We start from the raw sequence: 277,620 nt of genomic DNA, 5'->3' as shown, positions 1-277,620 counted from the left end.
CCCAGTTTGGCTGGGACATCCTGTGCTTGTGAATAAATATTTACCCTTATAATTCTGTACTTTGATTCCTAACCTCTCTTGATCTGCTCGAGCCAGTTGGAAATTTTTGTAACAGTGAGCTACACTTAGCAGATTGTTTCCTTCAAAACCAGCAAAATTAGAAACATTCCTAAAATAAAGGATGATATTCTGAAACAAAATTCATGAGTCAATAAATAGTTTGCTAGTTATTTTTTCAGCTCATCTCTCTGTATCTGAAACAGTCCAAAGTGTGACAAATAGTCTTCATATCCCTAAAATGGAATCAGTTATCTGATACAAAGCACTTATAAAGCACTTCTGCTGCTCTTTCTTAGATATGTCTAGCTATATGTCTAGCTAGCCTGCTCTGAAGTTAGAAAGGCAATTACCTGTAATAAATACAAATAGATTCTTCAGTGTTTACATAAGGACAGACTTAACAATGTCATTCAGAAGAGGCTTTGTTATGGAAAGCTTGAGAGTCAATTTGCATCTTCCAGCTATGTGTTGTATGTGTTTTCCAGCTATGCAAATTCAGTCCCTTACCTGCTTTTTCTAAACTTGCCTTCAAAGATACTCCATTTCCTTTCCTTGTGATGTGAATACTTCCTGCAAAGATGAGTCAGACCTAATCAGACCAGGTCATAGCTCCTCTTTCTTATTTAGGCTTCATCCCTGAACCTATTTAGACTACCAGAGAGGGAGTAATTCTGCTGCACTTACCACCTTGTAACTCCTTTTATGTTTGCCATTTGCCAGTCTACTTTAGTGACCTCTCACTTCCCAGCTCTTTTGGTCCTTCTCAGTTTGTCCTGTGACTCACCCGCCCTGCAGGGCTAGTTAGGCAATTGCTGAGGACCTAAAGGAAGGCTCCTCACTAAGTGGTAAGGGTTGTTACCCAAATAGGAGATGCTGGTGTTAATGCTACTAATTGGCAAATAGAAGCAGCATCCAAGCAAGTAGCCTATTTTACTTCACAGTGGGTCTTAGTTTCCACAGCAAAGACACAATGCCCTCCCTGCATCCTTTGCACCATTGCTATCCACTGTGAGTATAGTTCTGTCACGCACTGTGGAACATTCACATGCTAGGAATTCATGACGATTACTCTGCTGCTGCTGGTGCCGTTGTCAGCCTGAATTTGTTGTCACCCTCTAACAATATAACATGAAAAGCTGATCATGGCTTGTATAGCCATAAGAGCCACAGGTAGACAGTTGCTGCTGTAGAGCTTCAGCTTTGCAGCTCAACTGCAAAATTATGAAACAGCTGTGTTTGTACAAGGCTCAGGAGGAAAGAGAATAAAGAGGGTAAGTAAATGGGCTACAAGATTAACCGGGTGCACTAAGAGTTTTTCTTGGAACAGCTTTGCTTGCCAAATTCACAGGCTCTCCCAAGGAAGTAAAAAAGCAATGTACTTGAAAATCCAAGAACACCAGCAGTGATAACCCATGTTGAAAATGAGAAAGGACGCTTTTCCAAGACATACAGAATTTCTCTCTTAGCCACTGCAGTAACATAGCAGCTTCTCCTACCCCACTTCAGGGCACACTATCATAACAGTGGTCAGGTAGATGTGTTTATTCGCTATAGGCTGCAAAAATGCAATAGCAGAGTCTATTGAACTCTAGGAATGGAGAAGAAAGAGCTTCTTTTGGGTATATATTATGTGAATGCACTTTGTAGATCTGAATGATGTTGAGTGGAACATTTTGGCTTCCAGGGTGAAAATATACTACTTTGAAAGCATTCATAGCACTTAGAAAAATACACTGTTTGTTTTCTGAAATGTGCAAGCACAAATTGCATACAGTGTCGATACGCAGGATTTAAAATAGTAGCAAAAGAAGTTTTAATTCTGAAGGTTTCCCAGCCCTCATAATGCAGGCTTGGACTCTGAGACTGAAGGAGAAGTCAGCTTAGCTCTGGCTCTGTATTTCTGCAGGTGATGTTAATACTGCAAGATTCGTTCCCACTTCATGTGGCTAAGCAAAGTGCATACATTATACGATGCATGCTAGAGGTTTCTTTAAATACGGGTTGCTGCTAATTACCAGCGTGCTCCCTCCTGCTATTTTGTGTGATTGGAGGGCGTTAGGACTATTAAAAAGAGTCAAGAGGGTAATTTTACATTATGATGTTAATTTCTGCATCTGTATTTTTAAAAGCGTTACATGGCTATAGGGAGCTCGGATTTTGCAGGCACACTACTGGTTATCTATTGCTCTCTAGTGGCCAACGTGCAGCCCTGCTGCTGTACTCTATCAAGATTGCCTTCACGTTTTGTTAACGGGAGTGTATTACTGTCACGTTATAAAATCCTCTGCAGACTGTCACCCTCGGTTTAAGGAAATTTAAACTTCTAGCCTTGGGGGAGAAAAAAATTCAAGTCTCTTGCATTTTTCTATCTTCTCTTGCCCTAACGTTTCTAACATTTCCACCCACATCCCTATTTGTGTGTGACCTCACCAGCTCATAGATAGCATCTCTTTTCTCCACGCCAAAACGTACACAGACAGATCCTCACTCCCCGGTTCCTGAGCTACATGGCAGTGCCTAGTTCTGCCTATTGCCAAGCAAAACATGTTTCAATGGGCTACTAGCAAGCAAGGCAGAACAGCTACTAGTTGGGTTAACAGAGTTGTTTCATTTGGGAAACAGATTTAAGCATGAAGGCGAAGGCTGTGGGCTGTGTGACCACATAAGCCCTATTCCCTTGGGAAATCAGGTTAACAGATGAAAGTTAAGACAAAGGGAAAGAAGCTAACTGAGATTATGGGCAGCACAGAAACTGGTGTGAGGTGAACTACAGGAGATGGGAAGCTTCTGCAATGGCTTTTCAACAGACAGACTGTGAGCAGTCATTAATTTGGGGGTGACTTCAGCACTTCTGTGAAGGGCAGCACACAGTGATTACCTGCAAGACAGAGACCGAACTTAAGCCAGAGCCTCTTCCAGCTCCGTGTTCCCTGTTCATGGTTAGGCTGAGAAAAGCCCCCGGGGTAACGGCCCAGGGACCAACCACCACTGTCAGCTACCACATCTCCAGCAGCAGCCCCCCAGAAACCGGTGGGCGGTGGTGGGGAGCTCAGCGTACCCCATAATATCCTAATGGAGAACAGGGATGAAATATGAAGTGAGAGAAAGCAAAAAATTAGATTAAAAACATGCACAATTACAAGTGACCAGTTCTCTCTCACCACTAATTTTTATGGCTTGTAGCTATCCCTTAACAAGATACCTAAGGACAGAAAAACAGTCTTAGTCAAGCAACAAAATGTGTTTATGGTAAAGATACATCCTGTAAACAAATACAATAAGAGAAATCTGAAACAGTCTTGCATTTTACACAGAAATCAGAAAAGCAGTGCTTAGCCAGGTATCATTAACATGTCTTAATACTCTTCAGGCTTTTTATATACAGTCTGCAAGTTCACTAAAAACATCCATGATAATAGTATGAATACTCTGCTAGATATTTGTTTCACTTCTAAATATACAGACATGCAGTAACACAATCCATTACTACTGAATGGCTGTATAATCTGGTGAAAACAAACCTTGCAGTAATGCAGTTTGAACATCCCTGAACACCCAGTGCTTTCCTAGGAACCACTGCCGTCAGCACTGGCCCCTCAGGCTTAATTCTTCTGTTTCAGATTCTCTCAAGGAGTGTTCATACGAGGAAAAATATACCTACCTGGGAGAAATAGGAGAGGCTGACCACACAATGAGCAAAAAGGAGGTAAAATCAGTGTGGATGTTCCCTTACCTGTATTAGTAATAGCTGCTGTGTGATAACAAAACTACATATCTTTGGTGAAAGCAGATTTGCCTCACGCAGTAGGGGCCTCATTTCCCCAACTTACTAAAATTTCAAAGGTGCCTTAACTTCTTTTTTAAGTATTGTAACTATTATAAGAGCAGATACTTGGCCATTCTGTGAAGTTTCTGTTTTGTCATCTATGAGGAAATTAAAGGCAGGTGGAAGATCATCCCTGTTAAATCTATACATATGCAAACCCTGCTAAAGCAATAGAGGTCTTAAATGACATTGTTTTATTTAAAAGTATTTGCCTTGTGACTTTTTATAAAAAGGTCCTAGTTTGATATTAAACAAAATATTAATCCAGAAGAAGACTGCACAATGTGTGCCTTTGTCTTTAGAATAAATGAAGAAGGGCCAAAGACAAATTTCAGGCCATTTTTTGTTTTTCTCCACTAGCTCAGAAGTTCAGGTCGTTCTTGCTTGTGATTTACTTTTGTATCTATGGGGTTTAACTCCTGAAGAAATAAAGGTGATGAATTAATAGAAAGAAATGGTTTTAGTCATTCTTAGGATTCTAGGATTAGTAAATACATGTTTCAGTCAAGCCTGAGAACTGCATTTTCTTTCTCCTCCTCAACATCCCAAAACACTGGATCTGCTGTGTCAGCACAGAGCACTGAGAATGGCATGAGACATGGCTGTGCTGTATGAAATACAAGCCCTTCAATATAGCCCTGAGACACAATGTGATATCAAAACTGCCTCATTCTGGATCAAAATCACATTTAAGTGGCATCTTTTAATTTCTTATCTTAGAAAGGCATGAGAAGATTAAAAGTTTATAGTTTCTAGCTTAATTTTTTCCTGAACCTATAGATTGCTGGAAAGTATCTGGGCATCTGATAGTTAAGGGTCCCAGCATTGCACCCATATGGTTTAAGAGAAAAGAGTGTAGTTTTTAGGACAGTTTTGTTCAAGCTTACTACTGTAGAACTGGTTCATCATTTGATGCAAAGGAACCTGTGTTTTAGAAAATGCTGCAGAGTCACAGGTTTTCCGTACTTGAGACACATGGGATTTTAAAGTTTCCTGCTGCTATGACAACTTTGGCAATAAATTTGTGTTAAATACCCTTTTGATGAGTCACAAGTGTTTATTAAACTCTTTGTGGTGAACTACTGTTTCCATTCGAAAAGTCTCATTGCTCTTTCATAGTAATGTCTTAAGGGGAGTGAGCATGCTGTGTGGTACTTAGTTGCTGCCTGGGGTTAAACCACGAAACATAATCATTTACTCTCTCCAATCTAATATTAAGGAGCAAAAAAATAATGTTTTGGATTTGTGCAGTCACAAAAGAAATCTTAGCAAGTTCCTCACTTTTCAGACATAGTCCCAAATGTAGTGAGAGGAAACATTTCATCACATTACCGAACAGCTGCAAAATAAAGATCAAAAATATTGGATATTCACAAATCTAAAAAATAACTTAAGTATCAAATATAATGATGCAGAGGATTGACCAGTGTATGAGGGGAGTGTACAAGGGGGTTGTACAAGGGGGTTAGAGGAATTTGCTTGCTTAAACAAAAGTATTTTCTGTTGTAAATACCTACCATGCCTACTAAGGAAAAGCAGACACCTGGTTCTATTGATAAGGAAAAGCAGACGCCTGATTCTGGGAAATCCAACCGTATCTTGGGCTGCATCAAAAGGAGTGTGACCAGCAGGTCGAAGGAGGTGATCCTGCCACTCTACTCTGCTCTTGTGAGACCTCACCTGGAGTATTGTGTGCAGTTCTGGTGTCCTCAACATAAAAAGGACATGGAACTGTTGGAACAAATCCAGAGAAGGGCCACGAGGATGATCAGGGGACTGGAGCACCTCCCGTATGAAGACAGGCTGAGGAAGTTGGGGCTGTTCAGCCTGGAGAAGAGAAGGCTGCATGGAGACCTCATAGCAGCCTTCCAGTATCTGAAGGGGGCCTATAGGGATGCTGGGGAGGGACTCTTCATTAGGGACTGTAGTGACAGGACAAGGGGTAATGGGTTAAAACTTAAACAGGGGAAGTTTAGATTGGATATAAGAAGGAAATTCTTTCCTGTTAGGGTGGTGAGGCACTGGAATGGGTTGCCCAGGGAGGTTGTGAATGCTCCATCCCTGGCAGTGTTCAAGACCAGGTTGGACAAGGCCTTGGGTGATATGATTTAGGGTAAGGTGTCCCTTCCCACGGCAGGGGGGTTGGAACTAGATGATCTTAAGGTCCTTTCCAACCCTAACAATTCTATGATTCTATGATTGGATGAATGGCTAAATAACCTAGGAGTTACTGGATGGTTCAGGGAAATACTTAAACAAGGCCTTCTAATCTTAGCTATAGGACTACTCATTTTAATGATTGTACCTTCATAATACAATGTATATCAAAATCACTTCATAAATCGATAGAAGGAACATGGATAGCTCTGTCATAAATAATATAGTAAAAGAATTTACTCACTTTATAGAAAAAGGAGGGATTGACCCATGTACAAGGGGGTTGTACAAGGGGGTTGTACAAGGGAGTTGTACAAGGGGGTTAGAGGAATTTGCTTGCTTAAACAAAAGTATTGTCTGTTCTAAATACCTACCATGCCTACTAAGGAAAAGCAGACACCTGGTTCTATTGATAAGCAAAAGCAGATTCTACTGATAAGCGCCTATTGATAAGGAAAAGCAGACGCCTGAATCTACTGATAAGTGGGAGAAGCAGATGGTATATGGCTGGGACACCGACCAAACCCTATGGCCATATGTGAAGACTAAAAGGTGAAAAGTTTAAGAAGAGGAAGACTCATTTACTTCATCTTGAAGACCCCTACTCACAGGAGGAAGACTCATTCACTTCATCTTGAGACCCCTGCCCACGACCAGAGGGAGCACTGCGCAGGCGCAAAGGACCTTCTGGCTCATTATAATACGAAGCGGGTATAGGACATGAGTATGTGTAGGCGTATTGTGCAACCTAATGAATATATATAACTTTAGAGAATAAATGTAGAGGGAAACGACCCTGGGTGTGCACACTTTGGAGGAACTATCCCCATGCACCTCAGGGCTGAATAAAAAGCATACCTACTTTACAACTTTTAACGAGTTGTGGAGTCAATCCAGGTATCAATAACATACTGAATTCTGTATATTCCAGGTTATCATCTCTACTGTTTATCAGAAAGTAGATCTGATAAACACTATCATTATCACTTTCTCCCTGTGCACTACATCTATAGATGTTTTTATTTTAAATGTGCCTGTGAGAGAAAGGTGTTAAACAATAAATTACTGAAGGGTAAAAAATAAGCTTTTTTTTAAAATGATCACTTTCATTCCCACATACTTAATGTTGCTCTGTCCCCTTGGAGCTTTAAACCTCCTTAGCTCTATAGATAAACTCAAAAGGCCAGACATAACTGGTGCTGTACAAGAGCTTGGATAAGTAATCGAGGGAATCTCTTAGGCTTCAACGTTTAGCTGCCTGAAGTCTAGTTTGGTGCCATCAGACATGTTTGAGGACCGATATACCTCATTTCTTTTGCAGCTTTTACATGCTACATTGGAAAGAAATAGATTTGAGCAGCTTATGATGGGGAGAAACCTAGATATAAATGTATTCTGAAATTTTATTACTTTTTTACGTAACTTTAGTGTTGCAATCATCACTGAAAAAAGTGCACAGTTCTCATTTTAAAAAGAAGTCAGTTAATTGACTTTGAACAGATAACACATGCAGCTAATCTTTTTTATACACCTATTTGGCTTTTTGAAGTCAATTTGATTTCTCAACAGGCGTCTTTAGTGATATTTTTAGTTTCAGTAAATAATTTCATAAAATAATGAGGTTGGCAACAGGGAAATCTTTAGTTAAATTAGAATTAGAAGAGTAGAATACGTTTCCTAGCACTGCAAATTGGTATTTTTTGCAAGAAAAATACAGTCTTCCTTCCCCATTTCTGGAAACCGTTCAACATAAAGGGAACTAGCAACAGTAACATTCCAACTGAGACATTCTTTATGCTGTTACTTTACTGTAGTCCATTCATTTCTTCATTAATATTGCTAAAACATGGCTCTGAGTTAAAATTGTTTAAATTCATTGAGTCTTAGAGGGAACTATTCTTCTGCGTAAGATTAGACTTGTAATTTTAAGCAGCAGTTTTACTGTAGAAGCAAAGCAGTAGTCTGTTTTGTGTTATTACCAAGAGTTTCTTGGAGTCCTGCCTAAAAAAAAAACTAAAACTGTAGAGCAGTTCAATAAACATGGATTAATTTAAATTAATACTGGTTTTTTATATTATCTCCAAAAATGGTTTATTTAAGGTCATTCAGTGCTTATAGATCTCAATGGCCCCAAGACCCTATCTACCTCTTTAGTTACCAACAGAACTTTAAAGCCCTTACCCAGCACACATAACTGACTTACACAAAATCCTATCTTGTTTGCTATACCTTTATTTCTTCAGAACTAAAATTAAGATGTGCAAATAGCTCCCCCTTTTACATTCTGTTACCCAATTTTACCAATATTAATTTATCTCATTTATATTCCTATTTTTTTAATGACAAATTCCTATCAAGTCACTTCAGTTAGAAACATCATGAGGTCTGTATTCAATTCTGTATTTAAAAGTCAGTCATTAACTGATCAAAGCAAAATATGGAAGTATGATCTGTTCTTTTTATGCTCAGAAGTGGATTCCTTCATTGCTGTCATCTTTACTCCAAGATCTAAAGGCAGGATTCAAATCTGCTAAAGCTGATAGAAGTCTTTCTGTTGATTTTCAGTGGGCTTTGGTCAAGCTCCAGATGACCTAGATAATTACGTCAATGAAGAAGCTGAAACTCATTGAACCTGCTTGTTTGCAAAAGCCATAAAGCAGGTCAAAATTGTCATTTAATCTCTCTATACTGTATAGACCACTGATGAAACAGCACACTAGTAAAAGCGAGATTTTAAAAACACAGACCTGAAACAACCTGCTGTACATGCATCACTTAGTTACCTTAGTTCTCTGATCTTAATTTCTCTTTATACAACCTGCTTCAAACTGGATAGTTCAGAATTAACTTAAGAATGCTGTTTCTGCTCCCTGTTTTTGTTTTCAATTGACTTTGACATTGGCAAAATGGATGCATGAACACTATGTTAATAGAGTGCAGTGCACCTTTAAACCTGAAGGGAGTTTTAGCCCATCAGTACATTAAGGATAAGGTTTAGTGGCAGACTTGGCAGTGTTAGGTTAGCGGTCAGACTCAATGATCATAAAGCTATTTTCCAGCCTAAATAAATTTATGATTCGGTGAATATTCTGAGTTGTCTGAAAGCCTAAAAACTGTAAAGTGGAAAAACATACTGGATTGATACTGCTGTACATTTCCACTGAAGTAGTGCAAGTAGAGAAATGAGATACGATCATAAAGAAATTCAAGTCTATTCAAAAGCCTTTTTGCTGCATCTTTTTCTTTAGCATGAAATTGCACATACAATTTGAATCAGGCATACCATTGTTTCAGTTCACTCTTATCCACCACCACCAGGACAAGAAAAATTGCCTTTTTTTTCCTCTCTTTGTCCTCTTCAAACATCACGTGTTGTATCCTCAAAATTGCTGATACCCTCTTTCCCCAGAGAGGTTTCTTTAATTGTTTAGTACAATCAGCAACAGTTAATGATGAATTTTGGTCAGAACAGAAGGTATTCGCTGTGAAAGAGCATAAGACAAATAAGGAAAACACATTTCCTGCAGTTTCCAGCTCTGTGGTGCTGACTGAACTTGTTTTGCACAACAGAAGAGCACCTCTATCCTGAAGGGAGTAAGTGCACAACATAGATAATGGCCAGAGAATTAGTGACAATATGGAATGTTGTACGGGTCTATGAACTCTGAATTGCTTCATATATGCCTGAATCTCAAAAAAAATATTGCGACATTACCAACTGTAGTTTGCCAGATGACAATATAAGCTTTATAAAAAACAATAATCAAAAAAATCAGGAAATACCACACGTAGTACATTCCACATGGCATATACCTGCTACTGAAGGAAAAGTGGGTATTTATAAAGGACTTTCAATGAATGAGAAAAGCAAAGTGGGATCAAAATAGAGAATGACAGATCTAGCTTAACAATAACAACAAAAAGATGAATATTTCCTTGTGAAAAAAAGCATTAGGACATTTTATTTTTTAGAAATAACTGCATATGGCGTAAGATAGAAATCTAGGACTGTCTTGTGTGATGAAAACCTTGTTGAATTAAAATCCATTTCTGGATAAAAACAGGGGATATTAACCTTTTCTATTCAAATTAGGCATGGACTTGAAGCAGAATTTAAATTGAGTAGTAGCCTGGAAGCTTTGATTTGCATCAAATAATTGGATATGTACTTCCAACATGCAAAGCAGGCAGCAGCTGAAAATGATCTGAAGCAAACTGAGATTTTCAAAATCATCACTGAATCACTGGTAACAAAGGCCAGGAGTACTGGGAACAAAACCAAGAGTGAGAAAAGTATTAAAGATCAGATGATTCACACAGGAAAACTTCATATGTAAAATAATGGCCACTTTGACTGCTCCAACCATTCAGGGAAAAGGTCTTTTCATTGGAATTGAGAATTTTATTAAAATGTCAACTATGTGCTCGTGTGCTTAGGTCAGACAAACAAACCAAATGCTATAAATGACAAAGAAAGGAATAGAGAACAGAGTTTTTCCTGTATGAAACCCATGTGTCTGTACCTTGGCTATTCTGGGATGTTATGATTTTCCCATCCCAGGGACTAGAATGGGTTCAAGGAAGGGCAACGGGGGTGATCAGGTTCTGGACCAGCTCTGCGAGGAACAAGTGCTAGCATGAGAAAGAATCCCCTGAGGAGGGAATACAATAGAGGCCTCTACAGCCATTAGCAACACAGCGAATACATAAAGGACAATTGTTTTTACAATCCAAGAAACGGGTGTTTTATTCACAAATAAAGCAAGCAGGCAGCAGATGCAGAACAAACAACAGGAGGCAATCTTCCACACAGTGTGTAAATAAACTACAAAAATCCTAGTGATAGTGCTGTTCATTGTAAAAGTGTATATGAATTCAGTAAGTGACAGAGCAAATGCAAGCAGAAATATCCACAGAGGCCTAAGTAGAGGGAAATCACTCTCGGAAAGTATCACTACATGATTACTGGTTTTTGTACTGTGCACTAGACATCTGCTGTTGATTGCTACAGGTTGCTGGGTTAGAAGGACCTTTGGCCCATCGCGCCATTTTTATACACTTGGGCTGCTGCAGTTACGTGCTTGTCCCTTGAACAAATTTCATCTGTATTGTGCATCACGTTGATGTACAATACCAGTGATCTTCCACCCTGTCAAAAAGAAAAAACAGGAACAACAGAGAGCAGTTACTAGGGATTAGTAAACTATATTTAAATAGAAAGCTATTGATGGTGATTTTTACATCAAATACAGCAGTAGGCATTTCTTACAGAAGAGCAGATTTGTTACCACATGATCAGAAGCAGTAACTTAAAAAGTGAAATAACAAGACTGTAACTTACAAGTCCAAGGGCATTTGGGATTCTTAGTATGGTAAAATTTAAGTTACCTGTTAAAATTTGGCTCAGATTTCACAAAATAGCATAATTATTTATTTTCTATAATGTGAATGCAATATCTATTTTTATATTATTCCTCCATGAACCAATTTTATAATCCACAAGAACTGACTCAAAGCTTGAGACACTTTGTAGACTTTGGATGTTAAAAAAGGTGGAAGCTTAGAGACAGAGATAAGTTTATTAATTATGCATAGGAATAAATACTAAGAGTGTTAAACTGAGAGCTCAGTGGGAAGGTCTGTCCAGTATAATGATGAGAATAGTTAAGACAAAAATCTCTGCCTTTTAAAGGTTCTCCGAGAACGCTTTTAAAGACTGTAGTGATACGCTGATATTCCCAGATGGAAAACCTCACTCTTCCTGTTTTACTGGGATTAAAGAGTATCCTTCAGGTATGACTGTTCCTTTCTCTGTTTTCAATAACTGAATTAAACTCCTTGGCTGAACTAGTTTATGGGAGGATTTATTGTTCATGTTGCCTGTCCGTGCTGCACAGCAGTCCCACACCGATTTCTCCTCCGCATAATTACTCTCACTTAGCAAGGCCGTGGAGGCATAGATGGGGACTCCATATGTGGGCAGCATATTCAAAGGCTGATATAGCCTACTGACTGAACATCTTGGGCTCCTTCTAGCATCAACAATCAGAGCTGGGGTTCTTCAGAAAGAGCTTCAGAAGGGAGTGAAACTTCAATTTCACCACTTTGAATTTCTCTCTGGAGAGCTTCTCTCTCTACATTGATGTTTGGGCAATGGGACGTATTATGCTAATATAGAGCTTTGGGAGGTTATTCGCCTTTAAAGATCTGGCCCTGTGTGCTATAAGCCCATTAAATTTCACAGTAGCATGGCAAAGGCCCCTGAGAGTGCAGGCAGAAAATAACAGCGTGGACCAGGCTCCATGCTGAGGGATAAACACAAGCCACAGAAGGTCAGTGACTCATCAGTGCAGGAATTCAGCCTTGGGAGCTGGGCAGAGCTGGTTTTAGGGCATCACAGAGAACAGAGATGCATCTAACCATGTCAAATATCCCATATGAAGTGAAAACACAAGATAACAGGGAAGTATAAATAATAATCACAGTCTCTACAAGGGAACAAAGGAAGAGCAGAAATAAAGGAATGGCTCCAGCATCCTCTCTTTCAATTGCAGAGTAGTAATGTCTAAGTAATGTCACTGCTCCGCCACAGCTGCCACCTCCCTCACCTTAAGTACAGAAAGAGGACATTCTGATTTGCCATCCCCCACATTTTGCTTCTGTGATCCAGCAGTTACATGTAAAGAGTTTTCTTTTATCAAATAATCAGGTTATGTAAATAACTATGTTGAAGAGCAACTTTTACACACGACTGTGATTTATTACCACAGTGATTGAACCCTCCAGCCAACTCCCTCTGGCTCAAATACTGTGCATGACGTGCTGTGTTATTGAATACCCCTTTGGCTAGTTTGGGTCAGGTGTCCTGTCTCTGCTTCTTCCCGGCTTCTTGTTCCCCTCCTCACTGGCAGAGCATGAGACTGAAAAGTCCTTGATGTAAGATAAGCACTACTTAGCCCCAACTAAAATATTCATGTGTTATCAACATTATTCTCATACTAAATCCAAAACACAACACTTTACCAGCTACTAGGAAAAAAATTAACTGTCCCAGCCAAAACCAAGACAACTGTGAAAATACCTGTTTGTGGAGGGAGACAAAAATGAACCAATGACTTCATAAATCTCAATATCTTTTACACAGTGTTTAAGAAACTAACACTTGGACACACACAAAAAATCATTTCCAGAGTATATCATAGCATCATTGAATCATAGAATCATAGAATCGTTAGGGTTGGAAAGGACCTTAAGATCATCTAGTTTCAATCCCCCTACCATGAGCAGGGACACCTCACACTAAACCATGTCACCCAAGGCTCTGTCCAACCTGTCCTTGAACACCGCCAGGGATGGAGAATTCACAGCTTCTGTGGGCAACCCATTCCAGTGCCTCACCACCCTAACAGTAAAGTTCTTCCTTATATCCAGTCTAAACTTACCCTGTTCAAGTTTTCACCTGTTACTCCTTGTCCTATCACTACAGTCCCTAATGAATAGTGATAATGAATATAGCTCTATTCTATCTATCAATGTACAATAGTCACCAGTGAATCACTGCTAAGCTGTGAAACTGTCGCTGTATTCCTTCGTTAGTAAAATATGCAATAGATAATGTATCCCATTGCTGAGCAGACTGGATTTTTGTTGCCTGCCTAAAAGACTTCTTATGTATCATGGTATGGTCTTCCCAATGAAGTAAAGGGAACCTTATTTCCTCCTGTAGGACTATTCTGACAGTAGAGCAAAGTATTCAGATGCTCCTTGAACCATGGCTCTCTTTGAGAGTTTTAGTAGCCAAGCTCCTAGAAATTTCCTGCACTCCATCCTTTGCAGCACCCATCATTATTTTCCTAATTATTTTCTTAAGGTTGTTTCTGGCATTATGGCTGATGTACACCTAGAAGCTTGCTTCGTATGAAGTTATATTGTTATTACCACACCTTTTGATGATAGATTCTGGAGTTCAGTCATCACAATGATAATATCACCCAAAAGTAGGCAGCTCCCATACTGTGTGTTCACAGCTTACAGCCAGTGATGCACTGCATGGATGAACCTCATTTGCATGTTTGTATTAAGGATGCTTGTCAAATACACAAACTTTATAGCTCATCAGGTACACACACTTGCACTGGAGTAAAAATTGGGGAATGTTTACTTCTTAATATTAAGAATATTATACAACAATGAAGTACAGGATATATCTGTCAAAATGATCTTTGTTGAAAGAGATGAGACTCCTTAGTTTAATGGAGAGGTGTCAGAAAAAATCTCCAGGTATATTAGAGATGACTGAGAACTTCAAGGAAAGGACTGATAAAGGAGATTTGTTCTGATAAATGTAACCTTTGACATAAAGCCTGGATGAAGAGAGAGGTTCCTGAGTGTGAGGGTCAGCAAAGAGGCTGCAGTCAGTTGGCTGGTTGCAGGCAAACTTCAGATTTAATTTTTTTATCTAAAAAGATTAAAGCACAGTTTTTCTTTCCCTTTGTTTTTTTTTACTGATGCCTTTTAGAAACACTTGTAACTGTGTAGCAGTCCTGGCTGTTCAAGATGTTGTAAATAAATACTTTCCACTCCATTTATCTTAGCCTAAATCAAGTGAAATGTGGTGTCAGTCTTTGGGTAATATTACACAACTTTATCCCTGTGGCAGTTATATTCCTTAAAAGTTGGAAACTGGAATTTTCAATGGGGACATTATTTTCCAACAGACTGTTGTGGGATATTCAGCTGGTAATAGGATGGTTTTACACAAAAGCTACTCAGGATAGTTTGAGATCTGGGATCACATAATGTCAAAGACAGACATTTCTTCTGGTGATTAGCAATAGCTCTAGCTCTCCTAATACACTGAGGACTGTGCCTGACACCCAGCAGTTCCTGGGGACAGACAGCTTAGCGCACTGTATTCGTTAATTGTGAGAAATCATTCAGAATTCTTCTCCTACTTTCTATACAGTAAACATTATTGTACTCATTACTGAGTTAATTGCAGTAAGCAGTAATGGTTTTAATGCTTATCACCTCTTTGAAATAAGTACATATAAACACTAAATAATACAGCTATTTAGTAACAGCATTGGAAATGAAATTCAGGTATCTAATGAAATTATAGTACTCTCTAAGCTCACAATGTTAAAATGCAACACAAAGCAGAATAGGTAATTGGAATGTAAGCAGAAAAAACTCATTACATTTAAATTAAGGGACAGTTCTTATAGGTCGAGTTAGACTAAAATCATTCAGAAATATAAATCAACCCTAAAACTTCCATTGCTTCTTATTTTCTGCATAACTACAGCCTGGACTTAGCATATGAACAAAAGAATAGAGCATGTGCCTCTATAAAAAAATAGAGTGAACAAAAGAAAAGAGGCAGCATGTTAAATTGAAATGACAGTTGTCTCATATTTCTAATGGCAAAAAAATGAAATCAGAAGAAAACCAAAGTCTAAGAAACATCACTATTTAGGTACTTTCTTTATGTTTAATCTTTTTTTCTCTGTGTGAAAGAAAAGACTTCTTGAAAAAGAGACTGTTAAATAGGACAAAATCCTTTCATATGTTTCATTCTGAAGAAAAAAGAATGAAAGTTCCCGTAGTTCATAAGAAAAACACAGTAATACATTATAAACTGTCTGCTAATCAATAGGAGAACAATCTTTGAAAGAATAAAGGTCATATCCAGTCAATAAAAAGGAAATCCTCGTGGTTTCATCTTATATTCTGAGTAACATAAATACGATTTTACAAATGCGTCCCAGCTCACACCCTGTTGAAATCGGCAGGCGGAACAGTTCAGAGTGGTAGTGGGCCGTAAGAGTGCTTTGTGCCTGCACCTCGGCCACTGAACTACTCTGTCCTACTTCCAGTGCAGGCTCTTTGGAGGACAGTGGGAGTCAGATCCCATGCTCTTTGTTTGCCTTTACATCTTTTTTTCTGGTGTTACTGCTGTGCTGCTGCTCTGATGGGTGTCACTGCTACCTCAGCAGCACGAAGGAGTTCCCAGCAGCACAGGACCTGACAGATTCATGAGGTGAGATGCTGTGTACTGAATACTGACAGAATTGCTAGACTATTTTGTTATGGCTCCAACCAGGATATTTGCTCAAACCTTCCTTCCAGTGATAGACTACAACAGTAAGGGCTTCAAATGTATTACAACTGCCAGCCAGATGTAAATAACAACCAGTTGCATTCGATGAGTCAGACCAGTGCAAGAATAGAGCTTGAGGAATCTATTTTTGTTTGTAATGGAACCAAACCTTAACTGTAATTCTGCCCAAATGACTAAACTGAAGCTGCAGTGCATTTGAAAAAGAAAACTGATGTTAAATAAAGACTGAATAGTGAAAACCTTCTTGATGAGGGCAAAATGGTAAATAAATGCTTGCAATCTGGATGTATCTGTGGTAAATTGCCATAATTTAAGCCACTGATGGAGGTGTAAGAAGTAAAACAGAGAATTCAATTACTTCCCCAAAGAGAAGACTGGAATGAGAAGTTGATACATCAGAATTCTTTTGTTTACCCCCAAACATCACCAAACAACAAATCATGGCTCAAACTTGAGACAAAAAAATGCAGTTAATGACCAGTGACTGCAAAAGTGAAAACCAAATCTAAACCTAATGGAAAATGAAGCAGAAACAGAGGCGGCACTGTTTGGGGAAGGTGGTCAAGAAGATAAGGATTAGCATCACAACGACAAGTGGCAGGCTGTAACAGCAGTCAGTTGATCTGCAAGGCCAGGGATGTAACACTGAAGGAAGATTGTTCCTTTGCCCAGAGAGCTGCATATATAGACATTTTATTGAGAGAAGCAATGCAACTTTTAATAGATGCCAAATTACAGTAATTAGAAAATATAAATTATAGAGCCTGATGTTAGATTATTCTACTAGATGTCAGATGGTTTGTAAGATTCCTGAGCTACCTCTGAAACCTCGGGACTCCTGTCAGGAAATGGGCTTGCCCTGGCAGCAGCAGGACGTGATGTGTTACCTGCTCTACTGGAGCCTGCTAAAACAACAGCAAAGATTTTCAGATGGAATAGTTGACCTTCGGTTACTCTTATAATGCTCTATTACAATGCCAGCTGGAAACATCAGCCATTTCCTTTATTGCCACATCCTTACCAGCTTCAGTAAACACCAAAAGGAAAAAAAATATGCAACTACTTGAACGGGCATTTTTGGCTCGTGTGTATACCCAAATATCAATTTCTGCTACCAAGAGGTCAAAGTCAAGGTAGAACTTAGAGTAATGTGGCCTTCACATTTTACAGTTGAACTCCCCCATAAATGTGTCTAGATTGGGGTTTTTTTTTGTTTGATAAATGCTGAAAACCCTCTGTTGGTGGCAGGTTTGAACTTCAGTGAAATGGAGATTTTGCACAGAAAGAAGTAGATAAGTTAGCAAAGGTACAACTTTAACCTTAGTGGAAAACAGAAAGCTAAAAGGAGCCATTATTTTCTGAGCTTAAAGGAGTTTAAAATGTGGGTTTCCTTTCTTTAAAAGCTTGTTTGGAGAAGTGCCATCAGAGCAAATCTTTCTACATCATTCTTTACCAATAAATAAACATTTGTAGTATTTAGTGCAGTTAACAAACAAAACTAGTTCCTCCAAACTGGAATTCAAGATGCCTTTTCTTTTACCAGACCTCCTACTCCCAGCCCATCTGGAACCCATTCTGGCTCTGTGTTCTGGAATGTGTAATACAGCTATTGATTAACCATTTCTTAAAACAGCACCATTTACAATACAGTACTAAGTGTCCATTTCACAACAGGTTAGACATTGGCATAACTGATTTCTCAGAGGCAGGATGGATTTGTCTTTATTATTTTCTTGGGTATGGTTGTTAGCTTTATTTTTTTCTATAATGACCCAATTCTTCTGGAATCAACAACACTCAGAAGGTTTGTTACATTGCAACACTGCTGAAATGCCGTAAAACTGCCCAAGATTTCAATTTATTTGAGGACAGTATTTTAGCTCACAATTACATCTGTGAATCTGACATTAGCAGTGCATCAAATTGTGAGATTTACTTGCTTCTTAATAGGGAAAGATAATCTCTGTCCTAAATCATTTCAAAACAGTAGAAGTTATTACTATGATTTGAGTCTTTCCTCTTACATGACTTACAGCCTGTTTTCAAGCTCAGACTAGGCAGTTTCATAGCCTTTGAAATCTAGTCCATTTCCTGTCATAGGGCGGTGGGTGGATTTGGCTAGAAAACTTGTTGATGATAGATAACTGTTGTAGTGTAATTTCATTCCGAAATCACATCAAAGTTTTCTGCCTCATATTCTTTGTCTTGTGGATCCCTGTTTGACAGCCAGGATTTTTAAACTACTTTTAGCCTTGCCAACAATATGTTTTATTCAAATATTTCATCAGCTAAAAGGAATTTCATTCAGATAATGTGAGTGATATGAAACCTAGATCTCTTGTTAGACTCCTTTCTTAAAGATTTCCTTGCAAGTCTCATTGAACCAATGTCTCCTGGATGTTACTTCTCTCTTTATTTCGGGCACAGCAACAGAACACTGAATTGCATGGTTTAATACCGCTAAGAATCATAAATGCTGAAGTTTAGAGAAATCAAGACTGAATATGAGATCCACCAGCTGCCTTCTCCACAGAATAATAACGCAGACTAGTTCACAGCCATTCTCTAAAATCTCAGCCTTCCATTCATATAAATTAAAAAACTTATACCCTGCACTGGTAGCCAATTTCTTGTAAATGGCTTGAATAATAATCACTGTTGGGACAATGTTTAAATTATCCTTGTGTCCCATGGGTTGATTTCTCAGCATCACAGTTCTCATATTTGTGCGGTTGTTTGCTTCCTTTCCCTTTAGCAGAAAAGGAAGGAGCATATGCTGTGGCCTCAATATGACACAGGCAGAACATGTTTCAAAAACCACATGTATAGTCTTTGTGGAGAACTCACACATGCTGCTACAAGGCACAGACGTCTGGTTTCTTGCTAAATGTCATTATCTTGTTCCATAGGGCAAAAAAAGATACGTGGGAGAAGGGAAGAGAACTGAGAGCAGCTGAAGCCTTCTCCTACATCCTTCTTTGTTATTTTGCCATGACAGAGACAGGTAGCTGACCCACCTTGGGTAGATGATCCAGACTCGGAAAGAGTAATAGACAAGATGACTTTCACAGACCTTGACTATGTAGACGATGCAGTAAACTGGAAGAACATCAGAAATACTTGAATACTTGAATGCAGACTGGCCTGGTGAGGTCATTTCATCTCCTCATCTCATCATCTCCAGAGTTGAAAACAATTACATGCAGATGCAATACTGCTCTTACAAGGCCTGCAATTCTGCCCTTTAACTTGGCATTCACACTCTTCAGCTACAACTGCCTCTGTATCAAGACTGAGCTGCAATACGTGTCCCACAGCTTTATCATATATAGCTGTGGCTTAGACGGTAAAATGACCAAGAGAGGTTGCTGTCTTCTGAGGGCAAGATGCTGAAAAGCCATCTTACTGCATCTTGTGCCTGTGTTCAGAATGGCAATTGTATTTGTGTCTGCGTTCAGAATGGCAATTATATTTGTGTCTGCACATGAAGGATGTGGTTCAGAGCAGAATTCAAAGCTCCCAAAAACATGCAGTGAAAAAGCACAAGAAGGAACAATGCACTGTCAAGTTACTCAAGCCTTTGGAGAGAATAATTACAATTTTTGTTGATCCTCTGTCCTTGTGAGACCCCTGAACACTGACTGCCATTTCTTAAAGTGATGTCTGTCTTTTTACAGCCTTTTGAAACTTCACAAATGTTTGTCAGCAGCTCCATGAGCCTCCAAGCATCAGGACTCACCATTTAAGAGGCGCTGCTGGGCAAATTCCCCTTCTAATTATGTGCATGGAGAACAGAGAGGAAAACCTCCCCAGATGTGCTGCAACACTGGCAAGAGGCAGCTAGGAGCAGTGCAGGTAGCTCACACATGTCCATGGCAATACTGTGCAAGCAGTGTCTGAGAGACGGTCTGAGCTCCTCCCCTGCAGTAAGGCTTCAGCCATGACCAAGGGAGTTTGGGCACAGTGGTTGCTGCTGGGGCTCACATATGTATGGGGTTATTATTCACTTCTCTCCTAAGAAAGAGAGAATCTTACATCTAAGAGAACGTAAGACAACATTTAATGTCAACAGCTGTGAGCCTGCATTTAAGCATGTTTTCCAAAATTACAACATTACAGCATTATCATTAGACTGGCAACCACTTCAGTTACACAGGGCAAACTTGAGTGTGAGAGCAGTGCATTTTACAGAACAATCCCTTAACCCGCAGGAACTCAGGTATAAATGCATAATACTGGATTTACAGCAGTAACCTCAAAATTTACGCTAACATCAGTTCCAATTATTCTGGAAAAAAAAAAAAGAATTGGCTTGATTCAGTGTTTAAACACTCTCTGATAGTAACACATAGAAATTTAGAGCAGGCTGTGCAATCTAGTCATTGGGGCTCTATGCACAGGAATCCTGGGGACTTTTCCTCTGTCTGATGGATTTGTTGGTTAATTTGAGCAAATCACCTCATTGCTGGTCCTATATTACCCTCAAGAACACTACAAGGAGTGGTACCTAAGAAGGTTGCACATATCTTGATGCAGAAGACACTTAAATGAGAAACCATATTTCCTTCTGGAAATTACAGATAGACCTGGATAGGTCTATAGGCTGGAGTTCCTCAGCTCCTCAAAGACGCCAGCTGTGCATTCATATATATCCTTGTATTTCAAATTGAAAGTCTCAAAAATAACTCACACAGGTATAATTATTCTGCATATCTGGAGATTTGACAAACAGAAAACAATAGAGTGGACAAAATCCCATTAAAACAAAGAAAATGCTCTGTAGCAAAACTTCTCTTTTACTATTTCTATTCTCTGCATGACAGAAACCATATTATGCCACCAAATGTCAAACGGGGATAAAAAGACTGAACTCCTCCAAATTTCTTTAGGGTATCTTTCAAAAATTAAACATGGATGGAGTTTTGTAATTTCTCATCACACCCCAATACATAGGGAAGTACAGAAATGAATGAAGATCTTCCCAACTTACCCATAAAATTCAACAGCAAATATTTTCATGATCAAGGATGTGACTCATGGAAAGAAGCAGTAAATATATTCTTAGAAACTAATTATAGCTACTTGCTGTTTTTGCAACCGGTCTTGCAGTTCAAGAGAGGAGCAAAATTTTAGGCAAATTTACACACTCTCTGTAGTATAATAAACAAGTAAATGGGGGAGAATACTGAATCAGTTGTATAAAGACATCAAAACCTTTAACAGGTATTATATAGAGAGATATATTTATATATAGGGAGATTAATGCATGCATATAAAAGTATTTAAATAAGCCACCATGTCAAATTGGTCACTGCTTAAAATGCACAAAATTACAATGAAATCTATGTTTTTAGAAAAGTCTGATGCAAAAATAATATGAGTTAGGAGAAATTAAGATAAACAAGAAAGTGATTCCTGGGCCAAATAGCTTCATGAGGAAAGCTTATAGCATGAGCTAAGAAGTTAAAAATAATAAATGGGGGTGGATGATGGTTTTATGTCTCTGAGAACTGACAATACCCTAATGCTTGCACCAACTTTGGTGAGGACTGACAGCTATAATGCTAACGAATAAACAAAAGAAATAATAACCTTCTGATTTGTACATTTGAAGAATGTTAGATATGATGACTAATGATATCTAATACAGGATTTTTATTTAGAAGCAGAGATTCAGAAATATGAAGTGACAGTCTGAAAAAGAATCAAATCAAACCTCTTTAACAAGTACAGAATTCATACACAATCACATCTATAATGTCAAATGTAACCCATACAACTATAGAAAATGGATTTGATTATGAATAGTAACACATTCTGCTGCTTATTCATTTTTTAAACAGGGAATGCATAAAATGGAGCATGACATAGTGCCAGAAATTATCACAATAAGGGCAAACCTACAGTTAGACCATCAAGACACACACGTATGAGCCATCTAAAGTCTTAGAGTTCTGTGGTTGCTCCAGTGTAACTGTTAACCATAAAAATAAAAGATTAAAGCCTCTTGAGAAATATGCCTAATCCAGGACATGACATAACCCTGATGCTGTGGCATGTCACTAATTCAACTTGCTCCTCAGGTTAGAATTTTAATGATGAACAGTGCTTCTTGGCACTTCTGCTCCCTAAAATACCATTCTTACTTTGCTGAACTAATGAAATGCAGGATACTCAAGAAACCAGACCACTGAGGCGTACCATTGCTCTATAAATCAGGAGGCTTGTTCCTGGGTTATCTAAAAGGGTCTGCAAAAGATAACAAAGAAAAATAAATTCATTTTGATACTTAAATCCACTTCAAACAACATTCCAGTGTTGGAAGATAATATTTATGGACTTAGAAATTGAAAAAGTTAAAGGTACTACAAGCAGATTTCACCATGAGACCTACCTATGAAAGACTGAGTGAAACCAGGAAAGAGGGATTGCAGGATTTTGTACATCACACTAGACACTGCACTAGCTTGATGCCAAAGTTGTCTTGGGCTATACTGCAGGGTACCTCACCTTCAAAACAGGCAGTAGATTATTCATGTTTGCCATGTGTAATTGTCCCAAATACAATCAGTGACTCCAATAACCAGTTAGCAATTATAACAATGGGAATAATGACTGTGGCAACTATGAGCACATTCGTCTTCCTGTTAATGGTATACTACAACAGGAAATATGCATTTTTTACATATTATAATGTTAATGTGAGGGATGCTTTGAGAGTCCAAATATGTACGCTTTGAAGTCAGGCATCTTTGGACCAGAGGCTACTAGTTAAAGTGCATTCTGCTCCACACTGTTCCTGGATAACAATATGACTTAGGATTTCTGAATGCTCATTAGAACAAAGATAGGCTACATTAATGTCTTGCCTTCCCAGAGTTGCATGTGAAAGAGGAAACATGGGTCATAGTGTCATGAGCCATGACAACAGAACGCATGGAAATCTTAGACATCTTTGTCACGTGCACATTATTGATTTTCACTATGGGAGGCATGGAAACATTTCTTTACTCCTGCTTTGCCAGTTTCTTTTACTACCCCAGCAATCCAAGGAATCAAAAAACTGGATTAATTAATTAATGTTTTATTTAAACAATACCTATTAAGAATGATGCATCAATTACAGAAAAAAAAAGCAACCAGTGCTGTTCTAACACAGGTTTATCTTCTGAACATCAATTATGAGTAGTATGTCTGTTTTTATAATATTAATAAACAATGTTACAGTGGATTGCAATATGGATAGCTTTCCCTAAGAGCATTCAGAATATTTGGTGTTCTATGCTTATGGAGATGCAGTACTTCAAAAAGAAGTAATCAAGAGAAATGAAATTATTACCAAAGTACCAGTTTAATATATTATGTACAGGAATAGAACTGTCATCATTTTGAGTGAGGTACCATTAAATATACCACAGGTGACTATGAACTATGTTATTTACACATTTCCACACTACAAGATGCACCAAGAGCAAATAATGGAGTTCAAAGAATATTTCTTTAACTGATTTTTCAAATCAAGCTTCTAATACATAATACTATCATTTGCTTGAATGTATTGGACATGTTTCAAAGAACCTAGGAAAGAAGGAAGTAGCTGTGGCTTACAGATTTCAGTTACTGAATGCTCGCCAGTGAAAATATACACATCATTCTTGTGCAGCTTTTATCAACCCTAACATAATTAATGCCCAAAGCTCTAATCTGTAATTCCTATTTTATATGGCAATGCAAATCCCCTCTCCTAGCAGGTCAGAATACAGGATTCTTGCTATTTTTCCCTGTGTAAAACAAGTTTTCCCACCAGTGTTCATCATTGGTTTTATAGTGAATAAACCATAATGTCAGCTCTAGCAGTGATTTTCTGAGCACATACAAAGGAAGGGCACAGGTGAAGAACAGTGTTTGTGACTGTTCCTTTGCCATCAGGCTCACCTAGCTTATTGTTTTCAGGATCAGGATCAGGGTGGAATTATAATCAAACAACCCCTTCCTCCTCTGGCAGACTGGCCTGAGCATTGAGAGTTTATCCCCATGAAGCAGAGAGGGATTGAGATATGACGTTTCTGCTTGTCAGTGGAGTGCTGCTGCTTTGCAGAAGGTAAAAGGAGCCTCACGGGAGAGATGGAGATGAGATACATGGAACTTGTCACTGTAATCCATTGGCTTGAAGACTCTCAAGCCTTTCTGTTGTCAGTCACTAGTCTACTTTAGCAACGGTTTCTGTATAGCTAATTTCCCTCCAACATCCCCAGCTGAGGTGTAGGAAGCAGACTGGCGTTTTGTGAGACCTGAACACAAGCTAGCTGACACTGCTTGGTGAGATCAAAGTGAACTTTAAGACATTACGGAGAGGGTTGACAATAAAGGAAAAGAGAAAGGGTGAATAAAATAAATAAATAAAATTAATAATAATAATTATTATACAGAAAACTGAGAGACCCCTGAGGGCACTAACAGGGTTTAATTGCCCAGACCAGCACTAACAGTGACCCCAACCCATGCAGACAAGATCTACAGTTCAGCTCAGACATGGGTCTCCTGTCTTGCCCAAGCGGCCTTGCTAAGCGTGCCTGATATTTCTTGACTTTTCTAGGTGCTTTTTTGCAAACTAGTTTGTTTCCTTCATTATTTTTAAGGAAAGAAATGTGTAATGAAGAAAGAATCTAATGAAGCTTGTGATTGTGAGTAACCATTCCTTATTTTTTTTTAAATCTTATAGTTTTCCAGATCCAGCCAGGATGAGAAGGTGCTTATAATTAATTCTCGGTGTCAGCAGACAAAGGAGTAAGGAATTCTGGTGACTGGAATTCAAAGGTGGATATTTTATTTATTTATTTAATTAATTTGAAGTAATACTGGGCTTCAGAAAGTAATTACTGTATAACAGAAGTCAGGTTTGATTTGTCTACACAGCAAAGACATCTCTGCCAGAAATATTTCTGTCAAGGGATTGCAGAGTGCTATTGTTACAACGTAAGCCCATTTGCAAACACCATGAGTAATGAACTAAGGCAGCTGTGATTGTGTTTGAGGAAAGGTCTATCACCTGACAGTTTTAGGGACAATTTTTTCCATCCCTCCACTATTTGTCCCTGCCCATAAGCAAAATACAAATCATGGTTTCAGAGACACAAAGATGGGTTATTTTTAATTTCACAAAATTTACCAGTACATGTACTCTGGCAAATCTTCAATGTCAATAAAGAAAAATGCTCAGAAAGGATAAGGAGGGGAAGACCAGGTTTTTCTCCTTGCTTAGTTGAAGGAAGGTTTGACATTGGGAGACTATTTCTTTTTTCAAAACATCATTTTTCTTCTTCCAAATACTTAATGACAGTTTACATGGTTCAGAGAACTTGTAGCTTGACTGGATGAAAAAGACAATAATGTGCTGCAAGATCAAGGGTACATCTGAAGGTGTGTTAATATACGATTCAGGCAATTCCTTCCATTCATTTTGTATAGCTAGGCAAAAAACCCTATTCTTTTAACGCTATTATATTACTTTCAGAAGAGAAATAACTATAAGTGTGTGTCCAGTGATCAAAAATAGCAGTCACATCTCTAAAAGAAATTATATTATTCTGATTGGAGATCTATATCCAATATAGATGCTTCAAAAGCCTAATAGTTAAGTCTTCTTATCCACCCTAATCGATAAATGCCAGCTAAAGGGGTTAGGTTCATAGAAGCATGACTTCAAAAGACATTGTTTGCTCTAAGTAGACTCCCCTGTCTGAAGCATCCTGATGAACAGATGAGAACCTGCTTCCTGGGGTCTCCTTGCAAGCAGGCATAGAAGGACCCAGCCTAGAAGCTGAAGAGACTCTTTTTAAAGTATCTTCATGACAAGGGTATGTATCTCTTTTTTGGGCCAACTTTATTCTTACCTTAACACAGCTTCTCTCTTCACCTGTGAAGTTTCTGAAACTTGCATTGTTATCTTGCAAGTACAGTCTTCCAGGAGTCTCCCCAGGCCCTCTCACACTGCCATTCATACTAGCACTGCTGGAAATGCTTTTACTGGTACATTCTGGAATTACATCTGCCCTTTGCATGGCAACATAAAATAAGTGGGCAATACCTAACCTGTGATCAGCTCATGTATCCAGCTCCTTCTCAGGTTCTTCTTTGTCTTCTTTCTAATGGAACAGTGGACTTTTAGGAGGACTTGTATCTCTCTAGACCTGAGTACAAGACCTTGGACTTTCATTTTGTGCTCTGAAATTCACGCCAGCTTTAACTGTAGAGTAGCAAAGGTTGTTTAGTTCTTACTTTACGAAAGTCTGTCCTTCTGATGCTTTGACAATGCATCCAAGTCCAGTGCAATAAGAATTTTTCATTTGAAGCACTTGCTGAGCCACAGTCATCAGAGAAGGCTTCAAAAAAGAGCAGTCTGAGGACTGATGCTCACAGACCTATCTTGGTCACTGCTCCATAACCTGACACATTCCATTGCAGCACAGCCCACTGTTGCCTCCTTTTCACCAGCTCATTATCCGTTCTCATACTAATTCCCATCTGCTATACCTTAACTAGCACTTTTTTCTTCCTTTGGGCTACAGAAAGGCTACTAGGAGAGTTCTTGATTCATAAACCCTGACAGCATCCATCTATCTAATATTTAACAACTTAAACAGAAATGTCAAGCGCATTTCACAAACAAAATGAGTCAATAGCATGGTGTTTACAGAAAACTGTATGAAATCCGTATCATTTCCTTAGACAATAAGAAAAAACTATCAAGACAGCCTGATGCCATCTGTCCTGGTATATTGCATTTTATCCTACTTTCCAGATAGCTTCACAGTCTTAATTATTATTTAAAATCTCTACAAGACATTTACAAGCTTCAGGACCTTCAAACTTTATACACTTACTGCTGTTGCTGTAATTGTCCTAATTCAGGTGGCTTGTCAGGCTACAAAGTCAGGATGGTTTTCTGAATCTGGAGACTTCAGTGTATCAAGAAGAATCTCCTCAACACAAGCAGAACAGGCAAATGAATTGTCAGCTATATTTTGTCTTGTTTGTTTTAGCAAAGTTCAGGTAAATTAAAGAATAAAACTGATCAGGCTTGAAAGAGTTTCTTTTGACCCACATTCATCACGACTAGTGCACACCACCCGCCATTCTGAGGGGAAGCAGTAATCAAATGTGACATGCACAAATGTAAAACAAGAAGTTAAATTATACGAATAAGAGTGTTAGCAGGCAGTAAGGCAGGTATTTGAGTATCTTTGCCCCTCTGAGCATGCCCAAACCTGCCTCTTTGCTTCCCAACATGGGACACAGATCCAAGGATGATTCCAGGCTGTGCAGTCCTGAGCTGACCCTCTGTTCGTGACTGTGGGATGTCAGACCATGTTTCAGGAAGGGCTCCAGTGTTTTCTCCTGACACCATCAAAGACCCTCGTCATTCTGTGGCCAAGTGGAAATCCAAATTTAAGTCTAAAAGACATCACAAGCCCAGAGTTACATTATTGTATGGGGTCTGGCTGGGGTGGTTTTCATTTTCTTCAGGGCATCGCATATGGGGCCGTGTTTTGGATTTGTGCTGGAAACAGCGTTGGTAATTCAGGGACGTTTTAGTTACTGCTGAGCAGTGTTTATGCAGAGTCAAGGCCTTTTCTACTCTCACCCAACCCCATCAGTGAGTAGGCTGGGGGTGGGGAAGAGTTTGGGAGAGATCAGCCAGGACAGCTGACCCAACTAACCAAAGGGATATACCATACCCTTTGTATGACATGGTTGTATGACCCAAAAAATTGATGAAAGTATGATGTCACATGCAGCAGTTTGGGGTTTTTGGTTTCTTTTTATTTTAATCCCTTTACTTACCACACTGTATTTTTTCTTAACTTGTGACTTTTCTTATTTCTGTCCTTCCAGTTCTATCCCCCATCCCATGAGGTCAGTGAGCAAGCAGCTCTATGGGGCTGAGCTGCCACCCAGGGTGACCCCACCATAGTCCTTTTCAGCACCCAGCACAGGGCACAAAGTGTTCAGGACAATGACAAGATCAAGATTTGATCAGGGGGAACTAGTTATTATACCTGATTAGCAGTTACAGTTGCTGGTTGCAATGTTGACTTAACTTGTTCTCAGCACTTATTTGTTGCCTTATCTGCTCTGTGCCACGCTCCATCTCTTGCTGAACATCAAACCTGAGAGTTTTTAGAGGCTGGCTGTGGGTTTTGCAGTTTGCTGTGCTGTGCAGGACTTGGTTGTGTTTTGCCAGGGAGAAATATGCCAAAAGTTCACTGGCCTTTAGCTTAATCTGGTATTTGGTCCCTCCACTGCAGACATCTCAGTACCTCAAATACCATCTCATGGAGACAATTAATAACTACAGCTTTTCCCTCTGAGAGCCAACTTATGGATGAAATGAAGAATGGCACCTTCTCCTTTTTCTTCTCTGAAAAGATGCTCTCTGCCTTGTTACAGTGGCTCTTCAGTCCCTTCAGCATCCTCCGGTAATCAGAATGCCCATGCTGGTCTGTATCAAGAATATGTTTTTGCTTTTCCTAAGGTTAACTGTCTATTGAGGAATTTCACACGGGGATATGGCCTGACACAGTGTTATCATTGGTAGTACGGTACATGGGATATGGGCAGGTACCTAGAACAGTTTTCACCTCTGAGGGTGTGGGACTTCACCCTGACAAAGTGCAGAAGAATGGGGAAATCTGATGTATATCTCCAGGAGCATTAACCTTGGGTGAAAATAACCCATGATTTGAATTACATGGTGCCATTGCTGTATGATGCCACTGCTGCATGATGATGTACGTCACCATTAACAGCAGAATACCATCAAGTTTAAAAGGCTGGTTTGATCTAAAATGAACAGCAAGCATATAGTATATGAAAAACTGCAGTCTGCTTACAGGATCTGGCTTCTGAACGCTTTTCTTTAAGCCAAAGTGACTCCGCATTTGACCCATTAGAGCACTCTTGTGTTTAAGATGTCTTACCTACACTTGGCCCTGCATGTAATGTGTACTCACATACAGCAGCAGGAACTGGCTGGCACCAGTGTGGGGTGAGACAGGCCTGCCACGGCACAAACCTGTAAGATCAGAGAGCCAAACCCAGCCAAAAGAAGAAGGTAGGACATGATTAAAAACCCACCTCTCATCTTTTCTAAAACCAGATCACCCCTTCTGCCCAGAAGGAAGGCTCCACATCACCTGTCCATAAGGAAAATCCATCTGGACCTAGCAGAGATGGTTGTTTGTATAATAAATGAGTTTGAATTGATTATACAACTCTGTCCTTCTGTTCCATTTTCACTTACAAGGCAGTACTATAATCCCATATGTAACACTATCGGACTGATCAGGCCAACCTAATAACACAGGGCTGGCAAGATAAGCACAATACATATATATTTTCTCATACACACAGAGTTTAACTGTGTGTTTTCAGATTGATTTTTCACAGCAGTAACAGCATACACCAAGTACCTCATGCTTTCTGCATTTTTATAGGGAGGAATACAAAGTTTAAAAAACAACTCCAGAGCTAGATAAAAACTGAAGATATTAGATATACACAGATCCACAAATTTGTTTTGAATTGAGACTGCACACTTTTAACTGAGACTGAGCTCTGTGTTTTATGTACTATAAAGGACGGACTTATTCACAATTACTGACTGGCCTCCAGCAAAGAACACATACAGACCTGGGAATGCAACTCCCCAGGCTGGGAAAGACAGGATTTCATAATTAAATCACAGAAGGTAGTAAAGAAAATATTTCATTATTTACTGCTTTAATAGACATAATAATAATATAATATAAAAAAGCTCTCTATGTAATCAGTATATACAGTATTTGGATTCTTTTCCACCCATAGCTTTGCACAATCTTGCTTTTCTTGGCTGTTGCTAAAATTCCTGTTTGTTTCTAAGCAAACATGTAAATAAAATACTTTTCATTCAATTTATTTTTCCTTAAACGCTGGTTTACTAGGTACATTACAGGTCATAGTAACATGGGAATTTTCAGTTAAATCAGCATGTATTATTTCAATTTGCAATGGTGAAATAAGAACCATGTGCAAGTCTGTTTGAGCATGATAAGAACAGGAACAAACATTCAGTCTATGTTTGGCTTGAGATTGTCAGCATTTTAATATTATGTGGCAGGTAAAATGCTACAATGGAAGTGGTAACAGATGGGGAAAACATTAATGCTTTCCTAAACTGCAGAACACAACTGGATATTGTACTTCATTTGTCATAAGGTTCTCCTATGCACATATTATCTCACATTCAGCTAATAAGCAAAGTGATGAAAGGTAATATTTTAATAAGCTAAAATTATGGCATTCATGCTGCAAATGAACATCATAGAATCATGGAATCATAGAATCACAGAATGGTTTGGGTTTGAAAGGACATTAAGAACATCTAGTTCCAACCCCCTGCCATCATCTTTCTTAGTGAGTAGGTATCGTCAGCTATGAGGTGAATGTACAATGAAGTCAATGTGGAAGAAATATCAGAGGACTTCACCCAAATTTAGGGGTATTTTAAATACAGGGGAGAGAGATCTCTAAGCTCTTTTCCTGGAACACTTACAGAAAAAAAACCTACAGGATTTGAAAATACACATTCTATTCTGAAATTTGTTCCCAGTGTCCGCACTTGCATTGCCAGTCACCATCTCAACACAGCCAGATATGTCACCCAGTATTACAGAAAAGATTGCTCGTATATGCAATATAATAAAAAATACAGCTTGCGTCTTAAAACCTACATCAATATGTTACCAGATTTCTCACAGTTACTTGTAAGGCATGGCAGTTAGGCACATAAAAGATACTATAGTCAGAGCCAGCCCTTGTCTGAAAAGCTTGCAGTCCTGCAGATGGACATAGGTTAAGACAGGGAGACACCAATCAGACAGTCAAGCCTTTATACTAGCACCTTGTTAAAGAACTGGTAGTGTGTGAAGTTTTACACAGTCTGTTGGGTTCCCAGAAGTACCTCATGAAAGTATAATACTCTTTAGGAAAGTTTTGAACGTCTGATGGTAGGTCTGGCTCTAAAAAATACAGTGTGGAAGAGGTCCTGCAGAGATAAATAAAGAAGAAAATAACACAGAGAAAAGACTAGACCCTTTACTGAAGCAAGGGAGCAAGGTAAGAGAGAAGATCAGACTGCTGAATGAGATAGAGCTACACGGGCCTTAAAACAAGACTTTTAAATCAGTCAGTGGAAAAAGAGTAAAAACAGGAAACCATGGCAGGTGTAGCAAAGTGTTGTGTTGTGAGTGATGGGGAGTGAAGAGAGACAGTTTCCAGTGAGGCTGCCAGGAAAGAAGTTATAGGAAGGGAGGAGAGATACCTGAAGGACAGCAGGTATGGTTAACTTAATGGAATGGAGGGAAGGAGCAGAAATACATATTATGAGCCTGAGTGACAGGATGGAGCTGTTGTCAGGAGCAACAGAGAAGGGCAGAAATGAGAGGGTTAAGCACAAGAAATAAGAAGCCAGGTGTCACCTGTGTAAAGCCTGGGGTGTCATGCACTGCCATGGCAGGGATAGTCTGCAGCACAGCAGTGGACACACAATGTGGTGGATTCGTGACTCGCCAGTGAAAAACAAGTAACAAATAGTTCAAGAAGTGTTCAGAGTTAACACAGTAAACAGTGAGTTGAGCGCCATACCACAAATTCCAGAAGATTTGATCTCTTTGGCCCAAGCTGTCTACTGGCTCTGTGGATTTCCTGGATCCTTCCCAGGTACCTTCAGTTTTCCATTGTGTCTTGCAAGCATCCCTTTCTACATGGTAAAACAGTTCTGCAGTTTATATTTAAGGCACACACATCTGCAAGGTCTTCACTATTGACCAGAAAGGTAGTGCTTGCTTCACATGAGTCTCCTGTGCCTCAGCTTTTTGAGTCCTTAAAGCCTTGTCACTTCTTAGAATCCAGAATCATGTTAATAATTCTGCTCTGATCCAACTCCCAACTTTTTCCATTTTACTTTCACCTAGGCTGTCTGATATAAGCAAGAGTGATTTTTTTTCCTAACATGAGTCTTACTTTGCCTTGTGATTCAAAATGGACCAGGCACTTAACAGATATATAGGCGAACAAGTCATCTCTACCACATCTTATATATGAACTAAGAAATTGTCACTTACAAGAAAATTCATGAACATATTCAAAAAATTTGAATGCATGTATGTATAGCAGGAAATCATATTTTAGGATATTCCTCTAAGGCAGGTTTTATTAGCTAATAACTATTGCTGCTTAATTTCTTCAGATAAAATTAATTTTTAAAAGATTAATAAAAGAACAGAAGCAAATATTCAGAAAGAGAATTAAGCAAACTTGTTCCTTATTCAGTAAAATATGATTAGGAATATTTCTATGTCTTAATCTGCCTTCTGGAGGGGTGCTTTTAAGACATGCAGTGTATAACTAGGCATTAGTGAATGTAATCCTCTACAATAAAATTTAACAGATAGCACTGTCCCATTCTTTTCAGGATAACTTGGAAACCTGAATAAATTTAGAATTAACAAGTAATATTGCATAGGGGAATACATTTGACAGAGCTGTCATTAACCTCTTCACTATGGACCAAGGCTAAACAGATGCTTCTCACTTTCAACTATCCCAATATGAACCACCCAGCAGTTTATGGCTGGCAGCAACAGCTGTAGTACAGTTTAGGGGGAAAATCTCAAAAAAAGGCACCAACGCAAGAGTTCTCATCACCTTCTGATTGCTGTAGGAGCCAAAAAAATTATGCCAGCAATTTGTATCAAAGAGCAGTGGCTTTTAATTCCTGTACCAGGTAGAGAGATGTGTTGAAAGTGAGGATAATTCCACACAAGGAGAATAAGGTCAGACGAATACCTATACCTTTCCTGCCCTACTAGAAAGGGTGCAATATCATCTACTGGGCAGTGTTCCCTGCCTAGCATAGAGCAGGCAGCCTCACACTTTGCATTTAGATTAGCAGCTGCCACAAAAAGTCCTTCAAGCAAACCTGAAGCTTCCATTTCCACAAAAGGCGTAGAGAGCCCACTAACCAATAACAAAATATAATACCATTCTGATAATAAAGTGAAAAGATCGAGTCAGCTTCATAGAAAAGGCTAACTACTTCCAGATACAACAAAATTGTTTTTATTGTTGGTATTGTCTCTAAGGAATAGCAGTTAACAGGAGTTATTGAGCAGTTGTTTCAGGGAAGAACTCTGCTACTTCTTGCCTCCAGGAAGCCAGGTGTACACTCCTGGGAGTACCAGGAATACCCCTGGGAACAGTATCACAAAACATGTGAACTCACCAGTTTTGCCTGGTAAGGACAGAAATTCCTGGATTTCAGCCTAAGATCCCAGGAGACAACATAAGCAGGGATGAGACTGGCAAGTGAATGAGCACCAGTTCAGAAACATCAAACCTACTGGAATACCTCCATTTCTTAGTAAAAATGGATGCAGGCAGATACTATAAATATTTTATATGTAATTGGCTCTACATTTAACAGTGATTGTAGTGGGGAAGAGTAAATTCTGAATCTTGTCATTCTGAATAAGGACTCCCTGGGAAGACAGGCACTGATTAATGATGCCATCTTCTGAAATCTGAGCCACAGAGTCCTTCAGACTTCAAGAACATTTTAAACTGATTTTATGCATCCTTTCCACTTCACTGAACTCACTGTTTCATTGTGTCACATTTGATTGCAAGAGAAGACTCTAGACCATAACTGGCTGACATTTTTCACGTTTTCTCATTGCACATTCACATAACATTTGGGGTAAATTGTATTTTTGAGCAGGAAATTTTATAAGAAGGCAGTAGTCACTCAGATCGAATATACTTGCCATTGCTATTTATGCTTCTAAGCTATTTTCAGTTCGCATTTTTGACCTGATCTCATATGTGTCTCACAATGGTATGCTACTGATGAGACTAAAATGTATTCTCAGCAAGAAGATAAGCCACCCTTTGACTTCTTTTAGAGAGAGATTCTCACAGCTGGAGCATCTTCATTGTCTAGGAATATTTATAAGTGGCTGAAGAATTTGTTTGACTTACTTAATCAGATCCAAAGTGCAGATGATGGCACTGGAATCCTGATCACTGCAAAAAGCCATCAAGGTTATTGCTAGGGATGAGCATTGGAAATTACAGTCTCTGGCAAAGAGCCCCAGATAATGCTCAAGATGAAGTCCAAGCTTACACTTCCTTTAAATTTATGGCAACTACATTGAAGGAGTATAATAATCTCAGTTGTCTAATTTCTATTTTTATTTTTTGTATTGAGGTTTTCATTTTTACTTTTTTTAGTCATAATCCCTAAAAAGATGCTGGAAAATCCATAGACTTTAATGTCACTGGATCAAATCAATCTGTGTGGACCATCTGCCCATCTCCAGGACAGGGGGAAGAAAAGGTGTGATACTGCAGGCAGAAAATCTTGCTCCATTTGTTCCTCTTGCCTGCAAGTTGACAGAATCACAAAATCCAATAGAAAACACCACATTTCTTCTGAGCACACAGGACAAAGACTTTATTATATAGACATTATAAGGTAGATAAGGTTACAGAGGTTATAGCTCCTACTATACTTGTCTTGTGTGGTAGTTCCTTCTCCCCTTTTAAAGACAAAGTTCTCCCTCCTCATCCAGGATGCAGTCAACCCTGATGCTGTATATATTTGGGAACATGAGAAACAATCCTGATAGATGAAATAGTTCTATTTTTGTCTCCCTAGCTTGTGACAGATTAAATGGATAAAAACACTTAAGACCACTGACAACAAAACAGCAGGCAGAGACCATCAAGATTGGCAGCTGGACATAATATCTATAACCAAATGAAAGAGAAATTGTGTCATCAGCAAAAAGGATACTGAACCTGGCTAACTATTTTCATTGTAACTTCAGTTGAGGATGCACTGCATTGCATGTCCCATCTGTCCACCAAGCACATCCATGCAGGCTGCTAGTGCAATATAACTGTTATTAAATAATTAATTAATTAATATAAGTTAGGCCCTTGCCATGTGCTCTGGAGGCTGCAATCTCAAATCCGGTATCTGCTAGAAGAATGAGTTAAAAAGATTACGGGGGGAGAGGGAGAGAGGAAAGGGGGCAGGGCAGGTACGATACTCGGAAGAAAACAAGACTAATAATGCGGTGAAGCAGATCCTGGTTTGAAACCTATCTAAGCTCTTAACACTAGATGTCGTTGCCACCACGTCTCCTGGGGGGACAGCCGGCTTCTGGTGCAGGGCTGCTTCAGCACTTTGCTGGCAGAGACCCGTCATTTGCAATATTGAGGAATATAAACCTTTTCCTCTTGCTGCTATAAATTCACCTGCCCTTTTCTGTAGCCTGCTTTTAGTACTATCGTTTCAGACACAGACTGGTGCCTGAACGGAGACGGCCAGTCAGGAAAAGACGGTGTGGAGAAGTTTGATTCCTTGGGAAAGTCCCCAATACCCAGCAGGGATGTAACATGCCTACAACTCTGCCCCTACATTGTGTCTGTGTATATAATGATATACATCAGTAGATATCACCGTCTGTGCACACTGCTGGCAGGAAGGCTGAAAGGGCTTCCCATTGATCCAGTTTCACATGCAATTTTGGTAGGGGGGTACAGGACAGTATCCTCTCTAGTGCCTTCAATTTTTCTGTGGGAGTAATGAAGGACCTTCTTCAGTCATATCAGCATTCCATTGGTTCCTGATTCATTCACATGCAGGGCTAAAGATTTATCATCCTTCGGTGTGGTGACAGGAAAATCTCCCTGCTCTCTGTCATACTGACCCAGATGTAGGTTGGAAATAGTGTCTTAAGGTTGCACCATGAAAAATGCTAGTGAATTAAAACCAGGAAATAATCCTACACAGCTGGGAGGTGGAGCATCATGCTTAGGAGAGGGAAAAATGCCATATTAAATTAGTGGAGCATCCAATTAGCCCAACATCTGTTCTCTAACGAAGTTTTTCTAAGAAGGTAGAAAAGAGTGATGTTCTTGATTATTAGAGAATTACTGATCTACAGGAAATATCACATTGAATCCTCAAGAATTACAAGCTGGAGTTTGCTCCAGTAGAGAGAATTTATATCTTTATAACTCTGGTCTTATGAACCGTAAAATTCTCTTGAGGTATTTAATGATTCTTAAAAACAAGTAACTCCAAGATTTGATTAACTAGATTTTGTACCCTGCAAAGCATTGAAACTCACAGTTTCATACTGCAGTTACCCACCTTTTGAAAAATGCTTCAGTAGAAGGAATTTCTCTAAGGTTAAGTGGTGCATTTCTGAATCCAAATAATCTGAAAAAGAATGCATTTTGTCCAGTTTTGGGTCACCTACTACCAGAAAGGGAGATGAGGCTGAACCCCAGAGGGGGTTCAACAAGGAGATCTCAGGCTGGAGCAGCTGCCTTAACAGGAAGGGCTGAGGGGGTTGTGATTGTTTAGCCTCTAAGAAGAGACAGCGTCAAGGGGGGTGGGGGGCAATAGCAGCTTTCAAATTCACAAGCTGCAGTGAGTTTCAGTTCCGTGTTAGTGCAGCTGCCTTCACTTCTGGATAGACGGGCACATGAGAGGGAGCAAGCTCGCCCCCGCTAGTACAGAAACAGAGTGCCATGGCTTTGCTTACTTTGCTGTGCTTTTATCCCTCCCTCTGTGAAACAGGAATAACACAACTCCTTTTTTCACCTTTGTCTATCTGAGCTGCAAGTTCTTTGCCTCTCACTATCAGTGTGTGCCGTACCTAAAGCAGCTGGTCTCTGTTAGGGTTTCTCATCACAGTGATGACACAGATAGATAGTCAAAGTCATTGGAGTGCTCAGTTAAATCTGCAGGAGTGTTTTCAGAGGTTGAGGGCTGCCATCTGCAGTTTCTAGCTATGTTTTTAAGGATTAGAATTTTCATAAATCAGATGTCAACAGAAGTTATTGTTCTCAGACACTGCTGCACCACTTGTAAGAAAAAATCCAAGTTATTTATCATCTGCATAACAGGCATAATCTGTCAGACATCTCCATTTTAAAAGAAATTGTATTGAGACATAAAGCAGACATTCTTTGGCTGTAACTGGATTTCTTAATTCGCCTTTAGACACTTTTCCCCAAAACTGTGACAATCCCATTATGCTCTTCTTAATTTTTCAGAAGGACTTTTTCTTTCATTAATTTATTAATGCTCTTTGATCTACAGGCAGCATTAGCAGAACGGTATTTTGGCAGCAGCTCAAACTGCCTCTTTCATTTCATTATGCTTATTTTTATTCTCAAAATAATCCTTATGTCATCCTGCACATTTTTGTGTAATATTAAATGGTTCCTAAAAAGAATTTTTTATCTTTTGGTTCTCTGATGCTACTGGGTTTGATGTTGACCCACATATAAGGATGCAGTACATTTAACTTTGCTAGAACTGAAGTACTGGCGGTCTTCTTCACTCATTTCTGCAGCTAGGGGAAGCTCCATCTCCACTCCAGCCATGCACCCTGCAACATAACTCTTTCCAGAAAGGTACAAGAGAAACCAACATGGGAACTTCTTTCTTTTCAGGAATGAATCAGCTTAACCAACAGGATTTGCTTTGTTAAACTCTAATTTGCTGCAGAGATTCTGCTTTGCCAGAATGAAATGTCATGGTAGCACAGCTAAACAAACACTTACACTTCTCTCATCCCTAAACAACAACCAGTGGCTCTCATTGAGGATCCTTCTGCTTCATTCAGAGAGGCCAAAGAATGCATTTTCAATGCAATCCAAAATGATGTGTTTTCTTGTGTGGTTCCTGAGAACGTAACACATCAGCCCATGTAATTATGTAGTATGACTGTGGGGAACGCGACTGACCTGACTTGAACACAAGGAAGAAATCCTGTGTTTTCAGACTACTGTGCTTTGCTTCCCAAAATACACCATCAAGATAGTTAGATGCTTTCTCAGAAGTATCTACAGAAGCATGGTTCCTGTGGAAAAGCCCTAGCCCGGTGGACAGAGGGGAAAGCAGTTCCCTCAGATTTACAGTGACCTCATGGCAGAGTTGCTGCTTCCCAAGCACACTCACTCAGTTTAGCATTCTTGATGTTCTCACACCATCTGCATTTCTCAATCCCCGCACTCACGCACAGGCAGTCCTGCTGGGCTGAAGTTAATATTGCATGACTGCTTCCTGAGGAGAAAAGGAAAATAAATTTAAAAAAAAAATAGAAAATCCTTTTATTTTTAGACTATGACAGAGTTCCAGAAAATGCTGGACTCGTTTCTACACCAGCTGACACTTGCTATTAACCTCACAAATCTGTAAAGAAACAGTTGTAAAAAGGTTTTTTTTAATCCTGTATCTCTGTTAGAAAGGCCCTGGGAGTAAGCTGAAACCCAAGTGAGAAGCAAGAGCTAATTCTCCCTGGTGCTTGTTCACCTGTCAGCATTGCCTCTGCCCATTCCCCCAGCGAAGTCAGGCTTTCTGGAACGTGGGAGGCATATCAGATGGTGTCTGTCTACATCAAAGACAAAATAATGCTGTTACACAGAATGTAGAGCTGTTGTGTTTTGGTCCTTTTCAATAATTCTTCCTGGAAAATATGCCTTTACAGTCAGAATATAGCTTTTATAAATGCTCCTTTAATAACGGCTAGTCTTCCTTTGGGAAACCACAACTACCCTACTGTTTTCCTTCATTTAGGAAATTAAATATCTATCTAAACAGAGGTTGCTTATGCTTAGAAGTCTTTCAGAATGCTAAGGCAATGCTACAAGGTATCTAGTCTTCAATATATCTCACTGGGTACAGACCAGCTCTATCATTTGAAAGTATTAGCATCTATAGGCAAATTATCACTGTTAAAAGGCAATGTATTCCCAGTAGGCACATGCACGTGGTGTGTACATATATGACATATATACATACCCAGATGGACAGATCACAGATACAAAGAGCACTCACATAAATACATTGAGAAACCATAGAAAATCTGCCTTTCTTCCTCCTTTCTTTTCAAGACTTGCTCCTCTTCTCTCAAGGCTCCGTCCCCACTGGCAAACCACAGCATCGGTAACTTTCACACCCCAAGTGTCTGTGCACAGCTTGATTGCCTATTTCTTTTCCCAAGCTCAGAGAAACTGTAATGCCTGCTGCCACAAAAATGTCAAAAGGTGTTGTTACATTTGACTACCTCTATTTTGCTATAATTATTAATGCTGCTTTACAATTCAGTTTTATTAATGATACATTGGGGCAGACTTGTTTTCTATTACTTAAATGCAAACAACCAAGAAGTAAAGTGTTTCCTTATTTTTAGGTTTTGGAAGAGAGAAGTCATACTGCATTTTTAGACTTTGAACATATGCCTGAAGCAAGCCATCACTGCATTCTGGCTTCCTCAGAAATGGGCTTTTGTAACTGTTGTAAGCATCCATCCACCCATCCACCCATCCATCCAGCCAGCCAGCCATCCAGCCGTCCATCCATCCAGCCATCCTTTCAGCCATCCATGCATCCAACCAGCCAGCCAGCCATCAGTCCCCCTTCACAATTTCTTAGCCATTGTCAGGTTTGACAGAGAATTGTAGTCTCAAAGATGATTAGATTCCTACAAGTTTCACCAGTTGTTCCAGTATTTAAAGGGTGGCTACAAAGATGGAGACTCCCTTTTTACAAGGTGTCACATGGAAAAGACAAGGGGTGATGGGCATAAGTTACTCCCACTGAGATTTGACTGAACACAAGAGGAAAGTTTTTCACAGTGAGAACAATCAGTTACTGGAATAATCTCCCCAGGGAAATGGTGGATTCCCCAACATTGGAGACTTTTAACATTCAGATGGACAGCGTGCTGGGATTTCTAGTCTAGATCATGCTTTGCCTAGAAAGGTTGGAACAGTTGATCCTTGAGGTCCCTTCCAAGCTGGTATTCTATGATTCTATGATTATGATTCCATTTCCATGAAACCTGTAGGAACATAATTGTTTTCAAGGGAGAGGAAAGCAACCTAAATTAGTGTCCCTTGAGGAAAAGCCTCACCCAATACAAACTCAAGACTCTTCTGTTTCCTCTGCCAAAACCCAAACAGCATCAGCACAACCCCATACTGCATACAGATGTACTTAAGTAACGTATGAAAGAGACTCTACATGGCAGTAATGGTTAGCTATTAAGTGAAGGTTACTGGAGGCATGACAAGTGTGAAGAATGTCACAGGGGACAGCAGGAGAATCCTGATACAGTACAGTGTGAGAAGTGTACAGAGAGTACACTAAGCCTGAGAAATCAGGCATTACTAGTTCCATCATTAATGCAGTAAGTTGTTCTTCTCAGACTTTAGTATAGCAAGTATCTCTGTTTTCCTAAAGAGACTAGGACTTCAATCTTGCCATTTGAGGAAACGCTCTAATGTCTGAATTTCCACTTCAGTACACAAAAAGGGCTCTGTACTTGTGCTGCCTGAGCTGGGATGCCTCACTAAAAGCAGAAAAAAGAGCACTTTGGATGACCAAGCTTGCCCGAAGTGTGCCTTGCTTCGTTGCTTATATTCTTCAAAACTGAACCATCTTACTGAAGACACTACATGCATAAGTGTGTTGCCGTAGAACTTCTGGAAAAAAAAAAAAACAGTAATCCAAATTTCAAAGGTCCTTCAGTACACATAAAAAATTGAATAATTTAATATGAATTTATGGAAGGTTTTTCTTACGTGTGCACATAAAGCATTCTGTAGTAAAATCAAAATTGTGTGCTGTTTCATGATTACTTACAAGTTACTGCTTCTGCACTGCTGTGAACGAACAGCAGCAATCCTGTGCACAGAGTCTGGCAAAGGACCATTAGGATGCTTTCTGAAATTACTAAGATATGAAATGACATTTATGCAAAGAAAGGAAAACAAGGAGACTTGCACAGCTCAGAAAGATGGGTTTATTAGTCAGTGCTTATTCATGCACTGACTAATGTGAGATGTCACTTGTACAGAACCAAATGCCTCCGCAGCCTGCAGCATTGGAGGCCCACAGGTGGTCTCCAGACAGTGACAGTCCTCCCCTCGGGGTCAGAAAATATTCTCCTTAAAATATGTTGATATTTTTTACAATGAACAGTTAAAAATTATAGCTAGCCTGTCCCTGAGCAGCAATTGACTTCCCCAGGCAATTCCCTCCCATTCATATACTGGGAATGATGTGCTGTGTTATGGAGTATCCCTCTAGCTAGTTTAGGTCAGGTTTCCTGTCTCTGCTTCCTCCCAGCTTCTTGTGCCCCTCCTCACTGCCAGATCATAAGAGACTGAAAAGTCCTTGATCAGGGTAAATGCTACTTGGCAACAAATAAAACATTGGTGTGTTATCAGCATTACTGTCAGACTAGAGCCAAAAGCCAGAAGTGTACTACCTCTTAGGAAGAAAATTAGCTCTATCCCAGCTGAAACCAGGACAAGGGGACGTATAGTGGCTCATGCAACTCTTTGCTCAAAAGCCATATGTTATACAGCTCCATTCTATGCAAATTATAACAAGAGACTCAAAAATATTGTCCATTGTGACTCTGAGGTTCACAGAGCATGTATAAAAACTTTGACTAGAAACCACCCTCTGTTAATCATACTTCTACTCTCCTGTGAAGGTAACTGATTCCTTACATTCTCAATACTGCAGTGTACTTGGCTATGTCAGGGTTGTCTCCGTCTTCCCAGTGCTGAGTCCTGCAAAGCCAGATATGCTAAATAATGGCTTTTAGGCACTGAAGTTCACAGTTGAGAATATATCATCAGTGCCCATGGCAGGGGGTTGGAACTAGATGATCTTAAGGTCCTTTCCAACCCTAACTATTCTAGGATTCTATGATTCTATAAACTCACTGTTCTACATTGAGAGAACCAGCATCTGAATGATTTAACAATTCTGTTGCCATAAATTTTTTAGAACATAAACCCTCAGTGTTCCAGAAATAGCAACAGTAAAAAAAAAAAAAATCAAAGCTTTTATCACATAATTTACTGTGGCAGATTGGGATGCATAAACTGGGTAATAAAAGTAATACTGGGTGCCCTAGATTATGGATGCTACATTAAATTTGAAAGTGGGGAGAATGTGCTCTTAGTTGCTTTCCTGCGTGTGTAAGAGCTAGGTACAGCATCATGATGCAAGAATGAATGTTTCCATGCAAGACTAACTCTTGATGCAAAGCCAGATGAAAGTCCATACTTTGAATAATTCAATCATCTTGACATTAAAGCAAGAAAAGTGAATTTTTAAGAACACATAGTGTTATTTATAATACCTTTTTGAATTAAATGGCCAGGTGTATGTACATGCATGTGTCCTTGTGTCTCTGCGTGCAATTAAAAAATGGCTTGCTATAGGGTAAATTGTGTGTTGCTAGAATTTGGTATCTATTGTGGGTTAACTAGAGTTATATGGGCTGACCCCCCCATTGACCAGGGAGGGTTGAACTAAACCATCTCCAGAGGTCCTTTCTAACCTTTACAATTCTGCTATTCTGTGATATTTTATTCAAGTATCACATACAGAATGAAACCTACTTGCTATCGGCTATTTGATATTTAAGATATCATTAAACCCTTGGAAGCAGATTAACTGAGATACAGTGTGAATATACTTTAATGAAGTAGCTATAGCTGCATCCCCTCTTCAAAGCACTTTGCACATTTGTTCAATTTTCTCCACCTGCATCTCTCACTATTGAGCTCTTCACCTGTGTATCCTCAGTAGCAATGCCCCTTGTGTATTTAAATCTCTGTGCTGCTACATGCTGCCCTTTGAATTCCAATTCATGAGCAATTCTCATATAGGAACACATCAGTAGTGTTGTCTTGTAATGAACATGGCCCCACACTGGGGTGTAGGACTTTTCTGTTCCAGTGGAGAGCTTTTCCTAGTGTCTACCAGTAACTTGAGACAGTTATGTAAGCAGGTGTGAGCAGCCAGAAAGGTGACCTGGTTGGAAGGGAAAAACTGACAGATGAAAATGCCTGCGAACATGTTTTGCCATGACAAAAGTGAAGATGTGACCATCTACAGGAAATGTTCTGCATTGTAAACTCAATCATTTCTAGTTTTTTTTCCTTTTTAATGAGGAATGTCATCTAATGTCATCTAACAAACAGGCCCACAGGACAATCTAGTGCTCCTGCCACTAAGTGCTGTTAAGCCTCCTGCCTAAGAACAACATTAACAATCATGACAAAATCCTCTGCAACATCGAGTTCTCTTTCTAAAAATTCAAAATTGTTCCTTCTGTGATAACATCTGGCTAACATGAGTTGATCAAAAAGAGATGTATGCCTTCAGTAATTCATAGACATGTCGTCCCACATGTAAACTGATCCAAAAGCTGTTTTCCTTCATTTTCAATTATTACGCAGCCCAAAGATGCTCACAGGTGGCACAACAATCAATATATGACTTGATAAAACAGTTTAATATTTCCCTATGGTGTTTCCATTGCATACACAGATATTGCAGGTGATTACTTTGGTGCAACAACACAGAGACATTTAGGTTTTAACTTCTATGCAAAGACCAAATTCTCAGTGGTTTCAGTGGGAAGACATCAGTTTAAACAGTATTTAGACATTTGATTCCCTTAAGGATGTAAGCCTTTGTCTTTCTATAGCAGATAGATCACCATTACTTGCTGGAGAGTTCAATGTTGATTTCAGCTTTTGGCTCTTTAGGCGTTGTGAAAGTCATTATATATATCAAGAAATTCTAGGAGAAATTTGGATCATTATCAACTATATTTAGCAATCCACTTTTAAAGCATGAATAACTCCACCATCAATAAACAACTCTATCATAATGTCTGAACACAGATGAATAGAGCTCTGGTGGCCATGTGAAACTTCACAGCTGTATTTAATTTTTGTTTGCCACATAGCATTACATTTTTTGTATGTACATTAAAGCCTTCTGAAACAGAAAAATTTAAAAGAGTTTTCTTTTTACTGCCTAGAAACTATTAAATTTGTGAATCTTTCAACTTTATAGCCCTAAATTTATTGGAAAGACCCTTACTGAATATATTGGTGTTTGGTTAGTAGCATGTTAGAACTACTTGCTATGCAATAGGAGGAGTTTCCTGACATTTAACACATTGAGTCCCCTGAGTATAGTAATTTAAGAAATTGGTTACAAATGGAGTTACTCTAATCTCACTTAAGAAGCTTCTCGGTTAAGAAGCTTTGATTCCCCTTCCTGTGGGGTCATCTTGGCAGACTCTACTTAAAAATCAAGCTCAGAGAAGCTCATGGAAAACAGAGATCTCTTAAGACTACCTAAATAGTTCAGAATCAGATTTTCACAACATGAAAAATGACACCAACCTGACTATAGCTCATTTCAACACTGTCCTTGTAAATGTTGTGATACTAAGAGTTCCCTTTGTTAGACTGAGTAATCCCCCATGTAAATGAACATTTTGGTGGTTATATATTGGAGCTGAGAAAATGGCACTTCCATAGTTTTTAGTATTGCTCTTTGGATTAAACCTTTTTCTGGATATATCATCATATCTTCTTTACTACGCTAATTTCAGTAGTTCCCTGTAGTTAGAGGAATTATTCTGTGACACTACTGCTTTTCTGAAGTCTTTTGCCTCTCTTTGTTCCTCTTGCCTACCAGGCTTCTTCCTAATTTGCATATGTCAGTCTTTGTCTGACTCATTTGCTTAATTAAGAGTACAGTTCTGCTCTACTAATGAGAACAAAACCCAACTCGTAAAGAGCTCGTTAATGTAGAATGGAGCAACTGTGTTAGGATTCTAATTCCTGGAAAGCAATCTGTTCTCCAGTGTAAGATTAATATTAATGTTAGGAGGAAGAACCTTCCTATGCCTCAAGAGATAAGAAATATTCCTTATGTTATTAACTATGCTATAGGAACTTTAAATATATACAAGCTACCATCAGAAGGCTGAAGAACAACTTTTGAATTTGGATTCCTCGAGGTAATTACTTTAAGCTGTTTCTTTTATAGGTCTGATTTTTATGGTGGTACACACACACATTCCTCTTAATGGAGGTGAAGGAAAATGCACATATTCACTTCATCTGAAAATTAGGCAACCTTATTTAGACACCTAAACGACATTCCTTAACATTCTCAGCTTTGACAATTTTAGTTTTGATTCAAGCTGTTAAAAATCAGAGGACACCAAATCCAAGCAAGCACAGAGAATGGCACAGGAGAACTACTGTACCCTGTATTTTAGAATGTGCAATGTCAAATGGCAGGCAAAATTATTTTGGCTCTTACTAATGGCATTAGTGGTATGTTACAGGGAGAAGAGACCAGGTCACCAGCAAAACATAACACCTATAAATGGAGTGTCACATTATCAGCTGCAAAGCTTACATGTAGGAAAGAGCACCACGACTCAAAATAAAATGCTGATGTCAAATTTGAATCCCATATATGGCATCAAGAGCTTCAGCAAATGAAGTACACTGCCCTAACCCTTAGGGGTATCCTAGGTACCTGAATGATAGCTGGACGTCAATGCATGTTTAAAAAGTCTGTGTTTGGCCATAATACTGTTTATTCTTTTTTGAACTAGCTAAAACTCTTTGTATGATGAGAAATTTCAAAGATTTTTAGTTGTCTCCAATATACTTTCACATTTCTCGTTATGCTGATAACAGCACTGTAACCATGTCTTTCTTGTCAGACCAAATCAACAATGAACATTTAGAAAGGGATATATTTTGTTTGTAGCTGTTTCTCACTACAGACAGTATACAATACTTCTCCGAGAAGAACAAAAGCTTGACTATTTTACAAGCCATATATTCCTTTTGTTAAGTGTAACGTAAGTATGACTTCCGTGAATGGCAGTAGATATGGAAACACTGTTACTCACTGTAACAAATGTATAATTCGTTCTGTTACATGACAACACTGTCTTGTAATCCCAGATGTAACAAAGATCCTTTTCTACACCACTTAAGCTTATTAGGAAAAGGGGAGCTTTAACTGCTCAACGATTTGGCACTTGTGAATTTCCTGATTTAATTTGGTTTAAGCTGGAGGTATAAACATGTATAGCTTACCAAGCCTCCATTGCAAAAGATCATGATCACATCTGATGCAGTCAGGGTAATTTTCAATAACGTAGAAGAGATAGCCCATTACTTATATCATTTGCAGACACCAGTCAAAGCTATATGCTCAAAGACATAGAATTCCCACAATACATTTGAGTAATAATTCACATGGGGGAATTTATGCCTACTTCCAGGTGATGTATACTTCATGTCTTTAATCAGGAAAACAATTGGGGTTTTTTTTCTTAGTTAAGGCAATTACAGATAGCATTCTAATGTATATCTCATCTTCAGTGTTATCTTTGTAAGTGACTGAATTAGTGAAGGAATTCGACTGGAATTTAGTCTGTGGAAAAGAATTGAATGGGTTAATTATACAACAGCCTTCTAACCCTTCTAAATCAATTCCTCTTAATTTCGGTGACTGTCCCCTTAAGAAGATGAAAAGGACCTAACTGCCTCTCTGTAGACAACTTGTATCTGCCTTTGCCTCTGAAATACATTTTTATACTCCTGTGTTGCATTTTTGTACAGTTTAACTTGATCATGTATCAAAATGTCTTCCTTCCCTTTAGCTGTTAATTACTTCGTGATATCCTCAGGTTATTTCTGAGACATTTCCTGACAAGATGGCCAAAATAGGGTGCTACATAACAGACTTATTCTTCCTGTTTTTCTTTTTTTTTTTCAATTTACGTATCTTTTTCCCTTCCTTTATACAGCTGAGGATATTACAGGTATGTCCTTACATTTTTGTCAATGTTACTGACAGAATCTACCTTTGTTGAGGTAGAATTTAGTGTAACGACACATATCCTTGTATTACTAATAGCTCCAGGTAAAGTTGTATTGATTTATATTGATTCAAGCATAAAAGAGGGATATAGCTTCTGGAGAATGGGGATCAAACCCAGTATTTTAGCAGATAAATCTGTATTTCAGGGTATCTGAACTTAACATTATGTATCTTGAAAAAGAGCACAGAACTTTGGCCTCTCCAGAAAATTCCTCATATGATTCTCTGCCTGAAGTGCCAATACCTTTTACTGGCTTTTTAGGGCTCCCACAGTTCTTTTCAACACACAGAGGTCATAGACAGAGATTCTGCAATCATTTCCTATTGCTGGGGCATGTGAAGTGCACAAATGGTTACTGTTTCAAACGCCTCATGTCATTCAAACTTTCCCTCATATTTTCCCTTGGCTTTCTGACAAAGCTGAGAACCTTTATAAAAGAAATAACCAATGGTTAGCTCTGTAACAGCTGAAACAAATCTAAAACTGTATTGCTGATTTTGTAATGCTAGGGTATTTATCTTGCTGGTATTGGTAATAATACTTTATTAATAATATATAACATCTAAAGAACCTACATATTGACATCTGTCATTCTAAAGTTGTCATAATAGCAGCAGATATGATGTGTAACAATTCACATTTCAAACTTCTTGTTCCATTTCTGTTCGACTTCTCAGAAGCAGTTTTCACCATTTAGACCCCAAAATCTGAGATATTTAAACCAGCTTCAGCCTGGGGGAAAAAAAAAAAACTCACAGCACAAAGAAGTATTTTATTTAACATTCCTTTTAGAAAAGCTGATGGCTACTCCACATCAGACAAAACTTGTGTTTAAATGCTATGCTATGCTAAGTGATGTGGAAATACCAAAAGACTGTGAAGTACTTTCTAAGGAGTTGTTAACATGTGCCCCAGGCTATACTGCTGAGTTGCAAATTTAAGGGGGGTGTTTTCATCAGTATTCGAGTCATATTTTGGTAGTGCATAACATTAGCATTCAACCCTAAATACCTGAACAACATCTCTAATACCACGTGCCTAATGATAGACATCTACATCCCTGAAGAACTGAAGCTGCAGGTTATGAGTCTTCTGGAATAGAAATTAATCATTACGTATTTTACAAGGCGCTATATGGATCTGTGACCAACTAAGTAAAAGTAACATTTGGGTATTCTTTAAATCAACCTAATATTAAGTCCATGTTGTCACCATGTAATTAATGCTATAAAGATGAAGCACATAGGCAGGTAGCACACTCACACTCTTCAAAAAGACATAGTGAAACTTGGCTTTCCAAAATATAAAGGAACACCTTAATATGTGCCAAGCACAAGCCCAGAGGTGGAAGCATTTTCTGGCAGGTTTAATATGATGGAATGAAGCAGCTACCACTTGCTGCCCACCTTTCTGCCAAAGACTACTATCTCCATAGATACACTGGTGTAAACTGACATTGGGCGGACAGATCCCCACACAGTCATTCAAGAGAAGAGCCCCACAGCAGCTGGAAGCAGCCACTTCTGCAACTATCCCAAAGAAATCTGCCAACAAATGCGAGTCAGCTGTGATTCCCCAAGAGGCTGAGCACTTGCAGCTTGCCCTGGCTGAAATCTCTGTTCAAACATCAAGACTGTTAAGCATGAGGACAGTTGTGGAAACATGAAAAAGACTTGCTCACCAAATTAATAAAAATTAAGTCAACTCTTTACAGGGGGAAAGTAACAATCCATCGATTCCATCCCCTTCTATGAGCTAAAAAATGGAACACTCCTGGAACACCAGGAAAACAAGGAGTTTTACCAGTCTACCTCAGATTTGGATATCTAGCCTCTTAAGTACTTGAGGCACCTGAAAAGAAATAAAAATCACTTCTGAAACTCTTGACTTCACATTTTTCACAGGAGTATCTGTAGACATGCTTGCTACTTCCAAGCCTAGGCCATTAGGTGGATATTTATGAGAAGCTAATGAATAAGAGATCTGTAATACATTAGCTACATCATTGCAAGTCACTATCAAACTTACACTAAAAATCTCAGGATGTAAGCAAAGTTCAGTGCTGTAAGAAAATACAAAAGCAACCCTTACAGGGAAAGAAAGTATATTCTATGAACTAATGTAGCCAAAAACATGTAAACATGATTCTGGCCACTTAAGACTTTATTCATGTACATAACAGATAATAGAGCTTTGGTACACAAAACCACCTTATGGCCAACATAGAATATTTGTTTTTTCATCAGCATGAAATATTGATGTGATACATATAGATTCATTTATTTTTGAAAAAAAAAATCCAAACAGGTGAAGAAAAAACCCCACTGTTTTTAAATGGATAATTTCCTTTTTACGGGGCACATGCCAATCATTAAAGAAAAAAAGAACTCTATGAAGCTACAAACTGGACAAGGGAAAAGCCCGAATCTGTACAGTGCACAACTGAAAATTACAGAAACCTCTTACAGTAATGCCAACATAGTTGTGCACTGACTTCAATACTCCTTAAGCAGAGTAGCTACATAAGCCAACTCAGGACAGGTTCTTGTGAAATTTCATCCTGAAATGCCCATACCTGTGTGCATTAAAACCTCTGTAACTCGGTACTGCAATGGTGATTCTTTCTGCATTTGGGAATCTAAAGCTTTATTTACCTTTCCCTCAGCTCTGTTCTCCCAGACCCTAATGGAAAATTCCACAGGGCTTCCCCATACCTGTTTTACAGGTCTATTGGCCAGGACACACCAGGAGCATTGCTATTTCTATATACTATATTCACATGCTGTGCAAGGAAGTCCTGTCTTACCCATCTGTCCTGATGCTTTATGAAGCAAGTTAAAGGGACATTGCATTTATGAATGTAAAAGGGACAAACCAGCACTCATTTCAGGAGTTTCTGCCAATTATATGTAAATATTTTTGCCTTGCTGAACTGAGGAACTGATGGTATACTTACTATTTATATTAATGGATTGGAAGGAAAGAAAAATTCAATTTAGTCAAAGTTATACAGGAGACGTGAACCAGATGGTATGTGGTTCACATTAAAGCTTGCTGCCCACTTTAATTAGACATCCAACTTGGCCTCAAGGTACAACTGATCTTCCAAGCTTGTAAAGCACCTCAGCAATATCTGGAGTCGAATGGCACAGAACTATGAGAAAATGCCCCATTAATTAATGTGTAAGGGGTGAGGTTAAAACTGATCTTCAAGGGAATACTGACTGTGGACAGGAAGTGCCTTCCCAACACGGCTGTAGAGAGAGGAAATCAAGAACCAGACCTGCATAGCCTGTTTCAGGAGGGTATTACAGCAGGCTCCATCCCTTCTAACAAGTATGATGGATTCTAAGCAAAACTAAAGGTCTGTCCTGCCCTCTCGGTAACTTAAGGCACACACGCGGTGTCCCGACAGCTATCACCGGGCCAAATCCCCCACAGCAGCCACGTTTAGTGATGCCGTCGGAGTAAAGAGAGCGGGAGCTGTCCCGCAGCCGCTCACCAACCACAAGCGGTGAGAAACGGGCGACAACGCAATGGAGGGGCTCCCCCCGCCTCCTTCTCCGCACACCCGCAGCTCCCGCGGCATTCCCAGGCTCGCCCGCCCGCCCGCCCGCCCGCCTGCCTGCCTGCCTGCCTGCCTGCCCGCCCGCCTGCCCGCCTGCCTGCCTGCCTGCCTGCCTGCCTGCCTGCCTCCCCGCCTGCCTGCCCGCACGCCTGCCTGCCTCCCCGCCTGCCTGCCTGCCTACCTCCCTGCCTGCCTGCCCGCCTTCCCTAAGGATCAGCGCGGATTTCCCCCCGACTCCACGGCCGCACACTCGCCCGGCTGTCACCATGGCAACACCCCTGCTCGTCCCCTCAGCGGCTTCAGCCGTGCTACCGCGCATACGCCAACCCCACGCATGCCCCGAAGAGATCCGCGGCTGGGTGGGGAGGGGTGTGCATACGCATGCGCAGCCCGCCCTAAGGTGCCTGCTCCGAGTCTAGGCCGAGCCAACGTGTGGCGTCCGCTGCGGCTCCCCCGGCCCGCCCGCCCGCCGCGGCCTGCGCGCAGCTCCCTGCCGGGGCGGGGCCAGCTCCTGCGGGCGCCCCAGCGCAGCCCCCGCCGGGCCCGTCCGAGCCGACGGCATTTCCGGGGGAGGGAGCGGGGCGCGGGCTGGCGGGGAGCGGCGCGGCGCGAGCAGAGTTGACTATATATGGTCAAAGACAGGGGAGAGCGGCGGGCCGTGCGGGCGCTTCCTGGTTTGTGCCGCTGGGCGCCGCGGGGCTGAGGCGGCGGCGGCGGGAGCAGAGGGAGAGGGCCAGGGCCGGTCCGCTTGCGCCGCGCCGGGCTGCGCTCGCCTCCCTTCCAGCTCCACCGCAGTAACAAGTGGGCGAAGATGCCGTACGAGATCAGTAAGCCCGCGGGGAAGGGGGGGACCGGAGCGGTGAGGGGACGGGGACCGGGACTAGGGGCGGGTGGTGGCGGTGGGGAGCCCCGCTGGCAGAGAGAGCGCCGGGCCGCCCGCCGCCGCCCTGGAGGCGGGCGCGGAGCCGGCAGTTCCTCACAGCCCCGCTGACAGCAACAAGTGACCGCGCCTGCCGGCAGGGTGTATGGCTGCGCGGCTGGCGTCCGGTACGGCCAAGAGTAAGCCCTCTTTTTCCTTTTTTTTTTTTTTTTTTTAATTTATTTATTCCCTCTTTTTCTTCCTGTTCCCATAGAAAAAGTGTTCGCCAGCCTTCCGCAGGTTGAACGAGGCGTTTCCAAAATTATCGGAGGTGATCCTAAGGGCAACAATTTTCTTTATACCAATGGAAAGTGTGTCGTCATCAGAAACGTTGATGTAATGTATCCTGATTTATTTCGTTTCGTAGCGTAGAGCTTTTGCTAAGTTTCATTTTGTTTCCCAGCCTCTGGCCTTTAATAGCCCGTGTTTCATTCTCAGTTTGTGATTCCCATTGAGGTCATGGATCTGTGATCCTCAGTAGGGGAATAAGCAGAGTGCATGACTCAGGTAGAAAACCACAGGCAGCGACTGCAGAAACCTGTAGTACAATGTGCAGTTCTCTCCCTCGCTTTGCATAGGAATTGCAGTCGAGAGACTGGTATATTCAGGTTAGCCTTGTTCATCTCCTCGAATATTGCTGTTAGGAAGTTGAGTGTTGTGTTTGCCTAATAGATGAACACTTCCCCATTTGCTGTATTGAGCTTGTAAGAGAAACATGCAAATACTTGCAGATCCCATCTTTAAATATGCTAGTCCGTAGCTTTTTCCTCCACCCTTGCACTCCAGAAATCAAAACAGTTGTCAGTTGTTTTCAAGCTGCATGCATGTTGAGTTCTCAGCCCTGGTCACAGGGAACTTTCCTCATCGATTAGCTATAAGAATGCCCCAGTTAATGTTTTCAGTGGTGTGGAGGCTTGCTTTTTTTTCTTCTCTGGTGGTAACTAGAGGAATGCTAAGTGAGTTATTTAAATGACTTCAAAGATGGCATCCTTTTGAAAAGTATGGAGAAAACATTGCATGTCTAGGTATTGTCTTGCTACTACTTCTCAAAAAATACTTTTCTTCAAAGTAAATGCTTGTTCTGTAGAAAATCAGATTCTCCCCTAGATTTACTTTCCTCTCTTACTGCAGATTTGTCCTGCAGTGAGGAGGACTGCAGGGGGCTAGCTTATACCTCTCTGGAATTTTTAGGTCTCTGCAAAAATGGATTTGTTTATGGCTGCATCTGTGAATCACCTTTGTAAACTTTATTTTTTATGAGCTGTTTTCCTGATTTATCTCATTACTCCCATTATATTCAGATGATCTCTTTATTGTCATGCTGTAATACAGAAATTCTATTAGTAACTTATTTATTTTTTCAAATTTCTTTTTTGGTATCAGTTTAAATTCATCCACTTAAAACCAAAATTAAGCTTGCACTCTGTTTTCAGTGTGTAATGTTGTAAGAGTGCTTTGCTCTTAGTAACAAGCAAAGTTCAATTTTCTGAAACCAGAAGTCTCAGTTAAACACTGTAATGGCACACCAAGTGATGCGAGAAGGGAGAAAAGCCACTTTGCTTACGTTACAGTTTTTGCCCGTTATGGATTGTGACTTCTCCCTTGCACTATAATTAATGCTTATATGTCCCTACTTTGGGGGTTAAATTAGAAGTAAACAGTTCGCTTTTATCTTCCTGAATCGGCTCACTGAAGATTTGCCTGATGCAAATGTCAGTCCTAGTGTGAGCCAGAGCTCTGAGCACATGGCACAGTCTGAGTACAGGCGAGGTGGGATTGTGGGAATTCAGATTTAGACTGTTTAAACTCTCAAGGGAAGTTGAGAGTGAAAGTCATAAATCTCTGGGTTTTATGGTGTAATTCGTGCCAATAGGCAAGCTGACCTAACAGGCAAGGAGGGTCTGCTACTGTTAATAACTGACAGGTGATGCTCTGCAGACAATTACAGAATGTATTGTAGCAGTGACACAAAAACTGACCAGAGCCTGTGTTATGGCTTTTGTGTTAAAGAATGTTGTGATTTGTTCATAACTCAACATGGAACTGTGTCCGCTTGTAGTTGCGAGCCATGCTTTCTCTGAATAATATAGAAGCCCCTATCATAGTTTGTAACAACCAAATGAAATATCGGGAGGTCTATGTTTAATCCCTCTGTGAGCAGTAATCTAATGAGATCGTTGTGTCCTAATAAAAACAAAAAAACAAAACGAGTCGTCAAAATGCAGTGATCGCTTTTCTCTTAAGTCTGAAGCCTGTCTAGTGTTAGCTAATCAGTGGTGATGGGTATAGCATTTGGGGTTAATGCTTGATCTTTGAGCATGATGTAGAGGTTTCATTTAACAAGAAAACCTCCAGGAGCAGTGCTGAAAAAGCACTGTGAGAAGGACTAGTGATAATTGTAAGGTTTCATTCCTTATTAATATTTTACTGTTTTCGTGGGTCTAAGCCTACTTTGAAACTTGGAACTTAAACTGCTCACTTTCATACGTGGCTCTGGTTTCAGTGTTCAAAACAAGCCACATAAGCTTGCTCTTCTTGTTGAATCCAGAATTAGGTACTGTATTTTTCCCAGCTACCACTATAATCTTATCCAAAAATCTTTTTTTTTTTTTTTTTAGATTATTCCTGAATATTTTTACCATATCTTAAATTTGGGAGTCTCTCTTATGTTTAACCCCTTAAGTCAGTCTGTTTAAGACCAGTCTCTCATCTTATTAGCTTCCTGGACTCTTGAAGGTTCTTGCTGTAAAATAGCAGCTACTTACATATGCCATTAATAATGAATGGAGGGGTGGGGTGTTTGAGCTCCCTGTACTTGTAGATGATGCAGCTATAGAATGGGGAGAACATTATCATGTCTTGCTTAGATAAAATCCAGTTACAAAATGGAGAGAGGTACATGCTATAAATGCAGATGATTGTGGCTTAAGTAGGGCTGTAATGCACTCAAGCAATTTATAAAAGCAGGAATGAAAAAGAGCTGCTTCTTGCATAAGTAAGCTGCATTCTGTCTCCTGAGATGTAACAGTACTGCATCAGCAAGAACTCCTGCAAGCATGAGGTTGTCTGCTTTCTAACACAGAGCGGGTGTTTTAGTTTTTCCTAGTTGGATGGCTGAGTTGTACCATAATATCACGTGGTTTTCTGGTTTGGTTGAATAAATCTGCGTTAATCATAGCATAGAATCATTGGGGTTGGAAAGGACCTTAAGATCATCTAGTTCCAACACGCCTGCCATGGGCAGGGACACCTTTCGCTAAACCATGTCACCCAAGGCCTCGTCCAACCTGGTCTTGAACCCTGCCAGGGATGGAGCATTTACAACCTCCCTGGGCAACCTATTCCAGTGCCTCACCACCCTAACAGGAAAGAATTTCCTTCTTATATCCAACCTAAGCTTCCCCTGTTTAAGTTTTAACCCGTTACCCCTTGTCCTGTCACTACAGTCTCTAATGAAGAGTCCCTCTTCAGCATCCCTATAGGCCCCCTAAAAATAGCAGTTAAAATGGACTTTTGGTTTGACCATATGAGTCATATTTCTGGAGCTTGAAGATACCTGTTACCTTGCAGAATTTTATATTTTCTAAGGAGTGTATTATTGTTGTAGTATATTACTGCTGTATGTACTATATTTGGAAAAGGTTCAGAATGTCTTTTTACACAGTTCATTTGAGAGCAGATTTTTGCCCTGATGTCATCCTTTTCTGATTTGTGTGGTATTTCCATAGTTTAACACTTAATGAACTATTAAGACACTGAGTCAGTTTTACTGTCAAACCTGAAGCACCTGAAAACGTATTCTAAGACTAAAGAGATAAAATCGTGATGGGGTGGCACTGAGTTTCTTTCAAAATTCCATCTCTTGATACTAGGGAAAATATCTTTCCCTGTGCTTTTCTACTAGCTTTTTAAACAGATTGCAATCAGTAAAAAAGAGCAAGCATTGTACACCTCATTGGTTACTGAGTGCTCTTGAGTACATGGTGGTGGTTAACAGCCACGCACTATGGTTAACCATATGCTTAATTTTCATACTCGACTTTAGTAGAATTTTTGGATGTGCGCTGCAGAGCACAGCTTGTTTAGTATTCTCCTTGGATAGTTGACTTACCTGGGCCAGCCCCATAAAAAGAAACCTTATGCCTGGCCTAATGTTTTCAAGGTTTTTCTACCTTTCAGGAGGTATTGGAGAGGAAACAGTCACAACAGTTCTGGCTGTTAGAGGAAACACTTTGTCAGTTGTTAGAAATTAGAGTGTTGCTTTGAACAGCAGTATTCTACTGTGTACTGCACTTATTATGTACTGCACTAAAGTATTCTACTGTGTACTGCAATGTGTGCTGCACTTTACAGTTTTAGACAATAGCTGTATTTAAGGTGGAAGGAAGGGTATGAGAGGAGGAGTGTGAACAGAATTTCTAAGTTTTATCTTTGAATATCTGATTTTATGCCTTCGAAAACCAGGAAATACAACTCATTAACTTTATTTGTTCTTTAAACTAGAATCCTGCAATTGCTGACATCTACACTGAGCATGCCCATCAGGTTGTAGTTGCCAAGTATGCTCCCAGTGGATTCTACATAGCATCTGGAGGTAAAGTATCAGCACGAATGCTGCATGGGGTATGTGGACAGAGCTGTTGAAGTGCTTGATGGCAGAAGAGTCATAATGCTTCACAGAAGACGCACAGTTAATGTAACATGCTTCAATGGAATTACATATACGTGCCTGAGGAAGGAATGATTTATGTAGTTGTTCCTCTAACCTCTTTCCAAAGTAGTGAGTGTAGTGACATGCTTGGTCTTTAAAATTATTTAAATCAAAAAGAACATGGAAATGAACTTTAAATACTTGGTGTGAAGCATTAACGAGAACAAATCTTAGTGTAATGAAGACTTGTGTATGTGCAGCAGAATGGAAACTTATTTCTGAAATACAGGACTATTGTTTTTGTTAACAAACTTTGATTCATTGGTGGCAGGGGAGGGGGATTCTCGAAGAGCACATACCCATTTCTTTTCCTTTTTCCTTTCTTCCTTACTAAACTTGGCAAGACTTGTCATGACTTTTCTCACGTTTGTAACCTGAACTAAAAAGCTTTCTTTGGTAAGTTAACAGGGAAGAGGCTGATTCATGGTTTCTGTGTAATGCATGTGAATCAGTAATCTGAGAATGGGTAGCATGAATTTCTACAGCATAAATTTCCTGGATTGTTAATGGAAATTGCTGCAGTTTTGATGACTTACAAAGAACTAACCCTTTCTCTCCTCTTTTTAATAGAAGCTTGCTTCAAAAAAAATTTTTTTCAAGAGGACTGATATACAGTTGAAGAATATTGATAAATATAATACTATAACTTCAATTTCTTAAAAATATTTGCAGTTAATCAATGGATATTTTAACATCTGCTTGCCATTGTCCATTAAAAATGCTTCAGAAACAAGTAATGTGCCCAAATACAGAAATACTTTCTAAGTAATATATCTGAAAAGAAAACACTTTGAGTATGAGCTCCTTAGAAAGGGAGTCCAGACTTAGATGCACAGGTCTTAACAGAATTAGTAGAATTGGAGTTTCTCTTTCAGCAATTTAAAAGATATAGTGTTTTTTAAAACGTAAAGCTGGCTTTTTGCACATCAGAAAGATGTATTAGAATACTTATCTTTTAAGTAGTTGGAGAATCTTTAAGAACAGTAACAGTACAACTTTTTGGGTTTTCAGTTTTTTTCCCCCACCCTGATCTGAAAGCAGCCAGAGCCAGGACTTCCTTGGCTCAGTCTTGTGTGTGACCATATGTTAAATTGAATACCTTAAAGTCCAGTTTGCATTCTTTATTCTACAGCTTTAGGTCTGTGCTGTACTTATCTCTCAGAATGACCATGTATTCTGTTCTTGCACCCTTGTAGATTTTCAGTCATCTATAAAAGAAGAGTTATATACACATAATCTGATCTGTGAAGAAGTTTTTCAGTAATGATCAGCTTAAGGAAGCCTTGCTCCTTGGGGAATATTCAGTTGACTTTTTTCAGACATTGTGTCATACCCAAGTAAATCAGTTTAGGCTGCAGTATTTCCCTTAAAAAGTGTCTTCTGCATGTCATTTATAAATAGTTCTGTGATACTGCTGAGCATGGGGTCTGAAGATAGTATCAGGCTGTTTAAGCTGTTTCTAAGTATAACATGTAAGATTCATTTCTCTATCTATAAATCTGCATTAGCCGTGCAACCTGCATTAATACTTCATGTGCTTGGTGAGACAGACCTTTGGCAATGTGCTTTGTGGCTTTTATGGTAATTTCTCTTACTGCAGTCATAAGAGATGTAGTAATGGGACATATCATAAAGTTAAAGCTTATGTGTACCATCTATTAATAGATGGAGCAATCAATTAAATTTTTAACTCTACATTAGAATTCTGCTTCAATAACACATTTTGTAAAATGGAGGATTCTACATCTGTCCTTAGCAGAAGGGTGGTGGGTCCATGGTCAGGTCCCACAGAGACAAGGTTGCTGTATGCTTAAATTGAACTGTGAAGATGCACCAGTAAATGATGAACAGAATTCAAAAGTTTTATGCTAAGGTGACATATACATATCTTAGCACATGGTCTATTCTAAAACAGTGGCTTTAATAAAGGGTTCAGTACATACAGAATTTGCTGTGTGGGTATAGAACAGTTCCTCTGGTGATTTTTAAATCTGGTAATGCTGCACCACAGTAATTGCTCCGAATACAAGCAAGCTCTAGGGCTATGCAAGGAAATTTTCATTATATTAAGCCATAAATTGTTATGACCTGTGCTGTGTCTGCCACGTGTGGCATTACAATGTTTGAATATACTGTTGGATTCTTTTGCAGTAATCCAGATAGTGCAGGTATTCGTGCACAACATGACGTGTGTACATGCTTCAGTATAGAAAAAAATATACTGATGAGTGTGCATGAATTGAGTTCTGTGGGGAAAAAATCTTTCTGAATGTTTACATCTATCTGGTATTTGGATGCAAAATGGGTGTGCTTTGAAGATATAATAAAAATCTGAAGTATTAATTTCAGTGCATCAGACACTATCCATCAGATTGTAGATGCTGGGTGGCTTACTTCCCAATGAGTGTGGGTAAGCTGTCTTGGGGAGGGTAGTATGATTGTTGGTTTTGTTAGGTTTTGGTTTTGTGGTGGTGGGGTTGTGTGGATTTCGTTTTAGGGGTTTTGTGTGTGTGTGTATGTAGCATGGATAATTGACACATACTGGCTGTACATTAGAGTTCCTACCCTCTTGCTGTGCAGGTTTTTTTGTGTGTCTGCAGAAGTTTTCTCCATGTTGTATATATTGCTGCGTGTCTTGAACATTATTATCTGACTATAAGCATCATTCAGTGAAATGGATGTAGTCATCAGTGTTCCTCAGTCAAGTAATTTGTAGTAGTTGTAATAGGGTAGGAAAAGAGGTTCCCTAGTGCAAGTGTTCAGTGTAGCTGAAAATCTGTACCCTGGCAGATCGTTAAATCATGTGACTGAGTCATGCTGGAACAACAATAGTTATATTCTATTTTATTATGGCAGATGTTTCTGGAAAGCTGAGAATCTGGGATACTACACAGAAAGAACACTTACTGAAGTATGAGTATCAGCCTTTTGCAGGAAAAATAAAGGACCTTGCCTGGACTGAAGACAGCAAGAGAATTGCTGTGGTTGGAGAAGGAAGGGAAAAGTGAGTAATTCTTTGTGTGTGTGTGTGTGTGTGTATACATACATATATGGTAAATCTCTGTATTCTAACAAAGCAGGTTCTTTGCAGAAAGCTTTTTACTCTTCAAGGGGAGAAAATCGTGGCTTGTTCCCTGTTTCAACTTCAAGCTGTTCTGCAGGAGAATTCTTTATGCAGTCTTTGACAGCTGTAAAACTGGAGAATACAGTTCTATAGGAATTTCTCAGTTTAAAAATTGTGGGGTCTTGTTTGTTTTTTAGATTTGAATATTATGTTCAATTATAGCTGTTAGTATGCCTTTGGTATAAGGAGGTATTCTAACTCTGGTAGAGTGGGAAGGAAGAACCACCAGCCAGTTCTCCTCCTCCTCTCTTATACCTCACAGATTGAGAGGACATGGCTGAATAAGAGTAAGAAAATAAAGGAAAAAAAGTGTATCTGAATTTTCTCCCTCAGCAACGCACCCATATTATTAGGCTTTATTATGGTAATAAATAAAATCGCAACCAGTTGTCCTAATCTGACTGAGGTGCTCATTAGTCAGGTTTGTGTCCTTTCTTTATTGTTTAAAGACTGACAGATCTTTAAGGTAGAGTAGTCCTATGCCTAAAGGTCTGAAAAACATAGTGCGGTCCTGTTCCCTGACCTCTTGCACCATTTTTTAATTGCCATCATATACTGTGTCTTTTTGACAAATCTCTCAGTCTTTCTATTTGAAAGAGATTTTGTCCTTTGTTGTTCCCTCCACCCCCACCTGCCCCTGGGTAGATACTCTGTAAACTTGTTCTCCTACTTCAGATTCTGCAAGTTTTCTGTTAGATGGATGAACTTTCAGTCTAGAATTTTGCTGAAGTGATTCTGTAGAATTCCTTTATAACAGCGATGCTCTGGTAGTTTAGTGCCACTGTATTGATTATACTATTTTTTTTTTTTTTCCCTCAAGGAGATTTAAAGGTAGAACTGACAAATACTGTTATAACTCTTCTTCCTTAAACCTTTAAGTAGTTGTAAAAGCAATGCACCCAATTTAGGCCAAATAATCAGATTAATGATCTAATGTCGTTGTTATCCTAGCTTTCCACATTTGGTGTAGCGACTATGCAGGCAGAATAATTATTTCTTCCTATAAACTGACTGAAGAATATCTTTTTGATCTCTGGGTTTTAGAAGCTTTATACATAAAATTTGCTTGTCTGTCCCCTTCAGCAAATGTCTCCTATTGAAGATTAGATTCTCTCTCCAGCAAGGTCTCAAGTAGCCTTCAGGGAACTATGAGGAGCTTGCATGAGATTAACGAGATGACCTATTTTCTTTTCTTTGAGTGCAGTTGTTGGCAGATATTGATGAAGTTAATCTACGTGTAACTTTTATGAATTGTAGTTATTGTGTGCTTCTCCAACTAGATTCGGAGCAGTGTTCCTCTGGGATAGTGGTTCTTCTGTTGGCGAGATTACTGGGCACAACAAAGTGATCAATAGTGTGGACATTAAACAAACAAGACCATATCGTCTGGCAACTGGCAGTGATGACAACTGTGCCGCTTTCTTTGAGGGACCGCCATTCAAGTTCAAGTTTACAATAAGTGTGAGTTTAAGTTGAGCTGTAGCTCTGCTAAACTGTGCAGCAAGTTGACTGAAAGCTTTCCAACAAGCTTGCAGTTCTTGTCACAGCTAGCTGTCATTACAGAAGTTCTTGGTTCCTCCTTTTGAGGCATAGTTGGTGTCAAGTGGCCTTCTTAAACCTGTGTATAACTGGAGGCTTGCCTTAGTCCAAGAGAACTGAAATAAATGGGGGAAAAAAAAAAAGAAAACCTGAAGCACTTTTTCCAGTTTTCTTTTTTTGCTCTTCATCCTCTTCCATAACTGTAGAAGCAGGATGTTTCATCAGCCCTATTGTCGCTTTCTGAGCGCTGCTTCCCAGTGCAGTTGTGTAGAATTTCTTAATAATCTCCAAGGTGCTTGATTCAAGAAATTTGGTGGTGTGAATGGAATTTTCCAATCTGCTTAAAAGTGCTCAAATCTGAAATCCCATGACAGCTTAGAAAAGGGTGAGTGTAGATACTTGGAAACATAACTGATTTCTATGAGAACTGCGTATATAACTTCTGTGGTCAGTTTTTGTTTCTGCATTTCTTTTAACTTTTGTTTCCTATTCTGTAAGTTAAAATCTTTTAAATAAATCAAACAAAGCTTGGAATTACCACATTTAAGACATTCATCATTACTGGAGGCCAAAGAAGATGAGAAGCCTAAAGCTACTGCAGCTGTTTCTGGTGGCAGAAGGCATGCCTTAAAAAAAAAAAAAAAATGATTGCAGAGATACAGGATGTTACTGCACTAATAAAGTAAAAATATTTAGTTCTTGTTTTATTTTTAAGATGACAGTTGTAGGCTTTTTATTTTCTTAAATATGGTTCCTTGAGTACTCTTCGTACACTGACTTTTAGAAAGGATTCCATTGTGGTTCTAGAAAAGGAATTGTTTTGAGCTGTGCAATCCAATGAAATGATGTAGTTGCCTAATATATTTCTGAACTTAAGTTGATACTTGCATTTTGCTAAGCTGGTTCTTTTTGAGCTCTCAAGTCTGAATTGCTTACCAGTGCTGCTTACACTTGTTTGTGATACAGTCTTTCTTTTAAAGTGATATTTGAGTTGATATATCTGATTTGGGTACAGACTGTTGTATGGTTTAGGCCTTGAGGTATCATCAGGAAACATCATAGTTAAAGAAAGTAGGTTAAGAACCTGCCTTTCATAATACTAAAAATAGTCTTCCAAATCTCTTTGCATTGGCCTCATTGTGGTGCTTCCCTATTTAACGTCTGTTTCCTAGTTAGCATGGTTTGAATAGTCTCCTACTTGTAAATAGTCTATTTGGGGAGCATACATCAGTCTTGCCTGGCTACTTCCCTGAGCTACCTTTAGTGCAGTCTCCCAGAAATGAGATTCCAGTAAAATAATTAACTATTCTTCATGCCTGTGTCTTTTACAGTAAGAAGGATGAAGTATTGTTCTTTGTGTAAAACTTATTTGTGTGATGAAGCAAGAGTTTAAATGTTGCAGAAGAAGCCAGTGACCGGAGGGAAAAAATCTCATGGTTGCATCTAGCCTGCAGCTGTGGGTTTTATTTCCTGCCTATCCCTGAAACTGAGTACTCCTTCATGTGGCATTGTACTAAGTTGTTTGAACTCCATTGGCTACTGATGCCACAGTTCCCTCTCTGGACTATTCTCAACCCCCATCATCCTCTTCAGCTAGAGGCTAGACTTGCTCTGTAGCCATTCTCTACAGCAGGCATCTTCCTACACAGCTAATTTATGACTTGCGTGTAAGAGATCTTCATTGATACTGGATTGTCTTCTATGTAAAAAGAGTCTGTTCTTATCTTGTGTTCTGATTCTTACTTTTTTTTCCCCTATAGGACCATACACGGTTTGTAAACTGTGTGAGGTTTTCTCCTGATGGGAACAGATTAGCTACAGCTAGTGCAGATGGCCAGGTAAAAATAAAGAAATTATTTTTCTAGTGATTTTAGCACAAGAAGACTTTCTTGTATATTTTGGGAATAGAGTTAGTAATGTAAAATACATGTTGCTTTTTTCATGCCAAGAAATGAGTGGCTTAACCTTTTAAATAACCTCCTATAAAGCTGTAACAACTGATAACCAGTTCTCACTCAGCTTTTTTCTCTATACCATCTCCCTAGCATATTATTTCTACAGGTTATTTCGGAAGAAGCATATTAGACTTTTGGGATACATATGTCCTTATGGTTGTGAGGAGTATGGTCAAAATACTGAACTGATGGGTAGCCCAGTGTGGACTTTCCAACCCTAACCATTCTTTGATTCTATGACTCCCTGCTGATAAGGGCAGGTTTGACAATGACACTGTAGGTAGCTCCCCCTCCTACGAGGGCACGTTCCCATGACTGTAGTGCTAAGCAGCCACCATCATGGCAGGAGCCAAAAATGTAACATCTTCCAGAATTTCAAATGTCAGGATCCAATGAACAGAGTATCTTGCTGTGGTTATTTACAGTTGTAATCTCATTTGTTTAGTCTTAAATACAGGAATACTTGTTCCTGTTCCTTAAAAATCTAGTCTTTGATAAACCTGTAAGCATACCACGTAACAAAAGGATGATTTCTGTAGTGCAAGTAATAGTGTTTCAGTTGTTTTTGTTTGTTTTTTTTTTCTTGTTACTGCTTTTCCTTTTAAGTTGTACGTCTGTGTGCTCTCTTAAGATTTTTGTCTACGATGGGAAGACTGGAGAGAAAGTGTGTGCTCTTGGTGGAGGCAAAGCTCATGATGGAGGTATTTATGCTGTAAGTATCACTTCATTTGTGCAAATGGTCCGTAGTATTTCCAAGTTCATGGACTATGAAGTTTAGCAATAATAAATGCATTTACTATCTTGTGACATTTGTTTTCACAGATTAGTTGGAGCCCTGACAGTAGTCAGTTGCTTTCTGCTTCTGGAGATAAAACTGCTAAAATCTGGGATGTTGGTGCTAATTCTATTGTCAGTACTTTTAACATGGGATCAAATGTGTTGGATCAGCAGTTGGGTTGCTTGTGGCAGAAAGACCATTTACTGACTATCTCCCTGTCCGGCTATATTAATTATTTGGACAAGAACAATCCAAATAAGCCTTTACGCGTCATAAAGGTAGGTTAAACTTCTTGTTGCACCCATTTCTGCAATAAGTGACTCGGTGTTTGACGCTGTCCAGATGGAGCAGTAACTATTGAAAAATGGTTTTGTTAAGTTAGCATTACCAGACAAGCCCTGTGTGATGTGAATCAAGAAGTTAAAATGTTACATGCATGATGCTGTGCTTTGTGCAAACATAGAGGCTGATTTTGTTTTCAGTTAAGGTTATCACCTTATTTTTCATAGCAGCTTTTAACCATTCTTGAGATGCAAAACGAAATAGAGCATAGATAGAAAACTACTGGTGGTGTCTCATTCTGTCAGAGCTAGTGTGTTATGAACAAGGTGACCAGGGTTACTGTGCAATTGAGCTTTAATTTTAGAATTTAAAGAGTTCTCTGACACAGCACTCTCCTGGGAACTTACATTTTTACATGAACTAGAAATGGATGTCCCAAATTCTTGCTATTGGTGCTACAATTCAGACAGTTGATGTGGGTACATGACCATATTTAGTCCTTTTCCATGAATCATAAAGTGCTTGAAAAATCAAACTTTGTCAATGAAAAAGGCCATGAAAGTGTTCTGGCCCAGCAGGCTAATAAGGATATTCATAGTGCCTATTCATTCTCTTTAAAAAGTAGTACATGGGAATAGCAGTGCTGCAACTGTTAAGTGACTGTGCTGTTAAGTAGTGATTTGTATTCTGGGTGACTTTTAATGCTTATGAAAAAAATGTTATTTTCTAGTTACCTACAGACCTTCTGAAATAGGTTTAATCTATGTATATGTTAAGATGAAAATTTGCCCATCAGTAATTATTTGTGTTCTGTTCACAGGGTCATAGTAAATCAATTCAGTGTCTTACAGTGCATAAAAATGGTGGAAAGTCCTATATTTACTCTGGAAGTAATGATGGTCATATTAATATCCTTTGAATGATAGTGGTATTTGTTCTAGCCTTATAGTCTGAGAACTAGTTTGGAGGAAAAAAGAGCGCTTTGCCAAAGGCAAAAACTTATGTTTATTTTACACAGGTGAATAGAAGTTAATTTTACTTTCCCTTAACTTGCCTGTTGTACTGTTTGCTTTTACACTTGCCTGCTAAATATAAACTAGTTCTTAATTTTTAGTTGTCACTACTGTGTGGTATGTAAATTGTTAGTATGGAGGAGCAAGTAAATGTATAAATTAGCCTCTTGTAACTTTTCATGTATTGTCATACACACAAAATATGTATGGCTTTTTCTCAGTAACATGCCATAGATCTTCTGAAAGTCATGTGTCTTGTTTTTCAGATGTTCAGGACAGAAAAACTTTCTGACCCATCTCTGACCTGTTATCATTCATTTCTCTTTACAGTTGTGGGGTTTTTTTTCTCCTGTATTAAGGTGTGGTTTTGAAGTTCTGTGACATACTGTGTTCTTTGATATCCCAAATGTCATCAGGCTTTCTCACTGACTTTCTTACTGAAGAGAACTTGTACTACTTTTGACACTTTATTTAACTCCTGTTGGTTTCTGGAGCAAAACACTGGGAATGCAGCCTGGTTTGCAAAGGGCACATTAAAGGGTGAGGTTGGGATGTGTTCAGCTAGAAGACTTGGATTTTTTTCAGTGTTCTGAAGCTTATAAGTAAAAATGCAGTCTTTCATCCTGCCTGCTGTGGTGCATTAAAATGGTGTCACATTGGCATAAATGGTAGTAAATACAGGACTTGTTTCTTTACAAACTTGTAATGCAGTGTTAGTAGTTCAGACTGATGTTAACGTACAACATCAGGGAAAGCCAGTGTTGCAGGACTTCTAACTATGACTCTTTAAAAAGTATTTCCTGTTCTCAGACCTGATGTTAATTGCTCCAGTATTTGCTAATGTCTGTGGCAGGTCATTTAGCTTATTACAGAACAACAGAGGTTCATTTAATAAATATTTTGAGGGTATGAGATTGACTGAACTCTGTATTGTCGAATCTCCATCCTTGGAGATGCTCAGAATCCAGCGGAATGGGCAGCCTGTTGTAGCTGACACTGATTTGAGCAGCAGGTCAGACTAAGTGATCTCAAGAGATACCTTCTAAACTTAGCTATTTGGTCAATTATTTAACTGTTCTATGATTCTGTATCTGACTGCACCAGTCTTTCCAAATGTTCCTTAATTCTATTATGCACATTATTGGGATTCTGAAACTGGAGAGAATGATGGCTTTTCTGGGAAAGGTCATACAAACCAGGTTTCTAGAATGGCAGTGGATGAAATGGATCAGCTGGTCACCTGCAGTATGGATGATACTGTGCGCTACACCAACCTTAGCAAGAGGGACTACAGGTGAGTTAAAATGTTGCCTTTTATTGTAGCATTACATCCCTAATTATTCTACAGCAAGTTTTGTTGACTTGTGTGGCAAAGAAATTTATGCTACAGTTTATTCAGGTTTTAAGTTACCATGGAAACTGTATAGAAATGATTGCTATACCAACCTTGCTTTTTTCTGTGACAACAAGAAATGCATCCCAGGCTTTTCAGTTTGTCTCATCCCTTCCACAGGTTAGGTAGAGCTCAATCTTGTATCAGGTGGTTCAGTTAGGAGACTGTGGGAAGGGTGCCCACTTTCTGATTCATAAATATCTGGGCATATCAGTAATAAATGTGGTTAGGAAGGGTGGGACGTGGCTGTTTCTTCATGGAAGCTGCAGTTGAAGCAAAAAACTTTAAAGAAAGCTGTGAAGGTCACCACGTAGTTTAAAGAAAAATAAATGAACTCCAGTGTAGTAACATTGACTTTCACTTAGCAGGTGTACTACCTAATCAAGACACTAATGCTTTAAACAGTAAACACAAGGAAGCTTTGCAGATTATTAAAAAATAAATTATACATTCTTGATAGTTAGTATCAGTAGTATTATCTGAATAGGCAATTCTGAGTAATGTTAGGCATGGGATAATTTCTTTTCTGCTTTGTTCTTCCTGCTTCTCCAATTTTGCACACCTTCCTCCAGTGGCCAGGATGCTGTGAAAATGGATGTTCAGCCAAAATGTTTAGCTGTGGGTCCTGGTGGCTATACTGTAGTTCTATGCATTGGACAAGTAAGTATTAACTTGTGGATTATTAACACAATTGCTCTGTTAATAGTGCTGTGTGTGGTAATGTGATGGTTTCCAACAAATCTGTTTAGTGTGAGGTCAACTTGCACATCTGCAGAATTTCCTAATGACAGCTATGGGAAACATTCATCAGGATGCTTGCTAGGCTTGTCTTTTTGCATCCTGTACCAATTTGAAAGTCTTATGTATAGGTTTAAATCTCACATGGTCGGTTGTGTGAATGCATCAGAATTTGTTATCAATGCAGCTCTGTGCTAGAAGGCTTACAGCATCTGAATCATGCTCTTGCCTGATCTGTTCAGTGCTGTGATTTTGGGGAAAGGATGTCTTGTTCCTGCATTATGGTTTTTTGTGGCTAATCCAAGTAGCCAGTTAACTAGTGCTGTTGTACAGCATAGGTAGCTCTAGGTTGCTTGCCAGGAGTGTTAAGATAGCACGAAGCTAGAGACTTTGCACCGAGGTTATTTTGTATCAATGTATGCGTAACTTCAAATGATTTATGCCTTCTCTATGGGTGCTAGCTTTATGCTTGGAACTTTGAGTAGTGTTGTTCAAACCTGTTTTCCATGTGAGTTATAATTCCAGTTGTCCATAGTATAGACCTGGGTACAAAGTTAAATTTTAACATTGCAGTATTAACTTTCTACTAATTTGGTCCTGCCTCCCTTCCTTAAGGAGCAAACTGGGAATGCAGTAAGCATTGCTAAAAATACTGTTTTGTCAGTGTTGCTCATGCTCAAACCAAATGAGGCAAAGCTGAAGGCAGTAGAGCATGCCCTGCACTACCTAATTTAGAGCGCATAGGTACTCCAGTGTGGCAGATTAGTTAGTCACTACATGAAGGCATTTCTTTCTTTTTTTTTTTAATTAAACTGTTCCCTTAAGATCAGAATGTAGTAGAGTTGTGAGCAATGAGAGTGCATTTGTATTTATGACTAAACTTTGTGGCTTAGTCATAGTTTTGTATTGGGCACTTTGAAGAAGAGTCTTAGTTTCTAATTTTCTATTTGCAGATTGTCTTGATGAAAGATAAGAAGAAATGTTTTGCAATTGATGACCTTGGCTATGAGCCAGAAGCTGTAGCCATTCACCCTGGAGGAGGTACAGCAGCAGTGGGAGGAGCGGTAAGATTGCACTTCCTAAATCTGTCCTGCTTTGAACTTGTAACTAGTAACAGAAACATTTAACACTAGGAGATGGCTTTAGAAGTAGTATGTGGCAATTTGTAAGAGCATTATTACAACAAGCAAGCTGTGTGTAATTGGTATTCCTGGACTTTTAATTCCCCAGGTTCTACCATTATCGCTTAACTTTTTATCTTGTATTTGCTGGTTTTGAATTGTCAAATTGTTTTTACTGAGTATATGCTTGAAGTAGGTAAATTCTAGAAACCAGGTCTGTATTCTAGACTTGGTGGGTTGTAGCCAGCATAAATGACAGGTTCTTTAAACTAGTTCTTAATATAAGCACTACCAGATAGAGCTGATGCAAAACATTCCTTCAGTTCAGTAAGCCTTCCTCTTTCTATTGTAAAGTGATTTTTTTTTTTTGTACCTTTTCCCCTTCTTCACTATTAATTTGCAGGATGGGAATGTCCGTTTGTATTCAATCCAAGGAACCTCTTTGAAAAATGATGAGAAGTCTTTGGAAGCTAAGGGTCCTGTTACTGACCTGGCATATTCTCACGATGGTGCCTTTCTTGCAGTCTGTGATGCAAACAAAGTTGTCACTGTCTTTAGTGTTGCTGATGGCTATGCGGTAAGAATTGTTGTTTAAAAACAAATTGACTGGCATTTCATGTCTAAACCTGTTGTGGTGAAATACAATGTGGCAGCTGAGACTTCATTGTTAAATCACTATATTTGGTGTTTCTATGACTGTTAAACTGGTATTTCTAGTTAGCATCACTTTTTTGTTCACAACAGCCTTTGTGAAGCTTCCACATCATAAGAATAGGTGAGGAAATGTACAGCGTGGGTTGGCTACCTGTTTAATAGCGTTTAATAGCAAACACATGGCAGAGGAGTTGGATCTCCACAGGCAGCAGTAGTTAAATATAAAAGATTAGAAAGTAATCACTACAAAGTAATGCATGTGCCTTATTCTGATCATCTGAAGCACTAGTGTGGTGGGGTGCTTCTTATGTGTGGGGTTGTTGGTGGTTGGTTTGGGTTTTTTTGGTGGGGAGTTGTTTGTGTGGTGGTGGTGGTTTTTTTTTTTGAGGGGTGCTTTTTTGTTGGATTGGGATTTTTTTTAAAGGGAAAAAAGTCAACAAAATATGTGCATGCCTGCTAGAGCTGGTATGCGTTTCTGGAAAATGGACAAGAATGCAGGCTCAGCTTGATAAGCATCATGCAATACAACAAAATTGAATTAAATAAAGCAGACTTGGCAATAAAAATTTGCTGGCATGGCACGTGCTTTACTGTGGTAAGAAGTAAGCAAAGAAAGGGATACATTAGGGCAGGGAATCTTGATTTTTTTTTTTTTTTTTTTTTTTTTATCCCTCAATTAAGTGTCAACCAAGAACCAAAGAATGGGCAGTTTCCCCTTTTCAGCTGAGTAGTCATTGTGTGTATCAGCCTGTAAAATCATTAAGGTAACTGAAACCACACCAAACTAGAAAAATGCAGATGGCATTCCACAGAAACATTGCTAAGTAAAAATTGAAAGAATTTTGTTTTTAGAAATATCTGTGGGGTTACTTTAAAAGTCTCTAAGCGAAAAGTAACTTACTGCATATGCACTTTACAGATCCAGCTTTCATTGAAAAAGTCTTGGATCTTTTTACAAAAGGTTTGAATTTTACCAGCCTCATAAGTGTTTAGATAAACAGCATGAAATGAAGCCACCAGTTGGTTTGCTTAGGGCATCCATCTGTACTGCGATGGATGTACAATACATCAGACAATGTACTTTGTGCGAAGTATTGCAGTAGCTTATTGTAATGCTACAGATTAAAAGCCAGGGATTTCCTGAAGTAGCTTAAGCTAATGAAGTAACACTGTATCTTTAACTTTCAAATAGGAGCATAATGTCTTTTACGGACACCATGCAAAAATTGTTTGTATTGCCTGGTCTCCTGACAATGAACACTTTGCTTCTGGAGGCATGGACATGATGGTATATGTTTGGACTGTAAGTGATCCAGAGACCAGAGTCAAGATACCAGGTATGTTTCCTTCAAAAGATTACTTTTGAGAGTTGCTAGTAGTTCTCGAAATCCAACACAGCTTTCTAGAATTAAGCTTTGAATGTTCCCAAACTAATTTAGCCTTTACATTAGTCTCTGTGTAGCCACATGTCCTGGGTTTAGCAGTAGCAGTCAATTTTTCTCCTTGGTAGCTAAACCCAGGACACCACAATAGCCAGAACTCTTCTGTTGTTTTGTAGTCACTTTTTAAAATATACTGTTACTATTTAATGCAGCTGAAAATCACATTTGGAATAAGCGCTGAAGTTATTTTGTCAGCCTCGCCTTCCTAATTCTCTTCTGTTATTTCACACTGCCATGCAGATGCACACAGGCTACATCATGTAAGCGGTTTGGCATGGCTGGATGAACACACTCTGGTAACAACATCCCATGATGCTTCCGTCAAAGAGTGGTCTATCTCCTACAATTGAAATAATCCCTCTCTTTGGAAGGACCTAATCAGGGACTAGAGCTACTGCAGTGGAACATAGCATTTCTCTTAAGAATCTGTATTGGCCTCTGGGTCTGCTATCATATCCTCATATCTTTACAGGGTGTTCATATCTGTAATTAAATGTACTTTGAAAGCTTTAGCCAGTAACAGTTTGCACATGAAAAGCACTTAAATTATGTCTGGAGCTTAACCTTTGTGCTGAACATTCCAGAGGCAACAGCCAAGCGAGTTGGTGTGAAAGGTTCAGGTGTGAAAGATTCAAACTCAATCAGTTGTTCTTTTCTAACCAAGAAACATGAGACTGTACAGCATGAGAGTAATAATTCTCATTTTTTCTAATTACAGAACATTTCTGTACTAACGGTCATAGTAAGAGTATTTAGTTGTGATCCGAAACCAATCAAGCTGTGTGCAGCTACTGTATATTGCTTTGCTTCTCTGTACTGCACCAAACTGTTGCCTCAGATTTTCTCCTCTTAGATAACAAAAAATGGGGTACATACATAATAAACTTTTTATGTATTTCATGTCAAAGTTTTGTGGTTTATTTTAAGGTGGAAGTGTGGGGTTTTGATGTACTTACTGTTGTGGGTATAATGTTTACAAATAATCATTGTGGCAACTTCTTGCTTCAGAAACACATTTGTTATTTTCATGAATTAAGAATGTCTGGTCATTTCAATGTCAGAAAATCATTCTGTTTTGAAGATTAAAGATATTTTCTGTTTGAAGGAGGAGAAGCATGTTATTGTTTAAAAAAAATGCAGTACTTCTACCACCTTTTTGAAAATACAGGAATTAAAGTGAAGCATTGTTATGACTTGAAGTGATTTTTTTTTTTAAATATAATGTTTGCTGAGTGAGTTTTATGCCTTTGCACTTGAGTAACAGTTGCATGGAAGCCATTATCCTATGCGAATGGGTTGTGATCTTGTTTAGTTTCCTTCTCCCACTCTGCAACACACATCAGTGATTTAAAGCCAGCTGTCTAGCAAGGGTGGAGGAGGACACTGATACAAAGCGGTAGGAAGATTTGTTACCATCTCTAGTGACCAAAAGAAGTTGTTGTTGTCCAAAACTTTGGAAGATTTAGTAAAGAAAAGTTTGAGGGTTTGTTTTGGTTTGGGTTTTGTTTTTGGTGTTTTTTTTTTTCCAAGTCTTGACTTAAGTCTTTTTTAAGTCTTCTTCAGTGCTCTTTGATTTTTATTAAGCTTTCCTTTCTATGTGGACTTGTGTGGTTGTTTTTTTGTTTGTTTTTTTTTTACCAATCGTATTTCTAATGACACTAATTATACAACAAATAAAAACGCTTTTGCTGCTTCTCATACTGTAGACCATTGCTCAATTGCTGAAAAAGAATTGCCTGTCATAAATTACTTAAAAAGATATTTCAAAAAGGAAAAATGTTTGGGTTTTTTTTTATTTTCAGAAGTGGTGACCACATGTCTTCTGGCATGCCAACCAATATGCACATTAAAACAGTTGATATGGGGTTTAGCTAAGCAGCAGAATATTTTGCATCATGGTTTCTTCATGCTTGCTGCACCTCTCCGTTAGCAGTTTTGCGTGTCTGTTTATTAACAATGCAAGGACAAGATAACATTTCAGAAAACGGCATGTTTGAAATCGGGCATAAGATCTAAATGAACAAGATTTCTCCGTGTCTTGCCCCTAACCCTTGTTCTGCTGTTGCTTGTTGTGCCAGTCCCTGTGCAATTCACCCATTGTTCCTTAAGTCCCATCTGGAAGAGCTGCTATTGAATCTGCTCAGTGGGTTCTTCTTGCAGTTGAATCCCTGGCAGTTAAGTAACACTAAAAGAAGGATGAAACAGAAGTTATGTGGATGTTTGTGGGCAAAGAACAGAATTTGCTGGGAAATCCTGCTTTCTGTAAGAGGTGCTGCTAGCGAAATGTTGGGTTTTGAGGGAAATGACATAATTTCCTCAAGCCTCCTACCACTACAAGTAGATTCTTTCTTGCGCTTCAGAGCTTGTGCACCATGTTTGAAAGGTGATCTGTAGGATGAGGTATTTTTATACCTAAAAGACCTTGTAACACTGCAGAATGCCTTTTAGCTCAAAATCCTGTATTAAGACTTGTTTGATTGCTTCCCTTTGGGGGTGGTTGCTCGTGCTTCAGCTTCCATGGGATTTCTTTATTGGCATATGGCCTAAGCTTCTAATTCCTTAAGGACTGATATGGTCTTTGTAGTTGGATAGCAAATCCTGACTACACAACTGAAAGATTATTCTACTCTTGAACCAAATGTCATAGCACAGGCTGATTGTTAACCCAGCATTGGCAGCTCACAAACTAAGTCAAGGGAGTCCAGCTGTAACCCTGAATTGGGCCTCTACATTACTTGTATTTGCCCCAGATTGAAGTGTCTTACACCAAACTTGAAAATCACAAAATAGCCATGGGGCAGGAGCACATAGCTACAGCATGACACTTGCTTTCTAATCTTAGTTGCACAAACAATCCCAAAGTTGGGTTTTCTTTCACTTAAAATGCCAGATGTATTATGTGTCAGCGTTTTTTTTCTAAAGGGGAAACAAATACTGAGCTCTTGGTTGGCTATTAAAAGCAAAGACCCTTCCCAGAGAGAATGTAGACTTTTCTGTAGACAGCTGCATGGAAACAGCATTGCTGAGCTTAAGCTTTTCTCCTCAGCAGCCCTGTTTGGTGTGAGAAAACTGTAGGCTGTCAGTCTCTGCAAAACAATGGGGATAGCTATTCACTGTCAGGGGACTTTAAAATGTATGTGTAGGAATGGAAGCCATTCTCTCTGTTGGACAAATTGTGATTGTTTCAGCCATCGTTTTTCTTTCTTATTCTCTGTAAGCCCTGTTCTGCCTGTGATGGGAGAGGCTGTGGAGATGGCAGCTGCTCATGCAGCAAGCGAGTGATCCCTTGGCCTGCTCTGGAGCAGAGAAATGATAGGAATACACTGGGGGAACTGTCATGAGGTCCTGACTTCCACGAACCCCAGATTCTGTTCTTCAGCAGTAGTGTACAGATTGTAGCAACCTCAAAAGGAAATATGTGAAATCCTTAATATGAATATGAAATTAGCCTGTAAGTGGGAATGCAAATTTTAAAAAAACCCACACAACAAGCTTTTGCTTGCTAAGAATTGTGAGTATTTTAATGCTAGTTCAAGCCCTGCCCAAACATTGCTTCTGAAGCCCTGTTACTCTTAAAGGTTTCTGTTTTAAGTATGAACATGCTATTGAGCTCTAGCTGGCAGTTACTGAAAAGCAGGTTTCACTTCATGATTGGCAACTTGCCTGCTTTACGGTGAAAATGCAGCTTAATTAGGCTAGGGATAGATTTGGAGATCTAATGCGACCAGTAATTCCTCACAAGGTTGTACTGCAGGCCTTCTCCCCTCCCCCTTTGACAGTGTGATTTAATCCCAGTTGCCTGTTCCATTTCTGCCACACTTGTACAGAACATTGGCCTTTCAGGAAGCTGGTCTATACTGTCAGCCAGAAGCTAACAGCAGCTGTTCTGTGGAATATCATCATCAGATACTAAATGAAATCTTTAATTGGCAATGGCTAAATGGAAAGGTAAAGAACAACACAAATCCATCTGGAGATGGAAGTTGTTTTTTTTTTAGAAAGCTGGACATATGACAGAATTATGGATAGGCCCCCAACAGATGTTCTGGCATCTCTGTTCCTCTGCTAACTGCTTTTGCTCTTAACCACTGGAGCTTCTTAGAGTGAGGATAACTGCCTAAAAATCTTACATGAATTCTTTTCTGAAGCAAAATGCCAGAGCTGTGGGAATTTAGTTTTTGAAGCTGTTTCATGTTTGAAGCATGACACTTCAGATGTTGTTTCATGGCTATGGCACAATGATTTCCTGATCAAACCTCTTCCCTATGATAAATTTAGCTATGGCTATCCCTGCAATGAAGGTATATGGAGGAGAATATAGCGCCTTGTGGCCAGGAGTGAAATGATCCAGCTACCTGACTGGGCTGCAAACAAGTCACAAATTCTCATGTTTTTTATATATAGAGAGATATCGGATGCTTTTGCTAAGAGTGCAAAGCTCCCCCAAGCTAATTAGTGAAAGAATCATACCTCAAGTTGGAGAAGACCCATAAGGATCATCAATTCCACCTCTCTGTGCCTTGTAGGAATACCTAAAACTAAAGCATATGACTAAGAGCATTGTCCAGATGCTCTTTGAACTATGACAAGTTTGGTGCCATGACCACCTCCCTGGGAGCCTTTTCCAGTGTGTGACCACTCTCTCAGTGAAGAGCCGTCTCCTAATATCCAGTCTAAGCTTCCCCTGATGCAGCTTCATTCTGTTTCCTTGTGTCCTACGATTGGTCACCAGAGTGGAGAGAAGTAACTTTCCCTCCACTGCTGCCCTTGAGGAAGTTGTAGACTGTGATGGCTAAAGTCCTTTGCATACTAAAGGCAGTCCCTTTGAAATACTCATGTTTTTACCGACAAGAATAATATTAGTTACACTGGTTCATAGACATGTTCGTGGAGGGGACCCTGAAGATTCCCTTCATCCCTCCATCTAGTCTAATCTCATGTACAAAGTAGGGCTGAGCAGCTCTAAACCAAGTCTGCTGTGCTTTATTTTCTAGTCACGTCTTAGAAAACTTAAAATAATGCGGATTATGTAGCCTCTTTGAATAATCTGTTCCTGTCAAGTTTTTCCTGATGTCCAACCTGAGACTCCCAAGGTGTCCTGTGTGGCCATTTTCCCTTGCTGACATTTTCTGTTACTAGCAGGAGGAAGGTAAATGCTATAGCCCGGGTATTGCCCCCTGGAATACTTTCTCTGTTACCTGTAGGCCATCAGTTTTATATTATGTTGTTGATTGCTGCTTTCTCAGCCTGGTGGTCCAGCCCACATACCTCAGCCTCCAAGGAAGATTGCTGTGGGAAGGAGGTGTCTCAAGTCTGGATGTGCTGCATTACGTCCTTCACCTCATCTGCATTGCTATCAGCGGTGAACTGCATAGCTGTCAAGTGTGATTTGCCTGTGGCAAGTCTGTGTTGGATATTTCTTTGTCCTGCAAGTATTTAGGATTGAATTCCAATGAGAAGTGCTCCTTTATCCCTGTGGGGACTACAGTGGAAACAAGCTAGTTCCTGTTCCCTGGATCTTCCTTTTATTCATAGTTGCAGCAGAGTGTTGGGTATATTGTCCTTTTTCAGGCCATTGGGGCCCTCCCATGTTAAATGTGATTTTTTCATGGATGGCAGGTAACTATTTCAAAATCACATTGGTCAACTATTTCAACAGCTCTGGATGGAGAGCTCATCACAGCCCTATGGACTTGAATGCACCCAGTTTTTAGGTAGGCCCTAACATGGCTTGCTCCTGGTGGCTGTCCCTCTCCTCTTCAGAGCATGCTGGCACACACATAGGTCTGGAAGCAGGCCTGTCTGTGAAAACCAAGGCTAAAAAACAAGCTTTTTCTATCACCCGGAGTCAGGTTATTTCCCCCACTTAACAACAGCCCCCCACTTTTCCTTGAAAAATTCAGGAGAAAAAAATGCGTTTTGCACTGCTACAAATATCTGAAGCATTGCCATGTTTCCCTATTAAAGCAGAGACAGTAGAAGAAACTGCTAATTTTTTATGGCCTAGTTGCCTGGGACTTGAAGAAAGCATATCGAGTTTGAGGAATATGTCTCACTTACAAACTCATTCTGAACTTGCCTTCTTTATTTATGAATATTCAATTATGTAGCTGTAATGGCAATTACATCCTGATGAGAGATTCATAGATTGCTGTAGGTTAATGAAGTTCTGCAGCTCATGGTTCACACCAGCTCTCTATAGGCAAAATACAAGCCAGGTTTAGCTGTTTCCTCTTCCCATTCCGTAGGTTAGCTGGCAGTTAAGTATACGACCTGTGGGCATCTGCAGCAGGGTTATTTACTGGCTCAGACCAGCCAGCTTGTGCTTCGAGCAGCCAGCCCTCAGTGTCTGTGAGTTAGACTGGTCGGTTCTGATTTCCTTTTGAGAAAGATAAAAGTTTGAAGTGTGGTTTATCTCTGACACCAAAAGGGATTTTCTCTTGGATATCCAGACATGCTTGTCATTCCTGATTGCCTGGTCTGCAAGACTGCCAGCAAGTTTGTTCCACATGTGCAAATGAGCCATCCGTATTCAGCAACCCCTGAAACTGTGGCTTATCAGCATTATTCAGGCTGGGCTGTCTGAGAATCTGACTACCTGAGAGTTGCTTAAGGTCTCAGTGTTTGCCTTTTGATTTGCTTTACTCCATAAAGCTTGCAAACATTAAAATAGGAAGGGGGAAGACTCCTCAGGTTAGCCAAGGTGAATATTTAGGCCAAATAAATACCAGTAGGTGTCTATGCTGTGATTTACATGCTCTGAAGGCAGGTCAGACATGACACACGTTTCTGCGTTGGTATATGTAACCTTTGTGTCATATACCTCTTGCTTGTATGCAGCCTGCAACCTGGCCCGTACAGAACTGAGGGGCTTGCTGCATATGCTGCCTCTGAAGGTCCCTCACATGTCCACTGACACGGGGGGGCAGCACTGGCTTTCTGCTGCTGTGCTAGCATCTCAGTATCACTGTTAGTACAGAGACTCTAGAGGTGGGGCTACAACCCCCCAAGGCAGGGGTAGTGGTTTCAGGGTGGGAAATCGTGGGGAAGTAGCTGCAGCCAAATAAGTTAGAGCATAAGGTACTTAGATATAGTCTTTCTATAGATTTCTCAACAGCATCCATTTGGAGGTGGAAAACAGTCCCTTCTCCTGAGTATTTTTTATAATCTTCATGAAGAATCTACTTCCAAGCAGTTAAAACCCAAATCTTTAGTGAATGCAACAGACTAAGCTGTGCCTCAGTTTACAACTATGGAAACACCTGCATTATATGAAAATGTAAAATAGAAAGATCAAGGTAAGGAAGGGGTTAAGAACACACCTAATCAAAGCATACATGTACGTATTTGATGTTTTTTAGACTTAGACATTAAGAATGAAAATTCCTATAAATGTCAAAAAATGCCTAGCTGGTAGGTACATCTCTGCTAGGAGTAGTTACCACATTCTAGGATGTGGTTTAGTCACCAGCACTGCCCTGTGCAAAGGGGAATGATAACTGTTAGTATTAGAAGTCACAAAGGATTAAAGAGCATTTTTATAGTTACATATAGTAATAGTGTGCACATATTTCTTAGGGAGCCAGATGCGATGCTGGCAGTGCTGGCAGGAGCGGCGCTGGATGCCAGGTTCCACCCACAGATGGTGCCATGTCCAGGAGGGTGGCTGCAGTGACCTGCCGGGACAGGGCTCCAGCACCAGGTGGCAGAGCAGCACTGCCGGTGCATCTCCGGCTTTTCCCACTATTCCCAGCGGATTGTGCTATCCATACTGACACCTGGCAATTATTCCTCTTTCGGAAATTTACCTGTTCCCGTGTGTGATTGCTGCCTGCAGCACATACAGGTAGCAAGGAGAGTTCACATCTCACATCTTGGTTAGGTCCATCCACAGTGCTCAGCTCTCTTCTGCTTCTCTTCGTTTACTCAGCACTATCAGTGAGCGAGGGCCCACAGAACAGTTCAGTGTGTTTAATGGGGATGACTTTGACAAGTTGATAGTCCATCATGTCAGACCAATGTATTGCCAGAGACAGTTCTATTGCATACTATATAGGAAAGGGCCACTAAGAGGGCTAGAATTTAAGCAGGCAAAAAGACGAGATGAAGAGTAGATGATGTCAGAAATACGCATTGGTAAATTTTATATTCATATGCCTATGTTTAAGGGCAAGTCTTTAATAATCTTTCCATACAGGAGCCCAGAAAGTGATGCCTGATCAAACTTGAATCAAAGACAAGATGATGAGTCTTCAGTTCGCGAGGCAGGAGAGAGGAGCTGGTGGAAGATGCATGCACTGGAGCTTCGGTACCTGTGGTCACTGTGGGGTTGAACAGGGTTGAGAGAATCAATGAGGTGCTTGATCCATTAGGTAAAACTCAAAGCTGAAAACAGTGTACAGTGGCTTTGATACTGAAACAGAATATGAACAACTGAGCCTTTATTTATCAGGGAACCAGATCATCTACGACTTACGAACAAAACAAGTTAAATCAATTCCTCTTTATTGTGGCTGGAACAACTTGATTTATTAATGTCCAGGTTAAGAGTCAGTGAGTGTGTAACAAGGCTGTGTATAAATCAATTGTATGAAGAGCTGGAACCAGAGAGAATTGCTGACCCTGCTCTGATAACCATGAACGCACACAGAACGTCACAGCTGGACTACGCCAGAGTCAATGGCCAGCTGAGGCAACAAAGGACTGATATGAAGGAAAGGTCTTTCAAGGTTGTTAGATTACACTCCTCGGCAGAGGAGTGCTATTGGGTTTTGTGGGCAGCCCACTGCAGCTGACTGGTTTGGTCATGCTAGGTTGCCAAGGTGAGGTCCAAGACAGTGCAGCCAGGCACTGTGCTGAGCCCTATGGCTGCTTGATTTGCATGTCTAGTGTGAGCTAGGCTGTGTCCCAGCTGCTGGCTGGGCATCAAGGAGGAAGGTTGCCAGCTGACAGAACACACTGATGGGACAGGGAGGGCTGTGCCTGGTCTCTCCCTAGCTGGGCACTTTCATTGGAGACACTGGGAGAGCTGGGGGGTGGGCACATGGGCTGGGAGGCCCCACAGAGAGAGCACCAGGGTCTGCAGGGCCTTCACCTGGGGACAGAGGGAGACAGGTTTCCTGTGTATCCAGAGAAGACTACATAGAGTTGTCTGGATTTGTTTACAAATATTTTCCAGAAGATGAAGAGTCCACAGTTTGCATTTGTGTTATCATCTAAGAGTCAAAGCTCTTTCCATGTGCCAACAGTGCGCATTTTAAGGAAGAAGCACACACAGTTGCATTGTTGAGTCAGATTCCTGTTACAATAACTTGAATTGGGATTCAGGTTTTGTACAGTCTCAGTTTGGTGTATCTTACCTGGCACTTCTGTACCTCCAGAAAAAAATGTGGGATTGGGTGGGGGGCACCTATGTCATCAACTGCTATTAGTTCCCACTATTTTTAATACATCCAGGTCAGACAGACAGGCTGCTCTGTCTTCTCCAAGAAGTTCTTGGATTTCATTTGATGAGGTTTCCAATGCTGGCAATGGTAAGAATCTACTACTTTTTTTAAAAAAATCAGGCCTCTGCTTCTCAAAGCATTTCTGCTGGATGTGTTTTATTCCTTATTCAGATTAGGTGTATGTCTGGGTGCCCATGTGGCTGCCCTCCCATTATGCGTGTTCCACCAAAAGAAACAGTATCACCAGCCAGCGCTCATTAGCTCCAATGTGACTGTTTTGGTTCCCAGAGTGTCTTAGCTTGTCGTCGCAAGGTCCTGCTAGGTTTTTGGAAATGCTGTCTGAGATAGAAACTACTCAATTTATAGCCTTTAGATCACTGCATCTCTTCTTTTTCTCTTGGAGTAGGGTCTGAATGATCTGATGAATGCACTCTCTTCCATAAGATAGCAGATAGACAGCACAATTCACCCCATTTCTGTTCCAAAGGTAATAAGCTACTGCCAGGTTTATGAAAGGAAACCTTGAAAGATAGTGTACCATATGCTCTTGCTACTGCTTTCTTCCCAGATCCATGGAGGGTTTAGTGGGATGCAGCATCCACCCGGCACTGCAGGACAAATACCACATTTATGGGCCAATATTTTTTTTTTTTTTTTTACATCTTTTCCTTCCGCCTGGTGATATGTGGAAATGTAAGGCTGGCTTTGAGTCATTATGTACACAGCGGTGAGTTTGCTTTCCCAGGTATCATTGCTTTCAAGCCACTGTATCATCTTGGCATTAAACTAATAAACTATTAACCTCTGTCACAGATGGAGTGACATGCTTCACTCCTAAGAAAGAAGCAGCAATATGCTTGTTGATGTAAAACAGTGATTTAATAAAATATATTAGTAAATGCGACAGTGGTTTAACAAGATTTGATGCTAAGGTACACTTGATTATTTATTGCATAGAGTGTAGGATCAGACAAAACTGTCAGGGAAACCTTCCAATGGAGTCATGAGGTTCAGAAAGGACCCCTTGTGTGCTAAACTCCTTCTCAGAGAGGAGTCAAGGTGTGGCTGGATCCAGACTCAGTCCCAGACCTGGACCATGGCTTATGACTCAAGGATTGTGTGTGCACAATCAATCCTTTGTATCACTTAGCTAAGACTTCAAAGTTCAGCATGCTATTAGTCACCAAGAATCTGTTGCAGCAAGGAATCTCTCAAACTTAAGGAATAGCCTTGAGAGATGTCCTCGGCTGGAGGGGAGATCCTAGTGTGCAGCCCCCTGCCATGCAGAAGAGCTCAGAGGGCCCTGGGCTGTCCACTAGTTATGGAGTAGGATAACTGACTCATAGTCATGTTTGCATACCACCTACAGAAACCTGACTTAGTCAGACCTTGTCCAGGACTGTTTGGGTGGTGGTGCACTGCTTTTTCAGATTAGCCTTTGACTGTTGTGTTGTTATCTGTCTCCCCTAGTTTGAGTTGGATGCAGCCATTACAGCCCAGACCCATCCATTACCACCAACATTGGTGGTTATCACTTAAGCAGAGCTATGTGAAATAAAGATCGGGGGGGGGGGGGGGGGGGGGGGGGGTGGGGTGGGTGTGGTGAGGGGAGCACAGTGCCACAACCTCTGGGATACCTGCAGCATACATTACACAGCAAAGCTGAAATACTGGGTGTTAGGATATAGTGTGCTAATCAACAAATCTAATTGTTCTGTCAATATTTTTTACTTTCTGGGTATTTTTAAGGAAAAGAAAAGCAAGTTTGGATAATGGTAACCTGAATGTCAAAGATAACACCTCCTAGGAGTGGTTTTCTAGATGGTGCCAGATTCTGATAGATATAATCGACACTTTTTTTTTAAATATAAACACATCTGTCTGTTTTGGCATTGGGTTTTGTGAAGTTCACATTAAATCATTAAACTTTAGATTATTAGATTATGAGGGCAGCATAAAAAAATTCTATACTTCTAAAAGGGATTAATATGAAAATCATGATTGTCCTAATTCAACACATAGGGGTTAGATTTCTCCATAGAAACTAGAATTTTAAAGAGATAAGCTCTTAAAAAGTTATGTTTTTACTACTCTTTTAGGCAGAAGACAATAGCTTGAAATTCGTCAGCTGTAAAATCCTTCTTTGCCATGACCTCCTTAAGCCCTGTGATAACAATACACTTACTGGTATATGTACTGGAACACAACTTTTAAAAATCAGAATTCTATACCTAAAAATCTACTCCCTGTATTATTACATGGGTTCGTTATTGGCTAATGCATGATGTACCAAATACTTAGGTGACGTGTTTTCATGACCAGCAGGATGTTAGTTCAGTATGTATTAATGAAAATACGTAGAACTGGTTTGCACTATTTATTTATCCATTTAACTCTTTGTTTTGCTCTATTATCTGTTTCAATTGCTATTAATACTTGCCTTTTCAATACCAAAAGAGAAGCCAAATGTCCACCAGCAGTCACATTATGAGCATATGGGGAGGACTGCCCTTTAGAGATGTGGTGAAGTGTGCCCACCTCCTATTTACAGCATGAGAGGTCTCACTTCAAATGGTTTTTATGGATGAGGAGCCCAGAGTCACTCATCACCAGTGTATTTCTTTGCTGAGTCACACATGCCTGCCTCACGAGCATGGAAGGATTGGTATTCTGCCAGTATGATGCTTTGCCAACACGGTGTCCTGCACAGTGTAAGTGCCCATTCATCAGGTGCAATTGATGATAATCTGATGATTTAGTCAGGTTTATTTGATTACGGAAGAGTTTTTCTTTGCGTGCTCTAAGTGGAACAATTTCCTGTTTGTTGTACAACATGATCACAGTTTCCATGTCTCTTTTGCAATCCGTACCATCGTGTTACACCTAAGATAACACCTACATTATGATCATTGCTGCATGCCAGGAGTTTTTACGGGAGTATGTTACGAGGTGTTATGTTGCTGTTACCTTATTTAACACAGTGCTGTCTTTGTACTTCTTTTCTCATAAATCATATATTTCTTTTCTTAGGCAAGAAAAGGCTTCCCCTGACATTTATGACCTGAGAAGACAGTAATGTGTCATGCTAAAAAGATTGCTAAAGGAAACAATTCAGGCCACTCTTCTGTGGGCTGTAGTTTGCTTTCCAGTGCCCCTGCATGGCGTATCTTGCAAAGCTAACGTCAGAAGGAACTATTTGATCATCAAATTTGGCCTGGTACATATCAAAGGCATTTAAATTTCATCCAGGAATGTTACATATTAAGTTTTCAGGTGATGAAACTACATCTCTCTCTGGTGCTTAACAAGATTGATCCTTCCCTTTGCCCCCAGCAGAAATATTATTTCTTGCTCTCACTAGGGTCAAGAAGCCTGGAGGTGAAAGACCCCATGGCTGCACACATACTGCAAAATAAAGCAGGGCCAGCTACATACTACAGGATAAAGCAGGATGGAATAGTTTATTCATGTTCACACCGCACAGTGCTTGGATTTGTACCTCTCCTGAGCATTACAGTTTCTGGGTTCTTAAGACACAATTTTGAGTTCAACATGTCTGAAATAATGGAAGTGCTGTGTTGCAACCCAACAGGGACATAGTTTGAAAACGTGACATGACCTGGGTGTGTTGCGTGTTTTCAGGAATCACCTGAGGGTGCAAAGTCTGCTGGGATAATGTTAGAGGATTGTGAAAGGTGGAGAAGACAAACATGGGACACTTTTGTCCATAATGCCTACTGTGAATGGCCCTTGTAGTTTGCTGTCTTCCAGACTGGGCCCAGTTATCATCTCATAGTGGGCTAACTGGGTCAGATCGAAACCATGTCACATACTGACAGTCACTACAGTGCCTCTCCCTGTTATTTAGCAGCACACCCATATCTTGTAACAGTGTCAAGCAGCAGTTCTGATTTAGGGAGAAGGTGATTCCAGCCTAGATTAAGAACCAGTACAGAAATGGGACCTAGAGTCCCAAACCCAGTAAGACCTGACACATCTTTGCACCCTGAGCTCCCAAACCCATGAAGTCACATGCTTTCCTGGCAGATAGATATAAGCTTTTCATTGAGTAAGGATGGATTTCCTTGAAACAGTATCTTTTTTAATAAGTAAAAAAATGGGCGGTGATGGAATAATTCTGTATTTTCCCCTTAAAAGCACCAACACTGAATGAAGGACTAAGCTACTTAAACATCACAGGAGATTCCTTGATTATCAAAAAAAACATAGAGCTAATATTTTATTTGTTTCTGTTTCTTCATGCTCTTTATTCTATGGTTTTGTCACAGCCATTAAAATGACTTGAATTTTAAAAATAATAGTTCTTTTTTAATATGTATAATATTTATACAGAATCATAGAGTGGCTGATGTTGGAAGGGACCTCTGTATGTCATCTTGCCCAAAGCCCTCTGCTCAAGCAGGGCAACCTATGGCCAATTGCCCAGGACTGTGTCTAGATCATGACTAGACATCATAACAGTAGCATAAGTATTTCCTCCTGACACTCACGACTTTTAATTATAATTTCATCATTGCCTCTTTGTAAGGGCAAACTTGTCCTTACCACCATCCCCAAGCCAAGCTCTTCAAGTGTATTTGAGTAAGACTAATATGTCCAGCAGTGCTGATCTTGGGAGTCTGTGTACTCTGTGGTTCTGTGTTAGAGACCCCCCCAAAAATATTTACCCATTTGTGGAGTATTTGTGTTTTTAAATCAAGTTAATAAAAATATTTCCAATTCTTTTGTCTGGGAAAACAATATTGGAATTACGGACTGAGTCTATAATGGTCTAGATTGGTCTTGCTGAATCTGCCAGTTCCTTGGAAAACCTGTTCACAGACTCTGAATTGCCTTTTGGGATTCTTGGCAATGCCACCTACCATAATTCTTAAAGACCTGCTTTGCCAATGTGTCCTAACTTCCCCAGATCATACTCACCTCCAGTCTGATTCATTACAGCACTGAGCACAAAATGTCTGTGACCAAATCAAAACCATGAACAAGCAGCAAATCAATAGCATTTAATCTTTAAGTAACTAACTGGGATGCTGCCTGTGATTGTGCTATTTAATAAAAAAGGAGGAATTATTTTTTCTGAAAGCCATGCTACTGCATGCAGCAGCCTTCCTGGCCTTCTCATGTATTCAAGGTTGCTGCTACAGATTTCAACCCAGTTTGCCATGTCTTAGATTATGAAATATTTCTCATAATGGGCCTTGAATATGTAACATGAGAAAAGAGTTGAATGTAAGAATTCTCTCCCAGTAGAATCAGAGCACACTCTCCCCCTGCAGCCTAGTGATCAAGTAGGTCAGGGCACTTCACTGGTCACTGATGCCCACTCACTGCACAAGGGGATCAGACATTCTTCTCTAAAAGCCCAGGTGTCTTGTAGTTCAACACATTTTAAATAGCTGGTTTGACTCCTACTGTCACTATTATGAACACAGCTCATGCAGCCCTTAATAAAAACAATCATCTAGATAAAACAAGAAATAACACCAAAAAGTGTTTCTCTAAGAGCAAACCAGGGCTCTTGACATGTGTATGGTTGGTTTTCACCTGCCTTGAAAACACAACAGCAGAATAAACCTTTGAGGTCTTACCTCTGAAAAGTAGCAACAGAAATCTGAAGTGATGGAAAGCTATGACATCTTTGAGCAACTATGGCACAGCAAGATTAAGGCAAGTATTGAGGTTAAATATGTGGTGGCAATGCCCTAGGCAGGTTATCAGGTCATTAATTTTGCAACAGAGGTGCCCTTTGCAAGTGGGTCAGGAAAGTAAGTGTTAGCCTTAACCCATCTCAGTTCCGGTACCATAACTTTCAACTGCAAGGGACTCATAGCAGTAATGAACTGTTAAAAAAAATGAGAGTAAAAGGTACAGTTTTTAAAACTTGGACCTTTTGTCACTAAACAAGAATGATGACTTTTTTTGCATTTTTTTTTCTTATTGCTATGATCAATCAAAGACTGTCCCTAGTAAGTTACGTAACAAAATACAAAGGTTTGGAACATGCCCTTTTATTGTTTCTGCAATTATATCACACCCACTGCAGTGGTTTGGGTTCAACAGTTAACCTTTTGCTAAATACTGCTGAAGCTTTATCCTAGATATGACTAAGGAATACATACTCACAGAATCACAAAATCACAAAATCACAGAATGGTTTGGATTGGAAAGGACCTTGAGATCATCCAGTTCCAACCCCCCTACCATGGGCAAGGGCACCTTCCATACACCAGGATGCCATTGTATTTCAGCAATTGGTTTTAGCATGACCTTGTTATCACATAAACTTTACCCTCTGTAATTGACTGGACTCATCTCTCATCTCTCTGACTTGGTGCTAGCATATGGAATATTACTGGAAAACTGATGAGTTACAAAGATTCTCTGTAGTTTCCTAGCATGAGTTCTCCAATAAAACATCTGGAGTCAGATGGCCTTTTACCTCTGACTGACACTGAAATGGCAGGCACCTCTATGAAGGGACTCTGAACCCACAGAAATATCCTCTCTGGACAAAAGAGGGATCTCCTGTGTCTGGAGGCATCTTTCAGTGCAAGCTCCTGAAATTACTCTCCTCCAAGCAAACTGTCTTTGATGTAAGGGTAGACTTAATCTTTACTAATGAGTCAACAGGGGTTTCACTAGAAGACTTACATTGAATTAATTTATTCCCAGCTTCACTAACCATGCTTCCTGGCCAGCAGCACTCAATTTTGAGGCCTTGTGATTAAATGCAACCTGATGATTCCATGGAAATTGACTACTCACATTACTGTTCAGCCTCTTCTACATGGTGTCTGTCACAACAGCCATTTGGTGCAGTTAGAGAGAAAATATTCCTCATTTCCTTGGCAAAGGGTATGGACAGCCCTACACTAACCTGTCAATATGTTAACATTTGTCCTTTTTTAATATTACTTTAAATATTTAAAGGGCAATCTTCATTTAATATAAGTTAGAACCTATTGAAGCATGCAAACTTCAGCTAAATGTGAACTCATGGCAATTTCTCCTTGTTGAGCAGCACCATTTGAACAGTGTAGAAGACTGGCATTTCATGACCATCCACACACAAAAATAATCTAGTTTTAGCCTTTCTCCTTGTCGATTTTAATTGTGCTCTCTTTTACTTCAAATGTTTACAGGATGACTTTATCTTTGATATATGCCAATTAGCTGATAAGAAAAGCCTGACTCAGACCAGATTAAGATAATGTTGCCAACTCATTTTGTTTCCAGTGTTTTCTGTCTTTTTCTTGAATTTTTGCAATATTCTGATGTTAAAAAAAAAACAAAAAAAAACCAAAGGAGACCATACAGAAAGTTCAAGATGATGCAAATTTCATTAGATTCATTAGATGTGTCAGATCTCTGAGGAGCATGCATATATCACATACATCCACACCAGCTAGCAGACAGCAAATAATTTAGGCAGGAAGCCGCTTGCCGCCTCTGCCTCTTGGCTGTCATAGCCATTTTGGCATCAGTAAAATTCTCATTCCCAGTGCTGATATCCTTTTTATATATCACAGAGATCAGTCACTGCAGACATGAATCAGTATAGAGGTGACTGCTGATCTGATTGCTTACAGACTCTTGTTTGTTCATCGCCTCTGGCTTTGACAAAGAACTTTTGAACATAGACTTTGTTTTCTTTCTCTGCTTCTGGAAAGAAAAGTTCCTTACAGTCGCTCATGATTCTTCTAGGTCATTTATGAAGGAGTTCTTCAAATAATAGCTGTTCCTTCATAGTTTTATCTGTCCCAAGAAGAAAAAGGTGCTTCAGGTTAAAAAAAAAAAAAATTAACAAAAAGATCCACAATGAAAAAAATGCCCTTAATCATTCCTGGTTTCAGCAGGTAGTTTTCACATCTGCTCTCACAGAATATAAAAGACCTTACTTACACTGTTATACCAGTTCAAATGCAGTAGATAGCCATCTCACAATAACTTAAGTCAATGTATGGAAAGATGTACATATTCTCTGACTATCTCAGAACAAGATGGAATTGTCTGAGAGAGAGAGGTGCAATATATGATGATGTTATAAGGATGCTGGGGAGGGACTCTTCATTAGGGACTGCAGTGACAGGACAAGGGGTAATGGGTTAAAACTGAAACAAAGGAAGTTTAGATTGGATATAAGGAAGAAGTTCTTTACTGTGAGGGTGGTGAGGCACTGGAATGAGTTGCCCAAGGAAGTTGTGAATTCTCCATCCCTGGCGGTGTTCAAGACCAGGTTGGACAGAGCCTTGGGTGACATGGTTTAGTGTGATGTGTCCCTGCCCACGGCAGGGGGGTTGGAACTTGATGATCTTAAGGTCCTTTCCAACCCTAACTATTCTATGATTCTATGATTCATATCCCCCAGTTCCCAACCCTTTGCTTCCTTCAGGTCTCATCCTAAAATAGTTTTAGAGCATTTTTCTTCAAATGAACATTTCAGCTTAATAAGACATACATCTAATAGGAAAAATTAACCCAGCTAAGAGTGTCTTTTGGGATGCTGAAAAGAAAAAGCCCAAAAGGATCAAATCCTTAGCAGCAATATTAACAATATTTATTTTTCTACTGTAACATGGTTTTGTGTGAGTTTTACATTTTACATACATTTGAGGAGGCACTTAAAAAGGTAAACCAAAACCAAACCAAACCAAAATCAATCATTAAAAATGGGTTAAACAATCCTACATAAAGCAATAAGTATTCTGGTGTTCAGAAAAAAAAAAGACAGTTAAAATGAACCAGAAGAGAACCTCTTCTAAAGCATCTCTACTTACTAATGTGCTTTGTATTAACTGTTCTGTCTCTTGCTGTTCTCATCTTTGCTTTCTCTTCTCCCCACTTCTTTTCTCAGGAGGCATTTGCATTTTCTGACTCACAGTTTATCTTTTGAAGCAAATGTATAGAAACAGGGATAACTGTAGATTGTTAACAATTCAGGAATTATTAACTAGTTAACAATAGTCTGGAAGAAAAGGAAGAAAAATTAAATGAGATCATTTCAAAGGATAATCAAAGGATTAGGATTCATAGGTCAAAGCCCGTCAGAGGGTCTTGACATCATGATCTGCAGCTGCAAGAGGCTCAAGGTTGTAAAAGGTAGAAAAATGATTTTCCCCAGGCAGTTGTTTCCTGAAAATAATATGTAGTTTTTATATTAATCCCTGAAAATTGAGTGGTTACCACTCTTTTTCTGATGCTTGCGTTTGCTCTTTGTGTCATTCACTCTGTGTAAGAGGAAAGAAATTCAAGGAGTACTGTAGTGGAAATGTCGCAAGTAGGAGACATGGGTATAGACCTGAGTCATGCCCTACCTATTCACCACAGTCTGTTACTCTACTGTTAGCTCAAAGAAGCCACTGTCATGTGTATCTTAAAATATGGCATACTTTAACTTTTCTGGATTACTTCACCTGCTTAGTGGGATTTGTGAGGGACACTCATAGTTTAAATTGAAGATTTCTGAAAATAGGTTAATTTGGACTAAACTTTCACTGAGAACCAGGAGAAAATGATGATGGTAACTCTCCCATGCCTTGCCTCCAGAAAACAGACTGCAGCACAGTGACTGGAGCACTCTCTACAGCAGAGGAAACCACTAAAGTAGTTTCTTGTTAGTATAGGAAAGGCAGGAGATAAGAAGGTATATTAATTTCATTTCAGGGGGAAATCCTGTGGCTAAGGCCTGTACAAAGCTCTAATCTCTTAACCTGGACTTTCCTAAAACAGTGTTGCAGTAAAGCATTTTTGACATTATCATTTTCAGTAATAGACACAGCAGCTGACATAGAGGATGAAGAACTTTGTTTTTTCTGCAGATAGACTTTCACACCTTGATCTTACTCTGTTCAGTTCCAGGCACCTACAGGCCCTCTGCTGACTGCAGTGTTTCTGAAAGTGCATTTTGAATGCAGATAGAGAGAGGTAGCAAAAGGCAGAGTTCTTTTTTCTCCCTGAACCATTTATTTGGCAGCTTATTGATACATATCTCCGGGAATACACTCTTCTCATTTCAACATTGTAACCTATTACAAACCCAACAAGTAGCAATGTGAGTGATTTCCTCACTATTTAAAATGCAGCTTCTGTCTAGAAGCTGTGGCCAACCCTTGTCATTTACAAGGAGTTACTCTACAACTGAGAAGCATTTAATGTAACATATATTCTTTTAAGGCTGACTGAGAAGCTCTACACCACATCATCTGCTTTGCATAGTGTAGAAATATTGCATTTCTGAATCTGCTTTTATAAGATCTGATTTGATGACAGCTCTTATCCAAGAATCTATGTAAAAAGTGATAGAAATAGCTACTCCAGTTTATGCTGACTCTTGATAGCTCCCGTGGCCTGTTCCACTAGCTGAGAAATGACTACAGTAGCAAAGCATTTTTGCATTCTCTTGCCCAGACAGCTGGAGTTGGGGAAAATGAACAGGAGATCTCAGGAAGGAAATTCCTATCCTGAAACTAGAATATAAAGCCAGGCAAAGAACCTCACAGATTATTGCTGTGTTGGTCCTTCCTGTCGGATTTACAATAATATCTGTTTACAGCTGTGTTTTTCCCCTGCTCTCTGAGTTCTTCTTCATAGCAGCCCCATTGAGGTATGCTGCCTCAGTTATAGTGGGGCAGTGCTCCAACCAAAGGAGAAAAAGACAAGATTTATTAACAATTGCCCTGTGACCAATGAAGTGCCTGAATTGTCAAGAGTTGGCATAAATCAGAAAATAGATTAGTTTCCTCTCAGAAGACGCCTTGGAGTAACAGCACATTATCAGGATCTGAACAAAGAATCTAGGTGTTGGAAGAGAAAGGAGTACATTTTGCACAGGAAGACTTTGGCAGGAGACAGAAAAAATATCAAATTGGGCTTGGTCCTCATCCAGACAAAAGTTCAACGGGGGAACTAAGCTGTGCTTACAGCAGCCTAAAGAAGGAGGGGGGACCTGGCTTTTCTGGGTTTCAAGAAATGAATCAGATGTGAAGGGTGAATGTTTCTAAATTATTTTTACTTTCTTGTTCCTGTCCTGAGAACAAAATACAACAGAACGTTAAATACTCCATCCAAAGACTATTTCTGTTCATCTGCTTGTTTACATTGGTCATCTATAAACCTGAAATTAGCAGCAAATCCAAAGATTCAGACTTTAAAGGAGACCATCTCAGTCTGAGGGATTACTACTATACTCAGGCATAGGCAACTGGATCAAGAACTCTTGTCTCTTGTAGGTGGCTGCTGGAGGCAGGAGACCTATTTTGTAAGTCAAGCACTCACAGCCTCGGGGACCTGAAACTTTCTGAGAAGTTGGTGGTAGTATCTTCTTAAGAGAAGTATTTGTCAGGGGAGCTCACATTGAAATGACAACCTGGAGATCCAATGTAACAGTAATCTCATTGGATCATTTTCAATGACTTGGAGAAACGTGTCATTCTGCCATGGTGCTGAAAAGTGTAGTTAACTTTATCCCTCAGTCCTTTTCATTTCTGTCTTGATGTTCTTGGAATAGAATGAAGTTGAGGGAACAGGCAGGCAATTATAAGACTCACCAAGAGGTTTGAATTCTGAAGATGGAAACTGCAATAAATTGTAAAATTGATATAAACCAATATATATAATAATGCATTATGTATTTTAATATAGAAGTTAATTATATAATGCATACAATTTATTGTCATCTACAAAATGTAATGATGTAGTAAGCCACAGAAAATTATAAGGCTAAGGACTCTGAGATGCTAATGCTATACTTAGCTTCCATACATTGCGGGCTATTCCACAAGTGATCTTTTCAGACCTTAATTGGCAAGAACTCAATGAGGATGAAGAAGATACTTTATTAATCAGCATTTTGCAGAATGTAGATGGAAAGTTTAGTATCCACTATTTAACATGCTTAGATTGCACCATTGTAGTGTGAAAGCAGTGATGCTGAAGATGCTTTTCATATATGAAAAGCTAAAGGTCTGAGTCCTTGGAATTTCTGGCCTTAGACAGGCAGATCAATCTTTGCATCTTCCGTAAGTTTCCAGTCCCAAAACACTCACAGCAAAAGTCCGCATACCTTTCACCAAAGCTGGAGGAAAGTGCTTATTTTTTGCCTAGAAGCAGAAGATGGAGGTAGCTGCAATCTCTGTCTGTTACTCACATGTGGAAGTGTAAATGAGGAATCACATTTTATAAAGTAGAAGCTCAGGTGTAAATTGAGTTTGTGGTTATTGATGTCAAAAGGAAAAACTGCATATAAAAGAAAGTAATGACAACAAAGGTCATGGTTTTATAGCCTATAAACTGTGTCTGTTTAGAAAAAAAAAAAACAACCACTTTTAATATGCGTTTCAAAGTATAAATGTTGTCCTTTTTTTTTTCTCTCTGTGAGTTCTTTTACATGAATGTTTTATTTGTCGATAGCTAATATGAAGTATTTTTTATGTTACAGAAAAATCTGACAAAATCTGTTGATCCCACAAGAAGCAACAGATAACCATACAGCTAATCTGTAATCTAGAATTTACCATCTACTATTAACAACTTCTTACTAGAAAGCTGTTACCAGTGTGATAGAAAAACAATGGATAAAATAAAAATCCAGCTTTATACAAAATGAACATGTCTCTTTTGATTATTCAAAGACAAAAAACAAGACTTCGCTCAAAATGAATTGTTTCACTTGCATGGAGACTGTAATTCTGAAGTGATACATTTGATGGCCAAAGGGCTGGAGAACCTGACGTGAGGAAAGAGTGAAGGAGTTAGGTCTTTTCTCCCCGGAAAAAAAGAAAACTCGTAAGAGACCTCACCATGGTATTTCAGTATCTAAAGGGCAGCTACAAAAAAGGGCAGAGGCTCTCTCTTCACAAGGACCTATATGGAAAGAAGACAAGGGGCAACAAGTACCAGTTACATGAGGGAAGATTCATTTCAACATAAGAAAGAATTTTTTTCCAGTGAGAACAATCACTGGAACAATCTGACCAGGGACACGGCAGAGTTCCAATCACTGGAAGGTTTTGAGGTGTAATTGGACATAATGCTCGATAAATACATCTGGGCTGCCTTTCCTGTGAAGGGTGAGATCAGACCATCTTCTGAGGTCCCTTCCAAACTGGGTTGTTCTATGAGTCTGTAATTCCTCAAAATTACCTTTAAAAATACATATATTTTATATCTCCCAGTGTTTAAGAATTTAATTTTATATATGTTCAAAGGTTGCTGGGAAATATGACTGAATTACGTATATCTACAAGTATTTATATTTTCAAATTTGTCATTTGTGAAATGTAGCACACTAAAAAGACTAGGATTTTCATAAAGCGGTATGAATTAAAACATATTAAGACCACTAATACAAGGTCAAGGCTGGTAGGAAACTGAGTCTCTGTATTGTAAAACTGTAGAAGAGTGTATGATTTTGTAGATAAAGACTGTACTGTAGTATATACACAAAAAGATCTCCCAGGAAAGTAAGTACATTCCACATTAACTTCCAAGTCTGAATAGTTGAGTATTTTACTATGCAATTATAAGGTACAGGTGAGGTGAGGGAGAGCATGGTCATTCCTTACTCTTGTATATCAATTGCTCTTCAGTATGGGCAATTTCTTTCAAATCCTCACATTTATCTTCCAATGAAGGGAAAAGGGACACAGCGGGTTCCACTGAGTCTTTGTCCTTCCATGAATTTTGGACAGTAAAGCGAGTGCACTGCTAATACTGCCAGCTCAGAGTTCAGCCCAGCAAGTAACCCAGATAGCCCATAGCAATTGTATATGGGTTTTAGAGGACCGCAGGTATTCCCAGCCCGATAAAGACATTAACTTGTGGTTGCATTTTCTCAACCACATCTGAGAATGATGTGCAGTTATCCACAATACAATTACAATTAAGAACAGTTACATTTCTAGTAAATGTGTTTCCTTATGTCTTTACGAATGCCGAGTCTGACTAACCAGTCCGAGTTCCAGTAGGAAGCAAATATCATTACTGTAATATTTACAGAGTGTCCTAATTTCCAGTGAGTCACATTTAACAGATAGAGCAAAGGAAATCATCACTTCTCAGTTGTGGCTGCTATATACAAAAAATAGTCCTCCTGGACTGTATGGATGAAAAGTGCATTTAAAGAATGAACAAACTCCCTATATAAGCAGGAAGCTGAAATAAAGGGAAGCACAACCATAATTTACTCAGCGATAAAAGTAGTCTGCATAGCCTGAAAACAGAAGTGAATGGAGTCTAGCCAAAGTTTGCTGGCACCATCTTCCACAATTCTCCTAATCCTCTGCTAACCTTAAGGGAAAATCAGATGTGTTACTCTGCATGCTCTGTGAGAAGTGACAGTACCCTGGAAGATCTCTCTCTGGAGCAGAAAACAATTCTTCATGAATTAAAGTAGAGACATGTCCTTCTGAGAGGAAAACAAAGGAAGAAATTACTGTATGGTCACTGACAGAACTAAAGGAACTAAGAACTAAAGTATGTATGTTCACAAGAGCCTGAGGAAGAATTCCAAGGATTTCTCTGGAAGCTTGGCTTGTGCAGACTCCAAGGCTTCAAACCTTCAAGTGAACCTCCCAAGCTATGATTTTCAGATGAACCAGGAGAAATCATAAACCAGAGAATACATAAACCAGGAGAATACATAAAGCAGAGGAGCAAGATTTGAAAGGATCACAGATGTGGACTCGGAATCTCTGTTGTTTATTCAATGACATTTTAAGAGCTCAGTGCCAGCTGACTCTCTTTCCAAGAGAGAGATGTCAGGCTTGTCTTTAATAAATAGTAGGGGTTTATTCTGGTCTATAATTCAAATTTGAGCGTTAAGTTAATTCTTCATCTGAGGATCATATCTCTACTTTTGGTTTTCACTTTACTTTTTTTAACATATTGCATTTTACATTTATTTTGTTGAGACACTCTGACCTTGAGTTTGGGCTTAAATGTGATTTCTTCATGTGCCTGAAAAGAGACACTTGAAGCAAGTCAGGCAGGAGAGGTCAGGATTGAACAAGTGCTCATAGCCTTAAAACCTCTGTCCAGTTAGGTCTTCAAGTATTAGAATCATAAAATTATAGACTAGTTAGGGTTTGAAAGGACCTTAAGATCATCTAATTCCAAACCCCCTGCCATGGGTGATAGTATCAGAACTGGGGACTTTACAATTTCTATTCCTCAGTTTCCTGATCTCTAAACAAGGGTTGATGATAATGGTGAAATTATTAATGTACTTAAATGATGTGTATAATTGTCTAATATATGTAAAATCTCTGACCTGAAAATGTCTTGAGTTTAAAAGGTATTTGAAGAAAAAGTATATGGTATAATTTGATAAAAAGGTACATAGTTTTATTTCTGTTAGAGGGAGAATTCTCCCTTCAATTCTACATTGTTATACACAAAATCAAAGTATTCCTGCTGGCAAGCTGCTGGCTGAAAACATAGTGCTGGGAGGTAGATGAGACACCAAGGTCCTCAGCTACTGTGCAGTACGAGTAGAAATGAGCATTTGCATGCCAGTGCATCTGGGGATGGCAATAGAAGGGACTGAACCTGTGAAGATAAGCAAGCTGCATATGGGCAGAGGAAGACTCAGAAAGAGTCAAAGAGGAAAGGAAAGGGGAAATGGGTAATTAAGAACCAAGTAAGAAATATTAGAGAGCTGGGAGTATCTTCATGAGCAGAGGGCATTGGGTGGCTGAGGGCCACCATCACAGCTTCTTGCCTATCACAGAATCATGGAATCATTTAAGTGGAAAAAGACTATTAAGATCATTGGGTAACTCTGGGTAAGAAAGGTCAGGACTTCAGTGGACTAGGGCTCTTCCTGAGCATGTGTGCCCAACTCCAGCGAAGGATGGAGAAGAGGATTTGAAAGTAGTGTTAAATGCAGCTGCACAAGAAAGATAGAAGACTAAAAGCACAAATAAGAGATAATGACAAATATCTATTTAATTGAGTAAGCTATATAATCAGAATAGGGTAAACTAGGAATAGGTTAATATTAGGGTGGGAACAGATCTTTATTTTCTGTGAACTGTGCCAACTCATCAGCTATACAGTCAAAATAATCTCTAATATGAAAACTATTCATAATCATTATACAACTTCAACATTCAGGCTATTTCTGAACCCTTATCATAGGCCATGTTTACGGACTACCAATAGCTGGCTTTATCTGCAGTGCAGCCAGGCTACAAAATGAAGCAGAAACAAAACATTACTTAGGGTCATGGAAACCATGTTACATTTATAATTTGGCACGGAAATCTCAAACACATTAAAATTTATATGAGTTATTAACTTTAATCTTCAGTCCCTTTCTGCCCAAACCTAATGGAGCTGAAGTCTGTAAAGAGAGAATTATATTTTTGAGGTTTGCATGATGAACAGGTACTGCTGTCTTTTAGATGAGTAAATGATGCACAAAGTAATTTAAGTACCAACTTGGAATACACATTCTGATCTTTCAACTCCTTCATTTGAAAGGGGTTTTTAGTTTAAACATGTCAATGAATCAATTACTTCTAGGATGATTTTTTTTTAGTTGCTTGGAACTGAATACTCAAACTACTAACTTTGCAATAGTTATGGAGCTGCTAAAAAAGGAGTTCTCTATTTTTTGCCCTTGGCAAACTTCAAGATGAAAAGAAAATATGACTGGCAGACCAGTAGTTTTAGGCATATCATGTATTATAGAAATAAAAAACTAAAGTATGATAGGGGAACATTTTTGGGAAGAATTAAATCTGGAGATAGACAACATATTAACTATTTCTTGTAAATGTGAGAAGCACAATTCACTTTTTATTTATATTAGTTGTAAGTTCAGCAGTTCAAATTCCAGTAGAGAGTGATGACTAGCCTGAAATATTCTGTGGCTGTTAATGTTTTCCTCAACACTTGATTTCATTTCTACATTTAATCAGCAATATTTAGCATATGTGTATATATAGCCCTCATGCTGACCACTGACTAGAGATTTAAACTGGAACTATAATAAACAGTTGTCAGTAATGTCTTCACTGGTTTCCTTAGTTTAACTGCTTTAGTGGTCTTTATATACAGGAAAAGCCCTAAAATAAATTGAAGTATGCCGATTAGGAAGCACTTATGGTAGGATACTTTGTTTACTTAAGGGCATTCATACAATTTATGTTATCAAGAGTTATGTCTACTAATTTTTTTGATCATATAATCATGAAATAATTCAGGTTGGAAAGGACCTTTGGATTTCACCTAGGCCTTTTTCCTCTACTAGCAGTGTGGGGCTAACTTCAGTGCTAAATCAGGTTGCTCAGAAGCCAGTACTTCTCCAGGTACCTTTTCCAGTCCTTCATCAATCACTGCGAACATCGTCTTTTTGTATATACAAGCAGAAATTCCCTTTCTGCACTTGGTGATCATTGCCTTGAGGAGAGCTTGGTTATGTCCTTTCTCAGACCTCAGGAAGTGGAAGACAGCAATTAAATTCCTACCTAAGCTTCCTCTTCTCCAGATTGAAAAACCCTGGAGCTCACTCAACCTCTGCTTCTATGTTGGATGCTCCAATCCCCCAAGCAGCTTCATAGCCCTCAGCTGAGCTCCAACCCATCTGCATAGCTCTCTCTTGTCCCAGGGGACCCAGAGCTTGATGGCATATTGCAGAGGCAGCTTCACAAATGCCAAGTCATCGAACATTATCACTTCCCTTGACTTACAGCCTAGGGTGCCATTAGTCTTTCTCCTGTAATTACATTGTAAGTCCAAATCTTATTCATATAGAAATCCCTTGGAATACTAAAGAATTCCACTAACAAATTATTGAAAAGATGTTGGAGCCATAATTTTCCTTTGAGAATCTAATGTGAGAATTTCTCCAGGTTGTGTGAGTTTAAAGATCTGTATTAGTACCTCAGGATATCTAAATCCCTACCATACGAATGCTTAAATGTAAGAGGTAAGTATTACGAAAGAGTTCAGGATTAGCTTACCACATTTCCACAGAAATCACCAACCATTTTTTAAATGTTTCTTTTTACCTGATTATGCTTTGTTTGAAATCACAGAACTTTTGAAAATCCTGGGAAAAAAAAGGCTTTTTTTTTTTTCAGTAGGTTTTGCTTTAAATTGAATATAATTGATTTTCTCCTTTTTTTTTTTTTTTTTTTTCCCAGAGCAATATCCATAGAAAAACGCTCAAGGAAATTGGTCCATTTTTCCCAAAAGTCACTAGGTGTGAAACTTCCTCTCCAAGTAGGATTAGGTGTTCCTTCCCTTCCAGGAACACCTGATCAGAGGAATGTAGCTGAACTGCTTTGCTTAATCAGTCAGTTTATCTGAATTAAGGATGGACCAACACTCCTAGGACAAACAATATAAAAGACGGTGTGCAGTGCTGAAGAGGAAAACCTGAAGACTTGTTGGAAGAATGTATAAGAGAAGAAATTTCAGCTTAAGACCTTAGTAAGTAGAAGACTATATGTATTAAAATAGGTGTTTTTAACCTATATATTTATGTATTTTACAATCTGGGATGTTGAATTGGGGCATTTGGGGCTAATATGTTATGAGAAGAGTGTATATGTTCATGCTGGCATAGGTTATCTGTTTAAAGCTTGTCTGACCAGACTCTCTATATGCTGATTGATATTCCCTCCTTATAATCATTTGACTGTTTCCAAATAATTTTTGTCTTGAATTTTAGGCAAGGGTTTAATTTATGCATTATGCTTTTTTTTTATTTTATTTTTTTTAATAGATCTAGTACAATTTCCTTGGCACATATCAGTTTCCAGGTCATCCTTACATTTGTATGTCCATCTTCGTATCTGCTCAAGTTACTGAGGAGATGGCTTCTAGGTCAATAAAATAAATATTTCTAAGCAGTAGTAAACTTCAAAAGCCTATTTATAAGAGACCTTAAAACTATGAAATGTTCATGCTCCTTGACCGGCCCACACCACTTGCACAATTTCCAGAAAGGGTCTTTTCCTTTGGATAACTTTCCTGTTGCTACTACTGCTGCATAAGTGACACTGTGGTTGTTTGCATTAGCAGTAAGAACCCCAGAAGTCCTGTCCTTCCAGACACATAATTAACCACAATTTATTCTTCAATAAGACTTAGCCTTTACCATGAAATCCCAGAGGTATATTTTTATTACACAAAATCTTAGTTCATCACATTATGCATAATGGAGTATATTTATTAGCATAATTATTCTGGTATTGCTACCTCTCACATTAACATGCATTTAGTAGGATTGGAGAGAGGCGTTAGAACAGGAAATTCTCATGCAAGGCTAAACTGTTTTAGGTGCAGATAATCTTCCTAAGAAGTAAAATAAAGCTACAGACAATGCAACTAGGAGCAGAAAGGGCCATTACATTAATGTTGCATTATGAAATAATAAATACAGCTTGTGTTTTTTACAACTTCAGGAAAGCATTGATGCTTAGTTAGCGTAGTTCTCAAAAAAGAAACCAAGTTAATTTTAAAGGCCAGGTCTTCAATTGTTCAAAATATAAATATTTTACTCTGAAGCTAAGGTTTTCCTTGTCTTCTAGGGTTATTCCTTATCTTCTACTCCTTGTTCTGTGCTCCAAGTTTAAGTGTGTTCTGGTTCAGCATCAGGTTTGGAAAACAAGGATATATGTCTGGAGTGCAAATACCTGAGTGAGTATTGAAGTCCATGAAATTTCTTCCATTATCTCATCAAAGTTTTGTTCTCTTGATTAAGCTCTCATGCAGTTCCATAGAGAAGCCTTTCTGGTACAGAAAGCATGAACATCATCATGAACATCAGCACACTGTCTCTTGAGATCAGGGATTAATCACTGGGTTGAATACTTGTATCTTGTTTTCAGCTATGGCCTGTGTCCTTCAAGGCTATAGCAAAGCTCAGTTTAACAGCCTTTAATACTTACCCTGCTAGCTCAACATTTTCATCACCTTGTCTTGTTAATAGGAAAACTCCTGAAGACTTATTTTAGTGCAGTCTGCACACAGCCTACTTTTTTTTTCTACCTGCTTGTACTTCTACAGTGACTATAGGCACATAGTGCTAAGACTTCCACACTAGCACAGCGGTACAACCACCACCAGGTCTGAAGGTCTGCTTTTGTGCTGTGTCATAGAATCATAGAATAGTTAGGGTTGGAAAGGACCTTAAGATCTTCTAGTTCCTACTCCCATGCCATAGGCAGGGACACCTCACACTAAACCATGTCACCCAAGGCCTCGTCCAACCTGGTCTTGAACACTGCCAGGGATGGAGCATTCACAACCTCCCTGGGCAACCCATTCCAGTGCCTCACCACCCTAACAGGAAAGAATTTCCTCCTTATATCCAATCTAAACTTCCCCTGTTTAAGTTTGAACCTGTTACCCCTTGTCCTGTCACTACAGTGTCCTTCCCTGCATGCAGCTCTGTGGCCACTGTGCTGCTTTGCCTAGTGCTGCCTCTTGTCTCTGAGCCAGTTTGGAGCATCTCCACCCTAATCTCCTGTAAATCCAGCTCCAGGCCAGAGCAATGATCAGTTGGTGACTGCAGATTAACAGGATTATATGAGGGTTTATTTGGCATATTAGGTTTAATTTAACACAGGACTTGGATGGAATCGGAACATTGAAAACAGACATTGTTAAGTCCAGCCAATTTTGATTTTTAAAATCTTTTGTGTGAGTGGGCTAGCCCTAAGCACCACTTGTGACTCTGTAAATGACTGCTGTTTCTGCAGCAGCCATAGTGCTCAGTTTGGGCTAAGTGAGAGTGATAGTCTTAACCAGGAGTCTGCTCTGAGCATGCTAAGAAGCTCTCTTAGCACTTATTGCATGCCCTAATGCAGCAGCTGGGACCAGACCTGACAAAGAGGTAGCTGAAGGAGCCCCTTCAATGCTGTCTTTACTCCAGTGTTCTTCAAAGGCTTGCTCACCCCAAGTCACAGCCTGTTGGCTGCTCTTGAATGGCTGAAGGGATTAAGACAGTGTCACTCTGCAAAAGACCACACCAACTGTCTTTCTTGTGCCTCTTTGGTGAGAGTGTCTCCTAGGCTGTGACACTGGCTCTGCACTAGAGTGCCATACCCACTTATGCCACAGTCTCAAGCTTTCCCTTTGCTATACTTTTCTCTCTAGTGATCTTTGTCTTCATAGCTGCACACTGGGTACCACTTCATCAGGACAGTTGGAGCAGTACCTTTCTAAGTCTCCTGTAGTCTGAGCCTGATATATGTAGGAACTACAGGAATGGGACAGAATTTCCTCATGCTGAGGAAGAGACTGAAGTTTTCCGCTTCCTAGGCTGTTACAGGTGATGATAGCAGCATTGCTGGAACTCTAAGTACCAAAGAACCATTAGGGTTGGAAAGAACCTCTGGAGATCATCTAGTCCAACCCCCCTTGCCAAGGCAGGGCCACCTGGACCAGGTTACACAGGAATGTGTCTTGGGGTTTTTAGGTGGGGGATGAAAGAGGCAGTGGATGTTAGACTTTTCCACAAAGAATGGCTGCTGGCATTCTCCTCACAGCAGGTTTCTGAGCTGTAAATCTCCAAAGCTGTAAAAATGGTTATAGGAGAAGAATGTGACAGCATGTTCTGTGACTTATTGTCCATGCCATATGCTTTTCTTTAAAGCGTTTGCATAGTCCTAAAATACAAACTTATCATCGAGTTCTTCATGGCTCTGCCATAGTCTTGAAAACTAGCATAACTGTTCAGTACTTCCTGAAAGACCTCATCAGTACTTTAGAATAATCCTGTACTGTGGTGGTCAGGAGGTTCCAGCAGGATGAGATGCAAGCGTATTGAATGACTAACTGGGACTTGCCCTTTCTTCTGTTTGTTGTTCTCGTCTTATTTTCTTCATCCAAAGTGCTGAGAACTCCCTACCAAGAAACTCTTTATCTGCTGGATAGTGAAGTAGAATGCTAATCCTGGGGCTTGTAGTCACTACCATGTAAATATTTCATATTGGTGATAATGGCTATTTGGGAAGAAGGGTGTATCACCCATAAGCGTTACTGGCACTGCTATTACAGTCTCCTGAATCCAAGCCAGAAGGTCTGTCAGATGCTAGAGGAAAGCACACTTAGACCCTTAAGTGAGGCACTTATGTAAATACAACAGTGTGTTCTCTGTCAATACTATTCAAGCAGTGTGTGGTCACTTTGGCTGGATAGTGCTGAGTCTGAGGAAGCTGCTAATCTCTGTGATAGTTGTGAGCCCAAGGCTGAGTTCCAGTAAAGTTCAGCCAGAGAAAGAGACTGTTTAGAAAAGAATTCTGAAAGAACCAACTACATTCTGGAGTCAACTTCAAATTTATTTAATTTATTGACATCCGTGTGACTGAAGATATAAAGTGCAGGTTTTCTTGGATGTGCCCATCCTTTAAATACTCAGCTTGTGTGTCCCTCAGAATTCTCTGTAAGGTAAGATCAAACAAAAAATAGCAAGAACAGAACTGGATATTTCAATGAATAATAATTCCATATTAGTGTTTTAATGTCTGATATAGGAAACTGTTCTTTATTAGCTTGAAGACCTTCTAAGGTAGGTGTTACTGTCTTTTTAAGGCTTTTACTGCAGTAAAACAGATCGATTGACAAGGAAACTAATGAAACAAAGCAAATAAATGCATGGTTGTTTGTTTTTTTTTTAAGACTTACTGTGCTGGTCTTTCTTCTTTCATCTTTATTCAGCATGCTTTATTGCTTAATATTAGCCCAACAGATTAGGTCAGCTGCTGTACGTTCATCACCTTTTAGCTGACTGTGTTCCTTATATAACATTCAGCTTCTTCCCTCCTGAGAAACTTAAGGCTAAGTACTTATCACCCCAATGCAGGCAGCAAATATGCAGGACATAGGAAGAGTTTTCTTGGTGAATGGAGAGGTATGTTTTATGATGCAATTGGTTACTGTACTCAAGAGGGACAGTGAGACTTGGGCAGTTTCTAGCCAGTTGGGAGGGCAGGCACTCCTCCCCCCCACCTCCATCAGCCATGCGCTGGCTGAAATTCGACTTGCAAACATAGAGGTTGGCTGCCTTTCCTACTGCCACCCAGAGCCCTTTCTGCTGACTGGGACGGGGAAGGAAGAGGTTGTTCACTTTCTCATCCTTTCTCTTGAGTGCCAGCACAGCAGAGGATGCCCAGCAATTACTCGTCTGTTTATCCACAAAAGGTGGGTTTTTAAGGAGACTCTTCTGACTGAGTCTCTGCATGTAATGCCACAGCTTTTATCTTCTGAAGACACTGTTCTGTAACAACGGCATTCCTTGGAGGAAAAAAATTCTCTAATGTTTCTTTTAATTGATGTAAGTATAGATTAATCATATGCTAACTTGGCAAGTGGCTTTATTGCAAATTGCTTCTGTTTTCAAGCACAGTAAAATGCTCATTATAAAAAAATAATCATGGAGAGTTTCATCTTCTTGGAACAAATTTTGAATTGCAAACTCGGGGTCTGGCATAAGTATTGTAGCCAATTCACAAGGAAATAATCTTGCAATAATAAGATCTAAAGAAAAGAGGGATAAACATGGTGGTTTCTTAGCGTATGTGGTAATGTATATGGAAACTTGCAATAGATAGATAGGGAGGGTTTTTTTTGCTTATTTGTATTTAAGAGGGCTGATCAGATATTTGTGTAAGTTAATAGGAATTTCTCCACTTGATCTTATGAAATCTAGTTTAGGTCTAAACATGAAGGATGTTTTCTTAACTGTAAGTCAGGAAAGTGGGGTTGGGAAATGTTTGCAGCGTTTCCTTCTTAATAGATTAAATTAGACATTCCATACTCAGCCAAGGGGCCTAATTCTGTTTTACATATGTTGCTTATGGCAAGGCAATTCATGGAGGAAAAACTTAAGCTCTTCTCCTGAAAAACACCGAAAAGTACTGTAGGCTTAAGTTGAGGTTCTGATGATGTATCTCTTTTTATTCAGTATCTTTTTGAGTCCTAAGATAAAAGAAAACAAATTGTAGAAAGCACCTTTTGCCTAGGCATAAAGTGTGAAAAGCAGGCAAAGATCAGACTGCCAGAAGTCTGCCAAGCAGATCATAAAATCAAGCGCAACTCTTTTTAATAACCTTTGGTGTTAATTGATTTGGAATAAATTTTGACTTCATGAATTTTAAAAGGAACAGTACACAAGGCCTATAAAGTACCTTCATCCTGCAAGCACCTTTTGGGGCATCTATAGTCAAAGGAAGAGGCGATAACTGATAAAACTTGAAGTGGAGTCTGTAGGCTGCTTACCAGCTTACTTTGAGCTTTGTTTCTATGTACTGTTCAGAAACAGTCTCATGAGCTGTCCTGCTTACTTTGAAGTGCCACATAATGGTTCAATTCCCAGAATACTTTATTTGAAAGAGCTAAAAAATCCACTTGCACTAAGTCAGAGTTCAAAGCTGCAAGGCTGCACAGCTGGAAGTTGGGTGGGCTGAGAGCCATAGTTTGGCAGTAAGTACTTACGTCTTTTATTGGTAGATTATCTTAGTGAATGTATTAACTGTAATATAAGAGGATGAGTCAAAATGTGTATAAAATCTGAGTGTTTCCACTAGTCTCGGATATCTGCAATGTTTGACTTGACTTGCTCACTACCACTGGTAGGGAATAAGAGAGACAGCTGATGCTAGTGTCTGCATGCTGCCCTGTTCACTCCTTAAACAACAAGACCTGATACCTCTCAGGCTCTAGTCCAGACAACATTATCTCTCTCTCTGTAAGCCCTGGTCCTAGTCTTGCCAACCTCAATTTCCCATTTACCCCTTCTTTTCTTCTTCACACTGAAAAAGTGTTTTGGTCTTCAGCCTGAAGATGAGATTTTCCCTGTGTTGCTCAGCCATAGTGGTGACAGGGCAAGGGGAGAAGAGGAGGAAGAAGGTAGCTGTATAGAGAAAACCAAAGGACGGGAAAAAATCTGCTTCTCAGTTTTGGTAATCTGTGTAGGTTTGGGTGGTTTTTTTTTCATGTTTATTTTCAAAACCTAAGCCTTCCAAATAGCACTGTGCTGAAGCTGTGTGTGCTCTGCCTTATCCAGTGCCAGACTTTAGTCACCTGATTATCTCTCTGCACCTAGGGTGTATGTTTCACAGCTACTCTCATGTTATAGTAACAAAACATCAAAGTCTAGATTCTAAAAACATACAGCAAATCACTGAATATTAGCCTTGCATCCTCCTTCATAGCAAACCCAGTAACAGATAAATACAATTAACTCATTATTTCTGCTGCTGAGCTATAATCCTTCTGCCTGAAGGATTTCTTATTCAAAAAATGAGAAATTAAAAAATGGACAAGTAACTGAGCAAGGGTTTTTCTTTTTCTTCCCTACTACACTGAAACTGAAGAACCCTACCAAGGGACAGTAGGAGAGAACCGTAGTGCTCTCATGGCTTTGCCTTAGCAGTCAGAAGTTTTTCCTCATTCCTAACCCTGGTGTTATAGTGGAGGGGACAGTGAAGATTTTGACTCATCCTACAGTTTTACTAGGAAGACATTTTATGAACAAACATCACAGACAATAAGTAGAAGGAAAAAATAATAGAGATTTGTTTAACTAAGGAGTTGTTGTCAAATAAGCTTGCTATTATTGAGGAAGGATTTTGAATTACACCATAGAGTTTGGGGAAGAAATATTTATTACTGTTCCATTACTTTCTTACTGCTTCTTAGTTTCCAATTTGCAAATTTTTTTTGTGATCACACCTTTTTAATTCAAGTTTAAAACAAAGAACGAATAGGTTATATTGGAAGACACATGGATTTCCAGCTGAAAAAACTTCAGGTTCTGTAATAGAACATAACATAACAACATAAATTTGTATTCCAGTACAAATTTTTTTGATTGCAAACTGTGTTTTTTAAAGGAGTGAGAAATAACTTACTGGAGATCTTGAGCAGAGCAAGCAGATGACTGAGAGCATAACACAGATCAGAACACTTTGAAGAGAGTGGTATCAACTCATACACTTAGACAAAGAGTTTGGAGTCATCCTACGCTGCTACAGAAATCAAGTTGTTCCATTTCATGCAGAACCACCAAACAGTAGCCTTGAAGAGGAGCAACTATAGTTAAAAAAAGAAGTTTTGTCTGCCAAGCTGTCAGTATTTCAAGGTAATCCCTGCAAACATGAAAGAACTTGCTGTAGAGAAGAGGGCAGCTTAAAAGGAAATCACAGCCAGTTTCCTCCCTCTTTGGGTTTTGGCAAAAAGAAGTTAAGCAGCATGTGATCAAAAGTTGTGAGGTTTTGTTCTCTATTTCCACAGCTATTTGAAGCTGACACATCACCCCTTTCACTACGCATATCTGCAAGCTCCCTTGCTTTGATATCCAAGCATTTCCTTGGCAGCTTGGATAGAACAACAATTTGTATAAGTAGTTAATAAGATTTCAGCTTGGAAGCATCTGTGAATTAAGACAGTTTCAGATGGCCAGTGTCCAAATGCCGTTGGAGTTGTCTTCGTATTTGCTTTCACATACATCCCACCACAACAGAGAAGTGTCAGTCTGAGGAATAACATTGTATGTAATCTGCTGTCTCAAAAACCTGAGGTCAGTCAGGGACTTACATAGCACAGGGCTGTGTCTTCTGTGTACGGGCATGAGTCAGAGCAAAGATGTGCATGCAAATGTGCTGCAATCTAACCTCACATCAGAGATTATCTTGTCATTGGTACATCCTATCCAACAAAGGATACTAGGCTTTAATCAACTGATGTAGGTCAGGACAGAGGTCATTTAATGAGGTCTGAATACCATAGGGCTAGACCCTATAATGCCAAAGACTGTTTGCTAAAGTAGTAAACAGTCTTTGGCATTCCTATCTGCTGTTGTGGATTTTGGGGTGAACTGTGAGCATAAGGTAATGTTCCCAGAAAAAGATGAGAAGCAGCACATTATGTGTGCATTCCAACTAGAACTAGATCTAAATTCCTTGTACTCAGAGAAAAGAACTGAAGAGTTAGAGCTCTTCAACTAGGGTTTCAAGCAAGATTGAGGCTGGGATAATTGCAGATCGCAGGATTCTGTGGTAGTGCTTTGCATCTAAAGGGAAACAAATATTAATCAAAATGATTAAGTGGCAAACCAAGCCATGAAGATGTGGGGATCATGGGGCAAAACTGAGCCTCAGATAACATTATGTTCTGGTCTGGCAGAAATATGAGGAAAGGCAAGACAGGAACAGCAGCTTAAGGAGCTTCAGGAATTAACTTTGTGCGCCTTGCCCACATTCTGCAAGGGGTGGAACAGGAAACCATAGTAACAAGAGAACAGCCACGGAAGACTGAATGGAGAAGATCGCAAAAAAAAAAATCCAGATTTGTTTTGAGAGAATTGCAAAGTCTTAGATCTGCAGAATATAGCATTTATGTTACCTTGCTGCCTTGGGGATTGTTGAGAGTGTAGTCTATCAAACTAGAGCTGACACCAGCACTGAACTATTTCGAGGAGTCACATATGTTCAGGGTATTCCATGAAAACAGCATATATGTCTACAGCATTTGGCTTGATTCTACCCAAAGCAGTTATGATGACAAGTACTGTAGTGAGAGAGCTTATGTATATATGGTATGTTATTGTTTTGCTTTCTTTGAGACAGTAAGAATTAATACAGGAGTTAACAGTGGCTATGTTCAAAGTTCATCTATTTTACCCTGGCACTAGACAACTCTTTCTTTCAGACTGGCTAGAAACTGCATGCCTCTTTTGCAACAGTAATTACACAAGTTAGTGTTTTTTACCATTCCTGCTGCCCTGTGTTACACTTTTGCAGCCTAATGAAGCAATCAGGCACCTTTCCATCTGTTAGTACCTACTTGAGAATAGCTCTGTGCTCTGTTAGGGAAGAAGCGATAATAGCAAACAGTCTGTACTAACTAGGAATCATCATCATCGTGAGTTGCAGTTTAACAAATTCATGGTGTTTCTCCCTTCCATGGTGGCATTTCTCTGTCTGTTAAGACCTTGAATACAAAGTTGGAAAAACTGAGTGCAGCGGCATTATTATCACAATTGCTTGCAGAGTAACAGCTTGTTCTTGTGCAGCTGATAAAGCACTATTGATTCTATTTAAATGTCATATTATGTGTTGATAATTCCTTACTAAACTACAGGATATGTGCTCTTAGTGTTTCTTCAAAACACCATCTCATGCTTTTTACATTGTTTAGTCTGAAGCTTAAATGCCTGCAGAAGATTATTTCAAGGACAGGATTAATCTGTTGTTTTCATATCACTGATACCTAACCCGTTATGGAAAATCAATGAGCAGTTTTAGACTTAACTATTGAGCAGATCTCTTACTGTTGTATATCAGATTTGAGTTTCACATTCAGAATGTAATTGCTGGGGAGGGGGGGAGAAAAGAAAATTTACATAAGGCTAGAGAAGTATTTTACAATATATATTGCTAAAAGCCCTCAGAAGTTGCTATAAGACATCTGCTTCTGCTGCTACAGTTACCTGCCTGAGCCCTTATTTTCAGACCAGAGCTACTGTCACTAATTGAAAATCCATTTTATTTCATAAAATAAATGAAAGGAAAAGGCTGATGTGTTTGATAGGCCTATATGCTTCTGCCCCTCCATAGTGTGATTTGAGAGTGATGGGATTGCAGTAGTTTGTGGGTCTCAAGAGCATACCTTACACATCTGATGTTGCACAGAATCAATGAACAAAACCACTCTGAAAGCCCAATGTGCATGCAGTCCTCTTGGAGAGGGTTTGGGCTGGGGAAGAAAAGGGAACAGGCATGACAGACACTTATGGTATTTAATGCTCAAGTGGTTTGCATTCCTCAGCCACAAAAACCAGGCAAGTACAAGAAACTATACATTTTTACATAATTGCAATATTAGCTGTTCTGGGCCTTTAGGAAAAGGTAGCCAGGAGCTCTCAAACCCCTCTCCCTCAGAGACACAGCTGAAGTGGAAACAGCATAAGCAATTATACAAGATGGGAGTGAAGGGGAGGGAACTTCAATTAAACCCAGGAGCAGAGGGGAAGAAGGAGGTGGAGTGAGTGGCTGCGTGGTTCTGAGCTACTGGCTGGACTTAAGCCACGGCAACAAGGAATTTTAATGCAGGAGGCTTGAGAGGATAGAGAATGTCTGAGGAAATACAAATTGATTAAATATTGCCCCGACGGCAAAATAATAACTCAGAGCAGTATGATAGACATTCAGTCTTGTTCAAGATGTGATTGACTTTCTCTGCTCTTTGCTTCCCACTCTCAGCCTCTTACTCTATGTTGTTAGTTACTATGTTGTTAGTTAGAGGTATCTATGTTTTAGGACCTTACTAGCAACAGACTGCTTCTGTAAGCTGTAGTGCTCTGTTTTGCTGACAATTCCCCTTTGCTGGCTTCCCCAGCAAGCAGTGCTAGCTGTGGTGCCCTGCTTCTCCAAGACGAGGAGGGTCTGGCTCCAGCTTAGTTTTGCCTCTGCTCCATGCTATGTTTTACGCCATTATTTCATGGTAGTACTGCAGCACCTCAAAAAAAAAAAAAGTGAAGAATTTTACCAAAACAGAGGTTTCTTGAGCAAAGCAATTCTTTAAAATAACACACCAAACCACTATTGATGGGGGAGAAACTTGAGGCTGAGGCTGCATGTTGCAGCAATAGATGAGGGGTGATACCTTGGGCACTTTGGGAAGTGCAACCACAGTGCTGTTTGTTTTTGAAAACAAATAAACCAAGACATGTTCTGGCTTGTGGAGCAGGGAAGCTTGGAGCATGTGAACTGGATACATGTGAAGTTCAGGAGAGTGAGAACCATTTTAATGACTAATTTAGATACAGCCTGTGAGGCACAATTTTTAATGTGGCACAAGAGGAGTGTGCCCAGGGAACCAAACAGTTCTCAACTGTGCCACAAACCAGCACAGCTTAGCTTCAGAACGATATGACCCATGAGTCTCAAAACACAAGAATTAGGGGACTTCCAGGGAAGTCATTAGAAAAGAAGCTAAAATTGACAACCTCGTGTATTCATCCTGTGGAACTCATTGCCATAAAATGCGGGAACAACAAAATATAAATAAATTGGAGAAATAAAATGGAAGCATGGAAAGTGGATCCAAATACATATGGTAAGTTTGGAGTTCCTAAGAAACCAATAACTAGAAGCTGGATAGGTGAACTGGGGAAGGCTTTTCCTATACTACTTTTGTTTCACATTGCATCCTTGACTAGCCACTACCACCCATTACAAGATGTGACTATGGGGCTAGACCAAATAGAGTGCTGGCTAGCTCTGTTAAAATGAGACTGTTTGTGCAGCTATCTGCACTTGCAAAGGTTCTGCAGGGAAAAGACAACTCCAGGGAAAGAGCACATCTCCTTCCTAAGCCAGGAATTCTTTAGTGTACTTAGTCTCACACGGTAGCATTCATAATTTCTTTCCTTCTTTGCATCTTCTGTAAGAGGAAAGCTCTATAACAGAATGTACTGCTGGCTGCAGTCTGGCTGGATCAGTACCAACATAAGGACTCTTAATAAGGTTGTTTTGTCTGCCTCTGAGAATTGAACTGACAGCTTGCTAGGACTATCCACACTGATTAAAGATCTTTCCAAATTTAAATAGCTCTCTGCGAGTGCATTACTGTGTATGTGTTAAGAGTTTTTCTACATTGATTAATATGCATGTATGAGCAATTTTATCTATCACTTAAAACACAAAGTTACTTTCTATAGCTGCCTCCAATCAGCTTTAGATATGACTGTCCCCAGAATGCTGTTACGCAAACATTCTCCTCACATCTGCCCTGTTTTTACAATAACTCAATGACAGCTTCAGCAGTAGATCCCAGATAGCGGTTGTATTGTGCATTGCTCTAATGATGGAATTAATGATATGCAGAAGTAACTAAATTCAGCAGTATGACCAACAAGTTTAGCATGGTGTTTGAGATCTTCCACAACTTGCTTGTACGCTTAGATAGCATATCTAAGCATACGTTATCTATATCCATATACTGTACTGGTCTGGAACAGTGAATTAACTTCACAGACAGAGTTATGCAAAGTACTTGAATGCATTACAAGCAGGAACAGAAGGTGAGGGGATCTGTCCAAAACTCTGCCATGCAATTACCAATTTCAATAGCCACTTGGGGAATAAACTTACAACTTTGTATGTTCTTCTTGATGGCTTAGTGTGTACTACCTATAGATTCCTGTTTCTGTTCTCAGGTTAATGTTTCATGAATTGGAAACAGAAGTCTCAACATGAAAGTAATGTCCCTTGAACCAACAGCAATGTGGAATGCAGAAACATAGTGTTGTCCCAGGATTTCTTGAAATATGAGTCATGCACTTGGATACAATTCAGTAACTATTACATCCTGTTGGTACAATTGGCAATAAAACTTCTTTCTTGTAAAATGTCCTAAGATCTTCTGATAATCTTGTGACAATCTTACTGTTAATGACTTCTCTTCATATACCAGTTTATATCACTCTTCCCCAAGCCTGTAGTGTTTCATGAGGTTAGTGTGACCCAAGTGCAGAACCCAGCATGTGACCTTGTTGAACCTCATACAATTGGCATCAACCCATTGATCCAGCCTGTCCAGATCCCTCTACCTTCCAGATCCAGAGCCTTCCTACCCTCAAGCAGGTCAACACTCCTGCCCGACTTGGTGTCATCTGCAAACTTACTGAGGGTGCACTCCATCCCCTTGTCCAGATCATTGATAAAGATCTTAAACAGAAATGGCCCCAGTACTGAGCCCTGGGGAACACCACTTGTGACCGGTTGCCAACTGGATTTAATTCCACTTGCCACCACTCTGGGCTCTGCCATCTGGCAGTTTTTTACCCAGCAAACAATGCGTCCATCCAAGCCATGAACAGCCAGTTTCCCCAGGAGAATGCTATGGGAAATGGTGTCAAAGGCTTTACTATATCTACAGCCTTTCCCTCATCCACTAAGCAAGTCACTATGTCATAGAAGGAGACCAGGTCAGTCAAGTAGGACCTTCCTTTCATAAATGCATCCTAGATAGGCCTGATGACCCAGTTGTCCTGTGCGTAGTTGTTCTTGAGTGCCACACGATGGCACTCAAGATGATCTGCTCCATAACCTTCTGCAGCACTGAAGTCAGGCTGCTAGGCATGTAGTTGCCCTGATCCTCCTTCTGGCCTTCTGCCAGAAGGTTGGCCTTCTCAAAAGGGTTGGCCTTCCCCCTGATTCTTACCCATACACTCAACCCTATTGTCACCATCGTTAAGCTTTAAACAATCAAAACACTTCCTAATGTACAAGGCTACCCCACTGCCTCTCCTTCCTTACCTATCCCTTCTGAAGAGTTTATAGCCATCCATCGCAGCACTCCAGTTGTGCAAGTCATCCCATCATGCTTCAGTGATAGTTTTCCTGCACAGGAATGGTTTCCAGCTCCTGCTTGTTGCCTGTGCTGTATGCATTGATGCAGGTGCGCTTCAGTTGGGCTACTGATCACCTTTTTTGGAGAGAGGAGCCTTAGTTCTTACCTGACTATTTGCAGCACTTCCATGGTTTCTAACACATCAATAACTCTTTCATCTTTGCTGCCTCATGGATCTCCATCCTCTACCTCCACGAAGGCAGCAGACAGAAGGACCTTGCTAGCACATTGTCCCTCAAACACTGGCGTGCTGCCCCCTTGCTTATTTCTAGTGAGCCTGATTTTATCCCTTTTCTAATTTTGATGGTTTCACTACATGGGGGGTGGGTTATGATGAGTCAGCTTTGTTCTTTTCTTATTGGTCTGCTGCTCCACATGACATCTGAATTTACTACATAACAGTGCCTTTTACGCATGTTAGGTACTATTTCTTTGTTTGACTGCCAGTCACCTGCTAGCAGTGGCCAGGTTCAGCCAAGAGCCCTGACCTAGACAATCCCCTGGTGATGAAGCTGGTCTGGGTTCCAGATGATAATTGAAGTCAGTCAAGTCAGGATCAGGTCCATGACCCCAGCACCCAGAGTCAGGCATAACCCTGTGATCAACCTGCTCCATGGTGACAAGGCAGGTCTGAGTCTGAGCCACAAAGTCAAGCCTATTGGTTAGGGTAAAGGTGTGGATCAGCTCAACCTGGACTGAGGACAACAGATGAGAACATTCCCTTAGTGTGCTCTCCTGAGTGAAGGTGAAGGGAAGTCCCTGCTCTTTAGATAGGCTCTCCTCATGGCTGCGTGCCTGCATCCACCCTGTAAACTGGCCCTGTGCCCAGGACAGGCTATGTGCTCAGGGCCCTGACACAGAGAACTGCTGAAAATGGTAATAACTAACAGACTTTAACCCCAATAGCTTTTGAAATGCAAAGCAGGCACTTCAGACATCAGCCTTTCCACTATTTCATAACCCCTGGAAATGTAAGGGAGTTTTGCATCTTTATGTTCATGTAATTGAAACCTACTGAGTATGATGAAACTTTTTTTAGTAACATTTTTAAAGCTACAATGAAAGACATACAAATGATCCTGGAAATCACAACTAAAGTTTGGGAGAGGCAGGAAGATCTATCTCACTAGTTTTTTTCTTTCTTTCTCCAGTTCCTCAAAATGAGAGAAAAACACGTATGTTCAGAACATGCAGAATTTTACCATATTTACATATGAAGCTTTAATTACATGAATTAAAGTAGTGACACTTCAAAGCCAATTCTTACATCACAGTAGCTTTCGCTATGTTTAGAGAGGAATACTCCAGTAATATAGAATCATAGAATCATAGAATCGTTAGGGTTGGAAAGGACCTTAACATCATATAGTTCCAAACCCCCTGCTGTGGGCAGGGGGACCCTACGCTAAATCATATCACCCAAGGCCTCGTCCAACCTGGCCTTGAACACTGCCAGGGATGGAGCATTCACAACCTCCCTGGGCAACCCATTCCAGTGCCTCACCACCCTAACAGGAAAGAATTTCCTTCTTATATCCAATCTAAACTTCACCTGTTTAAGTTTTAACCCGTACCCCTTGTCCTGTCACTACAGTCTCTAACTGTAGCTCTTGGCCTTCAAAAGAATAAGTGATTAACTGCTGCTTGCCAGGTTTCTCAAATCTGTGGAGACAATAATCTTTTACAGAAACATCTCTGTATTATTTTTAGTCCCTAGATGAAGAAAAATGAGATATCAGACCTAAAACTACAGCTAGGCAAGCTAGAAGGGTCTGGCATCTTAAAGCAAAGCTGAGATTGGAGCTATTTAAAATAACTAGGCAGGTTGGATAAGGGAAAGTTTGGCAGAGTTTATTTTCCTAGCTTGATTTCCAGGACCAGCTTTCACAAGAAAGCAACATGAGCATATACTTCTACTCTGTACTTGCTCTACATCCTTTTTAGGCACATTCAGCATTGTGAGGAATGTGTAGACTCCAGGCTCGAGCAGTGCTTGCTGCTCCCAGGGGGCTGGAGCTCAAGCCCTGCAACACAAATTTTGAGCAAGTTAGAGACTGATTGAGAGTGCAATGCATGCAAAGGCATTTTCTTTCATTTCCATCTCCACATAAGCCAGAAGTGATGTCTAAGGCTAGAAGGAGTCATTATATTAACAAGATTTGTCCTTGTGTGAGTCAGAACATGGAGCTTCACCTGCAGGGTTAGAAATTTAAGTGATCTTTCAAACAGATCACTGGTTCGTCACTGAAGATTTCAAGAGGAGTAGTAAACAATTTCTGAGTGTAATAGAACCATTGATTGGAAAAACTGTTTCAGTAGAAATTGCCTGCCTGTTCTTGATGCCTACAATAAGATGACAGGAAAAGATGTGCAAAGAATCCATCTGTCAGGGTATATTGGCCTGCTAGAAGCAGGTTTTCCTACTGCTTGAAGAGAAAAGGCTCAAGCCCTTAGTAAAACAGTGAGAAGTTTCCTTGTTTATAATGTAAGGAAATAAAGGAAATTAGTTACTTAGTTTAACTTACTTAGCATTAGTAGCTAGGTGTGCTGAAGCCTCAGGCTGCAAGCTGTGAACTTTCACATAGATACGCTGAGTTTTTTACCTGCTCGAGTAGAAGGAGGCCCCAGAGCCAGTTCACACCAGAAGATGAGGAAGCAAAGAAGGCCACTATCCCCATCAGCAGAAGCTGCAGCCTTAGAGATGAGAGAAGAAACAGCCCACCTAGAGACAGTGAAGAGACCCAATGGAGAGCAAGAAGAACCCACACCCTGATATTGTTATTGTACTGAACTGTCATGTGAGGAGCATGAAACTCTGGTTGTAAGGGTATAATTGCCCAGGGATTTCTTTGTTTAGGGTCCCTCTCTGGAGGCACCCAGCTCAAGCTGCTTTTACCACTGTACCACTCAAATAAATTACTTTCTTGGACGTAAAGACTGAGACTCTGCTATGGGTTAGGTCAGAGAAGCATAGTTAACATACAGCATTAATGAAGACAACAGTAGCTGTTCAAACATACTGGTCCTGGAACTTCTGAAAGTATTCTGTTGTTCAACCAAAAAATACTTAGGATTGAGCCCAAAATTCTCACCCTAAAAGGTCTTCATTTTGGGGTGTAATTCTTCTTTATAACAAGAGCTACTTTGAGGGTGTTTCCTTTCCACCTGGAATGAACCTGTACCCAGGAGCAGCTCTATTCTTAAGTCAGGGCATGACCTTACAACATAAAAGCTTTTACTTGTCAATATTTAATTCAACATTTACTAAATAGTAGGTAGATGCTAGGCTGACTTCACTGGAAATAACTTGGCAAAGATTTAACTAGCTTTAATCTACATGGAAGGTAATGTTGGAAATAACCCTAACATAATGATGACATTAAACTCATGGCTCATAAGATTTTTTCTAAATGATGACATACCAGACTTGCATGTGTAAATGAGAGAAAATGGTTAAAGCAACACTAATGGGCCAGCACACCAAAGGGTAATTATTAACCACTTTTTCTTGCAAAGAACTGAGAAATACTCTGCTGTAGCTGATCCAAGGCACTGCTACGTAGCAACCAGTAAAAAAACTATTTTTAAATATTCATAATTATTGTTCTGCTCCCCCATGTTAGATGTGTTTGTACTGATGCCTATGGATTGGGAACTTTGAGGGTTTTAAACATAAAAGATTACTAAAAAAATGGTCAATGCTCTGGCTTTTCTCTCAAAACTGTGATTTTAGCAGTGCAAGAACATGATACATTTCCATCAAGGACATGTTGCCATAAAAGACACCAAATTCTAGTTTGGGGGGTTGACTAAGTGAGAAGGTAGATGTTCTATCTTTTGACAGCAAAGTATTTCTGTACATGCTTAATTTTCATATAGAATTAGGTTTAAAACTTAACTGAAAAGTTAAGTACTTTTGCCAGATCAGGTTATTTTTATATGCAACTAAAATGTAAGCATCGGCTTGGTTTACCAGTTTGAGACTGCATTTCCAAAGAGACCTATCTGCATAGAAACTAACTGCGTCTTTATATGGGAATGAGCATTCATATGTATAGTTACAGACATTGTAGACTTCCTGGCTATCATGTTTACTTCAGCATTTTTGTTTCAAACTTCCTAAAAATGAAAAAGTTCATCTTAAACCAGAAATTCAGATTTCACGGACTGCTGCCTGAATATTTGGTTTGTGAGCTTTTAACTTAGAATCATAGAATCATAGAATAGTTAGGGTTGGAAAGGACCTTAAGATCATCAAATTCCACCCCCCATGCCATGGGTGGACACCTCACACTAAACCATGTCACCCAAGGCTTCGTCCAACCTGGTCTTGAACACCGCCAGCGATGGAGCATTCACAACCTCCCTGGGCACCCCATTCCAGTGCTTCACCACCCTAACAGGAAAGAATTTCCTCCTTATATCCAATCTAAACTTCCCCTGTTTAAGTTTTAACCCGTTACCCCTTGCCCTGTCGCTACAGTCCCTAATGAAGAGTCCCTCTCCAGCATCCCTATAGGCCCCCTTCAGATACTGGAAGGCTGCTATGAGGTCTCCACACAGCCTTCACTTCTCCAGGCTGAACAGCCCCAACTTTCTCAGCCTATAACTTCATCTTGTTTGTAAAGATTCTCTCTATTTTTTTCTGTTCTGTTTATAATTTCTATTAAAAAAAAACCCTTAGCATCTTTCTTGTGTAATATCTAACAAAGCAATTCTTGTTTTGTTTATCCTGTTTCTCAGCCATGACTGCATAAGTTGCCCTGGAGATGGTTTCTCTGTATTCTTGCTCAGGTTGATACAGGCCAAATTTATAAGCTTGAATTTAAAACTTGGGAAAAGTGGGGTCAAAGAGGCCTTCAGAGCCTCTTTAGTCTGAAAAAAAATAGTTCTAGAGCAAAGTGGGGTGCTCCTCAGAGGTCACTGAATCATTTTTTTTTGAACAGCACATCTTCCCAAAGATCATATTACCGTGTATACCTGGTTTTATAATGTAGCAGTGATAGCTTTATAGCCTTGTCTTGCTTATTTTCCTGTCCTTTTACTAATCATAGGACATGCGGAGCAGCAGGTCCTTTCCACAAGTGACAGATGGTACTAAGAAGTAGTGCACCTTGGACTTAGATGCCACAACCTAATCACTTTGGATTAATTTAAACGTTATGAAGATTTCAATTTAAATGTAGATTATTTAACATGTAAATCCAATGTATATAGGTCTGGAAGGTATTATCTGTCATTTGTATCCGAGATAAAGGATCTGTTTGAAACTCACCTGTCTGCTCCCTCATTCTCACTCCAGAGAATGAAAAGAGAATCTCCTATTTCCTTGTAACCACCGTGTTACAGAGAGCTACAGTACAAGACTTAATTTTCTTCCCCTATTAAGATACTGGGTGCCAAGTACAAAGACACTTTTAGATAAAATGTACTAGGAGATCTGAGAGAGAAATTCTTTCCTGTTCCTCAGAAATGATGTTTTCATTGATTAGCATCTTGTAACCAAAGGGTGCCTATGTTTAGCTGAAGTAAATTTGATGGTAATATCTTTTGAGAACTTCACTGAAATTTATTTAACAGGGTCAAAAGTGATCCAGAGGGGCTTCCAGAACAACCATAACCTGAAATACAAACCAAGCCCCACATGCTCAATAATGCCACCTTCCCTAAAAGAACAAAGTTTCTTCAAATCCCAGCCAGAATTTACAGTTTCAGGCAACTCATGTCTGTGCAGCTGCTTTTCTACTTAAAACATCTTAGATAGTTTAGCTTCTACAAGTTAATACATAATCCAACTAAATTAGCTATCAAGGTCCTCGAGGAAATACTGATGAGGTTAATTTAACTTATACTGGATTTTCAGAGAAAGTGATACCCATGCTAGCAGGGAAAAGACAAAATAGAAAGCACCTTTTTCATGCCAAAGAGTGTTCTAATCTCTGCTTAGCTTTGGGATGTAAGGAATTGATAGCAAAAGCAAAGTCAGAACTGATACACCCTTGTCATGAGCCATGTTTTGTTTAGTATTTAAACTAACACTGATATGGAGTTCCTCTCTATGGCACAAAGCCGCAAGAGCAGACAAGGTAAATCTTTTTATGAACTGTTGTGGGTCTTCCTGCTGTACAGTGTGTTTTGGCCCAGCCTTTCAAACTCTTGCAAAAGGGTGACTCCTGACAAGTCAATGACAACATCCTTGATGTCTTCCAGGCTTGCTTATATATTTTCCTTTTAAATGAGTAGAACTATTGTTCAGTTGCCTTATTGCTCTGCATCCCATCTCTTTTATGATGGAGCCAACAGAAAGATGTTTACCTTCATAAGTGTGAAAATTTCTACATTCCAACAGAATATTGGGGTTTGGTTTAGAGAAAAAGTTTGCAGATGTATTAGGTTCATGGCCATATCTAAATACCACACAACCACAACTCATCACTGTTACAAGCCATTTACAACACATGGAATGCTGTGGGTGTTCCTCCACCTGGTCACTAATAATGGGGTAAAAGTATATGAATGTGAGTCCTAGCCTTAGGCACTTGCATTTCAAATGTCTATTGGTTTAAATGTGGGAAGCAAAGCTTTTTCACATTTTGTGCTGACTGAAACAAAGACCTTCTGTATAGTATTGCAGCCGTACAAGGCAGTTTGTTTTCTATTGGGTAGGAAAGACTTATTGCATGAATTCCAACTGAAGCGTCATGCTGTCTTTGTTTTTACTGTTAATCATTTATTCCTTCTGAAAAAGTATAAAAGAGTTAAAGCTGGCTTTGAACTTAATTCAGTGATATAACTGTCCCTGTTTCAGAGAAGAGGGCTGCTGCAGCAGTCTTGAGGAGGGCTGCTCTGAACTGCACTGAACTTCACAAATCACTGGGAGTGAAGAATACTTTGGATAAGTGGTGAGTAACAACCTGAAGTTGGACTTCATACTTTGGAGCAGCTTCTCAAATCTGGCAATGTTCTCAATGGTTCGACCCAGGGAGGGTGGAATAAATTTATCTTGGTATAAACAAATTCTGTGAAACTTGTAAATAAATAATTACCTGTGCTAGTCAGGTACCCAGCTTCTTTATCAGCAGTCATTAACTCTGAAATCTCTGTCTTCCTCTCCTGGTTAAAAAATTTCTATGGAAAAGAGCTTTAATTTTTCTCCCAATTTTTATTCAAACCCCAAAACCAAAAAGGCATTTCATTCTTAAATAGAAATTCAAGCTTTTGCTTTCTCAGTATGAGAGATCAGATTGTGACTTGCATGGAATATTGAAATCCAGATACAATAATTCATCATCTTGTAAAGACATTTTAGAACTGATACTATAGATATAGGACAAAAGAGACATACAAATTTTTTAACACTATGTCAACTGCTGAGTTAAGAGAACAGGTATTTCTGGAAGCTGGGGTATCTACAGTATTTGAGAGTAACTCTTGCCAAATAGGTCAGTACCATAGGAATGTTCTGTGCCAACTTATTAAAGACATGACACACCTGACTCCAGCAATGGTATTTTAACATTGGGACTGTTTGACATTTTCCATAAACAGTAGAAGAGGCATTGTCTTGTATGGTCTCACTTGCACCAGAATAGGTCTCTCTTAACAAAACTACTTAAGAATAAAATAATACTTTCATTTCTTAATGGAGTTCCATTATTTTAACCAGATAGCTATGTCACTTAGCAGGATCTAATACATTGTTCCTGATTTGGGGGACACAGAAATTTGAAACATGTTCTTCACATTGGATGCTCTAATTAATCAATCTTTAAATTAATCACTGGTGGGTTTCTTTTGTGTGAGTATGTGTGATTTACAGTACCAGCGAGAGGAGCACATTCATTGAAGTACACGCCATATACCAGTGACAGAAGCATCTAGCTTTAAGCAGAGGGAAGTCCTCAGCTTAAGTCTGTTAAATTGCATCTTGTTAGATGTCAACCTACTGTGGCCTAATAGGACTTACTGAATCTATCTGGGTTATTTTTATATGTTTTCATGCTTTCCAAAGCTTTGTGATTCCCACCCCACTGCTGTGTTGTCTCTCTTAGTGTTTCTGTTTCCCATTTTTAATAGAAACCAATCTATTCTATGCTACACATGAGAAAGGTTTGCTCTGAGTCCTTTCCATCTCTGAGAGGGCTGCTGCTGGTTTATAATTACAAGCGAATTTTGTCATCTGGAGGCTGTTCTTTTTGATTTCCATGTTTTCTCTGTCCATAGTGCAGTGCTGACACAGACATAAGAGGCTGAGAAAGTTGGGGCTGTTCAGCCTGGAGAAGTGAAGGCTGCGTGGGGACCTCATAGCAGCCTCCCAGTATCTGAAGGGGGGCTACAGGGATGCTGGAGAGGGACTCTTCATTAGGGACTGTAGCGACAGGGCAAGGGGTAACGGGTTAAAACTTAAACAGGGGAAGTTTAGATTGGATATAAGGAGGAAATTCTTTCCTGTTAGGGTGGTGAAGCACTGGAATGGGTTGCCCAGGGAAGATGTGAATGCTCCATCCCTGGCAGCATTGAAGGCCAGGTTGGACAAAGTGTTGGGTGACATGGTTTAGCGTGAGGTGTCCCTGTCCACGGCATGGGGGTTGGAACTGGATGATCTTAAGGTCCTTTCCAACCCTAACTATTCTATGATTCTATCATTCTATAGTCTTTCTACAGAGGTAATATATTTTGCATTTGTGGGACAAACATGAAAGCCATGTATGCCCGTCATGAGGAATTTGTGTCAACAGAACCTTTTCTATTGAAAATAAACTGCCTCAAGCTTGCTTGGGTTGTGCCTAGGGTGGAGAAACCAGTGGCTTTGTGTAAGTCCATGCCCATCTGAACAAGACAGCAAATAGGCCCTGACTGGCTACTGGCCAAAACAATGCTTTATGCTCAGACTGGACAACAGCAATAATTGATGTATTTCAGGTCTTATACTCTTGTTAGGTTGAGTTTTTTCTTAATGATTGTGGCTTATAGCTCAGTTTTTCTGAGATGGTCAACTCCATGATGATTTAGTAATATATCGCAATAAATGTGTCTATTTAAAACTGAGTTCACCTGAAACTGCTTCCTTCACTGTTTTGTTTTTCTGTGGTCATGACAGATTTCTAACAGCTTTTGTTCTTCCTAATTTGCAGTCAGTAAATGAATATTGAATGTTCAATGGAACTGCTGAGCCACCCTTGCCAAGGCTAACAAATTGTAGGATTCAGTTGGATTGCATGTCCTACTAATGATTTCAACCTGTGCACAGCAATATAAACCGCTGGATATGTCAGTGAGCAAACTGTAGCTCTGATTGTAATGCTGAAATGGAAGGTGCCCCCTGACCTGACATAAATGAGCCTTTCTTGAGTTGTGGGCCACCTCCTGACTAACTGTACAAGCTAGGGAGCAGGCAGATGTAATCTTCCATGATAAAGAATGAATTACAAATGAATATTTCTGAATCCACAACTTAAGTAACTTACCTGGTAATAGCAATATGAACCTCAGGAGGAAGGAATACACTTTCCTGCCCTACCTATTGAAACTTTTCAGGAATGGCCACCAGCAGCAGCAGTGCAAATCTCAGACTTTCATTCCTGTAATTGGAATGTCACTTCTTTAGATTTTGTCAAACAGCAATCTGAAGATCAGGTTTCTGCTTGCTGTAATCATGTCTCTCTTCCCTGCACACAAGTCAATATGACTGCAAAAATAACATTGACGAATCTGTGCAGGATTTCAGCGATTTCTACTCACTCCCTGGTCCAGATTTCTTATTTTTGCATCACACTGGATGTCTGTCCTGGACATGGTAACATTCATTTTTCTACAGTCAAGTGGATATGTTCAAAGAGCTGTGAAATGAGGATTACGTAAAATATATGAGGGATAGTTCAGTCTGAACACTACCACAGATGGCGTACTGCTACAATTAAAATTCTCAGACACAACAGACATATCTTCAAAGTGTTTTAAAGATGACTCAAAGTCCAAGACAAAGATTCAGCCATATAAAAAAAAAAAGAATGCAGTGAGGGGAGGCAGACACCACTTATCTTGCTAGTGGCTTAGCTGTGAAGTTGTGTCTCTTTAGATGATAAGTTTGTTTCTGACTGAGCCTGTGCTGTTTCAGTGCTCATACATACTTTATCTTAAATTACAGTCTGAGAATGATTTTTTTCATGCTCTGTCATAGAATCATAGAATGGTTAGTGTTGGAAAGGACCTTAAGATCATCAAGTTCCAACCCCCATGCCATGGGCAGGGACACCTCAGACTAAACCATCTCAGCCAAGGCTTCGTTCAACCTGGTCTTGAGCACTGACAGGGATGGAGCATTCACAACCTCCTTGGGCAACCCATTCCAGTGCCTCACCACCTTAACAGGAAAGAATTTCCTCCTTATATCCAATCTAAACTTCCCCTGTTTAAGTTTTCACCTGTTACCCCTTGTCCTATCACTTCAGTCCCTAATGAGGAGTCCCTCCCCAGCATCCCTATAAGCCCCCTTCAGGTTCTGGAAGGCTGCTGTGAGGTCTCCATGCAGCCTTCTCTTCTCAGCCTGTCTTCATATGGGAGATGTTCCAGTCCCCTGATTATCCTCATGGCCCTCCTCTGGACTTGTTCCAACAGTTCCATGTCCATTTTATGTTGAGGACACCAGAACTGCACACAATACTCCAGGTGAGGTCTCACAAGAGCAGAGTAGAGGGGCAGGATCACCTCCTTCGACCTGCTGGTCACGCTCCTTTTGATGCAGCCCAGGATACGGTTGGATTTCTGGGCTGCGAGTGCACACTGAAGCCGGCTCATGTTCATTTTCTCATCAACCAACACCCCCAAGTCCTTCTGCACAGGGCTGCTCTGAATCTCTTCTCTGCCCAACCTGTAGCTGTGCCTGGGATTGCTCCGACCCAGGTGTAGGACCCTGCACTTGGCATGGTTAAACTTCATGAGGTTGGCATCAGCCCATCTCACAAGTGTGTCAAGGTCCCTCTGGATGGCATTCCTTCCCTCCAGCGTATCAACCGAACCACACAGCTTGGTGTCATCTGCAAACTTGCTGAGGGCGCACTCAATCCCACTGTTCCTGTCAGCGACAAAGATGTTGAACAAGACCGGTCCCAACACCGATCCGTGAGGGACACCACTCATTACTGGTCTCCAGCCGGACATTGAGCCATTGACAGCAACTCTTTGTGTGTGGCCATCCAGCCAGTTCTTTATCCACTGAGTGGTCCATCCATCAAATTGATGTCTCTCCAATTTAGAGACAAGGATGTCGTGTGGGACAGTGTCAAACGCTTTACACAAGTCCAGGTAGATGACATCAACTGCTCTACCCCTGTCCATCAGTTCTGTAGTCCCATCATAGAAGGCCACCAAATTGGTCAGGCAGGATTTCCCCTTAGTGAAGCCATGCTGGCTGTCACCAAGCACCTTGTTGTTTTTCATGTGCCTTAGCATGCCTTCCAGGAGAATCTGCTCCAAGATTTTGCCAGGCACAGAGGTGAGACTGACTGCTCTGTAATTCCCCAGGTCATCCATTTTCCCCTTCTTGAAAATGGGGGTTATATTTCCCTTTTTCCAGTTGTTGGGAACTTCACCTGACTGCCATGCTCTTTTGAATATGGCGGACAGTGGCTTAGCAACTTCATTCACCAGCTCCTTCAGGACCCGCGGATGGATTTCATCAGGTCCCGTGGACTTGTGCACATTCAGATTTTTAAGATGGTCTTGAATCAGATCCACTTCTACAGTGAGCACAAGGTCTTCATTCTCACAGTCCCTGCGCCTGCCTTCCAAGACTTGGGTGGTGTAGTCAGAGCCTTTGCCAGTGAAGACTGAGGCAAAGAAGTCATTCAGAACCTCAGCCTTCTCCAAAACTAGGGTAGCCACTTATTATAAGCTTCTTTTTTCATTTGAATTTTCCTCAGGAGCTCCTTATCCATCCAAGGAGGTCTCCTGGCCCTCCTGCTGCACTTCCTTCTGCTTGGGATGTGACACTCCTGAGCTTGCAGCAGGTGATCCATGAATATCAACCAACAGTCTTGGGCCCCCCTGCCCTCTAGGGCTATATCCCATGGAACCTTACTAAGCAGGCTCCTGCTCGTTTGAAGTCCAGGGCAGTGAGCTTGCTGCACGCTCTTCTCACTGTCCTGAGGATCTCAAATTCGAGCATCTCATGATCGCTGCATCCAAGGCTGCCCTGGAGCTTCACATTTCCAACGAGCCCTTCCCTGTTGGTGAGCATGAGGTCAAACATGGCACCTCTCCTTGTCGGCTCCTCTATTACTTGCAGAAGGAAGTTGTCTTCCACACAATCGAGGAACCTCCTGGATTGCTTGTGCCGGGCTGTACCGTCCTTCCAACAGATGTCAGGGTGGTTGAAGTCCCCCATGAAAACAAGGGCCTGTGAGCATGAGGCTTTTCCTATCTGTCTATGGAGTGCTTCATCTGCAGGTTCTCCTTGATCAAGCGGCCTGTAACAGATCCCCACAGTATTGTCTCCCATAGCTATTTTCCCTTTAACCCTGACCCACAAACTGTCTGTGGACTGCTCACCTGTCCCCAGACCCAGTTCCATACTGTCCAGCCTATCCCTAACACAAAGAGCAACTCCCCCTCCCCGCCTGCCAGGCCTGTCTTTCCTAAAGAGCCTGTAACCTTCCATTCCAACACTCCAGTCATAGGAGCCATCCCACCATGTTTCTGTGATGCCTATTATATCATACCCCCATAGACGTGCACACATCTCTAATTCCTCTTGTTTGTTCCCCATGCTACGGGCATTTGTATAGAGGCATCTGAGCCGAGCTCCAGCTGAAGCCGGCTCATTGGCTGGAGCGGCTGGGATATCTCTACATTGCTCCGAGCATTTATTATAGGTTCTGGCAACTGACTGGGTGTGTTGGGATGGAATGATGCCCCCTCCCCCAACACAGCTAGTTTAAAGCCTCCTTGACCAGTCTGGCAAGCCTCCTACCAAAACTGCTCTTTCCCTTCTTTATCAGACCAGCTCCACCAGCCCCCACTAGACCTGGCCTACAAACTTGGGTCCCGTGTTCAAGACATGCAAGCCCCTTGCTATGACACCACCCTTTTAACCAGTTATTAACCTGTCCAATCCTCCTAGCTTTTTTTAGGTTCTCCCCCGTATCCTGGAGAATTGACAAAAAGACTGTCTGAGCTCCAGGGCCCCTAGCCATCTCTCCCAGGGCTCTGTAGTCTTTCTTTATGTTCCCCAGTCTACTACTATCTATATCCCTAGCACCCACATGTATCACTAGAAGATCCACATGTGTCTTCATTAGTTTAATTTTCTACATTATCTATATATGAAATACATTATAGCAGTGAGCAAGTCTGACATTATTTTTGGTGTGCTCGTTAAATGTGGTATGGGACAAGTGAACTGATTGATGATGAGGTTAGTACCTCTCCTATAAAGTGAAATAGGATGAGGTTAGCACCTCTCCTATAAAGTGAAATACCTTTGCTTTGGAAGCACTTTTTGAACAGTAGTTTAGCAGGAATTGACTAAAGCTCTTTGCAGCAGAAGGCAAGGAGTTTTGCAAGTTTTTAGTACTGAGTGCACTGAGAGGTAGAGAGGGAAGAAAGTAGTTTTTCTGGCTTTAGCGCTTACAGGATACTGCCATATCTCCAGCTTCTCTTGCTGAAAAGCCCAGCCTAATTTCTTGGAACTGTCTGATACAATGGCCCCAGCATTGCCAGTGGCATACTTCTATCAGGCACGATTTCTTCTTAGAAAACCTTTGTGATGGCCTCAACACAATTTCCAATCCAATGTGTTGTTTCACTGAATTGACTGTTACAGCCCATGTATCATATTTTAATATCTTCTAGACTCTTGTCTACAAGACAACTTGCATTCAAGACTGCATCTGTCATTGCATAATGATCAAGTAAGCAAAGGTCTTAAAATGTGTTGTCATCTCAAGATGTTGAGATAGAAGAACCCAGTAATCCATATTCCAAAAGAAATGGACAGCCAGCCAGCCCAAGGTCATACAGTGAAGCACAGTGCAAATGACAGATAATGCATCCTCTCTGAAATCCCAGAAATCAGTTTACTTTCTTTATAAATGGTGATTAAACCATCCTTTAATATTATGAAAGCACATACAGTGTTGTTCTGGCAAGAATTTTCTTGATAGAGCAATAAACAAATGGTCCCCTTCTTTGCAAATATCCTCAGGCAATGCCTTAGCTAATATAAGGTCTAATAATCATTAGAAACACACCACCAATTAATCCAAATGTCCTGGCTGCAACCCATAGCAATGTAGCTCCACCTGGTTGCCTGAACTTCTTTTGTAACTGCAGCTGGTCTGATGCCCTGGTTTGAATTGAGACAGTGTGTCCACTGAAGGACCTGATACTGTTGCTTTTTTCCCTTCCTGCTTTAGTTGTATTAGCAACTACCGCACATGTGCTGCCCTCTGAGCAGGCTGCTTCAGCACCATGAGCACGTATGTTTCAGTTGCTTTTAACCACATTCAGTTGGGTGCTGTTGCACCTTCCTGAACAAGGATCTGACTTTTGAAAGGAGTATCTAGACTTCTCGCAGGCTTTTTCAAATCCTTCCTGGGTCAGATTTATGATTTTATTAAAACCCTCGCCTCCCTCAGCTGAACAATACCACAACTTTCCCTCTTTCTTTCCTCAGCTATTACCTAACAAGGTAACGGAATGGAGAACAAACAGCAAAGCAATGGTGTCATGAAAGAAAATAACGTGGTGAAGAAAAAACTGGTGAGTGAATTCCCCAAACCTTCTGTCAACACATTTCTTTGCTATCTGGGGAGTGGAGGCAGAAAGTAACTATTTGGAACCTATATAAATACTTGCGGGCACAGGCCAGTGTCCTAAACACAGGAATGCTTCTGTTCCCTTTCTGCCTTTGGTACCTGGACCACTGATGGGCTTACTGTGAGACTGTACCACAGGACTCTCAGTTCTTCCTGTGTTATTCTTTATACACGTCCAGTTTTGAACTAGCCAGGTTTAGGGGCTAGTTCAAAAGGGTTTAGGTAAAATATTCTGGGATTCCTTGACTTTAGGATAGGTTAAAAACTCTGGTTTTGGGGAGGGACTCTGTCACTGAAGACAGTGGTAATATTTTGGAAGAGAGTTTCTGTGCCTTCAGAAGGAGATCTTGGGAGGATGGATGTATTCTGTGAAAAAAAAAAAAAAGCTTGGATTTAGCCTCTGACATTTTTCTTATACAAGAACCCGTAAAGCTGTATATTCTTCCCATCTTTCCCCTTCTGCTCTGACATGTTAGAGAAGAGCAAAATATTGCTTCTTTCCATGGGAACATGGAGATTTGAGCAAGGGGAAGCTGACAGGATGCAAATTTGAGTGGTACAAAGAGTAGCACATGTTTAGTTTCTGTAACTTACTAACAGCAATTGTAAAAGGGCAAAACATGTGAGTGCATTAAAGTGAGAAATTGTGTACATATTAATCACACCAGCCATATTAGTTGTATTTGAGTATGAACTAAATTGCTTGCTCTGAGCTATATGAAATGAAACTTAAATAAAACAGAAGTATCTGATTCATCTCAAAACACTCTATGGATTTTAAAGGCTTGATTATCCTAACTTGACTCTTTTACTGCTTATGACCATTCAAAGACATTACAAATGATGTGTGGGTCATCTGTGCATGCTGATGTTTCTTAATATATATGACAATTTTACATGTTAATGAATAGCATCTGGATTTCTATTTAAACACCACCAAAGATCAGTTTGGTCTTTGCCAACGACTCTTCAAAATTGCTGCATCATAAACTGCTTTCAAGCCTTCAGTGCTTTATGGCATTATATTCTCTGTGTCTCTGAGAGCTCTGAGCTATTTGTGAGAGGTATGTAGCATGTCAGAAATGGAAACAGCACAGATTTACACCAATATTAACAGCAGCCATCTGGGAATAGTTCCCAGATGCACTTAATACTCGCCCCTTGCCAACTAGGAGGTGTAGTTTAAATCTTAGCAGGTCAAAATCCCCATGTTTGCAAACAGGCACCTTCAAAACCAGTAGCTGAGAGCTTTTACCTTCCCCAGGTAGCATGCCTAATCTCCACCTGTTGCACAGCAGTAGTGCAACGCCCCAGATCCAAACCTCCAAACCTCCTAAGGCTGTGGAAACATCCCTACGGCTTGTGGGTAACAATTAGCTGCAAGTCTTGTGATATCTTCACTTTGAAGGCCCAGCAACACGAGAAAACTCTTCCCTTCCCGACTCCAGCGTCTGCTTACAGCAGGGCAGCCCCGGTTTCCAGACGGCACGGCTCCCCGTCCCCGCAAGCCGTGATCCCCAGCTCCTGGGCCCCTCGGGGGGGGAGGCTGTGAGGGACCACCTAGCCCTGCCATTTCCTTGCCGAACCTGCGCTGCTGTGTAAACCCCTACTGAGGGAAGGGGCCTGCCGGGAAACCGCGCGCACGGCACTGGGCACGCACATTTGCTTAAGTTATGTGCGAGCCCGCAGATAAATGAGCCCGCGCTCCTCCATCCCCTCTCCCTGCCCGCAGCCCCGGCTATGTCCCGCTCCCCTCCCGTAGCCATGTACTCCCGCGGCCGGCGCTGCACACCCGGGCCGTGCCCCCCGGCCGCGGCGCCGCCGGAGCGCAACGCGCGCCCCTCCCGCGGCCGCGCCCCCGCTGCGCCCCGCGGAGATGCGCGGCCGCTGCGCACGTGCGGCGGCGGCATGGAGCGCGCGGCGGGGCCCGAGGCGGACACGCTGGTGGCGCGGGGAGAGGGGGGTGGCCGCCGCCGCCGCGCAAGCAGGAGCGTAAGTAGCGCTGGGCTGCGCGGAGTCTCCCCTTGTTTCGGGAAGGAGCGCGGCTGCATAAGCGGAGGGCCACCGGAGGAGCGGGCAGCGGGGCGGGAGCGATCCCGGCGGCGAGGGCGGGGAGCTCGGCCTTGCGTTGCCCTCGCACTGGGGACGATCAACCGGGCTGGGGACGGTTTCGGTCCTTTCCCAGCGTTGGTGGGGAGGAAGAGCGAGCCAGGCTGGTGCACGGTGGCCGTGGGAGCGGGAGTCACCCGCCGCTGCTCTCCGGAGAGCGGGGCAGAGCTCAGGTTGCACGGCGGCGCCGCCGAGCCCTTCTCCGCTCGGAAAGTTGTTGGTGCCGGTGCAGGGGAGGCCGGCGGCGGGCAGAGCTAAAAATACCGCGGCGGACGAGCAGGGACCCAGAGGACGGGCGGAGGGCAGCGCCGGGGCTGGCGTGCCCGGACGGGGCGGGCGGCTGGAGGAGGGAGCGGAGAGGGCGCAAGGGCTTCACCGCCCGTAGCGGCAGATCCTCTGGGCAAGGGCAGACCCTTGGGAAGAACAGCGGAGTTTTCCTCCTTCGGCACCACCGTGTCCCTGGGCACACCTGCCAGCAGCGCCCAGCGGCCGCTTTCCGGGCTAGAAGTTGCCTGTGTGCTGAGTGCTTCCGTAAAACTAAGGGATCCGGGTAAGGTGCTTCAATATCCAGCTTCCCAATATCAATAGAAAGTCTTAGCAATACCTGTTTAAGAATGTTAAAACTTCCTTATGTACCTGTGCAATGTTTACTGCTGACAGTTGTGTTTAATCTGAGCTAGGGGTTATAACTGGCTAGCTAAAGTACAGTATTCTAAATGGTGTTTTGAAAACTGAAATGCAACCTGTCACGCATCTAAAAAGAAGAAAAAAGGGCAATTAGTAGCCTACACGAATGTTGCACTGCATGCTGAACAAGGACGGGAGCTGCGGAAAACATCTTCCAAAGCACTGTGCCCTGGGATCTGTGGTAACACCAAAACTGTGGACTTTCACAATTAAGCAGTTCTCAGGTATCTGGAGGTCTCTGCTGTGAACTGACAAGCAGCTCCCCTGACTGAGCACTGGTCGCTGTGGTGGCGGTCACACCTACCTGCCCTTGCGCTGACGGCGGAGACGTGTGAGCACACGGGTGGCGGTGAAGTTAAGCAACACCTATGAGGGAGGAGTGGTTGCCGCCTTGTTTCCTGGTCCACTGTAAAGCACATAAACGCTTTTCACCACCACCACCCCTTTCCTTTTGTTAACGTTGCCACAGGGTTAATATTTTTCTTAAGCAACAGTTTGATTTGTTTTTGTCATTCTTGCTTCATTGTGCTTTCGTCTTTCATCTGCCACCGCTGGAATCTGAGCAAACATTTAAAATAGCGTATGAGGGAGCGGGTCATGGAGAAGTTGAATTTCGTGTTCCAAGGACTGTAAAACTCTGAATCGAGTAAGTCCGAGGGTTTCAGCAGCAGGCTCTACACTTGGGAAATTCTTGGTAGTGAAGTAGGTTCTAAACCCAGCTATTTGCAACACTAGGAGATAAAGGATACGGGGTTTCTAATTTGGCAGCACTTCAGTGATTTGTCCTGCATTATCTTTCACTTAGCCTCATGTGCGTATAATGTGCTGTGCTGAAAGGTTTAAGCATTCACTGGAGTTTTTAATAAACTACAGGCTATATGATCCGAACAATTTTGTTTGCAGGATTTTTCTGATGGGTCTAACTGTTGGAGTAGAGCCCTTTAGCAATACTGCATCAACCACATAGCACTTGGGAACTTGAGCTTATCATTTATGAACTGTCTGAGAGCAACCTAGTAGAACTCCAGGAATATTCTCCTCAGCGTCCTTGGTTCAGCATGGTAGCAATTTCTCCTAAGTGTAGGAATGCTTGCGCATAGTAGAGAAATAACGGATATCTAATATGAAGTGTTATCTCCAGAAGTAAATGAATCCTTATGTTAAAATTTCTGCTTTTCGCCGCAGAAATAACAGTGCAAAGCTCTGTGTGTGTGTGTGTGTCAGGTTCATTTTAAGAAGCTGGCTAATAACAATAAGTTGTATTTGGATTATGCAGTGAAGTCAGTGGGATTTCTTACACAAGGCTTTTCCCTGTGTACACTTCCTCCTAACCTGACTGGGAACGGGCTGGTTAACAAACTGTATAATCTCTTAATGGTGTGGAGATGTTCAAACCACTCAGCTGTCCCACAGGGCACATTTGGAGCCCCCAGGAGCAGCAGCTGCAGTGCACAGCAGACCCAGTATGTGCTGGGATGTACGCTGTGGTCCTTGCCCTGGCACCCGGGTGTCTCATCCCTTCTTCACAGATCTCTGGTGACAGTGTGGGACATGTTAACAACCACTGGGTGTTCACTTACCCAGCTGCCCCTGTGAGGCTGCTGGAGCTTGCTCCAGTTCATTGTCACTGCACATGTGCTGTGTGTTAGCTACACAAACCTACTTCATGCTCCAGATCTTCCAAAGTGGCAACACAGCTTTGTGCCGTTGACAGGTTGTATTGACTCATTAACCTGTTGTCTGCTGAAAGTGATATTTCTGAAGCTGAGTCTAGTAGGCCTGCTTAAGCAAGTCATTCTCCTTTTAAAAGGATTTGAGGCCTCTGTGGGTGATGAGGCTGGGCATAAAATGTCATTGAGCTGTGCCTGAAATTCTGAATTCTTAGCAGTTGGTTTGGTTTGTTTTTTAATTCAAATATGTTAAAAGCCATCTACTTCAGTGTATTCAGAAGTCAAGAAAGGTGATTTGTCTTCCCTAATCTACAATCAACCAGCCACTGGAACACAAACTTTAACATCTCTTGGGAATGGCAGTGATTACTTCTGCCAGGCTCCCTAATTCAGCAGGAGAAGTGGCAGAAAGTTAATACTGGAGAAGGTGGAAAGGACCCTTATATGCAAAATATTTCAAATCAAAGCATTGACCAAATCAATTCTACCTTTCATTCAGCAGCTGATGTGGAACAAGGAATTCTTGGCTAAAAACAGGATGAGAGGGATGGAGGGAGGAAACCTGAGAGGGTAGAGGTGTCTGGGGAAAAAGAGCAAATGCCATCTCCACTGGAGAACGTAGGTGTGTGGCAGCAAATTACAGTTGGAGACTTGCATTTGGGTTACAAAACCTAGTTTGTGGGCAAAGTTTGAATTTTTTGGTCACAATTTCACTGACCCCTATACTCATGGGAGAGGAAGGCATGCCATTTCACAGGTTTCCAGTCAGGTCTACCCACAGGTAGGTGGTCTACCTGTTGCGTCAAATATATGCTACTCCTTGTTTTGCTGTTTTAGTGATATGTTTCCAGCACTTTCCTTCACTGAGAATATTCTTCTCCAGCATTTTCCTTTTTGGTATGAGGGCTGACAGATGCTTGCAGCAAAACTCTGTGAAGCTGAAAGAAGTTCAAATGTTTGCTTACAACTCCTTAAATGTTAACTGAGATGCTGTCACTTAAAGTCCTTGGATTGCAGCAAGGGGAAGTATTTCAGGTTGTTATTTTGCAGAGACATCTTTCAGGAGGTATGCAAGGTAGCGTAAGGAGTGTCTAAAACCTGAGGTATGTTGATTTAAAGTGTTGATTTAAAGCCTACTAACAGTGGCTGCGTCTTTTCTCTGTTTTTCAGAATTGGTCTGGGAGTCTTATTGTAGCCTCCTTAACTGGTGCTTTTGGGTCATCTTTTCTTTACGGTTACAATCTCTCTGTGGTCAACGCTCCTGCAGCGGTAAGTGACTGTCAGAGTTGGGATTTAGTATCAGCAGAGGGCATCCGTGCCCAGCTGGTGTGTGCTCATCAGCATCCTGCTTCTACATCCCTCCTCATGCAGCAGAAGAGGTTAAATCTCGTACAGTAACTCTGCTTTGCTGAAAGCTTCTTTCTACTGCCCATGAGGTTTTCACATAAGAGTTGTCAGGAAACTAAATGCTGCTATTGAGGTGAGCGGGTACACATGCTTTGCTTCTCATTCTTCCCAAACCCAGACTAAACCCAAATCTTGCAAACTTTTGAGGAATAAGGTGTTTTTAATAGTATTTCTTTCTGACTAGTGAGTATTTAGTAGCTCTGTGCACATGTTCAGCAACTTCCGTTCACATCATTAAGCTCAGAAGGGTTGCACAGCATTTCATTTCTACAGTACTGATATAAATAATGCCTCTGGCTTCCTCTTAAATAATGGGCCTCTTTGCCTGCATTTTGTGGTGTTGTCTTGTTTGATTATGAATTCAAAACTGCTGTGTTGACAAGCCATTGGCTGCAACATATGGAATAGATTTGATGAAGAGAGTACTATGAAATCAGTGTACAATATCTGGAGGGTTTTCATTTCAATACCAGCTATCACAAATAAAGATGGGAACATTTTTTTTTTACAATGGCTGTCTAGAGATGCTCTTAATTCAGCCAAGCACATCAGTAAGCAGTTCAGTGGAGTTGCAAGCAACACCATTTTGAAAAAGTAGCCAGTAGCCAGGGGAGCTAACTGTAGAAATCCCATTCAAAATAGTTCCTATCCAAAGTTAAGCTCCTTCTTTTATGGAAATCTCTTCTTAAAATGTGGTTACATTTCCACCTGAACAGGTTGGTCATATTAAAAATGCATGCAATATTTATGCAAATAATGAAAGAAGACTTTTAGTTTGCTTCATATGGGTATTTTATTTGGTAAACATATGACCTTAAGGACTAGGAAGAATCTCACCCTGTAGGAAGTTTTAATTGTCCCCTTCATGACTTCTTGGAATTTTCTTGAAGTTCTTGGTACTTTTTGTACTGGTAACATGGGGTTGAACAGATGGAATATTTATTCTAGTGTGACATGTCTAGGCATCACTTTACCTTGCAGTCATCAGAGGATAAACACAGAATCATAGAATGGTTTGGTTTGGAAGGGCCCTTAAAGATCATCTAGTTCCAACCCAGTGCCATGGGCAGGGACACTTTCCACTAGACCAGGTTGCTCAAAGCCCCTTCAGCCTGGCCTTGAACACTGTCAGACATGCATGAGCATCCTTCTGTAGACTGTTGGGTATCTTCTGCCCCTGGTTACTTCAGTACAATTCCTTTTGATGTCTAAAGTCTTCCAACCTTACTGTAGGACTGTATGGTGCTTTAAGATGTATTGAAAAAATGCTTGACAATGACTGTTGACAAAAGCATGGGATGTTTCCAGGATCCTGCAGCTGAACACGTTAGCACGATGAATAAGCTGGAGTGGGGGTTTCATTTAAGACTGAAGCATTGAAAAAATGTTAGTAAATTCTTGTGTACAGTATCTTTTGGTGCTGCAAGTTGTGCCACCTCATCAGACTGCAGGGAAACGCTGCAGCTCTCACCAGTGAGAGGTCTTCTCGTAAGGTGGACTCAGTCCAACTTCCTTTTTATTTTAAGGGGGGAATAAACTGCCCATACTCTGCTCAGAGCACACATTGCTTCCCACTTAGTCCCCTACTTTTCTGTGAGAAAGAGCAGTAGCCCACTGCAGGTGTGCTTCCCCCTGTGCACAGCACTTGCCCACACCAGAAACCCAGAATTAGAAGCCTCCATGGGCTTGTTCAAAGAGTTACCAGAGTTTATTTAAAAACATATGGAAGCATTTGGCAGTAGGAAGACAAGTGCTTTAATTGAATACAAGCTGAAGCTGTCTTTTTCTGAGCTGAATTTCTAAAACTCATTTCATGGACTGATTGTGGGCAAGGTCTGAAGAACAAAGATGTGCTCTGTGCTCTGTACAGGAAGTGAAATCTCTGCTACTTACTGCCACGCAGTGCTTGCCCCCTTCCTGTGGGCAGCTGCAGCTCTGAATTCCTTTGAGAGCTGATAAAGGGAAAGGGAGGCTATTGCAAATATGTGTGGCCTGCTGTGTCAGCCAGTACCATAGTTGTTATTGTATGTGAGTGACCTTTGTAATTAAGGGTAAGACAAATAAAATATTTCCATTATTTAAAGTATATCCCTTGTATATGTATATCCTTTATGTTCCCCTCATATTTCCCACCATACCACTACTACTTAAATGAACTGAGGCAGGAGAATATGAAATACTGATATCAGTTGGCTACCTTTCCTTGTAGGCTTTGGATAGGAACTAAAATTTTTCTATACAGTTTTATGCCATTAGCATTGTTCAGACAATTGGTTAAAATCCCAAAGGAGCCTTTGTGCAGAATTCCATGGATTCAAATTTAGTGGATTTGTTGGATCTGATCTGTTTTGTTTCACGTGTAACTCCTCAAAACCTGTATGTGCTATTAACTTCCCATTTACTGGCAGTGGGAATTCAGATGCAAGTGATGTACATACCAGCACATTTATCTCTTACTAATGAGTGTTGTAGTTTGTTCTCTCTTTAATATTTGCTGTTATTTGATGTCTCCTCTGAATAACAAAGCTATGCTGAGAAAATTAGTCATAACACAAGAAGAGAATAATTTGCATACTGTTTGTAGCCATTATCGTTAGCTAGAAATGTTAATTGTGTTCTAAAAATGTTTTATTTTAGTATTCATTACTGTCAGAAATTAATTTCAAATAAACAAGAAGATACCCGAATCTAAATATAATCTATGTATTGGTGTGGAAGAGATAAAATGTATTACTTGATATAATGGCAGATTAATTTGGAAGTTTATTGTGAGCTTATTCTAAATGGACCATGCACCAAATTGACTTTTTGCTCTGAATTGTGGGTTTTTCTGTCTGTTCATATGGAAACATATAAGGTAGGATTGGAGAAATATCACTGTCCTCCTTTTAATTCAGGGCATAAGACACCCACTAGAAACTTGATAGAAGGAATACAAGAAGTGCCATGTTCTACCTCCACCTTTTTTAGGTACTTTGCATGTGGAAAGGTGATGTTTCCAACTGAATAAAGTCCTCATGTTGAATAGTCTGTGTGTCCAAGGCTGGAATACCTGAAGTCTGAAATTCCTCATTTGAACAGGGAAAATGTGGTGTTAGGCTGATATTGCTGAGTCCTACCCCAGGATAATTTAGTACCTGTGACATGCTGGAGGACGACCTGAGAAGAAACTGGGGAAAAGTGCCACACTTTGTGGTACTACAGAGCTTGTTGAGTAGTAGTAACACAGACGGGTGAGAGTGTTACACAAGTGTGGTGTGCCCTTCTGCAGTAGTGACCACCTGCCACTGCATCCTCCCCAGAGCATCAGACACCACAGTGACCTCAGAGCTTTGCTCGATTTCAAAATGGGAGGAGCATAAACATGAAGAGGCTTGACTAAAGACGAAGTAAATAGGAGATGACTCTGCAGGTGATACATGTTATACTGGAGCTATGGCATCCTTACCTGTTACAAAGATGAATAAACGTTGGTGTAATTAAACATCAGGGAAGGGAAGCTGTTAAAAGGCATTCTTCAAAAAGCTGCAGTTGTGTGCATGTCAGGAAGGCAGAAAAAAGAATATAAACTTCGGGACATTGAAGGCTAAAAACGTGAGCTGGCCCTGGATTTTGGGTACTTTGAGCAGGCACAAAAAATGTCCAGACAAAAGGCTCTGTGATATAAGGCTGATAGAAGGAAGCTAAAAAAGGCTGTTCAGAAAATACAAGGATAGGACAAGAAACCTGAATTAATGTTTTGAACTGGAAAAGTCTGGGCAGGTCCCACACTGGAACCTTCTTTATAGGGGATGTATTGCAGATAAATTAGTAATACTAATTACTGGAATAAAATTAGTGCTAATTTTGTGTCAGGTTGCCAAAATAGCTGAACATCTGTTCAAGACTGAAACAATAACTCAAAATATAGGCTTCATATGATAGTTCAGCTTATTTTTAGATAGCCTCAGTAACAGAAAGACTGAGAGGGTTACTGTGTCTTTAAGAAAAGGGTAGTTTTTAGGGGTAAAATTTGGGACATATATGCTAAGAATTAGTAATTTGTACCTGACAAACTAGCAGAAACTGTAGTAGAAAAATGAGAATCTGGGGAAGAGCTGGAATGGTCTTTGCAGAGGAAAACTGTGACTCAGGCATCTGTCAAGAGTTCTTCAGAGATTCAAGAGGCACTTGGACTTTCTAAAGATATGGTGGAAGGGCCCATGTGGAGGGCTGTTAAGGAAATTAAGCTGCCATGGGTGAAAAGTGTAGGTCTTGATAGCTGAAGAGCTACAAGATAGGTCTCAGGTTTTAAGTTCTGAAGAAAGCCAGCTTGTTTGGCAGATAGATTCATATCAGTCTGATTTCATGTTTGATAAATCTTTAATTACTGAAAATAAATTGCTTACTTTGTTTAACAACCTGGTCTTTGTTCAAAAAGCAGCTATGTAAATCTGAAGAGAGGATATAATATACTTAGAAAAATGATTTGGAATTCTTAATTTTAATGGTGCCATGCAACTAGCTCTTTTTGACATACTGTAGGCTATCAAACCAACTGCTGTCAGCTCTTGCTTTCTTCCTCTCTCAGTTATTTGTCTTGGCTGTAAACTCTTTGGTAGAAAAAGCTCATCTTTCATTGCTTGGCTTAGTAAGTCCTTGATTTTGTGTGGCTGCCAGATGTGGGAGTGTCATAAATACAATGCAGAAGTGGAAACAGCCTCCCTTCTTCCACAATCCATTAAAACTAATTGTTTTCAATTCACTCCATCTTTTTTTCCTAGCGTTATGCTGAAGAATTTGTAGAATCACTCACTTCTGCAATAGTGGCCCTTTGGAAAAAATAAACTAGTGAGAAGCACTTAGTTTTGAGCAAATCTGAGACCTTAAGGTCCTTTCCAACCCTAACTATTCCATGATTCTATGATTCTATCTGCATTCTGGGATTGAAATCCAAAGTAGAGGTGATAAATGTTCTTTTATGGTGAGCACAGTGCAGAGTTTTGCCGAAAGGATTCCTAATTCAACAACTTTAAAAGCGTCTTTAAAAATTTTCAAGGGACCTCCTAAGTTACATGTGAACTTCCCCCTGCTCCCTAAACCTATATGGGAGTTGGTGCTGCCTCCTGTAAAACAAGCCAAACTCTTCTCTTGACATCAGTCATGTTGCCACCTGGACATCATGTTGCAGGAGTTGATTGTAACTCATTTCCTTTTCATTTCTGCCAATTCACCAACTTCAAGACATTTTTGCCTCTACCTGCTACTGGAGCCTGCCTTGCCTGCCATCCTTGCCCTCTTTAATCCCAAGTTACTGGCATTACATATCCATGATAAAGCAGTAAAACTCCTTGCTTTTAGCATGACTATTCGTGATCTTTGACTAACAATAGGTAGCTTTTAAGAATTTTTGCATGTTCTTCCTCTTTTAAAGTCATGGTAAATGCTAGGCAGTACAGTTTTCCTTGGCTTGTCCAAAAGTCTGTTGCACTAGGATGTGATATGTCACCTGGCTGAGGTTAAGAGTGTGTAGGTGAGCAGTGAGGGGAGCTCAGCTGATATGCAGTATCTTGCCCCGCATGAGTGGCGTGACTTTGTGGAGTCACCCTTTGAAGAGATTCAGAAACCTCCAGCCATGGTCCTGGGCATGCAGGTCTAGGGGCTCTGCTTCAGCAGAAAGGTTAGAGAAGATGACCTCTAGAGGTCTTTCCATCCTCAATCATTCTGTAGTTCTGTGTCTGAGTCCTCAGGCCCAGCTCTGGCTGAAATGCTTATATATATGTACACAGGAAAGCTAAAACAGTCATTAGTGTTGAACCAATAACCTAAATGCATCATCCTTGCATCATACGAGTTTCTCTTTTATAAGCTTCTTCTACGTTCATATCTACCTGTGTTTTTACCCCCCACTTCTTTATGACCTCCATGTACTTAAACTTATGTTATGCTTTTACTGGTTCAGTCAGTCTGTATTGTAATTGTATCTAAAAGTGAGGCCCCATTGTTCGGAGGAGATAAATAGAAGAGTGAGGGTGATTCCTACAATCAAGCTACTGAATGTTTTTCTGTGTTTTTTTTTGTTTTTTAACTGTTTAATTTTTTTATTCTGTTTCTCTCAGTTATGTTCTTAAAATGCAATTTTTTTACATGTATCCTTATGTACTTTTTTTCAGTTTATCAAGAAGTTTTACAATGAAACTTGGGAAAGAAGATATGGCTTCTCGGTGGATGAAAGCACACTCACTCTCCTCTGGTCCATAACTGTTTCTATTTTTGCCATTGGTGGCCTTGTGGGTGCCATTATTGTTACCCCAATTGTGAAGTTCTTCGGACGGTAAGTGCATTGTGTTTTCTAAACCAGTTTCTCTTTTAGTCTCTCTGGAAGGCTTTACTTTTCTTTATAAAAACCCTCTTGTCATGATTTAAACCCAGCCAGACAGCTTGTTCACTCACTTTGCCCCCTTCTTGACCTCCCCCTACTTCCGGAGGGCTGGAGTGGAGACTGGAAAAGAATGCAACTCTCCCGGGTTGAGATAAGAACAGTTTAGTAACTAAGGTATAACACAAATCACTACTGCTACCACCAATAATAATAATGATAAAGGAAATAACAAGGGAAGAGAATACAACACCTCGCCACCAGCTGACCAATAACTCGCCCCCCCAGCCCGACCAAGCATTGACCGATACCTCCTCCACCCCCATAGTCTACCAGTCCTTCCAGGTAACTCTCAGTTACATCCTGGGCACGACATGCTGTGGTATGGAATACCTCTTTGGTCAGTTTGGGTCAGGTGTCCTGTCTCTGCTTCCTCCCACAGTCCCGGCAGGATGCAAATATAAACATCTTCAAATTATGAAAGCTCTTTGCTAAAGAGTTCCAAATTTCCAAGAATAAAATTAGTACCTTTCTCTGTGGCCTTGCTGTGCATCATTTGAGAAGCCGTTTGCTCTGAACAGGCAGTGGGTTGAGATGTAAAGGAGGTTGCATTGTCAACAGCGCAAAAGGAGAATACCATAAAATAGGAAAAATTTCACACAGGATCAGCAGATTCTAGTTTCACAAGTCTGCTGAGAATCTTATTGTACACAAATAAAGCTATCAACACATTTCATTGCTTCTTAGCAACATCTGAAGAACTAAACTAGGATAAAGTTTGTGTTTGGTCTCCCCAGAGCCTGGGGATGCCTTCCCTGTTCTATGCAATGCACTATTTGACCAAGTCTTGACCATAGGGAACATGAGCATTTTAGCAATTTTTCTTCCAGTGTGTGTTTGCGTTTTTGCTGCAGGTACTGACAAGATATTTCTGACATTTCTTTTTTGTTGTTTTTGTTTCATACAGTCTTCCAAAGAGAATTTAAAAGTTGTGTTTTGGGTGGTTTTAGTTTGTTGGGGGTTTGTTTGTTTGTTTGTTTTCAAAAGCTATTATAACATCCAGTTTAACTGCTCATCTGGCTCTTCCTTAATTGTAAATTCTGTATAATTTGATAATTTTTGCTCAGTTGAATCATAGAATCATAGACTAGTTAGGGTTGGAAAGGACCCTAAGATCATCTAGCTCCAAACACCCTGCCATGGGCAGGGACACCTCCCACTAAACCGTGTCAGCCAATCACTGGAGAAAGGTCATCATGGAGGCTTAAATATAAGTATCGACCTCCACTATTCTTATTTTTCTGTTCTACATTTTGACTATTTCCATCACTTTCAATTGTACTTTACTAGGCTTGTTTGGCATTGTCCCAACTATTCCATATCCCATTTTTCACCTCAGAGAGTATATTTTCAGGTTCTTCCATTTCATGCTTACAGTAAGTCAGTATTCTCTGCTCTGTAAATCTATTACCCACTCTTCATTTATACCCCTTCACCTCATAATTTGATTTTCTAGTCTTAAATATTTTTCATAGTGACATTATTATCTTTAGCGTTGCAATTTCTTCTCCGAAATCATCAATTTGCCGTTTACACACTTCTTAACTATATGAAACTATGCCTGACTCAGACTGATTAATTCCCGGAATTGTCACTGAGTCTTTATTAAAAAATGAAGTAAAAAATTGTTTCATAGAAGGCTTGAATTTTTGGTGAAAAGTAGAATAGCTTTGTGAGCCAGTTTGTTAAAGTAAGTGTTGGCTGATCTCAGTCATATATATATACCACTTTGATTGGAGCAGGTCATATTTCTAGGGCAGAGCTTTAAATCTTACAGACTCTGCCTTTGTTTATTATGTTTATCTCTGTTAAACCATGAAAACACCTCTCTTACGGATGTGCTGTACGAGTACTTGATCAAACACGGGAACAGCAATCCCAGACACAGCTACAGGTTGGGCAGAGAAGAGATTCAGAGCAGCCCTGTGCAGAAGGACTTGAGGGTGCTGGTTAATGAGAAACTGAACATGAGCCGGCTTCAGTGTGCTCTTGCAGCCCAGAAAGCCAACCGTATCCTGGGCTGCATCAAAAGGAGCATGACCAGCAGGTCGAAGGAGGTGATCCTGCCCCTCTACTCTGCTCTTGTGAGACCTCACCTGCAGAATTGTGTGCAGTTCTGGTGTCCTCAGCATAAAAAAGACATGGAACTGTTGGAACAAGTCCAGAGGAGGGCCACAAGGATGATCAGGGGCTGGAGCACCTCCTGTATGAAGATAGGCTGAGAAAGCTGGGGCTGTTCAGCCTGGAGAAGAGAAGGCTGCGTGGAGACCTCATAGCAGCCTTCCAGTATCTGAAGGGGGCCTGTAAGGATGCTGGAGAGGGACTCTTCATTAGGGACTGTAGCGACAGAACAAGGGGTAACGGGTTCAAACTTAAACAGGGGAAGTTTAGATTGGATATAAGGAGGAAATTCTTTGCTGTTAGGGTGGTGAGGCACTGGAATGGGTTGCCCAGGGAGGTTGTGAATGCTCCATCCCTGGCGGTATTCAAGGCCAGGTTGGACAGAGCCTTGGGTTAGTGTGAGGTGTCCCTGCCCATGGCAGGGGGGTTGGAACTAGATGATCTTAAGGTCCCTTCCAACCCTAACCATTCTATGAATCTATGATTCTATGATTTCTGATAAAACTTTAATTCTGTCATTTTCCTATTTGTGAGTTTTAGACAAAAAGTTTATTAATTCAGATACATAATTAAAGTTCTTGTAGCCGTGGAAGGCACATAGTCACTAGGATTCTGTTCTGGCTTCCGGAACTATCTAATATGGTGAGAGCAAATGACAATCTTGAAAATCTTTAAAACTTAGCTCTATTTGTGTCTAGCTGACGGATGAGCTGCGTGTTTCAGCTGGGATGCTTATAGAAACTGATTTCTACTGGGCACGTGGCTCTTAGGACTAGTTCAGGTTCAACTTGGGGGATTTGCCTTAGTTTACTGCCAGTGAGCATAAATACTTAATTACTGATCTGGTACTGGGAAACAAGACACTGTTCCTTCCACTTTCGCAGGCTGAACATCACTCCAGCCTCCTCTCCTCCCTCTTGGTACCACGGCAGGTCATACTCAGTCTCTTCCGTGAGAGAATGGCCAGTGACAGGGGTGGGGGTCAGTGCGTAGCAACTTCTCTTTGCCAGTCCTTGCTTTTCATTTTCCTCCTATGCTCCAACATGGGTCCTCCATGGGCCACAGTCCCTCTGGGGATATACATGCTCCATCCTGGAGCACCTTCTCCCCCACTGACCTTGTTACTCGTTCCATCTCCTCACAGAAGCCATCCCTGCATCCCTTCACTTCCAAAACCTTGCCACAGATACCCAGTACAATGTTTTAATTACCAAAAATTTTCATGCATTGTATAATAACACCCTAAACAGTGTGTTACTTTGTTCTTGTCATTTTTATTCAGTCTGGCAAGTACAAAATACTTTGGTTAAATCTTGGTTAGTTAGGCTGTGCTTTTCCCTTCTTTGTTGTATAGCATAAGGGGTCACTAGCCATTTTTTCTAAAAAGATATGTATTTTGTGGTTTTTATTTAAATTAGAGGAAAGTATATCTTCAGATGAATGTATAGCAATTTTTTGTGCTATATGAATGAATATTTTGTTTCTGTTTTTGGCATTATTTGTATCACTTCAACCCTCTCAAATTATCCATTTGAAAAATCTGTTTAAAATGGTAAAATCATCATTCTTGACGTCTGTGTTTTATAGATATATACCTTAAACGAGATGTATCTTATTTTTTGATTCTCAAACTGTGTTACTCATTCAGTGTTCAAAAATCACTAGAAAACAGGAAAATTAATTAGAAATAAAAGTATTAAAAATATCTCCTATAAAAAAATGTATTAATCTGCTGTATGAAGTTGGGTGACTTGTTCAGTGGTGGGATATTTCCAGTTGGTACCTATGTGTTGAACTGGACAAGAATGAGGACTGATGGGTTGGTTTGTTGTCTGTATTGGTAAAGAAAAGGGTAGACAGCCTTTCTGGTCACTCCTTTTGCATGGAAATTACAACATATAGAGATTGAAAATCCATTGAGAATGCTTAAGAATTTTATACCACTTCAGTTTTTTAATCAAATTGGTTTGCTGTGCCTGTGTAGTTTACTATCAAAGTTAATGGATTCTTCATAATTTACATCATCAATGATGTTTATCTCGAGGTAAATTGTTTTTTAAATCAGTTATTTCTTTCATACGTTGTTGTGAGTGAGACTGGAAGCTTCAGTACCTAGTTGTACCTCTAGAGCCAAAATAAGACCGTGCTTAATTATGTGACTGCAAAACCTAATGAAAATGGAGCTCCACTGCTTTACCGTGTATAGACAAGTGAGGTGACTCACAGATGGAAAACATAGGGTATAATCATTCTCTTGCCACATAATTGGGAAAATCATGGTGTTTTGTCCCGTGTTAGATCAATGCAAAGCAGCAATCTCATCATAATGTCCTGTACAGAAGCCACCATATCTCCAGCAGATATCCCTGGATCTGCCTGCGAATCATAAGAATCTTTACAGTTGCTCACAAGGCTGAACCTGGTGATAATGGCTTCTCCAGACACTCACCTACAGGCTGAACTTTAGCAAAAAAGCCACTTCAATCCATATTCCTGGAGATGTGTACACAGCAGCAGTGATTCTCTGAGTTCTTCGTGGGTTTTTTGCTTAAAATTTTCAATAGAGAATCATTGAAGCAGAGCTGTTTATTTTACATCTTTAACCACTGCTCCTCCACGTGTTCATGAAGTGAGAACTTGGATGCTGATGTTTGAATCTGACTGTCAAAGGCCCATGATATCCTACGTATCATTTGTTTCATGAATTATTTCCTCTGCAGAAGTTGAGACTTATGAGTCACTTTTGAATTAATGAGTCCCTCAAACTTGAGCAGAAAGTTCTGAGAGATGAAAACTATAGTGCAAACGAGAAATTGAGATGGTTTTGAAAAATTTTCAAAGACATTTTTGTGCTAGTTTTTTTTACAAAATAATAATTTTCAATAAAGAATATTTTATTTAAAAGAAATATCTTTTCAGGTTTTGAAATACCTTAAATATACCTTAAAAATTGGGGAAAAATTATATATCTATATTTTGATTAATTACAACAATTTTTGGAAAAGGGTTGATTTCTGCGACTCATGTGAGCCTGAGTGTTTTTTTCTACCTGTACAAGTAGTAAGTAATTTTCCTCAATGTCTATTTTCAATATCATGGATTTAAGGATGGATTAAATAACATACATATGTCAGTGTTGGAAAGTTCTCAAAATGGCAAAAAATTTATGTAGCATAAAAACTTCTGTGATTGTATTGTCTTATTGCCACTTACAATATATTCTCTGGTTCCTACATACATACATTTATCCAGAGTACACTTGTTTGTCATCATATATGGAGACTCAAGCATGACACATGAGTTCTTAAGATGTATAGGATAGGTAATTGCTGAGCCTTTGGTGTACATATCTACATAAAAATATCTATTTCTTTTAGGAAATGTACGTTGCTGTTCAATAATGTGTTTGCAGTGACAGCTGCATTGTTGATGTCCCTCTCCTTGCTGGCGGGGTCATTTGAAATGCTCATACTGGGACGTGTTATAATGGGTGTTGATGCAGGTAAGCTTTTATCACTCTAAACATGTCTGAAATGTTTGCACCATGCATAGTCTTTCTCCTCTCCCCCAGTTAGATGTTTCTTTACATGAAAGAGGCATTCCATGGACTAGCCACACTGATTTCAGTGAGACAAAACAGCAGACAAGGGTTGGGGGATCTGGTGTTTGAACAATGGATTCTAACTGCTTCTGTCCACCCTTTTCCTCCTCCAGCTGTGGTAGAGCATATTTGTCTTCATGCCATGAAAGTCCTTTGGCTAGGAGTGTGTACTCAATTTTTTAATGCTGCTTGTTGCTTTGTGTTTAGAAGTCATTGGATCCCATGCTAATATCAGGAGGATTAAGTGGAAGGTTTGTTACATCATTTGCACCTAGCAATGTGGTCTTCCTGTGCATGCACTGCTGCATTAGAATAGTCTTGCAGCTAGCAGTGAGGGTCTCAGCAACTTCACAGATTGCTAGATGGTGAGAAATATTTACCTAATGTGGCCACAACCTTGATGAATTGAAATTGTTTTATGCTCTCAGTGTAATCACGTGATTCTAAACAATACAACGTACTTTGGGTTCTGCATCACCAAGCCCCGTTTCCGGCAAGCTTTGGCTGTGTTGTTAGTAAACTAGAACTATGGTAGTTTGAAAGTGGATGTATATGTCACTTGTAATGTGAAGTTCATGGATAATTTTGGTGCTGAATGATAATTTTTTTCTCATATTACCACCAAAGGACCACACTGGAGCTATGTAAATATTATCGGTGTAGTAACAAGGGTCATGCACTTGTCTCCAGACTTTGAGCACCATTCTCATGCTTATTTTATACCTGCTATTAAGAATTCATTACAGTTGCAAGCTTGTATTGAGAGGAACATCTGCTAATACCATTTTCAGCTAAAACACTTCATCTGACAGTGTCTGCTCTCTCTGCCTGATGCATTGTTTTTATTTTCCTTACCTAAACCAGTGTTAGAGTGCTTTTGCTTGCTTTGGGATGAGCAAATTTAAAATGTAAAATCCATTCTCCAGGTTGTTCTCATCTCCAAGTAAACTTTGGTGCTTCTCATCAAATAGCAGCCTACGCACAACATTGCAGATCTGTAATAGATAATCAATTCCATGGTTATTAAATAGTGCAAGAGCAATTAGACATGCAGAGAAGAAAATTCATAGTCTGTGGATAGATATAATTCTGTTCTTTGAGTATTTTTATGCCATTTTTGTGAGCAGATTAACGCTTGAACTCCTTTCAGCAGCTGTTTTTTTCATAGCTGGCATAATGAAAAGGTGATTTGACTTAATAATACATGTGGTTTTTTTTCCTTCATAGGCATTTCTCTGAGTGCCCTTCCCATGTATTTGAGCGAAATATCTCCTAAGGAAATCCGTGGCTCATTGGGTCAGGTCACAGCAATTTTCATCTGTATTGGTGTTTTCACTGGTCAAGTTTTGGGGCTGCCAGAAATATTTGGGCAAGTACGTATTTAACAGATGTTTTCTATGAAAGGACACAAGTATGCTTAAAGTGTTATATTGTCATATTTTGGATGAGTTCCTCACAAAAGTGGAAAACAGAAATACTGGGGTTTTGTTCTGAAGCACTTTCAAAAGTGGTATCTTCTGTATCATTTAAAAGCCTGTATGCATGACTGAGTTTGGTAGATGGGGCAATTAGTTTTAACAGCCTGAGCAGCTTGCGTGTGCATATGCAGGTTCACTCCACTAATCCCACTTTCTTGATGTACATTTATTTTTGCTGCTTTCCAGTTTCTTTGAGTGTCATGGAAGTGCCTAAGTGTTTTTGCAGTTTCCATTTGTAAGTTTTCAATGTGAGATAGAACTGAAAAAGGCTTGGTTAGAGTTTATATAAGGACCTGAATAGGAAGACACTTGCTCAATGATCATGGTGCTCCTTGTTATGCGCTTCTACTTTTAGACTAGAAGGTGGAAGAACAGAGTTATATATACCTTTACAGAAAGAGAGATTAACTTGGTGGCCACTGGATGTCATCATTACCCTAAATAAATGAAGTCGAGGCTTATTCAGGATGGCGCTTGGAAATTCTTTTCATCCAAAGATGAATCATCAAGGCGGTGTGGAGGAAATGTCTGCACCAATCCTCTCACAATGAAACCCAAACTAAGAATCCCTTCCGACAGCCACCAAAAGTAGTAAACAGTTGAAGAGTGAGGAAAGCTTGTCCTCCCGTGTCCATTCAAACTCAGCTCCTTTGTAAATACATGATACCATCCTCCCTGACACTTATTTTTGTCTGACCAGCTTGTATTCTGTCCCTTTACCCTTGGACTCACTTACCATGTTCAGGTCTCCTAAAGGTAAATTATCTGATTCCATTTGCTTTTTATTGAAGGACTCCCCCCCTCAAACCAAAAGATTTTAGGAAAAAGCTTAAAGTTGCTTTCAGTGACCTTCATTTTGTGGCTTCTATGGATGCCCCCTTCTCTTACTTGGAAACCTAGTGCGTTACAAACAAGGCTGTTAAATGTCAAGAGGCTAGTTTGATGCCTTAGAATATATCAGTCCTTATATAGCAGGTTTTGGGGGGTTTTGTTGGTTTTTTTTTAAACATATATGCACTTTCAAAGGTAAGGTGTCATGCAAATTCTTATTTTCCTGTAGGTCTTTGGGGTATTTTGAATGGGAAATACTTATTCCTTGGCTTCAGCTCATTCTTGCTCATTTTATTTCTCTTCTCCCCTTCCCTCCCTCCTAACCATCGTCGCTACCAAACTATGGAGGTTGCTATTCTGCTTCTACAACCTGCTTTAGTATGCAGTTAAATAATATTACATCATTAAAGATAGCCATTAATTTACAGAAGAAGAAATACACTTCATCTGTAGAATTAGTTCTTTTCAGGGTGGGTTACATCATCATGTCAAAGGAGAAAAGTTTTCTCTGGTATGAATTAGCATATTTCCAGCAAATTTATTGGAGTCAGCTTGAATTTTCCAGCTGGGTATGCGGGTGTATTTTTCATTTAGCATATTAATAAAATTTAGCACTGAGGGCTGTTTGAAATGTTAATACCTTATGCAGTCTTGTCCCTCTTTGAAGGCTGTATTGAAATTTGTGTTGGTTTCGGTAAGCCAGGATTCTCTTCCCTAGCTTTATGTGGTTCTCATTGAAGTCAGTGGAAGGTTTGCACCAGGGACAGCAGCCACTGCCAGGGGACATTCCAGCAGAGGGTAGTGTGGTAATTTCACTGCTGTTGAAGCTTGGAGGTGGCAAACGTGGTGTCCTTCTGCTGAGTTCTTTGGTTCTTCCAAAACTTTCCCCTCTCCCCTCCCCAGCAAATACGCTGCTTAAATCTCTGTCACTTTGTTCAATCAAGTTCAAAAATAGACATTTGCAGGCTATTTTCTACTTGTAGGTTTCTCTCTGATCTCACAGTTTCTGTTCACTAATGTTCTAAAAGCTTCTTATAATTCCCATATTATTTTTTCTTCCTTCTGTTGGAGAAATCTTTGTTGCATTTGAAGTGAGGCAGGTATTGCAGATCCACAGCCACAGTATTTTGGAGACAGCTATGCATGTGTTACTGATACTGATTTAAGCTGTAACTGGAAAGCAAACTCTTGCTTTCCTCAGAAGCCTGAAGTCATTTGCATTATACTTAAGCCATTCTTTAATAAGCCAACATGTGGTATAATTCTACCTTTGTAAAAATCATAAATCATTTAAGGCAAATAGGGAAGTTGTGATCAGTAGGAGCTTGTTGCCAGTGTCCACCATTCTGCTCAATTGCTTGCACTAGGATGTGGAAGACACCTTTTTAAGTATGTCTAACAATGTTCAGCCTTTTAACAATCATGGCATAAAACCTCACACAGTATTTTTTTTGTTGCTCTGTGGTTGATTGTTTGGTTGTCTCTGTGAGAATTTGTTGTAAAGAATATTAGTTACAGATACTTGCCTTCTCACATGGTTTCATAACAATTTTTTCCTGACCTTTGTCGTGTGTCTATTACTTGTAACTTGAGCAAATATCTAGGAGGTTATTAACCATACTATCTAAGCAGTGATGGTTTTAAAGAAAGGAGAGGCAAAGGCAAAGTTGGGTGTCTTGCTGAAAGAGGCTCTCTGGAACAGGAATAATCATAGGGAGAGCTGCAGGAATGGCTGAGGTCCTGTTTTGTAAGAGGAGGTGACAGCAACATTGCTTGTGTGGCCAAGTAAATAGAGGGAAGGGAGAGGGACTGACTGCACCATCTAAATACAAGAAATAAGAATTACGCAAGGAGCAGAGAGGCTTAATCTCAAGGACACTATTGCTACCAGGATAACTTTATCAATGTTCTGTGAGTAGTTGCATGCTGAAATTCAGCAACGTGATGTTTGGAACAGACTCCCAGCTGAAGCAGCTTGAGCAGAAAATTCAACTTTTAAATTGAAACTTGATGCATTTATCTGGATTATATGAGGTTGTTGCATTCAGGGGTTCTGCAGAAGTGTCTCCACAGAAAAGGAAGGTGTTTACATTGGCTGTGGGGCATAGGCTTACAAGCATTTATTAACAAGCTAATTAATAACTTCCTCTGGTATGGAATGCAGCAGTGTTCCTTTAAACGTTCAAGCGTGATAAAAATAGCACTGAGTGTTACTTAAGGCAATTCAGAAAGTCCTTACTGCTTTTTGTGTCAAGTAGTTTAAGCATCCCCAAAATGTTTTTTTAGCAATCTTTTATTCATGAAGTCCAGCCCAGGTGAAGCAGGAGGAGTGTGAGCAACCCTAGGTTCTGTGCTGGGGTGGCAAGGCTCAGCTTTGGCTGTGTTTACAGTCTTAAAGCTGTTTGGCTGTCTCCTGTTCCTTCAGCCTCCCCAAGCTTTCTGTTGGAAGTGCTGAGGGTTGACAGTCTTCTCATTTCATTTTAGTACCATCTTCATGCCTGTTTTGCCAACTTACTCTCATTATTCTTTTGGTCCACTGTTAGTTATTCCTTAATATCTTGGTTTTTTTCCCCCACATACTGCAGGGTATTTCCTTTCTCCTCCCCCCATCACTTGTGATGTTTGTGTTTAAGGTTAGACTTCATCTTCTGTGACAAAACAGACTCTTTAACATCTTGTCCTATATGCCTTTCTCTGTAATAATTCTGGGTTTAAAATTGAAACCATAAGAACAAAGTTATATAGATAACCCAGATGAAATTATGCTTAAAAAAAAAAATTATTAGGAAATATTTCCTGTTTTTTCTAAAAATGTTTTGGCTGTATTTAATGTGTTGTGGTTTTTTTTTCCTGTGTTTATATGGCATATTGACACGAACATGGAGACTACTACAATTTCAGAATTACAGATGAATTATGACATATAAAAGAGCAGATAAAAGAATCTAATAATGACTGTAAAATCGAAATGAAGGCATTCTTTTGGATTCTGAATATATAGTATTTTATTCTATTTGTCTCCAAAGGTACTAATTTTAGAGTATTGAGTCTGAAGAAGGTGTTCCATTATCATGCAATGCTTACTAAGAGTGATTATCTGAAGGCAAAAAGCTGCAGTCATGACAATGGTCCTCTGGTGCTGTGGTTTGATACTGTCACTTTCTTTCCTCTGTCTTAATTTCCTCTCAACCAACAAATCCTAGCAACGCTTTGTTTTCAAGATTCTGATTCTTGTAGGTCATGGCCTATGTGAAACCACATCTACTGTGACTCCACTGAGGTTTGGGAAATTACACAGTGGTAAAGCTGGCTGGTGATCACACTATAGAGCATGACTTTGAGAGCTGGTGACCTGCTTCTCTCCAGCACCCTGACTGCTGAGAGTACTGTGCTCATTGGCATGTACTACCCGCTTGGTTTAGTCTGCTGTAAGACAGAGCCCATAATTATTCTGGAAGCCATGGCAACTGTAGATGACAATTTGCTGCTGGCCCCCAGGTGTGCAGTGGTGTTATCTGCTGTAATGTGGGTACTGAATTATTGCTACTGGCTACGAGATGATTTCATTTGGGGCATTTTTGGTTGTGTAACATGTGCAGCTTTCCATACATCTGGCTGAAAGAAAAAACTGATATTAAGATAAGGAGGAACGGTTTGAAACTCACCACTTCTACACACATTGCCCTTTAGGTGTTTCTATTCTCTCGGTTTCTGTGATTCTGCAATTTAATCACCCATCGCATTTTTCTGGCAGATTGCTCCCTGTGAAGCATTGTCAGCTTCAGTTTTGAAAGTTCAAAGTTACAGTTAGTGTCTTGGGGAATATTGTCTGGCCTCATTCTGGCATATTCCATGTATCCTTAGGTATCTCTTTGTAACTAACTCATCTATTTCCTCCTTTACGTAATGTAACACTCCAAAGATATTTTTTACATGTTGTAGACCACCAGGCTACCTGTTCTAATGCTTCAGCTTATTTAGTGCAGGCGGGGTTTAACCTTTCTTTAAATACAGAGGATTTAGTTTATGGATACATGTGCTGTAGTTACTATGTTCATATTTTATTTTTATACATTGAGTCTCAGTGTTTTCTCCATCTGTATACAGATAAAAAGGGGAGAAAAAAATGTTTCACAACGTGTATATGTGTTCAGGACAGATAATAGTGGAATTGCTGCCTTTTGCCATGTTCTTCTCAGAATTCTGCTTTGATCCCCATTTCACATGCACACAGTGTATAACATTTTATCAAGCTGGAGTTGTTTCCCCTGGAGTTGTCCCCAGTGGCTCTCTGGCTCTGGCTGCTTCTGTGATTCAAACAGCTGTTAGCTATGGGTAGGCCAATGGCAAAATAGATTGTGTTTACTTTGAAACCTTGTTTTATACACTTCAGGTGTTTCTAGGCCATGCGCCCACAAGCTTGTTTAACTATTGCACTGTTTTGTAGCGGATGGGATGTTGTTCTAAAAACTTTGCATTGCTTGCATCCTGAAAATTATTAGGGCAACCCTTTCCGAATAATCCCTAGTGCTGCCGTGTTTCAGGGGCAGAGGGAGGGAAATAAAGAGGTAGAGCAAACAGAAAAACTTTAAAATCCCTGTTGTGTCCATCTCTTGACTGTTGCAGCTACTTTTGGTCATCCTGTATTAAAAAGTGTAATCAAGCAACACAAGGTACAGGAGGGAGCAGCAACAGAGATGGGAAGTGGCTTCTTGAAGCTTGAAGAAAGTGCTGGGTTAAGGCTTAACAGCTTTTAAGGGTAACCCCATGCTGGGTAAAAACTTAAAGCAATGGAAAACAAAGTACACCAGCAACAGCTCAGAATTTGTCTTTAAGTGACACACTGTCTTTGTCTAGATATTCTTCAGTTTTTCTTTAAATATATTTAAAGTTTGTCATATTGCAAAGCTGTTGTGTAAGTGCTTACAGTTACAAACTTTATTAATTTATTGTTGTCTTTCTCATTTATTCAACATGAATTACAGCTGTACCTCCCACTTCTTTTGAGGAATTTGAGCAGCTGTAATGCTTATCTGGCTAGAGTTTACCTATTTTTGAGACAGGAGTTAGCTGTGTACTAACATGCTGATACTGGCCAAACTGTCCTCACTCCACAGCTGATTATTTTAGCAAAGAAATTCTGTTGTGGTACTTATGTAAATTTCTACAGTAAAATCAGCTAAATTTGGGAAAGGACTAATGAACTTCATAGTGACTGTACTCTGTGTCTAGAAGGATAATCTCTGCGATGAGTCCCTTTTGAGTTAGTTCTTCTTTGCACAAGTGGACCTTGCTAAAGAATAGCTGTGACTCTTCTTGTTCTTTTTCAAAATCAAACTAAGAACTCCTGTAGATGCTATCTCAAACTATTTTCTTTACAAGACCTCTTAAAATTACATTTGAAGTGATAAATAGTTATGTATATACAAAAATTTATATGGGAATGTTTCCTTTTGCTTCACCAAGTCCTTTTAAAAGTATTCCTTTGCTTGCACTAAAATAGACAGTGGAATATGTAGTTGTTCAGCCTGTGCAGTTGAAGGCTCTTCTGAAAACTAAGCTTTGATTTTACTTGTCAAAGCTTCATTTTTAGTGTGTTTTTTCCCCCCTTGTTTTTCTTTCTTTTTTTAACTGAACCTTCTTCCTGATACTCAGATTTAAGGATTCCTTAAAAGCTGTCAGTAAATTACAGATGAGAATAGAAAGCAATTCAGAGCTGCTCTGGGGACATGCAGCCTGCAGCTGGACACCAATGTCAAAATGGCCTTTTGGAGTTGCTCTTGAAATGAATCTTGCACATTAGCATGATAACAAAGTATAAATGAACTGGTTTCCTCATATTTTAATGTGAGGTCTTTTGTTCTATACATTTATCTTCTCCTTAAGCTGTGATAGTGATATTTATCTTTCAAGATATGATGTGAGAACTCATTTCAGAATATAGAACTGAGAGTTCTCATGACATTAGACAGGTGAACTGTATGAAGTATCTTGGAAATGAAAGCAGTTTATGCCTCATGGACGCATGCTGTTTACCAAATATAAAAAGGCGTTTGTAGCTTCCATTAGAGCAGGACAAAAGCTACCACTACTTTAGCAGTTTCCAGAATCACTCGAATCCCCAAAGTCCTGTGTTTGAGCACTTATTCAGGTAATCACCAATATCAGAAGTTTGTATGCCTTTCTGAGCTTGGATTGATTATGTGCATCTGAGTGGAAATCTGCCTGAGCTTCCTGCAAACTGGTACCAGACATGGCAGTTAAGAATTACTTGAGGTAGTGATTTTGCAAATAGCAGCCCTTTTTAAAATATTCTCTGGACTCCTCTCTTATCTAACGATGGGAAATTTCCTTCATCTTTTCACAACAGCACATAAGGCACAGAGTTTCTTATTGCTGAAGCAATTTCTTTGTCATTTATCGAGGCATTTGCACTTAACTACAAGCTATGAGCTGCTGATCAGGGGTTTGGAGCTCAACTCACCAATAGTTCATGCAGCCAAGGCAAGCTGCTGTGCAGCCGCATGGCCAGAGATACATGGCCTTGCTGGTGCTGACAAGGGTACAGAAACACTACCAGGACCCCCTGTGTTGCTGAAACCAGGACACATATTTGTAGTTCAAAAGTACCCATGGGAAGAGAAGCTCTATTCTGTTACACCAGGCCTGTTAGTGGGTGCAGTGGTTGTTGATATATTTGTAATGGGGATATTAAATGAGTTATATTGTTTATATCTATTGTGGACCAGCTGATATTATGTATTTGCTGGAGATTATAAACCAACTTTTTATTGGTTCCCGCAGACAGACACAAAGCTACTTATTCATCCTTTTTCTGTACAGAACTTATTAAGTAATGCATGGGAAAACAGCTGTGAGTCTTTGTATTTGCAAATGAGTTTCAGTCCATTAAAGCTGTTCTGTGAGACTTCAATTCCTGAAGTTTTAGGAGCAACACATGACTGGTTTGCCATATGTAATATTCAAGTGTTGCAGTTTTGCATTGGGAAGGAAAACATCCTGCAGGAATGGATTTGGCTGAATATGGAGGTGTGATTATAGAAAAAAAGGCACTATGAAGTTATATGTATACATTTATTTTTAGACTTATTGCTAATCAACAGACTTAGTGACAGAGCATCTAATGTTTGGATGAAAGTTTATCATCAGTGGGGACTACTTTCTCATAGACACTCAAAACAGTGCCCACCTAACTTCTGAAAAGATATGATTTCTGTGTAGCAGTACTTTGTTTAATTAGGTCAGTTGGAAAAGCAGTAGATAAGCTTTCATGGAAAGACATCCTTCAACAGGTCTGAAGTAAAGACTTCAGAATACCATGGAAGATGAGAGCAGTGGCTTATAATATGTTAGACTGCTTTCTCCTGATCCAGTGAAGCATAGTTAACACATGGAATTGAACATAAAGCATTTGTTTATATTGTCTATATTTAAGGTTTGACCTTTTGTTTCTCTGTCAGACAAGAAAAGGTGGACTTTTTCACTTACTGTAATTGACCTAATAACAGGCAGTATCTTCCCATGAACCTCATCTTACCCTGTGTTAGTCGGACTCTGCTTGAGAAGTTTATGAGCAAATGAATGTTTCATATTTGCCTGTCTCCTTAGTGCTTGAGTATCTGATAATGTTTAGAGATCTGTTCATAAGCAATAAATCTAAAATTATTTCACCTGTGCCTTCCTTCCCAGTGTGCTTCACACTCTGGGGAGATAACCACCATTTAAACCTTTTGAAGGCTCTGGATGATTAACATTTCACTTTTAATTTCTATGGTCCTTTGTAAAGTCACTCATTGCAAATTCGTGTTCTAATATGTAAATTTGTCCTTTAAAAATTGGATATTAATGCTGTGGTAAATGGTCAAGCATCACAGGGTAGTGTTTAGTCATTGTATTTAGTAGCAAAAGTGTATTTTCTAAACTTGTGTTTTTTAGTTTTCTTTCGAAACCACTGGCAAAAAGAAAAATCAGGAGTTATATTCTCAATTAGTATTTTGTGGGATTCTTTAAACTTAAAGTAAATGTCAAATGAAAGTGAGATTTATTTATTTATTTTTAATCTAAATCTTTAAATCTAAATCTTGCAGTTTGGCAAAATACAATCAAACACACACAAAAATCACACATTACATCTAATGCAATTTCTGCATGTTCTGAAGCATTTTGCTTCACCTCCTGCTGCAGCTTGCAGAGGGTGCTGGTCCCTGGAATTGTGGGTGTCACATCAGTCAGGCCCGCAGGGATAACTGAGGTACCCTAAGGCATCAAAGTGATACTATATGCTCCTGCTTGAGGAACTGAATCTTATCTTCTTCAATTATTTTAATTAACTATTTTATGTTTTACTATTAATGGAAATTAACCTGAGTCTACATGCACAGCTAAAAGGAAGTTTGTTCAGAAATTTTATGTTGCTCCAACATACTACTAATAGTTCTTCCTAAAGACACTCTAGTATACATAGAATCATAGAATCATAGAATAGTTAGGGTTGGAAAGGACCTTAAGATCATCTAGTTCCAAACCCCCTGCCATGGGCAGGGACACTTCACACTAAATCATGCCACCTGAAGGTCTGTCCAACCTGGCCTTGAACACTGCCAGGGATGGAACTTCCTTGGGCAACCCATTCCAGTGCCTCACCACACTAACAGGAAAGAACTTCTTCCTTATATCCAGTCTGAACTTCCTCTGTTTAAGACTGAACCCATTACCCCTTGTCCTATCACTACAGTCCCTAAAGAAGATCCCAGCATCCCTATAGGCCCCCTTCAGATACTGGAAGGCTGCTATGAGGTCTCCACTCAGCCTTCTCTTCTCCAGGCTGAACAGCCCCAACTTCCTCAGCCTGTCTTCATACGGGAGGTGCTCCAGTCCCCTGATCATCCCCGTGGCCCTCTCTGGACTTGTTCCAACAGTTCCATGTCCTTTTTATGTTGAGGACACCAGAACTGCACACAATACTCCAGGTGAGGGCTCACAAGAGCAGAGTCGAGGGGCAGGATCACCTCCTTCGACCTGCTGGTCACGCTTCTTTTGATGCAGCCCAGGATACAGTTGGATTTCTGGGCTGCGAGCTCACACTGCCAGTTTATATTAGGTTTCTCATCAACCAACGCCCCCAACATGCTGATTTCTGATAATAATCACACTTGAAAGCTCACCATTTTCCATTGATTTTCTCAGAAATTATTTACTGTTCTCAGAAATAAATAAGCAATGAAAAAAATGACACCATTTGAGTGTGCAGTAGAAAGCTAATTGTTACTCCAGTAAAAAGTTGGACCAAAAAGTGTCTTGGGAAATTGAAACAGACAACTCTCTTTCTCAGTATGTACATGATTTAACATGTGATTTAATTAGTAGAAGGTCATAGAATTTAGACACCAACCACTTTTAAGACTATTTTACTTCCTGATCCAAAAGTCCTTTACTCAGTAACAAAAACCTCCCGCTGACTTCTGGGAATTTTATATCGCAGCCTTAAGTCTGGTAACTTTCTGTGGTGTTTAACACCTGGGAAGACACTAAGACTCGGTAATTTTCTTGTCAGAGCTGTATCTGTAGTACTGACATATAAATATATCTATGTGGGTGCAGAACAGAGGTGAAATACACATACCCTCTGTGTTGCCTCTATTTTAAACAAGAAGGTAAGCACTTTGTAATTCTGTTGTTAAAAGACAGAAGTGAGTTACGAGAATGGTCATACAAAGAGAAACTTGTATGCAGCAAGGATGCAACAGTTAGATGGGAAGGGCATTGCCCTCTGCAGCCAGAGAAGGTTGTAGAGTTGTGTTTGGAAGTGCACAAGGAAGGTAAAGAGGAAGGTAGTTGTCCTACATCTTGTGTGAGTAGCTGGTCTGAAGCCTGAGATATAGAAATATTCATTTCTCAGCTGCCTCATGGTCTTCACCGCTGTGCCATTCCCTTTTCTAGGAAGAAAAGACAGTTCTAATGCTAAGAAATTAGTTTCATTTCAATGCTTTTTCAGTCCTTGGCTCCAGGCCAGTGAGGTTGTCCTTTAATTTAGGAGTGTTTTATGTAGTGTGGTAACATATTAACAGAAATGCTGGACTTGGACAGAGTTCTCAGCGTTGCACACCCAAATATGTCTGCTCAGTCTGTTCTGACCAAGGATGTGATTTTTTTTGTGTGAAAACTGGGTATTTCTGATATGAAATTTTCATGCCAAGTCTCTACTAAAGAGGATAAGATTCAGTTGTTTGAACATAAGCATATAGTATCATTTTGATGCCCTAGGCTACCTTAGATGTCACTGTGGAACTGGCAGATGTGACACAGAAAACCCCAAAGATCTGAATCCTTATGGGGCTGCAGCAGGAGGAGAGACAAGATGCTTCAGAGCATCTGGAAACTATACTAGATGTAATTCATTTTGTCTGCATGCAATTGTATTTTTCCAAAGTTTTAAATGTGTCCCTGCTTCTTATAGGAACATGAAAAAGAAGACACTGCCAAATCACTAGTTCTTGGACATTCTGACTATCTTGTATTGCACGCTCACCCCACATATAAAACGGGTAAAATATGCCATTTTACACGAGAGAGGTATTATACAAAAGAATCGTTGCTGTTTGTAAGGTGTTCCACGCTGTCATAAACCCATCACACACCTCCATCCCCAAGGAATTAATTACAGAATTAATGTATAAATAGTGACTATTTAACAGTGACTGGTAAATAGACCTGCTCACTGAGAGATGTCACAGTTCACCCTGAGCAATGAATGTGAAAAAGGGAGAGTGGGTATTCGTTTTGCTGCAGTGTCTTGCATATTTCAAGCAGTAAAGCTAACCAAGCCCTCGATAGCTATGTGAGGTGACATTGCTGTTACACTGGGATGCAGAGCAAGGCTGGAGCCCTCTGGGCATTGACCTGTGCTACCTATGCCCTGTGCAGACTGCTGCCTACAAGGAGGTGTTCAGGTCTTGTATTTGTGGTGCGGTAATTTCCCTGTGGTTGTAGAATGGAGGGGAGACAGGGATGTGGGACAAGTGCCCTGGGGCAGCTGGGGTCAGGGATGCTCAGCTGAATGTGAGGATCTCCACAGCACAGAAAACCAAACTTGGGGCAAAGGGCAAGCAAGGAGCCTGACAGTGCTGTAGTGGTTGATGCTCATTTGGGGATGGGGAATGTCCAGGTTATGCTTTTTACTAAATAAGTGCAATTACTGAGAAAGTGAGTAGAGCCTGTGGCAGTCATGTGTTTCCTTACTTAGTCTTTTTGATCCCGTCATATATCTTGAATACTTCATTGGCCTCACTAGGTCTTTCAAAAAATGACTTCCCACATGCAGGGCAGTGCAGCCCTTCTTCCCACCTCTGTTGTGTGACGTTGTCAATGATTCAGTTCTCAATTTTAAAAAGTTTATATCTATGTGTATATTCTTAGCCTTTTCTGTGTTGAAAGTGTATTCAGATTTCATCAAATTAGTGAAAATATTAAAAGTAACTGGTGTTTAAATAGGTCATTGAACTTCATAAGGACCGATAGTTCAGCTGACAGAGGTGCCTGTTGACATTTACCCATGCCAGTTTCTTTTCCACCCTTTAATTGTTACAGTAAGTTTTATTTTCTGCATTTTAACTAATGATTCTCTGACATGGTAACATTTGCTTTGCTGCATTCTGGTATAGGTTAATCCCATCTCTTTTGCAGTTCATAAATCCATGTCATTCTTTATTCATTTCCTTCCCTCCCCCTCTTCCTTGTATTTCTTCAGCTTTGCACTTTATTATGTCAACCTTTGAATGAATGAGTCTGTGGTTGTCAAACTCTCTCTACTATTTAAGTGTCTTTTGTAAATAAATCAAAGCCCAGTTTTTCATACTCCAGTCTAAGCAAATATCCATAATGTGACAGTTTAAAATTAAAATGTTACCATCTTGACATGCTATTTGTATCGATTCTAAGCAGGGGATGAATCAGGTCCCCTGTAATTAAAATATTTAATGCTCTTTTAAGTTTTTCCTGAAATAAAATGGGATGTGGTTGTTTTCATTTCTCTCAGCAGTGCCTGTGTGCTGCTTCTTACTGCTGACAACAGGCAAAGTGTTAATGTGTCTTCTAAGTCACACCTACGCTGTCTTTTGCCCTTGCCTTATTATTGCTTCTGAGAATTATGCCAGTTTGTATCCTGTCCTATTCTTTCTTAAAGAGGTTAAACCCCCTCCTTTTTCCTGCTTCTTTTAATTCTCTTTAAGGTCTATTTCAGCTTGATTTTCATAATTTTTTATAGATATTTTAAATCTCCTAGTTCTTTTCTGTGGTGAAATGAATAATTTGAACATGGCTAACGTAAATTAAGAGAAAAGCAAACAGAACACATATTCTATAGTGTTGGATAGACATCACCCAAAAACTTTTGAAATGGATGGAGAAGTTTCCATTCAGTGATTTTCTGATCAATTCATTCCAGCAATAGAAAGTAGGCTCATATTTATGAGCCTTAAGGTTTGAAAGTTAGCACAGTAAAAGGTAAAACAGAAATCCTTCATGGAGGAAATAAAGGAAACTTGGTGTCTTACGTGCTGAAAAGAGAGGGCTTTTTATTATACTGTTAGGGGCTGTTCTTTATTACAAAAGGTGAGTTCAGAAGGTCGGTCTCATTCGCAGCTTCTTCAAAATGACACTTTCAGAAGAATTGAGAGAAATGTGACTGCCTGAAAAACCATACACTATGGGAGACGTTAATAGGGGTGTAAGCTTATTCCAAGTAAGTCTCCATACGTTAGCAGAATATCAATAATAGCAATATACAGAGGAACATCTTTTTTTCCTTCCTTTAATAAATGTCCCCGACACTGTGGGAAAAAGCCTACAGAAAATATGATGTGCTAATCAAGCGTAAGATTTTTACCTAGAGATATTGTAAAAAGTTCTAATGTCCTATAAACTTTTTTATATGGTACATAAGAAGAGTGTTTATATTCTATGAAATTATTCCAGACAGAGATAGAATGAAACTGATGAGTTATACTGCCTGTTTTCTTACACTTTACAGATACGTACGTTTTTATGTGATTATTAACTGCTCTTGAAGTCTTAACCTCAGGTTAATTTTCTAGTTTTCAAAAGAAGATTCAGGTTGATTAGTTTATAAACAGATTGTTAACCACTTGTGATTCTCTTTCATTAGGTGAAGTTCTCCAGTCAACTGCATTAAAAAAAAAGGGAGTGAAGAAATAATATCTTGAAATTAATGGGGGCTCTTAGGAAGACTGATAAGCTTGATCTTGAAATTGTTTGAAAGAATCCCTTTCTCAGGTTGTTTTCTTATCCCAGGAGATTTTGATGCAAAACCTCTCTGACACTTAAAGGGCAAGTGAAAAATTTGATTAGGAGATACCCCTCATATTCCCTCTGGGAGTTATTCAGTTATCTCAGACCCTGGTTCAGCTTTGGGGCTTGGATTGCATCCCATACGATGCAGTACATGTTGGTTTAGACATTGCTGAAGTGGGAGAATGTAAAATAAAAACTATCAATGGAAAATTGCTTGGGGGCTTTTGACCTTTGATTCAACTGTAAAAAGTTATATTGAAATATATCTGTTTAGGGAAATATGGAATTTGAATGGATAGATGAATGACTGAGGGATGGGATCCAAACCCCCGTACCTCTCAGAGCTCAATCAGCCAGGATACAGTGCAGTCTGCCTTTGATCTAGCCAAGCTTTTGAAAATGTGCTAGACATGATGCCTGAACTGTAGGTCTACTGAAGTCTCAGCAGGCTTTTCAATTAAGAACCAAGTCTCAGATTAGAAAGCATTGAATTAAATAGATGAATGCTGAACTTGGAGAATACGTCAAAAAAATTTCATCTTGGCATTCAATTGGAACAGAAGCTATCTTAAGAACACAGACAGATTGAGGGCCATTTTGCAGGAGAAAATAATACTGCTGGCACCTTTCTCCTTCAGCTACTTGAAAGTACCCTTTCTTGAGAGTAAGCCCAGAGAGCTAGATAAATTTTGTACTGCATTTCCCAGCCTTTCCCTGAAAGAGCTTTGCTCAGGTCACTCTCTATAGCTGGTTTTAAATAATGAATGCATTTGAGGATGTCAACAACTTCTGTTGATTTCAAAGAAAATTATCAAAGTCAAGTTGCATGTGAAATCTGCTAGCAGTTGAGTAGATTTGTTTAACTAGTGCTGGATAGTGCAGTGCATCACGCTCTTCACCTGCACAGCAGTGGGGCTCTGGAAGGCTAAAACTGCCTGGGTTCTCTGTGGAGGTGTCCTGGGTTCAGCTGTAGCTCTTGCCAAAGATGAGTCACTGGGGCTTTGCATTGGTTGGGACGCTGTAGATGGCTCTTGTGTTTCAGGTCCTTGCTGAAGTCTTCCAGCAGATTACTTGCAAAGCAATTATAAAAATCACTTTCTCTTTCATGGACGTGGGAAGAGGGTTGTTAGAGTTTCATTTGAACATCTGAGCTAGATTAGGTAATTCAGAATGGGAAACATTATAATGCATTATTCTTAGTTACTCTACCAAAAAACCAAAGGACATAAGGTCCTGTGATTTGGGACAAGAGGATAGGTGGAACTTAAATACACTTAAATTAGCATGGAAGGTATCTTAAGGGGTGGAATCATTGACTGCAAGAGAAAACATCCATAAAGATAACCTTGCATCAGTTAGCCAGATCTTTTTTCTAGTTAAATTATATAGCTGTCTTTCACTTTAGTTGTGTTGAACTGTATATGTCTTCTTACATCTTCTTTTCTGAATGGAAATTAAAACTGCCCAACTATGTGTTAGTTGTACCTGTAAGGCAAATGTGTTTTGCCAAGTAGAAGAGAGACCTTAGCCCAACTTCATTCATTCCCAGCACCCGTGAATTGCTGAAGAGTCACTACCTGCATTACACCAAGAAGCACAAAAATGCTAAATTCTAGCTTAGCTGAAGTGTTAGTGGGGTTTTACCCATACTATGACTATAGTACAGTTAGCGCAATCATTGTACGTGTGTGTGTGTATATATATATTTTAGATTAATTAGATTAGACTAAGAGACAGCAACAAGGTATACGTAACTTTATGAAAACAATTTTGTACTGGTTCTTAAAGCGGGAATGATTTGTAGAATATATATTTGAATATATATATATGACATTTTTGCATGTTTAGTTGTTGATGGTGAAGGAAAGGAAAAATATGCTATGCATTGCTGTTTCCTAGCTTCCCTGTGCCTCTCTTTTCATTCTCACTCAATTGATGGCTTGAATTCTGTCTTCCTTGGCCTTTGAGTAAGCTGATCTGAGGGGGAAGTGTCCAAACTGCTTACTTAGCTCAGGCAGGAGACAACACTACTCACTGACACATGTTGAATGTTGAAAAGTTACAGTGCTTCCCATCAAAGCTCTTTTTCTGCCTAGTATCACTATGGGATAGTATTACTGACGTATGTTTACCTCTGTTTGCAGGAATCTCGGTGGCCTTATTTATTTGGAGCAATTATTATTCCTTCACTGATACAAGTCGTGATTCTGCCTTTTCTTCCTGAAAGTCCTCGTTACCTCCTACTTGAAAAACATAACACAAGCAAGGCAGAAAGAGGTATGATGTGTTACTTTCTTGTAGTTAAAGGTTATTATTGTAGGATGCAGGCTAGGAAGTAATTCTGATAGCACAGTAAAAGCAGAATATTCCAGTGACAGGGATTTTCTTGACAATTTTCTTTCCCTCATATTTTTTGTTTGCATCTGTAAATATTGTTGCTTTGGATTTTTTATAAATAAAATTCCACAATGAACTAACCTATATAGCACTGTGTGTGGTGATACAAACCTAACCAAATCATCTTGCTGTTGTGCATAAGCCACAGCATGCAGGGTTCATTTGGGAGTGACAAGTGATTTCTGCCTTCATGACTCTCCCTTATCTACAGTCTTTTCAGTTTGGCTAGCAAAAGTACTGGTTCTATTGCTGGGGTTTTTTTCAGTAGTCGCTGTGCTTGATCCTGTTCTTCTCTAACTCTATAACCTTTTGTAGATCTAATAAAAACCTCATACACCTATATAACTGAAAATTTCAAGTGCTTCCATATAGCTTGCTTCAGTTTCATAGACACAGACCAGAATATTTTGTTCTTTAAGTTGTATGTATAAAAGAGTTTGCTTGTGTGAGCACAGCTGCTGTATGCTCTGCCGCACTAAAATTACTACAGTCAGTTGTAAGTTCTAATATATCACCCTGTTAGGCTGAGAAAATGTTGAAACTTTGCTTTTGCTTATTATAGGGACACATTAAAAATAGCAGTGTACAAAGAAGGAAGGAGTCTTAGTGCAATACAAAAATGTCTGCAGAACATAACTGTGCTTTAAAAATTGCTCTTAAAAACTTCATTTAAATATAACCCCTACATTTTCAGTCACCAGCTAGCTGACTGCAGAATTACTTGCAAAATGTGAATCAGTTCCTGCAACTTATATTTAACGCTCTTTTATAATGAAATTAATGCAAATCACTCTATCCTGTTTCTTCTACTATGAAATGAAAAACTGGCCTTTTGTGATCTGATGAGCCCTCTGGAATAGAAATGGCACATTAAGGAAAAGACTCCCATGTTTGGGAACTCTGGTTTGGTGTTGAATGAAGAATTCTGTAAATGCTGGCGCCTCAGGCATTTAGAGATACAGTTCAGTGTTAATAAAGACACACAAAAGCAACAAGGCTTTGGGGAGAACTCTTCAGTTTTACAGAGTCAGCAGAGATTTGGTGAGGCGGAGAACAGCTTTTCCAGGGACCATGAAGGAAAGGGTTTGCCTGCCAGCCATGGGCAGAGCACCAGCAGAGACACAGCAGTGAGCAGCCTGGGGCTGACTCTACTACTACCCAACAGTAGTAGTAATCTTGCAGCACTGCAGCTGGGCTGCGATTCTTTCATGCCTTGGATGCCAAGTTGCAACTGGCTCGTATCTACCTGATAAAATTGTAGATATATTTCCAGAGCTTTGGCTGGCAAAGGTTCCACATCTACATTGCTATTGCATAATGTCACACTTGTGGTAGGGATCTGTTGGAAGTCCTGCCTTAGTAGCTGGAAACCTCAGCACTGACAATCTGACAATGAAGCTGGACCTCTGATAGACAGAGTTTAAAGATTATAAAAAATTGACAATAAGGTAACACCACCTGCCTTGAAATTCTCAGCATTTACTGTTGCTGGTAGTGGGCCAGCTGCAGTCTGGGAAGTATTCTGAAAATGATTTGAAATCTAATCTAGAAACATTGCAGGTGGGTTTTGGAGTAAAAGATGTCAGGAGAAAAAAGTTATCCACACCTTATTTAATAGTTGAAGGGAAATAAGCTTTAGCAGTTCCCTTGCTGATTATGAGAAGGTGGCTTTCATGAGCCACCTTAAGTCCTACAAATTTAGATATTTTTATTAAAAAAGAAGAGGCTGGTATAAGAAAAAAATAAAGAAAGTAACTGCTTATTAGTAGAAGCTTTTTGACCTGATTAATTCTAAAACAAAATATCAATACTGAGATATGTTGTAGTACAGAATGAAACTCATTTTGAGTGTCATCTTTAGAGCTTTCAAAACAGGTAGGGATCCATATTTCTAGGCAGAGGTTTGCAAAGGACCATAGGAGAGTGAAGCGTATACATCCCCTTGAATTTCTGTGCCTTTACTATCAGGCTGCCATGCTTTCAGAGCTGGTCACCTTGTTGCACAGGCAAGGCAGCCTGTAGGATGTCAGCTGCCAAACAGGTAAGAATGATTCTTAGATATCACTTTGGAATTCATGAAATCCACCTGTAAGGCAGCATAAATCATACCATCTTATACTTCTGTGTTATAAAGTATCTAGATGCCTTCTTATAAAGCACATTAGGAACACAGGCAATTGCCTTACCATTGCACAGCTTTTCAAATCACCCCTCTCCTAATGCAGATTTGAAAGTGACAGCATCTTTAGATCTTTGGATAGCATGTGGATAGCTAGGGAAGGAGTTTGTTGATTTATAGAATGACAGGACAGAGAGCACCTGTGATGTTAGACCAGCTTGGGGAGTTTGGAACCCTCCTCCCCATTCCAGGGCACATGGAAAAATCCAGATTAGGCACAACAAAAATTTTGGGTATCTGGAGTAATGCAATGGGATAATGAAAGCAGGTTGGGAGGGGAATTCCCTGAATAGGAGGATAAATAACAGTGAATCAACAACCACGAAAAATCATCTGGATGTTAACATCATCAACAGAAATAGGGGAGAAAAAGCCTTAGTATAAGGGAGACCAGAAGAGTTTGTAGGTTATTAAAAACTCCACTGCTTGTAAGCCATATAATGATAGTGTGGTATTCTCCAATTTAATGATGACTGTAGTAATGTTTTTGAATTATTTGCCTCTTCAGTTAAATCTGAAAATTAATGTCAGAAATGTGCAAGTGCCTCTTCTGGCTAAATCCATCTTTTTCCACTAATGGATGAAAGCTATTAATGCAAATATACATTTCACTGTGGATTACATCTTATTGGTGAAACATAAAACTGTTATTTGTAAAAGGTCTGTTGTATGTAAGGCAGATGGATACCTCAGTCTTTATGAAATACTCTAAAATGTACATGAAAGCTTCTAAAATTGAGATGACAATTTTATCTTCCTAATTAATGTTTTAAAACAATGAAAATCCAGTGGGATAATGTAGGTCATTGAATGTCCACAAAGTTCTGCTTGTGCATTTATCTTCTCTCTTTCTTCTGTCCTCAGCAGATAACCAGAATATAACTACTAAAATACAAGCGGCCTCATTCTCATTTTCTAGTGGAAGGTGTCCCTGCTCATGGCACTGGGGTTGGAACTAAATGATCTTAAAGGTCCTTTCCAACCCAAACCATTCAATGATCTTATGATATTTTGGCAGAGGTGTAAAAGAGCAAGATGTCTTTAAGTGGCTGAAAGTGGGAGAAGGAATGAAATGCATTGTGTAAGTGGTGAAAAAAGAGAAGAGATAAGGTTAGAGAAGGCAAGCATCATGTGCAAATGCAAGCCACGCCACCACGTGAGAAGCTACTCCATGAGGCCTCAGATGAGTGATGTCTCCTGATGTCCATTAATGGGTATCTACATGGTTCCCTACTTTCCCCTTTTTAGCAGTGTAAACAGTACACACTGTGGGTGGCTGAGCCAATGTCTGGCTAATCAGCTGCATGGACACCATGGCTGCCAAAAGCAATGCTCACAGCTGAGTTCTGCTTGTCTTGATGGAGGTCACCAGCCTGACTTCCTGCCTGGCAGCAACTGGAACTATGTCCCATATTCCCATCTCATTGCTGAATGTGGGAGAACTGATTTACGTGTTGCGGGGTGAGAATAGTTGACTGCACCAACAGCACTATTTCTAAATCTGCTTTGCTTAAAAAGCTAAAGGTCTGGTAACGGAGAGAGGGTAGAGTCAACCCAGCTCCCCTCCAAGGCCAATTAAGTAGCATTCTCCTCTCTTGATGAGAACAGAGGGGAAACAAATGCCTAGCATTTAACTGGTGTGATCCTTCTCCAATAATGCTTATCAGACAGCAGAGAAGAAATGGGTATTTAAATGGTTGAGGAGGACTTTGAAAGGAAATCATTATTCAGTTGTTAGAGAGCAGTGGGAATGAAGAGTAACAGGGGTAGAAACAGGAAGAAAAAAAAAAAACCTGCTGCTGTAATTGCATCCTGCACATTGCCATCCAAGCTCTAGAGCAGGGATTTGATATTAGGTGTCTTAGTTGCATGCTAAGTGGACCCCCGATCTGTGACTGTGGCAATGCTGCAGTATAAATGAAAACAGTAACAGTAGCAGGATAAGGCAGAACACTTTTAAGACTAGCAACATTGGTTATAAACACTTTCAGCTGGAGAGTTGATGTGTCCCTTAAAGAATACTGTTACAAGGAGGAAACCTGCATTTTTAATGCAGCTACAGTAGCAGTTCATGTAAATCAGTGATGGAATTCAGGGGGCATCCCAGCTTGCCAGAGAGCAAGAATATTGTGATGTCCTAAGGGTCAAATAACTTGGATAAAATGTCACAGTAACATCTGCTGGTGACATACAGTACCTGTTCATCTAATGTGCTCAGTCACGCAATAGAACTCCCATGGTGATGGAAGGAGCATTACAAGAGGTATAATGAAAACAGTAGATTTGAATTCTTGGAAAGGTGGCTTAGAGTTTATACCTTTTCATGTGATAAAAAAGTGAGGTCATTCCCGATTGTGAAAAAATCAGCTATCTGCTTTTGGAAAAGCCCTTCATGGCCCTCACACATTAAAACCAGAGAGATGTTAAAAACAAAGTTGCAGCAGGAAGAAATTACTGCAAATCCAGTGATTTAAATTACAACGAGGACATATATGATTTATTTTTTGCTTATCTGTGTGGTTTTTTGTATGTTTTCAGGCATCTTAAGCTATGCTAATTGGAAAGGAATATAGCCAAAACTACTACACTTGCTGGCTTATGGTAGAGGCTCCATCTCAGATGGTTGCTGACTGCCAAAAGCTGAAGTGATCATGGTGTGTCTGTTTTGTTTTTAAACTTTTGTTAAAGCTCCTGTCTTTTACAAAGGAGGCTGTGTTCACTGGACCTTTGACATAACTTGATTTAGCAATTCTTGTGATATTTTAGGGTACCACGTGGATATTTTGTTCTAGTTGTACATCTTGGCTAGTTTCAAGTGAACCTGAACAGGCCTATTTTGTATTGATGGTCTGTGAAGCCAGACATGAGAACAGGTAAAGATGTAACCCCAAACTGGATCATAACTCATCAAAAGTCTGTGTGTTCCTTTACTTGGAAAGAGAAGGAGCTGACACATGAGAAAAGCCTAAAGCCTTTTGCTTGCAGTTATATTTACTGAATTGGATAGCAAATTTGAGATTTATTCTTAAATTTTGCTGTGCTACATGTTAGTAGTTAATATTTTGATAAATTTAAATAGCTATTCAAACATCTTCTAGCAAGGTACACCTAAATTATTCTTCTGACTATTCAGTGTTCTAATAAAATTAGTGGTATATGAAAATAACTGTTTTTCATTTTGCCAAATATTTTTGTGTTGACATGAAGTTACTACAGGGAAATTACTACATATCCAATTCAAAAGCATTGAAGTTGGGTTAACTTCTTGCAAGTCCTGAGGCAAACAGCAGGGCACCTCTTATGTCTACAATTGTTCAGCAACAGCAGCTAGCATCAGTAAGAGTTACCTGACTGGGTCCATTCTACCCCAGTTTTCTGCCTCCAGAATACTGGCCAGAATAACTGTGGCCAAAGAAGATGCTCTTTAAGAAGATCTTAGGCAAAGCTTTGTGTTAAAAGACCCTGGGCTTAATATACTTAATCATCAATAAAATGAAGTCATGAGGTTTTTCATTCAATTTTGTTTTTAAAGGCATAAGCCCAAGCTGCTACCTGTGACAACTTCTCTATTTTTCTTCCTCTTGCCTTGGGCTGGCTCTATTTTGTAAGCCACACAATACATTTTGATCCTTTACAAGGTCTTCTCAAAGTTTACAGTCAATTCAGTCTTTACAATAACAGCCAAATTCTTTGCACAGTCCTGAAGGTACTACAGTGGAAAAAGAATTAGAAATTCCCCATGGAGTTGAGTTCCTGGATGTCCATCTTTGTTAATTTAAAAGCCTGTTTGGTTTTAAAGACAGTACCAACTGATTTTGTCCAGACCTTTGAACCAGTTTCAGGCATTTCGCCTTTAGTTAGCTGAAATTAATAAAAACTGGTGGTGTAAACTGAAGAGGTTTGTAGCTCCTTTCCCCTTGACTGGGACCATCCACCACTTCTGCCATTTATAAAGGCAATATCCTGACATTTGCAAGCTGAGCGTCTAGGACCTCTGATCCAAGAGAATGAAAAAGAAATCTGGGAAAGGCCTAAAAATTGCTGGAACTTTAACTCCTTAGATGGTTTTGAGCATGACATGAAAATAAGACTCCCCTGTAGAGAGAAACAGCCAGCCATGGAGGGAACCGAGTCATTGTATCAAGGAGAGGAACAACTGCTGGGCTTCTCAATGCCAGTAATGCCGGGGTTTAAAACATAAAATGAATAGAATAGAACATCACACATTGAAAGACCTTTGAATTTTTCCATCTCCCTGCTAATACAGAATTTATTTCAACATTAATTATGCATAAAATTGTGATTCTTACTGTACTGAAAAACTGTTAATGGAAGAAAATTGAAGATGTGTTGAGTAGCAGGGAAATGTGTTTTTCCAAGAAGACTGAGTGCTGTCTACTCAAACTATGCATGCATAAAGTAGCATTTTCTTAGCATTTCTTGACTTGGTAATTTTAAGTGTTCATCAAAGTTTTCTAGTGGCATTTACGTCTCTGGTCCTAATACCAGGGTGGGTAGAAAAATAAAGCAGGTGTCTATAGTTTTTTTTTTCTTTTGCCTTATACTTGGTAATTTTGGTAATTGCAGTATTTTACTTCCTGCTCCCTCTAAAAATACGGCACTCTCCCTTGTGTAATAAAGACAGATTGCTTTCTTTTTGCTTGACTGCACCTATATTTTTTACCTGTGTGCCTAAAGTAATGCGGAGGAATCTAAGGACAGGCAAAATAGAGAAAATTGTGCCCTGACCTAATTTATACTGATATATCAGATGCTTAAAAATGCAAGAGAATCTTTTCTAAGATGACTATGGTGATAGAAATGTCTTTATCTGAACTTCTCTTTATCAATGATATAATAATACTGAGTAAAGCGTAACTTAAGCATGAGACATTGACTTTAAAATAACAAAGGCACACATTATTCTAATTTTACATTTCTCATCAGTTTCTTTAAACACATCACACTCATTTTAATGAGTGTTTAGCATGTCATTTAACAATAAATGAGCAGTGGCCCAGGGGTGGAACTCAGCAACTTAAATTCTCGGTTCTGAGGTCTGAATTAGTTAACTCATTTCTGACTGTAAGCCTGCATGAAAAGATAAATCTCATGCTGTTTCTGAGAGATTTAAACATTCTGACCTCTCCTCTCCCAAGAGAGAAACTGGGTATCAGAATAAATTGTTATGAATTGGCTCAACACCCAGAGGTGGTCAGTGTTCATCCCTTAAGAAAATCATCCTTCTTGTTAAGCAGAGTCATGTTGGGCCCATTAAAATGCAGTAGAAATGCTAACTGCCTCTGAAAATCTTGGCCCAAACCTTGAGGCTTTTCCATGTGCCGCCAGACTGGGAGCCAGGCAGAGTGTGCAGCATTGAACATTCACCAAAGGGATGGAGATGAATACTCTGACACAGCAGGTTAATTTGCATGTCCTATCCCTCACAGCATTCAAATGCTTCTACTTGGCCTTTTCACCTACTGGGTAAAGTTAAAATTTTGTGTCTCTGACGCCTAACTGGTGTACGATCATTTTATCCATGGCTAATCAGTGTTACTGGCTTTGTTGACCATCCAAGTCCTTTTTGGGACCCAGAAGAATGTATACTGTAAAATATGCATACTGAAAAATTAGAAGGTCATTTATTTGTAGGCAAAGCTATGGATAAGAGGAAAAAAAATATTTGGCTTTAAGGAGAACTAAATTAACTTATTCACTTAATAAAAATAACAATTTTTAGTGACCTGTTGTGTAAAGGATTGTTTTTAGACTTAGCATCCTACTGGGTCACAAAGCCTTGTTTCAGGGATATGTGTAATGCAATTGTTTCTCTGCAGTCGTTCCAAGATGATGAGCATTTTCAACATCTCTTAAAAAGCCAACCCCTGGGGGTACGTATGTTCATAAGATTGTGATGAAGGTATCATCAGCATATACAGTACCTGTAAAATAAGGTTGGTGAGGATACACCACCTCCATTAGGAGATATCTGTTTGTAGTACCTCTTAGATGAGGTGCGAGATGGAAAGCTTTTATTATTCCCAGGGGCAGGATATCACAGGAATTCCTCAATGCACAATACTATAACATTAAATGTTATGTTTTTCTGAGGAGACAAGGTTTATTTGCTTGCATTTGCCAGCTACATTCACTTCTGTGTCTCCAGCATTGATAAAGTCTTGAACTCTCTGGGTAATTCATTTTAATATTAATAATCTTGACAAATTGAATTCTTGACTATATGCTAGTAAAAACAACAGGTAGTATGAAGAGTAACAGCTATTTGTTCCAAATGTCTTCCTTGATTTACCAGACTTACATATGTTTTTATATCTTATTACTTCTTTATGCTATCTATCTCCAGCAATGGGGTCTGCTATGTTATTAGGCTGCAGAAGTAGCCAAGTCAAATAATGTTCACAACTGCTTTACTATTAAACTCTTTTTTCAGATTGACATGGTTTTGACTCTGCACTTCAACTATATTATATATGAAATAATGTAAGGGAGTCTGATAGGGTGCCAAATAATTTATATTCTTGTTGCGGTATCTGAGTCCAATTATACAGATGAGCCAGATCATATTCAGAGCAGAATGATACTGTTGACAGAAGAATATTTAAGTTGTAGCCCATGCGTGTCTCCTACTTTTGTCACAGGTTTCCATTCCTATGAAACAAGTCTATTACAAATGCACATGGTGACAAACATATGGCCTAAAATACATGTCCTCTCTTTATAGCATTTCAGACCTTCCTTGGGAAAGAAGACGTGTCTCATGAAGTAGAGGAAGTTTTGGCAGAGTCTCGAGTCCAAAGAAACACCAAGTTAGTGTCGGTTCTTCAGCTCCTGAGAACACGTGCGATACGATGGCAGGTCATTACCGTGGTCATCACCATGGCCTGTTACCAGCTCTGTGGGCTAAATGCTGTAAGTGTTCTTCTTCAGGCCATGGCATCTCCCAGGGTGCTTCTTTCTTGTTAAAACAAGGTTCATGCTGTACCATTCAGCAATCTCTATGACTTTCATTTTTGGCTGTTTTTTGTTAGTAGTGATTTTGTTACCCAGTTGTGGGAAGGTCCACAAAGTTCTGTATTGCTTGTTGGGGTTTCTTAAACAAAAAAAAAAGAGGGGGAGAGAAACCATGTTGTGGTAACTTTGAAGGAAGACATAAAAAGGTAGCACAGATCAGCAATGATAGAGTGTGCGGCTTCTGCTTCTGATACCCTGATTCTTTGTTTCTTCTGGTCAGTTAAGATCTGGTCTGATATCCCCCATGTTTGTCCATGTTAGGTAAACTTGGTCTTTTCAGTGGACATTTCTGCTTAAATTAACTCAGTTCTATACTTAAAGAAGTCAGTGGAAGTTCCTGGAAGTGATTTTAAGATGTTTTACAGGGTGTTTGATTTTTGTTGTTTCTTACATTGGAATAATAAGCTGCACTTCAATATGCCAGAAAGTGGAGCAAAAGAGGAAAAAAGACACAGAACAGTCAATAGCAAAAAGTCCTGTTGACCATTAATGTGTCTGATGACATCAAAGTCTCCTTTTTCATCTGTCTGAGCCTGTTGCATCAGCTAGGAAAGGGCCACAGGACAATTTAGGTTGGAAGGGCTCTTTGGAGGTCATCTGGTCTAAGTCCTGGCCAGGGGCAGGACTGACTGCGGGGCTGGTTCCGGCTACTGAGGGCATTCTACAATTGAGTTCAATAAATCCATGGGTGAAGAGTCCATAACCTCCCTGGGCAATCTGTGCTATGTGTTTGCATACCTTACACTGTGAAAGGAGTTCCCTTTACATCCAGACAGAACGTTCTTTCCTGCAGCCTGTGACATCAGGCTTAGATGCTTTACATTGCACAACACAAATGTTCTCATAAAGCACCACAAAGCAAAACAGGGTTTTATCACAGTTCAAAGGCATTAATTGCTTACATATATGAAAGGCAATACTGTTGCTGCTGGAAAGAGCCTTCTGTGGCTTTGTGCATTACAGCAAACTTCAGCTTGTTTCCCCACCTCCTTTACCCCCCCCAGCTAATCAGTGATAATACGTGTAAATTCTTCTGATATATAAGACAACCAGTTCAAACTTATCTCAGGTATCTCTATTACTTTAAAAATCCTAATACAAAGTTACAGAGTAATTTGTCCAAGACCATTTAAAAGTTAAATGCAATTAGAACTCTGTTATCTAAAACTTACTAACAAAATACTAGGATGGAACTAGAAGATTTTTTCATACTGTGGGCTGAACTATAAAAACATTTGTATAGGTGGTGTTAACTTGTAATTGTAGGATTTCAGTGCTAATGACAGGTTATTTTGTCCTCACTATGGATAATTTTTTAAGAAAAGAAATAGAATTATCTTGTCATGCAGTCTTTCTAAGACTTATCAACGCATAGGTGAACCAAAAGGACACTTACTGTGAGAAACAGACTGTTCACATAATAAAGCACATTGCTTTAAAGAAAAAAAAGGCCACAGCTAATTTTTCAGGGAAAATAAGATTTTAATGGCTTTGAGGATATTTGATAGATGACAGAAATTGTCCATTATTCCATGGCAGACCAAAGCCACACTCTCATTGCTGGAGTGAGGATGTGGGGGGATAGTGAAATGTGTCCAGTCTAAAACAGATGCCAGAATTTTTTTAAAGTGCCATTGTGTGGCTGCTTTCTGAACATATGTCTCAGAAGAGATGTCTTTGTCAGGAAACCTGTGTGTTAAGTTGGCTGTTTCAAGCCTTACCTTTTTTTTATTACTACTTTGACTCTACTCCTACGCAATGTCACTAAAGACACACACACAAAAATATTCACACAAAATTGTGTTCTGAAATTGATTATTATATAGTTAATAGTAATATTTAATAGTAAACCCAAAGAAATTATAAGAGAATTTAAGAGAAATAACTGGACCACTTGATTAAGAGACCAGGTTTCAATTCCTTGTTTCTTTTGCATGGTTTTCCTGGCTGATGCTTCTCAAGTCACCTGAAGCTCAGAGATAGAGGCAGGTACAGGTGTGACAGGTGCTGCTGAACCCAGATCTTGGTTTGCCTGACTGCCTCTGAAATTACCTGCTGGGTGTGAGCCAGCATCAACAAGGTTTAACTGGCTGTGAACACTTCCTTCTAACTCATTTCTCCCATCATTTGCTTTGTCTGTAGTGTCTCACTAATCAATCTGCTCTTTTCCACAACTACCATCTGGGGAGGGCATATAGGAAAGTTGGACTTCTTTCAGGTGAGAGTTTCAGGTCACTCTCTTAGGAAATCACCAACTGGCAGACTTCTGTAATCGTCCTGCTGGTATCTGAGAACAGGAAACAAGAACATCTTGCTTCCTGTTAAGGATTTTACTTTACAATAAAATTTGTTTTGCTTAAATATGGTACATTTTCCACAGTGAAGCCCTGAACTTATTAAGACATTCAGTTATAATGGCATACCAGACAGTGTGACCTAAATTGACATAAATAAATGAATCTAATTTAGTCTCTTAATCTGATGAAATTTATCCATGACACATAGCATGCATAAAAAATTTATCCATCTTCCACCTCAAAAAACACGTTAGAAAATTAACATAAGTGAAAATAGAAGTCATCATTAGCCTAGTCAGTTTGCCTCAGTAATATCCTAGAGCAGTGTATTTCCTGTTTAATGATACACAGGCTGAAAAATATTCACTTTTACTGTTTTGAAATGTGTACATCATATTAATTTTTACCCTAATTTATTTTTATGCTGCTACAGAAGCTAGTAACTGTGAGTGAACCTCATCTGTCTTTGCTCTGCTAGTTTTTTAATCTAGCTGTGTTATCATCACTCTTACCCTCAGTGGTCAGTCATGCTGTAAAACCACTTGTGAAACATCTTATGTTCTAGTTGTTACATTTTGGCAAATTGCATTCAGGAGCTGTCTGATTAAGTGGCTCTTTGGCATCTTTTATTCTTTCAAGGTCTGCAATATCAACATCATTTTTAGAAGCTCTATCTTCTATGCAAAACTGGTATCAAGAATGAAATACCTAAATTACATGGTTTCTAACTTTGATTGCATAAATTATTCAATCTTATAGTATGGAGAAATAAAAATAACTTTTATCTTGGTTTTGTGTTAGCTTGCTTTCCTTATATACTGTGTAGGTGTACAGGGGGTGAATAGGTTGTACAGGGTCCCAAAAAAATTATCAATGGGCATAAATATTTCAGAGGGACTTTGGAGCTGATCTTGGTTTTGTTTCAGTCAGCTCTGTATCGGCAAGCCAATGAAATGCACAGTTAACACCAGTGCACGCTACATGAAAGCAGATTACTTCATATAGAGAAGTTTGCTGCTGTCACTTATTGTCCCTGCATCTATTCTGGTGAGAGCCGATGTGCCAGCAGTAGGCATAAAAGTCTTCAGTCAGCTTATCTTTATGTGTAAGGTGATACAGCTGACCCTTTATTCCTTGGTATTTTGTTTTCTTTTGCTTTATGTTAGATGAGTGGATTTTCTTCTTTGAACTGGGACAGGCACCTTTGCTGAAGGGCTAGTTGGAAATTTAGAATGACTTTTGGTTTTACAAAGCTCCTGAATCAGTAGCTTGGTGAACAGATGTAGCATGTACATAACATGCTGATAGGCAGCAGGGGTTTCCTCATGCAATCAATACACTTCCATTCATCAGACAACCCTTTTCTTTAGTAATGCTTGCCCTCATAAGGCTTGTCACATGGACAACACATGGGAAAAAATACCACTGCTACTTTTATGTTTAGTGCCATCATTGCCTCGGGTTTTCAGTTTTGTTGCCACAGATAATCAGCTGTGGCTTAGAACTTTAGTTTCTCTAATAATCAGTTGTTTCAGCTGGTTTTCATCTTCTCTAGTAAATCAGTTATTTTTTCTCTCTTCAAGGCAGTCTCTCCTAGCTGAATACTTTGGCAAACAAAATCTTTGGCTAGTTCTTTGCTGTCACCTGGAGTCCAACATAAATATATGGTTTTCATACTATATATGTAATGTGAACGGGACACTGATACTTACCAGACTTGTTATTTTAGAGTATTATCACCATATATTCTCTGTCTGGATATTGTCACCACTGGATGTGTTTTTACTGACCAAACGTGAATGACTTCCTGTAAGCTAGTAACCCTGTGCTCCCTATGTTTCTGTCCACTAGTGACAGATCCTTTTAGCCTATGTTTCTTTTCATCCTAAAAGCAGCTTTTTATTTTTCATCAAGCAATTCTCACTCTAGAGGTATCTTCTCTTTCTGTTGATAATAAAGACATATTAGGGTGATGACTTGACTGCCGATGTCCACACCAGTGAGAGATAAAGCTCACACCTCCTGTGCAAAAAGAAGTAGTTTCTGCAATGCCTTTCAGCATCTCTTTCCTGTTTTCTCCCCTGTTGTTACATGCCATTGAAGTATCCCATAAAGCCACCCAAACCAGCTTTTTCAGTGGTGTGACTCAGCTACCCAAAGCCTATTTGTATCAGCTGGTTCAAGCTTAAAGTGAATTTCTTTGATTTACTCCTAAAGTGAATCAAGCTAAATCGAGTTAAAGCTGCTTATAATTCTGCCTGGGTCTGCAAGCAGAAGTACAGCAGTGTTGAGACTAATTCACCTGAAATTTGCACCTTCCCTTCATGTGTTCTTTTGCCCAGCTCTCAGTCATTCAGGAATGTTCACTGTTTTAACAAGTCTGGTGTCTGGCAGATCAGATACTTGAACTGAATACCAATATATTGTAGTTCAAGCCATAATGATTAACAACTCATTTTCTTCTCTCTGATACAGATCTGGTACTACACAAACAGCATCTTTAGTGAAGCTGGGATCAATCATAAGACAATCCCCTATGTTACTCTAAGCACTGGTGCTGTTGAAACTGTGGCTGCTGTTTTTTCTGTAAGTACAGTTATAAAAAAAAACATTTACATGCTTGATATTTAAATTACTGATTTTATTTCCTTATACTGGATAAAATATAAATAGAATAGTATCTTGAGGACTGAGTGTAATGCTTCATAAAGCAATAGAAAAAATAGAAAATTTATTTCTAGATTTAATCCTAAGAGACCAGTTGTCTAGTTTGTATAAAACTACATAGGTTTGCATGCTCTCTAGGTGTATAAAAGGAGATAAAAAGTCTGTACCTTGAAAAGCTTTGCATGAGTGAAGAGGAAGAAGTCAGGAATGGCAAATACATAAAGTGAGTACTCATAAATTATTTCACCCAGTAGAATGACTTTACCTGGTAGCAGTTTATTCATATCTCAGTCTTCTCGTGTGCCTGCTGGGAAGAGGGCAGTGTTGCTGGAGAAAGCTGAGGCATAGTACAGCTAGGTGTGTTCAATGTGGATGGCAGAAACAGCCATATGTCTTACTGGGCATGTTTTAATGACATGTTTTCTATAGCAGCTTATGAATAGTGAGGAAAATTCTTCAACCATTTAAAAGTATAGGAGTAAAAGTTTGTAACTGTGCTTGGTGCAAAAATAAGCCAGCACCGTTGCACAAGTCTGTTCCATGTTGTGTTAAATTCTGCCATCTTATTCACTGAGGTCAAGCAGGCATCCTTTCATAACATGTGAGCTCCTGAGTAGGTCATACATTTGCTATGCACTGAGCATAGCAGATATTAGTAGAAAAAATTATCCATGCATATCTTTTTCTTTTCTTTCCTATTTCAACATGACCGTATAAAAAAGAAATACAGTGAATGAGCAAACTAAACCTGAAAGTTTTAGTAGGTGAATAAACAATTAACTGCTAAAGGAAATATGTTTCTGTTTGCACTGTAATAAATAAACAATGGGAGAAGTCTTTGGAATGAAAAGCTGCAAACAAGCAAATACTCCTTTCTTTGTTAGAATTTTTCCTTATCCTCATATATTCTATAACAAATGTATTCTCACAACACTGGACACATAAGACAAGCGTTTTTAAATATCAGAAATGGTTTTGGCAAAAAAATCTTTTCCGGTGGCAGAGCAACTGTTTATGACCTGCAAAGTGTTAAACTAAATCCAGATATCAAACATATCTTCTTATAGTCTAGGACGTAAGAACTCTCAAAGGTCACAAAGGTCTTCTGCTGGTCTTTCTGAATTTCTACAAATCTATTTCTGTTTTTTAATTACAAGGACAATCTTTTTAATAGGTGGAAATAATGAAGTATGGAAATCCTTACCTCCTGCTGTTTCTTCTTTCTGATACTGCAGAAATGTTTCTTTGTTTAAAATACATGTAAAAATAATACTGATAATCCTGTCAGTGATTTAAGTGAAGAATACACCTCTCTTTTTGTGACATCAGATTAAAATTACATGGAGATGACTTCATAATGTTAAAGCCATTCTATAAATAGGTCTGTTATCTTTTCAGTTTCTTCTTTGCTATCAGTTTGTGAGGCTTATTCAGAGCACACTGTTCATACATAATGAGGTGGATGTGTCTGCTTTGGTTCCTGGTATGTGTTTTAACTTCTGCTATGCCCAATATTTTAATACTTTTTCTGTTCAAGCTACTTGCTATGCCTCTGGAAATGTTCATGTACCAGTATCTCTGCTCCCTTCAAATTTGCTCTTTCAGTTCAAGAGAAATGCTGCTCTGTAGCCTTAATTTTATTTCAGTGATCTTTATAAATGTTTCATTGCTGCTATTTAAAGGAATAACAGCATGAATGTGGGGTGTTTGTTTTTTTTTTTTCTGTTGAAGGTTTTGCATCTTCTGATTTCTACAAGTAACTTTCTAAAAATTCTTTTCATGCCTAAAAATAAGGATAGGGATTTCCATCCACTTCCACCTCTCAGATGCTCTTTTTGCTGTTGTTTTGTTTTGTTTTTATGTATTTGACAGCATTCAATATTCAGTCAGTTGCATGTCTTATGTATTACTCAGAGGGAAACAGGGAAGAAGCAAGAGAAAGCAAGGGGAGAATGTAATTTTCCTGGCATTTTTTAACATATTATGCTTGCTAGCAGAAACCAGAATTTACTAACAATAATTCCAGGATTTCAGTAGATCCTTCTGTCTAATAGAGGTGAAGTTTTGATCTTGTAAATAAAATGGCTATTGGGGAGGTCCACAGTGAAATAATGTAGTATCTCTAATCATTATGCTATGTTAGGTGGTCATGAGACTGATCCTCAGTAAGAATGCTCAGGTATTGATGAGCTCCATTAATAAGCCTTATATGAATTCTTAAGGAAAAGATCGAAGTAGATATATTCCATAGAACTGCGAGATAATTAGCATATAAAATATCATTCAAACTCTGGAAACATTTCAAAGTTTCCCTTTAATGTGTCTCCTGGGAGCAGCAGCATAATAGTAATAGTGCTGATGTGGTCTTTGAAAGGTAGATAACGTCCCATCCTCTTTTTATAGCTTCATATTGCCTCAGATCATGTGATATTCCTGCTAGTATCATGTTTGTCTACAGCTCCATCCCTCTTCCTCTTGTGCAAAAGCCACATAAACAATCATTTTCCTTTCGTTCATATAATTTGGCTGCAACTTCTGCTTCCACCATCACTTCCTAGTTTACTTCATGAGATACCAGTGTCGTAGCATTGCATACTTGGTGCCCTAGCTTCTCTCTGGGTAGTCAACTTAAACTTTCTATACAATTTTAGTCAGTTGTAGAATTCTCCACCCCTGGTACTGAAGACGGATTCAGTTTAGAGGACTAGCTAGACAAGCTACTTTGTAATGAGAGAGGCCATAAATTTCGGTTTGCTTCTGAAAGTTTGGTATCCTCTGGAATGAAATACTGATTAGACTACCTACTCATAGATGTGTCACAGCAGTAAGGTAACTAACCTGATGCCGTGCTTTAAAGCAGAATGGAGTAAACCTAAGTAATTTCCCTGGCAAATCTGTGTTTATTAGAAGACTGTTCTATAAATTCTACAGTAAAGGGAGTCCACAAACTAAGTTATTCTTTAGCAAGATTAGTTACTGTGGCTTTTTTGTAATACTTAGTAACTGAGGTTAATTTAATGTAGTTGTTTTAGGGGACAGAAAAAACAAATAGGCAGTGCCTTTCTTTGACAAGGCACAGGCTGAATGGAAAGGGAGACAGGAGCAAACGTGAGAAAGATTCCCCCCTGCCATGAAACCAGCATAGAATAAAAGGAAATATTATTCAAATTAAGCATCCCTCATCCAATTTTGCCATCTGTAACACCACATTTGGTCTTTATAGAATGTTCACAGAAAGAGGCTAGCTATGACTATATTAAGAAGATTATGTTTTAAGCATTTTCCATAAGGTGATGCACCAAGGTGTTACTAATGTGCTTTTAAAAGCCTGTGACAGAGACAAGCTGAGCAAAGTCTGGAATGAGTTAAAATACTGAATTATCAGTAGTAGATCATAAAAGAATATAGGAAGTCCTCTGCAATATCACACAGAAGTCAAGGAAGTCAGCTTTCTTAGGTGAGATAATTTTATTCTGCTTTGGGATGCTATGAGAAAGGGCTCTTCAACTTGTCTGTGTTTCTTTTAATGTTCGTAGATTTTAACATACAAAAAAGGATTCCTTGTTTAGGGCATGGTGCATCTTAAAACAAGGGTATTCTAGACACTGCAGTGGGTGTTTTCAGTCCTAACACGTTTCCTCCATGGTATCTAAAGGGTAATGCAATATATATGCATTGAAACTCTCACTGGGGTTAGAAGATGAAGAAATACTTCCAGTGACAGCCAGTGGAAAAAATGGGGTAACAAATACTTTAATCTTGAGGGTTCATAGGAGGCTTTGATATAATCTGATTTTTAGTGAGACTTTCAATGCAGTCCCATGTGGCATTCACACGAGACCAGAGTCAACCTTCACCTACACATAATCCCCAATAGGCTGTAAGCAGAGGAGCAGAGGAATCATTCTATGATTCTGAGAGTGTAAGAATGGGGCAGACATGGCATTTTCCCCTTTTCCTTCTCTCACTCTGACAAGATGTTGCTCTAAGAGTACCAGAATTAGGAGATAATATCTTGGCCTGTAACAGGCTGGATAGGATTTTTTCTTTGAATTTTCAACTTCTGTGGGCATCCTAAAGCCAGTGAATTTCAATGGTTTTCTTACATGTTGCATCAAAAAGTCCATCGTGTTGAGATTAAAAAATATAAAACACAGTAGATGTGGGCTGGATGAAATGATATCAGTGTGAACGCTCAGCTAACTGCAAAACTATTCTTAGAGAGTGGTTATCAACACTTCACTGTCATACAAAGAAATGTCAAATGAGATTCTGTGCTATTTTGTTCTGGGTCAATTAATCATAAAAATATCCATTAATAACATGGGAGAGTTTACAAAGAGCCTTTTATAACCAACTGTGCTATCCAAACTTTCCAGAGAGAGGAACTCAAAAGTCACTGTATTGAACAAACTGTAATCAGAAAGAATCAGGAGTAGAAAAGAGTTTCCAACCAAGCAGCTTCACAGACCATGGTATTTGACTGTCAGAGCGCATGTGGGCACATTTTCACTGCAGGGTGAATCACAGAGTGTGACTGTGTTAATGCATTAACATTATTCCTTCTTAACCATAGAATCATAGAATGATAGAATGTTCTGGGTTGGAAAGGACCTTAAGATCAGCTTGTTCCAACCCCCCTGCCATGGGCAGGGACATCTCACCCTAGACCATATCACGAAAGTCTCTGTCCATCCTGGCCTTGAACACTGCCAGGGATGGAGCATTTACCACTTCTTTGGGCAACCCATTCCAGTGCCTCACCGCCCTCACAGTAAAGAATTTCTTCCTTATATCTAACCTAAGCTTCCCCTGTTTAAGACTGAACTCATTACCCCTTGTCCTATCACTACAATCCCCGATTAGAGTCTATCTCCAGCATACTTGTAGGCCCCCTTCAGATACTAGAAGGCTGCTATGAGGTCTCCATGCATCTCCAAATCATTTTATCACACTTGGGCTTTTGGATGGACAAAGATTACATGTGTTGAAGCAACCATGTCTTGCCTCCTAGGACAAAAAGTCTCCTTATGAAGGTATATCTTATAATGTCACTTGTAAGACCTAAGCTATAGTAGGACTAAGTTATAGTTATAGACTGCATTTATGTAGTACAAATTCTCCTGCATGGTATATTCAGAAGCTGAAGGCTTTAGAGACTTATATCCTGCTGTTGAATGTTTAAAAAAAAATGGCTTTAAGTAATTTTTCCCCCATTCTATTCAAGATGATCTGCATCAGGCATTCGAATACCATCATTCAAAAATAAAGCCACAGCCACAATAACCTGTCATAGACCATGGTCAAGATCTAGTCTAGCCTTGGCTACATGAAACTGACACGAACTTAGTGCTTTCAACAAATCATCAACAGAACAAGCTTTGCTTATAAAGTATGCATAATTTACTGAAGGGATATAATAGGAATAAGGTAATGGGAGTTTTTTGTGCTGCTCTAAGGGCTGTTGCCGGTCACTGCTGAGGGGAAAGCAGACAGTTAGAATGAATCCCTGCATAAGCTATCTTTGTCATGCTGGTCTGGAAGGCATTGAGTATGGAGACCCTCTCATAGTGAATGGAAAATTTCACTGCCAAGTGAAGCTGATTAAGGATGCTTTACTGCAAATTAGTTCAGACTGAACTTGGAATTTTAGCAGTCAGTTTCACCCTTTGTTGATAGTAATCCCTAGCCTGACACCTACAGAAGATGTATAGACTCTTACCCTACTGTGGCATTAACACAGATAAAACAAACTGATGTGAGAGTAGGGTAGGCGCAGATTTATTTAAGGCTTGTGCTCATGTAGTCAAACTTGGTGCTAGGTCTCTAAATTCTGTACTTACATAAAATAGCCCATTTCTTTGTTTTATAATTGCATCATTCATATAGTAGACAAATGGATATACATAAAAATATAAATAAAAAATCCCACAATTTGTAACACTCAGTCTTCTGTTCCTCTCCTCTTCCTGGATTCAAGATACTACACATTGTGTCATAAATAGACATGACAGTGATATAAATGTGATTATCCATTTTAATCCTGCTGTTTAAAATGGAAATAACACAGAGTTAGCTTGTCACATTAATTCTGAATCTAGACATGTCTTACTCAGACCTATATCCAAAATACATGAGAAAAAAGTGTGACTACCCTTTAACATGAGCATATAGTTCAAACTGCCTTACAGAACTGAGACATCAAGAAAATCTGATAGTGTTTTCTTAGTATAATTTAGGGCCAGAGAATAAGTATGGAATATTATTCAGTGACCTCCCATTTGGGCTGTAGAACTTGCTTACACATTCATTTTACCCAGAGAAGCTTGTCTGATCTTTTCTAATGCACTCTGCTTTCATTATGTCAGCCCCAGTATCTGCAGATGACTCAAGTGAAAAAACTGACATTTGCTTTTTAAACTTTATTCACAAGTGTTTCCTGCCAGACAGAAGTGACTTGTGTGAACTGTTAACATAGTTTGCATATCAGTTGCCTTATTATCACCAAATATTTGTGCTGAGAGAATAGTGGTTGCAATGCTTTTTTTATACACATTTTCAGTAATTCACCATGAGTGGGTATAGGCTTCTCCAAATGCATGTTTATGATCGCACATTAAACAGGTATCAGCCTACACAGTTGGGCAAATAACTCAGTGTGCTATCACAGAAAACAGATGCAATTCTTTTTTTTTTTTTAACTGCACTTGTGCATATACTGAATTTCTTGTTATGTCATTTACTCTACCATATAGTATATTTTGACTTGTTATGGGTCTTGTAACATATATAACATTTATACAACATGTTGTAACAGTTACCAGTGCGTAGCAGTGAAACAATCAGAACTATAAGTACTTGAAAACTAGTGAATCATCTTCAATTTCTTATGACTCATAAGCATCCTAGTGGGTTTTGCAAGTTAATGAGTTTTGGATTTGTATAATCATAAGTAAAAATGAAGTTGTTTTCTGTTTATAACCCCAAAACCAACATTTTTTTTTCACCGGGAAACTTGCTGTTATAGAAGACGTTAGTCCTTTCTTTTCAAGTATTTGCTGAAAATTCAGGGTTTAACTGAGCTTTTTTTCCATCAAGAAAAGAGGAACAAAAAATTCAGCAGAGAAATTTGAGGTACTGATGTACTGTCATAGGTTTCCTTAAGAAATCCTCAAAAAGAAATCAAATTTTAATTAGAAATACTGTAGAGCTAAGCAGCTCAACAGACTGGCTGTTACAGCATCTGTGTGTTTAAATGATTCAAAAAACCTTGTTTGGCCTTGATGAAAGATGGTGCTTCCTGAGAGGCTTTTCTTTTTTGTGGATTGGCTCCCAGTTAAACAACTTTGATCTGCCAAAGGGCACTGTAATACTTCTGCATTGCATCCTGACCAGCAAAGGCACAGACCCATGTCCTTCCAAACACACATTCTGCCTTTCATAAGACCACAGCTTTGTAATTTATAACCAGGTAGGGTGTGTGCTTTTGATTGTTGTGCTTGGCTTCTCAAGAGGTTGATTCTGTGTAGCATCCCATTCTGGCAGAGGCTGGTATGCCTCATTCAATTTTGTGCCATAAACAGATGTGTTTTGTTGGGCTGGAACTGGAAACACAAGAGGTAGGTCACAGGTCTGAACAAACTGGAGGTGTTTTCAGCCTTAAAATGGAAGCAGGCTTTTCTCTCCTCATAATTGCACAAGTTAATCTTGTCTAATCGCAAAACCTTCCAAGGCTCTATTTCCTAGATTTATTAGTGTTGTTAGTGTACTTAACTTTGTATCAACTTTGGAAATGATTATAGAATTTCCAGCAATTCTGGTACATCGTAGTGTCCCTCTGGAGAAAGACAGAATTCCTACTTATTTTTCCAGTGAATAAAGTTGGTCCATTCCGTAATTCACAAGAAATGTCACCAAGAATTGTAACTACAGATTCTTTGGGGCAGAAACTGTAGGGAATGCCCAGAAGCTGAAGCATTAAAGTTCCTTATTGCTACTATACTAAATAAATAACAATGATGAATGCTTGGGAAACTTGGCATCAGCTGAGGGAAAAGAATGATTACACATGGATTTGGTTTACTTCTTCCCAAATTGTCTCTGAATAAAAAAGATTTAAAGTGTATTAAAAACTATCATTCTGTTCTTTATAAATATGGACCCACAGATCTGCTGTAACTGTATCTGTGCTTGGCTGGTCTCAGCGAAAACTGGGAGTGCCTCACCAATCAACCTAGATTTGCCAAATATGTCCACACTACTTATTCTCAGTGTAAACACAAATGTATACATGTCTTTTCAGAAGGCTTAGTCCAAACTGCCCTCCCTTATGAGGATTTGCTTTGCATTGAGCTTTACAACCAAAACCTATCACTTTTTCCTGTGTTTTGTTCTGAGTGAGAGTCATCTATGAACTTTTTCCCCTCTAAGGGGGAAAACCTGTTTTAATACAAAACCCACCAGCTGGCGTTACACCAAGACTGTTTAATCATGACCACCAATCCAGAACTGGAAAAAAATAAGGGAAATTTTCTGGTATGTCAAATTACATCTTTAACATCTATTGCTGAATGTGTAATTCGTATCAAGTTACACGAGAAGCATCTATTGCAGAAGTCTCTGTCTTCTTATGAACCCATCAGATAACTTTTCGTCCCTCAGAGCCATAAGATATGTCTTTTATGTATGTATGGCCACGTGTGTTTGCAAGATGGATTCGTTAATCATAGTGGAAAATACTTGGCATCTTGTAGAGCTTTTGACAGTGCAGCAGTTGCAGTTTTGGAGTATTTAGACCTCATGAGCACAATGTGAAATGTTAATAACATCAGTGCGGGTCTATTTTAAACATGGCTCTGAAATAAATTCTATTATGGAAGCTGTGGAGGCTGTGGAAAATGAGTTTATCTCCTCATTTAAAGAAATAAAGAATGCTAAAGCTCACCTCAGAGTTGCTTTCTGCAGCATCACAGCGTGCATCTCTGGTGTGGAAGTCCAGGGGGCAGGACTGGCATGTTTTAAAGCCTGCCTAAAACCATTCTGTTGAACACAGTGTTGTGGGAGAAGTGCTTGTTGCACAAGCAATTTCTTCCCTGGGTGACTTTGTCATTTCCTTTAGTACATGCCTTCTAGACACTCACGGTGGAAAGGTGCGCATGATCACACAGAATTAAGGGCCTTACTCCAGATTTCATTTTGGTTGCTCATTTGATCTTTTGCTCAAAGCATGTGTCAAAAACAGATTTCTGTCTCCAGTAAACAGAAAAACGGCAAGCAGTTATGTGACCATGACTTTGACTTACTTGAACTGGTATATTTCAGGCTTTGTATAATTGTTTTATACTTCTCACATGAAAGCCAACTGTAATTAGTAATTATAGTGGTTATCAACAAGAATAGTACATCAGCTGTTGCAATCTAAAATAGATATCAGCCTAATTTAATGAGTCAAACTAACACAGACTGTTTCATGCTACAGTTTTTCAAGAAAATCTTCATTGTGTTCTTTTCTATAACATAAGTATTCAGATTTTGTGATTGCTTTTAACAAAGTTGATTTAGCTTCAGGTCTTAAATATAAATTCAAAATGTGCATGAGTGCATCAGTATCAGTGTTACAATCACTTATCTGAGCAGTTTTCTGATGGGTGGATTTCTTTTATCTGGATATTCTAATTACATTAAATTAGATATTGATATTAAGAATAGTCAAAATGCAAAAAACAAGGGACTGAAATTTGTTTCAACATTTTGACATTCAAAAAATAAATATTCTAAAAACATTATTATTGACATTTGGTGCAAATTTGTAAGCGATTCAATCAATGTACAATTATTTCTGTGCTGAAAAAAATCAAGCTTCACATAGTTATCTTCATGATAATTATTTTCTACAGCTAATGTACACTGCTTGTTTTATTATTAAATTGCTACACATGAACCTAAAGGTCCTGGTAGCTTTGAAATCTACTACATTAATGGTGCTAATCTTGAATTTACAAGTTGCACACTTTTCCTATCTATATGTTTATATTTGTTCTGTAGTAGGAAATCCAGGCATAAAATGAATACCAAGTACTGCTTTGATCATTTCCTAGTTTTTTTAATGGTCTCAAATAAGTATGCTGTGCTGCCTTTTTTTTTTTTAAGAGATTGAACTGTGTAATCATAACTGTGAACGCAATTATGAACACATGGCAGTCGATAAACATTATAAAACCAGCTCTAATGGTTTTAGTTTTGATGATCACATTTATTAGAAGAACGTGTTACATGGTCTGAGTCCTACAGTGCTTTATCAAGAAAATAAAATGCTACTTTTTGTTTTCCAGGGCTTAGTTATTGAGCGGCTGGGACGCAGGCCTCTTCTCATTGGAGGTTTTGGGTTGATGGTTGTCTTCTTCGCAGTACTTACCGTCTCTCTGACTTTGCAGGTAACACCATGGTTACTCCATATTTTTACTCTCTCTTTTGTATTTTAAACACAATGTGCTTGATACCAGTTTGCCTCGGCATTTCTATATAAGCCAATCCTTTTAATCAGTTTGGCATAAGGATTGAAACGTCTGCCTTTTGCTTATTTATGAATCTGTTGGTTTCAAAGCACTATGGGCAGCCATAGCAGCTTTTACATTAAAAAGCCATAGGAGCTTTGCCACATTCAGTCTCCTGAATGCATAAATCTCAGATTTATGCATTTATATCATGAACTATTACAAAGACAATTTTACCCATAGTTGGGTAAATAGTTTACCCATATTGCATGCTTTTATCTTTATTTGTGATGCAGTCTTCTTGAGATTTCTTTCATACTTTATATGTCACCCTTATTCTTAGGTTTGGATGTTTTTTCCAGTAATAAAAAATGTCCATGTTTACTTCTTCTTTCAAATTACATTTATGATAATTTTTTTAAAATTGAAAGACTTAGACTTCACAGAACATTTGCATTAGGTTCTCAGCTCTTATTAGCAGTAAGTTCCCTAGCTATTTCAAATGGTCAGAGGAGGATTATTAAACCAATCTAAATACTGATGCCAACTCATTTTTTCTTGTTTAGCTTCCATTTCTGTAACAATGCATTTTCTTTCTGTTCCTGAGGGCCTTTGAGAAGTAAAACCGACGTCTGCAATGGCATGGGTTTGAGTGGTCTTTCAAGTTGTTTCTCTGTTGTCGTTGATTCCTGTGTCTTGCTATTAATCTGACTTTAAAATCTTGTTTCGTGGCTAAAGAGAGCCAGTAAGTCAGTTTGACTAGCAGATGTATGCCACACCATTGCAAAGTTTTATTTGACTTACCCGTATGTACCACACAATAAAGCTTTACTTCACATGCCTGTCATGACAGCTATAGGACAGCTCTCCAGAAGAGAGTTGCTATTGAAGGTTTTGTATGCTGAGTAAAAAATTCACTTCCAAGCCTTTTAAAACCCAGTTTAATGTCTGAGGACCTTCAGCTATTGTATATCTCCGAAGTCTGGGTGCATTTCAGTTTTACTTCTTCTCAGAAGTGTCTCAATCTGTTAAGTATTATTGATTTGCTTTGGACAAAGGACCAGGGTACAAATAAGCTTGACCTCAGAGCAATTTGTATCTACTTCATATTTGTTCCTGCTCTCAGTGCCTTTACAGATCTGCATTCTGGTGAAAACTCCAGAATGCGTAATTCTGATATATCTACAAGTCTCTTGGTTAATGTTAATGCCTAGGAGACCATGTCTTTCACATAACTAAAGGAATAATTCAGACTGGAAGAAAAAAAGGCATTGTAAAATGGGGTTTTATTTAGTACTGAAATAAAAACTTGCCTATTTTAGCAAGTATTTTTTCACAGTGCTACTCAAGGTGGTATTTTGTGATACTATATTCATACATATCTTAACTTTGAAAAAAAAACAGTATAATTCTAATAAAAGTGGCATTCACATTTTGCTGATGGAAAAACACACTGATGAAGACAGTAAGGAATAGGAGTTCCTGACTGCTTCCCATATTATTATTATCAAGCATTCACATACATGATTAAGAAATAGTGTCCAGAAAACTCAATGGAAATTGCTTATTGTATTTCAAGTTCCTATCATTTACAGGTCCAAATAAAGAAAAATCTCTTTAAAAGTAGAAAAAAAAAAATTGTGAGGAAAAGAGTTGATTCCCTTTTCAGTTCCCTTAAAAAACCATTTACAGTTTGTTCCTTTTTCCCCTGTAGCTGTTGTTTGCACACATGGCCCTCCCTGTCTGCAAAGCCAGATTATGGCTAAAAATCCCTGGACTGTGGCTTTCCATGCTTTGCTAAGATTGCTAAGGTTCGCATACAGCTGTCATGTCTAGACTTCAGCCCAGCTTTTAACTGCTGAACTTTGAAGCTCTATGAGCCATCATAGTTGCTGGTTTCAAGCATGACTGAAATATCCAAGAAGGATGGAGGTGCCAAATCTGTTCAATGGAAAAAAAAAACTCTTTTCCAGGTCAACTTGAACTTTAGCATAAGGTGTGAACTTTCAGAGTTGTGACTTCTGTGGTGCAAGAGCTTGCCCAGGGATTTCACAGAGGCCAAGACCTTTAATACAGATCATGTAATAAGGTTCTATAGAAATACTGTGATTTTCTAAAGTGATCCTTGACTAAATTCTGAAATAGATAAAGAGTAGTGGGAAACACTATTATCTGTGATTTTTTTAATACTGGTGACACGTACAATGTACTTAATGTAAATGTCTTGTATCTACCCAGAAAACCGTGTACTGGCTTCCTTACCTCAGTATATTTTGCATCCTTGCAATCATTGCATCATTCTGCATTGGACCAGGTATGTCTACATTTTTTTCATGGTTTTTTGTACATCAAAGCACAGGTATTTTTGCACTGGCACTATCTTAACAAATGACTTGTAGGGAACATCACTTTACCTGTATCTGAAAACCACAAGGGCTCTAAGACAGTAAAAGGTGATAGTAACCCAAAGTGATAGCAATATTCTTGATAATTGGAACTAGATGATCTTAAGGTCCTTTTCAACCCTAAGTATTCCATGATTCTATAAAGACCCATGTACATGTGTATTCCCACTTATGTGTTAGCATAATTGAGGACTACTGTCTAAATTGCAATCAGTACCAAATTATAATGATAGCTATTATTGCAGGGTTGCTATTCTTTTTTATATTTATAAAACCCACTCAGACTGGAAGCTAAGTGTTTTATATATCAGTGCTTGTGTTAGCAGTTCAATGCTGGTAGGATAACAATGGAACACTGGTGAAGGGGGAGGAAGGGGAGAGTTGTGTGTTTTTCCTTTCTTCTCTTCCTTTCCAAAGATACGTGCAAGAGGGTTTGATAGTCTCTTTCGGAAGACGATGGAAAAGGTAGATGTCGTGATGATGAAGATACTGCTTGTCTGCATTTCAGATCTGATGTACACAGATATCTGCTTTTGTAGGTTGTAATGAGTTTACCAGGACCGTTTTCCCAACCTAGTTTTGGTTACTTAGAGATGGATACAGCTTTATAGACAATCCAGGATTCAAAGGTTGTAATTTTTATATTTAATTTTCTATAACAAGGAACATCTTTAGTGTATAAATAAGAAATAAATCCAAAACTTTCTTAGAAGTGTAGGAGAGCAACCGTGAAGTTTCAGCAAGGGTAATTATGACTGGATAGAAGAGGAAAAATTTTATACTTAGAGTGGTTAAGCATTTGAAGACTTAGCTTAAAGAGGTCGTGAAATGTCCATCCTTGGAGCTATTAAAAACTCAGCTGGACAAGTTCATGAGCAACAGGCTCTGCCTTGAACAGAGGCTGAATTCCAGAAATCACTTACAACCTAAATTTATCCTGTGATTCTAATTGCATCATATCTTTGGAAAATGCACATTAATAGATATGCAAATATTTGCCTGAGTGTTTCTCTAAATAGTATTGTTCTGGCCTTCAGGTACTTGATCAGAATTGGATCCTACAGTTATCAAATAATGAAATGTTAACAAAAAATATTTGCAGGTAGATAAAGAGGGATTTAATCCAAATTCAATTCTCCTACAGAATAAGATGTCAAAACAGCACTTAAATTTTCAAATACTCTCTTCCAAACTGTTTTCCACAAAAAGGGGAAAAATCAGCTGCTTTCAGCGAGTTTTTTCACAGTTGTTTAGCTGTAAACCTGAAAGTAAGGCTTCTGTAGGCTTCTATTCCCTTGAGTTTTCAGTTTCTTCATGCACCATTTATTGCCCCTTTTTCTTTGTGAAGAGTGACATTAAACATGAATCAACTGTTGTATATCTTCACCACTAAAGTGATCTAATTAATTGATTGTGGTTTATTTTGGGAAAGAGTTGCTGATGCTTTGACTAATGAAACATTGCTGTAATTCCATGGATCCTCTTTCGGAAAAGCTGAGGAAAGTTTATGCTGTTTTAGAGGAAAATGGGGAGAAAAGCAGAATAAACTTTTTTTCCACCTGCTTCTGGGAAAATAGTTTGTCGCTAATCTCTGTGCTTATTCCCTTTGCATATGGTAGCTGACTGAAGAATAGATCCGCCAAGCAGGCTTCACTAGGGGCATTAACACACCTAATATTGGACAGTAGGTGGCCTATGAAGACTGTTTTTCCTCACCTCCAGCTCTTCTTGCAAGGCAAATACTGCAGAAGATCTTGCAATTCCTTTGTCCTCCTGTAAGGACAACTCTCAGGTTAACCAAGTCCTTAGAATTGCTGACATATGTTTGTTAGACTTTTTTGAAAGAAGAATTCTGTGGAATAGAACTGCTCTTGCATTTGAATGCCTAAGAAAAATGAACTTCTGTTCACTTCTTGAAAACTTCCCTCCCAGTGTTTTAAGTAGCTCAGACAGTTTAAGTGCACCTACTTGCAATATCTTCCCTCAACTGAGTAAAAATACTCAGTTAAATTGTATTTTTTTCCATATTAAAGACATGTTCCAACGATTTTTAGAACTACAGATCAACATGTTCTTACATGTTATATTTTCAGCATATTAAGAGTAACCCTTCATATTTCTCCTTCACCTCACCATCCTTCAGAATGGATTCTGAGTTTCTTCATTTAGCTTCTTTCCCTTTATAGATGCTATTCAGGATTTTGCATTGTACTTTGAACTCTCTTTGGAGCAAAGTGTTGCAGATGTATGCAAGCTTTTGCTTGATATTACTTACATGCTTCCCACAGAAATTCTTTAAAATGAAAGCTTATTTTATGTTTTTCACCATATTCATTAGTTTTAAAGCCAAAAGACATCAATACTGTACCAGTAGCTACCTAGTTGGCCTCTCACCCTTTTCTGTGTACATTCAAACATTTTAAATACCTGACTATAATGGGAATATCTCAGTAGCACTGAACAGTGATTTTCTTTGTGTGAAAATTTTGATAATTGACACTTCAGCTGTTGAGAAGAAGTTGTGAAGAATCATAAAAAACATAAGAAACATAAAAAGGACATGGAACTGTTGGAACAAGTCCAGAGGAGGGCCAAGAGGATGATTAGGGGACTGGAGCACCTCCCATATGAAGATAGGCTGAGAAAGTTGGGGCTGTTCAGCCTGGAGAAGAGAAGGCTGCGTGGAGACCTCATAGCAGCCTTCCTGTATCTGAAGGGGGCCTATAGGGATGCTGGGGAGGGACTCTTCATTAGGGACTGTAGTGATAGGACAAGGGGTAATGGGTTAAAACTTAAACAGGGGAAGTTTAGATTGGATATATGGAGGAAGTTCTTTCCTGTTAGTGTGGTGAGGCACTGGAATGGGTTGCCCAGGGAGGTTGTGAATGCTCCATCCCTGGCTATGTTCGAGGCTAGGTTGGACAGAGCCTTGGGTGACATGGTTTAGTGTGAGGTATCCCTGCCTGTGGCAGGGGGGTTGGAACTAAGGTCCTTTTCAACCCTTAAGTTCCTCTTAAGGTCCCTTAAGGTCCTCTTAAGGTCCTTTCCAACCCTAACTATTCTATGGTTCTATGGCTCCATGATTCTACATTTTGATTCCTCTGTAAATTAATAGCAAGATTTTAGCTTACTTTAATAGGGACAGATTTACCTCCAGTGAAACTCCTCTGTTCTGTTTAGTGGGGTGTAGGAGATTTGAACTACTTTCCTACCCCTTAGCTGGGAGCTAAGAGGTTTCTCTTTCAAAAACAGCTTTCATAACTTTCTGGTCAGTAAAAGGGCTTTTCCAAAATAAAATTACTGCATATTTCTATTATTAATTTTCTTATTTTTAAAAGTTTTTAACCTTTTGTAGACATCATGAGTGTCATCTGTTTGTATTGGTTAAACAGGTAATATTGTCATGGTATTATAAGCATTCAGTATCTTATTAGATTCCTCCTGTAGTTATTTAGAGCATTTTAGCATTCTTCAGAGTAAATCCCACAAGGTTTGTAATGATTCTGTTGATACAGATCTTAACATTGGTTGAAATAGTTTGTGTTTACTGAGCTATTGGTGCTTGTAAGAATTATCCCATCTAAAAGCAGTAAATAGCATAAAGAATTAAGGTTGTAAAAATACTGCTATAACTTTTTAGAACATAAAATTGCCTTTAAAAATACAGTATTTTCCCTCTCATCAGAACATCTGATTCTTTCTTTATAGCTTAGATGTTGTGTGGTATCCCACTTTCTGATAGCATATGCATGAGTCCCATCTGCTTCCTCTACAGCTAGGATCAGCTGTTACTATAAACTGTGGGGGGGTTTATTTGTTTCATTTTTCTGAACTTGGCTTTTCAGCTTGCAGATGTGTTTCTAGGCATATTGCTAAAGACTGAAACAGTAATATTAACAACAGGTAGATTCTGGCATGTGTTTGATTTGGTACTTGTATCATTTCTATCAAAAGACAAACAACAGAAAGCTTTCATTTACTAAAAATTAAAGGAACCCTTATGATCAAGATAGTCAATCCATGATCTGACAGAGAAGTACCCTTCAAAAATAGCTTATTGTTTTATATATTAGGAAGCCATACTGTTCCAGACAGTTGCTTCATTGTGCTTGTTTGGTTAATTATACACAAATGAAGGTGTTTGGTTGCAGAGAAACATGCTGCTTTCCAGTATTGTGATTCTGGAACATGTTAGTAAACAGTTTCACAGTTTTCTCTTCAAGCAGAAGGTAGAAGCTTAATGGAAATGTTTTTCTTGGTCACGGATTTGACATGAAATAGGCATAGGATACATTTCAGCTGAAGAATTGTCATACATCAAAGAGCAAATAGAAAGGACTGAGGGGATTGGTTCTGGCTCCTAAGGAAGCAACAAGCAAAAACTCAAAAATCAATAGAGGAAACAAATAAAAGGAAAATAGTAAGAGAACATTTTCAGTATCTCCACAAAGCAATTTTGCTCTTAATATTAGGTGTCATGAGCAAATGCATTGATTTAGAATGCTTTTACTGAGTGGGCAAATAATATGCAGCTCCTTGGGAATTTGGGTAGTGATAGATTGGCTGAGGTACATGCAAAATGTCTTCCTTCTTTAACTTTGTCTTAGATATTATTTAAGGAAAAAAAGGGAAGCTAAAAGCAGTTATCCCTACTTTTGTGCCGGTTAAAGCTCTGTGGCTGCCTGTTCATGGGCACTGAACACAGGCATGTTGACCTTTGCTTGCAGAATGGATTTCTCTTTCTGGAAAACCACACTAAAATCTGACTTAAACAGCTACAGAGCTGGTTCTGCTTATTTTCATCTGTTTACTTAAACTCCCGGTTCCCTCACTGTGACTTCGCAACAGCTGCTGCACAAACAAGTTATTTTTGATTTTGCTGGGTAAATTGAAAAATATCTGTACGTATGTGTGTGCGTTGGGTGATATCAGACAGTTTTATAAAGCTGCTGGACACTGGCCCCTTCAATCTACCAGTCAGATAGTGTAAAAACTGACAGAACAAACCCAACTGGCTCAATGTGTGCAGTCCAGTTTCCTTATTTGCCTGAAGGGGTGTGACCCCACTTGCCAGGGAGATTGTCAAGTATTTTGGGGTGAGGAGCTTGCAGTCTTTGTTTTTGATGCTTTTCCAATTCGTATTAAACAGAGAAATGTTCAGTCTCTGAACCAGAGAACGGCTTTTCTGCCATGTGTCAAGAGATTCATCCAGATGATGGAAACAAAACAATAACTGATTTAGTTGGGGATTGCAACAGTGTTGCATGGACTTCCAGATAATTTTCCCAATGGAAATAAGCTTGATGAAAATACAGTCAGACCTTGAGAACTTTGGAAACTTGACATAAAGCATTTCCATACATTATCTTTGTATGAACAGATTTATTAATATTTGCTCCTTAGAAGAATATTCCATTTAAGTGTAACACCTTTATATCAAGTTTTGATAAACAGAGAAGGCAGTGCTGCCAAGAAAGGTAAGGAAACCATGGTGAGGGGCATTAAGTATGATGCCTGTCTAAAATAAATGAAAGGGTGGGAAGAGGTGGACTGTTTTAATAATATGCCTGGCTTTGAAGTAATCCTTCTTTTATCACCTTCTTCAGAAATTGAAAAAGTATTGTCTCTTTCAAATCAAATCTTTGCAAATTTTTTGGCTCTAGAAACACAGTAAACTGAAGCACTGCACTTATTTTACCTTTGGGAAAGGCAGGTCGAAGGAGGTGATCCTCCCCCTCTACTCTGCTCTTGTGAGACCTCACCTGGAGTATTGTGTGCAGTTCTGGTGTCCTCAACATAAAAATGACATGGAACTGTTGGAACAAGTCCAGAGGAGGGCCACGAGGATGATCAGGGGACTGGAGCACCTCCCATATGAAGACAGGCTGAGGAAGTTTTGGCTGTTCAGCCTGGAGAAGAGAAGGCTGCGTGGAGACCTCATAGCAGCCTTCCAGTATCTGAAAGGGGCCTATAGGGATGCTGGGGAGGGACTCTTCATTAGGGACTGTAGTGACAGGACAAGGGGTAATGGGTTAAAACTTAAACAGGGGAAGTTTAGATTGGATATAAGAAGGAAATTCTTTCCTGTTAGGGTGGTGAGGCAATGGAATGGGTTGCCCAGGGAGGTTGTGAATGCTCCATCCCTGGCAGTGTTCAAGGCCAGGTTGGACGAGGCCTTGGGTGATATGATTTAGCGTAAGGTGTCCCTGCCCATGGCAGGGGGGTTGGAACTAGATGATCTTAAGGTCCTTTCCAACCCTAACGATTCTATGATTTTAATAAATAGAAATAACCAAAGACCCTATGGTTGCAATAAAATCTGTAATAGTTGTTTATGTAGCAGAAGCATGTTGCCTTTGTTTTGACCTCTGTAGCTGGGAGGGAGGTTGGCCACAAGTATGCACTTGTGCATGCAAACCATACAGGCATACATATCGCACAGGCGTGTGGTAATGTTCCTTCTTCCACTGAACATTCCCAGGACTTTGGAGTCCTCTAGAAGGTAAATAATTAATCAGGTTTTATTACAGCAAGGAGTAACACCAGTGAAATTCCCAAAAATCTGAGGAGTTGCTTTTTCTATCCACTGCCTGATTATGATAACTCAAGCCATCTTTGTGCTGGAAATTTGCGTTATTTTGGTGGCACCTCAAGTTTGAGATTAGTGGTTTCCTTGAAATCTCACTTCATCTTTCATGTTTCAGCCACTTCAAATAGTAGGATGTGTATAGCTACATGCAGTTGGAGACAAAAAGAGGCCTAGAAACTCAGGAACAATGTGAGGATTTACGGATATCTGAAAATGCTGGTTAGCTAAGGGTAAATAGAAGAATGATACCCGTATCACATGTCAAGCTGTGAGTTTCACATATCAAGCTGTTTATATTTTATGTCATTTGAAAGATTGCTTTATATTAACAATATATATACACGTTCTTTTATATATTTTCTTAGAGACTTAATACGTCATATTGTCATGCAATGTCTCTGTATTGCAATGTCAAAAATGCTTATTGTGTTGTCATGTGTCATGTCACCATTTTTGAGATGATGACTTAGACCTGACTGCTGGAGCACAAAACTGCTCATGCAGCAGTTAGCACAAGAAGGCTGCAAAGAAGGGCTACCGTGAGGGTGAAGAAAATAGATTTTTATGTGAAAAGACAGAGAATAACTTTATAGTGTCTGACAACAACTGAGAATATGATTTCTGTTGCTAAATAAATAAGCAAAATGAAAAATAACACTGAGAGGGAGAATAAGCTGAAGGTAAATGCTGCAGCTGCAGAAAATAACAACAAAGACCCAAATTTAAGTAGTAGCTAGCCATTAATAAATTTAGAACAGAAATTGGAAGAAAGCTTGTAGCAACTGGAGGAGTTGAGTTCTGTATCAGCTTCTCAATGGAAACAGGAAAAAGAAACTAAACAAATGAGTTTTATAAATTAAATATTTCCTAAAACAGCTGAGAATTGGATTTGAACCAGGTGATTCTGTCTGATCCTGAGTTCCTTTAAAACCTGTGTTTTTCCTTCATCTCTAATGGCTTGATCCTCTGTACAAATCCTTTCTTTGTTTCTGTTTGTCAAAAGTCCATGTGTCTGCGAAGGTGAGTATGTTCTCAGTGGGTTATTCTAGCTGGTTATTACATACAGCATGCAGCCCCTAACTTAGTTTACATCAGTAATGGCTACTTTTTAATCATTGTCACCACAGTAAAAAGAAAGCAGGAGTCTCTGGTTAACCCTTACACAGTGGCTTCAGAGAGTCTGACTTTACTATCTTATGCTGTGTAACAGCCTAGTAGTTATTCTGGTCCTAAATCCTGCAGGTATTTCAGTGGATGAGTAGCACTTTCCTTCAGAAGTCCTGCCAACTTCACTGGAGTTTGTGTAAGGCTGAATTTAGTGTAAATGAGATCAAACACGGACCTGTGTGATTTTGGTTCAATTCTTACTTTTATAAGATGTTCCTATTCAGAATGTATCAGGATGATAAAATCAAACCAGTGGTATGTTTCCAGTCACATTCTTATTGCAGAAAAGAGAAATAAATTAAATTCACACTCTGATGGAATTGGAAAAAATAGTCATTTTATGGTAGCGAGAGCTGTATTTTTCAACAGTAACATTTTTTAGCAGTTGCATTTTCAGACACAGCTAAGAAACATTAACAAACCAGATGATTTCAGAAAACTGTTTCACTTATTTTTTGGCTCTTTTTTGAGAGTTTTGTGAGTTTTATAATGCTTGTCATGGCTTATAGAATATGAGTGAAATCTTTCCTAGTGCAGCTGAACACAGATACATGATAATGGTATATGTGTTAAACTGATATTATGGGGATTTATGGAATGTGAGTGAAATCTTTCCTAGCACAGCTCAACACAGATACAATAGAAACATGATAATGGTATACTCAGTATGTGTTAAACTGACATTATGAAGTAAACAAAAGAAAACTCTGAGGAAATCGTTGCAGTGCCCCAAGATGTATCAAAGATATTTTGGTATTTAAAGTTTAAATCAGCCTGTGTTCTTACTCTGAATGCCAACGTGCAGCTACATTGACAGCAGAGCAGTTGTGATGAAAGGGTCACTTTGAAAGTCATGAGGTTTGTTCAATCTGAAATGCCATCAGGGAAGAAAAAAAAAGTCTTGTCGTGGATGTGAAACACAAACATAGGTGTGATAGCACACATGTAGACATTAAAGTACTGAATTGAAAGGCAGCATCACTGTTATTGCCTGACACAGGCATTTACAGAAGCTGTGTGTGATGTTTTAGCTTCTTCTCTTCAGTGGGATGTAAGAATTTCTAATGCTTATGGCCTCCCACAGAGACGTTCTTCTAGTTCATTTTGAGGAAGAGTTTGGAGCTTGCTTGACTGGAAAAAGCCTCTTTGTATTAGAAAAGTGTATGTATGATGTTTAAAAGAAACAAATAAACCCGTGTTACCATGTTCTTAATTAGAAAGTGGTAGATTTGAAAGTTGAGGTTAATATTCAAAATTTCTTTTATTCTGTACACTAGAAGCCTTTAGAGTCTTTCCAGCAGATAGGTATCCTTTGATAATGTCAGATAGTTCCTGCACTAGTTATGTAGGGTATTTGTGCAGAAATAACCTTTAGTTTTCCCAGGTATTTAAGGAAGTATGGTCTGTTGATAGTTTCTAAGGCTTTTGTGGGCACAACAGTAGATTTAAAACTTGCTGCACTAAAAGCAATTAAATATTCCAAACGAGAGTTACAATTCAGTTCAGGAATGCATAATAATCTCAAGATACATAATTAGCATGCAATAGATACCAGTTGTAGTTGAGGATTTTCTGGGGGACCTCTGGCCCCCTCTGCTGACTGTTGTGCCACTCCATTGCTGCAGACCGCCATCCAGCCTTAGGGTTGGCATTTTAGCCTCCCAGTTGCCACCATGGCCATCACAGCCTGACATGTTAATGCCATTGCTTTAGTTTCCTGTGCTGCGAAGCACAGCAGCAGGAGAATGGATCTACCTTTCTTTTTCTGGTTTTCTCTAACAATAAAAAAAGCTCCTGCCTACATTGAGGGCAGGAGTATTTTCAGCTGCTGCTAAGTTAAGGAGATGAAAGGATGGGAAGTTTAAGGGCTTCACATGAGAACTTCTCCTTTGGTTGCCTTTCAGTGAATAAAATGAGGTTTGGGGCTGTTAAATAAAACTAGAATTGTTTTAAATCTGGCTGCATCTTCATTGAATTTTTGAGAGGAGGAAGACAACATGCCCCTTAAAAATATTAAATACAGTGTAATTAAACATATATATTGGGATTAATACCTGGTTTATGTTCTGTTTGAATACTTCTCTCTTTAAAGAGCAGCATAGAGTAAATGTGCAGCTTTTAACAGTTCTGTTGCAGAAGCGATTTCAATTCTTTATAATTAATGGAAGTTCTAAAGAAAAATGAATGCCTAGTATTTGAAAGATAACCAGATCTTTTGGGTAAAGGAATTGCTGCAGATGACACGTGGAATTCTTAGCAGCAGGAAAATTTATGAACTTTATGTCTTTAACAATAGATTTTACAAATTATCTTAATTGAAGCTTTCAAAATGTGAATGCTTTGACACCTGGGAGCACTCCCCTTACCTGCAGTAGCATGTTTTCCTGAATGATCATTAATTACTTAGTGATGGCTCACAACTCTCACACTTAAGAAATTTGATTGATGGCTTGGTTTCATGAGCGAAGGTTTGGGAAGGGTTTTACCCATGTTCACTACAAGCACGATGACCAAGGGCATGAGGGATATGCAAATCTGGTTGGAAAAAAGGCTGCTTAGGCAATCAGGAAGTTTTGGACCAGGACTGTGAACTCCTGGGGCAATCTTGAGCGACCCACGCCCTGATCCACCCACATGCAAGGTTGGATCTGCAGCTTCCCATGCACCTTGTCACCTGCCAATTCGACCCTCGCCTGTCCATCCAGACAAGTGAGAGTAAGCCCTTCCGGCCTGCGCAGTGGATTTTTTAGGTGAGGCGCAGTGTGTGCAGAACTGTCCGCACCCTCTACCCCTGAGGTTTAACTGCCACGGCCTAGCTACCTAGAATGGCGGCAGCAAAGTCCTCAGTCGTAGGTTTTGTAAGAGTGTCCTTCTCTTAGATGGAAGACCACACAAGGCTAGACGAGCTCCATCTGCCCGGGTTTGAAGATAGGAGTTCTTCTTCTCCTATGAAGAAGGCTTGTCTTCGCTAACAAAGACTGAGGAAGGGCTTTAACCCATGCACTCTGAACAAGACTGCCATCTCCTGGGTCGATCTTGAGCGCCAATGACACAACAACACAACATCACGCATCTAGGTGGGATTCTGACTTAGAGGCGTTCAGTCATAAGCCCACAGATGGTAGCCTCACACCAGTGGCTCCTCAGCCAAGCGCATGCACCAGGGTCTGAACCTGCGGTTGCTCTCATGCTGATCAGGATTACTATTGCAACAACACATCATCAATAGGGTAAAACTAACCTGTCTCACGACTGTCTAATCCCAGCTCAAGTTCCCTATTAGCGGGTGAACAATCCAACCCTTGGTGAATTCTGCTTCACAATGATAGGATGAGCCGACAACAAAGGATCAAAAAGAGACGTCACTATGAACGCTTGGCTGGCACAAGCCAGTTATCCCTGTGGTAACTTTTCTGACACGTCCTGCTTAAAACCCCCAAAACCAGAAACTTACTGCTGGAAAAACACACCCATGTGTTTTAGAGCTTCATGTAACCGTGAAAAATTGATTTATTCAAAAGCTGCAAAAGTGACTTAAATACATTATTCAGATTAATGGGGACTGGATAGAGAAAGCCCAGTGCAAAATATACTGTTTCTTCTGTGAATTTGTATAAAAGACTTATATTTACAAAAATGCAAACTAATAAATATATAGAACCCAATGTGCAGAACTAATATAAGGCAATAAAAATGTTTATTTTCCTTGTGCCCAGGCAGGGTGCACAGCAAAGAAAAACTGTAAGTTCACCTCATCTATTTTTGGCTAAGCTCCATGACCAGCATTGAAATGGAAATACTAATAATTTTGCGTTGCAATGAAAATTGCTCTAGGGTCTAGGTAGTGTTCCTTGGTAGCCAGGGTACTGTGTAGAAAGCTAAATAAACAGCAGTAGGAGACTTTCAGGGGAAAAAAATGGGTCAGAAGGACAACCGTTTATATCTTTCGTCACAGCAAGACTGTTACTATCTTTCTTCAAGCTGGTACTTCTAGTCAAAGGGCACCCTCTGACTCTTTAATTTTCTTTCCTGTTTGCTAGCAGATACTGCTAAATTGCTATATGCATTTCAGTTATCAACCACAGTAAGAAACACTTACTGCTCTCTCTACCTTGTCTACCATCCTAGAGCAGCAGCCAGATTCTTAAATTACTGGCATTTGAGGCCCCGTGTCCTAAAAACTTCAACAGTTTCCAGAAATCATAAACAGTGAAAACATGTCCTGTTACCCATCTGAAACAGGAGAAGAAGAGGGAAAGACTCTTCTGTCCCAACTTCTCTGAAAATTTGGTCCACTATTTTTACCCTCAGGGTCTTTCAGGATGAATGCAGCTGTACAATGATGTAATTGTGCACAGCCACTATGGTTAATTTGTTTGTTAAAGTGTTTCATGAGGAAAGCCTGACATGCCACACTGAGTTTTCAAGACTGCTTCAGCGTGCATAGGTTCACAACCAGCAGCATTTTGTGCTAAAGGGCTGTCAACCTGAATTCCTGACAGGGAAATCATGTCTGATGACTTTGTAATTCTTTCAGTAGATTATTGTAGAAGTAATAAGCCTAGACTAGATAGGGATTGCATTTTTACCAGTTTTCAGTCCTGCCATAGTGATGTGACTGTATGAATATTTCACTTACCCAAGACTGAACACACTTGTGAGTCTTTAATTCAGATATTTCCATAATACTGCCATTTTTACAAGGGATGAAAATGTAAGAGACACTTCTGTGCTTTTATGAAAGGAAAAACTCTCTCATCATTGTTTTTAATAATGTAATGTTAACAGAAGTGATGTTAATCAGTGTCTGATCATCGTTGTTACTGAGAATACTTATAAAATGAATTATATCATAAAGACTCTTAGTCATAGCTCAGTAAAGAAATTTTTTCCTTCACATTCAAATAGAACAGAAAGTCAGGCTATAATTAGGATTCTGATATGATAAAGTGAGTCTGAAAATATAGCAGAAATGTTTAAATGTAGTTAAAAGTTGAGTGCATTTCTTAAGTGCATGTTGTTCTTCAGTAGTTATGCAGAATTATAATGATGAAGCAAAAGGAAATATTGCAAAGCACCACAATAGAAATTTAATGTTAATGCTCAGCTCTTATATAAAAAAAAACAAAACAGCCAACACAAAAAAAAAGTCAAATAACAATAACAATAATGATAATAAATAATTACAAAATATCCCACCAGACTGAAAATGGTACCAACACCAAAAAAAGATGTACTGAATTTGTGCTGCGGTTGGCAGAATGGCCTATCTGGACTACTGGTTTCTATTACAATTAAAAAAGTAAGTAAGGAAAAGCCATTAAAAATTGAAGATATTACCCAGGCTTCTAGGAAACAGTTGTATGTAAAAGTATCTCTTTAAAGATTGAAAGATGTATTTTGCAAAACACTTACTCTTTCCATTGACCCATAGAGATGGAAGGAACTCAGTGGTTGCATTGCATCCCCCACTGGCGGTACTCTTGCAGTCTATTTTCCCACTGGCTTAATGATGATTTTGGGGGTGTTTGGTTGGTTGGGGATTTTGTTTGTTGTTTTGTTGTTTGGGGCGGTGGAGAGGGATGTTAGAGCCAAAGTCTGGGTAGAAACTAACAGCCGTTTGCTCTTTCACTGAAGAGCATTGAGTTGTTTTTCCAGCAGTTTTCTTCCATTGCTTCTTTCCCACAGCTACCCTCTAGAGTTGTCTTTTGCCCCTTGAACTGCAAATACTGAAGCCTTTCATTGGGATGGTACTGTATCTCCCAACCCTATTAGGATATATCGGTCTTCTCTGCACGCCTTGCCTTGCAGTCAAAAGCTGTTTTGCTTGATCTTGTTTAGAGGTACACAGATTTATTTTTATTTTTTTTCCAAAATGGAGCATTGTTCCAAAGTACTTGTCTGTTTTACCAAAACATCTCACTTGAAAGATTCCTTCCCTCTAGTCATGGAGTTGGGAAGTCTAGGAGTTCTTGCCCTAATCAGGACTCTCAGGATTTCCAGAGTCCCTCCTGCACAGGTAGTATTTGGAGTGCTGCATCGTGCAGGAGGCCATGAGGCTGTGTGGCCATGGATAGTCCTCCTGGTGGGGCTGGGAGCCCTATGGCTGACTGTGGAGCCACTGCCTGAACACAGAGTTGTGTCCTGAGTGTGTGTTGGAAAGGCTTAAGGAGAATTCCTTTCTTTTTACTGGTTCTGAGGGCACAAAGTTCTCACCACCTCTAGAGGTGATTTATCAGTGTAATAAATCTCTCTGATTTGTATTAGGCATATATTCTTTTAGCAGCCTCCTTTCGTAAATCATATATATAGCCATGACTTCAACTCTCAGTTAGGTACTGGATACAAACAGAATGAGGACCTGAATATTTTTCTTCCTCTTCCTTGTCCTCTGTATTCACATTTTTGCACTGAAGAGAGTAACTTCTACTAAGCAGTATTTGTAACAGTTCACTGAACAAAACTGTAAGTTATGTTTACTTAATTCTTCATAAGAAAACATGTTGATGTCTGTGCAGATTTAAATATATATTTGAAAATCTGCAGCACATATTCTAAGAATATTAATTCTGTTCTAGCGTTCCAATTTCATGTATGAAAGACAATTGCATGGAGATTCTGGACATTTACCAGCACACGACATTGATTCTAAATGTAACTGAACTAATTGTAGAGGGGAATGGATAAAATACACAGATACAGAAGTATTGTTGCGTGACTAATTCTATTGTGTGGTTTAATCTAGTTTCATCAAAAAGCCCATTGATACACAAGTCCTGCAATAAGAGATTTGTAGTTTCCAATAGATGTAGCATGCTAGCAGGTATAACAGTCTTTCTTTGATGACACCACAGTTATTTCAGAGCTTCTTCCATTGTGTTCACTGCAATACTGAAAAGAACAAAGTACTCGAAATGAATCACTGTAATTATTGTGGTCAATGCATTACCTCTTTAGATTCATGTTCAGAAGCTACCTTGCTGAAAACTCCTACAGGAAATGCTAATACACATTTTTGAGCTTATGATCAGAGCTAAGATAAGGCTGTTTCACTGAAAATTGCATGGAAAGCCTCCCAGTGAAATGCTAATGCCAGGTTCATCTCTCATAAGCAAGAACATCAGTTAGCTTTTTGGTGAAATTATTTCACCCACATTCAAACGCACATTAAAGTTGCAAAACCCATGACAAAATGTTTAAAGACTGTTTCAAAAAATACAGTGGTTTGGTTAGATTGCTTTTGGCTGTGGTTTCCAAGCATCCAGGTTTGAACACAGGCCAGTATGGACCCATCTAGAGTAGTGATTATATAGGGGACCTTGCAAGGAGTCTGACTCTCTAAGAAGTAGTTGATGAGACACCGTAATATTGTGATATCTGCAGCCCACACCCAACTGACATAGTGAAAGCATACTACAGATTCTTTCAACACCCTGATTTCTATCTCAAGTAAGCCAAGTTCCAGGAGAAAAGGTGTCCTTGAGCTGGCACTCACCTCTGGCACCCTGAGGTGAGTGGGTATGGACACCTGGGTCTATAGGTTCAGCTGATCTCAGGTGCCTTCCTTGTTTGTGTCTTAAGGCTTTACCTTTTTCTTTCACTTTGCCCAAACTTCTTGTTCACTTCACTCACTTGTGGAGTGCGTTCTTCACCGTGGTGTGGGTCTTGGCAGGTGTTTGCACCCCTTGCTCTGCATCCTGGGAAGGTCAAGTCTCTGCTCTTCCAGGCATATAATATACAGCAATGACCTGGCTTCTTTCAGTTTCTGACACACCTATTGCTTTTCAGGCTCTTTGGTTCCTCCGTATAATTCCTCTTAACTCACCCCCCTACAGAAAATTACTTTCTCTGGTTTGTGATGTTACGGATATGGCTATCTATGTCACAAGAAAGTTTGGAGAGCTGTCAGTGCCACCTTTCCCATTCCTTTATGGTTCATTTAAAAGAGCTCAGAAGAGCTGCTAATTTCTTTCTTTTTTTTCTTTTTTTTTTTTAAACTTTGCAAGATACAATTTTTACCATCACTAATTTTTCAAATTAGATGGAAGAGCTTTTGTGGCAAGTGTGACTAGTAATAAATTTTAGTGATGATTAATTTGTATCTAGAAATTACATTTGAATTTCAAGGAACCTTTTTCCAAGATAGTGCCCATGCATTTTTATTTCTGTAACATTTGGGCTTTCTGATCTTTTTCTGGCCTTTTGTATCTTTTTTGCCTCTGGCTTTTTTCCTTTGTTGTACATTGTGTGTTTTCCCAAATAGATCTCAAACAGCATTTTTTATTATACTGACAAGAACAGCAGCACCTCCGTAGACTGTCCTACAGCAAAGGCATGACAGAATAAATGATCATAAATAAATCATCTTACATGAGTTCTGTGCTCCCAGTTCTTCAGTTCCTCTCTCTAAGGGGCAAGTCCCCTGGCAAAACTCTGTCCCATGTGGCATTTGAGACCTAAAACAGATGCTGACAGAACATATGTGATTACTATATCTTAGGATTTAAATCCAAAACCCAAGCATGTGATAGAATAGACACTGGATGACATCAAGGATTGATGGACCACATGTTGCTTAAATTTTGTTTAGTTTTGCATGTTTTGTTGCTTATTCTGCGTGTTCAAAGGTCTATTTGGAGAGGTCACCTTTTTAATCACTGTATTCAGATGCTGCTTGTAGAAAGTCACTAAGCTGCTGTTCGGATGCCTCTGTACTTTTTTTGGTGTAATTTAAGCTGTCAGTTTGTGGGACAGAAATTTCGGTTGAAGCTTTTGCTGCCATTGTAGATATGTTCTCACAGAAAGTCACATTAGTTGATGATGTAGAGTGATGCCTACTAGCATATATGGTTGTTTGCTGCATCATGTTGACTTTTATGCACATGATCTCTGCATCTAAAAGATCCGGAATGGAGGAATATCTGATACAGTGTGTCATCTGCATGTTCCATTATATGTTTACAAGTTCCTATCTCATACTACTTCTAGGACACCTTCTGATGCATGTTTAGTGTAGTGTTGTTGAGCACAAGGGGCTACATGTCAATACATTGCTGTAAAGCACTTTAGAGATGTCCTCACAACAGTCCAAGAGTAAAGATAGTACAAAAGATAAGCACATAGATCAAGCAGAGACATGCAAGTAGAGGACCCAGTGCATGGATAAGTCTTTGGTGGTGTTTTTATCTTAATTTATATATATTTTGGAAGTCAGGATTATCACAGAGGTTTATGGAAGGAAGTGTGTCTATTAATATGGTTTTGTTTTTCACACTAAGCATTGTTAAAATGCTTAAAATAGAGAAAGGACTTACATAGTACACATGTACATGGATGTCACCTACAGAGCTAAGTGGTGAGGTAGATAATACTGACACACATAAGGACCTAGAGGTGAAATTGGTAGCACCAGAATACTGAATACCTGACTGATATTACTAGGTTTTACAGCTCTTCAAACAATGGTGAAATAATCCTGTAAGTAGATGTATGTCTAATGTGTAATATTAATTGAAATATGTATCCAATCAGCAAATTCAATCCATGCTTTATTCTATAAAAAAAACAGAAGTATTTCTATTGAAATATGCTACTGTAATGAGGGAAGCCAAAGATCATAAATTCAGACTTTCAGCTACTAGACAGCTACTCCCCAGGGGCTATTGTCAGGCCAGCAATATGGCAATGTTGCACAAAACAGTCCTTTGCCTAAGTGGAAGGAAACAGGAGTGACAAATGTGATATTCATCTGAGCTTGTTATTACAGAGATCAGAGTCTTTGGCTGATGGGAGAAACAGACCTTGCCAGAAGTGCCAGCAGTCTAGTAAGGGAATGTATTAAATAAGCATCAATTAAAAGTATGCTCACAGAGAAGCAAATGTTTTGCCTTTTTTATTGTTTAAATAAGGTGGATAATTATAAAAAAACCCTGTTTAATCTCTTTAGAGCCATCTTTCCAACTGTTAGGGTCTAAAAGTATTTTGGAGTATTTCAGAATGTTCAGCATTTCAAACATTTTAGTAGAAACAATCATTATTGATAAACAGCTCATCACAGTGTACTCTGGAAGCTGTTGTGTGGATTCACTGCTCTCTTACCTGCTTGCCATCAGTGAGAGGATGTAAAACAGGAGATGCAGTGGTGTGAAAGAAAGAAGTGTCAGTTCTCCAAAGTATGATTTTGACAAATCTCATTTTCCTGGCTTGGAAGCCCCTGCCTACACCAGAGCAGAGAGCCGTAGAGCAGTCACTGCTAGTCACTGAGGTGTGCAACGCAGCATGTCCATCTCTGTAAATGAAACAGCCGTTGGCAGAGGCAGTTTACTAAAACCACTGACTTGTTGTACCCCCTTTCAGGTGGGATTCCATTTGTTCTCACTGGAGAGTTTTTCCAGCAGTCACAGCGGCCAGCTGCATTCATGATAGCTGGGACAGTCAACTGGCTCTCCAACTTCGCAGTCGGACTGCTCTTCCCTTTCATTCAGGTACTCACCATCCTCGATATACTGTGAAACAGTTGGTATAGTGTGACATATGATGTTTTCATAAAATTTTCAGGTCAGAATAAGTGTGTTTATTGAAGTGGATGAAATTCCCACCATGCTTGTGGTACAGCTCAGTTGTGCTACTCACGTCTCCTTGTTTGAATCGTCTCTGAGAAAATTGTCCTCCTATAGAAAAATTATTGTAACTGTGGACTCCCTGTATGGCAAGTCTTCCACAGGAGTGATTTAGCAATGCAGTGTGATGGCTGTGTCCAGAGTTCATGGTCACTGATGGTGATTGTCACTGCCTTTTTCTTCTGTCTTTAAGCTACCCATCTTCTGTGGTTTGGGAATCCTTACTAGTCTCATTGGGGAATAGATGCTTTCTGCTTCTCCCTCTGTCTAAGCCTGGCTTCATGGCTAAACTAGTCACATGGAGGACAGAGGCCAGTTTCACCAAGAACTGTCTGACAACCAGTGTTTTTATTTTAACAAGATATGTTTATTAAAAAAATATTTTACAAAAACGGAATTCAAAATTCAACATAGAGCAGCATTTTTCCTCTCTTTTTCCTAAGAACACTTCATCACTATTGATATGTTGTATAGCAAAGAGGCTTCAAGCAGCTTCTTGTTCAAAACCACACTGAGCTCCTTTTCCTGACCATGAACCTCTCCCAGGAACTGTCCACACTCTCTGGAGCTCACGCAGGAGCTAATTTTCTGTATCAGGAGCTGAAGGACAGCTGATCAGTCACCTGACTGACCATGTCCAAACTCTTTGAAGAGACCTTCTGCTCCACTGATTTTTGAGAGTGAAGCTCACAACTACAAGACAAAACAAAGATGTCCTAGATGGTTTTTCTTAATGCACAGAGGAAAATACTAGGGGCAGGGGAAGGGCGCAGAGCGGAGCAAGCCCTCCAGTCTACTTGCAGGTCCTCACACCCATGAGAGAGATTTTGGATTGCACTTCAAATCATCGCAGAGCAAGAGATTTGAATAGCAGCCAAGGAGGTGTTACTGCTGTTTGTGCCTTCTTACAACTGAAAGTTATATGCTACTGCAATACCATATGCATAACAGTATTTGCAGATACTGTAAAATTATATCATACTGTAAGACTTCATATATTCATTTTGATTTGACAAGTAGAACTGCTTTTAGTAAGTAGTACTGTTTAAAATTATCTGTGTGAGAGAGTTTATGGGAGAACTTGAAAGCTTTATAAGGTCTGACCCTTTATCTAAGTTTGGCATGTAATTTAAAATTTGACACTTAATTTAAAATTTGTTCTAAAAGGAAAACGTCTTCAGTAATTTTAATTACTTGGATCACCTTCAAAAGTCAGAATGAGTATAAAGGCCATCATCCTTCCAAATTCTGCAGTCCTGCTAACATTAACTTCAATTAGACTGCTCAGCTCTAAGTCTTAAGAGCTTGTTTTAATGCTTACTGAAATCAATGAGTGTTTTTCACCAGTTTCACAGTGAACGATTTGCCATCTTAGATATTTAAGGTGAAACTTTTTTAAAGTAGGTAGAGACATAATTCTTCCACTGATGTCGTTAGAAGAGCTACCGAATGATAGAAAGAATCAGACAATTCCCTTGTGTTTTCTAAAACCTAACCTTGGTCGTCAGCATCAGTATGGTCCAGGAGACAGCCACAAGCTTGTCCAGCAAGTAGATGCTTCAGTGTGGTTTAATAGCTGTCTCTCCAAGAAGGTGGGGACTGTTTAAGTAGTGTTAGTCATCATCTTCCACCCCGGCTGGCCAGGCGTTAGACATCCCACTGCCTGCCTCCATGGCAGCGGGGCAGGTGACAGTGAACAAGGTCTCAAATCATATATGTATATATTAGATATGTTATGTTTTTACATCAGCCAGACACATTTCAGGAATAATTATGTCTTTCCAAAATGGCAGTTTCTGCTTAGTGCACAAAACTGAGGAGTTACGTAAACTCTGGTGGTCCATCAGATCTGAATTCATACAACTCGGGCCTCTCCCTAATTGTCCTGCTAATCCTTCCTGACAGATCACGTGGTGGGAACTGTTTAAAAGGCCCTCAGTAAATTCAAATAAAAAGGCATACTACATTCTCTAACTTTTCATAGGCGTATTAAAGCTTTTTGAGTGATTTGGCATGCATCCTCATGAGGCTTGTTGTAGCCTTGGGAAATTTATCATCTTCTGTCATAAAAAAATTCCCATTGTGTGATGATTAAATTACCAGTTTAGATTTAATAAAGATAAATTATAATTCCACCTTCTGGGGTTTTTGCTTCAAAAAGAAGTAAAGACAAAAAGCTTAGACTTTGCACCTAAAGATGAAAGCAGTGTTACTCAGACTTTGGTTTTAAAGCTTTATCACAAGATCAAACTATATCTCCTCTTTCTCTAACTTCCACTTATTTCCTATTTCATTCAACCTTATTCTCAAAATTCAGTTGTGAGTCACCTATTTCTTTACAGAAAGGCAATAGCCTTTTCTTAGCTCATTTTTGTTAATCTAAAAAAGGAAGAAAATCTCTAAATGCCTTCACAGAACGAATGCATAATCCTTTCTGTGTCGATAAATCCTAACCTGATTGCTTGAAAAAGCAGCTACTTTTTTGATCACTGGTGTGCTTCTACAAAATTATCCAAAACATTTGGAAAACAAACATGTTAGCTTTAGAGTTACTCAAAAAATCAACACGTAGTTAGTTCTTCAAATGTCACCAATTAACTAGTTTGAATGCCTAGATTTTTCTCCCCTCAGCCATCTGTGGATACATATAATAGAATAAAACACTGGCTTGAGTCATACATTAAAATGTATTGATGAGATTGTAAAGCTAGGATACAAATCCAGTTTTGATGTAAATGTGGCTACTCTTCCAACCCTCATCACTTCCTATTTGAGAAAATTGTCTTTGCAAAGGATCCGAACTGAGGTTAAAATGACAACTGATACTATATTGAATTCACAAGTACATTGGATATTGTGTGATTACTAGGAGTTGTTTGACAGTAGGTGTCAAAAAATGCACATTTTTTACAATCTTTTTTTAGTGCAAAATAGAATAATTGAAATAGCATTACTGCATGTGATCTTGGAACATACAGAGAAATTATAAAAGATCTGGGTTTAGGTCTGAAGGCATTTCAGACTTGTGCTTAACAGAGAGCTTGACCTTGTGAATGTCAAACATGTCACCTTGAGTGACTCCGAACAGTATCTCTTTTCCATTGCCGTCATAAGAGGATGAAATCATGAGACCTTTCTGAACAAGGATATGTTAAGAAACAAAGACAGATTTATAAGCCAGTAGACCACAGGTGCATGAAAGAGTTCATAAAGACATGATGACCCCTCCTTTCAAAACACTTCAGTACTCCTAAAGGTGTTAGAACTGGGTAGTCATGCTCCGTTATTTGGATGCCAAATCTCCAAATTTTCATTCCTGCAGAATATCCATTCTTGAGTATTTGGAGTAACTGAGTAAACGCTTCAGCCATCTGCCCTCCCCTCTGACTTGCATATCTCATGTTTTTGCATGGCACATGCATGTCAGAAGATCAAAGCAATCTCTAAACAACCTTCTGCTTCACTTCTGTGAGCAGTGGCATAGGGAGCTTCTCATCAGAATGGGGCCACAGGGCGTGACAACATTCATTGAGTCAACCATGTAATAGGAAAGGAATAATTTACCCTTTTAGGAAAGAATGCCTGAAATTAAAATTATGCTTATGTAACCTCGAAGGAATTAACATGCTTTATCTGAAATAATTACAACTTTATTGCTTTTCATTTTGACTTTCCATTATAAACTATGCTTTATTCTATACACTTCATACTATTAATGCACTGTGATTGGATTTGAATCGCAAATTTTTGTGAGCTAACCAAAATAAGTTTGCCATTTAGAAAGCTTCGATATTTGTGTGAACTGTTGAAAAGCTGATTGAATATCATCATATCTAAATAGATGTGTTGTGTCCTTGTTCTTAGAAAGACTTATGAAAGTGTTTAATTCTGGCAGTTGATTTAAAGGCTGCTTGCATTCATAAAGCTATCGAGGTGCATTCATCTGCCTTTGAAAGATCTGAATCTTAAATATCCAGTACTGGCTGTTCAATTCATGTCTGTTTTCTGTTGTTACATTTTTCATTGTTTCAATATGTAAAGTTGAAAATAATAGCATTTTCCCCTTGTGCATGTCTATGTTTTCACTTTCCTAAAAGATTTAAGATATATATATATTTATATTTTTTATACATATTTTTTATTAAACTTAATAAAAGTTCATGAAATTGCTCAGGGGAGAGATAGAAAATTAAAAAAGATGTGCAGTTATGCAGTGTGCTCTTCCACATAAATGAAATTGTTATAATAGATGTCACACTACCTGGCTATAATTTTTAAAGATCGTTTCCTTTCAGTTCTTGATCCACATTACAAAATGTATGTGATTTTCTGCTGTGTTGCTGGAATTTCAGCAGAAATGTTCCATTGCCAGCATCTCAAAGAAAGCATTTAATAGCTGATTGGGTGAAGTCCCAACTCAGCTGAACTCCCTCAAAACATCAAATTTTTCTGCCTTGTTTGCTCTTTGTGGTGATTCAGATGTTATAGATAATTCAGGTCAGCAGCAGGGCTTGTCTCAAAATCATGATAAATAATATTGATTCTTGCTTCAGCCCTCTATTGCAGTTTTGATGCACAGTGTAACAAATCACCCACTATTCCTTTTGTGACTAACATTCTCTGAAAAGTGTTTTAAAGCACCTGCTTGCTCAGAAGGCATATAAAAGCACAACTGTTATTTTTGATGTGTTCAGAACTAATCAGTCTTTGAAAATATGACTCTTTAATATATGAAATTATTTTAGAAAATGAAAAGGAGATGAAACCAAGCCTTCCAAAGGCTAGCAATTCTCCTGAGACTTCCAAACAATGCAGTTTCTTGAGATCTAAAATAAGCACTTACGTCATGGACATTTTGTGTACAGATCACCAAGCACATAGTCTTTGTGTGACATGTAAATTGTGTTATAGCTGAGCTTGCAGTGGGAGCATGACTGTCATTTGAAATTCCCTCATAGACAGTTTGTTGTCTGTTTTCTTGAGAAAAAGTGCTAGGTGTTGCTCCTACTGATAAAATTCGCATACTCATTTTAAAATAGTAGGCGCCGGTGGAAATAGCTTCTGGTTGCTTTATATCAACAGAGTATCACAACATATGAATGGGGCATGACAAGTTCAGAGGATTAGCTGTCTTCATGTGTTCCTAGAGTAATTTCTGTTTCCTAACGGTTTAGTTTCTGGGACTGTAAGACAGCTTCATTTTGTGGTTGCCCTCTAAGTAAATGCTAAACTAGGTGTAACACCTGAAGTAAACTGAGTAAACACCGGGTGTTTGCTCATACTTGAAAAGAGTTTATGATCAGTGTGCAAACTTGTGAGTAATCAACTTATCTATATTTTTTTCTGTTCAGAAAGCATATTAAGAGTGAGCTTCTCTAGCTATCCACAATAAATCATTCCATCATTTATTCATGTTGCCACTTAGGAATGGAGATAATATTTTATGTCTCAAGTCAGCAGACATAACAGACCAAGAAAGCCTTTGGAGTGAAAGTTTTTGGCAATTGTGGATTGAATTATAGAATTGCTCCTGCTGTAAGGGACTTCATAAGGTCTGTGGTATAGCCGCTTGCTCAGAGAGGAGCAGCTGTGAGATCAAACCAGGTTTCTTAGGACCTTGTCCAGTTGGGTCTTAAAAACCCCCAAGATTTGGTAAGTCTGTTAGTTTCCTTTTAAATGCAGAGGACTCAGTAGTCAAAACTGACAGTAGCTAAAATGTGACCAGAGTTTGGCTGTTTTCTGAGAATAGTTTTAATCTCAGTTTTAGAATTGAATATTATTCACTGTCAAGCTTGAGTTGGAATAAAACTCACTAAAAAGTGAAGAAGTGAAAGCAAATTGAGACTTACTGCTGCTCATCAGTGTATTTTACAGGGTAAATCATGATAAATGTTTCACTCTGTCTTGATAAATTGATGCTTTCTGGATGTTTACAGGTGCGTCTGTTCTACTCTCCCTCTGTGACACTATAGTTAGAAAATTAATCATCTGCCTATGGGACAGATGAGTCTATGAGCTGATCAACTTGAGAGAAAAGGGAGATTTTACAGTTAGATGTATAGAAGAAAAACAAATTCAAAATTGGACCATTTTAAGTTCCTGTTTAATGAACTTCATGTACATGTGAGAGTGCAAAATATTTGTAATAGTGGAGTCATTTGTGTTCAAGCTCTACCATGTTTCAGAATAAGCAAGCAGCAGCCAGATGGTTCTTCCTGATAGATCTGCAGGTGTAGCTAGGACACTTCTCACCCTATACATTGCAGTTCAACGATATTAATAGTCTGCAGAAATTCATATGAGGCAACCAGTTGTTTTAGTTTCTTCTTGAGAAAAATACTAATGCCATTTAGATGAAAGGATGAGTAGCAATGATGCTACTGTTATTTCCTGTAGCAGTAAGCCACTGTGAAGATGTTTCACACCGGGGGTAAAACAAGCACTATCCCCAGCAAGGGGAGCAGGAAGCCCACCTGCACCAAAACATTACATGGAGGTCTTCCTCATCACTGGGGATTTCCTATTTAAATGCCTCAGATACGTCTCAGTTCTAATCTCATTTATAATGACATATAAACCACATCTCAGAATAAAAACATGAATATGTCAGATTTTCAGGTTAAATACACTGACTAGAATGGATAACACTAGCAGAATAATGAGTACTTCATTTCATAATTTGTTTTAGCCAATGGAATTTCTAGGGGGGAAAGAACATATAATTTTAATTTTTAAATTCATTACGTGTAATATGTTCATCTGTGCGGTTAGACTGAAGCATTCTTTTCAGTAATTACATCGTAGGTATTTTTTAAACCCTCCAGGTTGCTAAGAAGCTTAATCCATTACACCAATTAGTTTTTGACTAGAATTCACAAAGAGATTTAATAAAAGAAGCGAGCTTTTTACATGGGAACAAAAGCATACCTGTTTATAGGCAGCATAAAGAAGAATTTTGAAGGTCTCTTTTTTGTGTTCTGTGTGCTTTCTTCCTAGCAATGTGCAGTTTTAATCAAGACTTGCACTTGCAAGCCTCTTAAATTAGACTCAGTACAGCAGTGGTTATGTGGCTTCTGTTTTTCCCAGGATAAGAGATTGCGTGGCTTAAGTTTCCTGGCTGTTCCAGCACGTAGAGCCTGACAGATATCAAATCTTAACTTTCTTTCCTGGAAAATGACTCTACACTATGAAAGTGTGAATGTTAGGTTAGTAGACATGAGAATAAGTATTCTTTAAGGTCAAAGTCAGTTAAGAGGATCTTCATCACTGTCAGTGAGAAAGGTGTTAGTTTGGAAATTATGCAAAGCTATTTTCCTGCACTGAGCTGCTTGATTACTAAATATGGACACATTAGGAACAATATTAGTGCCTGTAGTTCCCTTTTTATATTAGCACTACACAATCTCCAGCAATGATGCTTCATCTCTCCCTACTTCTCCACACCCCAAGCCAGGCTGGGGTTTCTTATGCACCTAAATCTATTCTCAGAAGAGGGTCTTGAAATGCAAGTAACTTAAATTTGCATTCCTGCTCATCTGGAAACAATATGTTTCACTTTCAACAGGGCACTTGGACCCAGTTTCATAGGTAGTATGTTTACTGGTCCAGTCTTTATGACTGTAATCAATGACAGAGGTACCAGATTCAGATACCATGCTTTAACCCCCAAGACCAAGCAGAGAGTATTCAATGGTAGATGAGACCACACATTCAGAAAGTCACTGGTGATGCAATACTCCTTTTAGTTGTGGTTGTACAGAAAGTGTAAAACACTTAGGAGACTATAGTATTTGTTTTTAAAACAGAGAATGCTATTCTATTGCTGTCTGCACCATGTCCAGCAGCCTGCCCATTTGTTCAGAGCTGAATAGTGGCAGCAGTCAGAGGATCCAGCTCCTTACCTGCATGTTTCCCCATCCCAGCTGGCTTTTAAGCCTGTCAGATATGAGCATAGCATTGTTTTTTCAGGCTTCTGCAACCCTCATGAAGCATAATAAAACCTTTTTATCATTTTGTTGTTGTATTTAGTTGAGTCTTTTATTGATTAATACAGTGAATGCAAAGTTTGCTTTTAGTGAGGTCCAGCACAAGGTCCTCTGCAGTAACGAAGCATCACAAAGAGTTAGTTCATATAACGTTGCTAGCAGGGATGTGTTTTGATACCCAGCTTAGTTTAGAAAGTTTTCAGGGATGTCAGATCCACTTGCATTTGCTTTCCCATTCTTTCTTTACCTTGGATCGAGACTTATTTCTCTTCATTGATTTCACCAGCATGAAAGGTGATGAAGCAGGGAGAATGCATGTTATAATTTCAGATACCTGCACCAGGAATGATATTAGGGAAGCTTTTAATCATGAGAATAGTGTAGCTGTGTAATGATGTGTGGAGAAGTTGTAGCGTGTTCATTACTGGAGATCTATAAAAGACAGGCAGCCAGATGTTTGCCAAGAACTGAGGCTACCTTAATAATGGGAATGGGCTAGCTGGCATCTGTGTTCCTGGTTTTCTATTCGTTTATTGCCATTTTGAAACCTTAAGAGCAGGAATTGTCTCTCATTAAGTGTACACACTCCTTTAAGGCTCCTTAAAGCCTTTTTTGTGGTTGTTACTGTGATTCATCAGTGTCACTGTTAGAAGGGCTGCTGCAGCTTGTGGTGGCAGGAGAATCCAAATGCCAAAAAAAAAGGTAGAAGACAACTGCAATTACTCCTCTCCTTGGAAATGGTGACAGAATAGTAGGAATAGGAATAGCGTATTGATGGTTTGGGCTAAATTATATTGAAAAGTGCAAGAAAATGTAGAGGAAGTTAACAGCAAAAATTGCAATGAACTTGAAGTGAGAGAAAGCAAACCTAAAAGTATTCTGTCTGAAGAAAAGATTTGAGAAAGGAAAAGTGAACTGTGAACAACTGAGGAGGGAGAAAAGATCGATTATTTTCTTATGAATTTTAGAACAACTTGGGCAAGAATCAAGCACCCTTGGAAATTTGATGAATCTATGACCTTAAGGCCTTCAAGGTTATCTTACTCATCCTTCTGTTAGCTTATTACTATTTCATCTATTCCTCCTTCATGGATAATGAGAAGAAATACGTCATTTTCCCTTTGGCAGTAGTAACTTATTAAAACAAACAAAAAATCAATCAAACAGGTTAAAAAGCCCAACACAAACAAGCAAAAATACAGCAACACGAACAAACAAAAAAACCCCACCAAATATGACCAGAGGAACCTATATATTCTTGTCCGATTTAAGGTACAACTCATCAAAGATGACTTACTTCTGCAGAAGTATTTCCTAATTGCACTAGAGTGTGTCTCATATGTGTAGTATTCAGTAACTGCTGAAGTTTTCCAGTGGATTTCATACTTCTTAATAAGGTATTGATGAATTAACAATTGTATCTATTTCTGTTTTAAATTTAACTAAATTCATCCTTCAGCCATCAGAGTCTTTATTTCTTACAAATTTCTGTCATAATACTTTCTCATTCTGGAAGACTGTTCAGAATCTTTTTCAGCATCAAAGTTAAGCTGTATATTCAGTGCATATTCAATAAATACTTAAATTGTCCTATATTTTACTGAAATTTGAATCTTAGCATGGATATACTACATATTATTGTCGAATAATGTGCTTTGCTTCCCCAGTAACAGATTGGAAGCAGATGTAAACCAGATCGGAACTAAGGAAATTAGTCCTTTTTATCCAGAATGCATGTTCTTGGGGTTTTGTACCTGTTTCTGGAGATATCCCTCATTTTACCTTTGTTGGTGCTCATCCCATTGCTCCAGGCACTTTCTCCCTCTCCCTGGGTTATGGCGATAGTATCTGGCTGAGCTTATGTTTGTCTCTGGTTTGTGCCCTTTTTTGCCATCCTCATTCAACTTACCTTCAGTCTGATGAGCGTGCTTTAGCAGGGGAAACCTCTGCCCTGGCTGTTCCATCCCAGCAACCAAACCTGACCACCCAGAGCCCTCCTTTTCCACCTTTCTGCCCCAGAGAGACAAGCTTCATTTTTACTGCTCCTCTGGTTCCCTCTCTATCCCATTAGTAATTTTCTAGAACAACTCATCTTCCTGCTTTCCTCCTAATAAAAATGTTTCCAATAACCAGGGATTGTAGAGGAATACCCAGTTATGATTACATGACCAGTAAGTAGAAAGCTGATTTTACTCCCAGCTGGGGGTTTGACTTTTACCTTTGGCACCCTGGGGCTACTTGTCTGCAGCAAGGAAAGAGAAAGATTTTAAATCATTAGAAGTGTTGGGGAAGTGATCAGTGGAGGTCTTCAAATCTCTCTGCATGGTTATACTAGGAAATGATGCAGCTCGCTATCGAAATGGCAAAGAACTGAATTGCTGCTATTGTTTCCTAGGTAAAAAGAAATACAGGACAGCAATGAGGTTCATTTAGAAATGGGAGGAACCTCTTTTTCATCTTTCTGGGCCTACACACAGTCCCTAATGCTGCAGGGATTTTTCCTGTCTTTTACTTCTGCCATGGGAGAAACTTGTGTTATCCCGAAATGGGATAAAAAGGCATAATTCTCTTGCAGGATTATTGCAGCAAGACTGAGGCAATAACAGTAACAAATTGCAAGGTGCTTTGCAGCTCTCTGGCAGAGCAATAGTGTAGAATATATCATTTTTGCACAGACTAGTAAATGTCACCGTGCACTTTGAACATTTTGCTCAGTTATAAAAAAACAATTTGATTTTACAAAGTCGTACATCTGTGCTCCATCATCTACTTTTTTCTGCATTGTTTCCCTGTAATTGGAAGTTGGGGCATGTTGATAAAGCAGGTTACTATTGTACTGCAGGTTCCAGAGGTGAACACTCAGACTTTAGTGAAGATTTGCATAAAAAGCTGAAGTTTTATATAGGTGTCTGGATCTTCAGGCAGGGAAACCAAGCGACTGACCTCTCTAATTCCTGTTGGGTTCACTGGAAAACCAGTGGCAATGGAAAAGACATGTTTTTATGGTGGACAAAGAAGTCATTAGACTTGGGGCAAGCTACAATAATATCTGAGAAACTGATGGACAGTTTTGGCACTGTCTTGTTGCACCCCACCCTCCTGTGTGCTTTCACAGGAAAGTTCACCCAGCAAGGTGATAGAATATTCTGAGTGATAGGAAACATTAGGAAAGGCTTTAAAATAAAAAATTCTATTAATATTTTTCTTCTCAGAAAATTCAAACAATGAACACATGGGATACAAGTGCTACAAGATTTCTTACTAAGATGAAGCAAAGACCTGTATGCATGATTATTTTCCCCCCTTTCAGAAACCAACTTATTTTTGCCTGTGAAGTAATACTTCTGAGGCATTCCGCTTGTTACTGGAGGCTCTTCTGCACTTCTGCTCTGTTTCTTTCTTATTTTTACACTTGGGATTTTCTTTCTTGTACATAAACATTCATTTACCTGGCAATATTGTCTTTTTTTTTTCTTATTATTTCCTTACCCTTTGACTTTTTCTACCATGCAGTACAAGAATTTCAATAAAAAAGTTTTGCACAGCAGACTGTGCATATATTCCCTCAGCCAAGCTATTTTAAGCTTTTGCAAGTACCTCTGATAAAGTAACTACATTGCACCTGTATTAAGGAAAATGGGTGAAATTCACCTCAAAGATGAGAAAATGAAATGCAGCTATCAGAAGGTTAGGTATGAGGAAAAAAATGCTCTTTATTAGAAGCAATCCATTTAAAGTATAAAATACAAGGATCTGTTAACTTTTTTATGAGGAGATAGTGACTTTGTGAGGTTTAGGTTTGAAAGCTTTTGTCTAAAATGTCTCTATTTTTCACTTAAGAAATATATTTCATGCATTATATTTTAACACTCTGTCCTTCATTGTCCTGCACCTTCAGCAGAACCTTAAATTATGTCTGAAACTGAAGAAGGACAAGGGGCAAAGGACATGAACTTTCTCATCCCTTTGTTTCAGTGTGTTATTTTAATTTGAAGCAAAGTAAGTAAAGTCAAATGTCCACATGAATAACTGTTTTGTTGCTGATCGTATTAGTGAGACCTCTAACCATTACCATTTGACCTTGCCAATTCAAAATCTAGTTTGACCCTCATTTAATGACCCTAATCTTCATGGCTTCCAAATGCAAGCACTCATTGCCAATGGCAAGGGATTGTGATATTGCAAGTTGAGAATTTAGAATCACATTTTATGATTCTCTGGGAAGATCTCAAAGTTCTGTTTGTTAAGCTTGCTAAATCTGATTCAGAATTTGTTCATTTGCTTATTTATTTTGCTGTATCTGCCCTAGAATATCTATTTTCTTGGTTTCAGTCCCACAGTCCTACTTTGAATTTAACCTTTGCTACAGAATGAGTTAAGTCAGTAAGCAGCCATCGTTAAACAGCACTCAACTACTTCTGTATTTTTCCAGACTGTGGTGCTCACAGCATGTAAGCTATTAGCATGAAGACTGTTTTCAGCTGGCAGACTTTAGAAGTGGCAAATTGTTAATTTTTTTTAATCAAAACCAGAAATCAGATCATTCAAATGCCCAGGTTTTTGTTTGTTTCAGCATACTTTTTAGTTTGAAAAAATGAGCTCTTTTGCTCATTCATTCTCAGCACTTCAAGTCTATTTATAGTTAAAATTAAAAAGTATTATTTAATTACTTCCAAAGTTAAGTTTCTTTACTATTTTATTTAAAGAGAGGTGAAGGAAGTGCCTGTGTATTCTACCTGATACATGTAGCAGCCCTACATGAGCTGGGAATATGTTTGTTAACCTGTTTGCTTAAGAAAATGTGTCTGGGCTGCACCTACTTATTCACACACCTCGCTTATGTATCTCCATCTCATCCTAAAAGTCATGTTTGATTGCTTGCCATGCCTGGGATCTGATTTTGGGGAATTTCCTGAGCCCTTCAACTTTGATTCTTTTCTGTGGTAATTTCAGGCATGGCTTAGGTGAATTGTTTCCAGAAAAGAGACGATAGAAATGAGTAATTCAGGATTCAGCTGGCAGGACATTTTCAGAAGTGCTGTGTTTTAAATAGCCTCCTTAGAAAACTGGTATGAAAATAGATGGTGATGTGTTTAATAGTCTATGCTTAACTTTTAAATATCGCATATAGCAATAGCCCTCGCCTTGAAAAATTCAATGTAAATCCTGCTTTGGAGAGGTTTTATTAACCTGCTGACTAAGAACAGGCTGCAGGTATCCAGGGTGCCTTCCTCAGGAGAGTCTGCTGTTTTCTTGCAGACCTGTGTACATGGACAGATGACCTTCCATAAACCTCATATGACTTTTCAATGATCTTCAGCTATGTCTCTGACCTTGACTTTGAATTAGTACCTATAAGCCTATCAAGAGACAAAGCTGGTGTTATTTAGGAAACCATCTGAAACTTTTGGCAACTTGGAACCTTGGATGTCCATGTGGGTGGGTGCTACAAAGCGCAGACTGTTGTAGTACGTTGCTCTGTCTTCCTTCTAACCTTTTGGTACCTAAGCTTGTATGTAAAAGCTTGGCTTCAAACTAAAGATGTGTGTTCCTAGCTCTGGCAAGTCTGTCTGGTGTTGGAGGAGGAAAAGAACCTTTGTGAAGGTGGAAGCTTGTTCTGAGCAGTATATGCAGGCAGGATGAAGAGACTTGCCTGAGTGAATGTGGCAGGGGGGCTGGATGAGGCTGGCTCAGTGCCTCCTGCGTGGCCAGAGCTGATGCAATGCTGCTAGGAACTGAGTGTAAGGAAGTAACCCATCTCATGTGGGAAAGCTGAGAAGTAACAGAAACCACGTATTTTCCTTGAATTTATTCTGCATTTAGTTAGAATTTTCATTCTGAATTGGCTTGCTCTTGCTCCTTCCCCCACCCTTCCTTTCCTTTTTTAACCCTCCCCTCCAGTTGTTTGGATATGTTTTTTTTTATTAAGAGTCAACCTACTCCTCAGGTGGATACAATTTTTTGAACCCTATGGATTCTATCCCATGTAGTTAGTGAAATAATGCCAAGAAGCATAAAAAGTATAAAAAAGCTCTACCATTCAGCTGAACAACAAATTCAAATGCAGAAGATACAGGTGCAAAATCTGAGTTCTTAACATGACAGGATGATTTATGAGGCACTGTGAGGTTATTTTTTCCTGTCTACTAAATCCATTTGCTTCTGCCTCTGTATAAGCTTGAAAGTCGTATCTGTTGCCATGCCAGAATATTATCCTCCCCCTCATCACCCATGCTCTTGGCTTGTGATTGTCAGATTGTTCAGGAGTTCATGCTTCTAGGATTCAACAAAAAAAGCATTGATGATCCGAAGAGTCCATAATCACTATCAGAGGATACACTTTCCAGCTTTTCCTATGAGAGACAGGAGTTGAAGGGCTGAACTAGGTAATGATTTACCCACGGCAAACATTATGATTAGACAGGCTGGCAATCAACTATGGCATTAAAAAGCAGCTACAGAAAAGGGCTTTTTCTTTCTTGTTCCACACACGAATTCATGTTCTTCCACACCATATGATGTATACTGAAAAGTGAAGCATAAAAGTAGTCCTAGGAATTACATACATCCTGAGATGTCAAAGCAGGAAGCTTAACCAGCCTGCAGTGTAGGGCTGTCATAGGTAATGATGATGGGAGTGTGTTAAAAATATGTCAGTGTTACATCATTTTCTACCTCTGTCTTAATTGTTTCAGATACATACCTTTAATGGCAACTGTAAATATGCATATATAGGAAGTTACACCTGCATCCTATCTTGTCCTGAGTGATTTTCCCTGGGGTAACCTCTGCCTTGCAACACCTGGAGTGATGAGTGAGGGGTCTGGGTATCCTCATATTCACTGCTCATAACCTCACACAAGGCACCATGGAAAGGTCACCATTTTTTAGAGCTGAAGATACCCCTTTCGGTTTAATTCTGCCTTGTTAATAAAAACAAGTCAAAGTACAGGTTCATTGGATGTTTAGTTTCAGGAATGAGGTAAATCAATACAGGAGGAGGGGAGGTTCCCTCAGGGGCTGGCAGTGGCTTCACTAGAGCCACAATACCAAACCTCTTCCTAGTTCAACAAAGCACAGCTGGCAATATAGTAATTATCAAATATTTTCAAAACTGTACTAATGAAACATATCTGGAATCTATTAAATAACCTAATACTCACTAGGCAAGAAATACTTACATTTCAGTGAAGTGCAACTGCTACTCATTGGTGAGAGACTTTATAATCACTTTATTAATTCACTTACATCTTTAATCTCTTTTTGCAGTGAAGCAAAATCCAAATAATCAAATCTAGTCTGTACTTCATTTTCAGTTAATTCATCCACTAGTTTGGAGCATGAAAGAAGTGCATTTTATGATTTTCATCCTGCTGTAAGATCCCATAACTTTAGAAATCATACAGATGTCTGCCATTTGGGGTTTTGATGTCTGCCATTTGGGGTTTTTATCTCGTTTATTTTGCAAATCCCAAAGCTTCTAACTACTCTGACACAGATGCCCTTGGCTATGGCAGGTTTCCCACACTGCAAAGTCATGCCTCGTTTTTTGTACCTAGAAACTGTGAGACAGTGTGCAGAACAACCCAGCGAAACGTCTGCCTCACATCCAGAAATACCATGGCAGCACAAGGCTCAGCTAAGCCATGCACGTAGCAGGAGCCCTGATGCCACCTGTTCTTCTCACACCCTCCATTGCCTGAACTCACTCTGATGTCTCCCAGCATCATCCAGATTGCATTTCTGCACCCCTCTGCCAGGATCCCGTTTCTCCATCAATGGGCTACTGACAGTGTTGGAAGAACTAGCAATTGATGTGTTTATGAACTTCTAAACACTGACTTGCAATGAACGCCAACACTTACTGTACTTGGTTAAAAATTGCTCCATAACACCCATCTTATCCTTTCAAACCATTCCTGGTGTTGATTCGCCTCTGAGTTTTGTCCCTTTTGTAATGACCCTCTCCTTTGTTTTCTATCCGCAGGGTGGTTTACAGACCTACTGCTTCCTAGTGTTTGCTGCCATCTGCTTTGCAGGAGCTACCTACCTGTTTTTTGTGCTGCCTGAAACAAAAAATAAGACATTTCATGAGATCAGCCAGGCATTTGCCAAAAGGAATAAAGTATCTTTAGAAATGCGAGAAATGAACCACTGCTCAGGGGAGAGGAAATCAAGCGCAGAACAGGAATCAAACTTCACATCTTCGGTGGACAATGGGGAAACCAAAAAGGGGATTGTGTAAACCCAGGATGCTCTTTTAGGGGATGAAGGAAAACCTGCTCTTTCATTCAGTATATTTATAGCAATGCACAACTTATATTTTTGTATGTGACAGCATAAACTGCTTCCTTGTTGAATATGTTTTAAGTGAGTACAGGTGAATGCGTTAGCAGGCAGGGTGATGATTGAGGAAATGGAAGGAAGGAGGAGTGGCAGCCAATTAAGTCAGGGTTTTCTTGGGCACCTGTGCAGTAGGTGCTGTGGTGGGAAGATGGGGAATATAGACTGGGAGAAGTGAAGTGGTGGTGGGGAACTGCAGGAGGCCAAGCACCCCTGTGTGCTCACGGGGAGGTGTGTGTGCAGTCACCAAGGAGGAGGAAGAGGCAGGGAAAAGGGAAGAGATGCCAATGGGAGTCTGTTGAGAACTGATGCAGGCAAACCTGAAATGGTTCTGGCTTGCATTTCTCCACATTTCTCAGTATGTCATTCAAGATGCACATGAGAATTGATGACTTGAAAGAAGACTCGTGACACTCCCCTGACCTCCCATTCCCTTTAGACCTATTTTGACTTTCAGTTGCTTTGTCTGAACATCTCCCACCTCCCCACAAATGGCGAGCTCCAGGTCATGATGGGTTTCCTTGTCTCTCTTGAAAATCCTGATCTACTAGAATAGAGTTGCCTCTGGTTTCTGGGTTTGCTGGTAATGCATTTCTGTGGAGATTTATATAAATTTTATTTTTTAAGAATAGCTATAGAAGTCTTAATATGAAAAGAAAACTAAACCTCATGGCAAAGTCAGAAAACTCTGATGGTATGTGTAAATTATAGCATGAAAATAAACCAAATCAAACACCAAGTGTTACAAGAGTTGGGGGGGTTGGTGGCTTATTTTTGCTTTTCTTTTCAAGTTCCTTTTAAAGCAGGTCTTAGGAGGCAAAATTTACCTGAGACCCAGTAGATGTCATTGCTTAGCACTCAGATCTCTACAAAGGCATTTGGACACCTATTTCATGATTGAACACTAATTTTTATTTGGGCATTAGATTCTGAAGCTCCAGGTCTAGTTCACGTTACTAAGTTTTTTAGTTACAAAGCTTTTTAATGCTTTGTAAAACTGTCCTCAGAGTCTGCTTAATTTCATGATAGAAAGGCTCAAGCAGGCTATCAAGAGTTAGGTGATCCCTTCCCTTCCACATGGAATTTTTTTTTATGAGCATCATCTTTCCAGTTTGTAACTTTGATAATAGGTTTTCTTGATTCTTCAAGGTACCTGAATGCTGAGGGGGTAATAAGCACTTTTAAATTAAATAGTTAGCTGTTTTCTATGAAAAGTCAGCAAGCTTCAGAGCTGCTCTCAGTTGGGAGTAAGGCACAAGAAGCAAGTGCAGCATGTAGGTAGGGCCAGCTCCTTCCACAAGTTATATTTACTAATCCAGAAGTTCATACTTTGGAGCATTTGGAGAAAAAATGCATATATATTCATATATATATACACACACAATACATATATGAATATATATTCCAAATAGAGAAATATAGATTAATATGTATATTCATATACATAGACACAATGGAAAATTTCAATATTTGTCTGGGGTTTTTTTAAGAGTTCCCCAAGTGATGACCTGTTCATTGTTTTGTTCTACACTGTAAATTACACTGTAAATCAAAATTAGAGATCCTAATGTTCAGCTATTACTTCTAAATTATACATATATGGTTTTCTACTGTGATTTATTTATATGTGGCATACTTACTGCACAATGGAAGCTGATCTGATAGGGCAATTTCACTACTGGGTAATAGACAAAAAAATTGATCTGAGCCTTTATGCCAGAATTTATGCTCTTTTACTGGGATAGAGGTACAGCAGTAAGTAAGGAAATGAAAATATATATGAGCTACTGTAAAGAAACAAAGTGAATCAGAATAATACCAATAGTCACCAAATACTATGGAAAAATTGAAGAAAAATATTTTCTAATAATCACTTGTAAAATTATATATCTGGCAAATGAAGTGGCTTTAGTTGCCTATTCCATGCATTACATGAGGCTTGCTAAGTGAATGGCTAGGTAAAAAATTAGTTTGAATGCCACCCCTGCAGACAATTTCAGGAAGAAACTTCCTCTTCCGCCTGCAGGGTAAGAATAGCAAAATCAAACCCTCTCATTCAGATTGAGAATTACCTTACTCTGCAGTTAGGAACGCTAACATGATGTGATGTGAGTCAAGGTGATAAGATTGGAAACCATTATTATTAATCTTATTATTAGGAGAATTTAGTACTTAGTGCTCTTCATTAACGTACATTACAGGCATTACTTGTTGATAATATTGCCACTGGATAACTTCCATAAAGTATCATATTGGCCTGGAACAACAGTTGCATTAAACTTCTGCAACAAGATAAAATCATCTTATAGTTGCTTACGGTTGCATTAGGAGCCCAGCTTCCAATGTCTTGGTTCAAGATGGCTCAATAGAATTTCCTAGTACAGCTCAGGGGTTTGTACATCCTTAATAACAGGGGGTTGCGTTTTCCTCTTATGCAACCATTTTCCCTTCTCTTGCCCTGCCTAAGAAAGGCACATTCCAGACAGGTATTTTATGTACAGCTGAAAAAGGAGCTGCTGCACCACGGGACAGTGGTTGTACATCTCACCTGCAGTTTGCTGTAGCTCACGGTACAGGTTAAAAGCAATTCCAGTGTATGTGTGCCAGTGCTTCACTCACTGGCCAGAGAAGGTGGCTGCAATCCCCTCTGCCTTGCATTGTGGAAGCTTCTGAGGAAACCTGTGTTGGTACTGCATTGACTTTCTCATCTCTGACCCTAACAAGAGTTTTGTGATGTTCTTCAAGCTGTTCTGTAATGTTTTTTCCCATTGTTATGCTGCTGCAACTTCTCCAGCAATGAGAGGACAACATGGAAAATATCAGCAGTTTATCACGTTGTTTTTCTTGTTGAATGTATCAAATTGTCTACAGCCCGTGTGCTTGTCAGTGAGTGTTGCGTGGTGCCACGTTCTCTTTTCCTGTCTGTGACACTGCCATGAGGTACTGTGAGATGGTGTTTGTACAAGTACTGCAAGTGGGTTACATGTGTGCAACCAACTATGTCTATGAATAACGACTGCAAAATAAACCTTTGGAATTAAACTAAAATTATGTAGATTTTGTTCTGGGTAAATCTAAATCTGTATAGTTGTAGAAGTTTCATCGTATAATTCCCTGGGCTTTTGTATCTCTTAGTACAAGACTGTGCAGTCCTACGTGTGGATGACTTGAGTTGTGAATTTTATAGTTGGGTGTTTGGGAGTTGTGGAGAAAAAAATCACCCCTGAAACTGTTTATTTCTTGAGCTTTATTTACATTTAGCTTCTTAAATCATATTCTTATTCTTTCATATTGGGCTTCAGAAAAAAAATAGAGACATCAGTGAAAGGCAAATGGTACGCTGGCTAGTAATGGTAATAACTGTGTATAAGGATTGTCAAGTCTGGTGAGGCTTTTTTATGGAAAGTTGTTAGTTGAAGTAGATGACTTTGAGTTGCTAAAACTCTACTTTCTGATGAGAAATTCAGTCAAGTGACTATTTATGCTACAAAGATATGCAAAACCTGAGATCTGAAATGTGTATAAAAAATTGCATTTCATACTTCAGGTTCTGAAGCCAATTTTCACTCCACAAGGATCTGCTTTCTGGTGGGTGAAGATGTGAGTAGTTCAGCCATATGGGACAATTTTCATCTTCAGAGTAAAATGAAGAAAATAAAAAAATAGGAAAAGAAATATATATATAAAAAAGACTACTTTTTGAAATTTCCTTTCTTCCCATTGACTATTTTTATATGCTTTACCACACAGAAATCACCAAATAAACTAGCAGAGCTCCATTCACACAGCAGGAAGAACAAATCTGAGTGAAGTATCCCTAAGGAAACACCTGCAGTCTTTTCCTTTCAGCCTGACTCCTTAAAATAAAGTTGAGATACAATCTGAAAACCTAAACTGCAGACCCAAACTGTCAAGCAGTTTTGTTAATACAAGTATTTAAGCTGTTAGAAAACTCAGATTTGGGTCCATGCTTATTTCTCTCACCAAGTGACTTTACTTGGAAGTGAGCCCTGTTAAAAGTTGAATTTCATGACAAAAGCTTGGTACTTGGACTCCTAATCAAGTTATCACAGCTCAATAAGCAATCATGCACAGCCTGAGTCACTACAACCCTCTTCCTTGCAAGATAAGCTGCATTAACCTTGCTTTTTCCATGACTGAAGTGAAAAAGTCAGTGGATGGTTGAGGTCTGTCTTGAGATTTTCCTGCTAAAGCTGCTCTACAGTCAAATTCTTTTAAACCTAGGATTTCAATTTTTGAAAAGCATAAAGGAATAGCTTTCAGGAGACTATTATTCAGTGAACAGTGAAGGCAACAGAAATCTCCAGTGGCTTCAAATGTGCAAATGAGCCCAAGAAAGGCATGGTATACATAAAGGAGTTAATAAGCTCAGGAAATCCAGCACATTTTTATCTTCTTTAGACAGTAAAATGATGGTGTGCTTTCTCAAGCTGGGAAAACAATATTATAATTGAAAAATTATTCAGATGCTGCAAAAACACTGATCTGATGCTTTGCTTCTGAGTTCGGAGACCAGCAGTCAGTTGGTTGGCTGGTGATTTGTCAAGGTTTTTTTATTTAAGTGGGAGCACTAGTAATCTGGTTTGTATATCAAAGAAGAGTACTAAGCGTGAGGATGCTGGAGTTGCTGGTTGTCTTAAGATAATTCCTGAGAGGTAAAAAGCAAAATATAACTCTGTCAGAACCCTGAAACACGATACATTAAAAGCATGATCTTGTAAGGGTGGGAGATAATTTGTCAGCTGCTGTGTAAGCTGCCATGCAGAGACATTGATTTTGTTTCATTTTCTTTTGTTTCTCTCTGTTAAAAAAAAACAGTCAAGCTAAATGCAATGCTCACCTCTTCACATTTGTTCCACCTTTTGTTTCTGACTTGTTCTACCCAATTATATAAATATTTTTACAGTTAGGTTTCAAAACAGGAAAGCAATCGTTACTTGGGCAAAGGAATTACAAAAAAATTACAAAAATGATAACCACAATTTTCTCTAGAGGCTGACTTTTCAAAGGTGTGTTCAAGACTTAATCACTTAAATCCAAATTTCACATGCTTTCACCCTTTTGAATTAAACTCTCCAGGCTATATATATGCATACATATAGAGAGACTTCTAACAGCTATGGGGGACATTACTGTGGGGATCTGTTACAGACCACCTGATCAAGAGGACTCTGTGGATGAAGCACTCCATAGACAGATAGGAAAAGCCTCACGCTCACAGGCTCTTGTTCTCATGGGGGACTTCAACCACCCTGACATCTGTTGGAAGGACGGTACAGCCCGACACAAGCAATCCAGGAGGATCCTCAATTGTGTGGAAGACAACTTCCTTCTGCAAGTAATAGAGGAGGCGACAAGGAGAGGTGCCATGTTTGACCTCGTGCTCACCAACAGGGAAGGGCTCGTTGGAAATGTGAAGCTCCAGGGCAGCCTTGGATGCAGCGATCACAAGATTGTCGAATTTGAGATCCTCAGGACAGTGAGACGAGCGTGCAGCAAGCTCACTGCCCTGGACTTCAAAAGAGCAGAGTTTGGCCTTTTCAGGAACCTGCTTAGTAAGGTTCCATGGGATACAGCCCTAGAGGGCAGGTGGGCCCAAGACTCTTGGTTGATATTCAAGGATCACCTGCTGCAAGCTCAGGAGTGTTGCATCCCAAGCAGAAGGAAGTGCAGCAGGAGGGCCAGGAGACCTCCTTGCATGGATAAAGAGCTCCTGAGGAAAATTCAAAGGAAAAAGGGGGTTTACAAAATGTGGAAGCAAGGACAGGCGGCCTGGGAAGAGTACAGGGATGTTGTCCAGGAAGCTAGGGACCAGGTTAGGAAAGCTAAGGCCCAGTTAGAATTAAACTTGACTAGGGATGTGAAAGATAATGGGAAGGTATTCTATAGGTACACTGCAAATAAAAGACAGATTAGGGACAACGTGGGCCCTCTCCAGAAGCTATCAGGAGAACAGGCTACCCTAGTTTTGGGGAAGGCTGAGGTTCTGAATGACTTCTTTGCCTCAGTCTTCACTGGCAAAGGTTCTGACCACACCACCCAAGTCTTGGAAGGCAGACGCAGGGACTGTGAGAATGAAGACCTTGGGCTCACTGTAGAAGGGGATCTGATTCAAGACCATCTTAAAAATCTGAATGTGCACAAGTCCATGGGTCCTGATGAGATCCATCCACGGGTCCTGAAGGAGCTGGCGAATGAAGTTGTTAAGCTACTGTCCATCATATTCAAAAGAGCATGGCAGTCAGGTGAAGTTCCCAACAACTGGAAAAAGGGAAATATAACCCCCATTTTCAAGAAGGGGAAAATGGATGACCCAGGGAATTACAGACCAGTCAGTCTCACCTCTGTGCCTGGCAAAATCTTGGAGCAGATTCTCCTGGAAGGCATGCTAAGGCACATGAAAAACAACAAGGTGGTTGGTGACAGCCAGCATGGCTTCACTAAGGGGAAATCCTGCCTGACCAATTTGGTGGCCTTCTATGATGGGGCTACAGAACTGATGGACAGGGGTAGAGCAGTTGATGTCATCTACCTGGACTTGTGTAAAGCGTTCAACACTGTCCCACATGACATCCTTGTCTCTAAATTGGAGCGACATCAATTTGATGGATGGACCACTCGGTGGATAAAGAACTGGCTGGATGGCCGCACACAAAGAGTTGTGGTCAATGGCTCAATGTCTGGCTGGAGACCAGTAACGAGTGGTGTCCCTCAGGGATTGGTGTTGGGACCGGTCTTGTTTAACATCTTTGTCAGTGACATGGACAGTGGGATTGAGTGTGCCCTCAGCAAGTTTACTGATGACACCAAGCTGTGTGGTTCGGTTGATACGCTGGAGGGAAGGAATGCCATCCAGAGGGACCTTGACACACTTGTGAGGTGGGCTGATGGCAACCTCATGAAGTTTAACCATGCCAAGTGCAAGGTCCTACACCTGGGTCAGAGCAATCCCAGGCACAGCTACAGGTTGGGCAGAGAAGAGATTCAGAGCAGCCCTGTGGAGAAGGACTTGGGGATGTTGGTCAATGAGAAAATGAACATGAGCTGGCTTCAGTGTGTGCTTGCAGCCCAGAAAGCCAATCGTATCCTGGCCTGAATAAAAAGGAGCGTGACCAGCAGGTCGAAGGAGGTGATCCTACCCCTCTACTCTGCTCTTGTGAGACCTCACCTGGAGTATTGTGTGCAGTTCTGGTGTCCTCAACATAAAAAGGACATGGAACTGTTGGAGCAAGTCCAGAGGAGGGAAACGAGGATGATCAGGGGACTGGAGCACCTCCCGTATGAAGACAGGCTGAGGAAGTCGGAGCTGTTCAGCCTGGAGAAGAGAAGGCTGCGTGGAGACCTCATAGCAGCCTTCCAGTATCTGAAGGGGGCCTATAGGGATGCTGGGGAGGGACTCTTCATTAGGGACTGTAGTGACAGGACAAGGGATAATGGGTTAAAACCTAAGCAGGGGAAATTTAGATTGGATATAAGGAGGAAGTACTCTAAGGGTGGTGAGGCACTGGAATGAGTTGCCTAACAAAGCTGGGAATGCTCCATCCCTGGCAGTGTTCAAGGGCAGGTTGGACAGAGCCTTGGGCAACATGTTTAGTGTGAGGTGTCTCTGCCCATGGCGGGGGGGCTGGAACTAGATGATCTTAAGGTCCTATCCAACCCTAACTATTCTATGATTCTATGTTATCCCATGGAGAAAGTTCAGCAGCTTTAATTCTCATATATAAAAGAAATTGGCCTACTGCAATATTATGTCAAGTTGCCAACCGGATTCTGACATTGCTCAGATACATGCTTTAGCAAACATAGCTAAAATTTGCATGATCTTAGGTTAGGAAAAACTGTCTAATGAGGCTGTCTCTTTTTGGCCAGCTTTAGATTCTTCTTTTTGCATTTTCTAAACCACTAGGTGGAGAACACTATGCTAATTTGCCTAAATTTAATATTTATTTATATGTATGTGTGCGCGTTATATATTGAAATATGTAACATTTTGATATATAGATAGTATTATATAATTTATTTTCTTCAAAGGAAAAAGAATGGAGTCTATCTAATTTCTATGGATCTATATTTGATTAAACAAATATAATGTAAATAGCTAATACAAGAAATTATTTATTGCTTTAACACAACACTGCAATAAACCAAGTTTAGACAATTTATATTCTGTCACTGGCTGGCTGAAGCCTTATCTTACTAATCGATACACTCACTGAGCCGTGATAGACTGATCATCTGGATAGCTAACAGTCAAAGAGAGATTTTCATGTGCTTCTTGTACAGCACAGGAATCACCTTGACCCAAATCTGGGGAAATCCTCCTCAGGGTAAATCCAGTTCTGGGCATTGATGCTAAAATAATTGCCAACATATAGTAAGAGAACCAATTTCTTTCCATCAAATAGGCTTGAAGAGGAATTTTTAAATAGATTTATACTTAATGGTAACTTTGGGGTTTTTTTTGAGGCATCAAAGGAAAACATTAAACACTTTTCATCCCACTAGAGAACAAATTTGTATGTAAGACTCAAAAAGCAGGATGTATTAGAGTAGTGCTCAGTCTAGACTAAACCAAATACACTCTTCAGCTAGTGAAGCTCAGATGGAATTTTTACACCCAAAGCTCTTAATCTTTTGGAGGGGAGGTCTCATTGCTACCACCCCTTCCTTTCCCTCCTCCATCACCACCTTCCCATGCATGGCCTGTACTTTGCCTCTTGTAACAGCATGCTCCAGGATGAGATGTGCCAGCATGTCATTAAAAATGGCATTTCCATCAACTGAGAAGTGAAAGAATATGAAGAGGGAGAAAGTGGGGGGGGTCACCTCTCAGTGGGATGAAATGATGACACTGTTCAACCAGTGGCTCTCTTGCAGTCAGGTATGGCTTCACTATTAAACACCTTTTCATGGACTTCTTTGTTGGCATGAACATTGCAACCATGAGGAAGGTGAAAGAGACTCAGAATTTGTGAGTGAGAAGCTGCTGACAGATGCATGTCTGAGAAATCCATGCCTGAGAATCATCCAAATGCTTAGACATCACTGTTGATTTAATTAGTATAAAATATATAGAAAAGAATCTTAGGTACCACTCTAAGCTAATGATAAAAACATAGCTTGCAATGTTTTTAGGGCCAAAATAATAACAAAGGACATAGAAATAAAAAGTAATATTACAAGTCTAGTCTCCCACTCTCAAAAAGTGGCAATTATTTGAAGTTTTCTAATGGAAAATGAGAGTTAAAAAATTTATGAAGAAACATAGCTGAGGAAAACAGGATGCAGGACGGATGGCTTGTTTTTACAAGACCTATCCAGTGAGCAATAAATTTTAAAGTAATAGAAAAATTTCAAAGTGCCTAACTAAAGCTGTAGAATTAATTGGCACAAACTAGAATTGATGATTTTTTGTAGGATTAGGTATTCAAATTTTTCATAACTGTCAAATTTAAATTAGGCAACAGAAATGAGAAAGGGAAAAGTTACAGCTAATAGGACATAAGAAAATTCTCTATGGAGCTGAGTAACCTATAATTGGCCATTAGATCACTCACCTTCTTTTGAGATGTATGGATAATTTATGGAGACAAGACAAAACTCTATCTGGATCAAGAATTGTTACCTGCTGTCATATAGGTTGGAGTGAGCAGTAGGAACTGCCCAGAATACAACAGAAGTGGGGAAATCCCAGTCGTACCCAATAAATAAATAAATCAGGCCTTAAGCCTTACAGTTGTTTCCAAAAAAAAAAAAACCAACCCCACACCCTAAGTTTTCTCCATACAAGGGAGCTTTTCAGATGAAAATTGGAACATTATGTCTAGTGATAATCATTGGGAAATTGTGTGCTAAAATTTCTTGGCTAAGAGCTTTGCAACATTTCAGTAACTCGATTTTGCAAAGCTGTTACATGATACAAGTTTCAGCCGCTTCTGATTGATCACAGGTTTTGCTAATAAGCATTATAAATGAGTGTTAGTAAGAGAGAAAACAATGGCAACAATTCAGCAACAGCAGGAATCAGCATGTCTGGCAAGTTTATGTATTTCCTATGAACTAGGACAGCTGGCTTCTATTATTTAAAATTTAAAAAGTCTAATATATAGGTTCTTAGATATCCTCAGACTTTATTGCTAAATGGGGTCAGCTTTGCAGACCAAGCTGAAGACTTGAAGAAATGGAATCCAAATGAAGTATGTGATGGTGGCTCATGGGATGTAGGCGGTGCTGAAGAGAGAACTCTGGAATGTAAAATTGTTCACAGCTCTATGACAATTTATTTTTTTATTTAGAAGTGACAGAAAATTGTAACACATCATACATGATTTCACTGTCATTAAGCTACTCAAAACTACTTCAAAAATAGGATTTTGAAGGCAAAGACATTTCTTTTTTCTTTCAAATGAAAGATGTTGACAATACTTCCTTCTATACACAGTATTAGACCGTGGATGCCTATTTGATGGACACTTTTATCCATTATACCATGAACAGCTCCACCAGACCAACAGTAGAAAGCTCTTTTCAGCCCCTCATGATGATGAGATGTCTTTTAGATCGCTCTTACTTCATGATCAAAACAAAAATGGCAAACTAGTCAAATACAAAAGGTACACACCTCTGGAGTTCCAGGTTATAGTTCCTGGAGAGGTTTTACCATTAAATATTGTAGATGGGATCTGAGGTAGGTAATGATGGGCATTATCTTAATGGTAGATAACTGACATTTTATCCTCCCATTTCAGGTCAGGATTTCACCCAAAACTTTAATACAACATTGAATATTCACATAAAAGGTTGTAGCAGTATGGAAGCAATTGATTACCAGCATAAATGAGGGCTAGTCAGGAGGTTAAAAATTAGCAGGACTTGGTCCCTACTCAGTAAACAGCAGCTATAACACATATTGCCAATCTCCCCTTTCTGTGGTCCTATAGATTTATTATGAAGCTAACCAGAATACTACTGAGAAGAGTGAAAAAAAGAACACTTCTACAATTTTTTTTCTGCTTAGAGAAACTGCTCTATACGTATTAGTATAATGAATGGATTTGCCCTGGGCATTTATCTGTAATATTTCATCTGACCTACATATAAAACTCGATCAGCACATGATCTGCCCTCCTTACAACTGATTGGGTTGGACCAAACTCTTACGCATTGTCAGTGCTGGCAGCAAATCAGAGTTCCAGTCCGTCCTCCCCCTTAGCCTGACTTGATTTAGTCATTTAACAGTTACTTAAAGGACAAAAACCTTACAACTTACTCATCTCTTCATTTGCATACTTCTCTTTCACAGCAAAAGAACTCCAGCCCATGCCGCTTTCCAAGTCACAGACACCTAGAAGATTTTGTCTCTTGCATTATAAAACCAAAAAATAATCTTGAGTTCTATTTACTCAATACCTCATCAAACAACATCTTCACAACCCATTTCAAAGTCTGTGTTTTTGCCAGCTGGATTTACCTGTGAGCTATAGAGAACAAGGATGAAACAGCACAAGAGCAAATGTCATAAAGGTCCACAAATGTGTTGAGGCTGAGGCTGTCTCTGTCCTGGAAGTAGCCAGCTCACCTCCCACCTGCAAGGACAGCTTTGGAGGCTGTGAAGCTCCTGCCACATGTCAGGATAAGGCACAGCACTGCTCTACCTCACTTAATTTTCCAACAGCTTCTCAGACAAAAACCAAACTGTGAAGGAGATGTGAGAAGCAGAAAGAGCAGCTAAATGCCAAGGTTTGACCAGCCAGGCTCTACCAGCTGGCCTAAGGTGCATCCTTAGCACATTAGACTTAACACATAGCACAAATGCCTACAAACATTTCTAGCTCAAGGAAAATCACTGAAAAAAAACCCAGAGTGTAACGGTCAAAAGTTTCTTTATCTTCAGGTGTGATAGCCCACCGGCAATGACACTGCAATTATATACTGGTTGGGTTAGAACTCACTTTTATTTGGCGGAGCAAATACAGTTCTGTCACTGTAGTGACTAATGGCTCTGCATCACACATATATCCCAATGCAAACCAAAAAGCAAAAACTTACATTAGACAGCTAGGTATTAGTCAGTTATTGCTTGTATACATTCAGTAGAATATGAAGAATGCCCATGGATTTTAAATGCTTTATGTTGTTATGATGGCAGCTGATTTCTTTTAGTAGTTATTTGAAATAATTTGTTTCCAGGTGCTTCTTCTACATTATATTCAAATAATAGTTATACATAGAGAAACATGCACCTCAGATTCAAGAAAAGTCTTACTTTTGGGTTAATAGTGTGGCTCTGTGATTCATTTCCAAACCTGCATAGGCAGAGGTCTTTTTATTCAAAACAGAGAACATGTACAAAAAAGGCTTGTCATTATAACAATTGCATTCAATTACCAGATCCATTCCCAGAATAATGGAAATCATAGGCCTACTAGAGGAATAATTATATTTTTAACTTCATATGCAGAGTTCTGTATATATATATGTTTATATACATACAAATACAACTTTATCTGCCTTACAAGATTTAAAAGATATTTATTTTGACATTCTAATAGCAGTAATCTATAGAATCTAGTAAACTGTATCTCCTTGCACATGTTGGATTAAGTATGACTTTATTAAATTGCACAAATTGAAGTGCTTCTCCAGACCAGTTCACAGATTTTAAAATGAAATTATGTGTCTGTCAATAGTTTAGTAGTTTGCTTTCTTTAGTTAGAAAGCAGAAGTTCTGTAAATCGACATTGGAATAGTCCTAGTGCTTGAAATATAAACAGTATAGGACAAAAGGGAACGGCTTTAAACTGAAAGAGGATAGATTCACATCAGATATTAGGAAGAAGTTCCTTACTGTGTGAGTGGTGAAGCACTGGCACAGGTTGCCCAGAGAAGCTGTGGCTGCCCCATCCCTGGTACTGTTCAAAGCCAGGTTGGACAGGGCTTGGAGTAACCTGGTCTAGTGGAAGGTGTCCCTGCCTGTGGCAGGAGGCTTGGAACTGAATGAACTTTAAGGTCCCTTCCAACCTAAACCATTCTGTGATTCTATGGAGTGCAACTGTGGACAATTAGCAAAGAGGTATTGCAGCTCCCTGCCAGTTTGAATTTTTCTACATTCATTCCCACTTATTGATGCAAAGCTTGTAATAAATATTAGTGTACTTTCATGCAAGCTGTCTGTACAAATCTAGGGCCAAATAATAATAGGCTACAAATTATAGCTCTTGCAAACTTAGAGCAGCTTAAGAAGTCACTGAAAATAAGTTTTTGTGAGTTATTTTCAGTCTAGTCCTGTATAAAGCGTATTCAGAAATTCTCACACAGAATAACTAGCAGCTTTGAATGCCTCATGAATTTTTATGATCTTGTTAATACTGAAACAGTAAAGTTCTTTCTCTATTGCTTAGTTTATATTGGCAGTAGAATGGGGAGTTATATTAATCTATTGATGCCTGCATCTTTTTATATACTCTAGCATGATGTTTATAGAAAAAATGTGTGATAACATAGGTTCAGGGTCTTTGGGGTCTGACAGCTAAAGCCTAGGTTTACACAGGACTAGTCAGCTCAGGTACAGTAAAACAATTCGTATTTAGTAATCCAAAGCAAAATCCACTTTTTCTTACAAAACCTGTTTTTCATGTTTGAACTGGCCAAATATCTTCACAGGAGGTCAGGGTGTGTTCACAGGCTACCTGACCAGGTCCTAATCCCTGATTCTGGCAGATGTTTTTAAGGGAACTGCTAAGGATATGGAGGGAAAATCACATTATTCAGCCTATCTGTTGACTCCATTTCAAAATGACATTAACCCATTGAGAACATCCTTTTCCCTAGTCTCAACTTCTTTTAACACAGCTCCCACATCACCTTCACTCCTCACACAGTTCCAGCCCTCTCCTTGTACTGTCTATCACATCGTTTTCTGCTGTCAGTTGAAACCTATTACACTGAGAAAACCAGTATATGTAAGAGGCTGCTGCAGAAAGGGAGGGTATAAGTTGTGTTCTTGCTGGATGCAACAAGAACTGGTGGGGTTGAAGTGCAATCTGTTTTTGGTTTTTTTATAACAGCACAGTCATTGCTGTGGGAGCTGGGGAAGGTTCTTCTCTGGGTTACGCTGAGGATAAATTGTACAAAGGTCATTTAGATGCAATTAATCCCTCTCTGACAAGACACTAGGTGACAGCCATGGATCTCTGATCCTTGTGCAACACCTTCCTGGGGCTTAGAGGTTCAAACTTCTAGAGTAAATCATTGGCAAGATAAAGCCAACATATATGTGATGTGATATATCAAGTATCACAACAAGGCTATGAACAGACAGAAACCATATAGTGAGCAGGAATGTAGTGGCAATTTCTCTTACTCTTTGAAGTGCCACTGAATGCCCATGGCCCTGCCTGGGGGAGAGCTGCAAACAGGCAAGGCTCAAGCCACAGATCAGACTCAGATGTTTCTAACTACATGTGGAATAGCCCATGTTTCAGCTCCTTCAATCTTTCATCCTTTGCTCTTTTTCCATAAATCACAGTCTTTGGAACAATTTTCTTAACTGACAGAATACAAGAGATAATTGTTGAATTTTTGAGTGACTTCACCTAGAAAAGCTTCTCTCCTGTTAATCCATATGTTTCTGTCTCCAGCAGGAGCAGGCTGTAGTGCTGATTGTTTTTTTTACTCTCTCAGAATTTATTCTATCCTGAGATGGTTTTATAGTGCAGCAGAGGAAAAAGTAGCCATACCCATACTGATTGTATCACTTCTAGCTAATGCTGCTTCAAATGCAGCTAGCTGCTCTCATCCATACATTATCCACAGAGACAGGGCTTGACAATGTTCCTCCTGACTGTGATGGAAAAGTCAGAAAAGGAAATCAATGGGAATAGGAAAAAACGTCTTAATTAGCATCTAAAATTTAAAATGCTGAGCGTATTGATCTGGAAAGGCTCTAATGATTACAACTGAACTTTGCAACATAGAAATAGCACAACAGTCAACTACACTGTGCTTTAAAACCATATGGGGAGGTGGAAATTGCTCCTGAATAATTTTATTGTCTTGGCTCATCTTTAGGGGCAACAGTGATTTGTGTTGATATTCTGGTGTGGGAGACTCCAGTTTGTGTCATCTAGACAGGACCAGTGGGTACCACAAATGCACCCCTCATTAAGGCAGTGTGGGTAAATGAAGGAGCAAACTCTGCCATCAGTCATTAAGAACTTTCAAGGCACCTTACTGTGCACTAGGAATTTGGTAGGCACAAGTTTAATCTTCCCCAAAAAATCACAATAACATGCACTCAAACAACAAAAACCATGCTGAAAATAAACGAAAACATAGTATTTTCAATATATATTCCGAATCCCAGTATCTATCCACAAGAGACATGTGCTGCATAGTTGCAGAATATTAGTCCTTTCATTAGCAGAGGTAATAACCTTCAAATAGCTGATAATCCACTTGCAGTAGTTACATAGTGCTTTACCTTAAATAACTATCTTTTGGAAGAAAGACACTCTACAAAGCATGATTTAAAGATCATCTTTCAACAGCATGCCTACCTCAACTTAGTAACAGTTATAATGTCTGTGTCAGTCAGAGGTGAGCTATGACCTCTCAGCATCTCAGGCATCACTGTGGTGCTGGGTAACACCATACAACAAGAGGTGGAGTTGCACTGGTCTGAGAGCTGCCACAATGGGAAGTGGTGAAATGTGCCTGCAGAGAGGTTGAGAAAACTCAGGGACCCACTTGCAAACCCTGCTGTCTTCTCCTTCTCTCAGAGCAGAGCAGGGGCACTCCCAAGGAGCTACACTCATCTCTGCTCGTCATCTTCTCAAGGTCTTTTTCTCCTGTCAGAGAGAGCATTTGGAGGCATGGGGGGGGGGGGCGGGATCTAATGACTTTTCCTTACATTGACAGATGAGTCTGAAAGGAGGCAGGGAAGCTGACCACCCCCTATCACAGACAAAGCAAATCAAAGTGCTTCTAAGCAGCAGGATAAACCCAAATGCAGCACAGTTTGCTCTGTGCCAGTAGTGGCTTGAGGCAAAAAGGACTATGTGTGGCTCCGCTCCCACTTTTAACTGGGACCATAACACCTCTCCAGGACATACCCTACCCACTTTTTGCCAGGTGCTGAATCCCATCATAATCTGCTCTGAGGCACTAGAAACTTCTGGTAGAGGTAAGTTATTACAATGGTCAATTTTTAATGACATTCAGAGCCAGAAATCACTTCAGCACCAGTGACCCCAGGACGGAAATGGCTCTCTTATGCTGTCATCTCTTTTCATTATTACTGTTATAAAAGGCATTTGCAGTGCAGCTGTGGCCAATCCACACTTCATGGCTCATGCCTCACTCCTGGGCAGATAAAACTTAGCTCCCATCCTCTGTCAGCACCTGGGCACTGGTATAAACACTGACCCCAGTGCTGCAAACAGAGAGGTTTTGAAATTTGTCTCTTTCAAATTATTCAAAATGATTTAAATATGTTTTATGGTTTGAGCTGGTCTTTAAGGATGTAAACTCAAGCACCAGCTTTCTGCAAGGTTCATGTACAGATCAGATCTGCCTCAGTTGTATTCCTGTCCAGTTGTTCAGTAATCTAATGATCACCCTCTTGTTTTACAGGTTGCACAAGTTAATTTTAAATAGAAAAATATGACAGACAGGAGAAGAAATGAACCTATGAATTACCGAAGTTATTCTTTTCCTGTCTTGACATTGTTTATTTTGTCAGAGATAACAGGGTTGCAGGAGTCACTCTTAATTACTTTTTGCTAGGAATATCAGGCTTCATAGCTGACAAATGTGTGCAGTTTGAAAGAAGATTAAGAGAAATAAGTAATAACCTGGATACCATGGTGGTAAGAGAAAGATGGTCTTACACTGCTCCCCACCAAAAGTATTGCCTCAGCTGCAACCAGGCCTGGATGCAAGGCTTTGTTTCCATGGTCATATAATTAAATTTTAGATTAATAATATGAAAAAATAGCATTTTTCTAAAGTAAAAATAATTCTCTAAAATCTGGAGGGGCTCTACTGCTCTGTGCCTGTGTAGTTTGCATATATTGGCCCTGGGTTTATGTCACTATAATGGTGATAAAATCCTAGTCCTTCCCAGAAGAAATGTAAATTTCATGCTAAAATGAGATATGAAAGATTGAAACTCTCCTGATAATAAAAGATGTTTATAGGAGGAAAAGTCTTACAAGGTTACCAAGGTACTAAGAGACCTCCGCAAAGGCTGCCCTTAGGCCTGGGGCTGCCTGCCTACTGCCTGCTACCCAAGCTGCATCTTGGGGAGTCCTTGCCTTCCTTGACTATAGGGCAGCCAAGAAGATGAGCCCCAAAAGGGGAAAGTGAACCTTTTGTTTCTCAAACTGCCTTGCAACATGGTATGTGTAGTAAGTGTGGGTACCTCTACAACATTTCAGGGATTTGTATTGAAATGCATATTGGTGTCAACGGTCAAACTTAGTCAGACCAACTGATTATTGCTTACTAGACCTCACATGATCTACAGCCATTCCCATTCTTGAGCAGACCATATAGGAGCTCCTGTACCATCCCAATCCAAGCAGGAGCTTTAACCATGACCTGACAGCTCCAGCCCAAACATAGTGAGATGAGCTGGGAGAGGGGACGCACAGTTCCAGTCTCCCCTCTGGGGACTGCAGACCCAAGGCAGGGCCAGGGGATGGATTTGAAGGCACAAGAGCTGTACAGAGCACAGCAAGATCGTTGCTGTCACAAATTGTCAGCAGTTCAGATTATCAGAATGCCTTTCATAAATATGTCTGTATTATTTTATATTACATGCAGAAGCAAGATACTGTATCTTCAGTGCATTGCTACTCTACAGGCAGCTAACCAAAGCTTCATTTTCAAGCATAGCTAATAGTGATATGATAGCTAAAGGCTATGATGAAGAAAGCAAGGCCTTTACTCTGTTTTTCCCTGTGCAATTTACTTTAATTATTACTTGTTTCATGGCTAGAGATGTTGCATAAATGTTATTACTGCTATTCATAGCATACAATCAATCTACGCATATGGTTTCTTCCGATGGTAATGTACAAATAGCATGTCTTATCCTTTGAAAATCACTTTACTTAATTTGCATAATGTTTGCAGATCCTTCCAGTCAGAAAAGATGGTATAAACATAAATTATTGTTTCCATGTGCTGTTTTCTTCAAAGAAATACAGACTTTATCTAGACTCCAGTTCTTTTTCTTCCTGGATCATTCTGTTGATTCTTCATCATAATCAATCTCTGCTGATTCTGTCAAAAGCAGACACTAAAGTGTAATGGTAATTATTGCCATTGCAAGCACAGATAATCAGACTATTCAGTGAACAGGTTTTGTGCTTTTTACATAAAAAATCACTCCTTCTACTTACGACATTTATCTAAATGTGGTTTTGAAATAATTTGACAATGGAATAATTAGTATTGTTTTCACAGCTGGCAAGATCAATTTTCTGTTTATTGCTGTGATTTTCAGTGAGCACCAACAAATAAGTAAGAATAAAACAAGTAAAATATTCCAGTGTGATGGGTTGGAATACCTGGACATGCCTAGCTAACAGAGTGGAAATCTGTGGGACCAGGCCCTAGGAATCCTTTTTCCTTCTCTCTTCTATTGCCACAGAAAATGACTTCAAGGTTTTTCTAATAATGTCTTCAAAGTTAAAAAGAAAAGAATTTTAATCTATTTTAAGATTATAAAACCAGAATAAAAGATGATAGTGTCTTATTGCAGAAGTCATTGCAAAGCTGTCTTATTTGCAAGTGCTGTCAGCCATTGACCGTGTCTTGGGCTCCAGCTGCAGAGAGAGGACCAGGTGCACTATTTGTAAATAGCTTATCTGGGAGGACAGGAGTGGCAGAAGCTGTTTGTTTTACTGGTATTCCTGGGAGTAAATCAACCTATTTAATAGTCCTGTCCCCTATTTGTATCTACACACCGCCACACCAAACTCTGTGCCCCTGGTCCTGAATGTGCTCCCAGTCCTGCAAAGCTAGCATTCAAGTATTGCAGAGCTAGAGCCTTTTTAAAAATTAAGGTATGCATTGGATTAATGTACACACAGGCTCTGAACCACCTGGAATAAACTGACATCCCTCCATTTCCCAGCTACTTCAGAGGTAACAGCCAGGTATCTGGAACTGATTTAATTGTAATATTATGGCTGCCAGAGAAAAACATATTTTTCTATCATTTCATAAGACATTTTATAGCATGTAACCAATGTGCATTAAGTTCCACAATTTCTTACCTACAAAGGCCTGAATTCAACTCCCAGAGCACACACTATTACTACATAATGTGGCACAAGTCATTTCTGGAATCACTCCCCTATCCTTTATGATTAAATTCAATGTTAGTACGTTCCCCACATGCTTCAAAACAAAAGCTGTAAAAGATGGTAAATGTTTCAATTATGCCCAAGACTACTATAAAATAATAAACTAAAGCAAAATCTATGGTGTGTTGGAAACTACCTTTCAAATCACTCCAGAGAGGATATGAGTCTGTTGTGCCAGCAAAGGAGATAAATGTCTCCCTTACTGTCTCCTACCTCTCTTTTTCACTCCAGCAGAGTAGCAGGCTATAGTTAAACTCTAGAGGACACTATCACCTTGCCTGCTCTTTTTAGCCACTAAATTTGCCCTTAAACAAGTTACTATTTATTAGGCTCTTGTCCAAAGCCTGACATTCATGAAGCTCTGCATGCAAGATCTGTTTGACTCTCTAATTTGCACCTTTATTGCAGAGACAGAATTTGTGGTTTAATTGAAATTCTAACAGGTGATGTTTGTACCAGCTGCTTAGTCTCCAGCGGAAACCTTTTCATCACAGCAAACTGGCAGCTCCTCCATATGGTTTCATGGCATAGCCTCTGGTGAGACCAAGGAGCAACAAGATCAGCTCCCTCTGCCACTGCTGCCTGTATTCCCAGTCCATGGTGGGGAAGCGTCTTGCTGCACAGCCCCCATGCACACATCCTGGGGCAAACAGCCATGTGCCACTGTCAAAGATGTTCCCCCTGCAAATCCCACATGGGTCAGGGGGCCAGAGGTGTCAACAGAGGAATTGGCACCTGTCTCCATGACACCAGATCATCTGAAAAATAATAATAACTCCTTATGGCCTCTGGTGGTTAAATCTGAGCCTATAAATCAAAATGGAACATGCCTGGGCATTCTAACATCACAGTTGCCTATAGCGCTAAATCACTGTAGAGGCACCTTGGCTCACTTTTGTCCCATGCCATCCAGCAGCCTCCCAAAAACTTCCCAGGCAGAGTCTGGGAGTTGGGACAAGCCAACGACTGCTCCTGAAGAGCAGCTTCTCGTTCTCTGTCATTTTTTACTGCAGAGGATTGCAGTGAGTTCATGCATCTTGGTAATTGGTCAAATTCCCCCACCTTTTGGGGACAGTGCTTTTATGTGGCATCACTATCTCCCAGTAAAATTTTATGGAAAACTTTCTGGTTACAGTTTTTTTCAAACAGGGAGTAGGGAAACAGAGGGAAAATAAAAATTTCCAGGTTCAAACTTGTCAATGTTTTCCAGTTGGTGGCCCCTAAAAGCTTTCCACTGGCTACACAGATTTCTGTATGAGACAAAGCCCACTGACAATAAAATTACTTTTCTTAGACACTTCTATATATATTGCAAAATAACAGCCAATGTCCCAGTGACCAGCCACAGGGCAAAGCCATTTGTCCAAGCACAGTGCTGCACTTTTGTGCTAAGAGCCATCTTTTGGTTCACCGTGGTTTTGTATCGTACTCCAGCTCCCTAAAAAAAAAAACGGCTACCTTAAATCTTTGTGATCATCAAACGGCAGCAGATGACTCATTTTGAACTAGCAAAAAACTATGAGAGAAAGAAAATGCCAAAGATCCTAAGTTCAGCACTCCAAAAATTACTTTCAATTTGATGAGCATGAGTGGAAAGAGCTCTTCACCAGACTCTGAACTACAGCTCTGATAGCTCGGGAGCTGCAAAGCATAGGTCAGGCCAGTGAGATATGTAATGAAGAGCAAAACAGGGAGCACTGAGAAAACATTTGTGTTCACAGAAGAAAAGGAGATAAATCATTCTGACATCAATCTAAAAAGCCTGATGAGTATTTTGTTCTTAACTGGAACAGTAGAGGGCTAGATGTAATTCTAAAATAGGGTGTAAAGCCCTAGGAAGAACCTGTAAGACTCTTAGAGGACCTGTACATGGAAACACGAAGCACTAAAGTAACTATAATATTATTGAAGAAGTTCCATAGGGATCTCACAGGTACATAATTCAGGAATAAAGCTGTTGCTGTTCTCCAGAGAATCTCCAATGGGGCACAAATCAAAAGCCTGAAAGCAAATGGAGATGATTCATCTCTGAGATGGACACCTATCTTGCCGAGAGCAACACAGAGGAACCAGTTAAACCCCCAAAGAAGGTTATCGGAGGAAATGGATTGCTGAGTAACCTGTCACCAGCTAAAGATACTGTCTTATGACAATAAAGTTTTCTACAGCTTGTCAGATTCAGTACATGCTCAAGCCCTTAATCAAATTATTACATTCAGATATTTCTGAATGACAGAATGACACAGACTCATCACGCTTCTCAGAACATTTTTGATTTCAAGACCTTGGTAAAGAAAAAACATCTTTTCTTGAAAGGTCATCTTGTTTGCAGTGTTGGGGAGGGGCTGCATTACTGCCATGTAGTAAGAAAAGCAGCCATATCATTTTTGGCACAAGCAACCACAGCTTTAGAGCAGAAATGCAACACAACAGCATTCAGCTTAGCTGCATACAGCAGGCATGCACCTTCTGTACTACAAGAAACTCAAAAGAACAAGATGTGGAAGAGTTTAGGGAGTTTTCTGTCATATCTTAAAAGAAGCTAAGAGCATGCAGGCAAAAATCTGTAACTAGAATACAGCTTACTTGCTCTGTGGGCATTTTCACATTCACTTCCTAATCTATATTCCAATGGGACCCTTATTATCTTTCCAAATACATCAGCAGCTTTCAAAGAACCATTGTGTCTTTTATAGTGAGTGGCTTCAAAAAACCAGTATCTTCCCCAAGGGTCATTAGTAATGCTCTTCTATTGCAGTAGCTCACCCTACACACTGATAAGGTGGTGACTTTTTCAGCTAGTGCATTGTAATTGTATTTTACATCAGAGGAACCCTCTCACAGAGGCTCACTGCAGGTTAAGGGTGGCTGCACAGGCTAGCAAAGTCAAGCCGAGGGACTTCCCTTCCTGTTGCAGCTGCAGGGGTGAATAAGAGACTATAGCCAGAGAATCTGCAGAGTCAATGTTCATTAAAGTTAATGAAAGTTTTACATGAATGAGAAAAAGCTCCAGAGCAAATGAATGAGTGGCATGATGACAACTAGATACACAGATGTATTTTTTCCCAAATACCATCAAACCTCTGTGATATAGGGAGGAGCAGCAAAACATGCACTAGCAGGAATCTAGAGAGCTTTTCTTTTAGCTTCTACCACAGTCCCAAGCTGGGAATTCAAGCCAAGAGGTATTTTGCAAAACAGAGTGGAAAAAGGGCACCTATTAACCTCCCTGAGTCTATGGGGTCCACATTTCCAGCTGTTTGCCTGTTACAGAGCTGGTAAGGTAATGAACCTGTGTTTTCCTAAGGCTTGATAGAGGATTCTGCACTGCGAGGACACTAGCATGTTCCTGTGGTAGCTTGAAAGAGAACATGGGAGATTTGACTGAGGAACATAAATGTGAGGGGTTTGTTTCACCCTCCCTGCCCTTTCCAAGCAACGCAGGGCTCCAACTCAGCAGCATATTCCACATCTCTCAGCCATGGTTTGCTTCATTCTGAGAACCAAAACTCCTAAACACAGCTGAAAAGATTTGCATCATACAAAGACTGTCCTAATGGCCAGCACTGAGTATAAAATATCCAGGCCAGCCAGAAGTGAGCACCCATGCGAGAGAGCCACACCTGAGCTGCTGTAGTCTAAAGGCCACTGAAGGACCTCAGAGCCCACAGGTGAGGGGACACAGCCTGGCCTCCAGGCTAAAGTACAAAGGAAAGTGTCCAGCTTCCATATTTTGCAAGGACTCCTCAGAAGGGTTACCGAAAAAGCACCCAGCACACTGGAGAGAGTTGTCTACAGCCGGTGTCAAACACAAGGTCTTGGAGCAGAGCTTGGGTCTCAACTCAGGACTGTAAAATGGGTGGATGAGCTTTCAGCCCTGGGGGTCTAGAGAATGAGATCTGCTGGGAAGGTGTCAAAGAGCTCCTCTGAAGCTCCTTTCTTTCTCTATTGCTCACCTGACATGCAGTAACCTGGTGGTTAAGACACAGCAAGCAGCAGAGCTGGATTTATTGCTTTATTTTTTCTGGCATAGGATTTTCAAACTTCAGCTTCCTACACCAAATTTAGATAGATCAGCTAAGCTTTTCTACAACATTGCTTAGGCTTCCGCAGACATGCCCCAGGTGTCTTTGTGATCTTTACCTCTTCAAATTAAAGGAAAAATTGTCTGTCTTTCTAGCCCTAACTAGGAATTGCTGTGTTGCCAGCTCTGCAGTTCAGATCATGACTCAAACCTGACAATCCTGAGACAGAGAAATCATCTCGTAGTCCAGGGGGAGCCAGGAGGGGAAAAAAAAAGAAATCAAATTTAATCACTAGTCTTTGTAGCTTCCTACTTCACCTGCCTTTCCAACATAGCTGTGATAACTGTTAACACATTTCCTTGCTAATTGCACTGAGGAAGAGTTTACTTTTATTCTTTTCAGAGGAAAATAATACTAATTTTTGATTTCTCACTTGATTCATTTCTTCCTTAGATTCTTACTTCCAGTGTGTAAACATCCTCCCCAGATACACCCTTTCTTCCTCTGTACTCTTCCTTGCCTGCAAGTGCCCCCCTCTCAACACCAATCCAATAGGAAATCCTACAGCTGGGCCTCTGTTCCTCTCCCACTTCTTCCTCCTGCTTCCAACGCTACTTTGCCAGTCCCCACTGTCTGTGGGCACATCGCTAATTTACACTGAAGATATATTAGGGAAGAAGAATCATACTGATCCCCCGAGCCACAGAGAGTACCTTGCTGTCCCAAACAGCAGCTGTGCCTACAGCCACAGGACCAAGTTCAGTGTGATGGCCTTCATGTAAAGTGACCAAGTTCACAAGTGCTCACAAGCCTCAAGTTTAAGGCAGCATCCTGCAATCACTTCAATTTTTAGAAGTTCCTGACATGGAACATGGCCTTTATTTTTTCCTGTAAAATCCCGAAAAAGTTGACATGAACTAAAAACTGATGGGTTTTTCAATCCTGGTTTCTGCTTCTCAGTGTTGGGAACTGGGGTGGGATTTACCAGATATATGTAAGGAGCATGTAGGCCACCCCCTGCTTGCACTTCACTGTGAAGCTGAGTGATTGCATAGAATGCCCAACCCTGCTCACACCAGGTCACTCTGCCCCTGGTGCTGCGCTAAAACACATATGCTTTACCTCCTCTATGGTTCTGTAAATCACCCACAGTGATGACTACAGAGTGATCAACAGGCAGGGGAGCAACACTGGTATCATCAGGGGATTGGTAAAAATAGAAAGACAAATATTACGTGGGAATTTGTATGCTCTTATCAGCTTGTGTCATTTTTAGCTGAATTGGATAGAAAATTGTGAAAAGAGGTTTTAGCTTGGATTGAAAGTGGGTATCTGAAAAATGGCTTCTGAATAAGAGCAAATGTAGCTTAACGGGGTGGTGAGTCAAGTTTCTAGAAGATAAAGAGAAAAGATTTCTTTTTCTAACAGTAATGATAATTCCACTGGCATAACTATCTCTGAATGAGTGATTGAAGGTAATACTCAGGCAAATGTCCGCATCATTTAGAGACATCATAATCACCCATGAATTTGGGGCATATTCAAAAAATTGCATTTCATCAGATCATCCATGCAAACAGCAAATTCTTCAGGTCAGTCTACTTTAGTCTACCTTCACCTTTCTGTTTCCACCTACAGAAGGCACCAGGCAGCCATCAGCTCTTCACCTCCTTTTTTTCGGTTTTCTCTTTTTAAGGCAGGTCTGGCAGGTCACTGAGATAACACTTCATACACCATGGTATGAGCGGGAAAGTGGTGGAGGCCAATACTGCCCACAAATAACTCACAGGGAACAAGCCCCAGAAGCTCATGGTAAGAGAACCTGTGCCCTGCCTGCCCTCCCACCCGGCTGCCTGTGCCTGGGGGTTGGGATGGGAGGTCCTGCAAGCCTCACCAATATCACAGAGCTCCCTGGGCTTGGGACCATCCCACCCAGCTGCAATTGCACCTCCAATCCAGCCCTAATGGAGATTTTCAGCTCTCTCCCTTGATTTATAACAGACTCTGTCTGTAAGTAAAGATATGCTGTAACTGCCTTCTATCAATATTGCTTTCCTTGTAACTTTTTCTGTTTTAAAAGCAATAACTTCATATTTTCTTCTGCTAGGGTAATTCCCCCCTTGTATTTAAAAGCATCCACAGTAAAAGGTTATGCTAGCCAACAGTGAAAGAACAAGGTCCTTGAGCATAGTGTTGCTTTTGTTGACCTTACGCTGATATGGATGAAGCACTAGGATGATTTTACACTGACAGGTCAGACACAGATCTAGAAGCAGAACTGTCCTCCAGTGGGACGGGGAAAGAGAAAAGGAAAAGCAACAGTGAGAACATTTGCAGGTCAAGATAAAAAATAGTTTAATAATTGAAGAATGGAAGGGAAGAAAACAAAACAAAACAAGTGATGCAAAGACAATCACTCGCCACCTCATTTGTGTAGATTGATGTCCAGCCAGCTCCTGACCAAAGATGACTAACCTGCCTAACCTTACTCCTGCCTGCTTTATTACTGAGCATGACAGTCTATGGTGTATAATGCCGTTATATGTCATTGTTCTGGTCACAGACCTGAAACATAGGACCTGTTTTTAGCAACCCATAATGGCTGCTATGAAGAAAATTAACTCCATCCTAGCCAGACCTAATAGAGACAAGCTGATTTTCAGATGAGATGTGGAGCTCAGGCTGTAAATTGCTACATTAATAATACAGAATTCAGAGCCTGAAGCTGATCATATTTTTGTTATCGTTATCAAAATTGCATCTGCATCTTCAAAGGAAGAATTAATGTATTTGGATCAGCTGGCCACTGAAAATCTTATGAAAACAATACTAATTTCATGTCAGAATTGTTTATGTAGCACAATTTGCAGTTTTACTGTAGATGTGGATTTGTTTGCTTTCTACAGAGAATGTAATGATAATTCTTTTACATTGCACCTAGCAGCCTTGTCTTTAGCTTAGGTTTGGGGTTTTTTTGTGAGAGAGGAAAAGAGCTAGGGGAAATGAAATATTGCTGACAGAACTTGCTAACAATTTGGCAATCAGTTGAAGAAATACATATTACTTTAAATACATCTGAGTGAAATATTTTGACTCAAATCCACACATTTCAGTTTCTTGTTTGGAGTCTGAGTTACTATCTTCTAGGTTGAGAAGGAAGAGAATCAAACTTTGTGAATTTCTGGACTCATCAGATCTTGGCTGTCAAATACACCTCAAAATCTGTCAATGCATGACAAGTCTTTCGTTATAGGTCATCAGCTTTAAAATCAGATTTGTCCTAAGAAGGATATAAAAATGACAAACCCACTCAGTTACAAAACTACTCAGTTACTGCTATTAGTGCAGGATGCTGCAGTTACTCTTCTGCTGTTGTAGCTACCTCCAAATTTTAACTGAAATAAATAGGCTTCCACATTTTAATTCTGGGAAGGAAAACAACAGTTGGCCTTTGCATGCAGCCTTGCTTCTTCGCTCCTGCCATACCCATATGGCTTCTGCCATTACTGCCACTCACACACCTACAAAGGCAGGGCTGGGACTCCCATACAACACTGTCTACAACATGTTCTGTCATTTAAAAGAAGTGACAGGATTTGCTTCCTCAGCCTAATATTTTTCTTTCCTACTAAGCCCCTCATATGAAAGTAGCTATAAACCTCCAGGCAAGGAAAGAACACTGACTGAAGATTTTTTTAGTGCCATGTTATCTGCACAGCACTGACTCAAATGGTTAATGATGTATGGGAATATTAAGTAAAACTTGAGTCATTTTCTTTTATCAGGCCTGCTGCTTCTTAGATGTATAATCTAAAAAAATAACTTCAATATTTTCCCAGATCCGCATAAGGTAAGATAACTACTCTCAAAACTTGTCCATAAGATTGAAAATACATGGAATAAAAGACAATTATGTGACAAATCATAGAATCATAAAATAGTTAGGGTTAGAAAAGACCTTAAGATCATCTTGTTCCAACCTTTCTGCCATGTGCAAGGATGAATTACACTAGACCATATAGCCCAAGGCTCTGACCAACTTGGCCTTGAACACTGCCAGGCATGGAGCATTACCACTTTGGGCAACCTGTTCCAGTGCCTCACCACCCTCACAGTAAAGGATTTCTTCCTTATATCTAACCTGAACTTCTCCTGTTCCATTTTAAACCCATTAGCCCTCGTCTTGTTGCTACAGTCTCTGATGAAGAGTCCATCTCCAGCTTCCTTGTAGGTCCCCTTCAGATACTGGAAGGCTGCTATAAGGTCTCGTTGAGTTGCCCTAGTAAGTCAAACTCTTTATCTGAACCACGCTCCCTGCTTTGATTTTTTCTGGCTTCTTCTTCCAGCTGCTTTTTTATCAAATAATAATGATTCTTACCAATCTATTGCAAAATAAACCCATGCTCTTACGAAGACAACACACTAAGATGGTGTAAAAGTGCCATAATTTATCTCTGAATCAGGCCTACCGTAGTTACAGGGTACTTAACCTAAACTAAGGAGGCTGAACTGTAGCAGGGCAGATGTTTTGTACAAGAATTGTAAGGGTCATAAACAAGTCCTCTTGTTCATGTCCTTCAGTAAAATGTAACTGAAACATTTGGAACCTTTTACCTTAAAAGTGTATGTGCTCACAAACTAGACTGGGAGCTTTTGTTCTCTTTGCCATGCAACAGGAGAGCTAAGGAGGCATTAGATGAAACAGAGAGACAGTAAATCAAAAGCTGATCATAGCAACCAATTTTTCAAGCAGTGTTCGACATCTGCGGATTTGAAAGTGAAACTGTAATGAATATCTAGGACCAAATTGGATCTTTACACAATCTCCAGAAATATCTAAAATTAGTTAAAATGGTAGAGGAATCACTGTTCATCAAGGCTGCAAAGACAGCACTATTTTATAGCAGGTTACCTGTTATTAGCCTTTTTTGGCAAAGAGACTTCCGATCACATGCACTTTTCTTCATCAGATACAGAAACAAAGTATTTCAGACATGAAGAAGAGCTTTTGTTCCCAGAAATGTGACTGTTTATTGTTTTAGTTAAATATAAGATATTATAGCCTCCTCAGAATTCATAATAGTCAATGACAACAAAAATCACGGGCAGAGTATAAGCCACCATGCCTCAAACATCAGTATTTTAAGCACAATTTAAGCTACAGAAGGGGAAAGTACTTCATTTTGAGCTGCAGTATTCAAAAGCGTTAGACAAACCATGCACACATCTTACGAAGTGTGACTTCCTTTCTTCTGCAATTTCAGTGCAAGATCTTCCTGAAGACCAGCAACCTCCCTCCCTGCTTCAGGAAACAGCTATTTGCTCACTTCCAAATGCCTTCAATACCAGACCAATAAGTAAGATATAAACTTATAGAAGAAGTATAAATAACACTTTGCCATACCCACATTAGGGCCTATTAAAAGTCTGACAACAGAAATTCAAGTCTTTTCAGTGCTCTTCCTCCACTACTTCCTGCGGGAAAAACTTCACCCCATGGGACTACAATGGTTTATCTTGCACTCAATGGAATTCATTAATCCTATAATTACTAACCACGTCTGGATTCCGACCAGAGGCTAAATACAGTGACACTTTGTATAATCCATTTTCTAGGTCTCTCCTGCTGCTGTATGAAATATTTGCTAAGAGGTAGAAGTGGGAGGAAGCAACTGAGGCTGCAGTGAAGCCAGAAAGTAATCCAAGTACTGCTTGTTAATCCTAGAAAGTTTCTTGTTGTTTTGGTGGGTTTTTTTAATTTAACTTCTTAAATGTAATTTTGTCAGGCTGGAATTCTCATCTTTCTTTCTAATCAAATTCAGAGGTTTACCATTGGGGAGCAAATTAAACCAGTGGTGTGGCACAACATGGGCTACAGAAGCCAAGGGTAGAAAAGTATTTCCAACTTCCTTTTAGCTTTTGGGTTTGGAAAATCCAAAATGAGTGAAAACTGTGAGATGGGGATACCAGCAATTAATTTTATCAAGGACTTTTGATCTGGAATGGGCCTTTGAACAGATGGGAACTGTACCCAGGCTAAGTTTTCAAAGCACATTGCTTATATCAGGACCAGACCTTATGAGCTCTGCCAGCTGGGGGAAGAGAACTGAATGGAGAAACAGTGCCAATGTGAGCCTGGGTGTGAGCTGCCTCTAAATCTGTTCTTGCTGGAGGAAGGAGATACACAAATGTAGCCAGTTCATGAAGACCCAGCCTTGCATGGGATGCTGGGACCATGTAAGTCTTTGCGTAGCTATTCACTTTTTCTTATATTTCGGCCTTCTTCTTTCCTGTATGGATATTCTAACTCAAAGATGGAGACTGGTCATAATATGTTGTTCATCCTGCAGAGGAGGCAAGAAGACAGCACATGAGAAGACCATTCCCACTGTTCAAAGCCTCAGTAGATATGGTATCAGTCCAAAGTGCTGGCAGCTAAGTTTTGTGCAGATCCCACTTCCTTCCACAGAGTCAGAGACATAACTGAATAGTTGAGAGTAGCAGAACTTCAAAGCCTGACACAAGCAACAAATAAGACCTCCAAGAACTTAGGAAAGTCTGCATCTCCTTTCTCAAACGAGAACAGATTCTCAAGGGAAAATATTTTGGCTCCATGCTGGACAAACCTGAAGTCAATACACCATGCTGGTGTACCTAGAATTGTTCACTCTCACTTCAGTCATAGGTCAGTTGCAAGTAAACTAGAAGCCCAATTCCAGTCTGTCTTGAGATCATCACTGCTTGCCAAGTAGGAAGAATACATAGAACCAAAGTGATATTATCACATGACCTGAAAGCCATTGACTTGAACACAAGTCTAGACATGAGTCTCTTCTGAATTTAGAATTCTGAATTTGAATTTCACAGGGAAAAAGAAAAGAGAGTTTGTGGAGGATAATTTCTATCACATAATCTTTCTAGCTTTTGTAGGTGAAAGAAAGAACTTAATGTGAACATTTACAGGCTGCAAATGACTGGTAGGAAAGAGCAGTGTCTGAAATCAGAACTTCTGAACTCTCAAGCAGAATCCTCCTACTGCAACCAATACAGACTGGTAAATTTTGGTAAAACCTGGACTAAACTAAAATGACACATCCTGAATCCTCCAGTAATAAAGAGGTGTGAGACAGTCATCAATTAGCAGTCTGACCATTCAATGTGCTTCTGCACATAGACTGTGGTCCTTGGGGTCCTGGAAAGCAGAGGCGGTGCAGAAAAGCAGGGTTCCCAAAAAGATATAGTCATCTTGGAAAGAATAAGGGAGCCTGGAAAGAAGAAAGTTGAGATTTTAGCTAGAGGAAAGATCTGGAAAATAGGTTTCCTCCAGCTATTGATTAGCAGCTCCCTAAGGAGGCTTTAAGACTTTTTTAGGACAATTTATACTATCTAACAAAATAGAAAATAACTTTCCTCCTGCACCAAACAACTTCCTCTAGGGTTCCAACTAATATGCTAGGAAATTAAAGAGAGAAGAGGACAGACAACAAAAATACAACTTTAAAATGGCAAAGTCATCTCTTTTAAACCGTCTTCATCACTGAACAATCTGTCCTGTTAGATTAAAGATTGTATTGCTGCCATCACTGAATTCATCACATTTGCTTGTATCACAAGGCACTGAAGCATACCAGCTTTTAAAAAAGCAACTGAAAGTTGGCTGTGCCTCTTTGAGCCACAAAATAAATCCCTCAGCCCAGAAACATTAAATTAAGGACATGTTTTAGCCTCCTAAAGGAGGCTGCCTGAATGTGCAAAGAGGCACAGATGTAACACAAGCTATTCTCCAGCCAGCACAAGCTGGTGGAAATGTCACATAGGATGGTCCTCATTTTACATCTATTGCTCCCGGTGCTGCAAAATCCTGCTCCAGGGTCTTTTAATAGCCCCTGTACATGAATGGATGAAGTAGTATGTCTGGGTCAGTGATCTGCCTCAGTTCACAGTGAAAGAATATGAAGCAGACACTGAACCAAGTGATGCTTACAAGCGAGAAGGGGTAATCCTGCTTAATCTGTGCTTGCAGAGCTATTCATTTTCCACACTTTTATGTTGCATTTCAAAGTCTGTCCAGCTGGGATCCAGATTCACTTGCAACATGTACAGGCATATTGCAAATGGACTGAGTAAATGCATCTGTAATCTGGAAGATATTAAAATTATTACATTTACACTTATGTGGAATTTAGGGCAACAGTCTTGAAAAAAATCCCACTTCCACACCCAGCAGATTTTCAAGGCAATATTGTCTCCAAGTGCCTAAAGCTGTGCCATCACATACACCACACTGGTCTTCATTTTTGCTGAGACACCTTCCCACCACCTATGGAGGGCTGGCACCTGAGGACTAGGTATTTCTGCATTGCTGGCACTTGCTTAATTTAGAAACACACTCAGAGCCTGCCATTCAGTGTGACTCAGAAATACAGCCAGTAAAGACAGTATTTGCAATGTGTATTGTACTCTAGTGGTTAGAGACCCTGCTGAAAACAGGGATTAGCTTCTGTCACCTCCAAGGACAGCTGCTGAGCTGCAGTGTGGGTAGGGGCCCTCACTCCCTTTCTCAAGCCTGGGGCACTACTAGGCCAATACTGTGGTGTGCACAGATCCAGAGGGAGTACCAGTACGAGATGTTGAGTTTTACCTGGTGCAGGTCTTTCTGCTAACATAGTGAATACAATCAAGCACTGTTATTTTCACTTTTCATCAACAGTATATAAGAAAAGCATTTCAATTTTTGAGTTTACTCTGACAGTCTCTGCAGGCTGTTACCATCCCCTGGGTATCCCGAGGGACGCCACTAAAAGGTTAAGAAAAAAAGAAGCATTCTTCAAAGATGTAAACCAGTGTGAGTCTTTTATGGTATAGAACTGAAGATATGACATGATATCTAAATATTTATTTATGAAGTTAAGCTGTCTCTTAAGTTAATTTCCAACCATCCCATCACTGTACAAAAGAATCTCTGCTCAACAGGCAAACTGATAAGAGAAGTTGGTACCTTTGTATTTGAAAAAAAAATACCACTAATATTTGTATTTAGCAGAAAGCAGAATCCCCACATCTTTCGTACTTGAACATTGGCAGATTTGGTCTTGAGTCACTAAAAATCAGCTCCATAATGTCATGTTACAAGGCACCACAGGAGATCAGCTTTTCACAATGAATATATGCATAGAAGCAGATTTTGACTATTTTCAATAACTTATTTGCAGAGATTAAAGAAATCATAATACTGACACACTCAGCACCATTCTACCAGAGATTTCAGATGGGACTAGGCACCTTCAGAAAGTTTCCAGAAGACAGACTTGCTGCAGAACTAGGACAACCCTCTCAAATTCTCTACCATCAAGCAGTAAAACCAGCACTATGAAGCACAGTGGGAAGATGATCTCAAAGCCCTCTTTGCTCTCCATTCCTTGACTAAGTATTCCTTGAAGGATGATGTGTCACTGTGGAAGTTATTTTCCAAGCATTAACACAATGGGATAAATATTATAGCTCTTCATGTACTGCCTAGCAGGCTCACACTTGAGTTGTATCTGTTCAATGATAAAATGAAGTGGCAATTATTGAAGTTATTCAGAAGTGGGAGGAGGGGATAACACAGGGCAAGAGACTCTGTGAATCCTGGGAGGAGAACACATGGTTGTCTACTCTCAGTCCTCTGTCATCTTCCCCTCAGAAATCTCACTCACCTCTGTACAGCCTCCCAGAGCCACAAGCCCTCAGGGTTGCTCACTGCCCAGACCCCATCCTGACCCCTTCCACTTCTTTTAACTCACTTGCTCCGAAACATACTGACCTCTGCCTCAGCCATCTAGAACAGTATCAATTCCTCCTGGTCCCCTGCCTTCTTCAGCTGCCACCAAATTTCTAGCTTGCTGGACCCTCAGCTGGTTTCTCTCATTCCTCCATAAAACTGTCTCCTTACCCCTTACCAGGTGTCCTGGGTTCAGCAGTAGCAGTCATGTTTCTCCTTTGTGGTAGCTGGTGCAGCGCTGTGTTTTGACTTCCAGCCTGGGAACAGTGCTGGTGATACCGATGTTTTTGATTGTTGATAAGTGATGTTTACCCTGACCAAGGACTTTGTGAGGCTTATGCTCTGCCAGGGAGGAGGGGAAGCCAGGAGGAAGCAGAGATGGGGCGCCTGACCCAGGCTAGCCAAGGAGGTATTCCATACCACAGCACGTCATGCCCGGGGTGGGGGGTAACTGGGAGTTACCCGGAAGGACACGGGATTCCAGGTGGGACTTGTTTCTTGGCTGGTGGTATCGTATTCTCTTCCCTTGTTATTTTCTCTTATCATTGTTGTCGTTGGTGGTAGCGGTGGTGATTTGTGTTGTACATTGGTTGCTGGACTGTTCTTGTCTCAACCCGTGGGAGTTGCACTCTTTCGATCCTCCTCCCTGTTCCTCCAGGAGTGGGGAAGGAGAGAACCCCGGGTGGGGGGGCCCTCGATTGCTCTCAGCCCAGCACCACTCACTGGGAGTGAGTGAACAAGCTGTCTGGCTAGGGTTTAAACCACGGCACCGGGCTATCTTCTTCCCTGTGCTCAGACATGGCTTTGCTGTTACCAGGATGCTCCATCTTGCTTACTTTGGTCACTGCCGTTGAGCTGGTCCTCAAATTTGCACTCTTCTCTCCCATTTGACTTACGAAACCTTGATCCTTTGCAAACACTATTTTTAAAAGAAAGGCATTGTTTGAATTGTCAAGTAGTTTTTTAATACAGAAAATACTTCTACCTAAGATGCCAATTAAAATTCAGACATTGTGTTACCTAAACAGGATGTTTTGAAGGATCATGCAATACATTTTACTTTATGAGGAAGCAGAAACCCTTTGCACATTGTCAAAAAATTTGTACTTTTGTTTCACTGAATATTAAACAAAGCATTGATTAATATCCATCGCTAAGAGACATCCAAGAGGTACTTCTAAATGATCCCCTTTTCTTACTTATCTCCAAATGCGTAGAGACAAAGATCAATTAGCAAATCATTATGAAAATTCTTTGAATGTAAAATAGTTGAAAGAATTTTGTACACTCCCTCTCCCTGCACAATTCAAGTTTGGGTTTTCAAAGATTCTCAACTCTACGCATATGGGAGACTGCACAATTTTATTTGATTGTCGTGATGAAAGAATAATAGTAAAATGGTAAGATCTGACTTGCTTCCTTCTGGATGAATTTGCACATTTTGTATTTACAGTGAGAGAAACATTTAATTATCCTGTAAATATAATGAAATATGTTTTTGTCTACATATATATATAAAAGAACACATGCATGCATATAGGTGTATAATATCAAACACATATACTCTTCACAATGAAATAATCCAGTCTTTATTTCTATAAAAAGCTAAAAATTCAACCTCTGTAGAAAACACCTCTGTTTATCTCTATGCCTAATACTGACTAATTCTCATTTTATATTATTAAGCAAACTCCCTAAGAGCTTTAAAAAAATTCTATCTACACTTGTCCAATAAATTGTGTTTCTGTTGAATATTCTTGTCTTCAGGAGGGAAATATTGTTTGGGAAAAATACAACCAACCAACCAAACAACATTAAGAGATCTGAAAAATTCCCTTTGGGCTGGAGACAAAACGTAATTTAAGTGTAGCTTGAGGTAGTTCCAGATTTGGTGACAATGAGATACCCAAGCAGCTAACTCCATGCCAGGAGCTTCTGTTCACTGAAGGAGAATAATTATATGAAGTCAACAGAGAAAGCAAAAGGTCAAGGCCAAAGGCTAGAGATGTGGATTTTTAATCTTACTAAAAACCTTTCCGATTGGAAAAACGAGGCCAAAGGGTAAAAGAGGGCACGCTGAACTTCCTGGTTAATATTTCACTCATGGGACATTTTCAAAACTGCAGCAGGTCAGCTGCAGACAGGAATTCTCCAATGTTCTCCAAAGCAACCAAGCTCATGCTGCAGCTGAGGCTCATCTCTGCTCCGCAGCCACCAGACTCCTCAGCAGCTCTGGAAAAACTATAGGAATTTAGGATTTCTTCCACTCAGTATTAGGCCCCTAAACAATGGCATACATGCAGTTCAGAAACCAAAACCCTGAGCAGCTATTGTAGCCACATCCATCCAAGCACTAACCAGGAAGCAGATAAACCAGAGAGGATACACCAACCAGATGTCATTTACAACTACTTTTTTCAGGGCATAACCTCACAAAAGAAAAATGTTGCTTCTCTTTTATGTAGTAAATGCAGGTCAAAGCAGTTGTTAAAGAGTTCAGATTTCCTATTACATGTAGATTTTGAGCATTGCCCTTGGGAGCAAGGGGTCTACCATGCAGCCAAAGTCAAGGAAGCTGGCATTTGTGGCGAAGACCAAGGTGCTTGCACGTTAGGAATGACTCACTGATGTGCAGCCCCCTGCATGGGCTGACTCTCACTGGCCCACTTTCATGTGAACTGAACTTATCTGTACATGTTGCTACTGTTTCCTTCCATATTTTTCAGATCTTCCTGCTAATGTGAATCAGCATATTATTAGTAGCAGGGTCAGAGCATTCCAGCTTCTTCTGGTAGCAATGAGAGTGCAGTACAAGATATAAAAAGTATTTGTTATTAACAGTGGGGAGTAATTCATGGGAAGAGTTCTTAATATCTTTTTATGATTACTGCAATGTATTTTTCAAACTCCACAAATGTGATTGTGATGGCTGTGATATAAATGATTAAGCCCATAAAAATGTTTATCCTCCTTAAACAGCTATTTGTCCACTATAAATATAATTGAAGGATGGATTTAGACAGACAACAAGATAAAATCATCCTGTAAGTTTTCTATTAAACTTAAGTTCCCTGTGGCTGGCCAGCAAGCTCCCGAAAGAAACCAATCTATCACCTGCTTCAGATGACAATATTATTTCCACTCTTTACACCCTTAACCTCATTATTGTTCACTACAATCTTACCACTGCTACAATAAACAAAAAGTTGAAGAAAGGCTTATCTTTGATGCCCCATTACTAATGGAAATGTCCTCATCTATAGGTGTGTTTATGCACATCAGTGTTTTTAGACCAAAAGTATAACCTTTGAAACATCAGCTCAGACTTAGAGATCTGTGTCCTAGGTTCAGCAGCAACAGTCATTTTTCTCCTTCTTGGTAGCTGGTGCAGTGCTGTGTTTTGACTTCTGGCCTGGGAACAGAGCTGGTAACACCGATGTTTTAGTCTGACCAAGGACTTTCTGAGCCTCATGCTCTGCTAGGGAGGAGGGGAAGCCGGGAAGAAGCAGAGACAGGACACCTGACCCAAACTGACCAAAGAAGTATTCCATACCACAGAACGTCATGCCTGGGATGTAATTGAGAGTTACCTGGAAGGGCTAGTGCCCTGCAGGGTTGGAGGAGGTATTGGTCGGTGCCCGGTCTGGTGGGGTGGGGTGAGTTCTTGGTCGGCTGGTGCTGAGGTGTTGTATTCTCTTCCCTTGTTATTTCCTTCATCATTGTTATTATTGGTGGTAGCAGTAGTGATTTGTGTTATACCTTAGTTACTGGACTGTTCTTATCTCAACCTGTGGGAGTTGCATTCTTTTCAATTCTCCTCTCCGTCCCTCCGGGAGTAGGGGGAGGGAAGGAAAGGGGAGAGTGAGTGAAAGAGCTGCCTGACTGGTTTTAAACCATGACAATGTGTTGTTCCATTCATAAAAGCATAGCACACTATACAATTACCAGGGCACTAAAAATGCAATCAGTTGTGGCAGATCTGAGATATGATTAAAGGGGAGTTTCTCTATGTGAACTTTGTGAAGCTCCTTTTACTTTGTGAAGTAAATCTGTATAAAAGAGTTATTTCTCCATATCAGCCATTCAGTGTGCCAACTTTAACTACTCATCACCCACTCGCAGAGAGTAACAATAGTAATGTTCATAAGAAGTAACAGTAGTAATATTTATAAGAAGCCATGAGAAATAATTTCATTGCTCTGTGACCAAAGCCCACATCCATCATGGAGGTCTTCTAATGATTTAAATAGGCACTGAATAATTTTAAAGACCTGATGAATCCAATTAAACAGTAGCAAAGATGGCCTCAGAGGAGAAAAAGGAATCTCTGCATCATTATTAGCATCAACACAGGTGCATACCCTGCCTTCTGTGTGACAGTGATAAAAATGCCCTCTGCGTTAGGAGTGGTGACTTTGGCACACACAAACAGCTGAGGGACTTGGGACCTCTCATGCCTCCATGTCTGATGCATGTTCTGAACACTGCCTCCAGCCTTGTCAGTCTCTTCAAAGCTGAGTTTACACATGATTGAGTCCTAAGTGGTGTAAGATTGTGCTTGGTGTTATTTCTACAAGAAGCCTTCCTAATTCTGAAGCCTTTTTTTTTGTTATATATTACAAAAATACAGGAGTTCTCAGTAGCGAGCCTCCCTGCAGATACATACCAGATGTGGCTGGCAAAGGCAAAAACCACAATGAAAACAAAGGGATGAAGTACCTAACTTACAAAAAATATTGCAGCAATTTCTCTCCCCGTGGAAAGGGCTTTGTTTGTGCTCATCTCTGAGAAGTTCATCTACATTTCTTTAGCTTGGGGAGTAACAACAAACACTGCACAACCCACCATCCCTTGTTAAAGCCAGAGCTTTAACAAGGCCCCCTCTAGGGGGCTGAATAATGAAAAGAGTCTTCATGGTGTTTGCAGCTTTTACACAAGACACTGTTCTTGCATGTATTCCATGTCCCAGCTTCTTAAAAATGAGCTGACATACCTTCAAATGTTCTGTTCTTTCACTGAAATGAACTCCTCTGCCATTAGTTAACTCAGGCAGAAAACATATGGGCTACTGATACACTGACCCTCCTTTGATGTGGAGCTATCCAGGAGCAGCAAAGTAAGCTGTAACACAAGATTTGGCTGGCCAAGAGGTAATTTAACAGTGACACATATTGCAAGGTAAGATTTCTAAACAAGTAACATGAAACAGAAACTGGAAATAATCTGGGACCTTGAAGGTCAGCCATCACTCAGGACTAGACTAAGTAATGATGATGACTCAAAGCCAAACTGCACCGTACATTCAAATCATTAAAATACAAGGGACAGAAAAAAAAACAAACCTAAAACAGAGCTAGCAACAAATGATCATGCTTAATTAGGAAGTAAAATGTATCACAGGAGCAAGGTGACTTAAACAGAAGAAAGCATGTTGATGGGAGGCACAAAACCATTGGCACAGATGAGTTCCAGAGTGACACCACAAGGATATGAGGATTATAAAAATCTGCTTGCACTTCCAGTGAACTCTGCTCTAAGGCTAGGCAGATGCATTAGTCCTTAAGAGAGAAACCATTAAAAAAGTAGGGCAGCAGTTTCATCTGAGAGAAACAAGTTAAAACAATCCTTTGGGGGGGATGTTTTCATTAAAACAGTCAGCCCCTTTTTATAGTTCTTTTTAAAAGATTATCTTACTAATTCTGAATACTGTAGCTTTGCCAGTGTAGGTAATTAGGACACATTAAAAAGCAACAAATTACCTCTATGTTATGAGTCAAGGAAAGGGTTTTCTTTCAGCTACGTAAGGTCAAGCTGTGCTTCCAGCAACAAAAAGTACCTTCTGCCTGTCTTTTGAAGCAGAAATGTTCCCTTTCAGATGCTCCTGGACTCCAAGGGATGAAGCCCTGTGACAGGTACACTTTCCAAGGACAGAGTTTCTATGATAAAGCCACGACCAGAAATCATTTACCAGCTGGAGTCATAAACTAAAAATTAGTAATACAGTTTTCTTTATTGTCTTAATCATGCTCCCAAATTCTGGGGGCATGCTAACAATTGCCTTCCTTCAGATCTAAGATAATACTGATTGTAATATTCTGTGCAAAGATGTTACATAAACCCACTGATGGAGCTGTCATCTTCCTGCATCCCACCATTAGCCCACCCACTTATTCCAGACACCCAGGCAGGTAAAGCCTCAATGAGGAGAAAAACACTTGTCGGGGTGATGCACTGGCATCTTCCTGTACACATCTACCTCTCCACCACACCTGCAGTGAATGAGGTCCAAGGGAACTGTCACACCACCAGCACAGGGATTATCCAGAAGACGAAAGGCTTCTTGTGGAGGTGGGGGCACTGTCTTCACTCTTACTAAGACTGAAACTGCTTGGCTGCTCTGTTCTGCAGCTGGAGCAGGATGTAACATGCACCATCAGACTGCTCAGCCTGTTAGCGTGCAGGTGCTCAGAAACAGATCGTGTTTTTCCTTTCCCCACGTCCCTGGGCTGCTTCTCATTCAATACGGACAAAACTGGATGAAATACTGGTGTTGCCCTGGGAGCTGGAGTCAGTGCCAGGTGTCTGCCTCTCTTGCACCTGGTTATGATAGGCTTTTTGCACAGATGCACAGATGCTGTGCCAGCCTCAAAATGTGAGTAGTAACTAGAAAATAAAAAATATAAATTCTGGTTGGGATAATTCATCATGGCACCACAGGAAGCAGTTTCCTTCATTTTTATCTGGGAAAATGATTTTATTCTAGGCAAATTTATCTAACCAGCACAGGTAGAACTAGGGTTAACTCCTGGCAACATATGATTGCTTTAGTAGAGAAACCATAACATACTTCCTCTCAATGTCAAGCCATTACTAGGTTGAACCTGGTTATAGGCATTAGATTTGTTTTTTAAGCTTCCCTAAACCACAATCACAATACACTTTTCTGAGGTCAGCTGTAGACGGTTATTACACCAAGATTTTATGTCAACAGCAAAGAAAACACGCAGGTAGATGTCGGTCTTCAGTGACAAGCAGTTGAAAAGGCAATCCAAACCGATAACCAATTAATATCAAAGACTACGCACAAAAAAGTGTTGCTCGCAGACAAAACCAGACTGCAGCAGGGGAAACCACAACAGGATTTCAACCACGTGCTTTCTGAACTTCTCCTACCCCATACCCTAACGGGAAGCAAGACAATCCCCAAACCAGTATTAAGAACTTGACTTCAGAGAGCCTCAGTAGTAAGTCTGTAACATTCACAACTCCCAGCACCTGATTTAATGACTTCCCCTGAACCGTGCTGCCTAGTGCATGTCCTACTTCTACACCTTACATTATATGGGAGCCTTCAGTTACTAGTTAGGCAGGACGGGGGAGGCTCCAGGTCAAGGCTGGGAATGCTACTGAATGTGCATTTACAATCCGATTTAAATCTGCTCAGGTCATGGCACGGGTATTTTTAAAGGGTAAATGAATTCAAAAGTTGTTCATTTTGGGAGCCAAAACTTGAACTAAATACAGGTAATACTATTGCTACCTTCAATCATTTGTCTTGGAACTAAGATGACTTTTGATTTCTGAGCTGAAAGCTTACAAATGGTTCTAAATAAAATATTCCATTTGATGTAAATCTTCCAATAGAAATGGAGTTTAAAATACCCTTTTTCACTTTTTAAAGACTGCTTTAAAATGTTTGTAGAGTCAAAGCACTTAAAGTATATTTAGGTTCTGGTTAATAAGTAAATAACTAAAAATAATACATCACCTGCATTTTTTTTTCTTCTTCTGGTTTGAGTGATTGGTTTGAGTTCTCTAATGTCTACACTGGAAAATTATTATTATATGATTATCAACATCATTTTCAAACATAATTGTTGGGTTTTGACACACCCAGCTCCTAATTCTTTCACCGAATTCTTCTCATTAATAGCATCTTTAAAAACGTTGAAGTATAGAATTAAGTGGAAAGTTTTCATACCTTGTGGATATGTATATTTGTTATTCTTAGCTGCAGAGAGGGATAGCATCAGTTATAATACTAAAGAAAAACAGACATAAATCTAGCTGTAAGTAGAGCCATATAAAAAAGTTCATTTAAGTCAATCATTCCGGAGCCTTGCTTTTATTCCAAAACTGTATTTTCTACATGGACTATTTTGCTTTTCAAATAATAAAGTTTAGCTGCCAGTCATTCTAACCATCCAAATAGAAACACAGAAGTTTGAATACTTGTTGTAAACCTTTCAGAGTGACAAATGAAAGATAATACCCCTTTGATCAATGTAACTTTTATTTCTTCATCTGGGAACACGGCAAGGATATCATAGGCAACCACGCCGCCTAGGAGAACATGGATTTCACATAAACTGTTTTGGCAGAAACACGCATTTAAATAATCATCCTAATCACCACCTCATAGTTCTATCTTAAAAATAAAAATTAGAAAAATAAATAGAGGAAGAAAATCAAACCCAAACCAACAGAGAAAATAAACACAAGATCTGAACAAATGAACAGCCTAGAAGTTTTCTCTGTTTAACGTCTCTGCCAGCCACCTCTGTCCCTGACTTTAGAAGTTGCAATACTTAGCACTGACAATGGCATCTTTCATTTGCAAACATGTTATAAACAGGAACTGACTGTAATTATACCACAGTACCTCACCCCAGCAATCAATGTGACTGCATGGTCCTCTCTCAGCCTGGGGAAGTGCTGAATTAAGCCTGCGCTGCCAGCTCCCTGCATGACAGTGTCTATATCCTGCAAAGTGCTACACGTAGAATTGAGTTTAGCATGAAGTGACTGACCAAACTATAGCGTAAAATCAAGCAGGTTTTTCCACTCAGTGCTAATATTTAGTTTTATAATCCAAGAAGAACTGACCAGGGCAGGATGCAATTTAATGTAAACCATTTGAAGTGAAAGGTGTTATTTTGCCTAGTGAAATCTCCCTCTCACAGTCCAGCTCACAGGCAGAGTCAGTGGCAATCTCATGGTCAGGGGAGATCTGGGACATCCTATCAAAAGGGTCCTCACGATTTTCCTCACAGTCAACCACATTTGGGATCATGTTAACATAAGCTGTCACTATCTCCTTGTGGAAAAGGGTGTCCTGGTTGTAAGACATAAGCTCGTTGCTTATATTAACAGTCTCCACTGGAGTACCAGAGCAAAACTGACCACATCCCAGAAGGTTGGAGAAGACCTTTCTAAAGTCAGCATTAAAGGCATAGATGATGGGATTGAGGGAGGAGTTGGCCCAACCAAACCAGACGAAGATATTAAAGGTGGTCTCACTGACACAGGGAAGACCAGCATGGGGGTCACTGGGTGGGCTCTCACAGAAGGGAACCATGCAATTCAAGATGAAGAACGGCAACCAGCAGCAGACAAAGACACCCATGATGACAGAGAGCGTCTTCAACACCTTGGTTTCTTTCCTGATGGAGGACTTGAGGCTTGTGTGATGGTGGCAGTCAACCTGGCTGCTCCGGCAGCTCTGTGCATGCTCAACTGCCCTCTCCAGGGAAGAGATACGACGAATTTGCACCTGGGCAATGCGGTATATTCGAGTGTAGGTAACTATCATGATAGCCACTGGGATATAAAAACTGATCAAGGAGGATGAAATAGCGTAAGTCCTGTTGAGGCTGGAGTCACAGCTCTCTGATGGTCCAGTGAGGGTATCATTGCTGTCAGAGGTCCCATCAGAGGGTCTCATTGCTGCTAATGCCACCCATGTGGTGCTCATATCTTCTGCCCAGGTGGTAACAGCACCTGCTGCTGCCCAGCCAGTGCCAAACCCATCTCCAATATCACCAGCATCCACAGGATCCCCACCTTTGTGCCAGTTGAGCTGGACAGGGATGAAGGAGATGAGCACAGACAAAGCCCACGCCACACTGATCATCACCAGCGCCAAACGCTGGGTCATCTTCCTCTCATAGCGGAAAGGGCTGGAAATAGCCCAGTACCTGTCCACGCTGATCACGCACAGGTTCAGGATGGAGGCTGTGGAGCACATGATATCAAAAGCCACCCAGACGTTGCAGAAAGCCCCAAAGGGCCAGTACCCCGCCACCTCTGCCACTGCCTTCCAGGGCATGACTAGCACAGCAACCAGCAGGTCCGAGACAGCCAGGGACACGATGAAGATGTTGGTGACCTTGCTCCTCAGGTGCCGGTAGCGGACGATGGCCGCACACACCAGCACGTTCCCGAAGAAGGTCCAGAGGATGAGCAGAGCCAGCAGGCTGCCCGCCGCCACCTGCGCTGCCCCGGGGGCGCCCACCGGCTCCCGCGCCCCGCCGGGGGGTCCCGTCGCCGGAGGCAGAGGGCTCCGGCCGCCCCGCAGCATGGCTGGCGGCTCCCGCCGGCGGCGAGGCGGCGGCGGCGGCGGCCGGGACGCGCCGAGCAGGCAGAGCCGCCCGGCCCCATGGGCCCACTGCCCCCCCGCCCCGCCGCCACCCCGGCCGGATGAGCTCTGATCAGCGGCTCAGCGCGTACCGGGCTCCGGACTCCGCCGCTCAGCGCGCCCCGCGCGCGGGGTCCCCGTCCCACGGATCAGCGCGCCTCCCTGCGCGGGGTCTGCGCCCCGCTGCCCCTGATCGGCCTTCCCACCCAGCTGCTCAGCGCGGGTTCCCCTGTGCGGGGTCTCTGCTCCCCTGCTCCCAGCGGGGATCCCCGCTCCGCAGCTCGGTGCGTTCCCAGTGCGTTCTCTGTCTCCGCCTCTCTTCCTCTCGCCTGCGCTCCCCTCTGCGCGGCTCAGAGCGCACCCTGCTCAGGGTACCCTCTCCGCGCCCGCTCCTCGAGGTGGCCGCTCCGCGCTGCGCGGCTCCTCGCCCCCGCGGCTCCCGGTGCCTCGCGCTCGGGCTGACAGCTCCGCCCGCTCGGCACCCGCGGGCGCTCCCAGCGCAGCAGAGCGGAACCCCCGTGGCCGCCTCCCGTTGCCTGCTCCCGGCCGCCCGACACCCGCTCCCCGGGTAGGCTCTTCCGCCCCCGGCCGCCCTATGAGCATGCTCCGCCGCCGGGGCGCCCCGTCCGGGCCGGCCGCCCCGCCGTGCTCTTCTCCTCCCGCCAGAAACCCTCGCAATTATTTTGCAACCGTTACCAGCTTTGCGCGGTGGTTTTGAGCCGCTGGAGCCAAGAGCGCGGTTCCACAGCGGGGAATGGGGAATACCCCTCCAGCACCCCCGGGGGAACGAGACGGGCTGCCCAGGACGGGCACGGCTTCTCTCTGGGAACAAGCGGGGCTGAAAGTTGCCGTAGGGGGAATGAAACTGTCTGGGTTACTTCCATCGGGGAGGAGAACGTAACCTACATTGGTAGCTGTTTCAAAGGGTTCTGTTGGATGGCAGGGATGTGCTACAGGCAAGAAACCTGGCAAAGGAAGTACAGTTCTCTCTCTTTTCGGTTTTCATGGGATGAATCTGTCTCCTTGGTAAGGCTCCAGCACAGCAAGAAAACTAAGCAGTACAGATGTGAATGCCGCGTGGTTGGACTCGCCATGCACTGATGTCATGCCTGTGTTTTAAAGAACATAGAATCCCAGAGTGGTTAGGGTTGGAAGGGACCTTAAAGGCTATCTAGCTCCAAGCCCCCTGCCATGGGCAGGGACACCTTCCACTAGACCAGGTTGCCCAGAGTCCGATCCAACCTGGCCTTGAACACTGCCAGGGATGCAGCAGCCACAGTTTCTCTGGGCAACCTGTGCCAGTGCCTCACCACCCTCATAGTAAAGAACTTCTTCCTTATATCTCATCTAAATCCACCCTCTTTCAGTTTTAAGTCATTCCCCCTTGTCCTATCACTACGTGCCCTTGTAACAAGCTCCTCTCCAGATTTCTTGTAGGCCCCCTTTAGGCACTGGCAGCTGCTTTAAGGTCTCCCCAGAGCCTTCTCTTCTTCAGCCTGAACAGCCCCAGCTCTTCCAGCCTGTCTCCGTAGCAGAGGTGCCCCTTTAAACATGTTTTAGCTATTTTTATTAAAAATATTCCTGATTTAGTTTCTCCAAATCTTAATTCTGTTTTAAAACTGTGGCAAGATCAAACCCATTCTTGACTCAACAGCCTGTTTTGTCACCATGAAGGCTAAGAAAGCCATTCTTCGGGAGCCTGCCAGCTACTTTTCCAGTCAGATGGAGAAGGACAATACTCACTCTACCTTGCTGGATCTGCAGTGACATGAAGGAAGATTTAAATGTTAGAGTTACTAAATACAGAGTAAGAAAAATAAACTCTGCAACCTTTTAAGTAATTTTCTAAAATTCTCACAAGAAAAACTGGAGCTTCACTTTAGCTCTTGCTTAAGAAATTGGCACTTTTCCATGTTTAGGCAGAGTTATATATAATATTGGAGGGAGAATTTAGCTTTTGTCACCACTGAATTCTAAACAGCACGACTAAAGATGTGATGCTGAGGCAATGTGTTGCTTGCACAAACTCTGCTTTCCTAAGCAATGCCTCCTACAATTCCTATAAACGAAGAACCACATTGCACAGGTAACTCTGCACATGCCTTGTTGAAGCTGCTGGTCCAGAAATGTGGGTATTTTATGTAAAAAAAAGCAATGATCTGATTTGATTGTTTAGCTTATATTTGTTGTTTCACCAGTGTAAGGTGTGTGCATATACATGCGAATCCATCAGCACAGATGATGTATGTAATATGGTGTTTATATGCACATACGTACTTACATGCATGCAGTCAGTATGCATTAGCTATTTAAATAACCATATGTGTAGGTATCTGTCTCTTAGTAATAATAGTAGCCCAGTAATAAGATAGCCTGCCCACAGCTCAGCAGCACCACACACACTGGTGGCTCGGAACAACTCTGTTCTGGTAGTGAAGATGTTGGGCTGTGGCTGGGAGCAGCAGAAGCACAGGCACATGTTGTCTCCCAATAGCTCTGCTGTGTGCAATGGAATCGGTGGAGAGGGGGTGAAAGCAGCTGGGAAAGACGCCTTAAGCCATGGAAACTAAAATTGTCAGGATTCACTTGCCAGACTTCTAAAGAATGAAATTTTACTATGTTTCCTACAGAAGTGTCTGCTATAGGCAGACCCAAAGTAGAGAGGAGTTTCCAAACTATATTATCAGCCAAGAGTTTCATTTGGCTCTCTGGCTCCTGCATAACTCATAATTTAGAAGATACAATATCCTCTCCCACCTATTTCATCTTTAGCAAATGTTCTGGAATTTCAGTTGGTGTGAACTGAAGTTACTCACCAGAGATCCCAATGGAAAAAGATCTATCATTTAGCTGGGGGAAGTTTCATCAGCTGAAGATACACTTCTACCTATACATATACAGGTGGTACAGTCTTCAGTGTTGATCCAACATTTCATGAACACTCAAAACTTCCTTTCAAATCAAAGATATGCATCAGGAGATCCTGAGTATTTTCAATGGTAGTAGAAAAAATATTGGTATGCGATGGGGTGGCTCATGTTTGGTTCATCTTTCATATAAGACTAAAACCCACAAGCTAATAGACTATGATGAGCTGGGAAGAGGTGGAGTAGGAGTGGGCGACAGGACAGCTGCTTGTACCAGATCATTCACAGCAGCCCTAGGTCAGAGCAGCAACTGTGTAATGGGGATGTTTGCGGTGTGTTCTAATATTCATCCATTGTCATCAACATTTTTGAGCCTGAGATAAAAACCTTTAACAGTTATAGGTTATTAGTATCTTTTTTTTTTTCACTTTCTGTAGGCAGTTTGCTTATAAGTCTTATTTTAAGACTGCTCCATTAAAACCTCAGCTGTCACTTGCTGAGAGATTTGAGGTGGGTTTTTTTTCCATCCTGAAATTATCTTTGCGATGGCTTTTGTGCTTTTCCTTCAGAGCTTTGTCTCATTTTTCCTTTTTTTTATTCACCTGTTAAAATTACACTTCTCTCTCACAGCTGGCAGATTGGAAGTAATGGAATTTAACTGCTACTGCAATGGTTCTGAGCAGCAAAAAAAATCTTTGTAGTTCCTCATTTTAAAACCCTGTGTATTGCTCTCTCTTTCCCTTCATTGCCACTCTATTTCCATTTCAAAATACACAGACCCACTGTTCTGCCAAATGATATTTATTTGAAAATAGACAACATTCAGAAATTCACACATTCTCTCATCTGAAAGATACTTGATGCAAAGAGATAAAAAATAAGTAATGCTGAAAGGAAGTTAAAATATATCGACACAGATGTACCACTGAGGTTTAGGTTATAAAGGCATCCCATCAAAAACCTCCCATTAGTTAGGCTCTGTAACAGGCAAGAAGAGGTAAAAGTAGAGGTGGGGGAAGCTAGAAATCATAGGGTTGCTGTACATGAGTCCAATTTAGCCAAGCAGCCAGACATACTCTTAACTGTAGAAGTATGCTGGAGTGAAGTTTTATTTAGGACCACAGTTGAATGTAGGCTTAAGGTCTACCAGTTTTACTCACTGAAACTGAAATGCTTTGCTGCACAGGGATGAACAAAGGTGTGGGTGTATATGTAGCCATGCAAAAATATTGAGGAAGGAAGGGAAAGGACTAGTATCACCAAGGACTAGTATCACCAATTTATTCAGCACAGAGGAATCCTCACAGACTAGGTCGGGTTCTGCTGTTCATGTTTCAATTAAAAATAAATATGCGGAGTTGGAATATGGTCAGAAAACCATTACAGGAATTATGCCTGGGAAACTTTCTTAGCTGAGCAGAGGGCACCAGGAGGGTTAGAAACAGTTGGTGATGCCTTATGGGGGAAATATTTTCTGATAATAGATAACTTTTAATCTCTCAGGTACGGTTCTAAAAACTAGCACTGGCTACAAACTGAATCTGTGAGAAATCAGGGTAGAGGTGAGGTGCACGTTTCAACAGTGAGGATATGTAATGGCTGATGTGATTGATTTTGGGTTGTAAAGGATTTTCCATCACTTGCAGCTTGAAAGCTGAGGCTGAATGCATTTCTTCGAGGCTGCCACTCAGCTCATTCCCCAGCTCTGTCTTGATTCAGATGGTATCAAACAGCATTCTGTAGTCTGCACTGTGGGAAAAGTCATTTTAGACAGTTACAGTTATCCCTGCTGGCCTTAAAACCCATTCAAGTTTTTGTTGACTTGGAACAGTGATGGATAGTATTAATTAACCACATGTAACAGAATGAACAGTTCTCCCAGTATCTCTGTTGCTTTTTTCTCTGTAATGAGTGCAATGTGGTTCCTACATCAGCCATAGATCACTTTCTGGGTGAAATCATGAAGCAATTGATGCTGCCAGAAGAGACTTCCACAAATTTGTCTTTTCTTTTTTTCTGACCCTGACTTCATTTAAAGCAGTGGTAAAAGATGAATGGTGGCCAAGACCAAAAGCAAAGGGAACAGGATTTTTGTAAATGTGATTTCCTGGTGGACTTAGTCACTTCTGTGGCTTTTATCTTATAGAAATGTTGTCCTGTATTTGTGGATATTTATAATTTTAGAGTAAAACTTAGCTTCATTATTTTTAAGCAAGAGCTTACCTGATGGAAAAGTACTGAAGATCAGTGACATTTGAAGCAAGATAGATAAAGATATAAACACCCTGATTTTTACAATGGTACATTTTGGGTATATTATTCACATTTTCTGGCTGTGCATGGCAATATCTGTCCTGAGAAAATAATCAAGATGAAAAAAGTGATTTTAATTTTCTAATATTGAACATTTCAAGATTTTTATTTTTTCTTTTGTCAACTATATTACCAAACTGCAAATAAAAATCAGATGGGCTTAATTCCCAAAGAAGCCACTGTAAAATCACAGTCTCTGGTTTAAACAATACAACAGTTGGACTTACAGAGCAATTCAAAACAAATGTCACTGTTCTGATTTCTCTGTTTCTCTAACTCACTATATATTAACAGGACCTATAAATTTTATATTGAATGTGTAAATTACAGGCTTTTTTAGCTAATAATTTTTATTGGAACATTTGCAATCAGCATAATTTACCTTAGGATTTTACCCTGCCCATTAACTTGGTGTGAGATTGTCTTCCACAAAATGAGTAGGAAAAGCTGATCCTTCATGGAGACAAACAATCAGTAATTTCCATAATGAAAACGGATGCTATTGTGAAGACTTTCAAGTCTGATCGAAAAAAAGGAACTCAAAAGACAGAAGTCAACAGCTGGGTTTCAGCCTCTTGAGGAACACAGATGATGTCTCATAAGGCCAGACAGTAACTCATCACTGGGCTTACGTCCTCCCAAAATGATGGAAGAGCATGAAGCTGGGAAGCAAGACCCCCAAACTTAGTCTGCTTTGCTGGCTCTGTGGGACAGCTGTGTCTCACAGGATAGCCTGTTGCAAGTGCTAAACAGAAAACTACAGTGCAAAGTAATTTTACAAGTGTGTCAACAGTTAGAGCTGATACGGGTTTTGATCTGTATTTTTAAGAGTTGTATAGGACCAGGGCTTGATTTTGTAGTTCAGGATTTATTTGGGAAAAGAATTCAGTTTCAAATTTTAAATGGCAGTGGTAAGAACAAGCAACTTTGTCACTTTGAGATAAAGAGCATTAAATTACTGCTTTTACTTAGTTCTGCTCTTTTTTTTTTGCCTCAAGTAAGACTTAAAATACTTCTTTAGAATCAACAAGTCTCGTTCATCTCTGTAGCAGAATTTCAGCAGTAGGGGTTAGAAAGTTCTTTGTTAAACACCTATTGCAATAATGCTTAGGACTATTAGTGCTATTATGGAACACAGAAGAACAGCTGATGAAGACATCATTAGTCTGCTGACACAAGAGCTATACTGGAATTGACAAAGAAAAACTAAAGGGTATTCTTTTGTCTATCTGTGAAAGAGCAATAGCTATTTATTCTGAATTGTGAATAGCCTTCTGCATGCTGATCAGCGGGATTTCATCCTACAGTGTGTCTAGATTTTTTTATCCTCATGGTTTCTCCTTCTCCAAGGGTCAGAGAAGAAATACGCACTTTTTCAGGTGCAGAGAGCATCCAGCACCCCTGTAATGGACCTTATGACTCCCATTTTTCTGTCTCACACACTGAACATCACAGGAGGGAATATACAGATCAAAAAGCATATGCTTTTTGCTCCAACAAATCAAGACAAATACCCAAATTCCACAAAAAGGCACAGCCACAGTGGATTGGCACAGCATGCAACCTTGGAACAAAAATCCCCTTTGGAAAAGAAAGAGATAGGACTGTGGCAGCATCATGTGGGCAGGCCCATGATCAGTCCTGGTAAATTAGTCAGTCTCATGTTCATTTAGAAAATGGCACATATCTGCACTCCTCTCAGAGAAGCCTTCTGTTAAAACTCACAGTGAGACATAGGCGGTGACTGTGACACTGGGAGTCAACAGGTTGTCATCCTTGTGTTGTCCCATACCAATAACTCTACCCAGTGAGATTTTCTGTATATTACTTTGGCATTGTTGGTCAATCAGAGGACTAACATATACCAACTTTCCAGATATGTTAAAAGACTGGGGATTCAGCAGAGGTAACTGTACACAGGCCAGTCTTCATGAGACAGAAAATGTGCATTGAACTGTGATGAAAAGAGTTGCCACAGGGAGCAGTGGAGTCCTGAATGTCAGAGCAGAAAACAAAGCCAAGGACTGAAACTATCAATTGAAATGTTGTCTAACTGCTTTCATCAAAGAAAATATTGCATATCAAATTATCATGTACTTGTGAATTTTATGTTGCATGTAGGCTGTACTGATTGCTCTAGCTACCTGCAACAATGATACCTAGCTCTGGAGCTGAATTTTAATCTTAGAACAATTTGCAACTACTTATGTTTTGCTTTTGTGGCCTTTACAGTTAAAAAAAAATAAGCAAATCCTTTAGTGCTATTGACTGGGATTTGTGGCCTGAAGAGGGATGGGCTATTTTATTTTAGCTGTATCTCTATCCTTTATCTTATGTTTACTCTTTTAATTACGCTCCACTAATTTATGTTGTCCCAGTGTCAGGTCCGCACCTAGCAGTATGTGTGCTGGCTTGTGCCTATCAGGTCTTACCCATACTTGATGGATACATCTTGCAGTTTCAGTGTTGGTGCCACATCTACACACAGACCTGATGTCAAATGCAGGCACAATCATCTCTCCTTGATATATTGAAGTTTAGGTCCTTGACTCTTACTGCACTGGAAAGCTTTTCCAAACTGGTGAGCAAAGAAAAGTAAAGGTTTGGAAAGAAAAAAAGACAGTCTGATGCTTGGAAAATAACTCAAGAATACTTTCAAAGATCTGTTTGGCTAGTGTTATGTCTTATTGAAGTACGTCTTCGTAAGGAAGCTATTTGATTCAAGCAGTCACTGGTGGAAAATGCTACCTGCGAGTACTGCAGGAGTGCTCATACCTGGGAGAGGAGCAATGTGAGGGACAAGGAAAGGGGTTCATGTAACCAGCTACCATTAACACATTCTTAGAAACCTATTGCTTACTAACTTGTAGCTTTCAGTTGCTGCCTTCCTACAAAGACCATTTTGTAGAGGCTAAATAACTAAATTCAGAAGATGATGGATTTAAATCTGAACCAAACACCAAGTGCAGATTTTGCCCTAGGTATGTTAATTGTTTCCATGCATCTTTAAAAGCATTCTGATCATCAGTGAAGCCTGGTAGATATTTTGTTGCAGAATAAATTAGAATAAAAAAGTTACTGTGTTCTTGGTAATCCTGACTGTGTGTTGGTGTGGTTTAACCCCAGCTGACAGCTCAGTCCCACACAGCCGCTCACTCACACACACATCCCCAGTAGGATGAGGGGGGAGAATCGGAAGGGTAAAAGTGAGAAAACTTATGGGTTGAGGTAAAGACAGTGTAATAGGTAAAGCAAAAGTCACACATGTAAGCAGAGCAAACCAAAGAATTCATTCCCCACTTCCCACAATCAGGCAGGTGTTCAGTCATCTGCAGTCAAGCAGGGCTCTATCATGGGTAATTGTTGCTTGGGAAGACAAATGCCATCACTCCAAATGTCCTCCCTTGTCCTTCTTCTTCCTTCAGCTTTATACGCTGAGCATGGCATGGGGGTCAGTTGTCCCAGCTGTGTCCCCTCCCAACCTCTTGTGCACCACCAGTCTGCTCGCTGGTGGGGTGGTGTGAGGAGCAGAAAAGGCCTTGACTCCATGTAAGCACTGCTCAGCAGTAGCAAATACATCTCAGTGTTATCAATACTGTTTCCAGCACAAATCCAAAACATAGCCTGTCACTACTATGAAGAGAAATAACTTTGCCCCAGCCAGAACCAGCACATGTGAAAAGGAGCTGTTCCTCATTCTGATGTGATTAAAATGATAATGTGCTCCCTGGAATTAATGGGTCTATGTGCGATTTTCAGAAACTGGCTTTTAATTGCAGTGACATGCAAGCAAAGATGCATTGGAAAATAAATATGAAGCACTCACTGCTTGTGCAAGTTTTGATAGCAAATCTTGTGTGAAGATACTAAAGTGGGTTTGTTGCAAGTGAAGGAGGAAGACGGCAACTGGCTTTCCTGACATCCCTGTTCTTTCACAAATTTCCACCTACTACATTCATCTTTATTTCATAGCATGTTCATAGGCCTGAATTGTGCTCCATTTTTTTCTGGCAAGAACTAGAAAATGTGTTGGTAAAGATTTTACCAAAGAACATATTTAGAGGGTTGAAATTCAGGTCTCTT

General features: G+C 39.9%; 3 protein-coding genes across 6 annotated transcripts; 2 read left to right on the top strand and 1 right to left on the bottom strand.

The window, feature by feature from the left end:
* Positions 1-51,346: 51,346 nt before the first annotated feature.
* WDR1 (WD repeat domain 1) lies at positions 51,347-71,179 on the top strand. Its single transcript, XM_057426789.1, has 15 exons — positions 51,347-51,430; positions 51,737-51,858; positions 56,026-56,116; positions 59,090-59,237; positions 60,638-60,818; positions 62,657-62,734; positions 63,483-63,563; positions 63,674-63,907; positions 64,732-64,821; positions 66,064-66,218; positions 66,890-66,977; positions 68,009-68,119; positions 68,580-68,753; positions 70,023-70,167; positions 70,513-71,179. Exons 1-15 carry the CDS (start codon positions 51,415-51,417, stop codon positions 70,620-70,622), a joined length of 1,824 nt encoding a protein of 607 aa, XP_057282772.1. The 5' UTR covers positions 51,347-51,414; the 3' UTR covers positions 70,623-71,179.
* Positions 71,180-104,128: 32,949 nt separating this feature from the next.
* On the top strand, positions 104,129-225,353 carry SLC2A9 (solute carrier family 2 member 9). Of its 4 annotated transcripts, XM_057426792.1 has the most exons (14): positions 104,129-104,177; positions 118,921-119,014; positions 126,787-126,872; positions 132,565-132,663; positions 138,954-139,114; positions 144,718-144,842; positions 146,169-146,314; positions 162,724-162,856; positions 171,901-172,088; positions 176,963-177,073; positions 187,486-187,587; positions 189,886-189,961; positions 208,165-208,292; positions 224,400-225,353. In XM_057426792.1, the coding sequence occupies exons 3-14, from the start codon at positions 126,810-126,812 to the stop codon at positions 224,655-224,657; spliced, it is 1,590 nt and encodes a 529-aa protein (XP_057282775.1). In that variant the 5' UTR covers positions 104,129-104,177; positions 118,921-119,014; positions 126,787-126,809; the 3' UTR covers positions 224,658-225,353. The 4 variants fall into 4 exon arrangements, with proteins under 4 accessions (XP_057282775.1, XP_057282774.1, XP_057282773.1 ...); XM_057426791.1 differs by lacking the exon at positions 104,129-104,177 and having other exon boundaries at positions 118,890-119,014; XM_057426790.1 differs by lacking the exons at positions 104,129-104,177; positions 118,921-119,014; positions 126,787-126,872 and adding an exon at positions 128,660-128,920.
* Positions 225,354-266,209: 40,856 nt separating this feature from the next.
* DRD5 (dopamine receptor D5) lies at positions 266,210-268,301 on the bottom strand. Its single transcript, XM_057426610.1, has one exon. It carries the CDS (start codon positions 268,298-268,300, stop codon positions 266,843-266,845), a length of 1,458 nt encoding a protein of 485 aa, XP_057282593.1. The 5' UTR covers position 268,301; the 3' UTR covers positions 266,210-266,842.
* Positions 268,302-277,620: the final 9,319 nt, after the last annotated feature.

The sequence above is a fragment of the Pezoporus wallicus genome, unplaced genomic scaffold (genome assembly GCF_028554395.1).
Source record: "Pezoporus wallicus isolate ANWC-B61680 ecotype Strahan unplaced genomic scaffold, APGP_CSIRO_Pwel_v1 scaffold_13239, whole genome shotgun sequence".
Classification (NCBI taxonomy): domain Eukaryota; kingdom Metazoa; phylum Chordata; class Aves; order Psittaciformes; family Psittacidae; genus Pezoporus; species Pezoporus wallicus.
Note: the sequence above shows the minus strand (reverse complement) of the source record. Positions and strands in the feature narration are given on the sequence as shown.

Bases quoted from the DNA above. Each gene is read 5' to 3' on its own strand.
- WDR1 (XM_057426789.1), top strand. The intron at 51,859-56,025 runs GTAATGTATCCT...TCTTTAAACTAG, and splicing joins TCGTCATCAGAAACGTTGAT to AATCCTGCAATTGCTGACAT. The intron at 63,564-63,673 runs GTAAGTATCACT...TTGTTTTCACAG, and splicing joins ATGATGGAGGTATTTATGCT to ATTAGTTGGAGCCCTGACAG.
- SLC2A9 (XM_057426790.1), top strand. From the start codon at position 128,669: ATGTCCCGCTCCCCTCCCGTAGCCATGTACTCCCGCGGCCGGCGCTGC. The intron at 162,857-171,900 runs GTATGATGTGTT...CTCTCTTTATAG, and splicing joins CACAAGCAAGGCAGAAAGAG to CATTTCAGACCTTCCTTGGG. The intron at 177,074-187,485 runs GTAAGTACAGTT...TTTGTTTTCCAG, and splicing joins CTGTGGCTGCTGTTTTTTCT to GGCTTAGTTATTGAGCGGCT.
- DRD5 (XM_057426610.1), bottom strand. From the start codon at position 268,300: ATGCTGCGGGGCGGCCGGAGCCCTCTGCCTCCGGCGACGGGACCCCCC.